The 288,358-nt window shown below is 44.3% G+C and overlaps 7 protein-coding genes, 1 long non-coding RNA gene, 1 other non-coding gene and 1 pseudogene across 15 annotated transcripts in view; 8 read left to right on the top strand and 2 right to left on the bottom strand.

Annotated features, from left to right (window-relative positions):
• Nucleotides 1-426: 426 nt before the first annotated feature.
• Nucleotides 427-42,047, top strand: GSPT1 (G1 to S phase transition 1). The gene is made up of 15 exons (XM_059716582.1): nt 427-853; nt 13,928-13,975; nt 14,322-14,363; nt 15,153-15,380; nt 17,583-17,616; nt 19,573-19,650; nt 23,509-23,689; nt 25,135-25,289; nt 28,646-28,786; nt 29,846-29,939; nt 31,052-31,132; nt 31,782-31,955; nt 36,464-36,553; nt 36,910-37,078; nt 40,323-42,047. Exons 1-15 carry the CDS (start codon nt 526-528, stop codon nt 40,373-40,375), a joined length of 1,896 nt encoding a protein of 631 aa, XP_059572565.1. The 5' UTR covers nt 427-525; the 3' UTR covers nt 40,376-42,047.
• A 3,891-nt stretch (nt 42,048-45,938) lies between these two features.
• On the top strand, nt 45,939-54,878 carry RSL1D1 (ribosomal L1 domain containing 1). Its single transcript, XM_006275316.4, has 9 exons — nt 45,939-46,423; nt 46,522-46,661; nt 49,492-49,630; nt 50,219-50,367; nt 50,470-50,571; nt 51,143-51,236; nt 51,319-51,447; nt 52,534-52,755; nt 54,341-54,878. The coding sequence occupies exons 1-9, from the start codon at nt 46,388-46,390 to the stop codon at nt 54,671-54,673; spliced, it is 1,344 nt and encodes a 447-aa protein (XP_006275378.1). The 5' UTR covers nt 45,939-46,387; the 3' UTR covers nt 54,674-54,878.
• Nucleotides 54,879-72,451: 17,573 nt separating this feature from the next.
• Nucleotides 72,452-79,016, top strand: LOC106737392 (transmembrane protein 238-like). The gene is made up of 2 exons (XR_002092601.2): nt 72,452-72,935; nt 74,601-79,016. It is a non-coding gene; the product is annotated as a transmembrane protein 238-like (transcript).
• Nucleotides 79,017-79,569: 553 nt separating this feature from the next.
• LOC132244665 (uncharacterized) lies at nt 79,570-82,869 on the bottom strand. The gene is made up of 2 exons (XR_009456371.1): nt 82,493-82,869; nt 79,570-79,981 (listed from the first exon to the last, which is right to left on the bottom strand). It is a non-coding gene; the product is annotated as an uncharacterized LOC132244665 (long non-coding RNA).
• A 208-nt stretch (nt 82,870-83,077) lies between these two features.
• On the top strand, nt 83,078-98,355 carry RRN3 (RRN3 homolog, RNA polymerase I transcription factor). The gene is made up of 17 exons (XM_006261589.4): nt 83,078-83,323; nt 83,694-83,750; nt 84,865-84,954; nt 85,041-85,170; nt 85,491-85,550; nt 86,922-86,985; nt 87,390-87,459; nt 88,162-88,260; nt 88,619-88,714; nt 89,899-90,037; nt 92,006-92,136; nt 92,841-92,971; nt 93,366-93,550; nt 94,201-94,309; nt 95,630-95,782; nt 96,683-96,770; nt 97,172-98,355. The coding sequence occupies exons 1-17, from the start codon at nt 83,234-83,236 to the stop codon at nt 97,331-97,333; spliced, it is 1,854 nt and encodes a 617-aa protein (XP_006261651.1). The 5' UTR covers nt 83,078-83,233; the 3' UTR covers nt 97,334-98,355.
• A 3,093-nt stretch (nt 98,356-101,448) lies between these two features.
• On the top strand, nt 101,449-110,928 carry NTAN1 (N-terminal asparagine amidase). 2 transcript variants are annotated; one of them, XM_006261588.4, is made up of 10 exons: nt 101,450-101,582; nt 101,834-101,936; nt 102,020-102,085; nt 102,572-102,680; nt 104,115-104,188; nt 105,446-105,499; nt 106,021-106,074; nt 107,025-107,122; nt 108,831-108,944; nt 109,128-110,928. In XM_006261588.4, the coding sequence occupies exons 1-10, from the start codon at nt 101,502-101,504 to the stop codon at nt 109,305-109,307; spliced, it is 933 nt and encodes a 310-aa protein (XP_006261650.1). In that variant the 5' UTR covers nt 101,450-101,501; the 3' UTR covers nt 109,308-110,928. The 2 variants fall into 2 exon arrangements, with proteins under 2 accessions (XP_019350226.1, XP_006261650.1); XM_019494681.2 differs by lacking the exons at nt 108,831-108,944; nt 109,128-110,928 and adding an exon at nt 108,663-108,824 and having other exon boundaries at nt 101,449-101,582.
• LOC132244697 (U4 spliceosomal RNA) lies at nt 107,205-107,285 on the top strand (annotated as a pseudogene).
• A 688-nt stretch (nt 110,929-111,616) lies between the features above and the next one.
• PDXDC1 (pyridoxal dependent decarboxylase domain containing 1) lies at nt 111,617-166,231 on the bottom strand. Of its 2 annotated transcripts, XM_019494679.2 has the most exons (24): nt 166,004-166,231; nt 160,797-160,940; nt 152,209-152,282; nt 151,796-151,861; nt 149,968-150,051; nt 148,682-148,828; nt 143,228-143,417; nt 137,692-137,760; nt 136,843-136,921; nt 135,871-135,955; nt 135,048-135,096; nt 134,830-134,931; nt 134,480-134,605; nt 127,964-128,014; nt 126,589-126,652; nt 125,909-125,997; nt 123,753-123,858; nt 122,516-122,687; nt 121,685-121,803; nt 120,463-120,584; nt 118,064-118,156; nt 117,876-117,972; nt 115,296-115,400; nt 111,617-113,598 (listed from the first exon to the last, which is right to left on the bottom strand). In XM_019494679.2, the coding sequence occupies exons 3-24, from the start codon at nt 152,280-152,282 to the stop codon at nt 113,327-113,329; spliced, it is 2,361 nt and encodes a 786-aa protein (XP_019350224.1). In that variant the 5' UTR covers nt 160,797-160,940; nt 166,004-166,231; the 3' UTR covers nt 111,617-113,326. The 2 variants fall into 2 exon arrangements, with proteins under 2 accessions (XP_019350224.1, XP_006261649.1); XM_006261587.4 differs by lacking the exon at nt 160,797-160,940.
• A 186-nt stretch (nt 166,232-166,417) lies between these two features.
• Nucleotides 166,418-183,607, top strand: MPV17L (MPV17 mitochondrial inner membrane protein like). Of its 4 annotated transcripts, none has more exons than XR_002092605.2 (5): nt 166,418-168,470; nt 172,960-173,009; nt 173,286-173,948; nt 176,867-176,896; nt 177,062-177,121. XR_002092605.2 is itself a non-coding variant. In XM_006261592.4 (4 exons), the coding sequence occupies exons 1-4, from the start codon at nt 168,158-168,160 to the stop codon at nt 177,239-177,241; spliced, it is 594 nt and encodes a 197-aa protein (XP_006261654.1). In that variant the 5' UTR covers nt 166,443-168,157; the 3' UTR covers nt 177,242-183,607. The 4 variants fall into 4 exon arrangements, 1 of the variants encoding a protein (XP_006261654.1); XR_009456415.1 differs by having other exon boundaries at nt 173,286-173,952; nt 177,062-177,118; XR_009456416.1 differs by lacking the exon at nt 176,867-176,896 and having other exon boundaries at nt 177,062-177,149.
• A 15,878-nt stretch (nt 183,608-199,485) lies between these two features.
• The window catches only part of BMERB1 (bMERB domain containing 1), a 129,382-nt gene continuing 40,509 nt past the window's right edge, over nt 199,486-288,358 (top strand). The window contains exons 1-2 of one of the 2 annotated variants that reach the window (XM_019494828.2): nt 199,486-199,834; nt 255,842-255,965. In XM_019494828.2, coding sequence (XP_019350373.1) covers nt 199,717-199,834; nt 255,842-255,965 — 242 coding nt within the window. In that variant the 5' untranslated portion in view covers nt 199,486-199,716. The remainder of the gene's footprint in view (nt 199,835-255,841; nt 255,966-288,358) is intronic. The other variant, XM_006261586.4, reaches the window with a different exon arrangement.

Raw genomic sequence — 288,358 nt, forward strand, 5'->3', positions numbered from 1 at the left:
CTCCCCTGCGCTGAAAGGAACTTGCTGAACAAGCAACCGGCGCGCGAGGCCTCCTGGGAGTCATCGTTTGAGCCCCCCGACGTGGCTCGCGCCGACTCCATTTCCCGTCTCCCCCAGCGGCGGGGCCGGAAGGAGGGAGGACAGAGCCCACCAGGCCAGCGCAAGGCTTCCTGGGAGTAGCAGTTCTTCCGCACGCGGAGGCTCGCGAGAACTACATCTCCCGTCCCACCGAGGAGGCAGAGAGAAGCCGCGCGCGCACGGCCCGACGGGTAGCGTAGTCCGCCCGCCGCCGCCGGCCCATGCGCTCGGCCGGGCAACGAGGGGAGAAACAACTACCAAGATGGCGGCGGGCGAGCGCGCAGCGAGGGAGTACGGGAGCTGCGGGAGGCCATACTGTGCAGGGCGTCGGGGCACACGCGGAATCGGCGGAGCGAGTGCTGAGTCGGTGCCGCCGCCGGCTCCCCCCTCGCGCCCGGACGCTGGGAGCCGCTTCGGAGCCGCGGAGGCTTGTGGGGCAGCTACAAGATGGAGGCCAACGGCAGCGGCAGCGGCAGTAGCAGCGACTCGGCTCCCGACTGCTGGGATCAGGCGGACATCGAGCCGGGCAGCGCCGGCCCTGGGTCCGCCCCGCCGCCCGCCGAGGCTGAGGCCGAGGCCGAGGCCCAGCAGCAGGAGCTGCTCCTCGGCGCGGCCTTCAGCCGGCAGCTGAACGTCAACGCCAAGCCCTTCGTGCCCAACGTCCACGCCGCCGAGTTCGTGCCGTCCTTCCTGCGCGGGGGGCCGGCGCCCGGCCTGCCGCCGCCCTCGCCCCCGCCCGGCCTGCCGCCGCCTCCGCCCGGCCTGCCGCCCCACGGTAACCGCCGGGCCGCGCGCTGCGCCCGCCAGGACGGGGCCATTGGGGGGGAGGGGGCGCGGGGCGGCCGCGCTGCGTGGGAGGGGAGGCGGGAACGGGGGTGGGGGTGGGGCAGCGCCCGGGGGCTGGGGAGGGCAGGGCCGCTGCGCCTCGTGTCGGGAGTGTCCGCACCTTCCGCCTTCTTCTCAGGGGGAGTCACGCCAGCGAGGGGGGCCTGGACAGCAGGGGTGGCGCGGCGGCCGCTCCCATCTCTCGCCTCCTCCGGGAGGTTTCGATGTTCCCCTCTGGCTCTTCGTGATTTTCCTTCTAGCCTGATACTTTTTCCCATGGTGCTGGGGGCTGGCAGCACTCGAGCGTCACTTAAAATCGCCCCTCGCCTTCCCTTCTCAAGGGTCGCCCAGTGCCCTGTCGGTACTTTGGGGCCACATAGGTGCGTGCGCAACGAAGCACTGTCTGGTTATTAATTCCGGCTCCAAATCAAAGATCCTTCCAAATGTGGGGAATGCGGGCAAACTTCCTGGCAGGCCCCTCATGTCACTCTGGACTAAGGAATTTGAAACTTGAGTATGATGCTTAAAGCCCTGCTATCTCTCTCTGAAATCTTCCTGTTTTCATACTGGCAGCATGAGACAGCCCTGTATTTCATGGGTCAGGGTTGTACAGCGTAGCCTGTTTCTTACACGGCTACTCATCACATACGCCGGCTGCCCGTGCCCTACTAATTGTGGCATACTTTTTAATACCTAAATTAATATTATACTCTGCTTTATATTTGACTTCCATTTCACAGTTGAAGCTGATAAGAGTCATTTCATGTTTGATTATTTTTGTTTCTAAGGGTATAATAAATCGCAACACTAAAATGTCACTTTTATGTTATGTTGTTAGGCTATATGTTCACTAAGCTTGATTTACTCTTAAATCAAATGCTTTCTGAGCTTATAGTACACCTTAGCCAAGGTGCTGTGTGGGGAGGTTGATCGTCGGCATGTCTTGTGGCAGTTTCTTACTTTGAGTAAGTCTTTGACAAGATTCCTACATTTTTCTTAAAATAGCCTGTGAACATTAAAGCAAGATATAAAAGAGAGACCAACAGCCCCTCTTCACCCCCTGCCCCAACATTTTACATCTTTTTCTGTGATTCCCAGCTGTCATCTAAAGGAAATTTATTAGGGCTTACGCTGTACGTTAAACAAGGGCTCTTCATGGGGTTTTTAAAAATTCCGTTGCCTCTTTTTGAATTATTCTGTATGCAATAGCTCTCCCCCATTCCCCACCTTTGTCTTCTGAGTTTGATGGTTCCTTGGTAGGTTTGACAGCTTTCTCTCACTTGTTTTCCCTCCACAGTTTCTATTCTGCATATTTCATTTCTCTCCCTCCTGAGGCTTTGGATCATGGATTCCATTTTTCCAAATAAAACTTTGTAACCTCCATTAAGCTCTGCTGGCATAGCTTTGTCAGCTAAGAGTACCAAGATATCATAGCCTAATGTGAATGAAATGGTGCCACCAGAAGGCTTCTGTGGTTAGGGGAGCTGGTGTAACTGGCAACAGCAAAACTCCAGCGTATGCTGTCTCCCTCCATAAGGGGTCTTCACTGCTGTAGTTACTGTGGCAGCTGACCTGTAATGTGTAGGCCAGTGCTTCTCAACATCTTTAGACTCAAGGCATCTGTCAGAAAATGCCGTCTCTTAGTTTTCACTTGTTTGTTGGTTTTTTTACTATGGAAAAATAATAGAGCAATTCTTCTGTTGCAAAGAACTCAGGTCTGATCAGAATGTTTTGGTATTACTATAGATTCCTACTTGAAATCTCTCTGTGTTTATCTTGTGAATCAGGTTTGCACATGCAACAGTGCTAATAATTGAGTATTAATTCCCTGTTTGAGAGTCACTGATATATAAACAGTCTGAATACTGAAGTCCAGTCAGTATTCTTAGTATGCAGCAGAGTGGCTATTCTCACCATTCTTCTTCCTACCTGCTGAGTATACTGTCTATTAGCACTCTGATTCAGAGTGCCTGCCTTTCAAGATTTCAAAAGTTTAGATGGTTACATTACTAGATATTATATATGGGCACTCCTTGTACTAAGCTGTTGAATATGAAAATCACTTAAGTGTGTCTTGTAGTAACCATTTTCCATTAGAGGATTTTGCAATTCCAAAAAAATAGTTTCTTTCTTCATTACTAGATGTTGCCATGGCCCTCTGAGGTTTGATGTACCTGGTCACAATAAGACAATATTTGGTCTTATCCTGCTGTGCCACAGGCTCCAACTAATGAATATCTGTAGATTCTCTGGCCAGGAGAGGTGGAGCTTGCCCTGGAAATATGTCAGCGCACCACTCATCTTGTGATTAGTCAGTGGTGCTGAATAGGTTATTTTGAGCCACAGAAAGTTTGCCCTCCCTCTCCCAGACAGTTAAGTGTTCTGCAGCAGTCAGCCTGTGTCGGCTTGTAGAAGAGTTTGATTCACGTTTGTTATCAGTCTTATAGTCTGTTGGAATAATATTAGTTACCATGCCAGGTCTTTAGAGAAATATCTAAAAGGTTAGATGTCAATTAAAATGAGTTAAGTCACCTAAATTTAGTTTCTAGTAACACTTTCCTCCATAAACCCCTTCAGTATTCAGTCTCTTTAGGAGAAAATTCAAACTTTAACAAAAAAAGTTACAGATCAGAATAAGGTGAACAAGTAGACCAGGATATCCAGGACTGATTGTGCTTCCTGGATGTAACTAGTAGCATTGTTTCCTTTTGTAAATGGTAAATTTCCTTATTATGGCTTTAACATTTATTAACTAGACTAGATCAGGAGTTTTCAACCTTTTTTAACAAGTGTGCCCCTTCTGTCTCAAAGTTTCAGCTCATGTATCCCTTTATAGGGAACAGGTGGGGGGGCAGATCGAGACCCCCACGGTGAGGGAGGGAGTGTGGCTGGAGTTGGGGCAGGTGCTGCACAGTTGGGGTGGAAAGGAGCCACGAGCGGCTCGTCTGAGAGCTCCTGCTGCTGCACACACCCCGGGAGGGCATGGAAGGCGTGTGCCCCCAGATCTGTGTATGGGGCCAGAGCTGTGGGCCGGGGCTGTACCAGGCTCTTACAGGCAGGGGGCTGGCCTGGGCTGTGGGAGGAGGGCTATGGGGGTGGGGTGGGCTGCGGACACTCCAGAATTTGCCATACCCCCCCCACCCCCTCCCAGAGCTGCTGCTGCCTGCTCTGAGCACAGCCTAGCCTAACACCTCCACTGAGAAGAGCCTGGCACTGCCCTGGCTCCAGCCTGAAGTGGCAGCCTGCCCTTGTTCCACGTGCAGATCCAGGGTCACATGCCCCCCATGCCTGGGTATGTGCACAGTGGTGGGAGCTTCCCTACCACACAGCTCTGTCCCCAACCCTGGCTGGGCAGCCCCAGCCCCACTCCCTCCTCCACCACTGGAGGGTGGATCTGCCCCCAACGCCCCTTCCCTCACAAGAGACTTACCAGCCCAGCTGCTTTCCATGCTGCTGGGGTGTGCTGTTGGCCGCCTGCGCACTGTGCTGTGACTGCACGCACGCACACAGCATTTATCAGCCACATTATTGGCCACATCAGCCAAAAAAAGCAGATTGCTGATGCAGTCAATTTTGCTTATTGCCAATCTGATATGGGGCCAGTGTATCCATGCACCTCTAATTTTTTCTCATTTGTTCTGCGTACCCCCTACAAACTTCTTAAGTACCCTAGGGGTATGCATACACCTGGTTGGCAACCACTGGACCAGATTAATGCTTTCAATGGCCCTTAAAGGTTTTTTAGTGAACTTTCGTAAAAAATATGTAGGGGAACTTTTTTTTTTTTTTTTTTTTTCAAATCCAAGAAATTCTCATCTAAAATTGATATCTAGATAGGTGGTCCCTTTGCCCTAGTCATGTATTAAGGAGAATATCTATCTGCATGTAATTCCCCCTCCCCTCCCGCTCTTCTAGTCTTTTATGTGACTAGAATTCTTGTTTGGCTTCATATGTGTGTCCCAAAATAATATGCATTCAGATAGCTTGACAACGTGTTAGTCTTTAGTACCAAATTCACCTTTTGGTTAGAAATAAAATGATGTTTCACATTAACACTGGGTTTTAAGAATACATCTTTATTATAAGATGCAAGAAAGATATGTTTTTAATGTAACACATAGTTTTGCTTGAGGGTTTAGGGTTTGAGTTTTGTTTGTTTTTTGAAATTCATTTAATATCTTGATCAAAGTACCAAAGAGAAAATGGTAAATTTCCTTGAGCCAAAGTTGTATTTCATGAGATTGCACAAGCATTCTCATTCTCACTTTTCTGAATTTCCCTCTATAATATTTCCCTCTATAATTGTAACCATTGTCCTGTACAACCTTCCAGTAAACATACTATGTATATGGGTGTCATGGACAAGCTGCACTTTTGTAGAAACAGATTTTTGACGACTTTCTAAAGTCAGCTCTATTTATTGAGATGAAAGCACCATATTTACTTAAATCCAAGACAAGATGTTCCCTTCACTTAGTGGGGGGTGGGGAGTGAATCTTGGATTTGAGTACGAGGTGGGGGTGGAGAGGAAGGAGGTGGCTGCTGCAGTTCTAACTCTCACCCAGACTTGGAGCCACAGCCATTGCCATCTCCCACTGCTGCTGCCTCTGCTGCTACTTATGGTCCTGCCTTGTTTCAGGTCAGGGCGTGGAGGATATGATCACTCCAGCTCTGGCCAGGCCACACAGCAGCAGTGGCAGCAGCTCCAAACCAATACTGCTGCTGCTGCGGTGGCCAGGCTGGGGCCAAAGCAGTCCTATGCTCCATGTCCTGGTTTGGGGTGTGGCTGGAGATAGAGCTGGAGGGTAAGCAGAAGGGACAGGTTCGAGGCAGAGGATCAAGGGGGGTTGGTGGGAGACCAGGTACCAGACAGTACAATGCCCCATGGGGCAGTTAGGCACAGGGCAGGAACCTTGAAGGGGGCAAGGAGCAGTGGTCAGGCTGCTTGATACCCCTGTCACCTGCCCCCTACTGCTACTTCTCCTGCTACAGTGATGACGCGAATGAGTTGAAGATAACCCTCCTGTACTTAGATTCTGTACATGGAAAAATTGTAACAAACTTACAAATTTTGCATGTATAGAATCAAATTATTTGGGGGAGGGTCATTTAAAATTCAAAGTCATCTTGGTTTCAGATATTTCTGACCCTTGCAAATTGCTGTTTTGTCTTGCCATTCTGTAACACATAATTTAACTTCTTGTTATGCTTTATTGTTTTTCTCTAAATACATGCGGCAATTATATTCTGGGCTCCCTCACTTTCCTGTTTCTGTAGAAGATTTAAACTGTAGAAGATTTAAACTGTTTATGTGTAAAGGAGTTAGAAGCAGGTAAACAAAAATCCTTATCTAGAATGTGTTCGTGAAGGTTAAAACTTATAAAATTGGTATGGAAATAAAAATCAGATTATGATGAAACTGAATAAAAGTGCATTAGGACTGTTGTCTTGAGATTATTTTTATAGTATTTGAATGGTGATCAGGTTTTACAGAAAATCCTATTAGTATGGTCCTGAAGTTTGCTTGTGAGTTTTACTCTATTTTGTGGCATGGTTTTAAATAGCTTTTGAAGATTGCAGTGGCTTTGGTAAGCAATTTCATGTATGTTAAAAAGGAAGGACAAAACATTGTGGTGGAGTGGAGGAGAGATCTGTAAAGCAAGTCAAGGTATTGTGTTACTTTTAGTGGGATTAATACTAACAGTTCCTTTAATGTCTTGATTGCTACCTGCAAATTGCAGAAACTGTTTATTTAGCAACGACAATAGATTTTGCTTAAAAGAGTAGCAAGAGTTGTCAGGTAAAAGCAAAGACTTTAGAGATTGTTTCATACTCTCTGCATCTTGGCTGGCCTGCATTAGTTTTGAGGTGATTCTTTCAAGCTGGATGCTTTCAACCTCCAAACACTGTCAATAAATTCTTCCTTGAATGAAACAAACTGATACATCCTCTGTCTTTCCTCTGACCTGAAAATCTGGGGTTTTTTAATGTTGATTATCCTCTTCAACTTCAGTTGTAGGTTCTCTATATCCCAGCCTTAATTGGGTACTGAAAAATAGGTTTTCAAATTATAATCTTTTTTATCAAAGTTTACCTTTTTGGAACTAATGTAGTAATTTACTTATAACATCATGTTAACAAAAATAATTTAGTCTGGTTTATGTCTTTTTCTATAACCTGTATGGACATTATAGGTCCTAAACATCTTTCTAAAATGCTATGTATAGTCATTACTGGTCGTTGTTTAACTTAACTTTTCATCTTTTGCAAATAAAAATCTAGTCCTGCTACCTAACTAGATCCTGAGTTTGCAGACAAACAGTTCCTCTTCAGAAACTATTCAAAATTAGGACTTACACAATGGCTTACATTTCTATGTATATAGTTTCTTGATGTTTACATTTAGCGATCTGCTTATAGCACTGCCTTGGGGAGAATTGACAATGTTAATTGTAATGTTCTTTCTGTATGTAATTCTCTGCATCTTTCAGATGGTTCTTGATCACGTGATAGTAGATCAATACCATATGATTCTTGAAATGTCAATAAATAGTATGGATTCTTGTTAAACTAGCATAAAATGAAATCTTTATTTGGGTGATTACTTGGCGTTCTCTAGACTGCAAGTCTGGTTCCATGTTGGCTGACTTTAATCCAACATTTGAGTACTTAACAGGAGGTGTCAGCTTGACATCTAATAACAAAATTAAGTCAAAAGTAGTTCCCAAGTTCAATGACCACTTTCTGGTTTTACAGATACATTTCTTTACTTTTAAAATGTTTTCCTTTTTAATGTTGGTATGTAAAATGGCCAAATAACAAATAAAAGCAGCAGCTGACTATATTGGGGGGATGGTACAGTAGAACTGAGTGCATTTTGGCATCACTTTATATAAAGTTAAGATTAAGAGAGAGTTGAGTTTTTTTTGATTTTCCTAAAAGCTTTCTGCCATATGTATGTTCTGACAAGAAGTTTTGAACAGGCCCTTAAGTTAATGTGAAAATGCTGTTTCTCAAGTAATAATGTTTGGAATAGAATTTGAAGTTAATCTTTTCCCTGTTCTAGATATCCCAATCAGATGTATAAAGCTAGATGATCCATACAGGTAATGCAGGAATTCCAAAAAAATGTATATTATGATGGCTGTGTAATACCTTGGGTGTTAGAAACAATGTATATCAGTTGTAGGGGGCACTTTGATTCTTGGTTAAGTAATAGGGATGTTTAGTTTTTCTCTGGATTCTCTAAGGGTATGAGCTGTCTCCACTGGAAGCCTTAATTGTGCAAATGTTGAGCCCAATTCCTTGAATTCATGGCTCAGTTAAATCGCGTATTCTTGAAAGATTCCTGGGCTTTTAGATGAGTGTTTTTTTTGGAAATTATGTAGGCTTCTGTAATTCATTGTTGTGTGGCAGCTTGTGGATTTCAAAGAAGAAATACTATAAGAAACTTTACCACAAGCATCTTTACTATGAAGGAAGTATTTTCTTATTGCATATTAGCAAATGTGATTAAAATCTTAGTAAAGATCAAGCAATTTTGTAGTTTTTCCTGTGGATCGGTAGGTTGAAGAAAATTCTACCATCTTCTGTTAGTAGGCTACAATTGCCTTGTCTTCACTAAGATTTTTACCATATGTTAGTTACAACCACCTTGTTTCCTTAATGAAAACAAGGTGGAGGGTTTGAGTCGGGGCAGGAGAAAGTTTCAGTAGATCACTTTAATCGCTGTGTATACCCGAGGTGAATTTCTGAAACCATTTCTTTAAACACTTTCTCTTTTCTACAAAAATGTAAATGTTGATAATATGCAATACTGTCTTTAACTAGACCATGCTGTTTTGTTGTGTGTTAACTAACAATCTCATCTTAAAAGTATAAGTCAGACTTCTTATATCCTTTCTAGTTTAATTTTCTTTCTCTATTTCCTCTCTAAAGGAAGGGTAAACATCTGTTACATAATTGCATAAGAACTGCTAAGGCCATATGGCTATTTTGTAAATATGGTAATAAAATCAGATATTTAAATCTCAAACGTAGAATAGTGGTGGAGTCCTTAGGTTATTCACTGTATATTCAGTGTGAGCATCTTGCATTTTTTTTCATTCTTCAGCATCTCAGGAATTCTTAGGAAGGAGTTTCTGGTGCTTGAAAGAAGCTGACCAGGAACATGTCAGTTTTGCTCTATACACTATGTCTGTGGTTCTTGACCTCTTTCAGTAAACCGGGAGTCTGAAAAGAAGCTTTGGATTGAGGCTGTTCTGTCTCTAGTCAACAAAAGTCCAAGTTTCCACCCATGCAAGACAGGTAGAATGAAAGGGAAAATTAGAATCTCTGTGAGCAGTACTTTAGTGGAGTACTTCAGAAAAGGTGAAGCATAAAATGTTAGAAGTGTACCAATATATTGGTCTGATATCAGATCAGTGCCAATATAAAGAAAATTGACTATATTGGAAATGATGTGGGAGATATTTTGGCCAATTAAATGCTTGTGTGTGTGCACGTAGCACAGTGCACAGGCAGCGAGGAGCACAGCTCGGCAGCGTGGAGAGCTGTGTGAAAAGGGAGGGAAGGGGCATGGGGGCTCAGATCAACATCCCCTGCAGTGAGGGATGGAGTGGGGCTTGGGCTGGGATAGGTGCCATCCAGCCAGAGCAGGCACAGGATGGAGCCGTGGGAGGTGGGGGGCAGCTCCCACTGCTGCGCACAGCTCATCCTGTGGTTCTCACCACTGCTCCTGCTGCATGTGCCCCAGGTCTGTGTAGGGCGGGCTGGGTGAACTCTAGCTGCGGGCTGGGCCTGTGTTATGCTGTGCTCAGGGTGGGAGGCGGCAACGCTGGGGGGAGGGGGGGCTATAGCGAAATTTGGGGTGGCTGCAGGCCCCTCCCATAGCCCTCCTTCCAGCACTGCTGCTGCCTGCCCCAAGTACAGTGCAAGCCCCAGCCTGCAGTTGCAGCCTGCTGTGCCCCACCCCACGCAAGCAGATCTGGGGGCACACATCCCCTCTCCACCCCTCTCCCATGCCCTCCCAGATGAGCAGTGGGAGCCATCCCTCCCACCCTGTGCCCCCCGCCCAGACAAGTCGCGTTTCTGTCCCGCCCCAGCTGGGCAGCGCCTACTTCAGCCCCACTCCCTCACCACAGGGGGCATTGATCTGCATCCCCACACACCTTCCTTTCCCCCTCCCCTTTTCACACAACAGACTTACCAGCTGTATTGGAAATTGGATTGGTATTGGCCAGTATGCCTCCTTAAAAATCAGCAATCATGATTGTCCCCCCAAATCTCTATCAGTGTACCCCAATAAAATATAATCACCAACAAAACTGATTTTGTTCTAATTAAAGTACTGAGAGAGACTCAACAATTTTCAAATATGTCTATTTCTTCAGTATCTTTTATCCAACTGCTTCTGCCTCTTACCTAGTAATTTTAATATTGCACTGGATTTTATAGTTACTTTCTCATCTTCATTTTTGTTTCCCAAACTATAGCATCTTCCTATACACACGCAACTAATTTCACTTTAGTGTAAACATATTTTCAAAGCCATTTATGCTGTTTTTTTATCAATGGAAATAAGCAAGCTAAAATACTACTGCTTCTATCTTTATCTTTTAATGGTTGAAAAGGCATATAAGTAAAATAAAATGGTATTTCAGAGAAAGGAACATAACCTACTTTTTATGGTCACTTTCCTTCAGCATGACTTGCTATTGGTTACTGCTTATAGAAATTTATGGAAGCACAAAACATAGCGTATACAATAAAGCAGCAAGACTTCTTCCATTGTATCTCTTTACCTTCAAAGTGCTATACTGTGATTATCTTTCAGCTACTGAATGCTGGACTTTAGTTACTTCAGTCAGTTGACCTGCTCTGAAAACCTTTCAAAAGGGGTCAGTACAGGCTTTCAGGTTTGTTTGTTTTTTGCCATAGTCTCCCATTAAGCTACAACTAGCCTCAGAATTGTTTGGAACATATCAAGGAAGTTGTCATTTTCTGGAACCTGTTTTCTTTTTCCACGTGGAGCAGCTAGTAAATTTTTCACGTTCCCTCAATCATATTTTGGTTTTCCGTGTTAGGGAGAGCAATCTACTAGTACCTGTCACCCAGAATCTTCTGAGGTAGGTAGAATTCTCGCATCTGAAACCTTTGAGAAAACAGCATCAAATTTACAAACACCTGAAAGGCGCAAACTATTTTTCCTCTGTTAGAGTAAGACTCCTTTTAGCTTTATTTTATGGTATCTTTTCTTTTCCAATTCAGTTTCTCTGATATCAGCCTGGTCACTATGTTTGCAGAGGTCCTCTCCTCGCTTGTTACATCTAGCTATATTTAGATCTTTTAGTCCTTTATTGAAAGACATTTCCACCAATGGGATGTCTTTCCGTTGGTATTGTGGTGTCCAGAACTGAATGTTTAGCTGCAAATATACCAGAATCTCTGTCACCTGGTTCTGTGACATTTCTGTGAATGCAGCCTAAAATGGTACTTAGCTTTTTTGCTGTTGCCATTATTATATGGCAGCTTTGTGTATAATTTGCCTTGAGCTGAGCAGTATGGCTACTTTGATGGTCTGTCATAATCCCTCTTTCTCAGTGTGCTAGTTCCTACTTCTTTCTCTGTCTGTCTCTTTGGGTTGGGGAAGGAAGAGTTGTTACTTTTTTACTGCTGTCTCCAAACTCTGTTGTTAGAAATCATTATAGAGAACTTCAGAATATATGTTACAAACACAGTCAACTTAGGCAACTCTTTGTACTTACCATAGTGTTTCTATATCAAGGACATGTAGAAGTATAGCATACACTAAATAGTTTTTCTATATGGTGTCTGCCTACAACTGGACATTTCAGCCCTAAAAATGAATTCCTCAAACTCTTTTGCTTGTAATGGAAATGGTCTTACAGCTTTCACTAAGTGCACTGTGGCCAACTGAATTTTGGGACATGCTTTATTCTAGAATAGGGTTTTAATGTCAAACCTAGGTTCTGGTTCTAGCTGTGTCACTCATTTCCTGTCCTACATTGGATGAGTAAGGTGACTGCTGTCTGTTTCCTATCTGTAAAATGGGAGTAGTAATCACTTTTGTAAAGAACCTTAAAGTACTCTGATCTGATGAGACATGCTATGAGCAGCAGTACGATTACTGCAAGAGTTCAGTTATGGTTCTCGATTCTTTGAAGTGAGCTGCGTCTTCTGCATTATATTAATTGGTCTCAGATTAGCTTGTCCAGGGCAACAATGTTCTGTTGCTTTTGTTCATTCTCCTAGTGCAGTGTACCCACTGACTATGACCCACATTCACCCCTGTTTGCAATCCTTGTTCTCTGGCACTGTCAGACTAGTTTATGACGGCCTGTAATGATCACACAATACAGATCTAAAGCAAAGTGATTGAGAGTCTAGTCTCTCTTGCTTTGTTTTTTATTTTGGGAAGATCTATTTTATTTTTAAAATTCACTTCACATATATTTCAAGTTGCTCAAATAATGCAGGAGTTGAATTTGTATGCAATATGATTGCAAGTGAGTTGGTAACACAACCAAGTAAAAGATGTGGCATGATTATGTGGTTAGGGCAAAGGAAAGGTACAGTATGGATGACAATACTGCTTTAAGATGCATAAGGGTTACTTTGGTCATTTCAAAGAAACCTGAAGCCTGAGCTACATGAGATTAAACAGGTTAATGCTCGAGTCTAGGTTTATTTGTAGAATACTGTTGTGCCTACATGTAAAATGTCCCAAAAGTTCAAGCTGTAATGACTGGTTGAAATAGGGTGTTTCTGGTAGGTTAAATAATTAGTTACTACTTAATATGAATCTGGTGGTACTGTGTTTGCAGATCCATTATAAAAGTGCTGTGAAGATTCATGAAATTGTCCTGATATCTGATGGCTTTGTGAAGTCTCAGAATATTTTGCTTCTTGGAGCTGTGCCTAGAGACTGTATAGTGGGGACCCAAAGGGCATACAACTGAAATGATTGCAGTGCTAGGAAAAATGAGGGAGACTATATTAACCACATCAAGATGTGGATGCAGTAAATCAGTGGTGCTCTCAACCTTTTGGCCTCATGGTCCAGATGAACAGCACAGGGCTGATTCATGGGCTAGATACCTCATGGTATCCAGCACTGTGCCGCCCGAACCTGGCCCTGCATGCCAAAATTTAGTTCTGGATACCAAGCCTTTTGCCCCTGATCTAGCATGCATGTCCACACTTTCCAGCCCACCAGGCTCTATATAGGTCTGGAAATTTGGCAGTAGGGGAGCAGCAATTAATGTTACCACTGCCACCAAACATTCAAACCAGTGGTGAGCTCTGTGGATCAGATCTGGCCTGTGGGCCAGGGGTCGAGCACACCTGCAATAAAATCATTTATGCTTTATTTGGCCCAACTACAAATGATTAGACTGTCAGTTAAAAAACAGAGGTCTTGCTACTAACTTCAGATTTTTAGGTTTAAAAAATGAATTTACCAGTCACTTGTTTTTATTTTTCGCTATGTTGGTAATCATAGAAGGTCTTTTAACCTTCTTTAGCCCATTTCAATTTCCTGCTTGATCCTTCAGCAAAATTCTAAATTTCCTCAATTCTAAAAATGCCTATATGAGAGATTTATTACAATTCTTTCATACAACGTTGACATCACAAATGAAATATTACTTCATTACAGATAGAGACATTTAACTACAGATGTTACCAGCCCAAATATGCACAAAAAAGTACCAAAAAAGGCTGAGCAGGTGACTTGCATCTATAGAAACATCTTTCATTAAACTTTTCATAGTAAATCTTTCCAGATGAGGGGGAAATACCCAAAAAGTATCTAATCTAGTTCTTAAAGCAATAAGCAGAGTTCTTTACTGCTTCAAGCTTGTAGTTAATGCCATTTTCACAAGGCGGGGATTTTTTAATATAGCTTTCTTTTGATAACATTGATAAAGCTGCCATTTGCAAGTATCTTGTAATAGGTTAAATCCAATGACTTTCCTTTAAAAGGGAATTTTTTTTATTTAAGGTGCATCTTCAGAGTCTTCTCAGGAGGAACAAACAGCGTCTTGTGAAGGTAATTGAGTCTTGTTTTGCTTTGGGTTTTTTTGCGATTTATTTAAAAAATCGGATTTTCTTAATCACACGCAAGGAAATTGCAGTCCAAGATATTAAAAACAAAAAACCCCAAAACAATCTGCTACGGTACTTGTTTGGCCCCTGGTATTATACTGAAGTATTCAAATAAAATCTTAAATATTTTTATCCTTGAAAAACCCTTTGCTATTATCCCCATTTTCCTAGGCTAATACCCTAACTGCTGGACTTTCCATCTCATTACAATGTTCATTTCAAAATTATGTTAAATTATTAATGATGTTGTGTTAAACTAATATACTTACTGCTTCATGTTTTTGGTTTAGGTTCAAATGCTGCTGTTAATATGGATGTATCGGAACCTGTTGGTAAGATGAAAATTGCTTTACTATAACAGGCCTATAAAGGGCTTCTAGTATCACTTGTGTTAATTCACAAGTGAGCTAAACTAAAGCTGCCTTAATTGAGCCTTTGCAATTTTTATTGGTACAAAAATTGTCTGCTTTGTGCCTAGATTGGAAAAGAGTTAATAGGACATTAAAATACCACTGCAATAAATTTTGTGATGGCATATGTATTGGGATTATTTGAACTTTGAATAGGAATACCCTACACTTCTATTCAAAAATCTTATTTCAAATTGCAGAATGGATTTATTACGATCTCCTGTCTTGGAATTGACAAGATGGAATATAATAATGCTGTAATTCTCATAATTTTCTGTGAACCTTAAATTAAATTTTTCTTTTCTTTATAAAATGATGATGTTTTTCAGAGCAGTTTTGGTGCAGATGTGTGACTGTAATTGACTCTCATGCTGTTCTGAGTCTACGGTTAGGTTTACTTTTCACCATAAAAGTGCTGCTTTGTTAAAATAGAATTCTCCTAATCCCTGTGAGTCACAGTTTTCTGATGTCAGCAGATAAACTGGTTTGAAAGCTCCCCATACTATCCGTTTCAGAACCAAACAAACTGCCTGTTTAATGTAGCAGGGCACAAGCAAGGTTAAAAATTAAACAGACAGATGCTACTTTTCAAATCTGAAACAGACAAAAAACTCCATCAAATTAGTTATTCCTAGAATCAAAAAGAATTTCTAGCTCTTTTTGATTTAATGTCTTAATCTATTTGAATAGTCCCTCTTTTTTAACCTGTAGTGGAAAATGGAGAGACAGAAATGTCCCCTGAAGAATCATGGGACCACAAAGAAGAAACAAGTGAAGTAGAACTTGTAAGTGGCCCATCAGGAGATGCAGGAGCTACTGAGGAGGGTGCCCAGGAAATGATGGAGGAAGAGGAGGAAATGCCAACACCTAAATCAGTGGTAGCACCACCAGGTGCTCCTAAAAAAGAACATGTAAATGTAGTATTCATTGGACATGTAGGTAAGTTGTAAATACCAGTTTCAGGGCAAGGGATGGAGAATACTTGTAGTGTATGTTTAACTGTATGGTTTTATGTAATGCAGCCCCTTTAGTCAAGTCAATGTATGGTTTTCTTTCTAGTTCTGTAGTTTACTTGTTTCACCAAAAATATAAGTGTTTTCTTACTTTTACAAAACTCCTGTCTGTTGCTCGGTGTTAGGAAATCACTTCAGAATGAACAGGGCTTTCCTCCCGACACTGCATAGCAAGTGTTACGAATAAATAGCAGGGGTCCAGAAATTGCTCTTTACATCAATGGGAACTGGGAGTACCAAAGGTTAATCATACTTCCTCCTTAGAAGATGAAAGTATGCATCCTGCCTTGACAAGGTCATAGTATCTTGTTTTAATAATGCTGCTGTGTTCGTCTTTCTAATGCAGTAATATGTCAGAAAAGGATAGGAGAGGGCCTGCATTTTTTCAGAATAATACCCATGTTTGTGGCTTCTCTGAGAATCTGGTTGGCGGATTAGGTAAGGAGTACCCAAACATATCTCCTGCAAAGGATTTAAAAAATGTTTTGCTGGAAAACAATGGTTCCTTTCTGTCCCCGGTAAGATTGCAACTTAAATACTGCTGTTTTGCAGTCAAGAGAATATTGACAACTTGCAGAATCAAAAAATAAAAATAAATGGAGAGGTAAACTCAGGACTTAAGTTGCTAAATGCTATGGGCTAGGGCAGGGGTGGACAAAATATGGCCCACGGCCTGGATCCAGCCTGCCAGCTGATTGATCTGGCCCATAAGGAGCTGTTGGTTCTAGCTGTTGCATTGTGTTGAGTGGGCAGGTATGTCCTGACCCTGTCCACAGTTTAAACCAGCTCCCATTCCACGTACTGGATGCAGTGCCAGGTGCACGCTGGCATTAGTTGTGGATACTGCTTGCAGGTTCCCACAAGGGATCAGGGCAAGTGCCTGAGGCTGCAGCTGACATGCTGATACAGCAGCATTGCTTGCGGACCCAGGAGGACATCCCGATCCACAGAGGGAAGCAGCTGACTGCATCCACAGCTGATGCCAGTTCCTGCCTAGCACTGCTTCTGCTGCATGGGCTGGGATCTGGTGTAAGCTGCAGGGTTATGCTAGAGGTGTGGAATAGTTGGGAGGGCAAGGGAGTGGGGGAGGAATGTTGTGGGGAGAGGAGGGAGAGAGATAAAGACTGCTCTGCACATGATGGGCGGCAGCAGCCAGTGCTGGGCACCAGGCGAAGGCAAGACCCTGCAGGGGGCATGCTTACCACTTCTAGGGCCCTTCTGCCTGTGCCTGCCCAGAACCCACCCCGGGGCTGCCCTGTGGCTTCTCCCCACTGCCGCCACCCCGCACCACCTGCAGGCCACCCTGGGCCCATAGGGTGGTAGTAGCAGGGAGGAGACGCAGGGCAGTCCTGGTGTGGGCTCCAGGCAGCTGCAGCCAGAAGAGCCCTGGAACTGGCAAGGGTACCTGCTGACAGGCCGGGCTTTTGCCAGAAGCAGTGTTGGGTGGGCATCAGCATCAGCTGTGGATGCAGGCAGCAGCTTCCCCCCTGGGGATCAGGGCATCTGCTTGAACTTCTCCTTGGGTAGAAGGGTGGGCCATAGGCTGTCCCTGTTGAAGCTGTTGCACCAGCTCTTCCCCCTCCAAATCCCACATAGGGAGGTTTGGTGAGCTGTTTTGGGGGGGATGGGAGGTGCTGACTCAGATAGCGACAGCTTCCCAAAACTCCCTTGGGCCCAAATAATTGCCCACCCCTGGGCTAGGATCTTGCTTGCATTGTTTAGACTAGGAGTTGGCAAACTTTGGAGCAGCAGAGAAGGCAATCACACCTTTGCAGGGTGGATTTGTGGGCCATAGGTTGCTGACGCGGGGTTTTAGACAGTTTGCAAATAAACTGAAGAATGTGAAAATGAAAGGGTGTGGGTGGGATTGAGCCTTGGGGTCTAATGGGGAAAACCATAACAATGCAAGTTCATTGATTATTTGTAGAATAGATTTCAAGAGAAATAGAAGTTGCATTTCTTGGGATATTTTAAAACTAGATGACAAAGTGCTAGAACAGTGCTGCATGGTCAGGAAATAAGATTATCTCACTTTCACTTGCAGTGTTTAATTTTTTAGTTTTCTCTGTCTTTTTTTAACCTTAAATTGAATGAATTTGTCAGCTGATTTTCTTTTTATGTTTGCCAGATGCCGGCAAATCAACCATTGGAGGACAAATAATGTAAGCAAGCTTATCTTTTACAGTAAGAGATTTCTTTAGATGTATAGTCTTGTACTGTGAATTAAAACGCATTAAGTATTAGTAAATAGTAATTTTGATGGCTTTTGTCAGTATAGATTAATATTTTAAGATGAATACCAAAACGGTTTTTTTTGATGAATGTCTGTTAATTTGGTTTCTCATTGTCTTTGATTCTTCAACTCCAGCAGAACTAATCTGCTGATATCCACAGGAGTGTCATTTACTGAATGGAAGCATTACTGTACAAAAGCCTGATTATTAATAACAAAAAGTAACAGTTTGTTCTTTAAAACGTCACTCCTTTTTTTTTTTCCTGAAAGCTGACCTTTCAGCTGCTGTTCATCTACTGTTAAATTGTCCTTTTTGTAAGATTTAAAAAACTATTTGAGTGTACTCAGTTTCTGAGTTAGTTTATGAATCATAACTTCATTTAAAATTACCAGATTATATACTGTCCATTTTATATAAATTAAGCCTGTTAAATGTATCTACAGTTCAGGTTCTTTACTGATAAAAATGAAAGTAATCTAGTTAGGTGCTTAAGTCTTTGTAAGTTGAATGGCATATAATAAGTGTGTGGGGGGGTGGAAACAGCTATATAAATATTAGTCTGCTGAAAGAAAGTATTGTCATAATTTTAAAATGATACTTTTAGTGACAAAGTGAAAGATCTCTGATTTGCCTTATCCTTTGATCAAACCAGAACGCAGGTCATCATAGTTGATCAAAACACTGTTTCATCTAGTCCAGTGGTTCTCAACCTTGTTAGGTTTGAGGCCTTCAGAAAATGCCAGCTCTTAGATTTCTAACAGTGCTAAGATTACGTGGCACACCATGTTACCTGTGAAAGGATCTGTAGGCATTGCAGGCTGCCATGTTACCCTGCTTGAGAATCACTGATCTAGTCATCTTTTCTTCAGATAACGGTCAGCTCTGGGTATCTCAGACGATGCAAAAAACTCTGTATTAAACAAATCTGGAATAGCTTCATTATAGGGGAAGCTTCTTTTTTAACCCCCACTATTCTGTAGTTGCTTTGGCTTCACGGATCATGCTGCAGAAGAAAACACTATTTTTAATATTTTATTATATCTGCATGCAGGTATCTATTTTTTTTATTCCTGCCAAGATGTTTGTTCCATAAACTAGTTTTGCTGTATTTTTTTCATTTTTACATTTGTTGCCTTTCAGTTTTGTTGAATATCTTTTTTTGCTTGTTATGAAAGAAAGTAAATAGAGTGCCTGTATTTTCTCTCTCTTATATGTTGCTGCCTTTATTATTTCCTTATGAGTAAAATATCAAATTGAAGCTTCTAAGGAAAAACACCACAAGGGACATGGTAGCATTAGACAAAGAGCACCTAGTATAGGTATGTAGGTGTTTTAATATGCAGAAATCGGTGGGTAACGGCACTTCCTTTACTTATCCAATCTAAGATGGGATGTCTGTTAAAGAAATACCTTTCTTAAACTTTCAGTCATTCCATTGCATTTTTTTATGTAAAGTCATGTGTTAGGGTTTCTGACCCCTCCCCACCCCCCGCCCAATCTACTTACTGGCTTTTATGTATTCTTTAAATTGTCCATAAACTGAAGCATTTCCAAATTCAGTACAAAAATATTTTTTTGCATGGTGCTTTCATTGGACTAGCTGTCTAAAACATTATCTCTTTGAGATGAGCTCATAGAAGTACATTTATGCCTTGTTTTATGTTTTACTTTCTTAATATATTTATAGTTTTATAGATTTATAGTTTTATGTTTTACTTTCTTAATTTACACTTAAAATGACAAGTTGTTTTTTGGAGGATGGCAATTCCAGCTCTGCCCTCTTTGAAACCATGCCTCAGTTCTGCAGAGTAATTTATTCATATACCAGTAGATAAAAATGTAGTTGCCATGTTGTTGACGTAAAATATCTTCCTCCCTCCTTAGGTACTTGACAGGAATGGTTGACAAAAGAACACTTGAAAAATATGAGCGAGAAGCTAAAGAGAAAAACAGAGAAACATGGTATGAAATTTGTTTCTTAAGACTGTAACAACTTATATTTTTCAAGAGCTTCTGTGCAGACTGTTCTTTTTTTTTTCCTTTATAGCACTTAATGCTATTTCCCCCAGTATTTCTCTGGCTAGAATTGTTCAGCATGCTTGCATTTATACAGTGTGTTCAACATTGGAGCAGATTCTGCTTATCTGTCCTGCAAAACATTGCCTTAGCTATGGTGTTGCAGGTCAGCAGATAGCTAGTGGCAGACCCTTCCCTTGTAAATGAGAGAGAGAGATGAGGGAGGGAATTCACAAGCTTGACAGTCTTTTGGGAGTAGGGAGAGACGGTGGCAAAAGTCTAGCCCATAAATATTTTTCACATAAGCTGATAAAGGAATAAGCAGCCATGAATTTAGTTTGGTCACAGGCTGGAAGCCCCCGCCCCCCCCCCCGGGAGTCAAAATGTAGCAGCCCAACCTGCTCCCTACTTTCTCCTACTACAGCTCCTGGGCATCTGAGCTCCCTCTGAGAAACGTCTTCTGTTTCTTGGAGGGAATAGGGGGGTTTGAGCAGCAGCTGAGAACATTTTCAGGGGTAGCAGTACTGGAACCCTAGAGAGAGGTAGGTTTTGCCCTGATTTAAATGCATGTTATGGTGGGACAGCAGGACTGAAACATGGCATGAGTTCATTTTATTGTGGCAAGAATGAGCAGAGACTGTCTTTATTCTGGTATCCTATGATAAGCCTGTGGACTTTTCACAAAGACCTTGAATGCTTTGGGTATTTCTAGTCTTAATTCTTTGAATTGAAAATGAAAATATCCTAAATCATTCTCTTAACAAAATATGACATAGTTAGCAACAAAGCCTGGCTTCCACATTGTAGTAATTTATCAAATTTTTCCATAGTTGACAGGACTGAAGTTTGGGGAGTTAAGTTTTTCAAAGGTCTACTAAACTTTTCTTAGTCAGAATTGATAGAGCAGAGGTTTTAGTGAGCAAAAGATTGTTATATGCATAATACTTTTAAAGGTGTTAGGGGAAAGACATTTTCTGCCTTGGTACCCTGTGTGGGGATTTACAAGCTGAGTAGGATCAGACCAGTTAGTCTGTTGCTGAGAAGTCCAGGAAATTCTGAAGTGTGAGACAGGGTATGATAGAGTTTGTGTAAGTAGTATGTGACCCCTTGATACAGTACACACTAACAATACAACATTATGTTGAATAATACATGAGCTAAAACAAAAAGATCCAGACAGGTTTTTGCTATTAAGGATTCAAAGTATCTGTGTGGTAACTTTTGAATACCTGACAAAACTCAAATCATAGTTATTACTTACTGTCTGCCCAGATTTCTCTGTCCTTTTTATAATACTATATTCTTATTCACTGTCTTACACGTAGCAGCAGTGCCTTATAGTTAAATATTGTTCAAATCCTTTGCTAAACTGTACTGGGTATGTACAGGAAAAACCAACAGTAGTTGGCTAGCTGCCATGCTTCTCCTGCTGACCAGTTGTCACATTGTTTCTTGGTGTTTCCACTGCCTTTCTGTTTACACCTGTTGTCTCTTGTCTTATATTTATTCCTTAGGGCAGAGATTGCCTTTTGTTGTGTTTGTACAATCCCTAGCATAGTGATCTCCTAACCTAATGCTGAGGTCTCTAGGTGCTATAATGCCATAACAGGCATTTTGTCCATTCCTCCCCATTCTTTTCCTATTTCACGTGCATGTGGCTTGATTTGATGCTTGTAAGGTTCTTTAATGGACAGTCTTATAAGAATAGGCATTTAACATGTTGAAAAAGCTGCTTTTAACAGTGGGCAAGCTTCTATAGCAAGAGACTGTTATATTTTGAGACCATAAAAGTTTGTATTTTTCAGTGTCCTCATGTAGACTTGCCAAATTGTTTTTTGCTTTAGTACAGGAAATTTTAATTAAATTTTGTTCATATTCTACCAACTCCCTCTTATATTTTTGGGCAACCTACTTCTATGTAAGCTAGTGTCATTCACTAGCAACACAAAGAACAGAAGTCCTGATACCCAGCTTTCATTGGATTATCTTCTAGAAGAAGGGTAAAGCATTTGTAAGTTAGTTTTATCAGAACTTTTCCATAACACTGGTAGAGAATAGAAATGTCCTACATGTTGCTAAAGGGTGTGTAAAATGACTTGCAAATGCTATTTTTACTTTAAATGTTTTAGCCAAGCCATGTTGATTTCAAAGTAGGGCAGAAAAATTAATGTAAAGTTTAAAATCTAGCATTAAATTGTAAAATTGGTTGATGCTTGGACTAAAGGTTGCCTTACCTCCCTCTGCCAACCTTTGTGCCTAGTACTACACAACAATCTGTTATCTAAAAAACTGATTCAGAAGTATGCTTTTCTGTAGTATCCCATCTTGGAAAACTTGAAATATTCTCTTTAGATGGCAAAGAATATCTAATCTGTTGCCCAGGAAATCTCTTTTTTTTTAAAAGAGAATACAGGGGAAATCTAGCAGTTCCTAAGATCTTATGTATAAGCCAGAAAATGAAAGCATAGTTTTCACTGCACTTCTTGCTCATATGCAACAGTGGGTATGATGCTTTTGTTACTTCAATTAATGTTAATGCTTAATGCTATTGGGAAGAAGAATTGACCTTCCAGTTCTGTGATATGTCTTTTCGTTCTGTCAAGAATTCTTGGGTTATGGAGGAATTGGTGGGCATGAAATCATCTTGATCCTTTTAAGTAGTTTTAAGTCATTTCTATTTCATAACCAACTTTTAAAAAATGTACTGTATGTATTCTCTATGGAGGATTGTGTGTCGAAGGAAAAATAGCATTGTGTGTCCATGTGTTGGAGGAAAAAAGAATAAAAGTATTTTTCTTGATCAAGTTAAATTAATCCTCTTTTGGTTTCTTCAGATATTCATTTATTTCTAAACTGGAGCTAAGCATGAAATATTTGAGTTTACAATGTAGTTATGGATAATAGAGTAGATGTCTATATGGTGGAAGACACTGCTAAGCAAAAATACTCTGAGCTAGCTCTAAATGCTCTAGCTTTGGAACTGGAAGTGGTGAAGCTGGATTCATGTGGGTTTTACCCAGGCTTGAGTTCCAGTCCAAAACTAGCCCAGGCAGATCAAGCTCAAGAGTATCTCTGTCCAGTTTTATGCTGTATGTCAGGGGCAGGCAAAATGCAACCCATGGGCTGAATCTGTCCTGCCATGTGATTTCATCTGGCCTGCAGGCATGTGCCCATCAATTAATCATATCTGGTCCAGCCTGCAGCTGCCCCTGCTGTACTTTGCATGGGGCTGAGCCCTGCCGACTCCCACCCTCATGTGTAAGAGAGTAATACTTTATTTTGAGCTATGATGCAATCACCTCCTATATATACTATGGAAGCACACATACATCGGGACAAAAATATTTGTTAAATAAAACTCAAATATAGTAGATTTTGATTTTTAGTATATGATTTGGTTTTTTTTATCTTGTTCCAAGATGGCAGCCCCCTTCTCCAAAAAGGAGTACTTCTGGGGACAAGGAGTGGGACTTCCGGTGGCAAACGTCAGGGGGTAGGGCTGGGACTCCCAGCCCCAAGATGGCGGGACATCCAGCCCCAGAGGCTACCCTTGCGGCCCTCAACAACTCACCAAAACTCATTAAGTGGCCCTTCAGCCAAAATAATTGCCCACCCCTGCTGTATAGGTATACCAACATTGTTGGTATGACATCTTCTCAGTCTTAACTTACGTATAGCTATTTTGATGCAACATAACATGGTAAAAGTTACATACTGTTCTTTGTACAAAATGTGTTTGAGAGAATTTTAAAAACAACCTTTATGTTAGTAAACGTTAATGCAGATTTACATTGTGTGTATTAGGTACCTGTCTTGGGCCTTAGACACAAACCAGGAAGAACGAGACAAAGGTAAAACAGTAGAAGTCGGTCGGGCCTATTTTGAAACAGAGAAAAAACACTTCACAATTTTAGATGCCCCAGGACATAAGAGCTTTGTTCCCAATATGATTGGTGGAGCTTCTCAAGCTGATCTGGCTGTGCTGGTAAGAGAAGCAAATTGAACTTTATTTGTGATTAATTTTGCAATTTAAGTCTATTGGATTTGCGTAGATAAGTGTTATATTTTGTGGACAATTGTGACATTTTAAGTTTAAACCTTAATGTTGCAGTTTCCCATATTTTCTTGCGTGCCACCTAGAATAAGATATACACCTTGTTTTTGAAAGGCAGAAGAAAAATGTTCCTTGCTTGTAGTAAGTAATTGAGCAGCAGAGGTAGGGAGCTGAGCCTGCTCTATAGTTCTGCTCCCTGTGGGTTGTATGCAGTTATTTTTGCCTTGACCCAGAAAAACTGTAAGCAGCAGGAAGTGTTTTTACTGTATTTCCTCACTTATAATGTGTACCCCAATTTTCAGCAGCTGTTTTTGGAGGTGAAAAGTGCATTTTGTATATGAGAAAATATGGTATTCATATCTGTAATTCAGTTCTGCTAAGTTCATTTGTGTCATGGTAAAATGTTTTCAGAGTTAAATTAGTGTTTTACAGCCTATTTAAAGTCCTCCCCTCCGCCCCCAATATTTCATTATGTTACTGTTTTGCAATGTTATAAATGTTAAAGCCCAAGCAGAATGATACTTCTACGCATGCAGGCAAAGGTGCAATGGGATCCAATATGTGATCCAGGCAGTCGTGCCTCTGCCATGCGGGATCCAACATCAGATCCTATCACACCTTATTGCTGGTACAGCGGGAGCCTGGAATCGACATCTTGGGCTCCCTGTGTACCGGAAGATAGCAAACTCCCGCTGCGACGAGTGGCATAACTCTCAGTTTCAGCAGCACCCCACTGCTACTGGGACCAAGAGTCCTGCAACTGATGGGACTCTCAGCCCCAACAGCGCCCCTTGGCTGCTGGGGCCAAGAGTTCTGTCAATGGCAGGACTCTCCACCCTGACAGCACATGGGGTGCAGCCACCAGCCCCACCAGCTGTAGGACTCTTCCTCCTGGCAGCCCTGGGGCAGTTCTGGGGCAGAGTGTCCCCTCAGCTGCAGAACTCTCAGCCCCGGCTGAGCAGGATTTCCCTGTGTGGCTGGGAGCCCCATCAGCTGACAGCTGCAGGGGGAGACCCTGCCACATGTGCAAATTAAAGCTGAATAGAAACCAGCTATGAAGTTTCTACACATTTTCCAGCTCTAACATAGCTGGATGGACCTTTTCATGGTGTGATAGTTCATTTGTATGTGTAGCCAGTCTAAATAAACTGCACAATCAGCTGATTAATTGTATAATATATGTAACATGTAGAAGGGGCCTAAGATTGTAATATCGCAAATTGATACATTTTCTGAGTTTTTTGTTTTCAGTTTAGGCAACCTTAACCTGCCTACGGAACTTATGATATTATCATGCATTGTTCTTTATCCTAACTAGAATGTCATTTCATTATTAACTTCAATGCAACATAAAATCTTTTTTTTTATTTAATTAGGTTATTTCTGCAAGAAAAGGCGAGTTTGAAACTGGATTTGAAAAAGGTGGACAAACAAGAGAACATGCCATGTTAGCAAAGACAGCAGGTGTAAAACATTTAATAGTTCTTATTAATAAAATGGATGATCCAACGGTAAACTGGAGTAATGAAAGGTGAGTTTCTAATATAAAAATTAGTCTCTTTTTTCTTCTTGTATAGCTAAATTGTTTTAACTGGAAATGTATGCAGTTCAATATAATTTTTTGGTAGAAGTCCAGTTTGGTTGGAAAAAGGATTGATTTACAATAGGTATTATCAAAAACAAACACCCCCACTGTCAAAGTAGATAATATCTTTTTAAGGCTTATATGCAGCCATATTTAACAAAATCACAAGTTCCAACAGCAAGCTTCACTGATAGCTTGCAAGATTTTAAATACATTGAAAGTTGGAGAGAAAGTGACTCGGGATCTATAGTTCTGTTTCCAGTGCTTCCACACACTTTTGCACTAATTTGAATACAACTATATAGCGAAAGGGCCATTCTCAGTCTTCATTTTAAATGTGCTTTCTTATCTCCCCTGGACTGAGTTCTGGTGAATTTTATATATACTAATGTTACAGTAGACACACAGAGCAGTGATAGGTAATGCACTTAAAATAAATGTTGTTGAACAAGTAAAATAGATCAAATTGTCAGGAATTTAAATATGTTCCTATCGTGCTTTGAAGTTTTGTCATGAGAGGCTGAGAAGCAAATGAGACAGTGAGTTATAGTAAAGTTGTTCATGGCCATAGCTTGGAAAAAGTGTCCAGACATTGCCCAAACAAAAATAGATAAAAAAGATGAGCACCCCAGCAGTCAGCCCTCCCTCCTTTCCTTCCTCCTTATGCTCACATAACTGAGTGATTGGACATTTATCAATTTTGTGTCTGGCAGACCTGTTGCAAGGCTCTGGTTTTCTTATTAGCTTCTGGTAGCAAAAGTGAAAGCTAAAACATACCTGGAGAGGTTATGCCTCTCCTTTTCCAGAGCTGCCTGGCTGCTGTAGAGTATGAGAGAGAGAGACTCTACTTCACCCTTCTTCCCTGGAGTCTCCCATGCAGGGAAAGGATGCACCACTAATCTCTGCACCACTAATCTCTGCTGAGTGCCTTCTGGCCACATGTGAAAAAGTATCTCCTACCATGATTGGGAAATTATTTGTATGTGCACAGCTTAAGAGTTCTGGTTACTATTATGAAGTGTTTTAATGCTTCTGTGCACAGTCCTCCTTGACTAGACTTTTGTTAAGTCCCTCCCAGACCAGTGACGGTAGTCAGTAATTACATTTTAATGCTAATCTGTGGAAGCGGGAACAACTTGGGTCAAAAGGTGTTAAGGTGCTTACTATCCATGAGAACTAGCTTTTCAGGAAGTTCCCCCAGCTCGACAACAGAGAGAAAACACGACAAGAATTCACAGAAGGGATAAAATGGAAGCATCACAGATGCACAGAAAGTATTGGGCAAGAGTAAGAAAAATAACAAGCATGCTTATACAGCAGGGCACCTGTATTAGCTGTGATAGCAGCCAGCATTAGAGAAGGCAGTCTGAATTAGGAAGATACCGTGGTTTGAAAAACAAGCCATGATTTGTCTAGAAATAAATTTAGACCACCTTATCCCTCCCTGAAGAAAATCTTTGAGGAAATGGAGATGGGGAATGTGTTTCATGTCGGCTTTACCAATCTGATTTCTGATACAGCTGCCTCCAGCTGATAGGTCCAGTGTGGTGGAAGTGGAGGGGGGAGGGAAGAGGCTTGGGGGGGGGCACAGATCAATGCCCCCCCCCCACAGTGAGGGAGGGGGCAGGGGTAGGGGCTGTGGCCTGTGGAGGGGGAGGTGGCTTCTGCTGCTGCTTGTGCCCCAGGAGGGCATGGTGGGGCGTGTGCCCCCCGGATCTGCATGGGGCAGGGCGGGCTGCAGCCAGGGCTATGAGGGGCTCTTCTCGGTGAGGGCTGGGCTCGGAGCGGGTGCCGGTGGCTCTGGGAGGATGCTGCATCTACCGCAAATTTTGTTGCTGCTTTACTCCTAGCGCCGCTGCCGCCAGCCACCCAGTGCCACCAGCGCCTGGTCCAAGCCCAGTGTCTGCCGAGAAGAGCCCTACACAGCCTGTCCCACCCTGTGCAGATCCACAGGGCATGCCCTCCCGCCCCTGGGATGCCAGCAGCGGCGGGAGCTAACGCCGCGCGCCGCTGTGTGCCCCCTCCCCCGCCACAGCTCTGCCCACCACCGCACCTCTGCAGTGCCTGCCCCCTCCCTCACCACGGGAGGCACTGATCTGCCCTGCCCAAGCCCCTTCCCTCCCCCCTCCCCTTCCACCACACTAGACTTACCAACTGGAACTGCAGCTCTCCATGTTGCTGACTGTGCTCCTTGCTTCCTGAGTACTGCACTGCAGCTGCATGCAGCATGGGCATTTATCGCCAAATTATCAGCCCCATCCAGACAATATTCGATACAGCAAGATTTCTTTATATCGGTACCGATCCAATATCAGACCGATATATCAGTGCACCTCTAGCTGTATACAAGGTTTCTGCTGTCACTTGTCTCACGGCTCTGAAGAGTTAGCTGAATGTGGACATGGTTGGAGTTCTAAGAAAGTTATTTAGCCCCTGTGACTTCACTTATGGCTCAGTACAAGGCGTAGGGGGACAGGCAGTCTAGGACACAGTTTTCAGCTCTCGGAGGAACCTAACTGAGTGTCTCCCCACATGGAGCTCAAACATCTGTTATGTTTTTATTCAGTTCTTATTTATGGTTCCTTATTCATCATAACTAATTTTAGTGCCTGTTTTATAACTGAATACTTTCCTAAACAGTAGAATAGGGGGTGAGGGGCCAAGCCCATTGTCTGCTCCTCTGTGCCTGCCCTCTGTACCTTCACCCCTGCCTGTACTTGCCCCCATCCCCTACTCCCCCCTGCAGCCTACCCCTTGTATCCCCATGTCTTGTCTGCCCTTTCCCCAATCCCTGCACCATTCCCTGCATCTCCACTTCCCTCAACAGATATAAAGAGATTCACATAAACTGTTATCCTATGAAGCAACAGACAGGGTTACTTTGTTTTACACTGGTGCGTAGAAGTTCTGGTTATGAACCCAGGGCCCCATTGTGCCATGACCTGAACAACACATAGGACAGAAATACAATCTTTCTCCAAACTAGCTTACAGCTTCTAAGAAAAGAGGCAACAGATTAATGCAGATTGGGAAAATATTAGGACAGTTTTGGTCTGCAGGCAAGGCAGGGATTTCAGCTTGCAAGCTGCTACTACCTCTATCGAGTTTTTTTTATAAACATCACCAAAAAATGTTTTGAGGAGGATTTTAAGGAATTATATGTACATTCACCTTTAACTGCTTTTTTACACTGAATTTTTTAATATATTTTGTTTCAGGACTTGGTATACTATTTTTCTATTTGAAAGTTATTGTTATTAAAATGGCATAAATGATGATATGCTTATCAATTTTTTTAACAGATATGAGGAATGTAAAGAAAAACTGGTGCCATTTTTAAAGAAAGTTGGCTTCAATCCCAAAAAAGATATTCACTTCATGCCCTGCTCAGGATTGACTGGAGCAAATCTTAAAGAACAATCGGACTTCTGTCCTTGGTATATGTACGTATCATAATGTTTACTAACAAGTTGGGGAGTTGGTAATAGTTCTGTAAAGACATTGCTGCAATAAAGTTAAGCAAAAATATAACTTGATGTATTTTAGTCATTTCCAATATTTTTGGCTAGTATACGCTTGAAAGAAGATGATCAGGGCAGGAGGGAATACAAACCAGTCTGATAAGTGAATAAAACAAGCATTTGGTTAACTGCAGAAAGATTTTATTGCAAAACTATTCACAAGCTATAACATTTTCTTTGCCTTCTGAGGTTCTGAAAATGGTCTGCTACTTCCAGGGTTTTCTAGTAGTTTCATGTTGGATGTGTGGCTAGAGTAAATAATAGTTTATATAGAACTTTAACGTAATTGGCTACAAGCCCAGTCCCCACTTAATACTATGTTTGCCAATATGGTTCAGGGCAATTAAACAATGTTAATAAAAACACATTTAGAAGTAGCTCTCTGTGCCCACACTTCTGGAACAGATTTAGCCTGCCTAGCAAGATTCTCAAGATAATGAACTGGTCTATAATCGTTACTGATCTGATATCAGACTGATATATCAGTGCACCTCTAGTTTTATACAAGACTTCTGCTGTCACTTGTTGCACAGCTCTGAAGAGTTAGCTGCATGTAGATATGGTTGGAGTTCTAAGAAAGTTATTTAGCCCCTGTGACTTCACTTATGGCTCAGTACAAGGCGCAGAGGGTCAGGCAGTCCAGGGCAGTTTTAACTTGAGACCAGCTACATGTGCAAGGTGAGAGAGAAAGTGAGAGATGAATCTCTCTTCATGAATCTCTCACTTTCAGAAGAGACTTAAGTGAGATGAAAGTGAGAGAGCTTAATTGCATGCTGTGAATGCAAACAATATTAACACTTTGCAGGACCATTTTTGAGTTCTGCTAACATGGACGTAAATGATGGTCATGTTTGTCGTGTTAAGGATTTTGTTTTAAGTTCTTTAGTTGGGCCTTTTTCCTTGGGTCATTGAATCAAGCTGAACTTTTTCTTAGTTTTAAACCACATGAATATATCTGAATGAATGCCTTTACTTTTCTAGAGGATTACCATTTATTCCGTATCTGGATAATTTGCCAAACTTCAACCGCTCAGTTGATGGACCAATCAGGCTGCCAATTGTCGATAAATACAAGGTAAAAATAAAAATACTAGGATTCAGTTAGTTCTGTTCTCCATAACTAGATGGACCATGCATTTCACTGGTTTGTTTTCTTTTCTTTTCTGGTGGTGGGTAGGGTTTTGGGAGGTAGGGGCAACAGTTAAGCATACCTGTCCTTCTGTTTTAATTAATTAATTAGAACTACAGAACTGACTGAAAGGAAGAGATGTTTTATTTTAAGAATCTGTTTTAATATTGCTTTAGAGGCTTCTCCTACTGGAAGGTAATAACTTGGGCACCCTCTACACATTACAGGTAGTACACAATTACCTGGCTAATTGCACAGTTAACTTGAGACCAGCTACATGTGCAAAGTAGTTATCACACCTATAAAAAGCTCCAACCAGCTATAAAGTTAGACCTCGAAAATGTGCACTAACTTTATAGCTGGTTGCTAGTGAGTTTTATTTGCACATGTAACAGGGTCTCCCTTGCGGCTGGGAGCCTTGTCAGCTGCAGGGATGCACCTTGCCCAGCCAATCCCTGCAACTGATGGGGACTCAGCCACAGAAGCTGCCAGCCCTGGGTTCTGGCCGCACAGGGACCCAGAATCCCACAGCTTTGGATTTTGGGTAGCAGGACCAGGAGCCAGGGTTTCTGGCTGCCCTGAGGGTATGTGAAACCCCTGAGCCTGGGGGATTGCAGTAGCTGTGATGCCCCAGGCCTGGAGGTTTCATGCATCCCTGAGCCTGGGGGGATTGTGGCAACTGTGATTCTCCAAGCTCAGGGGTGCATGGGGGACCCATGCAATTGGAAGTCCCTCAACAGAGCCCATCCTCAGCCATGGGAACTTCTTGCTGGTGCAGAGGGAGCCTGGCAATAAGGCATGATGGAATCTAATACATGATCCCACAATCAGACCTCCTACCTTGCATGTGGCATAGCAAGAAGCATGATTGTGTGGATCATACATTAAATCCCATTGTGCCTTTACCTGCACATGTAGAGGGAGCCTTAAATGCAGTAGTTTTAACTCATTTGATGTATTTGAATTGACTCTGTTTATGATTAAGTAGAAAAATAGAGAAGTCCATTAAGGAAAGCAACTTTTTAATGGTGTAAATTTTTCTAATCTTTATAAAAAAGGATATGGGCACTGTGGTCCTGGGAAAGCTGGAATCAGGCTCAATTTGCAAAGGACAGCAGCTTGTGATGATGCCAAACAAGGTATAGCAGATCTTCACCTTCATATTTAGAAGTGTTTTAAGGGCCATAACTAGCTTGTTTTAGAGTAAATGACTTGATCAGCATCTAAAAATGTACTTTAATAGCCATGTGTTAAACCTTGCTTAGTGTTATGGATTTCTCTTGGCCTTTGGAAAATTGGCTTTCTCTGCCTTTTTAAAGCTTTTGCCATGGTAATGTTCAAACTAAGATTTATGCAGATGTGTTGCATTCTATATGAGTGGCATACATGCCACAAAACGGATGAAAATTATGTATTGCTTTGGATTCATGCTTTCAGCAACAATTTATAGAGAAAGAAGTGGCTGTCTGGCTTGGTGAAACCCTTTTGAAACTTACTATTGATGGAATCTGAACTAATGCCACAATATTGTATCAATTAGAATATAGTGGGGTATAAATGTGCTGGATGTATGTGTATTTTTAATAGTTGACTGATGCAAGGAAGCTCGTTTGTTTTTATGCAGTTGTGAGGTTCATCACACTTATTGCTATATTACAAACCAGTCTTGTAAAGCAAAGTATCTAACAGCTTGTATAGCTCTAATATATACTTGTATGAGTGATTTTTGTTGTTAATAAGTGCATTAAATGTTTCATATCAGCAAACTCCAATCTTGCTTTCTTTAAGCACAACGTGGAAGTTCTTGGAATCCTTTCTGATGATGTAGAAACTGATTCAGTAGCCCCAGGTGAAAATCTGAAGATCAGACTGAAAGGAATTGAAGAAGAAGAGATTCTTCCAGGATTTATACTCTGTGACCCTAATAACCTGTGTCATTCTGGACGCACATTTGATGCCCAGGTAGTACAGCAACTGAAATATAATTCTAGTAATGATGGTGATGACATTAAAATAGACTTTGCCTGTACTGACTCAGTCAATCCTAATTTCTGATACTTTTTTTTTTTTAAAGAAAATGTTATTTAGTTACATAATAATGAATTGCTGAGATTTGACTTGAATTCTATTTCCCTTTACTGTTGCTATACATTGTAGGGAACTTTAATGACCATTTTACTGAAATAAGTAAAATTACAATTTGGGGTTTGGCAGGTAAATGGAATAACACATTTTTAAATATTTTGATGATAAAGTTAATATTGCATTGTTAGTCTTTTATGGTTTCACAGTTTCATAGTTGGTAGGGTCGGAAGGGACCTGAGCAGATCAAGTCTGACCCCCTGCCATGGCAGGAAAGAGTACTGGGGTCAAACGACCCCAGCAAGGTGTTCATCCAGCTTCCTCTTAAAGACCCCCAGGGTAGGAGCCAGCACCACTTCTCTGGGAAGTTGGTTCCAGATCCTAGCCACCCTGACAGTGAAGTAGTGCCTCCTGATGTCTAGCCTAAATCTACTCTGCCAGCTTGTGACCGTTATTTCTTGTCACTCCTGGTAGTGCGTGGGGGAACAGGGACTCTCCCAATGTCTTCTGGTCCCCCCTGACTAGTTTGTTAAATGTTCACTAGATTCCCCCCCTCAGCCTTCTCTTGTGGAGGCTGAACAGGTTCAGGTCCCATAGCCTCTCCACGTAGGGCCTGCCCTGCTGACCTCTGATCATGCAAGTGGCCCTCCTCTGGACCCCTCTCCATGTTGTCCACATCCCTCCTGAAGTGCGGCGCCCAGAGCTGGGCGCAGTACTCCCAGCTGTGGCCTGACCAGTGTCGCAGAAAGGGGGAGGATCACCTCCTGCTTGAGATGCATCTGTGGATGCATCACAAGGTACAGTTGGCCTTCCTGACTGTGTCCCCACACTGTCAGCCCATGTTCATTTTGGTATCAGTAATGACTCCAAGATCCTTTTCTGCCTCTGTACTGATGAGAAGGGAGTTCCCCAGCCTGTAGGTATGCTGCTCGTTCTTCCCGCCCAGGTGCAATACCTTGCATTTGTCAGTGTTGAAACCCATCCTGTTCTCATCTGCCCACCCCTGTAACCTGTCTAGGTCCGATTGCAGCCTATTCTTCCCTTCTAGCGTGCCCACTTCCCCCCACATCTTATCGTCAGCAAATTTGAACAGGGTGCTTTTTACGCTCCCCCCCCCCCCCTCCCCAGTTGCTGATGAAGATGTTGAACAGTGCAGGCCCGAGGAGGACCGTGCCCTGCGGAACCCCACTGCCCACATCCCTCCAGGTTGAATAAGACCTGTCCACCACCACTCTCTGGGTGCGGCCCTCCAGCCCACTAGTGACCCGTTTGACTGTATAGTTTTCCACGCCACAGTCTCCTAGTTTTTTAATGAGAATGGGGTGAGAGACAGTGTCGAAGGCCTTCCTAAAGTCCAGAAAGACTACGTCCACAGCTACCCCTACATCTAAGGATTTTGTGACCTGGTCATAGAAGGCCACCAGGTTGTTCTGACAGGACCTGCCTCTAATGAACCCGTGTTGGTTGCCCCTAAGCATAACCTCCCCTGCTGCCCCTCGCGGACATGCGCCAGGATAATTCTCTCAAAAAGCTTACCCAGGATCGAGGTAAAACTGACTGGCCTGTAGTTTCCTGGGTCCTCCTTCCTCCCTTTTCTAAAAATGGAAACCACACTGGCCATTTTCCAGTCCTCTGGCACCTTGCCAGAGCACCATGAGTGCTCGTAAAGCCGTGCCAGGGGTCCCGCAATGACCTCTGCTAATTCCCTCAGCACTCTGGGATGGAGATCATCAGAACCTGCTGATTTAAATATGTCCAGTCCCTCCAGAAGTTCCCTGACTAGATCCTCACAGACCCTAGGCCTGGGTGCGCCTCCCCAGGGGTCTACGGGGGTCCCGGTGGGGGTGGGGGGGGTGACCTGGTCCCTGCTCAGAAAAATGGAGGCAAAGAAATTGTTAAATAGGTTAGCTTTGTTGTCTGGTGTGACAACCAGATTTCCTAGCGTGTCCTGCAGAGGCCCCACGTTACCCGGTACCTTCTTTTTACCCTCTACGTATTTAAAAAAGGACTTCTTGTTGTCCTTGATCTGGGTAGCTAGGCCCAGTTCCATCTCCACCTTGGCCTTCCTGACTGCCCCCCTACAGCCCTAAGCAACCAAGGTATAGTCCTCCCTGGTGGTGGCCCCTTCCTTCCATTGAGTGTACACCTCCTTTTTAGCTAGGAGACGTTCCTGTATGCTTTTGGTGTGCCATGGGGGCTTTTGCGCCCTCTTGCCCCCTTTGATCCGTGCTGGGATTACCTCCTTTCGGGCTTGGAGGATCGTCTCCTTAAGGAACAGCCACCCTTCTTGGACATTCGACTCCTCTCTCCTCCAGGACCTCAGTGCCTCCCCAACTATTCTCCTTACCTCATTGAAATCTGCCCTCCTGAAGTCCAGGGCTGCTGTCTTGCTGCAGGCCTTTGCCACCTTGTGCTGGATGGTGAATTCCAGCAGGCGATGATCACTGTCGCCCAGGTGGTCGAGCACCTGCAGACCCCTCACCAGGTCATCGCCTGTGGACAGTACCAGATCCAACAAGGCGTCTCCCCTGGTGGGGCTGTGTACCTCGTGGGTTAGATGGAGGTACTGTATCTCGGCTAGGAACCAACGTGAGCGGTCAGACCTAGCTGACTGCTCTTCCCAGCAGATGTCTGGAAAGTTCAGGTCACCCACGATAACCACGTCCTTTGACCTAATTACCTCCATGAGCTGACCTAGAGCAGTCTAGCTCTTCCCCTTGGTTGGGTGGTCTGTAGTAATGTCTAATTGTATGTAATCTTAATATTGTGCATAAGTAATGGGTATGTATCTCTAATAACTGAAGAAGGACAATCCCCTGTGGTGTTTGGATACAGACACAGATTTATTTTATTCTTATAATTGGGTAGGTTTTAATGCAAGTAATATTTAAAAATATATCTTAAACATAGGTAATATTATATACATACATTATATTAAGACCAAGAATATTTTACATACATTATATTTTATCTTTTAGTTTAAAACAAATTTGCCTGTCGTTTTAAATTTACTTTTTTTTCACAACTGATATGATGTAATATAAGAGCATTTCTCAAAAGTGACATTTCTATATAGATCTTACCCATGCATACATACATTATGACTTCATAAATCTAAATCCAAGATTTAAACACTACTCAGTCATGATCAGGTTGTAGACCTTATTCTTAGGACAGGTTTTACCCTAGGGATGCAACAATAAAGATATTGTGGGCCAGTGAAGATGGCCAATAATTAACCAGCCATATCGTCCGATACCAATCTGATTGCCAATATGCAGCCCAGCAGTTTGGAGAGCAGTGTCCAGCTGGTAAGTCGGGCAGGAAGGGGGGCGGGGGGTAGATTGAGGCCCCTGTGGGGAGGAAGGGAGTGGGGTTGGGGGCAGGGGCTGTACAGTCAGGGTGCGGGGTACAGGACAGCCGTGGCTCATTGGGGGGGGGGGGGGGGCGGCAAGAGCAGCTCTCACCACTGCACACACCCCTGGGGGAGGTATGAGGGGCATGTATCCCCCGGATCCGTGCACGGGGCTAGGGCGGGCTGCCCACTGCATGCTCGGGGCCGGGGCTGCACCGAGCTCTTTCCAGGCCCATGCTGCTCTCAAGACAGAGCAAGCCGCAGTGGTGCTGGGAGGAGAGCTACAGGGTAGGCTATAGCCATCCCAGAATTCGGTGCAGCCCCAGCCTCGAACGTGCAGCAGGCAGCCCACCTTCACCCTACGCAGATCCGGGGGGCACGTGTCCCCTGTGCCTCCCCTGGGGATGCACGCCCAGATGAGCCAGAGCCACAGCTCCACCTCCTGCCCCAGCTGTGCGGTATGTGCCCCTGCCCCACTCCCTCCCTCATTGCAGGAGCCTCGATCTGCCCGCCCCACACCCCTTCCCTCCCCTACCTCCACAGGCTTACTGGCTGGATGCTGCTCTCCAAGCTGCCAGGCTGCACTCCTGGCTATGTACATACTACAGCTGTGCACATACACACTTACTGGTGAAATTATCAGCTACATTAGCCAAAAATGCCGATTAATGTCAATTTTCCTTGCATCAGTGCCAATGCAGTATGAACTGATGATGTATCAGTGCACCTCTATTTTACCCTGAATAAGATTTTAGAATTCATTAAGCTTAAAGCAAAATTCTGTTTTCATACTGTTCGGTTATTTTTTTTAGTGGTGCAACGTTCTTCCATGTTATAAACTATTTGATAATTTCCTTGTTCTCTAATTAGATTTTGCATTTTCTACTGAAATGTGTTCTCCAGTAATAATGCCTGTTGTGTGAAGTTTCTAGATGGAAACATGCATTGGGGAATTAATCCTTATGTGGTTAGCTTGCTTCTTTAGGACATGCTACATGAAGAAAATGATTATTCATTTTTATGTAATTTACAGATAGTGATAATTGAGCACAAATCCATCATCTGCCCAGGTTATAACGCGGTGCTGCACATTCACACCTGTATTGAAGAAGTCGAGATAACAGTGAGTCTTATTTTAACCTGGAATGTCGATACAAAAATACTTTGAAAGTTATGTAAGCTGGTATGCTTCAAATCATAAGGGGAAACAATTTCATATTTTAGTCTGAACATTTTTCTAGCCTAAATTAAAACAAAAATAAGAGGATGTCACTTTCAAGTTGTCCTCCCAGAAGTTTATTTTATTCGTAATTTGTGGTTTTTTCACGTCACCAAAGGAAAGGAAAACTTGAGGGAAAAATAACAGGTTTTTTTTGTTTTTGGGGGGTTGCTTTTTAACTATGGAAATTTGCAGGGTAGTCGCATAAGCAAGTGTGTTTACCAAATAACTAACATAATTACTTTCTTTTCCTTTTCTAGGCCTTAATCTGTTTGGTAGACAAAAAAACAGGAGAAAAAAGTAAGACGCGACCCCGTTTTGTGAAACAAGATCAAGTATGCATTGCTCGTTTAAGGACAGCAGGAACCATCTGCCTTGAGACATTCAAAGATTTCCCTCAAATGGGTCGCTTTACCTTAAGAGATGAGGGTAAGAGTACTTTATCTACAGTTACACTTAGTGTCTGTATAGATGCATGGATTTTCATGTGCTTAGAATAAGAAATATCATGCACAGAAATCTGGCTAATTGTTGTCCTTAAGGAAAGTTCATCTGTATATAATTTTCTACTGTTCATCCTGCTGCAAGACAGCTATTCCATTGTACAGCATCCAGAGAGGGGACGACTGTGCTGTCAAAAGTATCAGGTCCTAAAGATAATAGGGAGCAGTAGGAAACAAGCCTGGTTTTGAATAACCAGCAGAACTCTTGTCTTCAGCCATGTATTTTGAATATTTACTGAAGACACTCATTTGAACATCACAAGTTTAAAAGATTGTTTTTATGGATTTAATTAAACAGTATTAAGTTCTCTTCAGGTTACAGGATAGCAGGGCTCTTGTATTGCATACTTCAGTAGTTCCACCAGGGGTGAGTCCAAGGTTAGGTAGGGATATGTAAAATATGGCTTCTGTTATATTTGTTTTAACAGTGACCTAAGACCCAACTACCTCTCAAATCAAGGATTTGGGGATATTTCTGTCGGGTTTAATACAAGTGTCTCAGGGTTTTTTCCCCCAGACAAATGTCAATCATGATTTGCAAGGATGTATTTGGGCATTACTGCCTCCAAATGGGATTCCTCATTAGGGAAGACCTTTCTGTATTAATTAAACAAGCAATATCCTAGGAGTGGGATAATAAACCAAGGTATTTGAGTTATAGCTACTAAGGTGAAATAGACTTCTCTTAAGAGACCCTGATGTCATTTGCTAGTTGATAGCAGTACTTGTAGCAACCCTAAAAGTGGACTGAAAGCCTTACTTGAATTATATCTAATCTTCAGTGGCCCCAAAGTGCAGATTCATTACTGAGTTAAGCTTCCTTTCATGTTCAGCTGTTGGAAAATAACTGCATGTTATCTATAGCTCCAGTTAAGTTTATGCCAAATTTTTTCACAAGTTTCAAATTTTTTCACAAGTTTATTCACTTGTATAGTGCAGTTCTTGGTTGTCTCCTGTATTTTATGTAGCACAGTTTAAGGCATCAGATTTACACTTTGCAAGCCAGTTTTATTTCAAGTTGGTTTGTTCATCTTTAGCTTGTGATTCTTTGCGGTGAAAACAATCAGTGAGTTGGAAGATGGGATTGAGTGTACACTTAGCTTATTTGTGGATGACAACCACTTGAGTAGAATTGCTCACATTCTGGAGGGCAGGGCTAGGATTCAGAATGACCTAGATAAACTAGAGAAATGGTCAGAAATCAATCTGAATAAAATTCAGCAAGGTTGAGTTCAAAGCCCTACACTTAGAATGGAATAATTTCCTGCCCAAATACAGATTGGAGGAATGATTAGCTATGTTGCAGTGTAGTGAAAAAGGACTGGTGTTTCAATGGACCATAAGCTAAATTTATGTGCTCATTCCAAAAAAGCTAGTAGTCAACTTTGTTGTATCAATAGGAATGTTGCTTACAAATGAAGAAACATTATTTTTCTGTTCTCTTTGGCACTGATGAGGCCTCATCTAGAGTACTGTCTAGTTTTGGCCCCATACTTCAAGAAAGATGTGGACATTTTGGTAAGAGTTCAGCAGTAAGCAACAAAAAAATATTAGAGGCCTGGAAAACATGATTTACAAGGAAAGGCTGAAAGAACTAGGATTATTTAGTCTGGAAAAGAGAAGTTGAGGGAGGGACTTAACAAGTCTTCTAATACCTGAAGAGCAGTTACAAAGAAAGTGGAAGTAGGCCATTCTGTGGCTGTAGAGGACAAAACCAGGAGCTCAAACTACAGCAGAGATAACTTAAGACGGAGATTAGGAGGCTCTTTTTCTCATTTTCACTATCTCTACTCACTTTCTCACTATGATGATAGTTGAGCATTGGAACAGGCTACCTAGGGAACTTGTGGAATACTAACTCTTTTTTTTCAAAAGCAAGTTAGACAGACACTTAACTAGGATGGCTTAGTCCAGGCATGATTCTGCCTTGAGCAAAGGGCTGGACTAGCTGATTTCATGAAGTCTCTTCCAGGCCTACTTTTCCTTGATCCTAAGAGTATCAAACTGATGGATGTGACTCCATAACACTCCATCTTAGTGAAGAGCGGTGGAATGCTTTCCACTTAGTTTCCTACGTCAAATAACTGAGGGGATTGATTGCCATGATGCACCTGCATTAAAGAAAAGTTTGTCTCTTTAATTAGTCAGTCCACTTATTTGTACTTCAAGTCAGACGATTCGAGACAATTTAATGTGAAGCCAGTAGTTTTGGTAAATTTTAGCACAGAACTTCACTGGTAGTCCATCTACTAGTTGAAATTCAAACAAGCAAGAAACAGTAGTTATCCCAAATAACTCTTGCACCAAAGATTAGGTGAGTTAAAAACATGGCTTAAGGCAATCTTTGTTTGCAAGAATATGCTTCCCAAAAGAAACTTAGAAAACTGCTTCCAGAAATAGTAGGCTTTACTTCTAAGAGATGACCATTTCTGACCTCTAAAATTCTTTCTGTTACCTAGTCCTGGAACATGCCCTTGCAAAGCTGGCATCTTCGATTAGTACATGTTAGAGCACACTGAAACAAATTCCTCTGTTGAAACCTTTAAAAGTTTTTAGATCAGGGCTGTTCAACTTCCAAGCAGCCAGGGGCTGCACGCCCTGTAGAGTGCCCCCCATTGCTGCCCCTGCTGCTGCATTTCATGCCTGTGCAAGCACACACAGGGGCATGCACATACACAGCCCTCTGCACACAGCATGGGCACACAACCCCCCTGCTTCTGCACCACACACCCACGTGTCGTGTCCTGTCCCGTCCCCCTCCCCAACTCACCCTCTGTTCCCCTTGCTGTGCTGTCCTGGGGCAGGGGCAGGAAGTGGCAGCCAGAAGACTAAGGGGGAGCTTAGAGCCCCTGATGGTTGTTGCAGCCAGAGTACTAGGGGAAAAAGCAGCTGAACAGGGCCCTATGGGCTTGCATAAAGTCCACCAGTTAGATAGTCCTGAGTTAGATGAATGTACACTACCACTTTTTCTGAGTGGTGAGTAATTATACCACTATTAAAGCTCTGAATGAGTTGGTGTCTAAGGTACTCCCCTGCCCTGCCTTCTGTTAAGTGTTGTGGAAGTGCATTTGTGATATGAAGAGTTTGCATGTTTCATGGAAGCTTTTATGCTTCTGGAAGTATGTGCATTGCTCACAGACCTAATACAAGTGTTTTTTTTCTGGGTTTAGGTAAGACCATTGCAATTGGAAAAGTTCTGAAACTGGTTCCAGAGAAGGACTAAGCATTTTTCTCGATGACCCTGCACAATACTGTGAGGAAAATTGACTCTGCAAAAGCCTACTTCACACCGCCTTCTTATTTTCTGCCCATTGATAAACTTTTCCCCATATTTTGCAAAGACAAATTTCACAGCAAAGGTCCACATTATGTCAGCTTTCTCATATTGAGAGCTCTGCTATGCCACTGTTGAATTTTCCCAAAAAGGGGTTTTTTTCCTCCCAAATTCTGCTTCCTTGGAAAGATTCGGCAATAGCTTTGTAAGTGATGTGGACATAATTGCCTATAATTATGAAAATCTAAAGGATTTTTAATGTTTAATTTCCCCCAACATGTTAAGACACCTTTTTCCAGGCAGATCATTTGGAGTGTGCGAGTGTGTGTGCACATGTTACAAAGACATCTACCATGTTAATAAACTATTCAATTTGAAATCCTTTTCGGTATTTGAATTGCTTTGGAATAATGTTTTTTATCCAGATGTGACACTGTTGCATTAGCTTTTTAACTTTCCAAGTAACCTAAATGTTTGATTACTTGGACTTTTCTAAACTCCTCAGCCTCCCCACACACACAGTTTTAAATGAGGCAATTGGGCAGTTGACCAAGTTTGTATTAAAGGAATTAGTTTTACCCCTTCCTTTTGGTCTTTAATACATTCTTAAAATTAAATACCTTCATGCAAATGTGGCATCTTCATTAGCTTTATATCTCTTTATATCTACAGCAAAGTTAGGTTGACTTGACTCGTTTACTTAGACACAGTAAGTTGGTTTTGAATGCTAGAACTACATATTGTGTCGTTATAAAGTACAGCATAATTAAAATTCTTAACCGCAGAAAATGTTAACAACCAGTAAATCGTTGGAACTTGCAAAAACAAGAGAATTGTGGCAATAGTGCCTGTTAGCATTCGTAAGAGCTACACTTTGTGGGAGAACTGGGCCAGTAAAAAAGTGCTAGGAACTATAAATTACTCAATTCACTAAGTTAGAAGGCTGGATAATCCTTGCTGTTTTAAAGATCAGTCTGAGTTGAGAAGGGGAGAGATTATTTTAATCCCTAAGAATTTGCACATACTGAAATTTGAGAGGGGGCAGAATCAAGCACAGTCTGTAAATTTTTGCATATCAGAGCAATTTAAGCTTGTGTGGGCTAGTGAAGAGTTTTCTTGAGAAAGTAAAAACAAAACTGGTTCAAAATGAATTTTCCTCAATACAACTTGAAGGAGCTACAAAACAAAACCTTTTTAGTTATAATTTGAAAGTGAACTGGCTTACAATTACCATCCTGATTTTAACCATTAGAATGAAAATGAATGGACTTTTTACTTCCCAAAGTATTAATAGATTTCTCCATTATTAGATTAAAAGTTTATTCCAAGCTTCTTCAGAATAAACTAAATATTTTGAAGTTGTACAGCTAAATATTGGTGAGCCCATCCCTTCCTCAAAAAGTTTACAGGTGAAAAAAAGAGACTCTGCTGCAGTTCACAGAATTCCAAAACTTAAACAGGTTTACCCTTTTTGTTTCTTTGTAACTGTGGAAATTCCCATTCATTTCACTTAAGGCTACATTGTACGGACAGAGCAAGTTGTTGTCCTTCAGTTTCATATGACTACACTTGTAGCTACCGTAATGCATGAAATTTAAATAAATTTTATTATGTCTGCAAACCTCTGGGCTTTTTTTTTTTCCTGGGAAATCGGAGAGTTTTAGACAACTTTTTTTTTTTTTCCAACCAAGTAAACAAAACCAAAATGGAACAATTCCTTAAATCTTAAACCAGTGTAAAAATTAAGTTAAATTCTTTGATTTTTGTTTTTCTGAATTGACTAGAAATTTCCAAGTGTAAAACTTTACTGTCTTGAAATGTTTTTAAATGCTGTCATTAAAATAGTACTTTGAGAAGTCAGGAATCTAACAATGAAAGACAGGGGTTTTTTTTCCTAATATAGTTAAACATTTTTAAAAACATTGAAAGGCAACTAAATAATACTTGAACTGAATTCTTTTGAGCAAACTTAGAATAATAAATACCAAAACTTTAATAGCTTGATTGTGGATTTGAAAGGACTCATCACTGAAAACAGAAAATCAATGGATGGAAATTTAACAGTACATGGAAATTGCAAGGATTTCTATAACCCATTCTCTCTTAAGGCCTAGTGCATTTGACTACAACTTTCATAAATTAATTAAAACCGCCTTGTATGTAAAGGGACACTGAATTAAGACTGAAGTGCATTGGCGATATGTTGAATCATAGCTTGTAGATTCTGTTCAGCAATACAAGTTTTTGATTAGACTGTAAAGTGTTTGAATATTATCAGACTTTAAGCTTAATAGCAAAATGCAAAACAAAAAATCTAGGACAATTGGCTGCATTTTTAGGTATGAGAACTAAATGTATCTATATACCTTTATCATATTTTGAATCTCTGAATCATCCTCAGATTGCATCTCAACTTCAATGTACTTCATTCAATTGTCATACCACATTGTTAGTCCATTTTTTTACTACAATTGAAAAGAGCTAAATTTAGGTCAATGAGGAAAAAGGAATGGTGCAGCTGCTTTGTTTTGAAATAAGTACTACTTACTAATAAATTCATCAGTGTAATAAACTTTTTAAACAATCATTTTGAATACTTATTTCCTTCTATGAAAATACATGGTGTATTATTTTGAAAACAAAAGAAATAAAGGATTTATCCATTGGAGAAAAAAAATGTAAATTAAGACACAGAGTTGGATTGAGACCATATCTACACTAGGAGCAATTTGTCCAATATAGCTAGGCCAGCATGACACTGGCAAAACTCTCCTCTTGTAAGTGCAGCTTATCCCTGCAAAACTGATCCACGAAGCAAATGAGCTTTACTGATAAAGCTCCGTTTTCATGGTATAATTGCATCTACACCAGGAGCTTTTGCTAGAATAGCTATGCTGGTCAGGGCTCACACAGCTTCAGACCCTATGTTGGCAGAAGTCTGTAGTGTGGATATGGCTTTATTGTATAGCCATGACTTAACTTATCAACAAACAGATTATTATGATGATAGTGAATGATTAAGACCTTGTATGTTCTTGAAATAAAAGCCTTGATATATGTAATAATAATTAAATGCAAAAAGTCTTTTAACGTGGAGTAGTAGAGTTATTATTTTGCAACAAAAAATGATCATTTATTCTTTCCTGCTACATGCAAGAAAAAAAAGCAAAGAAAGGACACACACTGGGGCATAGGGCCTGCTTATCAGCCAACTTAGAGCTTGCCACATATGTATAGTCATGACAGGGAATCAAGAATTCCCACCGAAAACTTTGAGAGCAACAGTTCCCTTGGAATTGTAAGCTTCATTGGCACTAGCCATCCACTGGAGACAGCTTTGCTTTTCTTCCCAAAAAGCACCCCCCCCCCCCCCCCCCCCCGGTCTTCTATGGAGATTCCTCAAGAATCTTTGCTAGCAAAATAGAAGCCACTACAGTAGGAGGCCACTACAGATTTTTCAGGGACACATGAAGCCCAACTATTGCTTAAATATTACATTCATAATGAGAAAATGTACCCTTTATTAAAAAAAAATCTGTAGCTATATCAGGCATTTTCAGAAAATGGAGAAGAGTTCAGTAATCTGAATGGTTTATCTTGAGGTTATGTAAACACCCTGCACCAGAAATCCCCATGCTAGAGCTTGTAAGGAAAAATGGACCAACAAAATTCTAGTTCCTGCAGTTTATTTCACCCTGTGGGGAAGAATCACCAATGGTTTTCAATGAAAACCCAGGGGCTGTGGTCTAGGTTAAATATATATCAAAGAATATTTTGATCTTGGCCTAACTGCCAGAATCTCTGCCACCATGTATATTTTTCTGATTCCATGTGGCCCTTGCCTATATATCTGTCCTTTCTAAGAAAAAAAGCAAACTTGTTCCTGATTCCTACCACCAGTTGGTTTGTCAAAGAATGTTTAGATGGATAGTGAAGGCTCAAGATACCACTTAAAAAAAACCCTAAATGTCTCCATATTGTCAGGCTGTTCTAATCTAAGAAAATGCAGCACTGGTTTTAGGGGCATCAACAACAAAAACCCCAAACCTGCCCATAGTCTACACCAGTCACAACAGGCACATTCATGTTAAATATGTATAAAATTCTTTGTATGTTGTATTATACAGTAACATCTTACCATGCTTTGAAAGTATTGTTTTTAATATTGCACTGGGTAACAGAATGTACATTTCCCTACTCTTGATGTTTCATTTGTATTTCCCAGAAGTCTGTTTTGGGAGAAGGAGAGAGAATTAAGTCTTACAATTTAACAGAAAATATTCCTGAATGAAGATTTTTCTAGTCTTCCCAAGTACAAGTCCCTTGGATATTGTTCACTGTTTCTAATTTATACAAGTTTCTGCATAATTTTTGCTTGTGTGGGTTAGGCAAGTTACACACCCAGTCTTGATGGCATATAGATTTCGGGGATCTGTGAAACAACATGAAGGACCAGAGACTTCAAAAAATTGGAATCCATAAGTACCATGAAGTAAATAGTCTTATTTTTAATCTTAGATATATCTGAATTGGTAAAATCCAGGGCTGCCTACATGTAACAGGAAACTTCAGTATTTCTTTTATAATAATTTTAATGAAAAATAAACTTAAAAAATAGGGATATCTGGAAAACATCCTTTTAGGTTATTAGTCAGCTGGAATGCTCAGCTGTTCTGTCATTTCAGACATCAGCATATTAATGGGTGTGGGTTGTAGCTGGGTCAATACAGATAGAAAACTTCCAGATGTGTGTACGGTGAAGATTACTCTAGCCCTTGATGCCGGTTTATCAGTTAAGTGCTGCTGCGGTTATGGATTGTTTGATATGATTGTTTGATACGACAAATGTATTTGTTAGTTTTGTGAACTTTATAAATTAAACATGTTTACTTACAGTGTATGCAATTAATAGTCTAACAACTTTTGACCTCTAACCTGGGTCTTGCTCAAATCCTATCCCAATTAACCATATTCCACTTTAAATAAATATGGCTGCTGTGTCAAGTTCAAAACTTGTATAACAATACACTGGTGTGAGACCGAAAACTAGAGTTAGGGAGTCTGAGAGCACTCTCTCCTTATCTTCTATTGACGAGAGCAATGCTATGCTAACAGCTGAGAAACGTTTTGGACATAAATTACTTAAATGAAGCTTCTGGCTTACAATAATATGAAGCGATTTATTTTCAGAGGCTTTTTACGTACTCTACTCCCATTCTCGGTTTGCAGGTGTTGCTGTGGGTTTCATTATTATAAGTGACAGACCGCTGCATTATTCACGAATCCCTGCTCGCCCTCCATCTGTTTATTTCCAGGCGTATGAAAGACCCCCCCTGCCAGGACAAGCCCTGTCATCTCACCGGTGCAGGAGGGAGTTCCCCACCCAGCCGGTTGGCTCCAAGGGCCCCGCCCCGCCCCCGCTTTTATTTCGTTTTGTGACGGAAGTCGGATTGGAAACGCGAGTTTCATCCCTCGCACGTGACACCTCCCAGCAAATCCCACCAGGCCAGCTAGGCTCACTGCCTGCTCCGGCCAGCGCCACCACCGGACTCGTCCTGAGCAGCTCCACGGGGAGCACCAGGAGCAAGGCCGGTTCCTGCCCGACCCCACTTCCGCTCCTGTTGCCCCGCGACGGGCCGCTCTGACTCGGAGCCGCAGAGCCACGTGCTCAGCTCCGACACGCGCCCTTCGGGCCTGGGAAAGCCCCGAGCAGCCTCGCCTCGCCTCGCCCGGGCGGGGCAACCGGCCGCGGCCTCGGATTGCCTCCATCTGCAACCCGCCCTGCTCGGCGGCCGCGGGGGAAGGCAGAGGGCAGCGGACAGCACAGGCGGCTCCGGCCCGGAAGTGAACGTGAGAGGAAGTCCCGCCCCGGAAGTTCGCCTGGCCCCGCTGTGACGCCATCCGGGCGCGCCAGCTCCACGTGGGTGCGGCGGTGGTGGTGCTGTACGTGGGCTCGGCGCTATGGCGGAGCCGCCGGAGGGGCTGGACCGCGCGCAGGTACCGGGCTGGGGGCAGCGCGGGGTGGCGGGACGGCCCTCGAGGCCGGGGCTCGGCCGCCTCGACTCGAGCTGCCCCCAGTGCTTGTGCTCCTGCAGGTGCGAAAGGCCGTCCAGGCTCTGCTCGCCTACGTCGCGGCCCGGGCCAGCGCGGAGAAGCCGCTCCTGGGCGGGAGCGAGAACCTCTACTTGATGGTGACGGTGTGGAAGATCCCCCCGCGCGAGCGCTCATTATTCATGTGAGGACTCGGCCGGCCACACTGCCTTCTCGCGGGCTCGGGGCTCCTTCGCCTGGAGGGACCCGAGCTCATTGTGGGGCCTGTCGGGGGCCGCATCCGTCTCTCTCCCTCCAGACCCTGGCGGAAGCCACACTTTCCCCGGGGCCCTGAGGCTCGGCCGCAGACCCAGGCAGGGGCAGCATCCCAACCGCTGCTGAGGCTGACACTGACCTCGCGGTGTCTGTCCAGGTCCGCAGCTGAGCATCGGGGCCTCCGGTGAACTGTGGCTTCTGCTGGGGCTGGAGGGAAGGAAGGAGAGGGAGAAAAGACAAAGATGATACCACCTGCCCAGCGGAACAGCAGCTCCTGCCTGGGTGCGCAGGGTCTGGGTCGGGGCTCTGGGTTGGCAGCGAGTCAGCAGTGTTTCATAGTAGCTCGGGTCGGGAGGGACCTGAACAGATCATCTAGCCTGACCCCCTGCCACAGGCAGGAATGAATGCTGGGTTCACAAGACCCCAGACAGGTGATCATCCAACCTCCTCTTGAATTTGCCCAAGGTAGGGGTGAGGACCACTTCCCTGGGAAGTTGGTTCCAGATTTTGGCCACCCTAACTGTAAAATATTGCCTTCTGATCTCTAACCTAAACCTATTCTCCATCAGCTTATTACCATTGTTCCTTGTCCCCCCAGGTGGTGCTGGAGAGAAAAGGGCTCTGCCTATTTGCTGTTGATCTCCCCTGATGAGTTTGTAGGCAGCCACCAGGTCCCCCCTCAGCCTCCTCTTGCTGAGGATGAACAGGTTCAGGTCCTTCAGTCTCTCCTCGTAGGGCCTGTCCTGCTGCCCTCTCACCAACTGGGTGGCCCTCCTCTGAACCCTCTCCAGGCTGGCCACATCCCTTTTGAAGTGCGGTGCCCAGTACTGGACGCAGTACTCCAACTGCGGCCTGAGCAAAGTCGCATAGAGGGGGAGGATCACCTCTCTGGACTGGCTTGAGATGCACCTTTGGATGCATGACAAGGCATGGCTGGCCTTGCTGGCTGCGGTCTGGCATTGGCGGCTCATGTTCATCTTGGGAGTCAGTAATGACTCCTCAAGATCCCTTTCCACCTCTGTGCTTTCAAGAGGGGAACTCCCCAGCCTGTATGTATGCTGTGGATTCCTTCTCCCAAGGTGCAGCACCCTGCATTTGTCTACGTTGAACCCCATCCTATTCTCATCTGCCCACTTTTGTAGTCTGTCTAAATCTAGTTGCAGCCTCTCTCTCCCTTCAAGTGTGTCCACCTCGCCCCACATCTTAGTGTCATCAGCAAACTTAGACAACGTGCTTTCCACCCCCTCGTCCAAGTCGCTGATGAAGATGTTAAACGGCGCAGGCCCGAGGACCGAGCCCAGGGGTACCCCACTGCTCACACCTTGCCAGGTTGAGTACAACCTGTCCACCACTACTCTGGGTGCGCCCCATCAGCCAATTTTTTACCCATCCAACTGTGTAGGCATCAATGCCACAGTCACTTAATTTATTGATGAGGATGGGGTGAGAGACAGTGTCAAAGGCCTTCTTAAAGTCCAGAAAGACTATGTCCACAGCGACACCATCATCCAAGGATTTAGTTACTTGGTCATAAAAGGCAGTCAGGTTGGTCAGGCAGGACCTGCCCTTGATGAACCCATGCTGATTGCCCCTGAGCATGATCTCCCCTGCAGGCCCCCCATAGATATGCTCCTTGATGATTCTCTCCAAGATCTTCCTGAGCACTGAGGGGAGGCTTACAGGCCTATAGTTACTTGGGTCCTCCTTCCTCCCTTTCTTGAAAATTGGGACCATATTAGCCAGTTTCCAATCCCCCGGGCACCTGGCCAGATGACCACACCTGGGCACCACTGGCAGGTTCTGTGTCTGAACTGAACCTGCCTGCAGCATCCACCCGTGATGCTGACACCCAACCACTGTGGCGGGCACCCTGTCCAGGTGCGTAGCTGATGTCTGATACTGCTGGGCAGAAGCAGTCCCCCCTGCCCGCCCAGCACCACATAGCAACTGGAGCCACCAGGCACCCACAGGCCAGATCCAGTGAGTTGGAGGCCATCCACCCACGGGCCAGATCAAATTGTTGGGCTGGATTCAGCCCACAGGCCATGTTTTGCCCACCCCCTGCTCTAGCTCCAGGGCCAGTGTTTCTCATCTGCTCTGCCATACCGTGGCACTTTGTGACAGTGGCCTATGTGATCTCTGTTAACCTCCCTCACTCCACTGTCAAAATAAAACCATATTTTATCAGTTTCAAGAACTTTTAGTAGTCTCCCACGTTTGTGGTGCTGCCCAAGCATTCTTGGGGACGTTTGCTATGTGAATGGGCATCTCTTTTGCCCTTTTCACTTAGTCAGTTGGATCAGCGAGGTAAATGAAGCAAGATTTACTATTAACAGAGCCTATGCGTGTCCTGTGTGCCTGTCTTGTTGGCTTTTGTGCTGTTTGGTACCTATTTTTCCTAGTTCAAGAAATAAAGGCTCAGTGTGTTTATTAATCAGCCCCATTGCCAATCACTGCAAAGTTTCCTTATTCTGTGCTACGCTAATACTGCACGACAAGTTAGAGCCCCAATCTGTTTAAAGCTCTGAACCTACAAAGACTTGCATGTGTTTAGATTCTTATGAACTGGTAGCAGACCTACGGATCTCATTGCAGATACTTAGTACTTTTTGCATTTTATATAGAGTTGTGGACCAAGGTCTTTAGCACTTACGCTCATTGGTACAGTAATTTTAAAATGCTTACTAGGTCTGGCTTTGTGTAAAGAGAAAGTCTGTCTGACTTAGCAAATTGCCTCCCATCTCGTCACTTTGTTATAGACCACTGCCTCATGTTATTCGACCAGAAACATCTGAAATTTGCCTGTTTACAAAGGATGAGCCTGAATTATCTGCGGAACAGACTGAAAACTTGTACAAGAAACTCTTAAAACAGAATGGGGTCACAAATATCAGCCAGGTAGGGACAATGAGGGATTCTGATATATCATTTGTTTGTAATAATACAGGAACATTTTTTAAAACTTTTTCAGCTACTTCTAGTCTAATTTCACTTTTAGCTCCTGATGACCAAAACAACAAGTTTGTAATTAAAAAAAAAAAAAAAGAAGAAGAATGTTTAACAATCAGATTTGTTTGACATGAATAAAGCAAAAACAGTTCACTCCACTGTAGCTCTGCAAGCTACATAGTTTTATGCTACTGAGTAAAAAAGGGAAAATAAGAGAAAAGTAAAATCTCATTTTTAGAAATGGTTTTATCTTCATGTACATATAACTGCATGTGCTCAAATTCTATTTTGATGGAATGCTTTTCCATGTAGCAGATTTACATTAATTTCTTTTTTTTTTTTTTAACCTCAATATCTTTTAAACATTGTTTTAAAGTACAGTTTGTGTAATTGTCTGTAAAGTAGAGAAGGCAATAGACTATTTTACTATTGAAGTTTTAACGGACCAGCAGTATTGACAATCATATGTATGGAGCTGTAACAAGACATTCTCAATCTTGAAAACAGTTTCAACCTAACTCGCTTCTTATGATACAGATCATTCCTTACAAAACTCTCACACAAGAGTATAAACCGTATGAAGCAAAGCGTCGTCTCCTGAACAGATTCGATCTTTTTCTGTCTGATGACCGAATTAGAAGACTTTTGCCTTCACATCTAGGCAAACAGTTTTATAGAAGTAAAAGGCAAGTCTCTTGTGGATATTTATAACAGATTATCTTTGAGAGCTGAACTGTTTTTAGTGAAGTTACGCATCCGTTTCCCTCCTTCCTCTTTCTTTTTTTTAGAACACCTTTGTCTGTAAACCTGAAAGCCAAAAATCTTGCTAGGGAGATAAACAAATGTATCCGAGGAACTATACTTCAAGTTACCAACAAGGGCTGCTGTTAGTAAGTATTAAATGTGAAAAAAATATATTTTCTTAAGAGTAGGAACAAGATACAATGTTAAATTAATGCATCTACTTTGCCTTCAGTAGGTCCAAGAACAAACTGAGGTTAAAATTTGCCAAAATGCACAGGATCTGGAATGGACTTTGGGTTTTATAGAAAAAAAATAGTGATTTTTCTTTTTAGGAAATGTCTATATCATTTTCTCTTTGACCTCTCTCCACTATGACAATAAAATTGCCCTGACATGCTTGACCAACTTCGGAGTAATGTTTTTCAGAGATCAGCAGCTTGCTTCTACCATTTCTTGATAGAGTTCCCCTTTGTATCATCTGTCTAGAGATGTCTACAACTTAATTACAATTGGTTATTGATGCAGAATGTCATAGAGAGAGGAAAGAAGGCCTCTTTAAATTTGATTGTTGCTGTTACCATGAATTTTTGCAAAGCCTGGCAGCTTTTTTTTGGTTTTTATTCAGATCACCTATAAGCCAGTAAATTAACACTAGGTAACCTTGCTGTAGGATTAGTGTTTGCCAGAATAAAAATTATATACATCCTTTTCTTTCAGTACAGCACGCGTAGGTCATACAGGAATGGGAGCTGATGAGTTGTTAGAAAACATTGTTGCTGCAGTTGGGGTGATTGCTGATAAGTTGCCAAAGGTACTGTTTTTTATTAAATTATTATGTGAAGTGGACTAGGTTTCAGCTATGCTCCATCTTTATTTACTTTTTATTGTTGCAGAAGGGGAAAAATATTAAAGTTCTTCACCTCAAAACTTTCAAATCGGTTGCCCTTCCAATCTTTAACTCGCCAGTCTCCAATTTAGATGAGCTTGAGAAGCAGCCATCTGGTCATAGAAAGGATGGACAGGTAAAAACTGCTAACTTGTTCTGTAGAGCAACTTGTCACAAGATGAAAGTGTTCGAGCTACTGGCTAAATGGCAGTCTGCAGAGATTAGAGTGTTTTCATACACATTTATTTGGTCACATTATGTATTCTAATAGGGAGGCACAGATATCCATAGCTAGGATGCACTACAAATGCTGCTTCTTACAGTACCTGAAACAGCATAGAGTCAGGTGTGAACAGTGGTAATGGACAACCACTGTTTGCACTTGAGATAATGGCAAATACAGAAATAAGGATGGAGCCCAGTAGTGTTGCCAGTCTCTTGCCTGAAACTGTTGGTTTGGGAGCAGAGATTATGGCCTTACAGCTATTTGAGATCAGGTCACTGGACTTGTGTTATTTTTATAAGGCAAAAATGAATATAAAATAAGTATAGTATTCCTATTAATTCATAAGCAGATGAGGATATGTCAGTTAATCCTCATTTGAAATAACTAGTCAAAAGTAAGTAATGAACTTTCAGGAAAAAAGGTAAACTTTTGACTTAATTTGGAGGTTATTTCACCAATTTAGTCCAGTTGAAGAAAATATTACATATTTCTTCACATTGACTATTGCAGTTGATCTCCCTGTTTTATGTTGTGCTATGCCCTGTAACTGGTCCGGGCTGTTACTCCCCTCTGTTTTTGAAAAACTTCACAATTTTGAGTGTGATTTGCTATCAAGAGGGATGTGTATATATTTATTAAAAGACATGTTTTTATATACATGATTACTGTAGGGGTATGTGTAATAATGTATTTGTATATAGGATTACTACATGTTGGGTAAGGTATCCAAGGAGAAATTCTTCTTTTTTCTGAAAGTGAAATTCACATAATTTTTTCCTTTGCTCAGGTGTGCTTGCCAAGTCAGACTGCTGAATGGCAAGATCCAAGTTAGTATTAATTCTTTATAACATTCTCTTATTGAAGAAGAAGAAAAGCTGTGGAAGGTCTAAAATAATCAGTTCATTCTTGGGCTTGCAATAAAATGAATTGGCACTTGTAATAAAATGTGGGGTTAGGTATATCTTGCTAAAATATGATTTTAATTATCCATGTAAGAAAAAGAAAGAAAAGAAACGGAAGCAGAAGAAGGCAGTTGCACAGCAGACTCCAAGGAAAGCTGAAGCGACAGCTGACAAAAGTGATGCTGCTGCTGCTAAGGAGCCTGAAACTGAACAGAAGAGAAAAGCAGAAGTGGTAATAAAAGAATCAGATAATAAGAATGATGAAGAAATTCCAGAACTAGTTCCTATTCAAACAGCGGGTATAAATGGGCAAGAGGTAATCCTATTTTACCAGAATCTAAGTTTTGTTCAGTTGAAGTACAATATCTTGACAGGATGTGAAGAACTTTAGAAAGGAAAAGGCCTGTGACAAGCTCATAGAAAGCAGTGGGCGAGCTGAATGATGTCTGACCTTGTGTTTGGGGGGCTGTCTACTTCACATGGAGTGAAGCAGGTAGTCAGCCCTTTCGGGTGTTGCAAGAACAAGGGATTCTCTGTTTCTACGTTTTGTTACAAGCCCCAATTATGGATTGAGGGAAGCTGTTTTTAAAGAAAAATGGGATGTTAGCCATTCATTTTGCCACTCTGAAACGACATTCATTAAAATCAACAGGCTTCTATGTTAAAACTTCACTGTGGAAATTGCTGTATAACCTCTGTGTCTTTTGCTCTCAGGACGTCTAATCTTCTTTAAATTGAGGGAAATCAGTTTCCCTGTGACTGAATAGTATCATGCTCCAAGTATCACTCTGGACATGGGTATCTTGCCTGTGCGTTTCCCCAATCCCAACACACACACACACGTTTTGACATCAAGAATTGCTTGTAATTTCCTAGTGCGAGTCAGAATAAGTAGGGACCTACTCAGTCTGCAGTTTCATGGAAATCTCAAAATTGGGCATTGTCCATGAAATCTTCGGGGGGGGGAAACTTGCTAAAAATAAGATGCTGGCTCTCCAGTGAGAGCCAACAGTCCTCATGACCTGCGGGGGATGGGTGGGGGCCGCCTGTCCTACAATGCTTCCCCTCCAGCGAGGTGTGAGGGGGCATGGTAGATGGGCCTTTCAACCAATCAGAAGTGAAGGGCAGGGCCACTTAGCCCCCTAGCCAATCAGGTTTTTTGGGTTTTTTTTGGGGGGGGGGGGGGAGCTGCTGCAATAAGCTGGCAAAAATAGCGGCCAGCCCTGTGATCTGCCCACAAAATTGGCCATCTGCCTCGATTTGAAAAATAAGGGAAAGGATCTTTGAAACCTGCCTATGGCGATTCTTTAATGCTGCGTGCTTCTGCCTGAGTGCAGGTCACCACTTCTGGGGAAAAACAGCATCAAATTCATGCCTTTGTTATTAGCATGAACCAAAAGTTATAAAAGACTGACAGCTTCAGTGAGCTGTCAGTATTGAATTTGCCATTGTTGGGAATAGAGATATTTGGGAACATGTAATTAACCAAATAGTTATAAAGATAGATAGCATTCATATCTCTGACCGTGACCAGTTAGGCAGGCTTGAAAAGTCCATCTTGTATACCCAGTCAAGAGAAAGTAGATAAATAATGCAAGCAATAAAGCTGTTTGAAAATGCAGCGTACTATTCCTGGATTTATAAACTACACGTGCACATTAAGTCTGTTTGTTCTCTGTAAAGTATCACACAGGGTTTCTTTTATCTTTTAAACTGTTTGTGGTTCAATTGGTTTGCAGTAACCCTCCCTCTGTCTAAATTAGACTAAGCTAGCGGGCAGTGGAGTCAGTGGACAACACTGATGTCAGTGCTTACGTGCTCGTCATCCTCTTTCTGAGAGCCTTTTTTTTTCTTTTTTATTTCTTTGAATGATGCTACCTTTTCTTCTTTTTATTCTACAGAATGCTGAACCAAATCAGGGTCCTAAAAAAGGTGTCAAGACTAGAAGTCCCATTGGTAAAAGAAAGATGACATTACAGGCTCAGGAGACTCCAAAAACAAGACTTAAATTGGCTGAAGAGACAGATTTGCAGACCCTCAGTCAACAGAAACAAGGCAAGAAGCTGAGGACCCCGAAGAACACAGTAAAAGACAAGGACCTGAAAGAGACTCCCAAAACGTTAGAAGCAAAGTCTGCGACTTCTAAAGGCAGCAAGCTGATCAAATCAGTGGAGAAAGCTCCCAAAACGCCAAAACGCACCTCCAGGAAAATGAAAGTTCCATGTTCAGCTTGAGCATTGCCTCTTTTGTACTTCAGTCTTTTATTTTAAAAGATGATCTGATTAAATATAATTCCTTTTCTAACAATTCCAAACAAAAGGAACATACAAAGAATTTTCCTGTATGTTGTATCTTCACTTATATTTGTAATTGCTCGCTGGTGTTTCTTCCACCTCTGGTGGGGCTGGAGACACTTAAATAAACTTTTATGTAACTTGATAGTCTCTGTATTTATGTAGCTAAGATCTGTCTTTCCTCTCCATCCACCCATCCAGACTTACATTTTGCCCATTGCAGCAACCTTCTCTGTGGGTTTGCAAATGCAATTTTGCTCCAATCACATTCAGAAAGTAGTCATTAAAGAACATTTTCTTTCACCCCTCTTTGAATTTTCCTTTGGTTCTCCCTGCTTTACCACATCAAATAATAACTCAGTGTTGCTAGTTACAAGGTCCTTCATAATCATGATTTTTACCTCTCTTGTTATCTCTTATTTGCTGTTGAGCTGTAGGCACTCACCTCAGGCCCAGTGTGCCAGCTTCTATCGCTCAATTTTTAATGCCCATGTGATTTCTTCTAGATTGCCCCTCACATTCAAGAAGGGCTTGTCAAATGTGTCCTCAGAGCTACCCCATTATCACCCAAGCCCCTTCTTAAAAATTCTAGAAAATCTTGACATTAGTTAGATTGCCAAGGCCATGACGTTTCGTATCTTGGGTTTTACACTAGAAAATGAGCTCCTGGGGCCAGGAACAGTCTTTGGTTCTGTGTTTGCACAACACCTAGCAAAAGGGTCCATGACTTAGGGTGCTGAAGGACTATCCTAATACAAATAAGCTAAGTCAGCATTATGGACTTCCACTTAAAAATACTGTGATCTTGATGATTGTCCTAATATATAGAAAGTAAATATTTTGCATGTGGATAACACTTGAAAATTTCAGAATTAAATGAATAAGGTTACAAAATGCTTATCTGAATGTAGCAGGTATGGTCTTCACAAACAAGTTTATGTGTTCTATAGTGACTGTGCTGTAGCTGTTTGCCAGCTACAAGCCTCAATGTTAACTCATAAAAGGACAAATTAAGCTCAAACCCTAAAACTAAACAACAATCAAGGGAAATGTCATGCAATCTATAATGGGATCCTGTTTTTAAGCTGTAACATAACATGCAATATTCTTTACCATATATATCTCTTGGCTTCTTCCTGTTCTTAGTCAACTACCCTTAGTAATACATTTTTTTAAGAAGTGACAAGTAAACACCTGTCTACTGGAAGCACAGGATATTTATCATCTATTGGGTTGGTTTTTTTTAACTCCGTCTTAAGGCATAGTATTCATTTAGCCCACTGTTTGTTCTACACTCTTCTCATTTGAAGTGATTTTTTTAACTTCTGGGGGCTAGCAGTCTAGAACTTGAGTTTATTAGCATATATATGCTTTCATTGATTACAATATGCAGCAGTCAGAATTCAGTCTAAATGAAAACAAACTTGTTCTACAGAGAGTGTTTTTTTAATTAAAACCCTTTGGGAGTTACTTTACAAGATTGCTTTTCTTTGACTTCCTTGTATTTGCTTTATTCTGTGCAACTCGATCTGGGGTGCTTTAGGAGCAGAGTTCAGTGGTTAAAGAGCAACTGGCTTTTATGGTACTCGTTTCTCAGTACATGGAAACATCTGCTATAACCCACAAAAACCCCACAGAAAACTCTTAAACTCCCAGTAGATATAATAGATCACTTCCTAGAAGGAAGGTCATTTATTTAAATTTAATACTGAATGACCAATAGTTAAGTAGTTATCAAGGTCCTTGGGGCAGGAGCACATGTTTGTATAGTGACTAACACAGAAACCCTAAGCACTTCTATAATACAAAAAAGTTCCAGCTGGCAAGCGGCTGTACCCGGCACTAAGGCAAAGAGCATATGGGTTAGCAATGCCACTTTTCAAAGAAGTGAAGATGAGGTCACATCTAGTACTTCCTCAGGAGAACATCTACTTTTTGAAAATCCAAATATATTACATCAACTGGCTCCTCCTTGTCCACCTGCTTGTTAACACTCTCAAAGGGGGGCAGCAAAGGCACCAGTCGCAGGGCTCAAGTGCCTATATACTAATGCTAGGAGCATGGGGAACAAGCAGGATGAACTAGCGCTCCTGCTTGCACTAAACACCTATGACTTAGTGGGGCTAACAGAGACCTGGTGGGATTCATCCCATGACTGGGTGGTACATATTGAGGGCTATAGACTGTACAGAAAGGACAGGTCGGGGAAGAAAGGGGGAGGGGTTGCGCTCTATGTCAGTGAGCAATATACATCAACCCTCATCAAGACGGAATCAAAGGATGAGGAAGTAGAAGGATTGTGGGTTAGGCTACATGGGGGGCAAGGAGAAAGCGATTTGGTGGTAGGGGTCTGCTACAGACCCCCACATCAAGGGGAAGAAAGAGATTCGGGGCTCCTGAGGCAAATCTCGGAGACCATAAAAGCTAAAGAGGTGGTAGTCATGGGGGACCTAAACTACCCGGACATCTGCTGGGAGTCACAGACAGCAAAGTCCCATCGCTCGCGCAGGTTTCTAACCTGTGTACAGGACCTCCACCTGACACAGGAGGTACACGGTCCCACTAGGGGGAATGCCATACTGGATCTGGTATTGGCAACAGGAGATGACATGGTAGCGGACCTCCAGATCGGTAGCCATTTGGGAGACAGTGATCACCTAATATTAGAATTCACCATAAGACGTCGAGTGGGTAAGGTAACTAGTAGGGTGAAAGTGCTAGACTTTAGGAAAGCTGATTTCAATGAACTCAGGCGATTAGTCAAGGACGCACTGCGGAGTAGGAGATTTGAAGAGATGGAAGCCCAAGAAGGGTGGCTGTGCCTTAAGGAAACGATCCTTCGGGCACAAAGCAAGACGATCCCTGTGCGAGGCAAAAGAGGGAAAGGGGCCAGGAGGCTTCCCTGGCTGACCACAGAAATCCAGGGCAGCCTAAGGGCCAAAAGGGGAGCACATAAAAAGTGGAAACGGAGAGATTACCAAAGATGAATATACCTCCTCTGCTCGTGCTTGCAGGGAGGCAGTTAGACGGACCAAAGCTACCATGGAGCTGAGGATGGCATCCCAAGTAAAAGACAACAAGAAACTGTTTTTTAGATATATAGGGAGTAAAAGGAAGGCCCAGGGAGGAATAGGACCCCTACTGAATGGACAGAAGCAATTGGTGACGGACAGGGGGGACAAGGCTGAACTCCTCAACGAGTTCTTTGCCTCAGTGTTCCTAAGCGAGGGACACGACAAGTCTCTCACTGGGGTTGTAGAGAGGCAGCAGCAAGGCGCCAGACTTCCATGCGTAGATCCTGAAATGGTGCAGAGTCACTTGGAAGAACTGGATGCCTTTAAGTCGGCAGGCCCGGATGAGCTCCATCCAAGGGTGCTGAAGGCACTGGCCGACGTCATTGCAGAGCCACTGGCGGGAATATTTGAATGCTCGTGGCGCACAGGCCAAGTCCCGGAGGACTGGAAAAGGGCCAACGTGGTCCCCATTTTCAAGAAGGGGAGGAAGGAGGACCCAGGCAACTATAGGCCAGTCAGTCTCACCTCCATCCTTGGCAAAGTCTTTGAAAAAATTATCAAGGCTCACATTTGTGAGAGCCCAGCAGGACAAATTATGCTGAGGGGAAACCAGCACGGGTTTGTGGTGGGCAGATCGTGCCTGACCAATCTAGTCTCTTTCTATGACCAGGTTACGAAACGCCTGGACACAGGAGGAGGGGTGGATGTCGTATACTTGGACTTCAGGAAGGCCTTCGATACGGTATCCCACACCATACTGGTGAACAAGTTAAGAGGCTGTGACTTGGATGACTACACAGTCCGGTGGGTGGCGAATTGGCTGGAGGGCCGCACCCAGAGAGTCGTGGTGGATGGGTCGGTCTCGACCTGGAAGGGTGTGGGCAGTGGGGTCCCGCAGGGCTCGGTCCTTGGACCGATACTCTTTAATGTCTTCATCAGTGACTTGGACGAGGGAGTCAAATGTACTCTGTCCAAGTTTGCAGATGACACAAAGCTATGGGGAGATGTGGACACGCCGGAGGGCAGGGAACAGCTGCAGGCAGACCTGGACAGGTTGGACAAGTGGGCAGAAAACAACAGGATGCAGTTCAACAAGGAGAAATGCAAAGTGCTGCACCTAGGGAGGAAAAATGTCCAGCACACCTACAGCCTAGGGAATGACCTGCTGGGTGGCACAGAGGTGGAAAGGGATCTCGGAGTCCTAGTGGACTCCAAGATGAACATGAGTCGGCAGCGTGATGAAGCCATCAAAAAAGCCAGCGGCACTTTATCGTGCATCAGCAGATGCATGACGAATAGGTCCAAGGAGGTGATAATTCCCCTCTATCAGGCGCTGGTCAGACCGCAGTTGGAGTACTGCGTGCAATTCTGGGCGCCGCAATTCAAGAAGGATGCGGATAACCTGGAGAGGGTCCAGAGAAAGGCCACTCATATGGTTAAGGGCTTGCAGACCAAGACCTACGAGGAGAGACTAGAGAAACTGGATCTTTTCAGCCTCCGCAAGAGAAGGTTGAGAGGCGACCTTGTGGCTGCCTATAAGTTCATCACGGGGGCACAGAAGGGAATTGGTGAGTATTTATTCACCAAGGCGCCCCCGGGGGTTACAAGAAACAATGGCCACAAGCTAGCAGAGAGCAGATTTAGATTGGACATTAGGAAGAACTTCTTCACAGTTAGAGTGGCCAGGGTCTGGAACGGGCTCCCAAGGGATATGGTGCTCTCCCCTACCCTGGGGGTCTTCAAGAGGAGGTTAGATGAGCATCTAGCTGGGGTCATCTAGACCCAGCACTCTTTCCTGCTTATGCAGGGGGTTGGACTCGATGATCTATTGAGGTCCCTTCCGACCCTAACATCTATGAATCTATGAAAGAACTCCAGCAAAGTGGTGAGATGATTTCCTTTTACAAAAAATATGCTGGCTATTCTCCAACATGTTATATTTATCCATGCCATGGGTAAGAGTCACTGCTCTAGTTCTGAAGTTCACCTCTGGAGCCCTTTTTGAAGATGGATGTTAGTTCAGCAACCCAGCAGTTCTGTGGCATAGAAGCTGTTTGCAATGATAAGTTACATACTACTGCCAATACTTCTGCAGTTTTGTATTTGAGTCCCTTCAGAACCCTTGGGTGCATGGGTGACTGGTGCCGCCTTAGGGGGGGCATGTACCCCCCCGACCAGTCTTGCCGAATGGGGCCCTGCGGGCAATCCTGTGGATTTGGGGGAGGTCCCCCAGGTGATCCCACGCTGGCTGATCACCACAGCCACTCCCAGAAGCGGCTGCAGCGATCGGCTGGCGCTTGCAGTGGGGGCACCAGCACTCCCACCTGCCCCCGCCTATTGCCTCAGTGGCAAGCGCGGCTGGTCAGCTGGTGCGCCGGTGCTCTCCCATGCACCCCCTGTGCGTTGCCACTTCTTGAGTGAATGCAGTCCAGACCTTCTGACTTCATAATGTTTGATTTTTTATTTGTTCTAAAATCTCCTGTATTGTCACTTAATTTTAATTTAACTCTTCAAATCTATTGGCTAAGAAGAAGTGTGGGAATCTCCTCAGTAGTCTCTGGAGTGAAGACTGATGCAAAGAATCATTTAACTTCCCAGCTATGGCCCTATCATCCCTAAATTGCTTATTGAAACATCTGTGACCTTGCCAAACATCGTCTTGCCCTATTCATCTCCATTTAAAATGCTGCTTGCAAAGATCTCTGTCCTAATCTATTACTTTGACTGTGTTGTCCCTTCCCTTTGCACCTGAGCATTGTCACTCTCTCTTCTATGGCATCAAACATGCATACTTTTCTCCCCTTTCAAGGCCCTTTTTAGTCTTCTCTCACCCTACCATCTTTCATTCAGTACTGAAATGTCCAGTCCAGTCTCCAGTCAGCCAATGATACCAACCTAATTGCCATTCTCAAAGAAGCACTTCATGCTTTCTTCTCCACCACTCCAAATGCTTAGGAGGAACTTCCTGCAAACATCCTGCAAAAGTGACTTGTCAAGGGCTAGGCTGGTTGGTGTGCTGAGTCCACTGCCCACTGTACTGATTTGCTGCTTCCATGCATTTCCTCATCTGTTTTCTCCTTTTACACTGAAATTGTAACCTCTTTGGGGCACAAAAATTTTTTGTTCTCTATTTGTGAAGCATTCACTCAGCACAAGGGGATCCTTGTTCACAAGTAGAGCTCCTAGGTAATATGCTAATACAAGATAGTAGTAATTCAATGCATTTGATAAAGTACCCTTGGTTGGTCCCTCATCATATTGCTCTCAGGGGATCCAGCCACTGGATTCCTGCATATTTTATTCTTTGGGAGTCTTGGCATAGTCCCAACACTGCCTTTCAATTTGGGGGATTCTCAGCATACTACTCTGCTACGATAACTGTCTAGTACACACCTAAGAAATGAAGCCCACTGTACAGCTGCCTGTGCATAGGCTCCAGCCCTGACTCCTCAGCCTCTCAACGCAGCAGAAATACTACCTTTCATAGAATCTCATCACGGGTGCCAGCCTTCTGATTTACAGTGTAACTTCAAAAAGCGTGTGATAATTGCAAGCAAACAGACACAGGCACGGATAAGCTTTGGCAAGTTTCTCTATAAGACAATTATTTTCATTTAAAGCATAAGAGGATACAGATCATCAGACAAATCATACAACACCCCTTGATTTTGCTCATACAGCCCTGAGAGTATTCATCTACACTTAAAAAGCCTTTTAAAAAGGCTTTGTGATTTTAGTTTGAACCTGCAGCTACTGTGCTTCTGCTAACAACAGTTAATCCACTGCCCACTATCCACCTATAAGATCTTTTTAAATCCCTCCTTTATCATCCCTTTGTCTCCACCATATTGCACCTCATTGACAGAAAGCTCCCACCTGGAATTGAAATTGTAAATAGGATGGACAGAAGACTTGTCAACCTCAACAGACTCAAGTCCAAAACTAAAACCACAACAACATCCATAATGGAGCTTCGGTATGCGGATGCTGCTGCTGTTGTTGCTCAATCTGAAATGGACCCCCAAACCATTCTTAATGTATTCTTGGAAGTCTACAAGAGTATCAGCCTAACTCTAAACATCAGGAAAATGCAAGTCCTTTACTAACCTGCTCCAAATGAAGAAACAATGCCCCCCACCCATTCAAATCAATGGAGAATTGCTGGAGAACGTGGATCACATTGCCTATCTTGGAAGCCATCTTTCATTGAAGGCAGACATTGACACGAAAATGCAACACCGCTTGAAATGTGCGAGCGCAGCCTTTGGGCATCTGAGTAAGAAAGTCTTCTTAAATCATGACATCCTTGCTGAAATTAAGCTCTTGATTTATCGAGTCATTGTCATTCCAACTCTGCTGTATGGCTCGGAAACTTGGACCACATACAGAAGATATCTCAAGAGCTTGGAAAAATACCACCGACAGTGCCTTTGCAAGATCATTCGGATTAGCTGGGAGGATAGACGCACAAACATCAGCATGTTGGCCGAAGCAAATTCCAACACCATTGGAATCATGATTATCCAAAACCAACTTCGCTGGACAGGTCATATTGTTTGCATGCCTGACTCCCACCTGCCAAAGAGAATCTTTTTCTCACAGGTGAAAGAAGGTCAGCAAAGTAGCAGAGGGCAAAGAAAGCGCTTCAAAGACACCCTGAAGGCAAACATGAAGAGGTGTAACATTGACATCAACACTTAAGACCCTTGCTCAGGACCGACCAAAATGGAGGAAGGCTCTCTGGGAGGGACCTCAACACTTTGAAATAGCTTGTAGACAGGCAGAACAGGAAAAGAACAACAGGCAAAAAGGACATCCGAACATCCAACACAGCAACACAGTGCCCATCCCTCCTGGAAACACCTCTCCTCGCTGCAACAAGACATGTGGATCTAGAAATGGGCTATGGAGCCACCTGCGGACTCACTACATTGAGTACACTACATTTTCACTACATTGTCCTCAGAAGACAATCTTACTCATTTGCGAGTGATTGCCTATCATCATCATAATCATCATCAGATCTTTTAAAATCCCTCCTTTATCATTCCTTTGTCTCACTGGTCGTAACTTTCCACTCCCCTAATTCCAGCTCTCCTACCCACGAGCCCATTCAAGCAGTTGAACAGCCTGTTTTATCAAGCCACTTACATCTCAGTAGTAGCCCATTAAGATTTAATAATAATAATAACAAGTCAAGTAATTGTCCCAGACCTATCTTAAAAGTGAAAGTGCAGGCTAATGTTTTAAGTATTTTAGTGTTAGGTGTCTTAAGGCTGGGCAAGAAAGATCAGGAGAAGAGTTAGCTGGTAGAAGCATCAACTCCCAAGAACATGACCTATTAACCAAGTTCCTCGGAGCCCGTATCCCCCAATTTAAAATGCTGCCTCGCCAATAGAGCTAACCAGCAAGTATACGGTGCTAAGCAAAAACCTGCAAGTGAAGTTTACCAGCTGCCCACATTCTGCTTATTATACCTTAATGCCAAGTTCCTGTACTCCCTGACTGGGCTGTAGAGACATGATCTGCAGCTTTCAACACAGTGAGAAATTAATTAGATTACAGTGTACGCACAGCATTGTTCCAGGGAACAAGAACTGGGGTCCAGCTTGTAGCTAGAGAATAGAAAGAGAGAAGAGTTAGGCAACTTGGAGAACAATTCAGCTGAGACCTGGGAGCCAGCGAGGTTAAGCTATTGATATTACTTACAAACTTCTCTGCTTCCTTTCTTTGGAGAGCTGTTATCTCAAAACTAATCATAGCTAAAAACAATCATCCACAAGCGCTACGATGATTATTGTAGTTTGTTCAATTATGAGAAATAGTTGTGTGTGTAGATAGATTATCAATAAATGGGAACTTTGCTACCCTAATGAAAGAGCACACTACTGTTGTCACAAGGATTCAAGGATTGCTGGAGTGGATTGTGGCCCCCTCATGCCGCAGAGCGCCAGGAGCCCTAGCAATGAGATAAACTATACTGCACCATTGAATTGATGTTTCTGCAGCAGGGGAGCTCTTTTAGTTAGTCTTTAAAATCAGAACTTTTTAGAATAAAAATATCAGCAAAGGTTAATTGTAGGTAATTACCATAAATCTTCACTTAGTAGCCATCCATAATTAATAACTGTATACTAAATAACACATTTGTTCAGTAGCAGCAATTTAATCATGAAGGTTGCAGGGCGCTCTGATTACATGTAATATAAATCACAGCTTCTAAACAAAGAGTACAAGCACCCAAGGTCAGTGTTGGATGATTAAAGGAGTTTAATTCCTTTCTGTTTATTCAGGGGTTTTCACAAGAACGACTGTTTTTATTAGCAATGTTTTCTTGCCTGCTCAGGAGGCCTTGGCAAACCTGTCACTCTGGTAATCATCAAAGAGAAGAGTAGGGAAACCTAGCATTTCTTAAAAATAACCTGAATCTCTGCCAATTGGTGACACGCTAAAGAATCAAAGAGAGACTTGTATATTCTCTCAGGTGTGAAACACTCTGTTGGTAACAATTAACTAATTCCATATGGCTGACTGTAATGGTCAAGCACCCCCTCCCCACCCCCCCTTATAACTGCTGATGAAGTTAGGAGGAGGGTTTTCTTTATGCTCTCTGTCACTGATAATTAAGATAGAAGACAACTCCCCGAGGGTTGACCCATTACAGCTAGGAAAAATACTCTGGTGGTTATTAACTTCAGTCTTAACAGCTAGTGCACAATAGTCAAGTCTGAGCCTATATAAGGAAATTTCTCTGTATGAACATCTCAGGACTGAAAAATAAATCAGGTATGTTCAGTCTGTAAATACTTACTTATACCTGTTTATAATATTACTTTACTTTAATGCTTGCTTTGGTTTAAGGGCTGACTTTTGGAAATGCCTGTTCTATTTTTTTCCTTTCTACAGCTATTTGGTTAACTTGGATATTTCTTTTGTTCCTGCGTCCTTAAAAAAGTAGGGGGAAAAAAGTAAAATGTGACTTCTTGATTTGGAATAGTACACTACTACTGACCTAATCAAAATTGAACTAATTTTCAAATGATCTGACATAAATTAAATCTTTTCACAAAGCAAACACTCTTATAATAAGAAAAAAATTCCTTATAGGTACACATTTGTCCAGGGATATATGTGTTCTTTCAGTAATAGATGGGGAAACTTCTATTGCTTGAAGAAATGTTTGTAAAAAATGAAAGTACTTCTTATGTATAATGACCTTAAATATGTTGTAAGGTACTTGAAGGACTTAGTATTGCATCTCTCTGAGATGTACATTTTATTTGGCAACATTCTGTAGAGATGCAACAACAGAAATGTTCATAAATAGCTTATTTATTAAAAAATATTAATTCATAAGGGGGGGGGGAGACAAGTGGTTTCTTGTATGATAAAGCTTAAATGTTTAGAAATCCTTCCTGCCACCTCTTCCTTCCATGCAGCCTCTTCCCCCCCCCGGCTCTTCATATGATATTTATTTATGTGGCGCATTTCAATCTATTGGCTATTAAAGTGTCTGCCGTCTACCTGAACTTACTTGTCTCAACTCCTCAAACTGGTTCAAAACAATCAATGGTAGACTTTACTATTTGTTTGAAAAATGTATTAAAAACAATGTAATTCATTATTCTCTCTCTAGCATATCCTGCAGTCTTTTCTGACTGACATTCATTTTATACTGGTACATGTCTCAGCCTCCCTGTCTCTCTTTTATGTCTATTGAAATTGGGACAAAAACCCAACTATTCTTAGGAGTAGCCTTGCAGAAGACACGTGTGTGTCAAAAACTATGATGATTACAAATTAATGTTAAAAGAAATGTATCTAATCACAATGTTCTTTGTAGTAGCAAGGAGTGCAAGTTAGTGCAGAACTCAAACTCCTTTGAATCTTTTAAATAAAACAATGAACCCAAACCTCTATATCTATTCCACTGATGTAGTCAAAACCTAAGAACTGTAATCTCTCTTGCGTAAAAGGTTGATTATTTGTCCTTTAATCTATCTGGTGGAAGTCACCTGGTGCTTGCTTCTTAAAACAAGAAAAAAACAAAAACTTCATTGCATAGTAAGTGCCTTCAAAATAAAAGGACCTAAAATTTTGGAACAAAGGACTGGAAAGGATCCCCTCATCATAGCACCCACTCCCTTGAATTAATAGGCAATTGTTAACTGAAGGAATCTCCTGGAATTGCCAGTTCAAACCTTCACCCACAGGTACAAGAATCAATAGATGGAATACCAGTAACACCCTGTAACAAGTCATTGGTAAAACCAGGGGAGATGAGTGCATTGCCAATACTGTACCACTGCCATGACAGGGAATTAGTTGGCAAAGCAGTTTTTTGATCTTGAACAACTTAATCTTGTACTTCTATTCCCTGATCTTTAAAATGGGACACAGACTTAACAGTTGTGGATCTCAGACTTCCTCACAGAACCGGGTTTTTTTGTTTTGCTTTTTGTTTTTTAGTTTTGTTCTTGCTTGTTTGTTTTTAATAGAAAACAGCCCCTACAAAAAACACACAACACCCCCCCCCCACGCCCCTCCCCACCCCAAACAACAAAAACCTAAGAATTGTTAAATATAACCATGTATTGGCTTTAGGATTTTTTGGCCCTGGTTGTAGTACTGATGGAAAATCCAAGGAATGTAAATGACATGAGATATTTAATCAGTATAAGTAAGATTGGGGGTCCAATCCTGGCTCCACTGATATCACTTAAAGTTGTTGTTGATGTCTGAATTTAAGACATCACCCTAATCCAATAAAGAATACTTAAGAAACCTGAAATGGAGTTCAGGAATCTTTCTCTGGTTAAGGAATGACTTCATGAACAGCATGAAAGATGCAGCACTCTGAAAGACTTTAAGTGCTTGTGAAGTGGGAAAAGAAATACCTATGAAACAGGCTCTGACAGATGTAATATTTCCTCCCTCCCCCAGTTCTTACTTCTTGGCAACTGTTGATCCTCTGGATCATGGTATATGCATAAGAGGTCTATGCAGCCTAGGCAAGAATATGGAGGAGAGGAGGCTGCCCTAGATCTCCCCTCTCTCCCCACCTTTAGACCACTGAGACAGAGTCCAAAGGCCAGACCAAATGCAGACGTTTGGTACCTCAATGATTGTAGCTTCTACAAGAGGGCAACAGATTAGAGTTGCTGCTAACTGCCTAATGCCTCAGCGAGGATGTGTTTGTCAGGGTGATGTCCCTTAGCCTTTCTCCAACCAAGGAGTACCCACAAAGCAGTGGGGCCTAGGGTTTTGAGGCATGGTATACTCGCCTTACTCTGGAGGTTGCCACATTGTAGTATTTTATAGGAGCCACAAGTAGCCCCACAATGCACTGAGCCTTCTAGTCAGATGTAGTTTACAGTAGTACCAAAAGGATTTGTGTCCATTGAACTAAGTTTTGAAACTATCCACCTTATTTCTAATCCTCTGCATATAGTCTTTTAATAATTTAGGATCTTGGATCCATTTGCATAATCTAAAAATATATTGGTTCACCCTCAGACGTATGTTAGCCTAACTACAATAGTGCAGTATTAAAAGTAATGGTCAGCCCTTGTTGAAAAAGAATACCTTTATCCACTACCTTAAGTACCACCAGCAAATTTTTGTCATATAAAGTAATTATAATAAATCTGTTAACACGTACCACGGACCAGTTGTGCAAGTATCCATCTGTCCATGGAAAAAAAGCAAAACATAGTAACCTCCAAAGACCATGATGTACATACAGTACCTGCCTGGCAGGACCAGAGCAAAAAATCTCCTGATTAGATCCTGGAGATCTTTTTGTATTGCCTCAGAAAAAATAGCCTCCTATCTCTCCTTTTCACCCCCAGGAAATAGTATAATTGAATGTTATCGAATCAAAGTATGAAAATAAACGTGTTTTGTAGATATTTAACTATGTCGACAGAAAATAGTTAGATCTTGACACCTAGGCTTTCTTTTTTGTTTTATGAAAAATTTTAGAGCAAAATCTATCATTCGTTTGGTTCCCTCCCTTCCGCTCCCTACCAAATAAACTTGATTTCAGCAGCTCCTGTAGTATCTGTTGTAGTACTGTGACTATGTTAGTTTTTTTTAACTTGAAACCTTTCATGTTGAGTAAAATGAGCACTATTTTTTCTTTTTAAGGGCTGTACTTTGTCTTCAGAACTTCTCCTAATAGCTAATGGAAGTACAGAGTTCCAAAGCTAGGTTTAGTTCCCTTTTCCATTTTATCCAGTGGAATAGGATGGAGACCATGGAAATTATTAATCTTACATACTATGACAGTCAGTTAGAGGGAAACTCTCTAAATTTAGGTGTTTGGGTAACCACCTGGCATAATGTGACTTACTGCATATTCAGTTTTATCAGGGAGAAGTAAGTATGTCTGTTTTGGTTTTTGACATTTTTTTTTAAGTAGAAGATGTGACTGAACAACCAAGCTACTAGGTATTGCATGTGAAACTAACTTAAACTTTTAAAATTCAGAAAGTTAGGGTGTGAAGGAGTTCACTCAGTGCATTTTCAAAAGGGTGGGGGGGAGCTGTTGCTGTGAACCATGCAATACAGGAAACTTATAGCAAAACAAGTAATCAAATGCTTCATCCTGGGTTAAAGTTAAGGTGATGTAGCTCACTTTTTTTATCACTACAGGCTTCTGGAGATGTAGCAGTTATAATATTAAAAACTTCTGCAGGCTCTGAATCGGTAGCTCTGCCTCCACTCTTGAAACTGCTCGTAAACATTGTTCCATTTCCTTACTGGAATAGCTGGGAGGGGAGGTGGGAGGCAACTGAGTATCTGGACTTCCAGTCCTGTAACTTTAACCATAAGACCATTTCTTTCTTCTCGATAAGTGGTCAGGATAAACTACCCAGACATCTGCTGGGAGACGCAGACAGCAAAGTCCCACCATTCACTCAGGTTTCTAACCTGTGTACAGGACCTCCACCTGACACAGGAGGTACACGGTCCCACTAGGGGGAATGCCTTACTAGATCTGGTATTGGCAACGGGGGATGACATGGTAGGGGACCTACAGATCGGTAGCCATCTGGGGGACAGTGATCACCTAATAATAGAATTTTTCATAAGACGTCGAGTGGCTAAGGTAACTAGTAGGGTGAAAGTGCTAGACTTTAGGAAAGCTGATTTCAATGAACTCAGGCGATTAGTCAAGGACACACTGCAGAGTAGGAGTTTTGATGGGATGGGAGCCCAAGAAGGGTGGCTGTGCCTTAAGGAAATGATCCTTTGGGCACAAAGGGAGACAATCCCGATGTGAGGAAAAAGAGGGAAAGGGGCCAGGAGGCTTCCTTGGCTGACCAGAGAAATCCAGAGCAGCCTACGGGCCAAAAGGGGAGCACATAAAAAGTGGAAACAGGGAGAGATCACCAAAGAGGAGTATACCTCCTCTGCTCGCGCTTGTAGGGAGGCAGTTAGATCGGCCAAAGCCAAAGGGGGTCGGACTCGATGATCTATTGAGGTCCCTTCCGACCCTAACATCTATGAATCTACCATGGAGCTGAGGATGGCATCCCAAGTAAAGGACAACAAGAAATTGTTTTTTAGATATATAGGGAGTAAAAGAAAGGCCCAGGGAGGAATAGGACCACTACTAAATGGGCAGAAGCAATTGGTGACGGACAGGGGGGACAAGGCTGAACTCCTCAATGACTTCTTTGCCTCAGTGTTCCTAAGTGAAGGGCACGACAAGTCTCACTGGGGTTGTAGAGAGGCAGAAGCAAGGCGCCAGACTACCATGCGTAGACCCTGAGATGGTGCTGAGTCACTTGGAAGAACTGGATGCCTTTAAGTCGGCAGGCCCAGATGAGCTCCATCCGAGGGTACTGAAGGCACTGGCCGACATCATTGCACAGCCACTGGCAGGAATATTTGAACACTCGTGGTGCACGGGCCAAGTCCCGGAGGACTGGAAAAGGGCCAATGTGGTCCCCATTTTCAAGAAGGGGAGGAAGGAGGACCCAGGCAACTATAGGCCAGTCAGTCTCACCTCCATCCTTGGCAAAGTCTTTGAAAAAATTATCAAGGCTCACATTTGCGAGAGCCTGGCAGGAAAAATTATGCTGAGGGAAAACCAGCACGGGTTTGTGGCAGGTAGATCGTGCCTGACTAATCTAGTCTCTTTCTATGACCAGGTTATGAAACGCCTGGACACAGGAGGAGGGGTGGATGTTGTATACTTAGACTTCAGGAAGGCATTCGATACGGTATCCCACACCATACTGGTGAACAAATTAAGAGGTTGTGATGTGGATGACTACACAGTCCGATGGGTGACGAAGTGGCTAGAGGGTCGCACTCAGAGAGTCGTGGTGGATGGGTCGGTTTCGACCTGGAAGGGTGTGGGCAGTGGGGTCCCGCAGGGCTCGGTCCTTGGACCGATACTCTTTAATGTCTTCATCAGCGACTTGGACAAGGGAGTGAAGTGTACTCTGTCCAAGTTTGCGGATGACACAAAGCTATGGGGAGAAGTGGACACACCGGAGGGCAGGGAACAGCTGCAGGCAGACCTGGACAGGTTGGACAAGTGGGCAGAAAACAACAGAATGCAGCTCAACAAGGAGAAATGCAAAGTGCTGCACCTCGGGAGGAAAAATGTCCAGCACACCTACAGCCTAGGGAATGACCTGCTGGGTGGCACGGAAGTGGAAAGGGATCTTGGAGTCCTAGTGGACTCCAAGATGAACATGAGCCAGCAGTGTGACGAAGCCATCAGAAAAGCTAATGGCACTTTATCGTGCATCAGCAGATGCATGACGAATAGATCCAAAGAGGTGATACTTCCCCTCTATCGGGCGCTGGTCAGACCGCAGTTGGAGTACTGCATGCAATTCTGGGCGCCACACTTCAAGAAGGATGCAGATAACCTGGAGAGGGTCCAGAGAAGGGCAACTCGTATGGTCAAGGGCCTGCAGACCAAGCCCTACGAGGAGAGACTAGAGAACCTGGACCTTTTTAGCCTCTGCAAGAGAAGGTTGAGAGGCGACCTTGTGGCTGCCTATACGTTCATCACGGGCGCACAGAAGGGAATTGGTGAGTATTTATTCACCAAGGCGCCCCCGGGGGTTACAAGAAATAATGGCCACAAGCTAGCAGAGAGCAGATTTAGATTGGACATTAGGAAGAACTTCTTCACAGTTCGAGTGGCCAAGGTCTGGAACGGGCTCCCAAGGAGGTGGTGCTCTCCCCTACCCTGGGGGTCTTCAAGAGGAGGTTAGATGGGCATCTAGCTGGGGTCATCGAGACCCAGCACTCTTTCCTGCCTATGCAGGGGGTTGGACTCGATGATCTATTGAGGTCCCTTCCGACCCTAACATCTATGAATCTATGGTGGCCAGCTTGAGACACGTGTGCCACAAATGACATGGACAGCCAGTGCATTTGCCATGAGAACCATAGGTGCTGACAAAAAGGGGACTCGGGGGTTGGGCTGGCTTATACTCTGGACTTCACCTTCCGGCACATTTGCCAAAAGGGCTGACTATCACTGTTCTAGATCTAGTGCAGATCAACTGAAACTTTGTTGTTGCTGAATGACCATGTTTTTAACTTTTCTCCTTTTTAGGCAATACAACTTGCTTTCAGAAACCCCCATGTGACACAATGTCAGTCATAAAACCACTCCCCAATCAAGAAGTGGCTTCACCACCATCTGATTCTCCATCTCTTGTAATGAGAAATGATGGCACCAGCACTGTAGTCAGAGAAGAGAGTCCATGGGTTTATTATAGCAAACCTGTCACACTGGTTGTTATCGGAGGACTCGTCTTCTTCAGTGGTGTTGTCCTTGCTGCACTGCACTTCACTAAACATGAAGTCCCATATGCTCTTGGGCCTGTATGTCTTTCTGCCGGGCTAATGTTTGTAGTCATGGGAGCGGTGTGGATTCTAATCATCAGACGGACGGTCAGATGCAAGGGCCTCCTGAGAAGGCAGGCACGAAAACCTGCAGCTGCAAGCGGTTCCTGTGCCTGAGGACCTGTGCTATTTGCCCTTTGTTAAGGGTGTCAAATGGGTTAAACTTTTTGGCACTGCAGCAGTTTGTAGAAAAGAAAGATGTGTCCACAGAATTGAAATACGTATCAAACCAATGCAATCTTTTCATGCTGGTTCTACAATCAATGGTTTTAGGGGGTTTTTTTGTTGTGTTTTTTGGGGGGAGGGGGTGTTTGTTCCTACTCCTGTATTGAAAAATAAAGATTCCAGTCCCGCCGTACACGTGCGTGTCCAACTCAATGCTACACAGAGGGGATTTCTGAATTACTGGGACCATCCTCTTTAACCCAGCTTGCTTTTGTGCACATGCCGTATTTTGTCCCTTCCACGTGTAGCTGAAACCCACTGACCGTCTCTCACACGTCCCTGACCAAGCACGTCGCTGCTCCCGTGCCGTCCCGCTTAGGCCGGCGCGGGGCGGCAAGAGCGCGCTGTTGCTCGGCCGGCACAGCCCCGGGGACGGGCTGCCAGGCGCTGCGCCGGCAGCATGGCGGGGAGGAGACGCTGCCCCCGCACGTGGGCGAGTCGTCGGGCGCGTGTGCGGCGGTGCCCGGCGCGGGAGAGGGGCCGGGGCCGGGGCCGGGGCCGGGCTCGGGGTGAAGGGCGGGAGGGGCCGGGGCCACCAGGACGCTGCTTCCCCCCTGCCCCCCCGAAGCAGGGCGGCGGCGGCGGCGGGCGGGCTCGGGGCTGTCTCCGCCTCCCGGGAGCGGCCGCAGGTGCGGCTGGGCTCTGCGCAGCCCCGCCCCGCCCCGGCCCGGACAGGTGGCGGCGGGCGGGGATGGCGGCCCCCGGCGGGCTGGGCCGCTGCGTGGCCGCCTTCTGGCTGGCGCTGGCCTTCGACGCGGTGGGGTTGGCCGTGCTGCTGAGCGGGGTCTTCGCCGACGTCTTCTACTCGGACCTGCTCATCTACATGGGCGGCATCGGAATCTTCCTCAGCCTCATCTGGTGGGTCTTCTGGTACGCGGGCAACCAGGAGGTGCCCCTGGCCGAGCTGCGCGACGACGTGGGGCTGGCGCCGCCCAAGGACCGCGGGGACACGCTGCTGCGGAGGCTGGTGCGGGGGCTCAGCCTGCGCTTCTCCTCCGCCCCCGGCCCGGCCCCGGCCCCGGGCCCCGGCGTGGAGCTGCAGCCCGCCCGCAGCCCGCCCGTCTGAGCCGCGCCGCCAGGTGAGCGGGGCGGGGCGGGGCGGGACGGGACGGGAGCCGCGGGGATGAGCTGACTCGGTCGGTGGCAACTGCGGGCCCCGCTCTGCCCCGCCCGGGCCGCTCCAGCAACTGGCAACCAAATCGCTGCGAACTAGCGCCAGTGACCGACTAGCAACAAAACAGGGCGCAGCTAAGTCGCTTGTTTCAAGCTCCCACCCCGTCTGGCTGAGCTGTGTCTGCTCCAGTGACCAGCAAGGATGCCCGAAAGCCAAGATCCTTCAGGCCTTCTCCTGCTTGAGGCTGGGCTGGTAAACCAGGGCTAAGGGCGTGCTGGGTTGGTATTTGGTTGGAGTTGGTGCTTCGCATCTTAAAAGCGTTGACGCTCTATTGTACAGCCTGCTAGGCGCTGTACAAACGCTGCCCCAGATCGCTCACAGCCAAAGCGTAGAGACGTACCAGTGAGATGATGCAGTTCCAAACTGTCCCCGTGTGCCGGTGTGAGTTTCTGCTATAGAAATAGGACAGTACCCCAAAGGGGCTGAACATGTTAGCTGGGATGATTGTAGAGGGTGAGATGTCTAGTGACCTGGAGTGCTTCTGTGCTGCAGAATACAAAATTGAAAAGGTGACTTTGAATAAGGCATCTGCTCCTTGCAGCAGGCCCAGAAGCACAATTGCAGCCAAGAGTTTACAAGCTGTAAATAAACGGTAGTCCATTGTTTCTCACTAGGAGCCTTTAATAACTTCTACAGGAGCTTACTACTATATGCAATGGATAAAATAGTTACAAGTACTCACATGATTTAGCAACTCAACTTTCACTTCCAAAAGTCACCTTTCAAGCCCTGATAAAAAATGTTGTCCAATGCTAACAAAGAAGTGTGAGTGACCACGGAAATCTGTCATTTGGTGAATAAAATGTTACTTCAGAAAAACTAACATACTTTGTTGTGACATGGGCAACTACAGCACTCAGACTTTTGAGCTTCTTAAAGTCTCAGCATGGCATGTTCGAGATTAATTTCTTTATTGTTTTGAGAAGTATGTTCTCCTCTCAGGGAGAACAAGAAAGAGAAACAAGAAAAAGTTCTTGTTTGCTAAAAATGCTGTTGCTATTCTCTTTGTACTTGTATTCATGGATTACAAGAGGATATTTTGTAGGTATTGAGATACTGTACAGGGAACTCACGCTAATTTATGCAACACCTGTACAAGGAAGAGAGCTGCAAGAGGTTACCTGGTCACATATAGTTTATCATTAACTACTACTGCAAATAAGACCTTTCATTACCAAATGCCTTGTTTTTTCTGCTTTTGGTTCTGGCTAACATTAAACTTTATTTCCCAAACTGAAATTATTAGATTTATAGATACCTTTTTTTTTAGCTAATAACTACATTTCTTAGATCATTCGATTTGTCCTTACAGTACAGAAATGAAAGGGAACTTTTAAAGAACTTTGACTAAGTTGTTATATTCTAGCACCAAACCTAGAGTCTTCAAATAGCACAATATCTGATTTGACAGGTTTAGGCTGAGATGATCAAGGGATCCAACAGAGTTCTATCTAAAATAGTTTAGAAATACTTATACTGGCCTAAAATAACTAGGTGCTACATTTGGAAATAAGCTGCCTTTCAATAGCACAAGAGAGGCTGTTTGTTATTTATTTATTTTTCTCCTCAGGATTCAGAAGATGAGACATGACATTACTGCCATGGGGAAAAAACAGTGATGCAGATTACGGAAGGAAGATTCCCTATACTAGATTAGGATTCTTCCATTATGGAATAGTATCTCCTGTTTTCTGGAATCTGAAAGAGGCATACCATGCCATCTCTGCTACACTTTTCCATATTGGACTGGAGAACTTTCTTTATAATTACCAATAACCATGTGAAACACATCCCTCTCTCAGTTTGCGAAATCGCACGCAAATCATTTGAAAACAAAGTGGGTTACACTTGTTACTAGTTTAGGCAATGTTTTTAATAGAAAAGGAATTACAGAACTTAATGTAGAAACACCTTTTTTTTAAATACCTAAAATATTTGGTGCCAAGTTTTTATAGTGTGTAACTAAAGTACATAAATGAAATTACTGTGAACTTTACCATGGCAGTGCAATACATTTGGAAGGGTGGTTTTAAGGTCCCTTTGAAATAACTGATGCAAAAGTATAAAGATTAAATATTTGTGTACTATTATAAATACACAATTTGTGATTTTTTTTATTTGGTAATGTGTAATCAATCATTGATAGCTAAATAAGCTTCTTTTCAAGATCTTTCAAACTTTGTATTTTAAATCTTGTTTGAAGATGGACAAAACTAGTGGAAAGGTTAGTGTCCTAACCATATTTCTTTTTACCTGACATAATAGGAACAATTTATTGTGAATTAACAGTATGAAATGGAGAGGAATTCTCATCATGTAATATGTTCCAGAAAATATTGTCCCAATGTTGTATTATTCCAGAAACTGCAAACTAAATCTAACTCAGAGAAATGTGTCAGGTAATACTTTACCAGCGCATAAGGAGGTAAAAATTAAATTGTAGCTAAGGGTATCTGAAAACCCTACAGATTTTTGACGTCCCTGCCAATTGTGAAGTCCCTACTTGTATTTTCCCTGTTGACTGCAATTTCTTTATATCATTGGCAAATAAGGGTGTGTCTTTTACCTGCACTGTACTGTTTTATCATTAATTCCTGGCTGCCACATCTAAGTTATGTATTTGTGGAATGGATCACAGCAAACCATTCTTGGTCCATCAAACCTCTAGGGCCACCCAAAAATGTTTTCCTGTGAAGAAGCAGGAGGAAACTGAAATATATTCCAAGAAAGTGTCCCAATGTGCATTGTTCCAAAAACTGCGGATTAACTTTCCTGTAAACTGTGTTGTTTCCTTTCTTGTTCTGCCTTCTTCAAATTATTTGCAAGAATATTACTTTTATTCCACATTCCTGAAGAGAACTTATTTCCTTTCCTTCTTTTGCAATCAGTGCCTGAGGTCTGGATTATTTAGGGCTTACAAACTGCAGCTGTAAAGTGACTATTTTAACATTGCATTTTATCAATCACAGCTCATATAGGTTGATTATTTGATAGGTTTAGTCTTAAATATTTAAATTGTTTAGTATTAGGTAATATACAATTTCATGTAGAGAGGACCCTGATTAACATGCATCAGAAAACTAAAATAGCTGTAAATGTATTATCAATTGTGGTTCATAATGAAGCCAAAGTCCATCTTATTTCTTGTGCAAATATATATTTTTAAATCAGCATCATAAAAGTGCTGTTTGCAGTTCTATAGTTGTTTGAGACATGCACCTAAAGCAGAATTCAGCTTTGCTTTTACATTTGAAGAATATAGCTTTTCTTCTCCCAAAACAATTACAATTCAAGAACCAAGTAGGTCTTCTAAGAATGTACAAATAAACTTGCTAACTAACTTGACTTAAAATATTTGGTACTTATTAGGGACAGAAATAGTCTGACAATCTCATACTGAAATAAAATTTGTCAGTGTGAAATATTAAGTAGTAGCTACATTTAAAAAGGATTTAAAGTTAATGAGCAGTTTTTATAGGAAGTTCTATAAAAAACTGCCCCCTCTCATGGTTCACAATGGTGATCAAGCCAACACATCTGAGCTCTAATAGCCATTTCAAGGAAGGTCCCTACAAACCTGTCTTCTATTATTCTTAATGAAACTGAGGCTACAAAAAGGATAAGTCCTCTTCCATACATACAATTATTCTGTCTCCTGAAAGCTTTGGAAAGCCTACTATTTTCAGGGCAGCTTGACTCAAACTCTTTCAAGATGACCCCCAATTGCCATCATTCCTTGAAAGAGAGCAACTTGATAAGTTTCTCCACAGAAGGCTGTTTTATACAATATCTGTTGAACAGATTTTAGATATAAAAAAGCCCAATAAAAATGATCATAAATCTTAAATTATTATTTTCAAAAGTTACTAGCTGTGTTAGATCTTATCAACAGAGATGATGAAAGGGAAATAAAGGGGTGTAAAGAAAGAAGGCTATTTGTAAAAAGATACATAGTTTAAGAGAGGGGGAACCTGGTGAATGGGGCCTAAAGAGTAAATAAATAAAGGTCTAAATGTCACAAATAGTTAAAAGAAATAATGTGACATTCTCTTAAAGTTTATGTTGTTTACATACAGGAAGGTTCCTTAATTTAAAAAAGAAAACAGACAAAAAACAATGTTAACATTCAGAGAATACTTCAGTAATTTAGGATAAAAGGCATTACAGGAAGATCAGTGTTATCTCCAGACCAAGTGCTAGAAGCTCAGAAAAATTCAGCATTAAATTTTACATGTAAAAGAAAACTAAACACATGCAAGGTATGGAACTATCAAGGGCATCCAAGTAACCTTAACTTTACCTTACAGTAATCTAATGAGGAAGGGTGGAGGAGGGGAAGAAAACTAGTGTGCATTTTAAATATTTCTTAATCTAATCTAGGATCAAAAACACTATTAGGAACTACTCCTAACTGTATAGTTATTGCATGGTGTCTACTGGGCAAAGGTTGTTCAGGTGCTTTACCTATACATTTCTTTGGTTGACTTTTACTTTGGTTCGGTGTTTAATTAGTTTAATTATTTATTTTGTAAAACTTAAGAGCCCCCCTAAAATGTTTATTATTTTCATGACTGATGTAGGTTCTCAATTTTAAACTACATTTTAATGTAGCTTTTGTTTGGGAATTTATAGACATTTATCTATTTTAAATTAACATTCAATTTTGTATTCTTTTTATACATTGCTGAAAAAAATTGTGCATATGGAAATATAATTTTCTGTGCTGAAAATTACACTGAAGAGTTTACCATTTGACTTCTAAGACATTTTTGGTCACTGTGGAAAGAAAATAGGGTTTTATGCCATTGCTTGACTGAACTTACAGGACTCATGTAAGCATTAGTTGGAAGATATTTAACAACTGTACAGGAGGCCCACTTTTCTGGACTTTGGTCTGAAATCACCCAAATTTGGTGACTTTCTAGGTGTTCTCCAAAGATGTTGGATTGGCACTTCTCTCACATGGAGAAAGATGAAGATGCCTTCTCAAACAATGAAGAGAAGCAGAGTTCCTATGGAGCTGATTTTAACTGTATATACCCACAGCTGCCAAACTGCAGCTCGTGTCTTGCCAACATGGAACTTGCGGCTCTCCAGAAATTGGCCGCTGACTTTTCCTCGTGGCAGCTCCAGGGCACAGCACAGCCTGGCATCTCCCACTGCTGCGGCTTTCCCAGTGGGGAATGTGCCCCGAGCCCACCCTCCTCCCTCTTTTTTTCCCTCTGCGACTGCTGGCTCAGGCACCAGGGCTGCCTGGGCTGCAGCCACGCTGCTTACCCTAGGGCGTGCTCCCCGTGGGGAAAGCCAGAGCAGTTCAGCCGTACAGGTTGGTCACCTCCACTCCGGGTCACTCAGCACCCCCACTATCTGGCTCTTAAATTTCAGATGTGGCTCCCAGGGTGAGTAACTCTGGCCACCCCTGGTACAGACTGTACAATTAGCTTACTTGGATAGCCATCTTATTTTAAATAAAAATAATTCTATGGCTATGTTAATGTATTATCTCTATGAAATATTCTTTCTACCCATTACTGCTAATGTATATCATCTCTTCCCCACCACTCAGTTGGCTCAGTTAATAAATATAAATTTGGGTGTTTGCAGCTCTCACCTGCTGCACTATACAATGAGATTTCAGTCAGATATTACTAGTTATCCATTTTTCCCCTTAATTTTGTGTGTTTTCCCCTATACAAGGAGGTCCTAAATACCCTCCCCTGCAATAGTGTTTCATACCACTTTTTTCATGATCACTACAATCATTTAAAGTAGGTCCACGGAGAAAAAAATAAAGTGTTAGGCAGGATGGACTGAAATAATTTAAAATAGTTTAGTAACGTGTTAAAACTTATGCCATCAGAGAGAGCTTTCAATTGTAGTTAATATTTGTTTTGCAAATTCTGAATTGCAGAACTTGTTACCTGCCAGGACAGATCACATAGTAGTCAAACATCTCTTCAGTAATAAATCTTACTGCTTCTCTTTGCTTCTTGTAACACTTGTCGTTTTTAATGATGCTTGATATTGGAATAAAAATCCAACATGGCTAACACCTTAAATCAGGGAGCTGGATGGTTAAAATAAAATGCATATTTAAAACTCAGTCCTGATCCTCAAGGGAAATGTACACAACACTTCCCAGAGATGAGCTTATGAGCTCCATTTTATCAACCTCCTGGATACTAGAGATCATGCACTAAACATAGACATTGGATTTTTGATACATTATAATCTGCCTGGCAACTGACTCCCCAGCCCAGCCCAGCCCCTGGCCTCTTTACTTTTCATTCCATCCACGAAGAGCACACACCAAGTGCTGACACTTCCTTAGCCTGACGAAGGGTTTTTGAACTTGAAAGCTTGCTTAATAACTATTCTCCAACCATTTGGATTGGTCTAATAAAAGATATCAAATTCACCCAAGGAACCTTGTCTGCCTATTTAAAACTATGTTTTTCAGACAATCTAGCCATAGGGTACAAGCACAAACCGTTGTCATAATTTAAAAGCTGCCTTGTAGTTTAGTTTAGGAAACTGAATCCAGTAAAAATAGTTTTAATAGTCAACACGATATTTTAAAGAGTTTGCAGCAAAGAAAGGTAATCTTCAAAGGAGTTGACTAATTAGGGTCCATAAAAAATGTTTGCCTCATAGTTGACAAAAAATTAATAGCTTCCTTGGTTATTTTGAAATGTAGGACTTTTATAAAGCTTGCATTCTGTAATTTAGTACTGAATAGGCAAGAACCTTTACATTCAAAGATACCCGTTTTCAACTTCTATGCAAGTATTTTAGACATTCTGTGGAGGCACCGAGAAATTGATTCAGAATGACCAATAAGGCTGTAAGTTCAACTATGTTTGACGTCTTCCAGTGAGGTCCCGTGACCTTTGACACCAATGAAGTTGCAGGAAGTGACAATGAAATGGGTCTGGAAATGTGGTTTAAAATCTAAAATAAAAACGATATAAAAGCAAGAATGAAATAATACCAAACACATGACTAAAATAAACACTTTCGCTTCTACTCACTTCTCAGTGAATGAAAGAAGCATAATGCACGTCAACAGATCAAATGTGGAAAAAATATCAGTCAGACCTGGTGCCATGCCCGGGTTGACATGGTTCCTGCAGGACCCGCCTAGGCAGAACTGGGTCGGCACCGACCAGGAAAAGCAGCATGCAGCTGAAGCCGGCTTCCCACGTGCTGCTGGAGACAGGAGGAGGCCGGCCAGGTCTGCGGTGGAGCCATGTGCCGCTCGGGACTGACCGGTGCAGGCTCGTCCCGTCTCGAGTGGCATGTGGCTCCGCCACCGCTTCTCCTGGCTGGTGCAGACCCAGCCAGGCTCCTCCGGTCCCCAGCAGCACATGAGAAGCAGCCCCCTCGGGGCCTCGCGCATGGGCGGCCGGGCCTGGAGAGCCGCAGCACCGGGGGGAAGTCTGGCCAGGGGAGCAGGCACCGCCTTGCTGTGAGGCAGGGCAGGGTAGCGGGGCTGGCTTGGAGCGGGCGGGTGAGGAGGCAGGCATGGGCCAGCAGTGCCACCGGCCGCTGCTTGGCCTCCTGCGTGGGGCAGTCCCGCGGCACTGGTTGCGGCCGCCTGGATGGGCACCGGCTTGTCGGGGCGGGTGGGCGGGCGGGGCCGCTCAGCAGCCGCAGCCTGCACCGCCCCCGGCCAGGGAGGGGTCCAGTCCCTGCAAAGGATGCCCCCGGCCGTGCCATGCTGACCCAGTGCGTGTGGGAAACTTGTCCCTTCCCTAGCCCTTCAGTAGCCATTAGGAAGCTGCTGAGGGGCTGGGGGAGGGACAAGGGGTGGGAACAAAAGTAAACCATGTTTACTTTAGTTTCCTGTCGCGGTACCACGGGCCGCAGAACATGCCTTGGTGGGCTGCATGGCGGCCCGCGGGCTGTATGTTGGACAAGCCTGTGCTAGTGGGACAGGCTCATGACTGAAATCACTTCTTTTATCAGTGTCAGTGTAGTGACATTGCAAACTTTGCCCCACTGCCCTTACAATTCCTTATGTGTGATCCTTCTAGAAGGACCAAAGGTCAAGCTGTTAGGTGTCTTTCTGACAGCTACCCATGGCAGAACGCACAGAATCATGTTTAGAACATGGTTGCTCCCAACCTAATTGCAGAACGATTCCATTTTTCAGTAAAGACAAACCCTAAAACAAAGCGAAGAGAAACCCATGGGAAACACAGTTAAGGAACTCAGTTTGATTCTGTCTACAAGATGCTGTAAAATCAGCAATCAACCATATTGTAACCATTTCCTTGCAATACAGTAGTTCATCCATTCCAGGGGCGGGCACTTATTTCAGGCGGAGGGCCGCTTACTGAGTATTGGCAAGCTACTGAGGGCCGTATGACAGGCAGCTAGGGGCAAATAAATATTAATTTTCTAAATTTTTTAGGGGCCCCGCAGGCAGGATAGAATGGCCTGGCAGGCCGCATCCAGGCCACAGGCCACATTTTGCCCACCCTGATCTGTTCAATCTTTTTAACTTTGCTGCAAATAGTCATTACTTCAACTTGTTCTTTTTATGTGGACATTTATCCACCAGAAAATGAACTGAGAGCGCTAACTTTTGTCAGACCACTTCTAATGACTGCATGTTCTGTACTTTCTTTCAAAACAGACTGCCCTATACCTGCTGAAGTGTAGTAACCAAAGATATAATGGACTGAAGAACAAAGCCTATGGCACAATCTAGCAAATTGCTAGAGCTATTTTAGGTGAATTACCTGGAGAATAAGAGTATTATTTGTTCTTTTGGGTTTAAAGGAAATGAACAGCTAGCTTGCCTCTCCAGCAAGCGTACTCAATGATATTTCATCATAAATAGCGGTGTGTTTTTTAAATACTGAAAGTGGGAAAGGCACCAGAGTCGCATGGCTTTATACTGGTTGCCAGAATGCTGTAGTATGCCTGCCATGCCTACTCCAGGCAGAAGGCAGGGCAGAGAGAAACCTTATAGACTAAGTCAGAGATGCATTCACTTTTGTAATCAACAGCTCACTTTATCAGATGCTACAAAAGGACTGGCAGGGAGCAAGGGTTCATCTAGAAAGTGTGCTGTAAGTACAAAGTGACGCGTAGATCTACCAGACCTACACGTCAAAGAGCTGCTCAGCACAGCTCACAGACCCTGTCATGGACCCGGAGGGACAGCCGTGTGACTTCAGCTCCCTCTGTGCAAAAACGAAGTCTATTTCCTACCCATGGGGACTTTTTACCATCTTGTATCGTCTGTACTGTTCCCAGAGCCTAATGAAGGGACTTTGATCCTGAAAGCTTGCAGAAAAAGGACAATTTTCTTGCGATTTCCCACTTGGTCTAATAAAAAGTCTCATTTTGGAACCAAGAGATCTAGTTTTTGTGTATGTCTTACGTACAACATTATTTTGTTACAACTTATTACCCCTACAGAGGTCATTTCAGGCCATTAGCTGTCCTTACCTATAATGTAGCGTCTGGATTGCCACAAACATGTTTCCTGGTGGATCTCAAATCTTTTCAGTCCTGGCAGGATGTGATTTTGCTCAATAATGGAAACTGCGGTTCTATTATCATGACTTTTTTTTTTTAAATTTAATTTAGGCACAGTAGTTTTGGAGCGTTGTGGTCCGAGATCCCCTTTTCCCTTTGGACGGAAGGTCCCCAAAGCCCCCCCCTGCGGACGGGATGCTTCACATTGCTACCCTGGGCCCCGGGAACCGCCCCGGGCCCGGGCCCGGGCCCAGCTCCCTGGCACTGAGGCTCGGACACGGGGCGGGGGAAGGAGCCGGGCGGTGCAGACCAGGGGGCGAGGGGGTCCCGGACACTTCTGAGGAAAAAACCGGGGGGGGGGGGGAGGGGAGAGGAGGAGAAGACACGTCACCTCCCCCAGCGCCTTGGGCGTGGCCAAGATCCCCGCCCCTAGTCCTCCGAGGGGCAGCGAGAGGGGAAACCAGAACGGCCGCATGGCCAACGTGCCAGCCACCTTAGACTAGTAGTGTGGGCGTGCGTCACTTCCGGGGGGCTCAGTGCTCGTTTCCGGCCCGCAGGCGGAGGCATGGCGGGGCCCGGCCGCGCGGCTGGCGGCGAGGAGCGGGGCGGGCCCGGCGGCCGGGGGCGCTGAGGCGGGAGGGGGTGACGGTGTCTTTACCGCCCCCCCAGCAGTGGGCTGCACGCGAGGCGGCCGGTCTGACCGTTGCGGCCATGGAGGGAGGCGCGTTCCTCGGCTCCCCGCTCAGGAAAACGGTCCGGTTCGGCGGGACCTTGAGGGACGTCCTGCTGAAGCACGAGCAGGTGACGGCGCCTGGGCTTGTCTCGGGGGTGATGAAAAGCTGCTTCTTGCTCCCTCCCCCATCGGCCTCGGTCCCGGGGGTGCTGGTGGGCTGCTTCCTCGGGCTTCTCTGAGGAAACGTAGGGGATGGGTGGGCAGAAGGGAGAAGCACCAGCCAGACTTTAGTAGTAGAGCAGGGGAGAGAGAAGCTGCGACTCTTGCTGCCACTTTATGGCTTTTCTGGCTTTTGCCAGGGGTCTTCCAAGCTGTCCTTAGTAACAGAAGAGGAAGCTTGTGTTTCAGATGGGTTAGGTAGCGGGGCCCGAGCTGTGCTCCGGGATCGCAGGAAACCGAATGTGCCTCTGTTTTCTTTCCCCTTCACACTCACTCTAGGGAGAAACTGCTGACTTTGAGTTGTTAAAGCATCAGCTGTCAGATCCAGATATAAAGGTGAGACATTTTTGCAATGGGGGATTCTGATAGTTGTGGTTGTTTCATGGGAGTACATTTAATTATGAGGCAGAGTGTGGCCATTGTGTTTTAAACATGATTTTAAACCCCCCTCAAATAGATTTCTTGGTGCTTGATCAGGTTTCAGGGAGGGTTTCTTATCTTTCAGATATCTTTGCTCTGTGTTAACTTTGCAGTGACAGAAGTCTTGTCAGTTTCCAGATCAGCTACACCTTTGATCCCTCCTCGCCTCTTTGAGAGCGCTCCACTTGGAGTCAGACCGTTATTACATTTCTTCAGGTGGCAGCTTATGTTCCATTCCTTCCAGACCACAGAGTGTTAGGCTGCGTTTCCATGGCAATTCCCTGATAATTCTAAACTAATCCTTTCAGTTCAGCACCTGCTCCAGACTTGGGAGTGATCCTATTCTACCTATTCCAAGTGTAATCCTGTTGGACCTTGTTCAAGTCTCTGAAGAAGTGTTTACTTGCTTACTTTTGTACATGCCATCATCTTAGTCGTATGACTAAGTTGCAGAAAATCGGTAAGAGACAAGATCTGTCCATTTTTTGCAGTAACTGTTTTGCAGAGGCTTGAGAAGGTTGGAAGAGGATCACAGGTGTGCGCCCACGTCTATTTAAGGAGAATGGTTGGAATAAGATCTGTCAGGCTTTTTTCTTTCGGGCAAAGGACTTTAGGAACAACTAATTGACAGTTGGAGCACAACGTTGCTTCCTTGTAGAGAACGGATAGGTGATACATCCAAGGGTTCCTTGTGCCCAGCGGCTGGGAGGACCAGGACTAGATTTAGGACTACAAGGAGTGTCTAGAGTACTACGTAGTTCCCCTACTTAGCTATTACGTTCAGTGTGATAAATCCACTCATCTTGGATTTTGAAAGAGAACTGTGTTCAGCAACTATGGGTGGATTTGCAATTTCTGCCTTTCTCCACTCTGGTATTGGTGTGCCTTGTGCAGGAGGAAGGGTGCTGGGTGACATTCCTAACATGCTGGTGTAGAAACTGCTTCCCTAATCATAATTCTCATGTTTATTTGGGTTTTAAAGGTTTTTATATTAATGCAATTGCTCTATTTTATTGTCTGCTTATATAAGGATGCCCAGATCATTAACTGGTTGCATGAATTCCGTGCTTCTGTTGTATACTTGACAAAAGATGTGGAGGAGCTGGTCAGCATTTTGTTGGTAAGTAGCCACTCATAATATATAGAAATAAATGTTTAATCTCAAAATGTCTGTATATTTCACATCATTGTTCTAACTGCCTGCAGAAGCTGCCATGGTTGAAAAGAAGCCAGGATGTGGTGGAGGAATATTTAGATTTTCTGGGTAACCTGGTATCAGCACAAAGTATCTATCTTAGACCCTGCCTCCGCATGGTTGTCTCACATTTTGTACCTTGTAAGTTTGTAATTCGTTTTATTCTAAATGGGATAATTCACACTCTTTTTACTAAAATAACTTGGAGTAAGAGAATTTGTATAAGGTCAAATTTTGTAAGAAATTTATAAGAAATTAGCTTAAAACTAGATAACAGCATGTACAATTTTTCTGGCTTCTTGAGTAGAAGAAAACTTCTTTTCTTGTTTTGATGTATTGTAGATATTGTGGGTTTTCACCAGGTAGTTCTGGTGAAAATATTGTTCTGAAGATGCTTTAACTTGTGGCTGTCATCTCTATGCTTTTTATAGTTATGCACTAATAGTTCTCTTTCCTAACAGCTCAAGTAATCGTAAGGGAAGATGGTGTGGATTTTTCAGATTCTGATGATGATGAAGAAAGTGAGTACTCAAGCAGCATGGTTTGCTATTTGTATTGCTTCCTTTATGCAGAACTTTTCATTGCTGCTGTAATGTAATTGTATTGGTACAAAATCTGCATGAACCCATGCATGCTGAAGAGTAGGAGGACCCCATGTACTTGAATGCACATTACTCCTATTGAAATTAAGTGCATCATCACCTGACCTTGGCTACTTCCAAATCCTTTGAGGTGAATGCTTGGGAAATTTGACTTTCTATTCAAAGCTTTAGTGTCATGATATGGAATTACATTTGTTAATTTTATTCGGGTAGATTTGGGTTTTTTTCAGTATCATAAGTCTTTTACTGAATAGTATTGATATAAAGGTTGAAGACAACTTTTAGCAATATTTTAGAATCATAGAATCACAGAAAATTAGGGTTGGAAGGGACCTCAAGAGGTCATCTAGTCCAGCCTCCTGCTCAAATCATCACCATCCCCAATTACATCATTCCAGCCAGGGCTTTGTTGAGCTGGGCCGTAAAACCCTCCAAAGACAGATTCCGCCACCTCTCTAGTTAACCCGTTCCAGTGCTTGACCATCCTCCTAGAGAGAGAGTTCTTCCTAATATCCAACCTAAACTTCCCTTGCTGCAAGTTGAGACCATTGCTCCTTGTTCTGTCATCTGCAGCTACTGGGAACCTCTTTGGAACCACCCTTCAGGTAATTAAAACCATTTTAATTAGGGTTGTGTACCATTATATTGGTTGCCTGTTGGATTGGCACTGATTTAAAAGGAGAAACGACCTTATTGACTCTCAGCTTTTTTTAGTTGTTGTAGCCAGGGGTGATGCGTAGGGTGTGCATGTGCACCCCCTGAGAGCGCTGGTGCACTCCCTGTCTGGCCACGCTCCCTGTTTAGCTGGCGGGCAGGCGGGCGCACCAGTGCCCCCCACGCAAGCACTGGCCGGGGAGTGGGGCCGCTAGCGAAAGTGTCCACACCACTTTCAGAAGTGGCCGCGCAAGTTCTGGAAGCAGTGTGGCCACTCTTATGGTGAGTGAAATCAGCTGCATCATACCTTTATAGACGCTCATGTCTGCAAGATTTTACAAAAGTTGTAGTTCAAAAAAAATCTGTGGGTAAAATGTGGGACTTCATTAGCATTTAATCAGACCTCAAATAACTGAAAATCAGTGTTGTGGGGGATGTAATATTACTTTGTTTTGACAGTAGTTCAGTATTTATGTGTAAACTTTTTTTTGGCAATAAAGAGATTTGGCTCAGATAAATAACTTTGGCAAATGTAATTTCATAGGTGAATTAAAAATGGATAGTTAATAGAAAGTACTTACACTGACTAACTTGATTAAGGTAATTAATTGTAATTAACTTTTTCTCTTTTCATAGACCTTTCTGGAAACTTTAAAGCATGTCACAGAGCACTGCAAACTGTAGCAAGATATGTGCCTTTGTAAGTATAGCATCCCACAGTGTTTTGTTTGTCAATACATAGCTTGTTTACTAACTGACAAACTTTAAGCTAACTGGGTGAGCAATACTAACATTTAACTTGAGGCTTCTTTTTAATATATAACAGCTTTGGAATGATGCATCTATTTGACTCAAAATTTTCAGTAATTTCTAAGCATCAGTAGTTACAACCCTATTAATTCTGGAACAAATCAAACCATGGGATATATTGAATCAAAGGAAAATTGGGCCCCATACTGCCTGGTGTTTCATGCAAAGAAGTCTCCCTACTGTTGCCTGTATACATTGTCTGCTGGCTTAGTTTGCTGCTTGGGGAAATTTTAGCATGTGTACTTGCTTTTTTTTCTGTTTTGGGTAAAGTTCTTGGTATCTTCTTTATTGCAGAACACCGTTGTTTCTTATGCCAATACTTGTGGAAAACTTTCCCTTCATTAATAAATCGGAAAATACCCTGGTAAGAACCATGAATCTGTCTTCAAAATGTATAAGTATTAGAAAAATACTGTAGATTTAGAATTGATTCCTTGCAGAGTTCCATATAGATGCAGTAGCTCACACACAGCATACAAAAGAATCTATCCTGATTTGAATACTATAGGGAAATTTCAACAAGGATGATGCATTTTTCATCTATAGCTTCCTGCATTTATATTAGTACATATATATAATGCACTACTAATTATTAAGAGTTTTCATTAACATGCCCTCTTTTTAGTTGTTGGTGTTGAGAAACTAATCATTGGATAGGAATCTTCCTTGCTGGTTGCCTGCTTCAGGCAATGTTTTTGGAAAATTTCAGTCAAAACATTTCAGTCACTGATGGGAAGGATCCATGGGAACTTAGACCTAGAAGCTTGAGAGGGCAACTGGGATTGGGATGGGGATAATGGGAAAAATAAAGGGAGGGAGGTTATTAATATGAAATCCTATCACTTAAGCATGATGATGTTTTGGGTTATGCATTAACTTGTTTTTAGCCATTCTTTAGAATGAATTGTAATATATTCAACTTCCATTTCTGCTTCAGAACTTTAGATAATTGTGTTTATTGGTTCGGTACTTCTGTAGTTAGTTTTGCTCCTTTCAGGGATTCTAGAAATTACAATAAATGAGACTCCCTTAACAATGAAAAACAATTCATGATGATGTATTACAGGAATATTATGTTCATAACTTGCTGCGAATTACTGTGTATCTTCCAACTCTGAGACTTGGAATTCTGGAACTTATAGTTGAAAAACTATTGAAGCTGGATGTAAGTGTGGAATCACTTTTTAAAATATTGCTATTTCTTAAATGTCAGCTATGATGTGACTGTTAGTTTTTCTTGAGGTGTAATATTAAATACAGTCGGTTGTTGGTTTAAGATTGAGCCACTTAAATTATCATTTGAGGCTGAATTTCCATCCTAAAATATAGTTTTACATGTGTATGGTATTTAACGTTACTCCTTTATGCCATGGAAATGTGAACAAAGGCCGGTTTTTAGACCCAAAATGCTACAATCATACTGTCACCAATATCAGATTTAAAAAATAGTGTGGTTACATTTTCCCAAACTTGTTTTAAAAAGAAATACCAACAAAACTGATTTCTTATCTTTATATATATAGGTAAGCACACCACGACAGGATATTGAGGATGCTGAAGAAAATGCTAATACTCCTGGTAGTGTGGAAAAAACCACAGAAGAAGGACTTTTTGACATGGTTGGCTGTCTTAATGACACTACTTCTAATTTTTTAAATAAAAATTAAGAAAACTTACTGTAATACTTTTAAGTGGCAATGATACACAGCCTTAAGGGGATAAAATATTGTTATGTTATAACCAGACTGTCAAAAAATGTTGAAGTTTCAACTAAATTGTGCTTTTTGACCTCTTCATTATTTTAATAGGTACAAATGTAATTACTTAATGGGGAAACACAGCACCCAAATCACCACCACTAAAGATAGAATAAATTAGTTGAAATATTCCATTTGGAAATGTCAGTGTTGACAGATCAGCAACATTCTGAAGGTCCAATTTGATCTCAGTGAAAGTCTTCCAAACACCCAGTGAGATTTCTGCTGAGACTGCTAGATGGACTGTTAATGGCCAACCATGGGTTCTAGGCTCTTGGCTGTTTGTGAGTGCTAGCTCTCAGAGATACCTGGCTCCTCAAGTTGCCTGACTCTTAACCAGGCAGATTAGGGAAGCTCCTGGCAGAGCCAAGACAATTTTAGAATTCTGTTTTTAGCTAGAGTTAAATCAGATGTCAAAATCTTCTGCAGAAACAAGAGTTACAATTCTCCATTGAACTCTAAATAACACCTAGAGCTTAACTAGCTTTTTGTCTTTGAAACCTGATTCCTTTCCCATACATAATACTTGATGTTATTAGGATAAGGCATTGAAAGAGAAAATACCAGGTACTGTATTGTCACTGTCAGTTTCCATTTAAACAACACTGATCTTCTGTTGAAAGAGAACTAAATCCAAAGAAAATCTACAATTCAGGATAAAACAGTGGGCTGACATTGTGTGGTTTATTTCCATTAAAAATTAAGTCCAATTCAGCTTGTACAATATTGGAAACTTGGTAGAAAAAGTAAATATTTGAAAACAATTGCATTGTTAGTCTACTCATTGTGTCTGAGATTTACTCATCATATCCAGTATGTTTTCTTAAAGGAAAGGAATCTACACCAAAAATGAATCCAAATACATATCTATTCTAATGCAGAGATCAAAGCATAAGACCATAGTCAATAAAGCAGTGATCATTGTATGCATTTTTTACAGTGATTATTTTTTAAAATTGTATCCATAATACTAAACTTTATGACGAGAAAGTTAGGGGTTTTTGGGGTATGCAGGAGAAATCCTTAATTGCTGCATTATCTCACAGGAGGAAGATGAAGAAACAGAAAAAGAAAACCAAGGTGCCTCCAGTGAGAGTGATGTGATGGCCCATCCTCTAGCAGAACGCTTGGATATTTTGATGACCATTCTGTTTGCTTATATAAAAGAGATCTGCTATGTCAATGGTAATAAAGTATGGATCATACCTGTTTCTCCTCCCTTTCCCTCCTTCCCTTCCCCCCTACTCTCCAAGTAAACATGAGGAGAGTTCTGCTACTGCAGGACTGGACCATTAGAATCTGGTTGTCATCTGTAGAATTATTCTTTCAGCAGCATACATAGATTAGATTTTCAGCTGTATCCCACATCTCCTTAACATAACCACAGTTGAAGAATGATGCAAAGACTCAGCTTTGGCTTCCTGTTCTTGGCCTCATAATATTTTAAAATCTGGCAACTAGCTTTGTCACCAAGAAGCTACTGCACTAGCTGAGAATGCTGCTTCACTTCCATGAGTCATCTCTTGCGCATTTCCCATTAGTGCTCAGTTCATAGCTTGACCATGTCCCTTATACCAGGTACTATGTGAGAGTTAATGTAGGAGCTACTGTTTTCTTTTTCAGTGGGAATTTCCTCATGTGGGGAGATCTATTGGCTTTCCAGCCTCTTTTTGCCAGAATGGCATGAACAACCAAAAGTGGGAAATCTCTCATAATCTGTCATTTTGAACCCTTCCTGTTTTTCATCTAATTGTGTGTGTGTGAGGGAGAGAGAGAGCTAGAGAGAGAGCGAGCACGCTTACACATATGGGGCATATATTGCCCCTTAGCTGCTTTGTATCAGCACTGTAAAGTTTTCTTAAGGTGAATGTTGTGTGCTTCAGGAACTTGCTGAGGAGTCATAAGTAAGATTTAATGTTTGATGCTTCTTCAGTATTCACTTTGATAATCAGAATGATAGATTCCTTTTTACAGTTTTGTATATATGAGGTAGACAACCCCACCTAATCACTAGGGGTGTGTGAAATGAGCCGTATTTGATTCAGATTTTGATTTGGCCCGAATCGGGGACAGTGATTCAGTTCGTTGATTTGGATCACAGTCCCTTTTTGATTCAGCCAAATCTGAATCTGAAGATTCAGTGTTGACTCAGAGAATCAGCAATTCGACCATAGACGCAGGTTTAAATGCTTTTTCTACATACCTCGAGGTACCAGGCACAGCTCAGCAATGCTGCGGCGGATGGAGCATCCCACAAGTGCGGCATGCTTGGCGGCGAACCCAAAAGTGGACCGGAACCAGTTGCTGGGCGGGGTGGGGTGCACACGCGCTCCGCGGCAGACCTGGAAGTGGATTGGAAGTGCAACCGGAAGTGCTTTCTGGTCCACTTCTGGGTCTGCTGCCGAGTGCACTGGGGGTCCTCCCGCTCTCCTGTGAGACGCTGTATCTGCCCCATCATCTCAGCATTCACGAGCCTCCTGGTACCTTGAGGTTATGTAGAAAAAGCATTTAAAGCTGTGTCTGTCCAAATCGTCAAATCTTTCTGAATCTCCGAATTGATTCGGAGGGTTCTGATTCAATTTGGAGAGATTAAAGGGTCTCCTGATTCAGTTCGGAGATACAGCCACTGAAATGGGATGAATCTCCAAATCGGCGACCAAAGCTTGCACAGCCCTACTAATCACTAGTTAAAACAAATTTTACTCCTTTATTGAAATGCAAAGGAAAGTCCTAACTTTTTGTCTCTTAAAGGAACAATGGTAGATGGACAGCTGTACTTAAACTTCTGATATTAAACCTGGTAGATTTTTTTTTAACAAGAAAGAATGTCTAAAAATCAGATTTACTCTCTGATTTTTTCCCCCTTTCCTCCCATGCTCTGATAATATTAAGCTACCTATTCACTTTTTCACTGTCCTTCAGTGACATAGTATTGTAGTGTTTGCATGTCTTTTGGCACTGGCAAATGTATACATAGATACAAAAAAATATTTTGGAGCTCAAATATCAGGAAGTATTTCTATGATGTTATGTCTTTAGACGTCCTTATGTCTGGAGACTAATCTGCTTGGCAGAATTTCTTTAAATACACATTGCAATTCTGGGGAAGAGTAAAGAGCCACTGGAATCTTTTTTTTTTTTTTTCTCTTACAGGCAAAGTTGATATCAACAATACAAAAGGCTTATATCGGGATCTAATTACCATCTTTGACAAACTAATTTTACCAACCCATGCTTTGTGTCATGTACAGTACTTCATGTTTTATATCTGCAGTTTTAAATTGGTGAGTAACAGCATAGGCTTTACAGAATGTACCTCTTCTATGGTATTTGAGACCTTTTCTGCTTTTTTAGTTTAACGAGTTGTCAAGTTACATTGATTCAACTGAAATCCTAATTCCACTCCATATTTAGGGAGTGGAAAGGGGCATTATCGTGCATCTCTTTAGTTTCTTTCTCTCTTTCCACATTCGTTATAATTAACCTCTCCACTATAGGTTGCTTATTCAGTTCTATCACAACTGATTGGAATTTTTAAATCAACTGGAACCTCGAGTCTGTGGAACAGTGTATTATTGCTTTTCTTACATGGCTTAAAAATGACTTGGAGCTGATATATGTATTACCCCTTTTATTTAGGCCAGGATCTTTGTTACATTCACCATTTTCTTCTACAGCTTGCCCTTGGTTTCTTAAGCAAAAAACCCCACTGGGTCTGCTAATATATTTCCTGCATTTAACAAAGTATAGAACTTCTTTAAAGCATAATAAGATGAATATGCAAAGCCTACAGGGACTCAGTTCAATGTTACATGTTCTCTGTCATTATGATTAATTACAGGAATTTTTTTTGTCCTGGAAGCTATTTTTTATCCTGATAAGCGAGTTTTTACTGGATATCTCTAAACAGTTGGCTTCAGCACTGGGTGTCTGTTTAGAGATGGTGTTAGCCTTAGGATTAATGGATTGTACCTTGTCTTGTTTGCAGGGGTTTGCAGAAGCATTCTTAGACCATCTTTGGAAGATACTGCAGGATCCAAATAATCCTGCAGTGATCAGACAAACCGCTGGAAATTATATTGGCAGCTTTTTGGCAAGGGCTAAGTTTATTCCAGTTGTGTAAGTAGTTTTGCTAGATCATTTAAATATCATTTGTTTTAAAGCAAACAGTTTGTCTACTGGAGTAAAGTGCAGAATGGTACTAAGTCCCACTTTCTCCCTGTCCTCACTCTGCCAGTGAACCATGTCTGAGTTATGCTCGTACTCCTTGTGGGATTCTCTTGAAGTTTTCCAAGCACTTTGTTTATGAAATATCTATTGAGACTTAAGATGAGGTTATCAAAGGTCATGGAGGAAGACCCTGGCAATGGAATCTAATTTTAAAACTTTCCATACTTGCATTTGTATGTACTGTGCACACCAAGCTCTCAAATATTCGTGTTTTGTCTTTCACACCTATCAGACTGATTTTCTCTCTCTCTTTTTTTTTTTTTTTTAATATATTCCCTTGTAGCACAGTGAAAGCATGCCTGGACCTGTTGGTTAATTGGCTGCACAGATATATTGATAGTCAGGATGCAGGGACAAATGCTTACTGTGATGTAGCTCTACATGGACCGTTTTACTCCACGTGCCAAGCTGTCTTCTATACTTTCATTTTCCGCCATAGGCAGCTTTTAGATGGCAACTTAAGGAAAGGTGAGTGTGTTAGAAGAGACAGTAATAGAAAATGTAAACACATTTCATTTGCAACCTTTGGAAGTGTTGTATGATTTAAGTAATTGGTTCAGTCAAGTGGCTTCTGAGATGCTTACCTTACTCCATTTTAAATGAACTAGAATCTTGTACATTTGTATTGGAACGTGACAGCAGGGCAGCTTGTTCTTTAGCCAGTCAAGACAAAGCAGATAAAGTCTGTGGGCCAGACTCACAGCCCCACTATTGAGTGCCTTTAGTTGACCAGCACTTAATCTGTTGGAGGTGTCCCTTTGTGGCATGTCAATTATCATTTACAGTGGTTCTGTCCCTTTACCTCAGCTCTGCTGCAGGGCATGTGACTAGAGTATCCCTAGTGTATGCTCCAATGCTCCTGGCATTAGGAGCACCCTCTGTGTCTAAGCATAGAGTAGTCTGCTGCTTCAGTGTAAGCTACTATTCCAGCTCTATTCTTGGAATACAAAGCCATGAAAATCAATTTAATTTTCAATTAAAAATTGAATATGGGCATATGGTGGCCAATGAACAATTTTGAGGATTGGCCTCAAATTTGAGAACCACTAGCTAAGAATCTGGGAAAGCAGTGTCTGAAACTCTTGTATACTTATTTGCAAATAATTCTCATTTTGAAGGTTTGGCATACCTGCAGAACTTAAATTTTGAACGCATTGTCATGTGTCAGCTGAATCCCCTGAAGATTTGCTTAGTTTCTGTTGTCAACTTGTTTGCAGCCATTACCGGGTAACTATTTTGCCAGTTTAAATTTTCTACGGTTTATGTTGATTTGTGTACGTAGACCATAGTCTAATAGTTCAAAGATTAACTTTCTTGTAAACTTGTATGTTTGTACAAGTACTACGTATTGTGTAAAATAAATCATGTCATAATTGTAATAGTATGCATATTTCAAGCTAAGTGAAACTAGCTCATAATGAGGTCAGTGTAACAGGGTTCAACTCCAGGGGTGGCCGTGATGCCCCTGGAGCCCTCGTCTAGTTTCTTTCTCTTTGGGTACTCTTCCCTTCTCCTCACCTGCCACACTTTAATGAAATGTTACTCATTCCTGCTGATATGCGCCCCTCCTGGTGTATGGGTTCCTTGGTCTCCAGCCATGACCCCCAAGCTTTGGCCTCTCTCTCTGGGCCCTGGCCCTGCTTCTAGGCCAGTTGAGACTCCCAAGCTCCCCCGGCCCCACCTGTCTCTGGCTGTATCCCTCCTTGGCCTTCAGTCCATCTCTGACCTAACTCCTGGGCCAGTAAGACCTTCAGGCTCCCTGACCCTGTTGACACTCAACCCCTCCTGGGCTAAGTCCCTGACTTTGCCTCCCACCTCTTGCAGGCTATGGGTCCCTGACCCTCCTTGCTCTCATGACCATTTGGCCTTAGCCCTGCTTTTTGGCCTTGGCCTCTATCTTGGGTCCACTGAGACCATCAGGCTCCCTGGCCCTGTTGACATTTGCCTCTCCTTCCCTCCCTTCAGGCTCAGCTGGGACCTCCTGACCTCCCTTTTCTTCTTTCCACAAACCACCAGAGTGAGTTACCACCAGCTCAGGTGTTGCCCAGAAGCCCTGCTGCGCAGGAGCTCCTCTTTCCATGACTGTCAAGGCTAGACTCCCTGACCAGCTGAGGCCCTGGACTTATATGCTTGAAGCCCCCGCTTCTGGTCAGGTGACTCTTTATTTGCCCCTACCACACCTGTAGGCTGCTTCTCAAGCAGCTTCTTCCCCTCTTAGTGACAGGCATGGTAGGTGCCCTGTCACAGTCAGATCCAGTGAGATGCTCTAGTTCACAAGAACTGCTCCATTGCTTTATGATGGTACAAATTGCAGTCCTTTGTTCTGTTGGGGATTAAAGAGGAGACTGTGAGCTTAAATGTATTCTGACTGTGTTTAAGACTTGGTGTTGGTCATCAAACTGAAAGGGAAGTTTGAGCTACAATTTTGATATCAGTGAAGTAAACCTTGATCAGTTTTAGTATCTTCTGAAATGATTTGCTTTCCATGTAGTTGGGAATGGTTACATTTACCTGCTTCATTTTGTTTGTTTGCTTTTTTATTTTAAGGAAGTACCAGTTGGTGTTCTGCTACACCATAATTGAGAGGAACAACAGGCAGTTTTTACCGGTCATTAGAAGCAGCAATGGCGGTGACTCTGTACAGGCTTGCACTAATCCACTTGATAGTTTTTTTCCTTTTGATCCTTACATTCTCAAAAGGTTTGTATTTGAAATCTATACTAATTTCTGCCTTACAGAAAACTCATACTTTAAGGCACTGTTCAAGATTTCCTGAATTACATTTGCCTTCCTGGTTCTCGAAGCACCTGATTGTTGTATTATGTGGAACTACAGAATGTGACTTAAGATTTTTTTAGATTTAGCACTGCCAAAAGCTTGAAACCTGAAGTCTGTCTACACTGTAGGGTGTAGAATGTCAGGTCCACCCTCCCATCCGTCTGGTTTCAGTAGGAGGTTAGATTAGGTAAGACTTCTTTAGCTACTCCTATTTAACAAGTTAATTTGCAATATTTCAGCAACAAAGCATTGTATTGAGAGCCAATGGATGGTTTCTAATACCTTCTTGTGTAAGAGGGGATTTGGCTTGTTTTCCTCTTTAGATGTGAATGGTCTCTTTTCAGCCTTATTTATCAAGAATGTTTATACACTTGGCATTATGCATGTTGGCTGCTTTAGTACATGAAGAGAATGAGCTTGGTAGCTCTTGTGAGAAGAACAGTTTTCAAGGCACAATAAGGGCTGCAGTGAGACCTTGTTCCAAAGAGTAAAAATGGTGTGAAGAAGCCTGCAGGTTATAAATTAGACGAGGATTGTACTTGCCTAAGGGATTACTAGCTACTTGGTTAAAATACATCATTGTGAGTTCTGGATTTTAGTGCCTGAATCTCTCTCTAATGCTCTGGTTTCAAGCCAAACCATTTGAACTTCTCTGTGTAACATCTTACTCATCTGTAAAATGGAGTTATATCTTTGTAAGGTAGGCTAATCTATCTGTGAAGTGTATAATCCATTGAAACACACTAGAGAAATGTAGAAACTGAAGTGCCTAGTTCACAATTACTTGGGTTCAAGTCTATTAAGCATCTGTATTGTTTTCAGGTCAAAGAAGAATATTGATCCTCATTATCAGATTTGGGAAGAACTGAGTGCTGAAGATCTTAAGGACCTTACAGCACCCATTAAAAAGGTAATTTATTGTCAAAATATACAGGTTCAGATTTGGTTAACCTTTTTATATCGGCTGCTTTGACATTTGCCCCATGGAACTGTTTCATCTGATCCACTGGCAGCCTGGTGGGCTACTGGAAGCTGGAGGATGCAGAATTTGGGGTTTCTAGACCCTGACAGGTGTGGACCTGCAACATTGCCTCAACTCTGACCTGCCCCAGGTGCTGCTGGCCCTGTGGATCTGGCCTGGGGCAGGAGTGAGTTTGACATCCTGCTTTATAGCACTAATACTCACTCCCCTAGTAAAGCTGCTTTGAAGTTCTGATTACTCTTTCTGATAAATATGTATCTAACTCAAGAGTGAAAATGACAAGTCATTGTAGTGCCTCTCTCTTCTCATTTGGCCTTTTCTTTGCGCAGAATACAGCTGAAGACGAAGACGATGACTTCTTGAAAGGAGAGACTCCTCAGAACGATGGCATGCTTGGAATTACTCCAAGTTCATATGACTCAAATATTCTGAGTCCACCAAGCAGCCTAGGATCCCCCCCACCAGGAACATATATACAGCAGCACCTCTGACTGAAACTGCAAGTTGAGAGGCAAAAGCTATGTGCATTTCTCTGGAAAGCCGTTCAGTCTTTCTACAAACTCAAGTTTTTTCATTTTTTTTCTTTGAACTGTATTAAACAGGGAGGAAAGCTAACTTTTAGCTTTTTAACTGTTGTTTCTGCTAAGATGAGTTCTGATAATTTCATATGTTGCCAGAAGAGACTAGAGAATAAAATGTGCAATATTTTACACATTTCATATTGAAATAGATTTTTATATAATTTAGGCATTTTCCCTTGACTTTAAGAAGCTTGTGTGTATTTTTTCACCTCATATATATATATATATATATATATCTTTAAAAGGATGTCTTGGCCTCTTTTCCCAATGACTTCACTAGGCCCAGGATTTTGCTCCTGATGTTTATATTGTGTTTTGATGAGTCTGTAAGTTTTCTGTTCCCTCTTTTCCCTTCTCTTTGTCTGAGCCCAAGATAAAAACCACGGACTGAACTCTAAATTCAGCATAACAGTGACTCCCTCTCATGAGTTGTTTTGCTTCTCTACCTCAGCTGCTTGTCAGCTGATGGAGGTAGCTGGTAAAGTATTTTGATGGTAGGAAGTGCTTTGCAAATGCCTGGGTATTATCACTGAAAAAGACTTAGTTGGAACAAAGTCTCCCCCTTCTGAACTTCCTATTTAAAAAAAAAAAAAAGAAAATTTACCACCTCAAATCATCATCACGCATAAGTGACAAAGAGAAAAGCTTAACAGCTGCTTGTTTGATCTACAGATGGTTGTTCTATAGAAATGTTGTGTAGAGCTTGAGCTCTAGAGTTAAGTTTAAAAGCACTGTGCAAGCCCTCTGTTTTTTTGGAGTGTGATTTAAAATGTGAAACCTGAAACTGGAAAACCTCAGAAGAGAAGTGATTTGATTCCTCCTTTCCTCCTGCATCATAGCAGAGAATTGTCTTACTTCAGCATAACTGTTTTCTGTTATATAATTGTTTGGCTTTAAGAGGCTCAAATAAACATGGATGATTTCTGGAAAAACTGCCTAGCATTTCAATTAGATTAACACGTTTCTTGACGCATGAGAATATGCTGTTCTGGGAACTGGAAATATTAATTATTTTGGTCCAGATTCTTGTCTTTAGGTTGCTGCAACTGCACTGGCCTGGGTTTTTTGTATTTTTTTTTTTATTTTTTTTATTTAGACTTGTTGCTAGACTTTCAAGATTCCATAGATGGGATGGGAATTGAAACAAGTCTTCATACACCCAGATACTTACAAATCATATATCTGTACATAATTCCATTAACTTATGTACAAAACAGACTGGAATGTGTGTAGAAGTATACATAGTGGCAAAAAAAACATGCTGTAGGAATTAGGGGTTTCAGGAGTGCCCAATTCTGGCAATTTCCTTTTGAAAGACTGTGGAACACAATTAATGGGACATCTTCTATGGGAGAGGTTTGGGAACAGTATAGCAAAGTCCATGTGCTCCTGTCATTTGATGACCTTTTTTTTTCCTTAAATTTTGTCTGTGCAGTTCTTCAAAAATATTTTATTCTTCTTTATGTCATCATTCTTGGAGCAATAAAAAGTTTGCATTTGAAATAACTTGTCTTCTCTCCTAACATGAAAGTATCCTTGCAACAAAGGGAAAAGTGATTTCCAGAGTGCCACAAAGTGCATGTGTGTGTATATATATTTTATTCCCTGTGCTACCAGTGACCTTAACATTATAAGCCCCACCTTTGAGAAGCAAGCAATGTACAACTTCAACATATAATACTTTGTTCTTATTTTGGCTAACTGCTAATACCTTATGTGTGGTCCAGGGACTTCCAGATGTTGTCTGGGTATGCTCCACGTGCCAGTTCCTTCCCAGTCCTACCTCTTCTCCCAGCACTTTCCTGCCACACCTTTGATGGTGCTTATGTATTGTTAATGGGGGGGTACTTGAGGGTCTGTAGTCACCTGGGGGGGGGGTAAACTATTCTGGCCACACCTGGGGCCTTTTTGCCTCATGATACTACCCCTTTGAGGGGACACATCCCATAGGTTTTTGTGGCACTTGTCAGTGTCTTGCCTGTCCCAGCTTCAGCCCCCTTTTCCTCTCTGACCACACCCTCCAAGCTGGGTCTACGTGTTCAAGACCTCACCCTCTTGGGTTTGGCCTCACCTAGGCAGCAATCCCCTTTCCTAGGGCCCCTTGCACCTTAATAGTCCCTATGTCCCAGTCCTTCCCTCATCTCAGAGCCTGACTTCTGGTGCTTATTGGAGAGGAACAGCCTCAAGCACCCCTGTCTGTGGCTCCTTATTACCCCATATAGCCACTCCCAACCCACCAGCAGATCTAGCCAAAACCTAAATGCCAGTGCCATGACTGTAAAACAAACTCCAAACAACCCTGGGTTAATACTTCCCTGCAACCTAGGCATTTACCTTGGCTCAGTCTTCACAGCTCTCTGGCTCTGCCTGGGTACAGACTAGCCCACCTCCTGCAGCCAATTTACACAGGAGCTGCTTGCGTGGCAGCTCAGGGACCCAGCCCCCTTCTGGCCACTGCATTCAACATTTTGTCTCTTTCCCCAGTACCAGGTGCACCTAATTGCTTCATTAGCTGCCTGATCCCTGGCCCTTTTCCCACTCAAAGCCACCTAGTAACAGGGGTAGGGGTTCCCTGTTACACTTGGCAACAGTTGGGCTCGCTCAGGTCAGAGGCAGTGGGCATTAGGGCAGCCACTGCCCTTTCCCCCCTCACTTAGCTGCAGCAGGGAGAGGCAACCCTGCCTCCTCCCCAGTGAAGCTGCTTAGCTGCAGTGTGGCAGGGCAGCCCCTGGCAGTGCAGGGAGCCTCCTGCGGCCGACTGCCACTGCAGCCATGGCCTCATGGGCCAGATCCAAAGTCTCTTGAAGGCTGGACGCGGCCTGCAGGCTGGATGCTGCCTGTGGACTACAGGTTGCCAACTTCTGGTCTAGAAAATGCTCTCTGATGCGTGGACTTTGGGCCTCTAGAAGACAACATACATGTTGCAATACTAAAAAGTGAGCCCTAGGTAAGTACTAGGTGTTTAAGCCACGTAGACACTTAAATATACTTTTCTTGACAAATAACTGAGTGTGGGGTCCTACAGTGCTTTTGTGTCTTAATTTTGTGAAAACATCCCCTGAGCAGAAAGCACGTGTGATTGCAGACAGGGAGGGACGTGGGCTTTTCCTTTTTCCCTAAGAAGAAATGCTGTGCTTACAGCCACAACACAAGAAGAAAGCAGCACTTGGCTAATAAAACCAGTGGAGTTTCACTGAGCTGGAAAAATGTGCAGAGAGCAGGGCTGGGAGAGGAGGGAAGAGAGAGGGTGTTTTGTGCCCATCTTAAATTTTCCCTTGGGAGCTCAGTGCTGCCTGGTGCGGGGCCTGTCCCACAAGCAGCATGTGTGTGTAGAGGGGGGTTTTGGTTGCAGCCGTGTTGGTCTAAGGACATGGTCAGGCCAGGTTCTTTGGGTGAATCTGGTCTCTTTTATTAGAGCAACTGAGCAGTTGGAACAAAGTTCATAGCATGAGCTATGGGGGGACGGCGACCACCCACGGGTGGCAATGCAACGAGGGGGTGGTGAGCGGCGACCGCCCGCAGGCGCTGCTGGCAGCGTTGACGGCGCTTTTCGCAGGGGTGCATCGTCAACCCCGGGGGGTGCGCGCGCACCTGCCTGCACCCCTGCGCGTCACTGATGGCTCTTGGCAGCTTTGGGGAGCAAACACCCTCCTCCAGGCAGGGTTGTCTCTGCTGGTCTGAGACTCCAAGGAAGGAGAGAAGCTAAAAGTGTGGCAGGACGTCAGTGAGACTGTAAATGAGTGGAAATTAGGGCACCAAAGGAAAAGTGGGGGTGGGGGGGTGGTGAGGAAGGGAGGCTCCACAGTAGTAGATTTTCGAGGCAGAAAAGAGCCTGTCTGTGAAAAAGGAAACAGCGGGAAATCGGGGAGGCAAAGGGGCTTTTAAGGGAAGCCGCAGCTCTGGGGCTCCGCATTTCGGGGCGCGGCGCGGGGCGCCCTGCAGGGCGGGTCCGTCGCGGGCGCTGCCGGGGTGGGGGGGCGCACTACAACTCCCAGCGCCCCGCGCGGCACCGCTCCGCCCCGCCCGGCCCCGCCCCTCCGGGCAGGAAGCGGCCCCGCAGGGCCCGGGCGCGGCGGAGATGCCGTTGCTGGTGCGGGGGCGGCGCGTGGAGCTGGGGCGGCCGGCGGGGGACCTGCTGCGAGCCCACCCGCACCTGGTGGTGAGGGCGGGGGCTGCGCTGCGACGGCCCAGGGCTCCGCTGTTGTCCCCCCGGCGCCGGGCCCTCCCGCTGGCGCCTCGTCCTCCTCTGCGCCCCCGCGAGGGTCCCTCTGCTCTGGGTGATGTGGGATCCACCGGTTCCCATTTGGGGAGCGCTCTGAGGGTTTCTGGTCGCCCGGAGCCCCCCCGTGACCGTGTGCACCTCAGCGCCGGCCGCACCGTCGGTCACTTTTGCCTCTGTTTTATTTTTAGGAGAAAGCAAAAGTTCTCACAAGCCAGCCTGCTCAGACGGTGGGACCCAAAGGACTTCTGTATGTCCAGCAGAGAGAGTTTGCAGTGACCACCCCTGCAGATGGTAGGCGAAGCAGTGGTGATAACCTTCCGTGTGGAAGCAGCGAGCAGGACGGGATCTCAGTGTCTTTCTCTTCCTTAAAATAGGCTCCGTTTCCGTTCTTGGATCCGAGGATGCCACGACCTGCCACTTGGTGGTGCTCAGGCACACAGGTATGGTAAAGGAGGCCCGTATTTCTCAAATAACCTGGCACTTGTTATTTCAGTTTGATGCTTTAAGCTTCCCTGGGTGCTTAGTTTCACTGTCATTATAATTCCCAACCTGTGTTGGCCGGGGCACTGTGAACAAAAGCTGTGCAAGACCTTTTCATCCTCCCCCTGGCAGCTGCTGGGTTATTGATAATTGATGGTAGGGAATTGTCAGATTCCTTGTTGTAGCTACTAAGTTACACAGGAAGCAACTTACGGGTGACTGCAGGAAACTGAGGGAGTGTAGGGTGCCTCTGCGGGTCCATTTGCATGATTTAAGAAGTCACTTAACCCCTTTTGGTGGCTTTCTCCTGTAAAATGGCTGTGCTCTCGCTGCACTGATACAAAGGACTGTGCAGAATAACAAAGCAACGGCAGTGGTGTTAATGGTGCTTTGCATGATGTGAGATCTGCGGTCGGGTGAACGTTTTCTCATTTTCTGCCTTTCAGGCAGTGGGGCTACCTGCTTGACGCACTTTGATGGATCAGACACAGAGGCTGAGGTGTTACTGATCATGAGTTCAGTAAAGTCTCTTTCTAGCAACGCAGAATGTGGAAGGTCAGCTCTGCTCTGTTTCTTGTGTGCAACATTTCCCAAGGTTGCTACACTCGTTCAGGTGGGAAGTTCTAAGTGTGCTCATTAGGGACTCAGATGCAGGTAACTGCTTGCCCAGTATGAGCAAGTAAACGTCTCAGTAAGAAGCTCTTTCCGCAGTTTCCTGATATTTGTGTTCCTAATGACATTATAATACAGCTAATAACTTTCCCTTTTCTAAACTTGCTGAGAACCATTAATTTTTTTTATGTATAGATTAATTGATTGTTTTAGATTTCCTTCTACCAGTGATTTGATATAAAGCTTGCAAATAGTCTCTTTGTAAAAATGTCACTGTGAAGTCCCATGTTTATTGTCTTCTGGTGACTTGTCTCAAATGTGCTTAGTTTCATAAATGGCATTTTGTTTGTTTGTAGTTTTTCCTTCCTTGTCCCCAAACGGAGATTTGAGAATTTATGTGGGACTTTTCTGGCTCTCACAGTCTTTCTTAGTTGATGATGTGGGGGACAGAAAACTATACAGCTCCATCCATCCTTTTTGGTTGTTTGCCTGTATGCACCTAATAGAAGTAAAAACTGCTTAGTTGGCAGATGATGAACTTTCACAAGCCAACTCCTTTTGAAGGGGATGGTTTTCAGATGGTAAATCCTCAGCACTCTCTGAAAATTGGGCCCCTTCATGTGAAGTTGAGCACTCAGAACTGACAAAGGTGACTAGTCAGAAAACTTCACCCTGGGGGCAGACCTCTTTAATAAAGTGTGGCTGTCGGCAGCCTTTGTGGCTGTGGGCTGCAAATCTCCACCCCCTGAGGGGCCTGAGCTGCCTACACTTACCCTAGCTGCTTATCCCTGTCCCCAGGGTCATTGAAGAAGGGCGAGGGTAAGCACAGGTGTGTGAGCGAGCAGCAGGGAGGGCTGAGGTGGGCATGGGTGGCACAGCATAGCATATCTGTGTGCCACCAGTCCCCTGTATTGGATCTAACCTTTTTGCACGCCAGATCTGGGCTGTAGGCTGTTGACCCCTGAGTAAGTGGATTGTATTTACAGACACTTCCCAGAGGAGAGCCCTACCTTGTGGTCAAAGGTAGTGGTGGGGGGAAGTCACTGGAGTGAGGCTACTTTGTATTTAATTGATCTTTGTCCCAGTTTTTGTGATTTAAGGTCCAGTCCTAAGGCCGTTAGTGCTTCTAGATACCATTAAACTAAGGGCTACATGTGCTCAGTGCCATAGTTTGTGCTGCTCACTGGATATTATTCCCTATTATGTCTAGAGCATGGAGCCATGAGTTAATAAGCAAACAACTGGAGCATTTGATAAACAAAAGAGCCTTTTCTAATGATCATTTACATTGTGGGCTGGGGATTATAATGTAAAGCTGTTCACTTTGGGTTGTCTTTTTTTTTTAATTGCTGTTTCCTGTTGTTCCATCTTTGTTAGGCTGGAAGTGCACCTAGTTGGAGGTTTCAATGATGATAGGCATTTATCACAAAAACTTACTAATCAGCTTCTTAGTAAGTTCACATTTTTTCCACTCTCATGTCCAAAACCTAGAGTTCTGACTGGATTCGTGCAAATTTTGTGTGATCTGAATCTCCCATCATGCAACAGAAAGAAATCTGGAACCACTGTTTTTCTCCATCTGGGAACTTAAAGTATGGCATGGGATTGTGAGATTTATATCTGTGTGATGTACAGGATGGAGGACTTTTTAAATAGTGATTTGTTCTTGGCTTGTCTATTGGAGCAGGATATTGAGAAACAAGCTGGGTGGATTTATTCCTGCCTCTGGCTACTGGCATGCTTCATAATCTTGGTTAAGTCTCTTATCTGTCTTGTATCTAAGTTTATTCATGTATAAAATTGATAGTATCCAGCTTATGGGGAAAGGGGTGTGATATTTAATCAGTGTCTTGAAATCCTCCCATGAAAGGTGTTATGTACCTTTATGCCTGTAGCATCAGAGGTGTACATGCCACTCACAGATAGACCAGAAACACACATCCTGGCCCCAAGTGCTCTAACCTGAAGAAGCTGAGCACCTCTAGTGAATTTTGGGGGGCTCTTGGCCCCGGTTGAAACCAGTAGGAGTTGGACACACTTTGTGATTAGACAAGGACCAGCAAAGGTTGTCTAAAGGGGGTTAGGGTTGGCAGAGGAAGTATTCTGAGAGGCATCTGTGCCACTCAGCTAATGAGTCCTCCTTCCATATTGGGGTGTGTGTGTGGAGGCTGGAGGATTTGACTGTGGGCTAATAGCCCAAAAGAGAGAGCCTTCTTGTTTAGCAAAGAAATTTTCTAAACCTGTGCTCTGACTATAAAATAAGGAAACTCTTATATTAGAACTTCAAAAAGAAGAAAAATTGTCTTTTGCTTGCATTGAAAGTGAAAAGGACAGTTAAGAAGTGAGTTCTGCTGACTGTAGCAAGCCAGAGATCCTACAATGCCAGAGAAAGGCATAAAATGTTGATAAAAGGCTTTCTCATTTAACAAATAAGTTTTGATCCTTGCTAGCAGTCAGTTGCATGCAAGGTGCACTAGCTAAGGCTTTGTTTCATAAGAAAAAAATATTGAGCCATCCCTGTAAAAACAAACAAAAAAACCCCATGCTGATTGATTATCTATGCCAGGAACAGTGGACTGGACACTTTTTCTGCTGGCAGACTGAGTTGCCCATCTAACTTACAGTACATAATGCTGACCTAATCTAAGTACAGTGTCTGCTTTGACATGAGGCAGTTTTATACCCTGCTGCTGTTGTTGTTGCTATAGGAGCTTTTGACCTCCAGCAAGATGATGTCCATTTAATGACTTACTGCGTGACAGGTAAGAGACTTAATGTTTTTCTACTCCATAAGAGGCTGTTCAAGCCCTAAAACAATATGGGAGGCTCTTGATCTTGAGGCACATCAGCAATCAGATCAGTATTGGCCAATATGGGTCATTAATAATCGGCCATCAGTATCAGCCCCAAAATTCTTTATTGGCGCACCCTTAGACATTTCTTGCTCATGAAGTTAAGGGATTAGGGGCTTTGGGCAGAGCCAACCACAGTCCAGCACAGGAGCTGTCTCCTGTGATGCCCTTCCCCAGATCCCTTTAGTCCCAAAGGGCTGATTCAGTGTTCACCTTCTTAGGGCATGGATCTAGGTCATGTGATAATAGTATGTTATAGGTTAGATCTACATTGTCCACACATTGTCTTTGCAATGCACGGGCTTCTCTCTCTCCTTTTGTAATGCATGAGCCTCTCCCTGAGTAAGTCTACATAATGCTGCTTGAAAATAAATGAATATCCTTCTGGATGGCTGCCAAGATGAACATCCTGTCTGTTCTCTTTGTAACAGAATTAAATGACAGGGAGGAGAAGGACAGTCATTTCCCAATTGTGTATGGAATTGGTGAGTATAGCACAACTTGGGCACTGGCTGTATTTCTGATTTTCTAGCAAATATGCTATTCTCTCAAAGTTTGCTAATGCAAGTAATACCATAATGCACAGGATTCAATATGGCTTGTTAGGACAGCACTGCTGGTAGTAGCACTTGGAGACTGGCTGTACTTGACAGCAGTAGTTCTGGTGTTCGGGAGATGCCCCTGGCATTCCAGAAATGCACATGTCCCACTGCCCCTGGTTTTCTTCACCTTCTTTAATAGGCAGACCATGCAGTGCAAAGGAGCTGTTCTGTGGTGCCATTTGTTCCTTAGTCTGTCTAGAAACCAAACTTCTTTCCACTGTGCTTAGTTAATTTTTCTGTTCCTCTCTTATCTACCAACAGTGCAATACCATTGGAACAAAACGTGGTGGGGCCTTATTTTCAAATTAGCGGTATCCTTTAAAACAGTGATTCTTAAGCAGGGTGCTTCGAGACCCTTTCAGGGGTGATGCATGTTAGCACAGGTTGGTGTGCAAATTTGATTCACAAAATGGACCCAGAGACTTCACATAGGAATCCATAGTGTTAAAACCATGGTGACCTGTTGTGGTCTTTCTGAGCTCTTTGCAACAGAAGAATTTTTTTTTTTTTTTTTTTTTTTTTTTTTTTTTTTTTTTACTACAAAAGCAAAGTGAAAACTAAGAGCTAGCATTTTTTCTCAGGTCTAAAAATGTTGAGATCCACTGCTTTAAACTTTCTTCTGGAAGCTTAGAAACCACCCTAGGCAGCATTGTGAAAATAGAGCAAACTAGGGGCTAAATGCAACATTTCTTTATCAATGCCTTGGACATTAGTTGCTTGATTTGGCCCTGAAGTTTGCTGGTTATTGTGTCTTGGTTTTGTTTGTCTGGAATACAGTGTGTGTGGGTAGATGGGTACAAGTCATTGGTAACTGATAACTGCTCTCCCCTCAGCTGTGAATGTTAAAACAGGAGAGATCTTCCATGCAACTTTTCCAGATAAGGGACCAGATGAGGACTTACGTTCAGCCCGTACCTTAACAGGAGCAAAGGTGAGTGAAAAAGGTATAGTTTTACTGGGGTAAGAACATGACTAACGAGGGAAAAGTATCAGTGGCTTATGAGAGAAATCTATGCTTTGTGCAGTGGTAGTATCATAGCCAATGAGTTTAATCCTAGGTGTGATTATTGCTAATTGAAAACTTTTCCTTTAAGGAGAAATGTCTTTGACTGATATAATGCCAGGCTATGATCAACAACACTGGTCTTGTAAACCTTTGCTTCAAGAGCTGCTGTTTAAGTAGGGTAACTGTATGGGACAATGTAAAGTCCCAGACACTGACCCCTCCACTCAAGTCAGCTGCGTTGTTGCAGGCAAAGACAGGGGCAGGGCAGCATGGTGCAGCTCTGGTATTATTATTTAGGCAGCTACGGGAGTCAGTGGCCCACTAATGACCTGTTGTTCTTTACTCCATAGGTGTTAATCATCCCTTTTTATGGTCATTCCATTAATCAAGCTAATCTATTTTAGGAGGGTTTTGCTGTCTGCTAGGGCTTCCTGTTTTACAGCTCATGCCTCTGCCTCCCTGCCCCATACCCAGAATTCTTGTTTAAATTTTCATCAGCTGGCCAGAACAGGCCTTCAAAATCTGGGACTGTCCTGGCCAAACCTGGACATATGGTCACTCTCTATATCTAAGGGAAGTACTGTAGTTCTGTAACAAGGCTGGAGTTTGTGCTAAGTCAATTTGCATTACAGTAGCTGCTAGAACAGGGATGGGCAAAATGGTGATCTGGCCAGTGGCCGGACTCCATTTCCCAGCAGTGCCTGTCAGTGTCACTGTGGCTGGTTTCCATGGAGATCCCAGCAGTGGTGGTGCTGTGACAGCAAGGGGCCAGGGTTTCCATGGAGACTGGCCCCAGCAGCGCTGGGCGGGTGCATGGCTAGGTGGGGAACTACCATGTGGCTGGGGCTGGGATCTTGCAGTGGCGACAGCGTCGTCCAGAGCTGTTACCTGCTGCCCGCATGTCCCTGCTCAGGGCATGTGAGCAGCAAATGGCAGCTCTGCCCTGGCTCCAGAACATGCTGTCACTGCTGCAAGATCCCAGCCCCCAGAGCAGCTCCCCATCCAGCCCCACACTGTCACAGCAATGTGGGCAGGGGCTGCTGGGAAATGGAGACTGCTGCAGGCCCAATCCGACCCACAGGTCAGACTTTGCCTGCCCCTGTGCCTGAGGCTCCAGCTAAGAGCAGGTTACCTTATGGTGGGTGCTGCACAAACACCTAGAAAGATCCCTTTCCTGGAGAACTTGCAGCTTAGATGTCCCCAGCAGATGAAAGGTGAGAGGATGTGGTGGTAATCTACAGTTAGGAGTAGGGAATAGGGCAAAACCCACTAAATTTACTTAAGGCTAATGAGAGCCTGGGGACAGCTGAGAGTTTAAATCCAGGTCTCCTAAGTGTTAGCCTGCAAGATTGTTCCCTCTTAGAAGTTGTAGATCCGTGTGTAGGATCTGCTTTCATGCAAACTCATGATAGGATGACTCTCACTTGAGGAAGGATTTATGATTTTTGATTATCCTTTGACCCAGAGGGGGAAGACCTTCTCCTTTCTGGAGAATTATGGACCACAAGCAACTAGATTGCTTTTCACTGCAAGTGCTGGGTGCTCCCTGCAGGGACTGGCCTTGCAGCAAGTGAACCAATCAACTGCTCTTGAAGGTTGAGGAAAGTCTTTCAAAGTCTGTTTCCTGTCTTAGATGATTAGTATTTATGATGCAGAGACAAAGCAACTCCATATTGGACCTTACTTCTGGATGCCTTTCCCACATGTGGATTTCTGGCTGGAGCAGGACGATGAACAGATCTTACAGGTACCCAAAGAAACCGGTTTTTAGTTGTATCGAGTACTGCTAATGTCTTGTCTGAACTGATGGCTTTTCTGTGCACTGCTGAAGGGTGGGTGTCCTATCTTGACAATGCAGCTGGAAGCCCAGCAGCCAGGAGTTGTTCCTATCCTGGGTTGAACTAGCTCACAATATTGTCTTATTTTTCAGAATCTTTCCACATCTCCTCTGGCTGAGCCCCCCCACTTTGTTTCCCACATTAGATCCACGTTAACATTTTTAAAAGATCACCCCTTTCCACAATACTCCCTGTTCCCTGACAGAAAACCACGCAGCTACAAAAAAAATGAAGAAGGGTTATGGGTACAGGTTTGCTCTGACAAGATTTAACAGGCAAATCCAGAAAGAGACCAGGAAGATGTGGCCTTGCCAACAGAAGAGTGACCATTTTGCAAGGAGTATGTTTCTGAACTGATGCTGATTCCATCTCCTACAATCCCTCAACTCTGATGCTTTTCAAAACAAAGTATTTTGGCAGAAGTGCATTTGTTTGCACTGTTACTTGCAAAAGGGAGCAGTTGCTTCTGAGGTTAAGAGTTTTTCTGCCCCTGACGGAGCTTTTTCTCCAGTTCTTTCTTTTGGTGCTAACAGGTGTATATAGAAGCCTCTTGAAATCTACCTTGCAAGATTCAATTCAAGAATTTTTTTTTTTCCTTTAGGACTCTCTCTCCTTAAGGACAAAAGTTTATCAAATGTATGTTTAGGTATACAGGCTTAATGCAGTGACTTCTTGATCATTGGAGAAAACTATTTTTCAAAATCCAAATCGTGGTTGCACCCTAAATAACATATCTAGTTTTTGGTGAGATGAATCAGTTTTTCACATAAGAAAAAAATTGACAATCAGACCTGTAAAAGCGATTCAGATATTTCCAAATACTTGAGCCTAAAAAGCCTTTGTTTTGCAAAAGGGCAAATATTTCATACTACGCTTTTCCTGAAGTAACAGTCTATTCACCAGTGCTGCTTTCCCATTCTGTTATCTAAACTGTGGATGAGTAACTTAAAAGTATTCACCACTAATGAGTGGTAGGGCCATTGCCAGGCTAGTTCCTCACCTTTTGCTGTTGACTCTAAAGTTGAAGCGTAACATTTTATCGTTGTTTCTACAACTTATTTTTGCATTTTAACAAAAAAGAGACTGACAGAGATGTACTTAGTCCCATATTCTTTATAATTAGGTATAGCAGTAAAATACAGTTTTATATGTAACGGGAGTTGAACAACTATTCCTGAAAATACCTTGTTACAAAAAGCTTAAAACCTACATGAACAATAATCCTTATGGTATCTTGATCAGATTCTTAGTACTGGTTACAGGTGTACATCCTTAAAGTCTTGGCAATTCTTCTGTAACCATAGCATTATTTGTTAAGCAGATGTATTTTGCTGGCTGTGACAACAGTATTTGAATAAGATCTATATCTCTTCATTTGTATTGCATTACAGCTGCCTGTCCTACAAAATTTTTAGTTTTGTGTATTTTTAATAATGGTATAGTTTAACCAGTTTTGGGGTCTGTTTTTTGGTAGGAAAGATGGCATTAACTGAAGCATAGTGTGTGTGCATATACAATACAGGCAACCTATAGAGTTGATGCAAACAAAGTATCCTAAACCATCAATTGAAAAAAAGGACTATAAACACCTGACAGTAGAAAAAGCATGTTCACCAAATTCTCTAGTGCAATCTGTACCTGGGCTGGTAAGTTTCCATAAAAGCTTTGAAAAGTTTGGAGTTAAGAGTTTAGATAGTTTATACATGGCACTTTCCTACAAAGACCATAAGACCCCAAACTGTAAAAGGATCTAACCTGCATGAGTTTGATAGAAAACTATGCTGAAGTATTAAAGTGCCAAAAGGAGGCTGTGTGTAAACTTTGCAACTCACCAGCAATCTGAGAACCAAGTGTCAATAGCTTGAGAATTGTAATAAAACAGCAGTAATTGAATTATGTTCTCTGAATTCAAGGATTATTTCCAGTGATATTAAAATGTTGCAGAGTTCCTAGCCTTTCACTGCTCTGCTTTCAAATATCTTGTCTGTTCCTTCTGAGCTAGAAGTTTCAATAGGAGTAGCTCCCTTCACCCTTCTTTGAGTTATGAATCGGTCATGTGATTTCTTGCACTTTACCTTCTGTGATTTCTTTTTCCCCTTATACACACCTACACTCTTACTTGCTACTTCCAGCTTAACTGGTGCAACTGCTTTGAATTCAAAAGAACTGACTTACCCTGTTGTTTTTTTTTGCAAGGAGAGCTTTGATGCCATGAATACATGTTCTTTATTGTGTTCTGGCCACTGAGTCCTGTTGTCCCTCTGCAGTGATTTAACATTTTCTTTACCCATCAAAACTAGCTAGCAAAACCATGAGGGGAAGATGACATAATATTTGGAACACAGAAATTACATGAGATGCTCTATCCATGTCTTAAGTGCTGGAGACTCCAGCTTCCGCTTGACTTGGGTGTTGTCATCCAAATGCATACTAAAAACAGAAGCTCCTCAATTGATGTATGTACTGTTATAATTATGAGCTAGTATGCCCTACAGCTGGATTTTTACATAAACAAGACAAGAGTAGGTATCTTATAGTTAAAAAGCTAGTTACTGAACTTTTACTAGTAACAAGTCTCAGATACAATCATTTGAAGAATTTTTATTGAAACATTTGGGTAGTATCTAAAGTACATAGCTCAATTCCAACAAAACTGCTATTTTAACCATTTCAAAATATAAAAACATTAAAAATTAATTTTGTTTTATGTTGATAATTTTATTCCCAACAAATTTACCCATGTTAATATACGTCATTGCACCAAATAAACTGATAAGGAAGACAGGTTGACTTATGTTGTTGCACTTAAGAAAAATTGCACTCTGATTTGCCTAACTACTGGAATCAAAATTGCAGTTAAGTATAATTTTAAGGCTTCCCAGTTGCACAGAATCTGGGTGTCCAAGAGGAAAAGTTAGTTGGCAGTACACTTAAAATTAACAGTTTTCCTTATAACAATATCCAACCCACTAACGCTAGGCCAGCATGATGCTACACAAGGTGGTAAATTACATATTTATGTAAAGGGAATGCTGGCAACAGTGTTAGCAAGTCAGTTTTGGAGGACTAGGACAATTAATATCTTCTGCACTTTTAAGTTTTTCTGGGACTTCCTTAACAAAGAGAGGCTATTGCAAATCCTGAAGGAGTGTAGTCAAGTGACTCAGAGTAATGGAGAAAGACTTAAGTTTTTGATTCCGACAAAAGCTAGCCAGATTGTAATACATTTTAAGCAGTCTTAGTTGATATGATTAACTTATAGAATTTCTTTGGATTTGTACAATATCTACAATAGGTATATTACCATGTTAGTCAAAGTGATAGTGTAGAAACCACAAACTTGACAGGTTTTCAAGCTTTCCTAACAGGTATCTTTAAAAATACACACCAGAAAAAGACTCCGATGACATTTACTCTATACAAAATATGTTCAGTGAGATTTGGTTATATAAGTGGCGTGCAGAGGAAAATGTGTATTGATTCTCGTCAGTGAGAGGCAAGAAGTTGTGGCATGCAGAGGCACTATCACTTTCTAAAAGGCGTAAGTCAGTAACATTAGGCCCACAAGATCAAGAAACAACTCAGTGGACTGCAAACAACAGTGGGAAAAACTGATGGATGCCAGTTCAGCCATTCCTATGTACACAAGTATACATCCCCTTTACTCACAATTGCTGGCAATGAAGTTTTGGGGATTAGGGATAAAACAAATCCAAAATACATCCAAGAGAACTGAGATGAACTGCAATGCAGACAGCTTGTCTACCTAAGTTTGTTCTACAGTGGAGGCTAAACTGACACATATATCTATATATTTATATATATAAAGATGGTGAGCAACTGGCAGGTTGAATATAAATTAGAATCACTTTACAAACATTACTAGGTGCAGTTGTATGTTCAATCCTAATCCTACCCGATCAACTCCTCAAGTACTATAATGCCACCTGGATTCCTACAGTAAACATCACCTTTTGCCAAATGATTTATTTCGGCAATGTTTACAAATAGTTTAATAAATGAGATCGCTTATTACTTTGGTGATATTAATGTGTATATGATTAAAGCAAATGTAATAAGTGTACAATAAAAGAGTTCAGGCCCTTCCCCAGCAGAGGAGGGGGAACTTTTTCACTGATGTATTTGTGCAAAATTCCAGTTAATTATGACTTACAGTAGCTGTTACTGTACTAGCACGTGGCACTGTTGACATTTTAAATGCAACACCATCTTCCCTATGGTAAAGGGAATGCATTTTCTGTACAAAGTCTCAATCCACAACATCAGGTTTTTATCTTAAGCTTTCCTGTTCCTTTACTTTAATGCAGTCATTTCCTGATTTGGGGGATTTGTCACTTTGGAAATCTTCAGTTTCTCTGTTTGTTGCCTGTGCCATTTCCTTTTGCTGCTCAGATTTCTCTGGCTCGGAAGTCCCTTGCTCTTGTACAGCGGATGAAGCGTGGGGCTGTTGCTCCATCTTTTCCAAGTCATCTGTGTGACTGACTGAACTGGTCTCACTGAACCCATCAGAGCTTCTTAAAGATCTTTTAAAAAGCTTTTGACCTGTAGAAATATTTATGAATAAAAGTATTAGAGTGTAGGAAATACATAACTTAATGCACGTAGGCCAGGATTTTGAACAGTGGTTGGCTGCTGGTTTTTGCATTTGTAGCAGTGAGTACCATTTTGCCTTTGCATTAAGTTCACTTAAACGTTACAAGCACTTCATGAGCACAGAAGAGATGCAAATTTTTCACCTTCTCTCTGTAACTGTTTCCCCCTGCATCAGAGGCTCAGTTAAGACTTGGCTGAAAAGAACAAAAACCAACCAACAGGGAAACAAAAACAAAACCCCTGCCAGTTCGTGTCAGACACAGCATGCCGGTAGTCATGTTAAGTCAGTTCTGAATGCATAAATACACCAGCACTGTTTTGAAGGGGTTTCTAGTAATGATCAATTAAGGAAGACTGGTAGTCCAAGGCTAAAAACCAATTCTCTCTCATGGCAGAGGAAGAAAGGCAAGCTAACAATAATAAAGCCTCACTTGTTCACACTTTGCTAACCTACTGTTGTTTACTTGGTGAAAGGAAGAACCAGCTTTACTACTGTCTAGTAGGGCTGTGCAAAGCTTCAGTCACTGGTTCGATTTGGCGGCCAAATATCCGGATCGAATCAGGAGACCCTTTAAATTTCCCTAAATTGATTCGGAGAGATTTAATGAGTTGGACAGACACAGCTTTAAAATGTTTTTTCTACATACCTCAAGGTACCAGGCGGCTTGTGAATGCTGCAATGGTGGGTCAGGGGGCTCCCCAGTGCACTCACCAGCAGACCCGGAAGTGGACCAGAAGCACTTCCAGTCCACTTCTGGGTCTGCCACAGAATGTGCGGGGGACCCTCCCCCTGTCCCCCAGCTTGGTGCCTGATGACTCCTGGGTCGGTGGGGGGGGAGGAGGGGGCCGGGCACCTGGGGTCCCCCCATGGCTGATTGCTGGGGGAGGGGGGGTCCATCGCCAAGCATTTGGGGTGAGGGGGGGCTGCGCTCCTGTGGGACACTCCATCCGCCCCACCGTTCACGAGCTGCGCCTGGTACCTTGAGGTATGTAGGAAAAAAACCCATTTAAAGCCGTGTCTATGGCCGAATCAGCATTGAATCTTCAGATTCAGATATGGCTGAATATAAATTGGGACAGCGATCCAAATCAACGAATTGAATATGGCCCGCTTCACACACCCCGACTGCCTAGCAGATTTTTAATAGCTTTTTTATGGTACAGTACAAAGTCACTGACATATCATTACTTCCCCAACACATCAGGGGTTCCACAAAATAGCCAGCTGGCAAAGCAAATTCACCACACACTAATGCATTGTTAATACATACTTCTCTTCCCAAAATAGCAGAATGTTGTTTACTTATTAATTCACAAAACTGAAAAGCCTTCAATATAATCTCTGATATTATCTAGTAAGAGCCCTGGAGACAGTGACACTGCTGGTAAAGGACACCCCTTTCCCTAGTCTGTAGAGCACTACAGCAGAAGTGATGTGACTGATGCTTAGGCAAATTTGTTTAAATCCAATTTGGATTGTAATTTATGCATTGGTCATTAAAAGCAACTGATCAGGTCCTACCAAAATCAAAAATCAGCACTCTAGTTTTTGATGTGGGCAGTGTACACTGCAATAAGTTTGTCTTTTATTCAAGCAGAAATTTTAATGTCTTAGCAAACTACTGGAAGTGAATTAGGGAGCTCACCTGGAAGTCTCTGCTTGGTGCGACCAGAAGTGGGAGTTGGGGGAGGTGTGGTCCCAGTCCCCTGCACTTTTGATGCATAGGTGGCTTCTGTGGATTCTAGGGAGCCTGCAAGGGAAGACAGTGTTGTGTAAGAAGCAAAATTTTAACTGTTGACACACCACTGAGCTAAATACAACTGGAAGCAGGTCACATGCCAGCTTAACACATCACTGAGCCAGCATCTCTCTTAATTTTCATTTAACACTCATGCATCATCCCAAGCACACATGGAGTCCCCCCTCATGCTATACATGCCAGTCTCACATGAAGTGGTGCCATCCCACTCGGGTGCAAGGCTGTACCCCAGGCTGCGAATACAGGATGGAATGTGGACTAGAGAAAGATGCAGTGACGCCATGCTCATTTTATAACATTTTTCTACCAGTGAAGATTTCTTCCCCTCCACCAGCACAGCCCTAAAATATTTTCGGATCTTTTCTACATTTTCCATCCCTGTGACAGCAAGGTTTTGAAAGGAGATCCCATAGAAGTGGGGAAATCTTTCACAAAAGGATCCTGGCCTTTTTCTTCCAAAGAAGCCTTCCATTCTGCATTTCCTGCATCAGTGATGAAGTGAAAGTTCCTGACACAACAAAAGCCTTGTCTCCCTTTCCCCCAGCTTTTCATAAATAAAGGTTGCCTTGATGATATAGTGACTAAAGTCACTGGCCTACCCTCAAGCCTCTGCTAAATTATGTGAACTTACAGCGTCAAGGACGACTGGCTGGTACTTTACCAAGACTGACTTGTAAAAGCATCATCCCTCCATTTTTTTGCATCAAAAAACAGACATAAGTTACAGATCAATTCAAATACAGCAATAATTTGTCCATCCACACATGTATGCTGCAGTGAATTCCCTTCATGACTGGCTGCCAGATAGCTGTTTCAAGTATACAACACACTCAACACAGTGGATGCGTCTAAGCTTTCATTAATGCACTCTAGTTACTTCACATTCAGTTTAGTACTTGGATAACCAAGTACTAAATCAATGCACAAGTAACTTGCGCTACTAAGTAATAGCACCAGCACATGGGTTTTTTCAGATGCTAACTGTACAGTAGGCTAATACTACTACACAGTAGCATATTAGCACGGGTAGCGCGGGTTTTGTTCAACACACTACTGCGTAGTGTTATTAGGATACTGTGCAGTTAGTGTCTTGTGTAGACACACCCAGTATGATTCAGTTCTAGCATGTCCTTCCCTAACAGATTTACACTCACTGCAGAGTGATGAAGGTAGGAACAGCCCAAGGGTCATTCGAAACAGAAGCTACACAGAAAAGAAAGTATTCTTTCCCCACAGTTTAACATAGGGAAAAATGCTCTTTGGGTCTCCTTGTCTTGGATGCGAGTATGGTGGGGGGGGGGATGCGAGTAAGCTGCTTTGAGCCTGGGGCTAGCAGAGGTCAAGCAGCCCACAGGAAGGAGCCCTGAGCAAGCATTCGTTTGCACAAGTCCTTCAGGCCCCAAAGCCTCTGAAAGGTAAGAGGGTACCAGCAAATGAAGCCTGGGAAAAGTCAGAGGCATGAAACCAGGGAAATGCTAAGTGGCAATTTATTTGTTTAACTCTTTATTTGTTTCTTTTGCATTTCTTGCAAGCCCAGGGTGGTGGTGCTATGGACGTAACTCAGCTGCAGCAGAGGTGAGGACCCTGAACACTGGGTCCTTAGCTAAGGCCAGCAGCAAAAATAAAAGTGGTCAGCTTGGGGTGCCTGACCAAACATATCTAGCTCTGCTCTGCACAAAAGCTACCCATAACAGCATTCACAGGGAAAGCATGGGGGGGGAGGGGGGAAGGAGAGAAGCAAAGGTCAAGTTGCTTGACCCCACTGCCCCCATACTGCCTGTACCCCCTACTAGTTGCTCCCCACTGCTCCTCTCACCATCTGTACCCCACTGCCTCACCCTACCACCTGCCCCCCTGCCACAGGTCTGGGTGGGGGGATGAATTTAAGATAGATTCCCCAATAATTAGATTCTATACATGCACAATTTATAAATGTGTTATGTATAGAATCTAATTATTGGGGGACCCATCTTAAATTCAGAGGCATCTTGGACTTTGGGTAAATACACATTCTGGTGGCCCCAGCTGAAACGTACACTACACAGCTCTAAGAAGATTCTCAAGACTCTTAAGATCTCCCCATTCGCTGGTATATGCATTATAAGCATAAGAAGAAATCCAGTTTTACAGGTCATATGTTTGGAATTTATGGAGATGACATAATGAGCCCTTTCTTGTTACATAACACAGGAAGACAACCAAATCCAGCAAGTTTTTCTAGTTTGATATGAGAGTTTTAGGTATGGAGAACTAACAGTGAGCAGGACAGGGAACAGTGCGGAATTCTTTTTATTTGGTGCTGGAGGAAGTGTTGTGAAAGGTGTCTATCAGTATCTAAAGAGTGCATTTTTAATCATGCAAGTCAGATATTTTAAAATCAGTTAATAAGTAGAAGCCTGTAGCACTCTACAGGTTCCCACTTCCATAGCTATCACTAATGTCATACTGTTGTAAATGTGTTCTTACCTGCTGTTAAGTTAAATGTTCTTCCCTTTGGTGAAGCTTGAAATGGAGAAAACCAATTCAGCACAGAACCGACGACAGGAATCTGGCGCAGCAGCCCCTACAGAACACGCAATGGAAAGATCAATTCTGGTGACTGAGCCACCCACCAGATTGCAAAGCAGCTCACGCACTTACTTGGACAGTCTTACCTCTTCAAGAAGTCTTTCTTCATTTGCCCTCTGCAGCTGAATTTGTGCTTCTTGTATCCCTTTTCTAACAACCTCAGTCATGTTTTCCAACAGCTAATTAAAAAAACGAAAAAGTACTGAATCACTTACACTTGAACTGGCATCTTAGTCCTAGTCTTGATGATTACATTAAATGGAACATCTGGACATTTTACCAAGTTAGGCCAGCACTTGGCAAATTACACTAAAGCAGACACTCAACAGAAAACTGAATGTAGATGTCTTGTTTATTAAATAGTTCTTAAGGCAGAAAACTATTCTTAAGTGAACTGCTGTGCATTCCTGTTACTTGAAGGTCGTTCACCTGCATCTGGCTGTCCTCTGCATTTTCACACTATAGGGTGCATAAATGGTGCATTTCTGGTGAGGAAAACTGATAGCAGTGTGCTCTCCCTGACCATTCCCCACAGTTCAGAGGCCAAGAGGCCCTGTCTGCTTTACTCCTTTACTACTTCCAATAAGTCCGAGACTGTGATTAGGCGCAGAAGAAGGGAAGGTGGACAGGAAATGGGACTACACAGAGTGTGCCTGGAAAAACTTTAGTTACAGATAAAATACAGATCATCTCGTGTCCTGCATATTCCCACTGACAGGATAGCTCTGACAAGCAGCACCCTTCTCCCCCTTCAAGGAAGGTAGGGGACAGTCCTAAGAAAGGATGGAAGTGCTACTCTGAAAATGTGAAGAACATTTTCCTTTTTCTCTGGAAGAATGGCAACAGCAGCATGGGGGTGCAGAGGTTAAGAACATCTCCTCTCTGCAGGTCTTAGGGCTCTCAGACATAAATTAAGAGAGTTACCTAGCAGATCCAAAATGCTACAGATGTGGCTGGTTTTGCAGGAGGGGTAGGAATGGAGAATTGGATTCCAAGCCTCTGGTCCTATAGTCTTTGTTTAGAATCTGACTGGCTAGGATACATACAGGCTTGATCAGGAATACGCCCCACAAGTACACCTTGGCTCTGCTGACACTCCTTTCCTTGAGTCCTTTCTGAATACTCAACTACTTTTCTGCACAGACCCAAAAGGGGTGGGGTGGGTGCAAATGAGTTGTACCTGCGGACTGGTTCTGTGCAGAGGCCATTGATGAGGCACATCTGCCTTTCAGTTGTGGATCTCATGGCTTAAAATATATTAATTGCTGCAGGTCTCTTGGAGCCTCAAAAGATGTTTCTGTTGCCTTTTCCCCCTAGAGGGATCAGGAGCAAAAGTTGGTGTATGCTCATTCATGAATCTAATCACCATCTCCTACAGAAGCAGAACTACCAGTCTGTTCATCCAGGCTTCTCTGTGCCCCTGTGACTGAAACACTGATGACTGCACACCTGAAGGAGAACCAGCTCTTCCTGAGACAAGTCAGGCATTCTGTATGAGCTGGAAAGACAACAGGGCAACTGGTACACCTCTTCAAACTTAGTCTTTATTTTCAGACCAACCATCAGATCCTAATCGCGAGCATCATTAACAACCTAGAATAACCTTTTTCTGTTCTTAAGAACTTGTAACGTGTTGAAAGCTAACTGTCCATGCTAGAAGTCTACATAAAAATCATGCTGGAATTATAATGCAAACTCTCCAAGGAGAGGATCCAGGCTGAGGGCTCAGATGGGAGGAAGTAAGATGTTTGTAGTGACACATCCCCTGAACAGAAACAGTGAGAAGAGTGGTAGGAACAGACATGATAGTACTACAATAGACATGACTAAGAGCTTCCACTACAGAGCTGCACCCTGGTGACCCCATGAGTGGAAAGATGCAGAGGATGCCTGAAGGAGAATTTATTTTGTAGGTGAGAAAATAAGATCCACAAGATTAATTAGCTGAAGTGATGATCAATTATTCCATAATAGCAGGAATTGTCCAATACCAGGAAAATTTTATCTTTACTCCAATGGCAACCACCTTCCTTAATGCAGATTTTAATCCAAGAACTCCATTAGATTAGCCATTAAGGGTAGCACCCAAGGATTCTCAGGTAATCTTCTACAAGCATCAAGGAAGTGTCCTTGAAATGAACATATTGTAATGCTCATTTCCAAGCTGACGTTTTAACAGATAACTAGTGGAAACTTTCACAGTTGCACTAATGTCAGTGAAGTTGCAAGACTTAATGCTAAAATATGGTCTCAACTCCCTAGATGTAGAAAAAAAGAGTTTCCTTGGATGGTTTAAACTCTTTGGCTCATTGTATGATTGAATGAGCCCAGAGATTTTACAAGAATCAGACCACCGGGAACAATTCTCACAAACGATGTAAATTGCTCTAAGTTAAGTGTATTGGTTAAGTGTCATTTTCTTTCAAAAAGTGCTCTGAAACCAATATATAAAAAACAAGATAAAAGTCTCAATTTCAATACATACTCTAGAATTTTCTTCAATTTCTCTGCCTGTTGCTGCAATAGTTTCTACCAGCTCAGACACATCCAGATCCTCAGTTACCATGCCAATATACACACAGTTTTTCTCCCCTCCAAATTCTGGGCCTGGAGGAAGAAGGACGAATTTCATTTTTTTTTGCTGACAATGTAAAAATCTCTCACGAGAGGGACCACACACACAATAACATGTCTGGGAATCCCAACACTTAAGCTTTTAACTTTGCATATACCTCATTAATAAAAGCAACATTTTAGTGCTTGGCATTGTATTTTTCTTACTGAAAAACCATATCTAAGGTTTAATGAGAAGAAACAATAGATATTATATACAACTGTATACCTATAAAATAAAAGGATATCTTAAAAGGGTCACGACACCACCTAACGTGAAAAATAAGAGCTGAAATGTGGCGTATTATCTGCTATTGGCTTGTCATCTTACAGCAATAATGGTATGGAGAGAATCAGGCAAGGTCTACCTGGAAATTCCAGGATTGCACCCAAGAGCCTACCATATCAACCTACAAGGAATCTGAGGATTTCACTGGGATTTTGTATCACTAGTGTAGTGTTCTAAGCAATTGCTTCTTTATCATATTCATACATGGCATCACCTAGGTGATTTTCCCTTTAAAGATTAAAAATATGAGCCTGGCTTTAATAAGAATGAGACTAGAAACCACTAATGCACCAAAAGTGCAACTCCCCAGCATTCTTACCAGACCATACTACAATACCTTCATGCACTCAAATGACACCCTGGTTGAAGTGCAACTGAGATTATTTTATATTATGGCAAAAGGCATCTAAACTAACCAAACTGTGGAATGCAGTAAACAGCCAACAGTGGGATCAGTTTGAGACTAAGAGAAGATCAATCATAACTTCATCAACTTAAATATCACAGCATTTAGGCTTTCTGGGAAGGAAACAGCCCTCAGGTTAATACAATCCTGCTTGCTTAGTGCATCTAGTTCACAGAAGTAGTTCATCCTGCCACAGCTGTTGTTGACAAATGGAACTAGTTTTTCATTGACTTCTTAGTCCAAGAAGTCTATGGAACCAAGGCTATGGAACCAAGAAAAGTAGTTCTAGAAACCTGTCTATCTTTAGAAGTTTAGGACTTGTAGTAACACTCATAACAAGGAAAATAAAAGTCAAGAAAGCATTAACTTGATTGGAAGTTTTTTCAACAGTATATTTACCTAAAGAAAAGGAAAGATCTGATTCCAGTTCACTTAATTTTTTCAGAAGTTCAGTGTTAATTTTCTCCAATTCTTTATCCTGCTTGTCATCATTCTTCCCATCACCTCTGTAGTCATATCTTTAACATCAAGACAGAGGACAGCACAGTTTTAGTTTACATTACAAACAAAACATGAACAATCTATACTTTTAGCATGTTTCTACAAACTAATGTGATACCTAAAGTCAAAATACTGAAAGTAACCAAGTAGAGGAAGTACAGTAACTCAGCATTTGCAGCTGGAAAAAAAACCCGTGGATACAGAAGTTTGTTGCAGTATCTTTTGGGGAGTTCAGTATTGATTACAGCTCAATTTTTTGAACAAATGGAAAACTTTACAATATGTGGCAAGAAATGATCAACCGTTCGTTGTATTTGCCAAAAGACAAATGAATTCCATTATTTTTAAAAAATGGACTGTAATATTAAGCCAAATACAGTGGGATGCATAAAAGCACTTGAATACAACTGATTTACAACAATGGTTAAATGTTAGGGTTGTCAACCCAGTTATTTTGCAAAGCAGATCTTTAGCCAAGTTCCAAATGTGTCAAATACCCAATAAAAGTATGTCGCAAAACACAGATGATATCTTCAAGAAAATATAGTTCAGTCACAAATCAGTATAAGAAAATTTTAGCTGTGCCATAAGCCAAATTCTACAGGCCCAAAGGATACAATAAAATCACTAGTGAGCAGGGTCATGTCTTCTTTACCAAATGCATTGTTTAGTCAAATCTCATGAGGAAAACATCAAACAATATCATGTCTGGGGCTGCCCAAAACTTACCTTATAACACCCAATCCTGGCCAACTGAGATCTTCAATATATGACAAACCTACTGTTCTTTTCACTTCTTGCTCAAATTCATCTCTTAGTTGTAGTGTGCTCATCAGTACTGGTATCTTCATTTTTAAGCAGTCCACCAACTGATCAACATCTTGTACCTCTGTTCCTAACACTAAAGAGCCGATCTATTAGTATGTGAAGTAGTGGACTCAGAGACAGATTATTCACATTTTGATTCATCTCAGCCAGCCAGATACCTGGCCCTGCACATTATATTTACAATGGTCTTTGCATAGATTATCTTAATAATACTGCATTATCTTCACCTGGGTGCTGAAATCTGTTTTCAGATCTACCATCCATTGACACAGCAGAGACATGACAAAAGCTGTGGCCAAGCATTCAGGAAAAAATAAGCTATATCATGGTGAGACTTTCTGGTATTATAAACTATTAATGTCAATTCCTTTATTTACTACATTAATAACTTAAAAATAATTCTGTCCATATACAGCCAAATTATACCACAATGATTCTGCGCTACTTTTGTCTAAAAAAATGACAGCATAACCACATTAAAAAAAATTCTTCCTACTTCTCTACACTGTTGGTTCTCTAATCTGATACTACACCCTGTTCCTAGGAGAAAAAATAAAAAAAGGAATTTCTTTTCTGCATCAATACTAAGAAAAAGGGTGCTGGGGAAGGAGGGACAGACAGACACATGTTTAAATGGATCTTTTGTCTCTTTCAAAATAGGCTATTTTATTCTATTCAAGGGCTCAGTCCCTATATCTAACCATCTGAATAAGTAAGAGTATATCCTTTATCCAAAGGAATGAGAGAAAGAAGGACTATGACGACTCCTCTCTAATGCCTGAGAGTTTAAAAAGGAACCTTCCTCAGTTTCTCACCTTATTCTTTCTAGTGAATACTGACAAAATAGAAGGCTTTACAGAGGTGGAGGACCATGATGCCATACACAAAGAGTAATGTTTTTCTAAAGTAACAGTTGCTAAGCTATGAGACAATCCTGAACCTCTTTTAGATGTCACTGCCTCATTTAAGTAGCTAAAGGGAAAAAAAAAATCTTGGGAGAATATACTGAAAGTCAGTCCGAGAAGAACAGATTCAGTTTACACATATATGATATTTATCATTTTAATGGCAAATTCCAATTTTTCCCCTCCCCAAATGAACTATCTGAGTAAGTGGCTAAGTTAAATGACACTGTTACCTGCAGAAGTCATTAATGGGCTAAAACGCACACATGTGCCTTCATCTTCTAGTTCAACCACATCAACTCCACTGGCTGGAATCAACTGTGCCAACTGTTCTCCAAGCTGAAGAGACAAGACATAGTTAGTTAAAGGAATTTATAGAGCACAGTTTTCAAGATCGCCAACTTGGACTGGAATAGTCCTATATTTTCAATGCCCCAAATAAGGCTTCTTTTTTCTACTACTTAAAAGTTAATTAGTTTTCTTCCCTGAAGTATATAAGCATTGGCTTGCTCACCTCAACCTTAAGTGACAAAACACAAAAGCCATGTACATATTAAATTATTTCACAATTTCTAAGCAAACCCCAAGACGTGATTTATTTCATGGTTCCTGCAAGTTAATCAAATTGTATTCATGCTTCATGCAGGAAGAGGTAATGACAATGTCCACAGCAACCTATAATGATATTATAATTCATACAGGACGGCATATAGTATCTGTACCTACAGCAGTGGCATAACTAGGGTGGCGAGTCAGGTACTGACTTGGGGAGAGAGGAGAGGAGAGGAGCAGAAAAAAAAATGGCTGTGAGCACAGCTGCACAATTACACCAGTGGCAGTGGCAGCAATATGAAGTTGCTGCTGCTTGTGTGGCTGCCTGACTGTATGTTCTGCAGGCCTTTGACCTGCAGAACGCTTTTTCCTTATAAGTGTTTTGTCTCAACGGTTATAAAATCCCCCGCGAACCACTGTGTTTTAGTTTTACCTCTCCATTTCCTAATTCATGTAGATTTGCAGAGGTTCAAGGGGAAATATGGAGAAAGACCGTGATTACAGGAAGTCATATGTGTATAAAGGTGGAAAAGCAAAATAAATGGATCGGTTTCATGATGCTGTCCCCCATCTGCTTACTTTGCATAGGATAGGACCCCTATCCTAGTGGTTTTCAACTTGTGTCTGTGGACCCCTGGGGGTCTGTAAACCATGTCTAAGGGGTCCACAAAAGAAGACTACGATCAATCAGAAGTATGTGAATACCCCCACACTTACAATTCAAAGAGGTCTGCACCTCCATTCAAAATTTCCAAAGGGGTCCAACAAATGAAAAAAAGGTTGAAAACCACTGCCCTACAAGAATACTGAACTAGCCTTGGCATAAGCATCATAAACGGGTTGGGAATTTACTGCAGCACTTATTAAAAGTATGCATATTTTACATATTTAGAATTGCTCATTTTCCTAACACATAATGCAACCCTTGCTCCTTAGTTCAATTAGGGGCAAAGAAAACAAAAACAACAGACTTGCATGACTACATATGAGGGGAGGCAGGAACATTTAAGCTCTCCACATTGTAGAAAAAGGGATCTGACACACTCTAGTAGTCTTGTTTCCCTTCCTACAGCACTTGCACAGCATAAAACCTCAAACTCAGATTGTACCACAAAGGCAGATAGAAAATTAAAGGAATTTACAGTGTAATTAACACAATTCCATTTTCTACATCTATTTGAAGTGCGTGTGTGTGGGGGGGGGGGAGGAGTTGGCGAGTGAAAAAACATACATAATTTCTCCCCTCCCCCGCAACAAGATGGTCTTATTGTGTTACCAGTTACTACTTGCATTAACAGTAAATTGCCTTAAACTCTAAGTTATATCTTCTCCACTTCAGCTAGTAAAAGCCTCTGAGACAAGTTTTTTATTTTGGCAAACAAAAGAAAGTCACCTTTCCTGGGGTACAGGGTTCCCCTCTATAGGTTGCATCTCATTGACTATAAATACTAACTTAAAATGGAGAGAGATCTAGTGAACAGCAAAAGCAACACAATGCACAAATCTGCTTTTTGGAATGCATGACAAAGGAGAACATTTATTTAACCCTAGTGACCTACAAATATAAATTTTTGGGGGTAAGACTTAAAGAAAAGGTATCAACATTTTCACCTGTGAGTTTAAAATTTTGTATATATTATAATTTAAAATATAATTCATATGAAAAGCTGCCAGTTAGAACTAAATCCCTCTTATTAATTCAGAGCCACTCCTGAATTTCACATGGAAGAGCAAATATTCAATTATGACCAAGCTAGTTTTGTCGCTTCTGTAAGCAGTTCCCCTGAGCTATCCCGTCTTTCCCCATTTTACAAAAAAAAGGAAGGTCCAGCCTTACCCACTGATTGAAGGTATCACAAATATGTCTCTCATTGTTGGTTAAAGTGTGTTGAATTGCAGAGGTCTGTGAAGCATGCAGTGTTTGATCTGAACCCAAAAATAAGGAACAGAGATTTTTATACAAAATAATTATAAAAGGTTACTAAATTTTCCAATGAGCAATATTTTCTAGAAAAAGATAGACAATTTGCACATACGTTTATATATCTTTTCTTAATTTTGTGGGTCACATAATTCAAACTGATAATGGACTTAAAATGCATTTATTCTAGCCACTTATGACTCACTCTCCCATACTGCAATGGAATGGAGCTTTGCAACAAGAATGTAATACGTATGTATTTATTTACATACACGCAGATGCACACGAACACGTACTTTGGTACAGGTGGGGCCAACCTCTGGAGTGGCTGGCCTGGGTGGCATGCAGTAGACTGGAAAGGGGATGGGCAGTACCGTGTAGGGCAGGAAAGAAAGGAGAACAGTAGATGGGTCAGGGAGCACAGCACAAGAGGCAGGAAGTAGAGCAACAGATCAGGCATGGAGCACAGGGCAGGGAGCAGAAAGCAGATCAGACTGGGGAAGGGGACTGAAAGTGTAGGGCTAATTTGTAGAATGCCTGCCAAAAAAGGCTGCCCCCTACTGCTTTTTATTATTTATTATCCATAAATTATATACCTATATTTGGATGGTCTTGGGAAAATTTGAATACTACAACAGGAGAGCTAAGTTCATCTTCAACCTTAAAAATAAAAATAAGAAAAATCTATGTTATGAAAATGCACTTAGAAAAGACTTAATGTTGTATGTACACAATTAACTAAGGTGAGCCAACATTCTTTTGTTTTGTCAATATTCACAATGTTCAAATCTTAATATTTTGGTTTAGTCATTAAAAACAAAGCTCTTTGTGACTATATAAGCATGTAAACAGGCAAACTTAGCAAAGTAGATTACTGCTTCCCTTCACATAAAGCAGAATTTTTTTTTATTTAAAAAGTTCTGTACAACTGAACTTGGAGCACTATAAAGTAAAAAAAAAGAATGTTAATTGGAAGATATACAATACTTAAGATATTTTAGGGTTAAGTTAACCCCAGTATTCTAGTATTAGGAGAGAAAGATCCTGGTAGAAATCTCTCCAAATAGACTATTCGGCTGTTCAGTGACAAATACAAGTTATTCAGAACATACACAGGTAGAGGGGCCAGCATGGAGTTTCATACTGCAAATGAGTTCAGAAATGAGATTACTCTACTCACAAAGCAGAATAAGATTACTCATCACAAACCATAGCATTTGCTTTCCAATTAAACTACGTTGTGTATTAGAATAAATACTATATTCAAAGGGTTAAATTGCTCCGTACATCAGAGCATCTTCTCACCAAAATTACCTTAGATGCAACTAATTTAAAAAACAAAATTCTCAATTACAAGCCGTTCTAATTTTAAAAGACCTGTCTCAACTTAAGCTCTTAGTAGGACAAATATTTTGTTTACAGATTTGAGAACAACTATAAAATCTTCTCAACAGAAGGGGAGGGTACAGCTAGTTTCATTTTCAAAATATAATTTCCAAAGGATCTTGTGAAAAATTTGTATCCTGAAAGAATATTGAGTCAATGGTTTAACGAGTACTCTTGGAAGCAGCTTCTGGGCATTATAGCATGAGCCTGAGGCTGTACATGGATAAAGAGTGCAATCTTTGCCATATGCAACTCAGGTTATACCCCAAAATGTCAATGAAGTTATATGTCAGGTATCCAAGCTGTAGCCGTACCGGGCTAGAGGAAAAAGCAATCAGGGCTTATGGTAGAGGTGATCTTTTGTGCCTGAAACCTTGCAATTAAAAGATTTTTTTTGCAAAAATCTTGTTGGTCTAATAAAAGATATCACCTCTACCATGAGCCCTGAATGAAGTTATATAACTTTAATAGTTAAAAATAACACCACCACCAAACTGTCATAGGGTTTGTTTCTTCTATCAAGATATTTCTGGTATTTAATAACCAATGGCAAAATGAGTAGAAGTAATAAAAAGTAAACTGTACCGAAGTTTTGATAAAATCCAGGTTTTTCAAGTTTTCCAGCAACCTCTGACTCTAAAAAGATCATAGAAAAACAATGATTTTAGGAATTTAAAATTACTTCCATATGCATAGCAACAACTTTATCCATTCAATATCATCCATCTGTACATCTATACTACTATAAACATAAGTGCACAGCTGCAGACTGCTTCAAAAATGGCCAAACAAGTGAAAATCTGATCCCACATTGCATAAGGGGGTCAGATGAAGATGTTTCAAAACAGAGTGCCTTCTGTAACTTCTGTATGAGCTGTTTTCGGAATGGGAGGGTGAAAGGGAACAGAGGGATTTTGGTCTGCGGGGGTTTTCAGCCCCTGCTGGAGGGTGGGGCATGTGTACTGGAGCCCTCTGAGGTGGGCATGGGAAGCTTCAATTCAGCTGCCCCACCATCCAGAGCCAGGGAACCCCTAGAACAAGCTCCCTCTGCTCCCTTTCACCCCCTCCCATTCTGAAATGTTCCCATTTTGAACAGTTTGGTCCGGGGGATGGTTGCAACTCGGAAGAACACTTCCTGCAAAGCCTTCTCAGTTACAGCGGGGAGCTGCACTTTTGTCTGTGCCTTTATTGTGTCTTAATTTGTCATCTAAACAACTGTGTTGATTGCACTATTTATTTGTTTTGATTTATATCCTGCCTCATTCAAAAGGCTCAGATCAGCCTTCCCTCCCACCCAATCCCAAAGTGCACCAAGCTACCATGGCAACCAGTAACAAAGGATTTTTTTAATTAAGTAATTTAGAAAGAAATTCTTTAACCTAAAGAACCTAAACTAAAACTAAAGCCATTAATACATTAGTAGGGATGTACTACTAAGGGTGGGCGGTGGGGTGGGGAGGCACCTTACTGAAATAAAATGCTGGCTTCTCCAGTAGAAGCCAGCAGTTCTCACGGCTGCCAACACACAGGCAGCCAAGATGGCAGCCACCCCCTCCTCCCTCCACCGCTAATGCGTTAACATGCCATAAGAAGTGAGGGTGTTACCAATGCACCCAATTTAAGGTGTTATTAAATGACAAGTCAGCCATTACATGTTCCACATAACACATGGAACATTGTTATGGTTGGTTTTTATGGCACCTTAAAATTGAAGGAGTGGCATGTCTATATACCAGGGCTAACAGGGGTGGATGCCCAACAATCAGCTGTCTGCCTTGGACAGCTTCAGGTCTCCAACCCATGGTGCTGATAATCTTGTCAACACTAGCCCAGGGCAACTCCTGGTCTCCAGCTGGCTCAGGGCTGCTCCAGGACTAGTGCGAACCATCAGCCGATTGTCAGCATCAGCCCCAGGCTGCCCTGTGGACTCCTGGCAGAGCCAAGGGGTTCTTAAGCAGAGGAGTTTCAACTTCCATAATGGTGAGCCCCAGTAGGGCTGGCCAGTGTGGGGGGATGAGACTCTTGACAGGGGGAGCCAAAAAGCTTTCCCTGTCAGAGGCTTTAAAATGCCTGCTATTTAAAGTCCCTGGCAGGTAAAACTCTTCTGCTCTTCCACACTGGAAGCCTCTGATCCCCTGCAGCTGGCAACCCTCCCTCTGAAGCTGCTGGATGCAGGGTTTGAAGTCCCAAGCAGAGGAAGCCCTTGTATCAGACCTGGGGCCACAGCTGGCAATCATCTATTTTTGGCAACAGCCCCAGGTCTGAAACTGGGCCTGGGGATACCCTAGTCAATCCTAAGGATCAGGCTGGGGTCAGCCCCAGGTTGGGAGAGTCACCCTGTTGCCAGCCATGGCCATTTTCAAGGTGCCTAGGTCAAGTAGCAGAAGTGTAGCTAAGCAGAAGTCTCCAAAATCTGTTTCTGAATGACTGCAGCATGAGCCTTTGCAGATGTGGCAACCAACTTGGTCAGCAAAGTAAAGGAAACTATCAACATATCTAAGAAAAGTAGTAATGAAATGCAAGTAAACAAAGTACCAGGCCTGAAAGGAGCTATTGTAAAAGGAAGACCAGGCATTAAGTAATCCAAATATATAAAATACTAGTAGTAGTGATTGATGTAACCAAATGTATTAGATGCTATTTTGTTATAATAAAATTATTTTTTGTTAAGGTATTTAATTTGTAAAAACAAAACAGCCTTGTCAGAGAAGACCATAAACTAAGGCAAAGAAGAAACAGGACAATGTTGAACAGCATTCCACAATGGGGAAGGAAAGGAGATAAGAAATCCTCCCCTTTACTTTCCCGAGGATGTAAATCCTAAGTGACACCTTACACATCCACAAGTTATCTGGTTCAGCCCAGCTCCAAAAGTTTCAGTGCAACAAAGACATTTAAATAAAACCAATCAGAGGCCATATATTAGAATATTAGAACCTGCCATCTATAAAGATGGGGTATAGGCTGGAGGGAAATTGGAGAACTCAGCACATTCAAGAAGACTTGCTGCAAATCTGCATGTCACCCTCCTCCCACCTCTTGAGTCTCCCCAGGTAGTGTACATGACAGTCTATGTTGTGCTGTCATGGGCTGCCAGATAGACTTTGGGATAAATGCTTGTTTTTGTCTTTTGAAGTGCAAGGAAATAAGTCAGGCTGCAGACTTCCTTCTGCCTCTTATCAGCAATCAACCTGTAAGGTTACCTGTAATCTGGGTAACAGCCCCCTGCCTGATGTACAGGACTGGGCTGAGGGAAGCTGGCCAAGGAGCTGTGGGTCAGCTCAGAGAGAGGCAGGCTGAGAAAAGGCAAGCCTATAGATTGGCTAAAGAGAAACACTTGTGCTGGACTCTGAGAAAGAGGCATCAGGTGACTGGAAGGGATACAGTTAGTAAGCATTAGGGCTGTGGAAATTTCAACGAGCGTTTCATCTTGAAGCTGTTTCGACGCGTTTCAAGCTCAAAACAGTGAAATCGAAATGAAACAAAAGGCTTTGAAGGGCCCTGCCCTGCAGTTAAGCCCAGGAAAGTGGCTGCTGGGCAGGCTTTCCCTGTGCCATGCCATGCCATGCCACGCCACGCCACTTGGGCTGTGTGGGATTGGGCTGCACCCGCACTAGGGAGGGAAAGCAGCAGCTGGGCCACAGCTCTGGCCCAGTCAGCACCAGGAAGGAGAGGTGGTGGCAGAGCTGTGTGCCGCTCAGGATGGGACAAGCCCAGCCAGAGCGGCAAGGGCTCAGCTGCACTTTCCCCCTACCTGCCTATCAGTCCTGAGCAGCACATGGCTCTGCCGCCGCTTTTGCTGGCCAGTGCTGATCCGGCTGGGGTCATCCCATCCCCAGCAGCACGTGGGAAGCTGGCTTCAGCTGCATGCCGCTTTTCCTGGCTGGTGCCGACCCAGCTGGGCCAGCCCCATCCGAAGCAGCAATCAGATGAAGCTGGCTTCCCACATGCTGCTGGGGATGCCTGGCTGGGTCATCACTGGCCAGCAGAAGCAGTGATGGAGCCTCCTGCCTTTTGGGACTAGCTGGCACAGGTAGGGGGAAAGTGCAGCAGCATGTGGGGAAGTCACTGCTTGATGGGGATGGGATGGGCTGGCTAGGCCACACCGGGGAGGGAAAGCTGTGGCTGATCCCCCTGCGGCTTGGAACGGGAGGGGTCTCACAGCACTGGAGGGTGCTGTGCTGGTGAGGGTACCTGGGCCTGGGCTGGCTTCTGCTGTGCCACCGGGGGGGGGGGGGGGGGGGGGGGGGGGGGGGGGGGCTGCGGCCGCGCTGGGATGGGTCAGGACCAGGTCATGCTGGCACCAGTGATGGGTGGGGGGGTTGGCCAGCTTTCAATGCCTGAGGCCTGATGGGGTGGGCTAGGTCCTTGCTTGTAGAAGGGGTCAGGTTTCAAGGCCACCTCTCTAAAAGGAGTACTTCCAGGGGTTCAGCTCCTCCAGGGGAGGGACTTCCAGTGGCAAAGGTTAGGGGTTAGGGGGTGGGACTTCTGGTCCCAAGAGGGCGACCAGGGGGTGGGGCAACTAAAGGGGCAGGGCTACCCATGCGGCCCTCGACAGCTCGCCAAAACTCATCAAGCGGCCCTTCGCCCAAAATAATTGCCTGCCCCTGCTCTAAGGCAGATCCTGTCATACCCATCCCAAACACTGTGCCTCCTATCATGTATGTCTGGTATGGCAGGAGGCACAATGTTTGCGATGGGACATGAAATTCCTTGAGTTCCAAATGCACAATTGTTTCAACATCTCCCAGGGGCCTTAAAGACAGTACTTAGTAACTCCCACATATTCTGTGAATCTCAATTTTTATTGCGTAGACTTGTATGGACTTAGTTCAGACTAATTCTTCCCACTACAGCTGACACCCATTAACAGATACATTCCAGTACTGTTGTACTATGAAGCTTTTAAGCAGCCATGTCATCTAACCAAAGGTAGCCTGTTAAAAGTGACTAGAAGGGGAACAGTACTGACTGAGTTTATTATAAAACAGGGTCAGTGTTTTACTTTTAGGTTCAAAGAACAAACACACAAAACATGACAACACACAGAGCCTAAATTAAAATCATACTTGACATCAAAAAGTGCTTTGTAATGTACTTTTACAAAGCATTATCAACATCTCACTGAGCACCGAGAGGGTAAATTCAAGATATATGGGATCACTACGTTTTCATGAGAGAATTTAATTTGTTCCATGTCTTTCAACTCATAATTCTGCTTTGGAAAATGATATTAACTTTCCCAAAGAAACCAGTAAGTTTTGTCCCCAAGACTCACACATACCTGCTGTAAGACATGACAAGCAAATTTCAAGGCTTTCAATATCCATCAACATTCATCAGAAATGGGACTTTATAAAACATTTCCTAAAAACTTCATTCTCACCCTACGTATCCACCATTTTGTGATCCATTTTCTTAACCTGAGGTAGTGTCTATGTCCTCATAACAACTGTGACATCATCAGTTGGTTCTCTGGACATGGAGAAGTTCTCCTCATTCATCCACAACTAGGGAAGCTACTAAGTCCTCTTGTGTCATACGGGCAGAAAATGGAACATCATTCAGGAGAGGTCAGATTCTTTTATATTGTTGTGGTTTTTTTCCCCTTGATATGACAAAAGATTTTATGAACTTGCATCTCCATCACCCCAGCATTTGCTGAACTGTCATAACTGAGAGGAAGCTGAGTAACGCTGAACAGGTTTGTCCTACCCATGCTGGCACATAAAAGCAAAGTTACTCTGTCCTTTAAAACTCACCCACCTTCTAGATTTTTCCTTCCTTCCATGGGTCCTCTGTCAGAAAGCCCTCTCTCATGAAGTCTAATTTCATCTGCATTAAAGATGTCATACAGGGAAAACTTCTCAATAATCTGAAGAAGTCTTTCATGTCCAATGTTTGCTAGTGGGTTTATCCAGAGACTGTTTCTCTTCATGCTCCTCTCTGTAAGTGATAGTGGGTTTTTCTAACAGCTAAAACAACCATCACTTGCCTTAAAGTCATTCAGTCCAACTGCAGTAGCAAATTGAAGGGTCTTTTTCTTGCTTATGAGTCCAGAAAGGTGCTCATCAATACAAGGGATTTTTTTCTTCACATTTGTGACTGGTTGTTCGCCTGGCCATCTTCGTCTTCTAAGAGCTAATCCCGCTACTTTAAATTCTTTGTATAACTGACCTGTGCAAGTCCTACTTGACTGCTACTTGGTTCCGATTGTCATCAAGAGTTTAATAACCACAAATTTTCTTTAAGTGCATCTTCTCATTATTTTCTCTGTGGGTTGCTAAGCAAGGCAAGAAAGCACAGAGAACAAGCTGTCCCCATTGACCTATGACACAGTAAAGCGTCTTCTAGTTCACAAATGTTGCTCTTAAGCAGCAGATGTGTTGCTGTTACTGGCTAAAAGAATGTGGTAGGGGATAAGATTACCAGAGGAAACAGTGCTAGTAAATCACTTACTGCAAACAGGCAGCAACTGTATACTTAAAATTGTCTGTATTTGCATTCTGAATTTTCAGGGATTTATATATTACAAATTTGTTTGTACTGAGCTAGACACTCGGCTAATACATAGTAAGAGAGCCTCTGGGCAGAAAAGCTTACAATCAAAATAGACAATACCTATAAGGAACAGGAGAGAGGAAGTATTACTATCCTCAATTTATATAAGGGAAACTGAGCCACGGAGAAATTTAGGTTTAAATCCTATTCCACTTTTTGAACCCAAATGGTATTCATATAGCTGGCCAACTGATGCTTTTGGCAGTTTGCAATTTAACTCCGAGTGTGCATGCATACACATGCATATTTATTACCACATTTCTTTCTTTCCATTTAATTCTTCTACATTAGTTTCTGTGATGCTTCATCATGTAGACATATTAAAATGACAATCAAAGTGTTCTTAAATATAAAAAGGTGAACAGTTATAGTGCTAGTGATGCCTAGATAACTGTTACCAAAACATTACTATTTTAACTTTATTGGAACAAGCACCTTTTCTCCAGGCAAAAATAGGGTAACAGATTTTTTATAAAATCCCATCCCATACTTGGAAAAGCTGAATGCCTTTAAACAACATATTAACAAACTACTACTTACTAGCTGTGATGCATGCTTTATTCTCTCCACAATGCCATCATGTCCCAAGTACTGCAAGGAGAGCCATAGTGGTAAGGCACGAAGTTTCTCTACAGGCTGACTTGATGTCAGACCTGCTGCTAAGGACTAAAGTGGGAGGGAAAGGAGGAGAGGGGAGAAGAGTATTGTTATTTTATAACTAAAATTCCTTACACAAAACCTGAATCATCTAACACCATCAAGGTACAGATGCGTCACAGCTGTAAGAGGCATCTTTGCAAATTACTGTTTACTGAGTTACAAATCACTATGTTAGCATTGTAATTTTAAAGCATCTAGCTTCTAGATGCTGATTAAACAATCAAACCTACCAAAGAAGGATCCTCTTGTCTATAGAGTGTAACTGCAGGCACTGCTGGGAGACCCAGCCAGGAACCCAGAGTAAGAGTCATGCTGTCACATTTTGTCGCAGCCTAAAGGGGAAATATTAAAGTTTACTATAGGGACAATACCAAACACACACATTGTGATTAGGTAACAATTTTAAAATCTAAAGCATGTTACAAATATTGCATACATTAGTACATACCAATAGTGAAGAGGAGACATAGCCTAATGCCAGAGTTGCCAAATTCACTCTGGAAAAGAGAAAATATTCTTAATATATATTAAATATTTACACCTTTTCGTCAAGTAAAATACATTTTAATCTTTGGTTTAAATATTTTATGCAGCTTTGTAAAGGGAGGTCATTTTTCTTCATATATTTTTTACTGCACATGAAACAGACATCGCTATTTAATATTTCAAAATTCAAGTATGAAACTAGTTTAGATGTCAGTCCAAGTTTGGGGTAGCATAACCTGTCACTTAACTGCCTTTCTCTAGTAGCTTTCTATCAATTTTTAACAGCATGCCATTGAACATAAAATGCACAGCACAATACAGTAGCACTCAGGTCTCCATTCTTACAGCTCTTAGTCTAAAAGCATGACATTCTTCATTCATGTTGTTTAGGCAGCTTTCAGTCTTTTGGTTTATTCCCCTTAATTGTGTGGCACTTGAAACAAGGTTCACACTAAGTCTCACTCTCTCTCCCCTAAGCATTTTCAGGTCTTGTTTATTTAGGTTCTCATATCTTTCAAGTAGGGGCAGATTATCTGTCATTCATGAATGAACTTCCACCAGGACTCCATACATACACACGAATAACCTTTTATTACCAAATGTGACATTTGCAGGGATTTACCTTTAAAGAGTGGCAAATTTATGATAATACAAAACAGTTTAACAGTAAAATATATGGAGTATGCCCTGCCATTGTGTTTGCTAGCTATGAAATTAAGTGCCACACATTAAATCAAACGTAACTGGAGAGCAGGTCTGTACGGAAAGAGCTTTAAGTTCTGTACCCTTCTACATGTAGCCACATGTTATATTGCTCACAAAGTTCTTTCAACCGCCCAAGTTTGTCTGTGTGCCCTGCTCCTGGAGTACCTATATTGAAAGGAAAAAGCATCAATTAATGTCCAATATTTAACTTATTTCACACGTGTGAACTTTGACTGTGCCTTTAAGTCTACGTGAGCAAAGGATCTTGTATATTATTTAGAAAGTCACCTACAATGGGAAAAAAATTATATCCAATTTTTATTTGTTTTTACATTAAAATTTAGGTAATCATTTCTGTGGTAGATACATGGACAACTGGAGACCTAAAGGATTAGGACATAAGGTAACATGGAAATTAACAGTATTGATACCCATTTGGTTACAGGTACATGGGAGACTAGTTGACTAAAGCATTAAAAAAAAACAAAAAACACACTTGAATATTTCAATTAAGAACCAGAAAAAGGTCCCAATATGCCTAACTGAAGGAGTGACCTCCTTCAAAATAAGGAAGATTAAATCTAACATTCTGATATTTCTAGGGGAGAAAAAGCAGCAGACACTTCTTACCTCTAATTAAATAAAACCCTTTCTTAAGACCAGACCAATTTACATCTCTGCCTTATTAGCAAGTCAAAAAAAAGTTTGAATTGGGGATATTTACTGCCTTCAGTATCTCATTTTCAAAAAGAAATTTGTTCTTCAATAAGCATAAATTGCAAATACCTTGGTCACAGAGATACTTCCTCTAGCAAACAGGAATGCCAGTGTAATTGTTCACCATTGTTATAAGAGGCTGCACAATGCAGTCTTAAGTTAATTATATAAGTAATTAGTTGTTCTAGAAGGTTTTATGCATTCTAAATGATACTCCATGCCAAAAAATGGCTGACCTACTCTTTACTCTCAAACCGATAATCCATACGATCTAAATACCCAATTCAAAAGAACATTTTTCCAGAATGCAACTTTATTATCGTCTGCTTACTCACCAGCATTTGCTACAAGTAACAGTGGCAGCTTTCCAGATTCGATATCATCTTTAATCAATCTGTCCAGCAAAGCAACATCCTGTCATTAATAAGAAAAATATAAATGATGTGTCAAAGGGTAAATGGAATTTATTACTATTAAACTAGAAAATTGTGATTTCTAAAAACAGCCTGGCATAGTGTCCTCACAATTTTAAAGCTGATTCACTGATTAAGTTCTCAATACTGCTTTGTCTGAGGTTTGCAATTTCAATTTCACTCTCCCCAAAGACAAAATAAGCAAAAAGGTCAGACAAAACTTTTTCAAGGTATACAGGACAAACAAAGTAACTAATTTTAGAAATACAAAATTTTGAATTTCAATATTAGACACAATGCTTCTAAAGAAACTGTGTATACTGCATAATTCATGCTCTTCCCCTCACAGCCTAGTGACCCTCAGACACATGGATTCATCTGCATTTCCAATGCCACAAGCTAGGGAAGTCTTTCTGTTGACTTCAGCAGGAGTTGTATTGGCATACAATTCATTTATGTTCCATCTTCTGATTAAAAAAAAAAAAGTTGTTCTTTTAAACAGAACAAAAGTTCAGGGTCGGTTATATAACAAGGAACACTAATCATCCACCACAGGGTCTTACAAAGCAATAAAAACAAGGTTGGCACTAAGGCTTAAACCTCTCCTTAAAAAAAGAAAAAAAAAACCATTTCATAGAGGGCGCATATTTCCCAAGGGTCTTGGATAAGAAAATCCTTTACTGTACACACCAAAATAAGCACTATAGAAAAATATGTATAGTGTTCAGACTGCTAGCGTCACTTTAGTCAAACAAAACAAAGTACACTTACCATTTGATGCTGGGATCCAAACATAGTGTTACAAGGCACACGGCACATGCAGGAAAGGGGTAACCCCAGCTGCAATAAGAAAGATGGAATCTAAACAACTCACTGGTATTTTAGTTGCTTGCTTCAACTGCTTCAAAAATACCAGAAGGAATCAAAGTGTCAAGTAGTAAACACATACAGTGACAGAGCTCTGTACCAATAACTGTTACTGGCATGTTAAACTGAGTTTCCTCTTAGAATTTATGATAAGAATAAGAGCGGAGAAAAGAAAAGGGAGGTCCCTAGAAATTAAGAAAACAACTATAAGGTAACAGCCAGTTTTTCATACAAGTAAGAAGAAGTAAAGAATAACCAAGCCTGGCCTCTTTCCAGAGTTCGTACCTTATCTCCAGGGTTGTACCAAAAGTGTCATTTTATTCCAGGCATCCCCATCCTCACTAGTAGCCTAACTCTTTCTTTCTTTGCTCTAGTTATTTTTATATATATAGAACAAAGAAATAATATTTAAGAATATTAGAATACTAAAACAAATAGCAAAAAGTTATTCAGCCATATATCTATATATATGGCTGAATAACTTTTTGCTATTTGTTTTAATATTCTTTGCAAGGTCTAATACAGTTGGGCTTTGGCAATTCTCACTTTATCCTTATAATTCTTGACATGTAAAAGCCTTTAGCTTTCTTTCACAGATCAGTTCCTCACCTCCCTACTCCACTTCCTGTCTCTACTAATCCCCAGTATCCTTTTGAGGTGATTATTCATTCTGTGGGCTTGGAGTCCTTCTCTGCCAGTTTTTTTCTTTTAAACCCGAGACAAATTTTAGAGAATTTTTGCAACACTGACTTTACAAAACGACAGACCTCCATTATTATTAGCATTTTTTCTTCAGGCTGTATCTGAAATAAAAGTCTCTTATAAATGAAAATTTATGATAGTCTCTCTGTCAAACAATTTAAGATATGGATTGATAGCTGTCTAAATACATTCCTTGAGTCTACAGCAAACCCCAAGCTCTACTCCTGTAAAACTTCTATCTTCATCCTTAACATAATTTTAATTTGGATTCCATTTTATGTCCACTGTCCCTTCCTTTTTGTTCATAGTCTATCATGTCACTAACACATTATCCAAATACCTTTATTTTTTAAGAGTGCACCTATAGAGATTTTTGGGGCTGATACCAATAGCCAATTTTTAAGGCTGATATCGATCCACATATTGGCCAATACCAATCCAATTTCCAATACCAGCCTGGCAGCTTGAAGAGCAGTGTCCAGCTGGTAAGTCTGTTGTGGTGGAAGAGGGGAGGGAAGGGAAGGGGTTTGGGGAGGCAGATCAAGGCCTCCACGGTGAGGGAGGAAGTGGGGCTGGGGCTGGTGCTGCCCAGCCAGGGTGGGGTGGGGCATGAGACAGAGCCATGGCTCATCTGGTGGTGGGGGCGGGGGGCAGCTCCTGCCACTGCATGCACCCCGGAGGGACACCGGGGGGGGGGGGGGGGGGCGCATGTACCCCCAGCGCTGCATGGGGCAGGGCAGGGCAAATGGACAGCTATGGGGGGGCCTGCAGCCACAGGCAGGGCCAGGGTGGACAGCTATAGGGGGGCCTGCAGCCACCCCAAAATTCAATGTAGCCCCTGCCTTCCCACGGGGTGTGTGCAGCAGCAGGAGCCGCCTTCCCCTCCCCATGCATGAGCCGCCACTCCATCCTGCCCCAGCTGGGCAGCACCTGCTCCAGCCCCAGCCCCAGCCCATTCCTCACTGCAGGGGCCTTGATCTGCCTCCCCCACACCCCTTTCCTCCCCCCTCCCCTTCCACCACAACAGACTTACCAGCTGGATGCAGCTCTCCAAGCTGTGGGGCTGTGCTCCTCGCTGCCTACGTGCTGTGCTGTGACTGCGTGCATGCACGGGGCATTTGTCAGCTGCATTATCGGCCACATCAGGCAAAAAAAAGCCAATTTCTGATACTCTCAATTTTCTTTATATTGGTGCCGATTCGATATCAGACCTATGTGTTGGTGCACCTCTATTATTTTTATTTCACCTTTTCCAAACAGCACAATCCATAAATCCCTGTGTTCCAGACATGACTGGCTATTTCACATATCATGCTCAGCACTAGCAGCTTAAGTTCTTCTATTCCTAGGTAACAGCCTAGGCTCTTTCTATTAGTATAGAACTATTTCAGTTCTTTCTTATTAACCAAACAGTTTCCTAGTTGGATACACACAAAGTCCTTTCACTAAGTATACTGAGTTGTGAATATTAGTAGGTCCCCAGTGCTGGCCCTGGACAGGCTCCTCTGCCTGGGTCTCACCACCTGTCTCACCAGCAGAGAACCTGGTGTTCCCTGTTTAAAAATTGCAAATTCTCTGATAAGAAACCCAAATTCTCTCATTAAAATACCCCAAATCTGTGTTCTTTCACTATTAAAATGAAACACCACTATACATAGAGAGATCTTGTATAGATGAAATAAAACCAAGATGAAATAAAAATAATAGAGGTGCACTAACACATTGATCATTATATATTTACAATAGGGCTTGCAGGCCAAGCCCTATGAGGAGAGACTAGGGCACCTGGACCTCTTCAGCCTCCACAAGAAAAGGTTGAGAGGCAACCTTGTGGCTGCCTATAAGTTCATCATGGGGGCACAGAAGGGAATTGGTGAGGCTTTACTCACCAAGGTGCCCCCGGGGGTTACAAGAAACAATGGCCACAAGCTAGCAGAGAGCAGATTTAGATTGGACATTAGGAAGAACTTCTTCACAGTTAGAGAGTGGCCAAGGTCTGGAATGGGCTCCCAAGGGAGGTGGTGCTCTCTCCTACCCTGGGGGTCTTCAGGAGGAGGTTAGATGAGTATCTAGCTGGGGTCATCTAGACCCAGCACTCTTTCCTGCCTATGCAAGGGGTCGGACTCGATGATCTATTGAGGTCCCTTCCGACCCTAACATCTATGAATCTATGAATCAGTCGGGCAATGTTTCATTGATATATTTACAAGTTTAAATTAATTTGGAAGCCTACCAGTGCCTCTATCATCATAATAAAATGGATTCTAGATATCTATACACTTTGGCATTTACTTTTGGGTTATATGTCATCAAAAAATAAAGATCTGTGCCTATTCCCTTCACTCACCGGGATGTGCGGTGCTGAGCAGCACTGATATGCCAGTACCCTGCCCCTGCTCTTGCCCCTCACTGTCAACCAACAGCTCCCTGCACCTCCCAGTCCTCTCACTCCTGACCTGCAGCCCCTGCCTGCCTCCACTAGTTTTCTCCCAGCCACAGCTCTGTCCCAGAACCAGGATGTGAGTCCGGTGGAAGCTGTCCTACCCACTGCTTTGTGGCTCTGAGCAGTGCCAGACCTTGCCATTCTGCTCCCTGTCCAATGCTGTCCCTAGAAAGTCCTCGACTGGGAATCAGGGACTGAGGAGGCCTCCCACACTGCATGGGCTGCTCGGGGGAGGGGGGAGTGTTAATTCTGGCTCTGGAGGCCTCTCCTACCCAGAGTGCTCCCCCACCCCAAATCCCCATCTCTTTCACACACACCTCTGCTGCCACCTCTACCCCTCCCCCCAGCCCATCACACCCTCCAAGTGATTCCTGGGACCAGAAGCCCCCCCAGGCTGGGGCTGCATGTCCCAGCACTGGTGAGGGCAGCCAGCAGGTCTTGTCCCATACCATGAAGAGGCACTACTTCACAGTCAGAGTGGCTAGAATCTGGAACAAACTTCCAAGGGATGTGGTGCTCACTCCTACCCTGGGGGTCTTTAAAAGGAGGCTAGACAACCGCCTAGCTGGGGTCGTTTGACCCCAGCATTCTTTCCTGCCCATGGCAGGGGGTCGGACTTGATGATCTGCTTAGGTCCCTTCCGACCCTACCAACTATATCATGTGGCCAGCTGGGCACGCAGGGTGTGAGATTTTTGGGAGGGACATGGGGGGAGTTTGTGGCTGGGTATGTTGGTGAGGGGTCTGTGGGGGTGGTTGGGGGTGTGGGGCTTGTGAGTGGATTGTTGGGGGGGGGGGGGGCAGGTTCCTCACCCCCTGCAGGACTCACAGTACTCCCTCCACACACAGCTCACTAACTTCCCCCCAGCATGGCGCACAGCCCCCATGCAGCATCAGCAACCATTGGGTGCTCAGGGCCTGGTGCTGGCAGAGCCCCAGACCCAGTGCCTCAGACCCAGTGCCACCTGTGCTGCTTGTTGCAGGCCTGGCCTGGGGCTGTGTGCCTTTGGGCAGGACCATGCCATTTTTGTTGTCACCTAGGGTTCTGGCACCACTTGCAGGGGTTGGCACGTTGTGCCAGGCTGGGTCCTGCCTTCAAGTGCCCTGCATTCTGTCAGGCTGGGCCGGTTCCATGGAGGCAGAACCTGGCCCAGCATGATGCATGGCCCCTGTGAGTGATGCTGGGCCCCTGGTGACAGTCAGAGCAGCCTGGGCCTGCCTAAAGGCGCCTGGCCCCATGCGATGTGGTGCATGCGGCACCAGATGCCGGGTGGCCGGGGCTGTGGCACACTGCACTGCGCCACGGTCGGGCTCTGCCAGGAGGGTCCCAAGTGCTCTGATGGCCACTACTGCTGCAGGGGGGGCTGTGGCCTGTGCAGGTAGGTGGAGGACCCACTCTTCCCAAGCAGCCTACCATGCACACACAGTCACCCACCTCCTCACAGCCACATCCCCCCTCCCCCAGGTAAGTAGGGACTGGATGTCCTTACTGGACTTACAGCTTTGTTTAGGCCTATTTATACTACTCTCCACATGGTTTTGCTTCCCTCCCTAATTCTTTGTGATTGCTTTGGGGATCATGCCGGTGTTGCTTTGTTAACTACCGTTATGCTTGCATTGTTGTTTTTACAAAAATGTTTTGGCTGACGTCAGGGGACAGTTTTTCCTTAGTTGGTTTTAGTGCAATATTTGCCCTTTTTTTTTTTTTTTTACTTATTCAGGAATTATTTTTATCTTTGGGCAGCATGAAGGAAGATATTCTTTTCCATTATAGAAACAGGCCTTTAACGGCCTATAAGAACCTAAGATTCATTTTTGTTTGAGCATTACTTTTCATGCTGTCAGGAACTCCAATAAATACAGACACATCACATTCAGAGGGAAATGTTATTTCCACTTTCAAAGCAGCCTGGAAAAAGCTCAAATACCATGATGATACGATTGCCTAGATAAAATGAGAGACCTTCAGATACAGCTTGCTCAGCCTGAGAGAGATAGCCTCACTGATCTTATCTGGTTGAGAACACAAAAAACTGGAAAGAGTCCTAATGACTGGATGTTCAAACTGGAGATAAAATGAGTTGAAGGGGTTAAGACTTCTTCAGTTATAGTAGGGATACAAGAGAAATCCCATCCCCAACAATGCATCCAAGACTATGCTTCTACTACAACATATTATCTTCTACCAGCAATAATCTAGGATTTATTCTTAAAATCTGAATTACCAGTAGGCAACAGGATGCCAGCAAGGTTTCATGTATAGCTAATGTAAAATGTTCTATTTAAACCACTTTACCTGATTACAGAGAGTTTGGCCCAAGCCTGTTCTGGCTGCAGAGCTAAGGTATATAACAGGTTGCTTGTTATATAAAACATTAAAACCTTCTACAGTATAGTCTTCATAGCGTGAGTGAATAACAAGCCGACAGATTTTTAATAGACCTTCACGATCATCTTCATGATAGTAAGCTGATCCATTTTCATATCTGTAGAAAAAAAACCTACTTATTAAATGTATACCAACAGAAGCTGTGTCAGTTTACTGAGAAGTTAAAGGGCTTATGTAAAGACTCTAAAGAGCCTGTCAGTATTATCATGCACATAATGGGCACGTCTACACAAGACACTGAATGCACATTCAACTAATTCTGCTGCGCATTAGCATGATTGGCAAAAACCATGCTAATGCACAGTAAATAGTTTAATGCGCATGAAGCATCACTAACAAAAACATTAAATTTGTGCTAATGCGCAGTAGCGCCAATTACAGTGCATTAAGTTTAGTACTTAGTCAGTACTTTTGACTGATCTCCCTTTTCAAGGAATCTTGTATTCCTTTGATAGAAAAAAAAAACAAACACGTCCCTGGACTAGATTAGGGAGAAAGATCAAATTATAGCTGTAAAACTGGAATTCAAAAATGCCTGTCTAGTTTCTATTCTTGGCTCAGTTTAATTTCCAAGTTATGACCTGGGGTTGAATATAGCTTCTAATTTTAATGTCAGCTAGAACATACTAGAATTTACCAGCACTTAGGTCCTTTTGTTTCAGATGCTGCTTAAGAGGATTAGGAAATCCTGACTGTCTTTGGCCAGGTTACTTAGCCTTTTTGCATTTCAGTTTTTCACTGGGTGCGTCTACACGTTCAGTAATCGCTATAATTACGGCACATTAAGTAGAATACCTGTGGTTACTACAGGTTAGTACCACAGGTACTAAAACTTAATGTGCTGTAATTATGCCGCATTAATGAACGCGTAGATGCATCCAATGAAAAACTGCAACAGAAAAAGGCTACATAACATGGCCAAGGACAGTCAGGATTTCCTAATCCTCTTAAATAGCATTTGAAACAAAAGGACCTAAGTGCTGGTAAATTCTAGTATGTTCTAGCTGACATTAAAATTAGAAGCTATATTCAACCCCAGGTCATAACTTGGAAATTAAACTGAGCCAAGAATAGAAACCAAACAGGCATTCTTGAATTCCAATTTTACAGCTATAATTTGATCTCTCCCTAATCTAGTCCAGGGACATGTTTTTTTTCTATCAAAGGAATACAAGATTCGTTGAAAAGGGAGATCAGTCAAAAGATTCATTGGATGACAATTCTACTAAAATCAGGGAAACTATCTGGGGAGCTTATAAGAGGGTAAAAGGACAAAGATAAAAGAAATGAAAGTAAACACTACTGAGCCAACTGAGATTAGTAACTCTGGGAGTCTACTTTATAAACCTTTTAAAATTCATAGATTCCACGAACTAGACAAGGGAACTAAAGCAACAAAACCACTCTTTAAAAGCCACAAAGCTTTCCAGAAGTATTTTCCCTCATACAAAAAAGCACTGAAGTGAAACAATTTTCACAGAACACACGCAGAGCTGGAAACATTGAAGAACCCTAAGGATTTTGTCTTCATTAAAAACTTTAAAAGGCCTCAATTCTGTATGATTCATATGCTCCAAGATTCTGAATTATTACTCCACGAGAAGAATGTAATAAGATGAATTGCCTAAGCACCAGCCAGTAAGATTTAACACACGGTACCCAAGATTACTCATGTACTATTTTCACACACCTTGCAATACAAACAGACCGCCAACTAGTGCAATTTATTCAGTATACTGCAAACTCAACTGCCAAGAAAGTTTTAAATTACATGAGTTACATAAATAGGTCAAAGTTTCTTCAAGGAAATCTTTCCTGTCAGTTAATGTTTTATTATTCATCAAAATCAAGAAATTCAGCTTCTGTTATGAGTATACCAACATATAAAAGACAAGGAGCAAGAACAGTGTAATTAGACTGCTGTAAAAGTATGGCACTTCCAGCACAAAAAGGTCTATTTATAGGCAACTAACTAAAGCAAGGGGACTACAGCAATAGAAGTAAAACAGATCTGGATTTAAGTGGTGGATTTTGGCTTCATCACGTCTTCCAACTATCTCGGGGAGGGATAGATTGGGAATCAATCCATGAGTTCAAACTTACATTTTTAAAGTCCTGAAGCATCTAGGATACCAAACCAAATAATTTTTGCTGAGTGACATTTTATCATACTAGAAACCATGAAATCTTACTGTAGCTAAACTACAAAGCAAGGAATTAAAAACATAGTGCAAAAAATACTTTAAAACACTCTCACAGGCCCTTTGGGATATACCATTCAAGCAGAGTTGTAAAATGAAATATGCCAACTTGCTTCACACAGGACCCCAGTTCCATATTCTAGAATCTGTTCACATTTAATATGGAATTATTGCCGAAATTAATACTAGGTGTCAGAATGAAACCAGTTTCTCCTCATACTGTATGAATTAAGAGCTGCCAACATGTAAAAACAAAATGTCAAACTCTGCCCCTCATTTTTAAGTCCTATAATCTACTTCCATGGTAATACAAAAAGTTTCATAAACTCGAAATCAGAGAATAAATACAAATCATGAAACCTTACTGCAGCTAAATACAAACCTTAGTGCCGTAAATACAAATAGTAATCATCTGTTCTCACTCCTAGAGAATACTGATTATACTAGCCCTTCAGAAGGTTGATTGTTTAAAGTTAAAACTTATTCACATCATCTTCAGATGGTAAATGAAGGCTTGTTTTAAATAATGAATCATGGACTTTGTCAGTTTCAGTTATTTCTGTTACCTCTTCAGCAGGAAATTACTCAAAAGCCCTTGTGTCTCTTCCCTCTTTAGGGAGGCTCAACGCCGCTGAACAAATATGTTTTTTGCATAAGACTAAAATTCCTCCTTGGAGCCTCCTTAGGAGCCTTGGAAACCAAGAGTACAACAAAATTGCCTTAAGACATGGGTAGGCACCCTAGCACGTGTGCCAGAGTCCAGTGCACGAAGGCATTTTGCTTTGCTTGGCATGTGTACCTTGGAGAAGGGTACACATGCCTTCCACAAGTATCAGGCCCCTTGTGGCTTCCCCTTCTTCCACCCCTGGCAGGTCAACATCTTACAAGTTGAGAATGCGGGTGTTTTTGGCATTCTGCTCAAAAATCTTGCTGACCCCAGCCTTATGAAAAATAGTTCCCAACTAAATTTGCTTTAGGTTTTTATCATCCTTTGGGGTTCTTGGCACGTTGTTTCACCTGTGTCCGTCCCCCCACCTCCCACCCCCCTTACTTGCTTGCCTTTTACAATTCCCCAATATTTACAAACTCTTCTTTTGTTTTACCATCCACCTTTGTCAGTGTTCTAGATCAGTCATTCCCATCAGCCATTCCCAACCATGGAGGACATAAGGGAGGTGAGGAGATAAACAGATTAAGGGCAGGTTCAGGCTTTCTTTGCTTGGTAGCTCCCCTGCCCCCACTGCTTACCCCCTCTTCAAGGAGATAAGCACTATAATACATAAATTAGCTTTTAATTGAGATGCCACTCAATTCACAAAAGTTATGGAGGGGTACCTTGAGTCTAAAAGGGTTGAGGGACCAGTGTTCTAGATTAACCTGTTAATTGTGGCATAAATGGCAAGGGTGCTATATGTGCACCCAATTTAAAGTGCTATAAAATAGCAAAACCAGCAATACAATTGTTCCACATATCATGTGTACAACATTTTCTTGGCTTATTTGAATGGTGCCTTAAATATGCAGGGTATCTATACACAGAGACTGTTTAGGAATTGGCCCTGGACAGCCCCAGCCTCCAACCAGCCTGTTGACAACATGGTTGACACCGGTGTGGGGTGGCCCGATTCTCCAACTGAATCTGGACTGCCCTGCAGGGATAAGTGGTGTTTAGGGCATGGGTAGGAAAGAGATCAGAGGCTCCCAGCAATGGTTGTAGAACGGCTTCTCCACCAAGGACTTCAAACCCCACACCTGCAGTTTAAAGTCCTTGGCAGGACTTCAGCTTGCCCCTGCACAGAGCCACTGATCCCTTGCATCCAGCAACCCCACCAGAGCTACCAGACTGAGGGTTTAAATTCCCCAGCAGGGAAAGCCCTCCAACCAACTGTGACTGACAATCAGCTAGACTGACCAGGATTGATCAGTGTATTGTCAGACTTGGCCCCTGGACACTCCTGGGTCTGGAAGCTGCAGAGGATTGGCAGCAGCCCTAGTTCTAGGACAAAGCTGTCCCCTGCCCTACAGGGATAGCTCCACAGTGGTACAACTGGGATCAAAGGAATTTTATGCTCCATCCCAAACATTACTCACCTACCATACACATCTGCCACAGCAAGATGTGCGATGTTTGGAAGGGGGTGTAAAGTTCCTTTGATTCCAGTTGTGCCATTGTTTTAACATCTGCCAGGGCACATAGTTTCACCCAATTCTTCAATATAGGCCTGTGCAGAAGTGTCACCAGAGCATCACATCAACAAAGATTTATCCTGTTCACTAATTCTTTTACCATATTAGAAACATTCTCTACATTAGTATCAACCAAATTTCCATTTTCATTTGCAAGCTCAGCTCTGGCAAGCCAGAGAGTGTTTTCACATTCGCCACATTTAAAACACTTGAGTAAGAATCATGCATAAAATTAAGCCATACAAGAAAACAACATTGCTGATGGATTTTGAGAAAGGCTATTCACTGTAAGAACTCTTCAGCTATTGTATATAAGCACTTGCAATACATAACAATATTGTATATACAAGCACTTGCAATACAAAGCTATGACAAGATGGAAAAGCAAAGAGGCTAGTTGAAGTCATTCTTTAAAATGAAAAATGCCATAAAGTTAAATGGCAAATATGTGCTTTTGGAAATTGAAATCTGTGAAATACTTTACCAGTGCTCTACATATAATTGTACTTCAACTCCTAACTCCACTGTAAAACTCCTAACTCCTCATAAAACTACTTTTATGAGTCATCTAGTATTGACAAGTTCTCCCCTTCCAGAACAGGCTTGTGTAAACAGTTATGCTGAATTAAAAGATTGTTCACTCCACCATTTTGTTATAGCAGGGGTTCCAGACCTGGCAGTGCAAGTGGCAGCACTGGGGGTTAAACACATTTGTCGCCTGCCCATTGGGCTCCACTGCTAGGATTCAGCACCAGGTCCTACCCCCACCTTACCCTGCCCTTGAATTCCTGGCGCCTTTGAAAATCCTACAGGCTGGCTGAAACAGTTTCACAGGCTGGATCTAGCCTGTGGACTATGTTTGACAACCCTGCTTTATAGCATAGGAATATAAAGATATCAAGACATAAGAAGGTTTTAAATCATTTTAAAAGCATGTTACCTAGCTATACATAAGCAAATTGCAGCGACTTACCTGAAGAGTCTGCAAAGCCAAAGTGTAGTGTCTGAAAGGATTCTTGTTATAAGTTTTCTCAGTCTTTCCCTGTCTAGCACTGAAATATAAGCTGCTAGACTATGTCCTAGCAAAGCCATGTGACCCTGTTCTCCAACATTTTGAAGTCTGAAAACCAGAAACATCATATCAGAATAACTGACAGTTAAATATAAAATCATTATAATATGCAAAATTTATTTTTGACCCTTTATTGGTATACCCAGATGTTGACATGCACATTTTAAATCAACTACTTAGACCGAGGTTAAACAGGGGCCTGTCTACACTGGGACATTTTTTTTGCATTTAGTACATGTCAGTTAACATGTTAAAAAGAACCCAATCTCATCATACACAAAGGACTTGTAGTTTTGACTTGTATGAACTGATAAACCCTGGGCTCCTCCTCAGAGTTTTAGTCAACTAACACAAATCAGAACTATACATTGCCTTGTCTACATAAGTATTTTAAGTTTCTTTTAAGTATATACCTTACCTTCTTTGTGCAGGCAAGGTTTAGGGGAGACAGTAAAAACCTGAAAGTTGAAACTATATTCTTCATAGCTTTCATTTACGTAATACTCTTATCAAACCGTTTAGCAAATATTAATCTTTAACACACTGTGAAGGTGAGCTGCCAGGGTTATCATCATTTTACAACAGAAAATAAAAGGAAATAGAAAAGTAAAAAACATTGTCTAAGGCCACAACTTAGTCTTTGTCAAAAGAGATTAGAATTCAGTGGCTCCTGGTTCCCATCCCTGGGCTCAAACTACACCATTATTTTTTCCTAAATCTACAGATAAGGTCATAACTTGTAAATAAGTATATTTAAGGAAGCTAACAATTTGGAAGATATAGTTAGTAGCATTCTATGAAAACAGCTGAGAAAGTTAAAGGCATAAAAACCCATGTTTTTGAGTCAGGAATAATTTCTGTCTCTATAATTCACTGCAGTAAAGCATATGGCTGTTCTGAAGAACAACATTAATGCTTCTTCATGAAAAGTTACAAACTGTTTACCTCAGTATCTTAAATTGAGACTTAAACCCCCCCCCTCCCCCCCGGTGATGTATTTTACTTCTTCTCTTGCACCCCTCTGTGTATAATGTTGAAAAGGTCTAGATAAATGCCTATATGAGATTTTTCAAAACATTTATAAGTATTTCTTAAAATACAGAAAAGTTAAAAGCTTTAAGTATTATCACTGTATATACAACAGTCAAATAGAGTCTCAGAACCAAAACAATCCAAATTAGTATTACCGAAAAGACTGTGATGATTCCTCCTCTTCATCTCCATGCATAAGATTTTGGACTAACTGGAGAATGCTTACCATATCTTGTCCACTTGGATAGAAAAAAAATATAAATCAATGAGCATCCCTCATGCACAAAAAGATTCAAACGTGAAAGCCATTTCCAATGTTTAGCACCATGATAGAAGGTGGATATTAGGTTTTGTGCTATAGACTCTGGGAGGTGGCAGGGGAAAAGGCTATCTGTGCTTGGTTCTGCTGATCCCTAGCATCTTGCCACAGAAGGATAATAATGGGAACGCTGCAGTAAAAATAAATATCAACTCTTCATGAGAAATCAGTAGGCTAAAGGAGCAAGTCTTTCTATAGGTTTAACTGAAATCTGAGGGTTTGGACTTAAGGTTTGAAAGATTACCTACCCTCTAGCACTTACTGAAGCAAAGACCTAAGTAATGGGATTCCAAGTGTATTTTCACAGGTCCAGTCATAAGCTCACAAACTGATCATACTTTATACCTAGCAACATCACAAGTATCTCTATAATAGTCAAGCTGCTTACCAGTATTAACTTTTAGTGCACAGAGGTTATATCTTTGACTATTTTCTGGTACTGTGCATCCTCAATACCAGTAAAAAATACAAAGTTATGCCATACCAGTTCAAGATGACACAACACCCAACTTACACCCGTGTTAGCAAATACAATTAAAAATAATTACAGTATTAAAAACCAAAACATTTATATCATCTAAAAGCATGGTCAGCTTCTTAGAATAATTAATTTCTGAGACCGAATCATATTTGCTTTCCTGAACTCCAAAAAAGACTTTGTCAAGCAACTTCCTCCTGCAGTGAAATCAATATTAAATTAGAATGGAAACTGAACAGCAGCCTTAGTTCGGACCTTCTTGTGAAAAAGAGAATGACAGAAACTTAAATCTTAACTTTCAGATACATTGGTCTGTCCTGTGCACAAGTCACTCCATACAAACTCTCAGGCTGTTGTGCTGAACAACACACACATTTTGGTAAAAGCCAATCGTCCCCCTAAACCAAGAATTTTTCACGTTACTTTGTACTCTACATAGGACAAATTTCTCAAAAATAAATTTCTTATCTTTGGCAGCATATAGCCACTTTGCCAATACTTTAACAAAGGTCTTTGGCTTTATTATAATTTTATATAGATTTATTCTACTCTCAAATATTGCTATCTACCCTAAAGTTTATTAGTGACCAGTATCACAAAATTGCACTACGAGCAAGTAATATTTTTGATACATGAATAAAATGTATCTATCCATCAAAGAACAGCACAATGCCTGGACCGGTAAACTTTCGTGGGAGTTTCCATGGAAATTATACACTAGTACAGGCATTTAAGAGTTTGTACATGCAGTGTGCATCTAAAGCAGGGGTTGTCAACTAGGGGTAAGTGTACCCCTGGGAGTACTTGGACCAGTTCTAAGGGGTACGCATGGGTGGGTGGGAATGGAGTGCCACTGCCTCCCAGGAGCAGGACTGGGGTATGGTGAAGGCATCGGCGCCCCTCTGCAGGGTGGGGAAGCTCATACATGGTGGCCGCTGCTGCCACATGTGAGCCCGGTGAGCTTCCCCGCCTCGCCCCAGCCCTGCTCCTGGGAGTTGGCGGCACTCTATCCCTGCCTGCCTGCAGTCCCTGCCTCCCCATTCAGTGTCTAGCCACACCCCCACCCCCTTCACTCAGCATTCGGCCATGCACTACCCAGCCCCCCCGCCCCTCCCCCTCACCATGGAGGGTACTTAGGCTAAAAAAAAAGATTGAAAACCCTTGATCTAAAGTCACCATGACCTACCTGCCTTGGAGTGGTCCAGGAATATCTTTCCTTGCATACTTCTTTTCATTTTCCTCCTCTACTTTTCTAATTTAACATACAAAAATGAGAATTACTAAATAGTTTTACTTTGTGTTACATAATGCAAAATTCTTGGTGCTGTTTGATTCTCGTGTAACTGCTATACAAGCTAAGTGCTATTAAACACGCCCTGGACTGACCCAGTAAATATGCCTCGTTTAGAAATTCCCTCAACAGAAAAATAATGTTGACCAGAATATTGCAGAAATTAAGTACAAGTATCTGCTCATTTGTCCTTGAAGTAGTAGGAAAAAACTCTTCTCCTTGCTTAAAGAAGGTGGCATCAATATCCACACACTTAACATGCATAGATAATCACAATTGTTCTTGCAGCCATTATTCTCTGTAAATACCTTTGATTGTCTTCTAGCATTTTCATGGCCTCATTAAGATTCTTCCCCATTTCTGCTAAGGTAGGGTCAACCATCTGTTATTTAAACACAAACACACAAACCTCAAAACACACATATGAACCAGCTCTCTTACTAAGTTTTCCAAAGCAGCATAGTTATTGTAAACATATTAAACAGATTTACATTGCTCAAAACAAACTCAAAACACAACATTACAAAGTATTAAATCTTCAACTCAGTATATATTTAATGATTTTGACATACTGAACTAAAAAACCCAAACGGCACAGCAATATGAGTTCTCTCACTGACAGACCAAAACCCTGAATTCAAACAAGCAGAACTGAAACTCATTTTAGATTTTCCCTAGAACGTGCAGGGTGTACCCTTTGGGGGAGGACGGTGGTGCAAGAATAGCAGAAAAAGGTAGACGGTTTGATGCCTTGACTGAAAAGCTTCAGGAAAGTTCAAGGTGCTCAGATTAGGCCCATTACATATAGTTTGGAATGACAAATTCAGATCTGTTACTGATTCAGAGAAACGTATATATTTTTAAAAATTTACAAATATCAGCATCACCAAGAACAAGTATGTTATTCCTATAGGAGAATTAACATAATATTGCGCAGAGAAACGCTGCTGGTCTTAATCTTTCCATAAAGCATGGAATGGAAACTAAGGAGACGCTTGTTGACACAGTGAGTTCTTTTTTAGGGTATAGAGATTCTGACCATGACCAAAAAAAGCAAACATTACAATGGTGGAGGGTAAACAGAAAGAGGAAGAGGGAATGGAGGAATGAAAGCTACTACACTGGATAAGTTATTGCTGTCTCCATAAAAAAAAAAAAAAAAAAAAAAAAAAGAAAGTTACCTTTTTGCAAGACCTAAATGTAAAAGGTTTTTTTATCAGGTTGTATGTCACTTTTTTCATCTGAACTTCAGGGAAAAACTATAAATGCATAGTATGTATGGACGCACACTAGACAGGTGACAGATAGGTGGTTAGACTTCTAGTTCCAATAAGAGATCATTAAACATGCTTAAAATATTAATTACCATGAAGGAAACTAAACTGCATGACATTTAATGTTACTTTAGATAGAAAGAGCAAGGAAGATAATGTTTCAGACTGTCACACTGAGGAAAAAAAGGGCAGAAAGAGGCAGAAAAACAACAGCCTCTGCTGGCAGGGCACACAGCTGTGCTGGCAGCCACCACTGCCTCGTGTGCTGCTGCCACCTTGTTACACCGCCTGGCAGTCTTGTCACAGAGGTTAGACACATACATTTGAAATCATTTCAAAAGGGTAGCAAGGGTTACGCATTCCTACAGTTATATATGGACAAGTTAGGAATGATACAAATGTGGCAAAACCACCCCAAATTTAACACTGGTTCATCCCGAGTCAATGCTGGAGTGGTTTTGCTAACAGTGGACAAAGCCAGAATGATACAATTAGAATATAACAGCTCCTGCCCTTTTGAAACATTCCCCTTGTGAAACAGCTCCAAATGTCCATACTGTAAGGACATGTCCACACAAGAGCAGGAACGTGCGTCTCTCCAAGGACAAACAGCAGCAGCACAATATGTGCTGCTACTGCTTGCCCACGGGAAACACCCATGAACACACACTCTGGCGCACAGCACTTTACCCCAGGTGGGGTAGGGGAGGCTGGGTCCAGCACCTGGGCTGGCCTCAACAGCCTTACCGGAGGTCCTGAGGGCCTCCAGCCATGGCAATCTGGTAGCATGGAGTCTAGCTGGCAGCAGCAGTGGCTTTTTTTTTTTTTTTTAAGGGATCCCAGCATCAAACCCCCCCCCACAAGTTAGCACTGCAGGCAATGCCTGCATGTGTGGCACATGCAGCGTGCGGCACCGCAGACTGTACACCCACACTTGTCTGGACGCACCCTAAGTGTCAGGCTTAGTCCTCACCTGTGACTTACCACCAATTGAGGCAGCTGGGTTATAAGGCCAACAAGCAGCTGAAGAGTAAGTGTGGCAGGGGTGAGAGAGTTCCTAAAGTGAAAGGACCTGTATAGGGGCTTGCTATACCAGAGAAAAAGACATAGGGATACCTGTTCTGCAGACAGCAACAGAAGCTGTCCCAGTCAGAAATTTCAGGAGGGGACAGCTGGCAGGACTCTATTTACCCATGTAATGTTCAATTCTGTTTGAACACTAAAACACATCCCTGGGAAAAAATTAGCAAATACAGAGAGTGGTAGAAGCTTCACTGATAGAGCTGGCCCATGCGATAGAACAAGTAGAGAAACTAAGGCAGAGCCAGGTTCTGATACCAGGAGAAGCCCCTCTTTCCTCTCGAGTTCCAACACTCCTCAAGGCCTAAGCTTCAAACTAGAAATGTATGCACAGCCTCCCTTCAGAAGACTGGTCCTGATACCAAAGTCTTTGCTACTAAAATAGTTTTATACACTGTTTTTTTCTTTTAAATTAGGATTTTTAAAAGCCTGCAACAATAATTATTTTTTACAAATATTTTGAGGCTCTATTAAATTACACGAGATGGGAATAAGAAGGATGGTGTGGCTAAAAGTATCCACAGCCGTTTAACAAAACTCTGCAAAATTTCAAGTTGTATCATGAAATAAGCAATAAACAAAAATATAGCTTGAAAATTAAAAATCAAGTGCTTGCCATCATGTTTTAAGAAAGAAAATAAACAAGAAATAGTTACTTTAAAAAGGTAAGCAGAAAGCACACTGAGTCTATTATGTTTCTTATCTGTGATATTTCTACACATTTCTAGTGACGTTCTCATGATATTCTTTCCATCAAATGCAAAAGTCTCCAAAGAGACATTCTGTTCATTTATATAAAGTAACCTCTACTGGCATAAATGGCACACACTAAAAGGAGAATGCCATTGATTACTGCAGCCTTTAAGTCTCACAACATGAAAAATACTTGGCTGGAATTAAGTAATGTATTTGTATTAAATACAAAAAACACCAAGATTTTTTTAGTACTGCATGCAAAATAATCAAACAGATCTGTCCCAGATGCTGACATTTGTCGAATGATCTAATTGTCCTATCAAATGATCTAACTGTCCTTACGATGGTAAGCTATAAACAAACAAAAGCAACTCATAATTCATTTGTTGCGACTGTCAGGAGCTAAATTTTGCAGGTGTTTACCTGCCCCATTATTCCATCTCATCTTTGTTTTATAGCTGCCATATGTGCAAACATTTTGCCAGTACAACTGGCAAAGTACAGTAACCCGACAGCATTTTAAGTCTGCTATTCTTTGCCATAATGCTGCAAAAGATTAATTTGAATTACATGAAATAACTAAATTCTTGTTGGATGTTAGGGTTTTGTATGGACTTCATTGTCAAATTAAATTCTTTTCATTACTTCTTTCATAGGCTACCTGAATATGCAATCACATTTGTTTTCTTACTTGAAATACACATTGTAACGTACAGATGTGTAGGTTAAAAAAGTTAAAAAAATAAAAGTCAAGTAGGGTTAAAAAGCATACACAGAGCCATAACTCCCTAACAATGATTCTGAAACTAAATCTGATGCCATGACCTATTCTTTCTCCCATGTGGGAAGGTATGGTCTGACAGAACAGGGATGGAAGTACAACTTGCATAAGCTCTACTACTCGTTTTAACATATTCACTAAGTGTTTCCAAAGCACAAGAAGTCAAACAACCTCAAAGTCCTTACAGGTTGGTGGATAGATTGTTTCTGACTTGGTGCAAAACACTTAACTTCTTTTCCTCAACTTTGCCACCAGCAAAATAGGTATGATAACTTACAGGGATTCTGAGATGATAGCCATGAACAGCACATGAATACATCAGAAGCACTGTGAATTCTACTCCAGTGCGGAATGCTTCATATATGGGGAACTTCACTGCTGTACAGACTGTCTCCAATTGCTCCCCTTAGCTGGAGCACTTTAAAAATCACTGCAATGCTAGGTACAATAGCAGGTTGTTCAGTCCTGTAGGTCCAACTCCCTCCAGAAAAAGTGTGCAGGGGGAGAAGGGAAGTGGAGCAAAAAGTCAAAGGGTACTCTCCTGTGTGTTCAGTCTCTGGTTTCCCAGGTCTAGAGGCTGAGGTGTGCAAGTAATCCTTTTTGTTAGCCTCAGGGCTGAAGAGAAAGATTCCTTGCATGCTTTCCAAGCTCCAGAGAACACAAAGGACAACCATGTGCACAAGACAGCACTCACAGGCTGCTCACCCTGATCTCCCGTCTCCTCCCCAGCGGGGGTGGAAAGGGCAGTAAGAGTGGAGCACTGTGGGATGCCAGAGGACTGAGGAACCTCCCCCATGTACTCTGTAGAGTACACAGGCATTTCAGGAAGTGCTTAAAAGGATGTTCCTCTTTTTTTGAAGCACTCCTTTGGCTGGAACATCTATTTGCTCACTCCTTGGAGCACCTTAAAGGTATTTGGAGCACCTCAGACATTAAGTCTTCCCAGGGCCTTAATTACTATTTGTAAAGTGTTTCATGATCCTCTTTTGAGACGGAATATTATCCCTTTAAGCTATGCTGTCCATTGCTTACTTACTAAAGCTTCCCAGTTAGGATTTTTTCATACTATAGTCTGGAAGCAGCAATGCAAGCACTTTGAAACTCTCTTGAGATGAGCTTTCCCCCCCCATACAAATTATAATGCCTCAGCATTTAGTCAGCTATAAATCATATCTGGTTTCCATTTCTAGAGCCATCCCTTTTCCCCCAAACAGGTTTTCAACCAATACAATGAAGAACTTCTTTTGTTAGATCATGTCTACCCTGAAGCAGTACGAGCAGCATTTGTGCTGGAATGCAACTGCTTACAATTTCACCAGTGTGCATTCTCTCACAAGAGGTTGCTTTTGCCACTATAGTGCCTCTGTACTCTGTGGGTAGGCATTCTTGTGCTCCCCAAGCCACTATCCTGCCTTCAGAGACATATTTTAAAGCACTGTGGGATATCTGCTCCATGGAATTATGGAACCACCACCAGTCTCCCCCAATTCTCCCTGTAGCACCCCATAATTTACCCTTTTTTGTATCTGTATCTTAATTTCTTTACCATCTTGCCAAAGGAAACATCACTGATATAGAGCAGAGTTCATGCTCATTTTAGTACACGCAACATTCTTCTGTATTTGTAAAACTTGACCACAGCAACCAATTGGACATCTGTAAAAGTGAGAAAACCGGAGAGGATAGCAGGATGCAGACAACGCTTGAAAACAGCTACATGCTGCAGTTGCATCCACTGACCAGCTGCACACTGGGGAATGATACTTCCTGACCTGAAAAACCAGCAATCAGCAAATGGATCAGATTGCAGTGCGACTGCTGACAATCAGCAGTGGTGTCAGAATTTGCCATTACAAAAGTTCCCATTCCTAAATAGTCTGTGGAGCTCACACCTGCTGTCCAATGCATGAATGCCAACTGGAGAGTGATCTGTCAGTAGAAGAACAGGTGGACAATTGTGCTGTGGAGCATTTCTGATCAGTGGGCAGTTCAGTTTTGAAAATAAAAATCAATAAAAACCAGTCATCATCTTAGTGTAAGACCATCAAATATGTCCAACTGCATAAGATTTTGACGCCGGGGGGGAGGAAACACGCAGAAAGGGAGAATGAGTCCACTGGGAAAGAGAAGGATTCATTGCAATGGGATTCTTCAACTACGAACTGGAGACGTACCCCAATTCTTTCCCCTCCATGCAAGCACAGAGAGAGAAACAGGTACTCTTCTATGGGTTAGAGAAAACAGTCTGAGCTGGGTCATTCTGGCCCGCCACCAGAAAACGTTGCTGACTGCTGCCATAGGTGGCATGCTGCCTTTTGTTAATTTTCTGAATGCATGGTGCTTTGTTTTGTTTGTTCCTACACAAACCCTTATGTGCTGAGTGCTGCTGCACAAATGACAGGTCATTTCACTTAGACTTTCAGTAATTTTCATTGGAAAAAATACTGCAGTACACTATTGCTCATGGTTTGATGAGGGGATGGGTTGGTATGTGGCCCAAGTACTGGAAAATAAAGCACTATCCATGTAGTGCACTAACTGACTGGGTGTAAATCTCCATGCTTTCCTCCATGTTATTTTCGGCATTTTCACACTTTCCTCTGCACTTCTTGGTTCTTCTACCTTTCCTTCAGCTTGAATTTTCTCAACCCCTTTGTTTTCTAGGTTCCCACTTTGAACCTCTTGAGAAGTTCAAACCAGTCTTCCCTTTTCCATATCTTCTTCCTCCTAATCAAGGTTTATCTTTCAACAGGTGTGGAAGGCATCTCTCTCAAAGACAATCCCACTGAGACCACTGATAACATAGACAGCCTACTTAAAGCAAAGATTTTTAACCAGGGTCCTGTGAAGTGCTGCATAATATTGGTACTGTTGGTTGTGCAAGCACCAAAACGTGATTCATGAGATAAGACCAGAAATTTCAAGTAGGAATCCACAGTGTCAAAACATTCTGACCTGTTGTGGCTTTTCCGAGTTCTTTACAACTGAAGAATTGTTCTATTATTGCTTGCCAAGATTATTTTATTTGACTGTTCACGTACTTTTCTTAGATTTTTTTCCTAATAATAACCTAGTGATTTATGCTGTTAGACAGCTCATTCACCTGTCCTAGGAAAGTCAGGGATATGGGAATTTTTGAATCACTTTATTTCTCTTTGGACAGTCAATGCCATTAAAATATTTAATTTTGTTCCCTGCTTAGGTGCATCCAGTTGAAAGAATGTATGAAGAGGTTTTATGACCTGTGGATAAAATAGGAATAAGAAAAGCCAGCAGCATCAAGCAATAATACACCAATCCGAATTCCTTTCCACAACAAGTTTCTTGTCTGGGTCAGGCTTGAGCAAATTTCAATAAGGTATTTGTTCGCTGCAGTATCTACACCCTCAGAGTCTATAAACTGGTCAGACTCCACTTCCGGGTTTCTTCAGGGAGTTTAAAGTTATCCACGATAGCTTGCAGGAAATTTGTGGGACACATCCACTCAGCATCCTATTCAAAGCTACATACTAACAACAGGTAGAAGGCCCCCAGATTTCCACTGCCTTTTAACAGAACTGTCACATGCCAAATTTGTTATAATTTTCCATGCGCAGAATCTGTTTATCGGAGGGCTGTCTTGAATTCATCTCCCTCAACACTACAGCAGGGAAACAAATGGCCTGACGTCTGCCTCTTGCTGCCCTTGCACCTTGGTTCCCTTGCCTGTACGCCTGCCATCTGTACACCCTATCACTGTGCTGCCCCCCCAGCCAAATTGTGGCTCTGGCTCCAGTTTGGGGCACAGAGCACATAGGGACTCTGGTCCTGGTCAGGTAGTGTGGTAGCAGCTCCAGCCCTGGCCTGGTGTAGGCAGTGACTCCAACCTTGCCCTAGGTTGGGGCCAGAGCAGCTTCCCTGCTGTTGCATGGTCTCCCCCTGGATCCTTGGCCCCACACACACCATGCACTCCCCCTGCCTCGCTGCGCAAACCACCTTGAGCCACTCCGAGCCACCCTAACCCTAGCCAGGTAGCAGCAGAGGCCCTGGCCTTGGGCAGATGGCAGCTGTAGCTCTGGCTCTGGGCCTGAGTCAGGGTCAGACCTTCAAGCTGGAGCTGGAGCCAGAGCTATCACCTGCCCCAGGCTGACACTTGAATCCAAGATGAGGCTTCCTCCACACCCCCCACCCCATATTAAACAGGCGAGGTGGGGGTGGGGAAAGGGACGGACAAACCAACCAAAAAAACCTTGCCTTGGGTTCAAGTAAATATGGTAATAGGCATGACCAATGCATGTTTGGTTACTTCATAATTTTTTAGACCATTCATTTTATGTATACAACTTATGAACACATCAGTTTAATTCAAGAGCATAAAATTATGCTGATTTCAGGACATCAAGAGTTCTACCTTATTAAAGATCACTATTAGCAATACTTGGATTGAAATCCCAATGCCTGCAGCAATTCCTACATCTAATTAAAAGTTAGTAACTAGAGCTAGAAGCACTGCCAATATCTATTGATACCACTGCTGTTGCTAACATCTACTACTAGGACAAGACAATACAAGAATTTAACAATACATTTTATAGGTATACACACATGCAGAGATGCGCATACACTTTTTCCAGGATTTTTTTTTCCTTTTCTAAAAAAAGGCTCTTATAAAGATGAACAGGGAAGCAAATTAAAAAATATACAAAAACATACCCACAAGCACATACTGCAAAGCTAATGTCTTCATTAAAGAATAAAAATGTTGTCTTAGAGCATGCTAGTTTTTATTGGGTTATCATCAGAAACTGGAGATTTTTAAACTAATCAACATCCATTCTTAGCATACTAACCCTTACAGCTAAGTTAAAAATATTTGCTTCCTTTTTTGAGCATCCTGAAAAAGATTTAATGGGAATATTGTATTTTTGAGGGATTAAGAGTCAATATAATTAGAGTTTTATCTGTAACTATAGAGATGGTAATCCATGTTAGTCTGAAATAATCAAGTAGAAAAAAGAAGGTTATTACCTGCAAAATATTATGCCTTTGTGAACCATTTGGCTTCTGGGAGGCCACACTAACCTACCTGCCACTGAAAACCACAGATTCTGCAAACTGGTCATAGAAGCAGGTTGAAGAATGCCCAGACATGGACTCATTTGCTCTATATCTTATCGTAAGGAAAAACTCAGGATAGAATTCTTCTTTCAAGTAATGCTGCATGCAAAACCTGTATTGGAATCAAAGGAATCTTCTTATGATCATACCAGGTTTATGACCCTCCAACTCCTTGGTTTATAAGGAAGTGTGATTTTTCTAGCTCTGAAAGCTCATCAACTACCTTTACTCCCATCAAGGTATTTATCAGTTAGTTTTCTTTATTTTGAGGGAGGAAGATTTCAAATAAACCACACCACAAAGAGGTTTGACAGCCTACTTTACTTTTTTATCATTTATTTCCTTCAAATAATAAAGATTCCATTCCAATAAACATAACTTAAATCCACTCCTGTGTTTACTTCCATATTTCCCACAAAGAGGTCTCATTAATTTTTAATTTAAAAGTTTTGCAATTCTTTTAAATATTTTGTAAGCTAGTGCCTCAGCCTCTTGAGCCATTTGGCAATACATGAAATGATAAGATCTTTTCTGTTTCAGAAAAGGATTAAGACAAGCAGGTTTATTTTATTTTATCTGTAATTAAACCATCCAGATTCTATAATTTCTGCTCTCTATTTTTAGGGGTGCACCGATAGAGATTTTTGGGGCTGATACTGATTTTTAAAGAGGCAAACCGATCCGGTTTCCAACCTGTAACCTGGCGGCTTGAAGAGCTGCATGAACCTGGTAAGTCTGTTATGGAGGAAGGCAAGAGGGGAAGGAATGGAAGGGGCATGCAGGGGGGGAAGAGATCAAGGTTCTGTGGTGAGGAAGGGAGTGGGGCTGAGGCAGGCACTGCCCAGCCAGGGTGGGGCAGGTGCAGGACAGAGCCGGGGTTTATCCAGGGAGCTGCAGGGGGGGCAGCTCCTGCTGCTGTGCGACCCAGGAGGGCACAGGCCCCCAGATCTGCACGGGGAGGGCTGGGCTCTTCCACCTGCACCCAACCCCTCCTCTCACTGCTGTCCAGCCCAAGCCCAGCCCAGCCCAGCCTAGCTTAGCCTCCACCAGGAAGAACCTAATGCAGCCCTAGCCCCAGCCTGCAGCAGCATCTGCCCTGCCTTGCAGAGATCTGGAGCAGATGCGTTCTCCCCCCCCAAATGCCCTCCCAGGATGCATGCAGCAGTGGGAGCTGCACCCCCCTCCCCCAAGCTCCACCCTGGCTGGGCAGTGCCTACCCTTGCCCTAGCCCCACTGCTTCCCTCACCAGAGAGGCCTTGATCTGCTCCCCCCTACACACTTTCCCTTCCCATTCCCTTCCACCACAATAGACTTATCAGATGCATGCAGCTCTTCAAGCTGCCAGGCTATGCTCTTCACCACCCACATGCTGCACGGTGGCTACACGCATGCACAGGGCATTTATCGGCCACATTAATCTGCCACGAGGCCGGTTTCTGATACAGACAATTTTCTTGATATTGGTGCTGAGCTGATATCAGACCAACGTATCGATGCACCACTATTTATTTTGTATTTCCAGCAAGATGGGGTTGGAGTGGTCCCGGCAGTATGCAAGAAGCAAGGGTAATACCCTTTATTGGACCAAGTGAAGACCTGGGAAAGAGGTTAGACAAGCTTTGGGACACAAGGTGCTCTTCTTCAGGTCTGGGAAAAGAAGCAGAGACAGCTTCCCAGACCTGGGGAAGGGCACTTTGTACCTGAAATCTTGTCTAACTTCTTGGCTGAAAAAAAAAATATATATTACCAAAATATCCTTACTTCTCTCTTTAGAAAGATAGTATTTTTCATTTTGAAGGGGAAAGACATGGGACAGAAGTTTATTTTAAATCTGTATAGCAGAATACATGCACAATCTCAAACCAGAAGGCGCACACAACCCATAGTCCCATAAATGCTTCAGGAAAAAAAGTCTTGCATCAAACACTTTTGTCACATACACTGTATTTGTATTTACTTTAAGGAAAGTTTTAGCACCATCTTCAGCTATCTCTGGCCTAGAGTTTAAAAAAAAAAAAGTGTGACTTTTATCATTAGTCATAAGAAATGCCTTATTCATGACACAAACGCACATACACTATACACACCTGGGAATGAGAAAGATATTATTTTAAGAGTAGGGCTCATCGAGACTTTCTACCCCTCAAATCCTCATCATTTCCTTGACATGCAGAAGGGGTTACACCCAGGTTTTTCATCAGCAGCTTTCAGCAAAACCTAACAATATATTATGATAATAAGCAGCAACAAAAAAGTAAAGAATCACTGGCTAGGCAAGGACCCAAGATAGGTTTTCTGTTTGTAGAGAAAACAAGAATGCATGTACTGTAGAAACAGCAGTTCTGAACACAATCTGCCATATTTTACTGACTGCTGAGCTATTTATTCTGAAGCTTCAGAAAGAAGATGAAAAAACACTCTCAGAAGGCCCCTGCCTACTTGTATCAAGGTATCCATGGAACTCACAGATGTTTGTAAACCAGATTACTTCTGAAGTGCCAAAATAAATCTCTCACTTTAATCGGAAAGAGAGAGGCAATGTGTGTGCATGCATGCACTAGAGTGGAGTAAGGGGGCTGAGGTTCCAAACAAGGATTCTTTCTGGATTTTCATTAAAGTTAATTCAAGTCACAACATGCAACATGTCATAAAAGAAGGGGAGCAGAGCAGGAAGACAGGGAATTGTTCTTTTAGGGTGTTAAAGTTCAGGGTATTAAAGTCTGCTAATCTAGGTTTGCAATTTATGTCCCAAGAATGCCTTAGCTCCCCATGAAGCATAGGGTTATAATTTCTTTAGTCCTCAAAAAACCTCTATCCCCCAAAATCCAGATTGGACTGGTGGGCAGTAAGGTGGAAACTTAATCTATGAAGTGTGCAAAACACTATGAGATTCACCATATTATAAATCTAAGTTGATCAAATAGAGGAAGGTACTTCACTGAACATCTAAACAAAAGCAAGCCACCACACCACACTATGCATAACCTAACAATGTTTACAGGGATTCACCTGCAGATAATTTTAGATTCAGTTATGGAGAAGACTCTTTACTATTTGTGGGACCAATATAAGTTTATTGTAAAGCAGAAATATTTGATCTTATCAATGTCTGCTTCTCGAGAGGCAGTAAGTGCTAAGCAGCGAATGGACAAAAGACTGTGCCACAACATTCCACCCATGCTGACACTACAAGTTTTGATACCAGTTACACTACCTTCAAGGAGTAAGTAACACAACTTGAAGCACACAAAAGGTAGTGTGTAATACTATTAGATGAGTAGTATAAACACTACCATTCACACCCTGATTATGGAAAAAAAGAAGGGAAATAATTTCAATAAAATTACAAATATCTGGCTCCATGGAAGTCAGTGGGAGTTTTGCTACTGACTTCAAGGGGGCCAGGACTTCATTCCAATGCTGAGCAAAATTTAGTAGTATATCACTAGCCTAAAAAATAAATAAATAAATAAAAGTAAAATATTAGAACAAAGTTTGTCATCACTGCTAAAACAATACAATATATTGGTTGGAAAAAAAATGTAAAGAGAACTCCTAATGCAGTGTTGTCACATTCTTTAAATATCTGCATATTTTACCATGCTGCCAATTAGCCTCAGGAAGAACAGAGATGGCATTCTGAGTTAGTAAATTTAATTAAGCCACACTCAAGCAGCTTGACTCCTTTAAAGGAAGCATCAACTGCTGTGATTTTTGTTAGCTCCAGAAAATAAGAATTAGATCTTCAGCCCTACCAAATTCCATCCAAAATAACAGCTTCATAGATTTTAGAATTTTGTCAAGTTATGGGAAATGAACAATGACAAAACATCAGGTAGATAATTTGTAGCTTTTATTACTATTCATTTTTTTAAAGTATATCCAATGTGAACTGACACAGCCAATTCCCAAATAAGTTATAAAATTATTAATTTTATTTCTATGTAGATTATGTAGGAAAACACTGTCTGAACATTCTTTTCTTAAGCAGCATATAAAATATATAGTATTCTTAAAGAAATTCAAAAGCTGGTGATAACTGAATATAAGGTCAGCTGACAAAACTAGCAATGCAATTTTCCCCTTCAGTTCCCTTTTGACTTGTGGAACAGGACTTCCACTACCAGTCTAGCACCTGTTGCATTTCAGCAGCATAGCATACTATTGGGTACCAGTTCTTGAAATGATAAAGGGAATGACTGTATCAGGTGGGTTACAGAAAGTCAACATCTTGTTATCCAACATGCTGACAACACAAGCTGCAAGCACAGAAGAGGAAAATACTTGAAGAATGCAAGAGAAAAGGGGTTAACCCGTAGTTTGTGCACTGTGTTTCCAAAACCAATATTCCCAGGAAATAAGTGCACAACATACCTTCTCCAAGAATGAAACTAACAATTGCCTCAGAACAAGGGTATAGCGAACAATATCTCTTGTTACGAGCTCTCAGCACATGGGCTGGAAAATGTGGCTTCCTGTGTACAGTACAAGTGACTCAGTATTTCATGGAGAAAGGACAACTGACATCGGCAGGAACATTGAAACCTGTCATGGAAAGGGCAACGCGGCACTGGGAGTCCAGAAACGGCCCGTGACAAACTTGGATCACCTGACACCCTCTGAATAGCACAATAAAACCCGGGACATCCAGCCATGAGGGAAGGAAGAGTTCCTTGCAGCCAGTTCTGTGCTCACTCTGGTAAACACATCGTTTAATTATTTATAGCCCGTTGCCAGGAAGAGGCAAGATGAAGAAACCAGCCTGGTCTCCCTCGCGTTCTGCCTGGCTCGCCTCGGCTCTGCCTCCGCGCACAGGTCACGGCGGGCCGGTTTTTCCCTGGGGCTTCCATAGCAATTTTCGAAAATAGGGATGTTGCTGCCCCAACCCAACATAGCCTCGCTTTTCATGGAGCGCCTGTTTACATTTGCTACCCCTGGACTAGACCTGATCCCGCCAGCTCCCCCTAGGTAACCCCAAGAACCACCCCTCAGCCACAGGCCTGCCTCAGACCCCCAATTCCTGCCTCAGGACCCCCCCCAGCCACAGCTCCTGTCTCAGCCCCCGCCTCAAGACCCCCCCCAGCCCCAGGCACACGCTTAGCTCCCTCCCCTCCCTCACGTGAGCTCCAGCCCCGGACCAGACACCTGCCACCGCCCCCGGCCGCTGCTCGGTACCTTCTCCAAGGAGCTCTCCATGGCCAGCGCCGCTCCGGCTCCGGCTCCGGCTGCCCCCTCCCCCGCTCACTTCCGCCTGGCGCGGGCCGGCCGGCTCCACGCTGGCAGCGCTGACGCCACCAGAGGACGGAGGAGGGGGGACGCGCGCTCCTAGGGAACGACGCGGGCGGAGCCTTCCGGGCCCCCGTAGTCAGGGCGTAATAAAGGTGGAGTATACCAACGTGGGAAAGCCAAGGGGGCGGGAAAGGAGGTGTGGTGCGGGCCCCCGCCAGCATCAGCCCAACACATCCGGGAGCGCAGCGCCGCGCCGCGCCGCGATGACAGGAGGCGCGCGACGGACACCGGCCTCCAGCTTCGACACGAGAAGCCACTCCCACGCGGCGGCCGTTTGCCCAATGGAACATGCCTGAGGATGGGGGAGGGGTTGGAGGAGGAGGGGCGGGGTGTGAGCATGCGCAACAGGGGGCTCCTGGCTGCTGCCCGGGAACGAGGCACTGTTGTCATTGCAGTGACGTGGGGCGCGCGGGGCCTGGCACACGTGGGGTCGCCGAGGACGGGGGTGTCCCGCGTGACCGTGCCGGGGACGTAGGCTCACGTGTGCGAAGAAGCCCGCTCTGCCCCGGGAACTTGCCCCAGCTTCACAGTTGGCCCACCTGACACCCTCAGAATAGCAAACAAAGTCGGATCCCCTGACACCGTCAGGTGTCCCGCAGGCAACGGATCCCGTTGCCTCCATCATTTTATTCTTTCTTCAATTTTGACTTTTTTTTCTCTGCCAGGTGAACTAGGCGCGTCACGAACAGACATGTTCAGTCCCTATCATGTATTTCGTAACCCCAGAACAAAGAAGCCCTACCTATGCTGAAATTTAAAACAAAAAAGGAAGCATTTTAAAAATAATTTAAAACATCTTTTCCAGCTGAACTGAATGCATCTTAAAGCAGTCCTTGCTTGAATATGGCTTGTTTCTCTCCATGCTGCCTACCAGCGTTCAGAAATGGGTTTAGTCAGGGTTCCTTGTGTGTGTTGCACCCCTGCATGAATGGGCCTCAACGTTTTAGCAGTTTCCAGTCAGCTTCCTACTTACTCTTCTTGCTGATTAGGAGGGTGAAAGTCTCGTTATGCCAGTGCCTGTATCAGCAGTTCTCGACCTTTTTTTGGACTCAAGGTACCTCTTAGTTGAGTCGAGGCTCCTCTGTAACGTTTGTGAACTGAGTGGCACCCAATTTGAGGAACTAATTTAGATGTTACAGTGCTTCCCTCCTTGCAGAGGGGTGGGGCAGGGAGGATGGGGTCAGCCAGGAAGGACAGTCAGGTGCAGGCCTGGCCAGGTTGGCCTGCACTTAGCTGCTTATTTCTTCATACCCGTAGGCACTCTTTGAAGGAATTGGCAGCACCCAAGGGTGTTGCAGCACCCTGGCTGAGAATTACCGGTCTATATAAACCAGTGGTTCTCAACCTTTTTAGCTTTGAGGCACCTTTGCACAGACTTGAAGCACCCCTGGATAACTCCAAGGCACTTCTGGATAAACTTGAAGAACCCCTGGATAGCCCTGAGGCACATCTGGATAGACATGATGAACCCCTTGATAGCCCAGGGGCACCTCTGGATTGACTTGAAGCACCCTTGGATAGGCCAGAGGCACATCTGGATAGACTTGATGAACACCTGGATAGCCCTGAGGCACCTTTGGATAGACTTGAAGCACCCCTGCATAGCCCCGAGCCACTTCTGGATAGACTTGGAGCACCCCAGGATAGCCTAGAGGCACCTCTGGATGGCTTGGAGGCAAGGCACGTGTGCACAGACTTGGAGCATCCCTGCATAGCCTGGAGGCACCCCTCCGGAAACGCCAGCTCGTCGTTCTCCCTTTTTCTCACCGACGGGAAAGCAACCGAGCAGTTTTGTGTAGCGAAGAGCTCCAAGCACAACCGGGGGCTGCTCGCTGCCACCTCTGGCCTGGCTGCGCGTGAACCCGGCCCGGCCCGGCCCGGCAGTGCTGCCCACGCGGCCCCGGAAGGCTGTGGGCGCAGCCCGGGGCTCCAGGGCGGCCCGGCTGCGAATCGGACCGGGCAGGAGCCCCGCAGGCGAGGCGAGGCGAGGCGAGGCGGGCAGGGCAGGGCAGGAGGAGGGAGGGGCTGCCGGCGGCGGCGATGGCGGCGGCGGCGCTGGGCCGGGCGGTGCGGCGGGCGCCGTGGCTCAGCAACGTGCTGCTGTACGGCAGCCTCTTCGCGGCTGGCGACGCGGTGCAGCAGCGGCTGCGGCGGCGCCGGGGCCACGAGCCGGACTGGGCGCAGACGCGGCGCGTGGCGCTGGTGGCGCTCGCCTTCCACGGCAACTTCAGCTACGTGTGGCTGCGCGGGCTGGAGCGGGCCCTGCCGGGCCGGGCGCCGCGCGCCGTGCTGGCCAAGGTGCTGTGCGACCAGCTGCTGGGCGCGCCCGTGGCCGTGCTGGCCTTCTACACGGGTGAGTGCGGCCCCGCGCCCCGCTTCTCCCCCAGCCTCCCCGAGGAGCCCTGCCTGCGCCTGGGCATCGCCAGCTCGCCCAGTGCCTTGGCCGCGGCTTTGGCCACTTGTGCCATGGGCTCTGGGCGCTGCTGGCTCTGCCAATTAAAAAAAAAATTAAATGTTTCATGTTCCCAGCCAAATCAAGTCCAAATCCATGAGTCAATCCAGAACCATATGTGGCCCTACAACCGGCAAACATCCTCCACCACCACCTGGGGCTTCAGATATTTCCAAAGTCTTTTGGCCGGCATCCTACGAGGAGGCTTGGATATCCCCAGGTTTTGCCTGCCCTCAGCCATACGGCTGCAGAAGCAAGCAGGGGAGGAGCCTGCCATTTACATAAAGTGGGCTTTAAGCCCCAACACCTTGGCAAGTACTAAGCCATGCCAGAAGCTGGGAACGCTTAAGGAAAACTGCCTTTGTGGGCCCAGATACGCGGTGTTTCCCTTGCCAGGTAAGTATCAAAGTGTCTGAACCTACCAGAAGGATAGATTAGCACAGCCCAGGTCAGGGCTTTGGCCACTTCTGCTGCAGGCTCTGGGCACTGCCGGCTCTGCCAGCATCCGAGCCAGGGCTTCAGCCACTTCTGCTTTTGTGAAGGTGCAGAATGACTTGTCACATCCAGTTGGGAAAGAGCATGCCAGCTTGGCTTGCTGCTTGCCTGTTACCAGGGGCCCCAGTGGGATCAGTGGGACTACGTTTCTGTAGGGTCTGAGTCTGCAGGATGCCATGTGCCACTTGTCACTCACTGAATTTCACCATCAGCCTTCTACACATGGCTTGGGAAGCAATTTGGGGATCTTTGGGCGCATCTGCACGAGATGCTAACAGCGCAGTAGCCTAACACTGTGCAATAGCACATCACAGCACAAACAGTGCTAATACACTACTGCGCGGTATTATTACGCTACTGCACAGTAGCATCACTTAAAAGGCATTCGCCGGTGCTACTGCTCAGTAACTCTGGTAACTGTGCATTTAATATGGACTTGATTATACAAGTACTTAATTAAATGCACAGTAACCCCTGCACATTAATGAACATATAGATGCTCTTAGAATGAATACTAACATGAGTAATTACTCATGTAATTGTAACTGCTGATTACTGGCTATTGATCTAGTGGGCCAGAGCCATCGTGGCATGGCTTGTGTTTTGCCTCTGCTGCTGCAGATTGAAAAAGAATTACACCAGTGCAGAAGTGTTGTGACAGCTGTGAATCAGCCTCAGAGCCTTTACTTAATCCCAAATGACACAAAACACTTTACAGATTCATTGTACAAACTTTATCTAATCAAATCTGAATCTTTTACTTCACTTGCCAAATAGTATCAGCCCCCTCCTTCACAACAGCTGCTTAACAGCAACTAACAGCTTTGTGGGACAGTGGATGTATCTACATGAGATGGCTTATTGTGCATTAGACTAAGCTAATGTGCAGTAAAGAATCACTGTCTACACGTGCACAGCAATTACTTCACAGTATATTAGTTTAATGTGCTGTTTCCTAGTACCTGTGAATATGTGTAGATGCTGACTGGGAGTAAATTGCTTCTGGTCAGACTAGGCAGCAGGGGATCACAGGGGGTGGGGAGGCGGGGCAGTACCTCGCAGCCACGTGGAAATTGGACTTGTCCCAACCTCCACATGGCTGGGAGGCAACTTAAGCCTCTCTGTCCCCACCCCCATGCCCCCAGCTTAGGGCTAGCCCGATCTTCCCCTGACTGGGACAGAGCTGCCTGTTGATCCAGGACAGCTGTTCCTCCTCCACCCTCTGGAGCTTGGGGCTAAGCCCCTGTGCCCTCTGCCAGCCCAGGGCTGGCACCTGGGGGAGCTCCCCTGGCCGCTGTAGGGGGGCAGAGCAGGGCAGGAGCAGCCCTGGACTAAGCTGCTCCTGTCAGGCTCAATTTGCTCCTGATGGGGGTGCATGTGTAGACACGCGCCAGGGAGTGCCTTGGTGGCAAATTGCAATTAACTGATGACAATATTGTGTCACCTTAAGAAAAGCTAATGAATGCGAAAAAGACTTTAAAATGAGTAGGATGGTTATAGAGATGGGAATAATTTAAGAAAAGATGATAGAACAGGCTAGCGTAAAATGTAATTCTCATTTAATTTAAAGTAAGCATGAGATCAGACTCAAGATGATTAGAATCATTTAACTCAGTAGCAGGATATTCTTATTTTATGGCCCCAAAAAAGAAGTAATTTAATTTATGTTTGAAGGGAAAAGAAGGGAAGACCAAGCTCAAATTAAATGTTATTGTATGTCACAGTATGAACAAATAAATGCACAAAATGGTTTGATTAGAAGCATAGCCATAATGTGAGGGATGAAACTGATATAACTAACAGGGCAGTGTGTTACTAGGGGCAAAGCTGGAGGAGTTGGCAAGCCTCTTAGGATATTGCCTGGAACTAGAAGCAGTGTGGCTATGTTAGTGCAGCACTGTATGTGGGCTGCTCTGCTAAGAGGCCAGGGGGAGTGCTGCCTTTTGGGAATCTTACACAGGACACGGAAATCTCACAGTATGCCTCCAATTAGAAGGACCAAGTAAACTATACAAATAAAGCTGTAATAATACTGTAATAGGAGACCTGTATAGAAGCACATAATTACAGTGCATAATACACTATGTATACCACAGCCTGAAAATCTCTGTTATGAGCCAATCCTGAGCTGTGCTATGCAACTTCAGAGTCCCTGGATACAATAGTAATCTAGTCTGTGATTTTAAGATCAGAAGGTATTATTACTATTAGGTAGTCTAACCACTTGCGTAACAATGGCCATCCCTTCTGGCTGAACTAGAAGTTAACCTGCAGTAAGTACAACTTTTACACTTCATGTAAACCATCCAGACTATGTTGCATGATGACTGCTGCAGGGGTTAGACCTTCGGAGTTAATCTAGGTACTGTGTATGAATGGCATTCTGACCACCTGGTTATATAACCCTGAGCAAAGTGCCTAGTCTTGTCTACTCCATAGTTTCTACCATTGGCACCATGGGCAAATTATATTGTAGTCCCTGAACATGCAGCCTAGTGAACTTTGTTGATAGGATTAAAGGAGTCAGTAGATTAGGAATTGTGATTGGGCAGTATAAATCAGCCATGTGGAAAATATTTGCTTTTGTTTGTTTTCTAGCTTTCAAAATGGTATGTGACGTTTTTGCAGAAGGTAACAAGTGGGATACAATGCAAAAATAAAATTAATTTTAAAAATGTTTTCATATTTGCCATTTTTCTGCTTGTCCTAAATATTTTGCTATCAGGTATGAGTATACTTCAGGGGAAAGAGGACATTTTCTCAGACTGTAAAAAGAAATTCTGGAATACTTATAAGGTGAGGTAATGACCTCATTGACAAACAACTATCCCCCTCATGCTTGTAGTCCTTCTCCCTTGTGCTTGTTGTCATCTCTCCCCCTTGTGCGTGTTTGTAAATGGTACAGTTAAATCACAATGTGAAGAAAACTTTTTCAAAGTTTGTTTGATATGATTTTTCCTTCTTTCAACTTTTTGTGTTGGGACTCTCTGCAGGAAGACTACAATAATTCTGAAATACGGGTGGTCTGATATAGTCACTATCTCCAGATGGGCAAGTTGACTCCATCCTTAAGTTGTAAAATATATGTCCTTAATAAAGTACCTGACTATATGTGAACAAGAGCATCACACTGTAACAAAGATAGCTACACCCAAGGGTCCTGAGAAGTAGCCATACATAGATGTTTAGTTATTAACACACTTGGCACTGCTTATGTGAACACCTGTTCAGAACATTTGTTTTAAGGGCATCTTTGTTTAGTAGTCTGTATTCTTTGCTAACAGATTTCTCACTTACAGAAACATAATTCTTCCCTTTAAAAAGACTTTGATGACTAAAAATGTCAAGTTTTAGCTTATTTTTCTATGTATGTAGAATCACAGAAAATTATTATTATCATAAAATCATGTTGTGGGAGACTGTATGGAAAGCTTTGCTAAAAGGATGTACACCACATCCACAGAACCAGTCATCTCATCACAGAAGCCAATCAGGTTGGTCAGGCATGACTTGACCTTGGTGAAGCCATGCTGACTGTTTGTAATCATCTTCTCCAAGTGCTTAGAAATGGATTCCTTGAGGATCTGCTCCATGATCTTTCCAGGGTCTGAGGTGAGGCTGACCAGTCTGTAGTTCCCTGGATCCTCCTTTTTTCCCTTTCTTAAATATGGGCAATATGTTTGTTCCTTTCCAATTATCTGGGACTTCTCGCGATTGCCATGAGTTTTAAAGATGACGGCCAGTGGCTTTGCAATTACACCAGCCAACTCCCTTGGCACCCTCAGGTGCATCCTGTCCAGCCCCCACTTGTATATGTCCAGCTTTTCTAAATAGTCCCTAACTTGTTCTTTCGCTCCTGTTGTCTGCTCACCTCCTCCCCAAACTGTGCTTACAGGTACAGTAGTCTGGAAGCTGACCTTGCCTGTGAAGACTGAGGTGAAAAAGGTATTGTGCACTTCAGCCTTTTCTGCATCCTCTGTTGCAAACTTGCCTCTCCCATTCAGTGAGAACCCACACTTCCCCTAATCTTCCTCCTGTTACTGACATACTTGTAGAAACCCTTCTTGTTATCCTTCACATCCCTTGCTAGCTGCAAATCCAATTGCACTTTTGCCTTCCTGACTTCATCCCTGCATGCCTGAGCAATACTATACTCTTATACTCCTCCTTAGTTGCTTGTCCAAGTTTCCACTTTTTATAAGCTTCCTTTTTGTGAAATAGTTTACTGAAGAGTTCCCTGCTAAGCCAAGCTGGTCTTCTGCCATTCTTCCTGGTCTTCCTGCACATCGGGATGGTTTGTTCCTGTATTCTCAGCAAGACTTCTTTAAAGTACAGCCAGCTCTCCTGGAATCCTCTCCCCCTCAGACTGGCTTCCCAGGAGATCCTGCCCATGAGTTCCCTGAGTGAGTCAAAGTCTGCTTTTCTGAAGTCCAGGGTCCTTATTCTGCTGCTCTCCATCCTTCCTTTCTTCAGGATCCTGAACTCAATCATCTCATGGTCACTGCTGCCCAAGTTGCCATCTACTAGTACATTCTCCACCAATTCTTCTTTGTTTGTGAGCAGCAGGTCAAGAAGAACATGGCTCATAGTTGGCCACTCCAACACTTGTACAAGAAAGTTGTTCCCAACGCTCTCCAAAAACTTCCTGGATTGCCTGTGCACTGCTGTATTGACTTCCCAGCAGATGTCAGGGTGATTAATGTCTCCCATGAGAACCAAGGCCTGTGATCAGTAAACTTCCGCTAGCTGTTTGAAGAAAGCCTCATCCACCTTATCCTCTTGGTCTGGTGGTCTATAACAGACACCCACCACAACATCACTCTTGTTGCTGTCTCTCCTCTGACCCTAACCCAAAGACTTTCAGCAGGCCTGTCTCCTAGAATGGTAGGTATGTGACAGTGATAGATTGTAAAACTGAGCTAACCAGTAATTTTCAAGATTTTCCAAGCCCCTGAAAAAATATATAGTAGCAGAAGAAAGTACGATGAGCAGCACAACATTAAAGGTGGAATCCTGTTTCCCTTTGTGACTCTATATGGCAGTTTTCTAGCCAACTACTTGGCTGTTTTAGGCTTTGACTTTGCGGTGTGGATGTATAAGTATGTGCGTGTAGACATGCACAGTAGTGATATACACTGGCCAGATATATATGCATGTACCTGAATGTAAGTCCCAGACACTTGATGGGGAAGAAAGAGTGCCCCTCTCCAAAAAATACGCCAGGAAGCTGAAGGAACTTTTGAACCTGTATCTCTTTGACATCCTAGCATAGGACTTTAACCACCACACCGCAGGTTAGACATTATCTAGTCCCCACCCTGGTACTTCTTTGAAGCTGGCCCCCTGGACAGCCAAGAGAGGGAGGTATGGAGGGCCAGAAGGATTGAGACAGCTGGATGGTGTGTGGCTTAGCAAGATGGCTGCTATTACTAGTGACTGGTCAACTATGTTTTCACAATTTAGATGGAGATGTGTGTCCAGAGTGGGTGCGCACATGTAACCATCTGTGTACCCAGCTAGTGTGGAGCCTGTTAGGCGTGTGTAGTCGATGTATGCACACGTGTGTGTCCATAATACAGGGAAACAATCACTACATGTATGTAAGTGGCATTTTTGGCATTTATGAAGCTAGAAAACTGCCATTTAGATGTACAAGGGGAAACAGAATTCAATTCTAGGTATATTTTTCCTCACTTAATGGGGCCACATGGGCCATGCATTGAAAAAGGAGCATTTTTTTAAACTAAAATAAGGGTTCTCGAAAGTGCGGCTGATAGACCAAGTGTGCCCTGCCAGCTCTTTTGATGCAGCACACCACCCAGGACTGCCTCTTAGAAATAGCTCTTTAGGGGGTGAAACTTTGCAAACCCTTGCTATAGAAGCCCCATATTCTTATAAACAGGGATCTGGATTTCCTGTTTTCCATGGAAAAATGGAAAAAACCCCCACGTATTTTCCCTTTTACCTGAGTAAAACATGGATTTTTCATTTTAACAGAGAAACATGGATTTTTCACTTTTGCAGAGAGCTCTCTGCAGGCTGGCAGAGCTGCAGTCTACAAGGGGCTGGGGGGAGTGATGGGAGGGTGGTCAGGCAAGGGACACCATGTGCACACATGCACATTGCTGCCAGGCTGCCTGGACAGCAGCTCCCACAGGTAAGTCTGGGGGTGATGGGGGGACTGAGGCCCCCATAGGGAATGAAGGAGGGAGTTGGGCAGGGCTGGGGATGCTGCCCAGCTGGGGTGGTGCATGGGGCCCAGAGCTGGAATGCATGACTGCATGGCCCCAGCGGGGAGTGGGACGGAGCTGTGGGTGGCTCGTCCAGAGGGCAGGGGGAGAGGCTGGCTCCCCTTTGCTGTGTGCATTTCCGGGCAGGGCAGAGGGGACACGTGCCCTCCAGATTTGTTCATGGGGCAGGGGCAGGTGCAGGCTGCCTGCTGTGGGGTCTGGCTCCCTGCCCTGCTACCCTCCCTCCAGGGCTCCCACAGCCCGGCAGGTGGAACTTGGCATAGCAGGGCAGAGCAGAGTGGGGAAGATCCGTGCTGCTGCTGCGAGCCCCACACTGCCATGGCAACGCACCCCCTGCCTGCCCAGCAGCAGTGAGGGTGGTGGCTTGGAGCTGTGCCCCTCACTGCTGCCTGGTGGGCAGGGGGCACATTGCCCTGGCAGCGGCAAGGAGTTTCCCTGCCCAGCTGCACTTTGCCCTGCTGCACCAGGTCCTTCCTGCTGGGCCCCAGAGGCCCCAGGGGAGGGCAACAAGGTGGGGAGCCTGAGTCCACAGCAGGCAGCCACCCCTGCCCCTGCCATCATGGGCTCCGCTTTGTCCATGATACCCATGGAGGAGGGGGAGCCGTTTTGCTGCAGCAGCAGCTGTCGCCTCCTGCAGGTGGCATCTGGGGCTTGGGCACTGCTGTGGGGGGCAGGGGTCTGTGGACCCAGGGCCCTGGCCCTGTAGCCCTGGCAGCTGGGGGCCTCCTCCATCAGGGCTGGGCGGCTGTGGCTGGGGAGTGACGGGCCTGGACTTGCGTCCTGGTGAGTCAAGGGAGCTCTGATTTTTCATGATAAATCCCAAATCAAGTACCAAAATTTATAGGTACTTAGAAATTATTTTGTTATAGCAGTTGAGGCACTGGTAGGCTTCCAAATTGTTTTAAAATTGTAAATATATCAGTAAAACATTGTATTCAATTGATACCTATATATATATAATGGCATTTCATTTTGATCTCGGATTTTGGGATTTTAATCAGAGAATTTGTGATTTTTAAACAGAAAACCTGCTTATAAACAATACCCATTGCACTGTTAAACAGTGCCCTTCTATTGGCTTTGCTTACTCTGACTTAATTAATTTATCACTTTAGCTCTGAGAAACAGCTTTATAGTATATGAGCAAATAGAAGGAATATTGTAAGTGTGAAATAAATATAGAGTTCAATGGCATTTTTCTTGCACAAATGACATAAACATTCATACATTTAAGCATTTGTTCACCCATCTGGTAAATGCACTTACATATCGGGTGTCATGTGACTCTAAAGTCTGGCTGTATTCAGATTTTAACATTTAAAATTAGTCAGAATGCTATCTCTTAGAAATGTTTAGGGATGCACCTAGGGGATAAGTACTTTTAAATAAGGCAACCTTTAATTTGAACAGCCTTATCTCTAATTCAGCCCCCCCCCCTTTTATTAAAGGTATTAAAATACCTTTTCTAAGGTATTTTCTATTCCTTGTCTTATCCTATAGATTAAATGCATGTATGAAATATATAATAATAATAAATCACTTTCATTTCAGACTGGGCTGATGTACTGGCCTTTTGTACAGGTGAGTTTCAGTGTTAATTCAGTACCTTTTTTTACCATGAATCCTGATTCATCATTTCTGGTGCACCTAATCTTCAGTAGGAAGTCAGTGGAAATTTTAGGTGAGTAGGATCAGAGCCTAACATTGCCTGGAGCACTCACTGAACTTTTTTTCTTTCCAACACAGCTGTCAAACTTCATCTTGGTCCCTGTTTACCTGAGGACAGCTTACACTGGACTCTGTGGCTTTCTCTGGGCTACCTTCATTTGCTTTTCACAACAGAGTGGGGATGGCACGGCAAAATCAGTTTTTCAGTTGTTCCAAAGAGAGAAGGTCAAAACAGATGATGAACCATCAGAGAAATGAAAATGATGTTTAATGAAGTATTCCTATTAAGTGGTTAAACAGTACTTATAAAAGCCAGTGAATTGTCCTGCCAGCTGATTGCTCTTGCAAATGAATATTTCTCCTAGTGTTCAGTGGTGAATGTATGAGTGGAGCAATTTGTTTTTGTGCCTGTTTAGTTTTGCACAAAAGAGGCCAGTTGCGTATTCGTGTTTAATTATTTTCATGCTGCCAGCCCATTTCCTCTGGGACTATAGCCTGTAACAGGGCTGTGCAAGCATTTGCACATCATGTCTGCCAGCATCACTGGGGAGAAATATTAACTGTAATTTAATTTTCAAGCAACTTATAATTGCTAGAAAAGCAAGAATAGAACATTAAATCGTCAGTGTTTGTACGTGCCAATTATTATCAGGGCAGGATTCCTTTTGCAGAACAACATTTAATGAAGTTTTCTCTGAATTCCAAAAAAGTGGCATTAAATTTGTATTAATTCTGAGATAACAGAAACTATTTCATAGGGGCCATTTTCTTATATTTTTTTGACTCTTGTCTTAGTCTGCATGAGAATCTTTACAGATAATAACCTTTCAGAATTTACCAGCTAAGCTCAAAATTTGTTTGCTCAACCTTTCCTATAACTGACAATAAGGGGAAAATTTAAGGTTACCGTGCTATAATTGGATTTCTTTGAGAAGGGTTTTATACTAAGGACATACATCAGCAATATGTCGCTCATATGGCAGAACCTGACTAACTAATAGAAAGCCCATATGCACTTCTTGCCCATCAGCTACTCATTTCTGAATGCTATGGAAAGGGTATAAAGGGGGGAGTGCAGTCATCTCAGTTCCTTCCTCTTGCTTCCTTAGGGTGAAGACTGAATTACGATTTTGAGGGAGAGGGGAAGGTGTGCAAGGAATGGAGTGTGCAGAGCCTGTCTCAAAGAACTCCATTTCTGTCCAAGTAACCTTCATATCTCCTTCACATGGCCTTTGTATATTCTTACTCATAAAAGATTGGTATGTAGTGACTCTGGAAAAAGGGTAGGACAAGGTGAAAAATGATTATCACACTGAGCATACCTCTGGAAGAAGGTATGGTGATTTCTGCTGTGTAAATGGAATGGGACTCAAAATAGCAACTTTATACATCCCCATGACTGGAATAAATATGAGACTAGCTAACAAAGATGCCTCTGCTCTAGTAGAATAGGATGTTTTGCTTTATGGAATGAGGATGGCAGCTAATTTGTAAGATTAGGCCAGTTTAAATAGTGAAAGCCCTCTTAGGGCACATCCAGATGAGTGCAGATGTTCGTATCCCTGGGGACAAGTAGCAGCAGCACAATTTGTGCCGCTGCTACTTGTCCCTGGCGAACGCCTGTGCCACACATGCTCTGTGTGTGGCAGGTTACTCTGAGTGGGGTAGGGGAGGCTGGGGCCAGCAGCTATGCTGTCCCCAGCAGCCTTGCCTATGTTCCTGGGGGCTGCCCAGGGCTGCAGCCATGGCAGGAAGCCTGGCCAGCAGCTGGAGTGTCTCTCCAGCCAGCCAGGCTCCAGTTTTGGCCAGCACGCACTGCGGACATGTGTGCCACTCTGCTTTTTTTCAACATGGGCTTTTTTACCCTGGGATCTCTAGGAGATCCCACGGTCAAAAAAAGCCCCTCACGCTGCAAGGTAGCAGCACAGGAAACACCTGCATGTGCGGTGTGTGATGCTGCAGATGGGCCTACGGTGCCACATATTGCACATCTGCGCTTGTCTGGACACAGCTCTAATGTACAAAGTATTTCATTTTGTTTCTGTTTTATGAAAATGAGAATTGGAGAATAACAGTAAGTTTCTGGCTTGATTAATGTAGAATTCCCCAAGTAGAATAGGGAAAAACTTAAGAGGCAAATGTAAAACTAATTTGTCCTTTTAGCCCAAAGTTCTTGTAAGTTATTTACTCCCATTCCTGTTGTCACTACTAGAAAAACTGTTTTTATAAAGGACATTCCCTTAAAAGTTTCAAACAGATCCTTCATTAACTGTATGAGTTAATGTCTGGCACTTCAGAAGGGGAATAAATGTTATGAGAACCTGTAAGGATCTCATAGTGGTTGTCATGAACAAACGGTAATCGGTTGTCAGTACAAGACTGGACTGTAGAGCCATTGCATGATGCATTCCTACTCAGTTCCATTGTTCATGGGTCTGAGAGGGTCGTATCTAAGGCTGTATCCAATGAAGACTTCCTTTTCTGAGATTTCTGATGCACAGTATTAGGCTCGGATCTTTTTTTAGCTATCTTCTTACAAGTTAGAAGAGGATGACAGAGCCAGTGATGGCACCCTATGATATTTACTCTTAGTTTTGTTTGCATGTGCATCTGGTGTGAAGCTGGCTTCTTGTCAGAATTGGTTGTAGCATCAGATTTGTGGGGATTAGCTGCAAGTATGTCTAAAGGACTAAAATCCATTGTTTTAGCCTCTCCTTTCTTGCCTTTGGGATATAGGTCTTACAAGTGGACTTTTGTTCTTCTCCGAGACATGCAAGTCACTGGGACAAGCAATTAAAGTTTTACCCTTTGCTTTTTATATCCACCATTGCTTCTTCTAGATTTGTGCTGATGTTACCAAGATTACTACCAGCCAAAACATGGTTTATGTAACCATATGTACATTGTATTGCTATCTAAATCTAAGCAATTAATTACTGGTAGGCAGCACTAGGAGAAGGATCCAGTCCTGGTGTCTGCAGTGGTTCCTAATCTGTTATTGATGATGTTTGGAAGGAATTAAGGCAGCCAAAATGCCACTTTCCTTTTTGCAGACTCCCCCAGAGAATGCTGGGCAGTGAGTACAGGAAGGGCAGGAAAGGAACATGGGCATTCCAACAGATGCTCTATTCAGGCTCTCCCACTACAGCTGCCTGCAACTTCTGCATCTCATGACTGCAAATATGCAGCAGCCACTCAAAGGAGAGTGAATATCTGTTTAAAACAAAAAGATACCCAAATAGAATGAGTGAATGGAATTTCACAAACCTGCCCAACTGTTGGATTGTTATTGCTGTGTGGGTATTCATTGTCCTCAAGCTAATGAAGCAATTCAAAGGTGACTTTATTTATTCTGCTTAATATATTTAAAATCAGAATTATGCTTTAGTGTTTCTATTCCTTTGCAGTAAGTTTATGGATGAAGGTATATTATAGAGAGAATATAAATATTCACAAGCAGATAAGAAATAATGTGGCCAAATGAATGCTTTTATTGTAGGTCGTGATTTTATTTTTATTTCTGCTTGTGGCTTAACCTGTATAGTGATAAATTCAGTTTACTTAGGAAAAAAATGAAACTTTAACATAGTGCCAGTGAAGTGAAAACAGGAGATAACATTAGGTCAGGAGATGCTGACAAAACTTTCAAGAAAGAATATATATGCTCACTGGAAAAGCTGTATATATAAGAGGTGTTAGAGTGATCCTTGCCTCTTGCATTCTTGGACCATCATGCCTACAACATACTTTGGTGGAGATATCTTTTACTGGACCAACCCCGTGGCTGGGAGAAGAAAGCTGGTCTAAAATCTCATCCAAACATAAGGTTGGTCCAATAAAAGATATCACCTCCCCCCCCCCCCCCCCCCCCCCCCCCAAATATCTTTGAATAAGAAAACATTTGGAAAACTTTCCACTTGTGATCTTTTTTAACTTTCACCAATAAATGCGGCAACATTGGATTGTTGCATAATAAATAATATTCTGTTCAGAATTAAATTATGAATATAATAGATTCATAGTGGGAGAAAATACCTTCATTTATTTCCCTTTCTCTGTAACTTGATATTGTCAGCATGGACAAATGAAAACGTTGTTAAGTATGTAGTTCTTGGAGAAAAAAAGAGGGACAGAAATATGGCGATGTTTACTGTATACTATTAACATTATTAACTTGTGAATAAAGTGGGTCCTATATTTTACAGTTGGCTAGCAAACTTTGAGATCCTTTTGGAGCAAGCATGTTAGATGATGGTCACAATAATGATATCACTTGATGCCTTCTCTAATCAAAGTAAAGGGCTCAAAGCATTGGTGCCACTCTTTTCTCTCCAACTCCCTGAGGCACAGTGTAATTTTTGAGGCTATTGATTGTTAATTATTTTTTTACTAAAGATGATAAGTCTGAGTGTCAGGGAATATTTTGTGGTTAGTGGTGCATGGGAGATACAAGAGTGCATGTTCTTTTTGACTCTTTTGGACTAATATATTGTTGCCTACAATAGCAAAAGACTGGACTCAGTAACCCAGTTGGTCCCTTTCAGTCCGATGTGCCTGTGTTCCTAGAAGTATTTAATGAATGTAATACCTTTTTCTGTTTTAAAATCTTTGGTTGCTTATACAACCTGTGTGCATTACATTGTACATTTTTCTGATGTTACCTATCTGCTCGTGAATTTGGGCCAAACCCTGCAGTGCCATTGACTTTTAAAAAGGAGTTTATCTGTGAATGGATTTATTTCTATGTTTCTACAATGTGAAGCATATGGGAAAGTTGTTTTTAGGCTCTTTTATAGAATCATAGAAAATTAGAGTTGGAATGGACCTCAGGAGGTCATCTAGTCCATCCCCCTTCTCAAAGCAGGACCATCCTTGAATATATCATCCACTTTTATGATAGTGGAGCATGCAGTTCTTATATTTCAGTGAACTTTGTAATCTAACTGATCCTTTTACTCCCACTGTTTTTCTTGGGTAGTTGTTAAGAACCTGACCTTTGTTTCTGTTTTAATGTTGGCAGCTAGCATGAATATTTCAGGGAAAGAACACTGCAAAACAGTAGTTTATCTTGGGTCAGATTCTCAGCTGGTGTAAATTGGAATAGTTCCTTAAAGTCCTTAAACCTCTGTCACTTTACCCTGAGAATCAGTCCCTGTACTTCTTGAAAGTACTCTGATTTCTTAGCACTTTATAGATTAGGAGCTGCTAATTTGACCTTTCTGACACACACACATTTATTTGCCTCTTGTACAAGTCCAGGCTAATTTGTTGGTAATTTAGAAATAATTAAAAATAATTTAAAAAATACTGGATTATGGAGCAGTATCTGGCCAGGGTTTGTTTGGCCATATACTTGGCCAGATACTCTTGTTTGTTTGGCTGCTTATTTCATAAATAGTTACAGAGTCAGGTTTTTGAGACTAGTTTGTACTAGTTTTAATGTCTGCTGAAAACAGTGCACGATTCAGCTCCCAGAAAGATATGGATAGACATTAGAAAACAAGTGGGTAGTCAGCAGAAAGGAGGAACTCTTTGCTATGTGGAATCAGAAAAAATATATGCCTTAAACTTTGATTATTTTAGTTATAAGATGACATAACCGCTTTGTGTAGAATTGCTGGCTCGGTACAGTAGAACAGATAAGGGCAAGTGTTTGTTCTTTGTAACTCTTCTGCAAATGCTTCGCTCACCGCAGCCTTGAAGGTAAAAAAAAAAAAGTATGTATAAAGTAGATTTCCAGGTGCAAGAAGGAGGTTTGTGAACTAACCCTATCTCCCCCATAATTCCCATCCTGATAACAGCAAAGAAATAATGAAGTAATATTATAGCCGCTTTTCATGCTAATTTCACTATATGATCACGTGAGTTGTAAGCGACTGTTAAAAAGTATATAAGCCTCCTGATTTTGCTCTTGGGGGGGGACCCCTTCCAAGTGCTTGGGAAATCCATGTCACTTTGGAACTCCCTCTACAGCTGTAGTTTCTTTTGAATAAAAGCTTCTGCTGACCTGACCCAAAAGTACTCTGTGTGTGTTTCCACAACAGCTAATAGTCATTGGCTAGGTATACAGGTAAGAACTTAATTTCATGGAGTTGTTTCTAAGATCAGATTGGAAGAGAAGATAGGAATGGAAATCCATTTTATTCAGTGTAGCTTACACAGGGTCTGGATTTAGCCAAATGAGAAGTAAAAAATATGCGTTCCTATTATACTTGTTTTAAAAAATGCACCTTCTTAGCTTATTCTGGAAGCTAAATTACATTCTGCTAGGACTTCAAGTTAGCATGCTGAGAATTCCTCACCCTGGAAAGAAGCAGTTGGAGACATTACACAGAACCTTAGGTTTCATAGTATGCTGCAGAAGAAGACATGGGAGTGTGAATTTTTACTGTGTGGATATTTACCTACTGTGGATACTTCTTACATGTACAGGAAGTAATGCTATTGGTGCCACATATGAAGCTTATTGGCTTCTGCCTTCCCATTCTTTGCTGCTAGTGCCAGTGCACTCTTTATAGCAATGGGACCAGGGTACTAAAGGTACTGGATAAGAAACACTGATTTCAGTTTTACTGGAAAATTGTTATGTTTTTGCAAAAAATAAACATTCATTATTGCTTTTTGGCTCTAGCTGTCTTAAATGGTGTGTGCATAAGGCCATGTTCTTGTAAAAATAATATGGGCTCTTCATAGACTGCAAGCAGGAACTTAGTTTTATGTCATATCCAAATATTGACACCTCTCATAGCATAACAAACAGGATAGGAGGATTATCTTCTACTGTTTAATAACCTTCTTTAGCAGGTGGAGAAGTTGAGGGTATGGACAGATGGACATATACTGAACTAAAGGGGATAAAGGGACTTGTGGCAGGTCTACTCTCACAGTGCCGTCACTGGCTTTCCCTGCCCACCTAAGCTTGCTGCACCAGGGTCTACTCGCCTGCCATGACTTGATGGTACCTGAGGTTCCACTGGAAGAAGTTGTTCAGTGTTTCTTGATGACCCTGAGCACCTTGGATGGTGCTTCGTCTGTGGGGCTCTTTACCTCCTCTTCATCCCACCCTTTTCCACTCAGGTGATCTGGTTTGGGTCTCAGCAAGAACTGGGTGTGCTTCAGGCACTGTCCATTCCTCCCAGGAGAGCTGTTTCCATGCCTCTTAACAGGCCTCACAACTCAACAATACATGAACTGAAATTCTTCCTAGGATGTGAGCAAGCAGAGCAATGATGCTTGCTGTATCTAGTGCCTCTTCTTGGCACTCCCACCTACATGTGGTGAGCTTTATACAGCTGATGTGTAATTTGCTCATCAGGGCTATACCCCCAGGAGCACTGGGCTCCGGACTGGTTGGCCCTTGGCCACGTCTTATAATGTCCCTTGGGGCATTCTCTCACACCCTCGTGACCCCTAGGGTCCTGATGCTGGCTGCCTGTGGATTTTAGTGTCTGAGGCTGTACCAGTGTGGTGGGCAGGTCCCATCGATGCCTCTTAGGCAGATTTTGTCCCACCCCAGCTATCCTGCATGTACATGCTGGCCATGTCTGTCATGGGTGGGTTATCACCGGGGTCCAAGCCCCTGGTTCTGTCAGTGGCTGCTCCTCTGCTGGGGCCCAGGATCCTTTTCCCAGGAGTCCAGCCTTTATCAATGGCATCTGTTTTGTTGGGGCTCCTTGCTTCCGAACGGGTCTCTGATGTCCTTGCTGCTGGTGAGTGAGGGCTCAGATGGGAGGGAGGGGGAGTCCCTGCCGCAGTCTGAGCTGCCATGCTGCCCAGTGGTCCACTCGCGTGCAGTCCCGCCAGCCCGTGCCAGCTGCAGGGAGGACTTCCAAAGGAGCAGCAGGTGCTCCCTCCTTCTTGCTCCCCCTGAGATACTGCCACTGAACTCCTCTTGTCCAGGGAGCTTTGCGGGGCTGAACCAATCTGAGGTCCCTCTTCTGGGTGCATAATGCCACCCAGGCACGTAGTGCCTCCACCTGGATATCAGTAGCATGGTGAGTGGGGCACGGGTATGCCACAGGACTTAATGTGTGTCAGCTCTTCCCTAGTAACTGTTTTGTATGTCTACTCTTATTCCACAGTAAGTGGAAGCTAGCAATGAAATATTGGTGTAAAGCAAATGTAGACACTAGAACTAACATCGCATTCCAGTAATGGTTTCACTAATGCAACATACAAAAGTTAATACCACTTTACTCCTACCTGATATTTTCCCACTTAAACATGCAAGGATTACTGTCAACATCTTAACTACAGTATTGAACTGGGAACTCATACTCAGGTGGCTACCTACCACCTTCATTTCATATGCGTAATTTTCCATCTTTGTTTTTAGATGTATGACTGTACATTGGATTATATTAAAACATTTGTTCAAATGATCCAACTTTGCCAACAAACAGCATCTTCCTCCACAAATGCAATTATTTCAATCACAGACATGCCAGAGGTTTTTTCGTCACATGTGCTACGCACCATGCAAATAGATAGGAAGACAAAGCCACTGTCCAAAGACCTCAATATCTAATCCATCACACAATTTAACACAACAATAGATGGGATTTAATAACACATAGTTCTGAGGTCTCAGCCTCAGAATAAAGGATCTGGGTCTGGCGTGCCTTTGGAAAAGATATTGCCATGGTCATCCATGCTATAAGAACAGGTGTGTTTGAGAGTTCTACCAAGCAGAAGAAAGGGCTTTGTTCCTCCTGTGATTACTCCAAGGAAGGCTGTTATGAACTGGACATGGTAAGTAAAGAGCAGCTAATGCAGACAGTAGATTAAATGAATTGCTAACATAAGCGTCACTCCATTTCACTGACTTACTGCATTAACTCAACTGAAAGAGCTGCATATAAAAACAAAGGAAAGCCGACTCCTGGTCACCTTTTCTGATTGCTAGACAGCACTCACATGAGCAACAGGGAATTGCCTGATTTACTTTTTCTAGAGTGCCCTGTAAATAGGAAAAAGTATTGGCACACAGGTTGAAGGATTTGTAGCTGCTTACCCCAGTATGAATTTGACCTAGGAAAGACTGCGTCCAGGATGCAGTATTTCTTTTAAATTTGATGCAGACAAATGCAAGTTAGTCTGTGATGGAAAGAAAAATGCAAGCTACTTGTGCTACTTATGCTTCAAAATTGATTGTAACCACTCAGGAGAAAGATCTATGATCATTCATATTATTTTGATATATTTCTAAAAGAATCCACCTTTAGTACTTTTTTTCTACTTTTTTAATGAATGAATGGAACATTTTCACAAATACTACCATAGTGACTGCTTACAGAATAAGGCAGAGCTACTTTCACAAAAAAGAAGTACTGGAAAATTCCTGTGTCTGAGGATGCTTCTGCCAGTGCTTCTTAATAATATATTAACTTTTTTTTTTGGCTTGTTGTAGGTCACTTACTGAACTGTCTTCATTCCATTGATGTCAGTAGAACACTGATTGGGACCTAGAACATAGGAATTACTTGTAATACAGTATGTAGTTAGTAATCAGAATCAGTCACAAGGTGCATGAATTAATTGTTTTTAAGGTATGCTTTGCATGTCATTTGTACTAAAAAGTTTGTGGGAGTAAGGCCAAAGCAGGACTTAGGCAGAATTGAGGCACTCAATTCCATCTAACCACAGCAATACCTCCCTCTTTGAGGCTAAAGTTCCCTAGATACCTGTTCTGTACATACCCAGAACTGTCCCAGTTTGAGCAGCACAGCACCTCTCTTACCTAAGCCTGGTAAAGATTCAGAAATTAAGCATTACCTAGGTTTTCTAGGGCACCTTATCAAAATGCAGTTGTGGTTGCTTTCTTTTTAAATTGAGGCATCATTTTCTATCTTTCATATGATGTCCTCACCAGAGCACTGACCACAAAGCAGGAAACTTAGGTTAAAGACTTTTTCCTTCACCCTGAAGGGTTTAATCCCTTCAACATCCCCAATCACTCCGTTATGGGCTAATCTGCATGGACATGCTTTCCTCATCCTACTGAAGCTGTGCCACTGGGCAGGAAAAAATTCAAGATGAATTGGTCTAGAGTAAGGCAGTAAGAAGGAGACGGACTTTACATCCTAGTGGTTTAGGCACTCACCTGGGAGGGGGAAGTCTTGGGTTTCAGTCCCTGCTTCTCAGGATTGTTTGTGCACTACTTACCATGATTATTTCATGTATAAGCAGTCCACCCGGACTTCCAAAAATCAGCACACACAGAATAACTACAAACTGCCACAGCCTCTGGGACCTTTCCATCTGTGAGGAAGGCAGCAGTAAAGCTAAGCGATGCTTAAGTTCGTCATGTAGTATAATTGTATACTAATTATATTGTTAGTATAATGAGGTAATTATACCACTTTATTAAAGGTAGTATTTGATGGTTGGAGAAACTGAGGCACAAATGACTGGCTCATAATGTGTAGCAGAGATAAGAAGAGCTTTTTAATTCAATTACTTCAGCTGCTATGCTTTTACCAGAAGACCAGCTTTCCCTCACTGTAGCAGGCTCAGTAATAGGGGTCACAGGAGTTTTATGTGGCATTTTCCTCCTCCATTCTCTACATGCATAGTTCATATAATAACCTCTCTCTTTCCCTGTACTCTTGCTCTGTGCCTGGGATTGGCATATCTGCTTTCCAGGGCTTCCTCTGCTGTTCATAGTGTTCTCATCTCACTTTTATGCTAACCGGCGATTCTACAGCTGCATCTAAGGCAATACTGCTGTATAATTTTATGGTGGAGGTAGTGTTGCCTGCCATAAGTTTGCAAAGCTCTTGATATAGTCCAGCTAATGGTGCGGTTTGACATCTCACTCTCCAAAGTGAGCAATTCATTTACTTATCTAATAAAATATGCTCAGTTGTTTCTATTTCATGCATCACATAATTTATTTTTACATCCAAAGCACAAGATTGTGAGCTGTAGCTCAGCTGCCATAGCAAGCCAATGACATTGGATGAAGGACTACACATTAATTATATGCTCAGTTGATAATGGTCACAATACACAGTGATGAGTGAGCAGTCATCTGCAGTAATTATACCTGGTGTTGTATGGCAGTCATCTTGTTATCTCTACAGTGTTTCTCCTACTCTGTAAGCAGGAGGTTTAAAATCAATGGGACATAGGTTCCTAAGTCACTAAAGGCCAAATTTTAAGAAGTATTTGTCTCGGACGGCCAAAGCCGACTGGAGGTGATTCAATAATTACTCATTCATCGGGGCGGGCTGGTGAATAGAGAGGCTGAGAAAGCTTTATGGTTGTAAAACTTTACTTACGTTGCTTGCTGTTGCGACGAAAAACGGTCCGGTCTTCTGAACAACTACGCTAGTCGTTCCAGCTGGCAGGGCTCAGGCCAGCACGTCCATCTACAAATCGGGCCGGCAGGGAAAGGGATACATCTGGGATTGCGCTTGGCGACGGGGAGAAGAATCGATAGGTGATCAGTCTATCGATCAGCTCAGCCACGAGTCAGATCTCTTCGGAAGCAGTCTGCAGCGTGCTCAAAGTTCTCTGACTTGGGCGGAAGTCGCGCTAATTTTTAAATGGCCAGCAAGCCAATTACTAGCTGCCACGTGTGCATAATTTAGAACTGGCCAATAGCGGGACACAAATTTACATTCAAATGGCGGGAACTCTCTTGCACCGGGGGTTTTCTGCAACAACAGAAAGCCTTTATTTTGCAAGAGGCTCTCATGTGGCGGGAAAATTCCACCGTGCCGAGGCACCAAAATCACTGGGTTGTGACAGTATTCAGGTACATAATGATACATATAGATGCCTTTGAGAGTTTGGGGGTAAGGGACCTATCTACATTTTCAGGTGCTCAAATACTTAAAAAAATGTGGCTTTTTAGCACTGTTAAAGATGAACCACCTGCTCCAGACTTGCAAGTCCAACACTGGACTTAGGTAAGCTGTCTAAACACAGAGTGCTACTGTGCTTACATGTTTGATATGTCTGTTAAAGTAACGATTATATTATATCTGCATATTCATTTTCAATGTATTAACTATACACTTCTGGTAATACTTCTCCTCACATGTCCTACATCTATCTATCTATATACCCCTGCATCTTTGTGTAACTCAAGAATCTGTTCTTCTGTTTACCTAGTGCAGCCTATACGCACGTGCAAAATGTTTCAGCAAAATAATAGCTCACCTGTACAATCAACTTGATGGGTGGTGGGTGCTGAAATTGGTCTAAAGGTCTGGACAATGTTAATGTAATGAAGACATTATTGCTCATGGGATGTGTTGGTGTCTGACTACGCTAAGAGGCAAAGCATGGCAAGGTACAGAAACTACAACCACCTATTGCTGTTTGATTTGATATTTTTAAATTGATAAAAATAATATTTTAAAAAAGGAGAAGGAATGTAGGATGAGGTTTTGAAAAAAATTTAAAAAGTCAAGTAGAGAAAAGTTCCTGAACTTTCAATTGCAGACAAAAGTACATACAAACTCTTTCTGTTTCTTACTAGACCCAAATATACCTTGTAGTTTATGCAATGTTAGATGGTACTTCTCAGGTTCTGGGATTCTGTACTCTATTCTTGCCTTTTACACAGAAAACAGCAAAGCTGCATCTAAGTAAGCAGAACATATTACAACATTGCTAGCCTGGTCTCCTTTGGTGATCTTTCTATAGCCTTGGCAACCAGGCACTGCATAGACACACACCCTGACAAACCCCAACATATTTTGCCTGTTTCCATCCAAAACCATAACTCAGTTTCACTTTCTTTTGATATCCAGCTCATGCTCACCCAGAGTTTTATGAGTTTTATTCCACCTGATCTACATTTTAGGGGCTCTATCCTGTGAGGTTCTGCTCACTTTGGCTCTGAGCCAACTAACCTTTATGCACTTGCTTAAGGACAAGAGTCATGAATTACTCTTGCGCTCAAAGCTGACCCTGTGATTAAGGGCCTTGCTGGCTCAGTGTTCAGCCCTTTGTAGGACTGGTCTCTGGGTTAGGGTACAGACAGGAGTTACATTTCTAGTAGAAATGCTGCTCTCCTTTCAGACCTCTTAAGCTTCAGACAAGTCCAGGGCAGGCCCTAGGCAGTTTCTTTCACAGGAAACATGACAGATCCAAAAGGAAGATCTTTCTCTTTCAGTGTGGAAGATCCTTCCTGCGTAAGAGTTTATCATGTGGGAATGAACACCTGTATGCTTCCCTGCTGTTTGACTCCTCTAGGGAGTGGGAGGGACAGCAGGGAAATGCTACCTGTGCCTTTCCCAGATCAGGATCTGGGGAAGGTGGTAGAGAGCAGCTGCTGCTAGGCTTCTCCCAGTCCCCAGGAGGAGTGGAGTGGCAGAGAAAGGCTCCCTGTGCCTTCCCCAGCCTCAGGGACGGAGGATTTTGAGCTGCAAAGCAATACTCCCTCATGCATTTCCCAGGCTGGGGTCGCCCCAAGCTGGGGAATGTATGGAAAGGAGCAACAGCAGCCACTCAACTCCTCCCAGGATCAGGGTGGGAAGGAAAGTGGTTTGGGAAGGCATGAGACCAGGAGGAGTGGAGCAGCAGCTGCTCCCTGTGCAGTCCCCACCCGGGTCACTCCCGTCTGGGGAAGGCTGAGAGGAAGGGGGCAGCTGCAGGTTGGATCACTCATACTTTTCCTTTTTTGGGAAGATTTCTACCACTGCAAATTTCCCAGATATTTGCAGCACAAGAAATGAATGCCTGTCCACACCATTAGTCATAACAAAATATGACCATGTGTGTCCTGGATTTATTATTCCAGATCCATGCACCCATGTCGGAAATACCACGGGAAAGGTGCAGATGTAAGGGCAAGGTCTGTAGTCTGCAGATGATACCAAATTGAGTGAAGTTGCAGGCACTCTGGAGGGTAGCACTAGGGTCCAGAATGATCTGGAGAGAATGTAAAAATGTTCCGCGATCAACAAGATGAAATTCAACAAGGACAAATGCAAAGTCCTGTGCTTGGGATGGAATAATTGCATGCCCAAAACAGACTCGGGAATGACAGGCTAGGCTGCATGCAGTACTGCAGAGAAGGACCTGAGGGTTACAGCAGACCATAAGTTGCATGTGAGCCAATAGCGTGCTCTTGTTGCAAAAAAAGCCAATGGCATCCTGGGTTTTATTAACATGAGCGTCACTTCTAAATCAAGAGAAGTGATTCTTCTGCTCAAGAGAAGTGATTCAGCACTGGTGAGGCCTCACCTGGAGTACTGTGTCCAGTTTTGGGCTTCACACTTCAAGGATGTGGACAGATTGGAAAGTGTCTAGCACAGAGCAACAAACATGATTAGACGCCTAAGGAGCAAAACTTTTGAGGAAAAACTGAAAGAACTGGAATTATTTAGCCTGGAGAAGAGATGACTGATAATTAACTTGAAATGCCTGAAGGGCAATTATAGAGATGATACTATAGAGAGAATGGAGATGAACTTTTCTCTGTGGCTGTAGGGAACAGGACTAGGTGCTATGGAGTCAAGCTGCAGCAGAAGAAATTTAGGTTGGAGATTAGGAGGAACTTTTTAACTATGAGCATGGTCGAGCATTGGGACAGGTGACCTAGAGAAGTTGTGAAATCTCCATCCCTGGAAGTTCTCAATAGCAGGTTGGACAGACCCTTGACTGGAATTGTTTAAGCAGGGGGCAGGAAGTCCTTGTGAGGTCCATTCCAGGCCTACTTTCCTATGATCCAACAATGCCATGTGGTGTTTTTATACAAAAATCAATTCATATGAAAACTATACAATGTTCAGATTTTTGGAAAAAGACAAATTTGCTGTTTTTTCCATACAAATCTAAAAACATTCCATACAAGATGAAGAAAACACCTTTGCTAAATTTTCTCAGGAAAGGCTTGCTATTTTTCTACAGAAGCTGTATTAGGAATATAAGGAGATGACAATAGTAAAGAATAATTAAGTAGGCACTTGATTGATTCCTGAGTTAATTCTCTGATCAATTCTCAGTAATTCTCAGTAAAACAGGTACTGACATGTTAAACCCAGAGGGGAATCTATTCAATATGTTGCATATAAGCACTAATAAAAAAACAAGAAATCAGAACAAGCCATTTCACTTTAAAGGGATTAAGGTGGAAATGCAGATTAATGCACAAATGCTCTGATCAGTATCTTATATTAGTTTCATCTACTTAAATTCAAAGCAAATCATTTCACCTTTTAATATGCTCCTTAGAACGTCTTTCTTGCCTGCAGTGAATAGTGCCTTTAAGCTACAGCTGTTCTTTTCCAATCCTGACAGAAATGTAAAGCAGAGTCACAAAGGAGAATCACTCTGGTTATTTACTCATCACTAGTATAAATTATTTATGACATTATTTTAGCTTAAAATACTTTTTATAGGAATAATTAATGACTTGGAAAGCCATAAAATAAATAAATAAGTAAATAGCATGAGTAGTAACTGAATGTATGATGCAAAAGATTCATAATGTTACCACATTAGCCCTGTCTCTGGTTCTGTAGCAAAGCATCTACAGCAAATACCTGTAGCCCTGCAGTGCCTCAAGATTTAAAAGGAGGTGGGACCAGTGAGTGCCTTTCACAGTTTTACATTTGTGACAGCACACAGTTGAAAATAGAAGCACAGGACCGAAGGGGCCTCCTGCATCATCTGTTATTTTGCAATCCAGAAAAACACCCCTCCTTTCTCTAATTTTAATTAGGATTATATGTAATTCAAATTCCTTGAAAAACAAATTATCTTAACTTTTGCTTAAAATAATATATTTCACAAGAAAAGGTATCAGGAGTATAGAAAGAAAGATGCAGGTAAAATGGCTCCATGACAGACACAGATGATATCAAACTCTATTATAAATGTAAGTGGGGGTATTGTCACATTTTACCCTTGTTCACCCACACAGTAATGTGTAGACAGGTCATGATGTTAAGGGACCTGCAGGAGAAGCAGGGGAGTGGTGCTGGAGCTGTGGCAGCAAATGCTGCCAAGAGCCAGTCCTGTTCCAGCCTGGAAAAGGGGCAGGGGAGGCAGGCTGCCTTTGGCCAGCAACCAGCGGCTACCTGCCCCTGTAGAGCAATAGGGAATGGGGGTGTTTGGCTGGTGGCTGTCTGAGCTGGAGCCTGCCTGGCTGCCATATCATGGTCCCTGGGTGCCTGTGCATGCATGACCTCCAGTCTGAGGCTGGGCAGTACACAGCCCCCTGGTATGGAGCATTTTATCTCAGAAATGTTGCAAACTTGCACAAACAAGTTCTTTCTCCTGGCTCTGTAGGACCTGCAGCTGCATGCAGGGGAGAGGCACCAGTTGGCAGCTAGGATGTGCCTTCTAAGTCACTACCAGTCTCAGCTGGGGCCCTGCATATGTGCTGGCTTTGGTAGCACAGGACCCAGGACTGGATCTGGCTGCTGGACTGGCTGGTAATGATGGCTGAGATGTGGCTGGGAGACTTGTGGGCCTGGCAGGCAGATGATGTCTTTTGCAAGTGGGAGAGGGATGAGAGGAAGAGAGACTTGTGCGTGAGGAGAAGGCCCAGCAGAGGGACTGGGTGGACCAGGAGTTCAGGGACAGGCTCCTTGCCCTTGATGAGAGGCACCTGGAAGCCTAGGAGAGGCAGGCTGGCCTGGTGGCTAGAGCAGTAGAGGCTACAGGGGAGGATTGCCGGGTGCTGGACATTGTCCAAGCTGTTATCCACCTGTGTACAACAGGTACACTAGGAAATCAAGACTAGACCATTCATTCCTACCAAAAAATACCCTTCAGAAATACACATCTAATACTACTGTGGACTCTCCCAGTGGTTTCCCATTTCCTCACTGAATTCTATAGAAAGAGAAAGACCTTTAGTACCCATTTAGACCTACAGGAACCCAGGAGAAGTTCATGACAAGTGAAGTCTATAGGTGGAATCCTAGTTCTCCACACGTGTCCAAACGGCACTTTCCCAGACACATAATCATATTTTTGGCATTTACATATAGTTTGCAGTTCTATTGCATGTGCTGTGTGAATGCGTAAGGGTCCACATGGCTATTGGTATGTGCAGAAAGATGTATTCTGGTTGGGCAGGTACATGGCTTTGTACACATGTACCTGAACATGTGTCCCAAAACTGTGGCTTGGCAAAAGCCCAGTGAAGGGCCCTCAACCTTTTTGCCCAATAGTGAGAACACTTGCCTAGGAAGCTGAAGATCCAGGTTCTAAGTTCCCATCCCCTGGAAAGGAATTTGAACCTGCACCTTTCCAAGTTCTCAGCACAAACTGCCCAAACCATAAGCCACAGTTTAGATATTAGCAAGGGCCCTCTATGTCTTTTCTTTTAAAGCTGAGCCACTGTACCTTGCATTCAGTAGTCATTCATCAGAAAGGTTGGAAAGTGTAGGGAAATTTCTTCCCTCTTTGAGAGCAAAGATTTAGGGCAGAACCCAAGATTTCCTGCAGTCTAGAGCAGCATTCTAGACTACACGTCTAGCTTACGCTTGTTGTCCTGGCCCCACTTACCTTCTTCTTTTGGATACCCATGGGGCCACTTTCAAAAGGAGGGCTGGTGAGCAGCATGGGTAACTCTTAACCTATTGGTTGGTGGTCAGAGCAGTTTGCTGGGAAATCCAAGAGCTGCAGGGTCAAACCTGTGCTGAGTGAGGGGGCTGAGGACCTAGGTCTCCCACTTCCTGGGAGACCTGACTAGCCACTTGCTTAAAGGGGGAGATCCCTACCCCACTGCCATCTAATACCTGCTAGTTGTGGATTTTGTCAGGTACAATTTTGTGACATTTACTTGCCCAGTTTATATGCATACAGAGCTGGATATCTGCCCAGGCATGTGCAGCCTACTGTGTACGCTCAGTAAGCACATGGACATATGTATTCATGTTGCATATGGGATAGAATTGCAAACTGTGAGTGAATGCTAAAAATAGCAGTTATGTGGTGGGGTAACTACTTTTTGGGTGTGCAAGTAGAATAGGATTCTGCCCTAGGACTCTTTGTATGCTACCTTCTCCCTTGCTGCCATCAGCAGTTTTGTCTAAGTAAGGAGTTTGCACTATATAGTGTCATATCTGCTGTGGGAGATCATTGATATATAATGGAGGGCAAAGGGACAATAGATTGGTCAGTGTGCGTGCCAGTTCCAGGGGACTACCTGACATTACTTGATGGATCACTAAATGAACATGCAGGATATGAAAGAAATCAGGTGGTATGATTTCATGAGGGAAGTGTAGCTCTGACCTGAAAGACATCTTTGTTCTTCTACCAGTCAGAAACTTCTGAACAACTGGAATAAACAGATTTTTAAAAAACTTTATTTCCTCACAATGCCTTCAGGACAAGAAAACAAACCTTATGGGTGGAAGAACCTCACTGAGGTGCATTCAAGGGTATCATTAGCTGAAAGGAAATTTAATTTAATCTGCAAATGCCGCCACATTACAATAGCAAAAATGATAAACGTACAACACAGGCAACATAATTAATTTATCTTCCAAACTAAGAATACAGCCCTGTAAACACTTGCACATTAGGCCTGTGAGAATAGGCAGCTATTCGATTTGGCTTCGGATCCAGCTGCTTCGGATGCCAGGGATCCGATCCGGAGCTCCAGATCGGTTTCCCGCTTTGATTCAACTGAAGCTTCAGAGATCCGGCCATAGGGTATAATAGGGAATCAATGAAATAGCTATAAGTTTGTTGTTTTTTGTCTGATTTAGATGAAACTTGCAGGGGTGGTAGCCTGTGCTGAGAGCATGAAGATTGCCAAGTTTCAAGGTGATAGGTGCAGGGGTTTGGGAGGAACTGCACCCCAAATTCTTGAAAGCAAAACTCATGTCATGTATGTGTTACACCACAGGGGGGTGAAAACTGCAGGGGTAGTAGCCCCTGGTGAGGCCACAAAGCCTGCTAAGTTTCAAGGAGGTAAGTGCAGGAGTTTGGGGTTATTGTATCTCAAGCTGCAGACAAGCAAAACTCGTGACATGGGTGACACTGCGTATGTTAAAGCACAGCAGGGTGAAAGCTGCAGGCCTGCTAGCCCTTGCTGCAGCCACAAAGCCTGCCAGCTGTCAAGGAGATCAGTACGGGGGCTCCTGGGTTCTGGGGCCCTGACCTCTGACTGCTGACAGGCAAAACTCGTGACATGGGTGCTTGTGCAACTGTGTCTGTCTTGGGGCAGGGGGTGGGGGTGGCTGCTAAGCTACTGTGTTACCAGTTACCAATCAATCATGATTCATTCAGGGACCAGCTCAATACACAGGACCTAGCTACTAGTAGCTACTAGATAACAAGTTAATTAGCAAGGATTAACACCTACAAAACCACAGGAGAAGAAGAGGAAATAATCAATACAGACAATCAACTGCCCCAAGACAAACAAGTCAGTTGCACAAGCACCCATGGCACGAGTTTTGCCTGTCAGCAGTCAGAGGTGCAGGGCCCCAGAACCCAGAAGCCCTGCACCTATCTCCTTGACAGCTGGCAGGCTTTGTGGCCTCAGCAGGGGCTAGCAGGCCTGCCGCTTTCACCCCATTGCGCCTTAACACACAGTGTCACCCATGTCATGAGTTTTGCTTGTCCGCAGCTTGAGGTGCATTTCCCCCCAAACCCGTGCACCGATCTTCTTGAAATTTGGCAAGCTTTGTGGCCTCACCAGAAGCCACCACCCCTGCAGTTTTCACCCCCCTGTGGTGTAACACATACACGTGACATGAGTTTTGCTTTCAAGAATTTGGGGTGCAGTTCCCCCCAAGACCCTGCACTGATCTTCTTGAAACTTGGCAGGCTTTGTGCTCTCAGCAGACGCTATCACCCCTGCAAGTTTCAAACAAATCAGAAAAAAACACAAAAAAGTTATAGATATTTCATTGATTCCCCATTACACTCTATGGCCAGATCTCCGAAGCAGCTCTGAAGCTTTTCTGAAGCACTTTGGAAGCTCCGAACAGCTTCCGAAAGCCTAAAGAAGCCAGCACTTTGATCTGGGCATGCTGCTTTGGCGTCCGATGTGTCCAAATCTTCTCCAGATTCGAAGCACCATCTGAAGCCTCACACAGTGCTATTGCACATCAACATGTGGGACTCCTCAAAAATATGCTCATATGTGTGACTACTGGTAGGATCAGGTATAATTGGCTCTTGAAACTGTTTCAAAGTTGGGCACATGAAAACATACTATCACATCATGGCAAACTGCTGGATACCCTCAGTCATTCTGTGCAAAAAACCTGTTTGTATTGCAGTTTCTAATCAGTGCTACTTCTGATTTCTTTCAGCTTAGAAAACTCAAAAGCATAACATATTTGATTATTTCCTGGGTTCTTCCACCATCCCCTAACAAAGGCATTTGGGCTGTAATTATGAAAAGAACCCAAAGGATGAATTAAATCCAAATAGGTCTCAGATCTACCAAAATGTTGGCCTTCATCCCCAATTAGCTTCTTCCTTCTAGTCCAAACCTCATCCACAGCCAGATGGCCTCTTGTCTTCCTCCCACTCCTGTGTTATTAATTTCTTCAAGTGAGTCAGTCCAGCCCGCCCCAGTCACCCAGACAGCTGTGCACTGCACTGCCACCTGCTTCTGACTCACTGCTCTGTTTGGGCTCCCTCTCGCTACAGGCCAAAATCAGCAAGAACCCATCCAACATGTCTGGTGCTCAAAATAATCACAGCAAATCACTGCAAAACCCTGGCATGAGGAAGGATTCAGGTGTTCTGCAAGTTGTCTAATATATTGGCTAAGTAATGTTAGTTTAGTTGCTAGTTTAATTCTCAGAGAAAAGTGAAGAACTCCCTCCCTGCACAAGAAAACAGGCAGAGATTCTCTCAGTACAACAATTTTGAATTTCACTTTTTCTATGCAAACCCTCCTTCAAAATTTAATGCAGCCTCCCTTCAAAAAAAGAGGAAAAACTCTCTCCCCAGAACCTAACAATATCTTACAAATGCCCTTCTATACCCTGCTTTGTAAATGTGCTATTGAAAACAGACATGGTTCTTTGGAAGAATCTGATATCTTTTATTAGACCAACTTAAATAGTTGGGAAAAAAATTAAGCAAGCTTTCAGGTTTTTTTAAAACTTTTTTCCAACTATTTAAGTTGATTTAATAAAAGATATCAGATTCACCCAAAGAACCTTGTCTGCCTATATCCTTAGACCGACATGGCTACAACCTACACCCCTATTGAAAACAAGTATTCAGAATAACTGGAAACCCACATGCTCATCACAAATCAGTAAGGGAGGCAGTCCAGTCCAGTGATTAAATCACTGACTTGGGAATTGGGAGAGGTGAGTGCTACTCAAATCTGAATTCTTGCATGTCAGGGGCGGAGTTGCCAGAGGCTTGCTGTGCTGGGATGTCTTCCTATGTAAAGTGGGAGGAATTACACCACTAGGAGGAAAGTGCCATGGTACCTTTCAAAGACAGGTGATCGCTGATCAGTGATCACAATTTTATTTGAAAATAGCAGTAAATAAAAACCACAATAATAATTGCACACGGTTGAAAATTAGCTTCCTGCTTAGGGATTTCTTTCTTCTTTTGCTCCCAGGAGCTGCCAAGTCGAAGCTTCATCTTTCTGAGAAATGTGAAACTACATCACTTGCTGGAGGAATCATTCTCTGGCTTTCACTGAGAGTGAAGCTAGGAGGGTGTTGAATGGAGCAGAGCTTCTGCAGTGAAACCAGGCAGGCTGTGTGAAAGCACATGGGGTGACTTTCAGTGTGAATGCCAAATGTAGATTGGGATGTTGTTATTCAGGGTGGGGCGTGGGGGTGGGGGGTGTATAGTGGGTATACATACTGTGTGCTATACAAGGCACAAAGATAATCCCTGTCCTGAAGAAAGTCCCTGTCTCTGTCCTGAATCTGCCTTAAGTTTATGAGTTAGGCGGATTATGGGGACAGAGCCTTTACCTGGCTGACCTTCATGGATGGAAAAATGGCACATCCAGGTGGGGAGGAGGGGGGAGTGGGCATGCCCAGAAGGTCACAGAGGGGACAGTAGAATAATCCCTCCCAAAGACATTAAAGGTGAGATGTTTGGGGAGAGCTAGGAAACCCATCACTCATTCAAACCCAGTCAAAGGGAGAGTATAGTCCAGTGTTTAAAGCATGGATGTGGGAGTCAGGAGCCATGAGGGAGGAGCCCAGCCTTGTGGCTGATTTGCTGTACAGCAGTGAGCAAGTTGCTTAACTCTCCCTATGCCTGAGTTGTGAATGGGAGTGATGATGATGCTTGCACCGCTGGCAGCACAGCGCGCTTTAGGGGAGGGGACATAGGCAGTGATAATGGTAGCCCTGGGGGAGGGAGCAGGTGATCGGATTTTACACACAGGAGTCTCCTCTTCTCTTCCACCTGAGCTCGGGGGATGGGAGATTCGGGCCAAGGCATCCTCTTGCCTGGTAAATCCCTCCCTCCCTCCCACCCCGGCAGCATCCGCTGCTTCCTGCGGTGGGATCTCCCTCCCTCCAGCCCATGCCCTCCTCTCCCCTACTCCCTGCATGGTATTGTTCCCACCGTTTCCCTGCCTCCCCCTCCCTTTGTGCCCTGCTCTCACCCGGCGCTTCTGTTGCCAGCATCCTTGCACTGAGCATGTGCGCTGCATCCCTCCCCTCTCCTCCTCGGGTACCAGAGAGATGCAGTGAGCTCAGCAGCGCCTTCCAGTCCAGCCTAGGCAAGGGCTGAGCCGGAGCCCTGCTTCCCCCGCGAGGATGGAGTGAGCTGGGAAGCCCCACGTCGAGGCAGTCCGGGCAGCCATGCACTCGGGCATGGAGTTGAAGAGATCCATCTCTGCCAGCATGGAGGCAGAGAAGCCAATGAGACGCTACGGGGCAGTGGAGGAGACCGAGTGGAAAGCGGAGGGGCTGGGGAGAAGTAAGTACTTTGGATGCCGAGAGCCGAGGAGGAAGGAGCTGCTGCTGCTGATTCCAGCTCTCTGCATCAGCACTTGGCACAAGAGGAGGGGGGCACCGTGGATCCATTTAAAGGGCTATTCTGTTTGATAGGTATTGTCTTCAATCAGCCCTTGGTAATGACCTGATCCCCTTTTATGCAGCTCTGGCAGTGCATACATGGCATTGAGCAAGGTGTGCTTGTTAACAAAAGGAAACAGCCTTTGCTTTGTTTAGGGCTGGGCAAGGTTCGTGTGACCATTTTGCCCTTTGAAGCCAATGGGAGCCTCTGCTTTCTGAATGGGGCTGAGTTGAAGACAAAAAGGTCTTTTCTCTGGCAGTGCCTCTAAGAGGGACGGGGAACCAGGGGCTGGACTTGTTCTAATGCAGCTCAAGTCACTTTATTGTTTCCTTGCAAAATGGATCACTCGCTCGGTTCAATGAAGTGCAGAGATGTCACTGTTTGGAGGTTGTGGGCAGAGGAAGGATAACTGGAACGTTACTTCTCAATTATTATGAGATGGGATTTAGTATTCTGCTTTTACCAAATATTGGGAGCATTTTCTAAGCATCAGTTTGAAAGGCACAGGTGACATCCACATCATTCATTCTTACTATGTGGAATTGGAGGGTATTGAAATACTGTACTTTATTTAATTGCATAATAGATGCACTGTATTTATTAGCGTAACGAAAGCTCTTTAGTGCAAGAGCTTTTTTTAAATCGACATTTTCTAGAATGCAACAGTTGATACATCTATTCTGATGGAAAGAATAATTTAAAAGATAAATAGTTGTCAATTCACATTATTAGTAGGACTCTTGGTTGTTTTTATGATGCCGATTGTTACTCTTTATTTGGCACAGCTATCTCCCCTGACAACTTGAAAAACCTATACACTGACTCCCATTTTCAAGGTAACCAACAGTGGCAGAAATCCTTGAAAAGAAAGTCAATGTGAAGCTTTGGATTCACTGCAAGATAAAACATTTGATAAGTTGTGGAAAAGGTTCTGATTAGGCCATATAGGGAAAGCTTTGTGTGATTCCTGCAGTAACTTCTTTGCCTAAGCTGATATTGGAGCAAAATATTTGCTCTTCTCTTTGATCTGTCATCCACCTTCTGGTCTTGTGCATCATGAGGTCTTACTAGAATGCATTTTAATATCCTGTGGTTTACAACAGCCCGATATCAGATTTCAGACACTGCTTCCTGCTTTGGTCAGCCTTCCAAGATATTGCAGTGTTCCTCAGGGCAGTGTGCTGGCTTCATACTTTACCTCTGGCTTCAGTTTTTCACGAATATGTTATCATATACCATATGCTGATGACAGCGAGATGTAACTCTCCCACACTCCTGATGCTTCAATTGCAGTGTTGGGTTTGTTGCAGTGCCTGGCATAGGTTCAGGACTGAATGGCTCAACACTTTCCAAAACTAAATTGAACAAAACTGAAAACATGTTGGTTGACTCATGTACATGCAACAGTTTCTCCTTTTGTGGCATACTATAGACTTGTGCTCTTCTCCTTGTCACTGCAAATAAGACTCTTAAGTGTTGTTTTGAATCTGAGTTATTTTTCAGATGGTTGCCCTGAGGCTTAGAGGTAACTCACCCAATTTTAGAGGTGCTCAGCACTTGTGGTTTCTATGGAATAGAAACTTGACAAAGTCGCAGAATGAGTCACTGGTGAACATTAATAGGAAGAATAGAACTAAGGATTTCTGACTTGTGTGTCCAGGTATTAGCTGTTAGAGTTGCACTGCTTCTTCAGCAGCTTCACATTACACGCAGTTCAGTGAGAATATCATTGTTACCACTTGAAGAACACAATATATTATATCAGAGTAATACTAAGGTCTAAGTCTGTTCTTCAGTGATCCTGAGAATCTAATGTTATAAAGATTTTCTACCTGAATAATTTATCCACTTCTTCAAAGGCTTCAGGTTACTTAAAATACTATAGACAGGGTATTTACAGTAGCTGTTCTAAATGATCACTGCATATTCTGATAGCTGCACTGACTTCCAATCAGGCTTTTACTTTGATTTAAAAAGAACAATCTTGTTATTGACTTTTAATGGTCTTGGAATCTCCATACAATGTTGCTTCAGAATTGGACAGCAGTATCTCTGAGAAGTATCCCACTATCTGAGAAGAAAACTGTTAAGGGTCAGCAGAGAGTCATTATACTTCTATGCAAATGGCAAAAATTAGTTTTGAATGTATAATACTTTGCAAATGTGAAGTGCCAAGTGTTGTTATTTACAAAATCAGTACCATCTGTAGCTGCCTCTCTACTCCCTTGTTGTCTTGTTGGTCTGTTCTGTCCTGTCCTAACCTAGATCATGAACCCTGCAGGCTGGGACTAATCATAAATCTGTGCACTAACAAAGGAGCCCCATTCCCTGATTATTACCTCTGGATCAGTGCTTCTCAACCAGAATGCCACTGCCATATCATTTGAAGGGTGAGGTGTGAGGAGATGAGCAGGTGAGAAGAGACAAGAACAGGCTTAGGGTCTTTCATGTCTGGTCGCTCCCCTGCCCAGCCCCTCTGCAAGGAGATAAGCAATATAATTAATAGTTTTTGATATGGGGTGCCACTCAGTCAGGGGTGGATCCGGATGGGGTGCAGTGGTCTGGCTGCACTCCCCTTTTGGATGGACTGAATTGTGCTGCTGGAGCCTCTGGGAACTTTTTTAAAGCAGAAGAGTCATGTCTCTGCCTTCCCTTGTGTTTAGAGGCACATCTTCTCCCCTCCCCTCCCCTCCTCTTCCTCTGTCTCCCACCTGCCATGCTGCTTTCCCCACTTTCCTGGGAGTAGGGGCAACTTCAGAACTGATCTTGCCTGCTCCAACTGGGCCACATGGGGTGTGGGTGTGGGGGAATCCACCTCCTCCCCTTGTTATTGCCACTGTTGCCAGTTAAGCCTAGACCCTGCACAGCCCAGCTGGAGAGGGTAGGAGTAAGCTCCAAAGCGTCCCCACCCCCAGGACAGCTGGGAAAGCAGCAGCAACTGGAGGAGGAGGGACAGAAAGGGGGGTAGGGGAGGACATGTGCCTTTGGGCATGCAGGGAAAGGTAGAGATGCTTATGTGCTTTGGGAACTTACAAAAATCCCCAGAAATGATTTTGTCTGCACTGGTGGGTCTGTCTTCACTGGTGGGTTGGGTGGAGCCTGGGAGCAACCTACACATTGTAGGTGACTGCTCCTGCATTCCCCTTTGCCAAATCCTGAATCTGCCTCTGCACTGAATACCAAAAAGATGTGGAGAGGTACTTTGAGTCTAATGAGGGGTGACTCATTAGAGAATCACAGTTCTAGATGCAACTGCAGCACAAAGACATACTAACAATCAATCATTTTGTATATTAGCAGTAGTAATGTCCATTTTGTTCAAAGCCACTTGTTTATGCACAGTATGTAGTAGAAGTAGATGGAAGCCAACTGGTGTAATAGAAACAATGCACTGAGAGCTGGATGGGTTCTATTTGAATGTTAAATGTAAAAGAACTCCATGCCAACACGTTTCTAGATCTGCAATGTGATAAAATTCACTGGTTGTTGACTGTAAAAGAAATTAATCACTTTTAGGGCAATTAAGTGTGGTACCACATGAATTGCAATTCTACAACTGTCACTTTCCATCAGGCTGTCAGTGGAGCTATGCTGGTTTACACAAGTTGGAGATGTGGCTCCTAACCTGCAACAATCTGAAGGAGTTTCACACATGAGCATGAAACAGATTCGTTGCAAGATGTATTTTTAAAAAGTGAACAAGGTACTGAAGCCTCTTTTCTCACATGCAAGAGGGAATTTCTGAAGAGGAGAAAACAGGATGAGAATAACTACTGTGTGTGGAGCAGCTAGTGAACTTATGGTGCATGCATGAGCGTAAAGTGCGTTCAGGCTTGTAAATGGACAGCAATTCCAGCACATAATAATAGCTGGCAGCCTGCTTTACAACTGATGTTTAAAATATAGACTTGGAGAGGCTGCTCTGAACTGGAACATGTATTTGTTGATTTCCATTACCAGATACACAACTTTATTTGGAATCAACTCTATTGGCTTTCGCAGGGATATGGAATTCCCTGGGTAAAGAACTGTGTACAAATCCGCAGAAACAGTCACAGAGAAACAAATCTATTCTTAGCATCCTTTTCTTAGATACATCTGTATTTTTTTATTTTCTATTGAGTTTAGAACCCAATTTAGTGTAATGGACCAGTTTCAGGCAGCACAAACGGGAGTAAATGTCTGGAGACTGCTAAGGAAGAGTTTTGGTGCAATTTGAGAACAGACAAACTATTCTGTTCTGGGATTTTTGCTCACTAAAAACCTTAGTAAGTTTGTTCATTATCCCTCTCTGAATGGTAAGACTACTGGAGATGAGCTGTAGCAGCTTCTTTACCTGTTCACTTATCTTGGAAGTAGGTTAGGAAAAGGGAACAGTTTCTCACTCCATGGTAAGAATGCATGTGTGGAGTAGCTGGAAATGGTCATATGGGAATCAACAATGGCACAAAGCCAACATAGATAGCTCCATGACAACTCTTTCCTTCTACTCAAAGAAGAAGGGGAGTGTCATATATATTTGAGCAGGAGACAGTGAGGCTGGAGTGTATTCCAATGATCCTGTGCTATGTAAACAGCCCATTTAGGTAGGGACAGACATTCAAAAAGCCTGAGCCTGAATTGATTCAATCTTTGCAGGTTAGTTTAACCTGCCTAGACTGAATCAGTTTGTAACCACACAGACATCCCCTCTGGACTGAAAAAAATGCAGGAATGTGCCTGCAGGAGCTCAGGTTAGAAGCCGGGGAGGAGCTACAGCAGCCCCCCCTTCCCTTCCCTTCCACAATGCTGAACTGGGGGTGGGGGAGGGGTGGGGAGCATGGCCAGGCCCCAGCAGAACACTCTGATTGGAGAGGGGTCCCCCCACCCCGGGCTGGTCAGCAAGGGAGCCAGACAGGATTTACATAACATTTAGTTACACAGCAGGGAGCATTTATCACCCCATCAGAAAAAAATGGTTCCCTCATTAGTTCAAGCTCTTCTTAAACAACTTGTTCCAAAGAAGGAATGGAGGGACATTACCAGCTACCTCTTGATTAGCTCCCAAGAGCCTTAAGTAGCACACTCCTGTCTGCTTTTGTCCTGTCTGCCACAGCACAGACCGTAGCATGTGGTCTGCTAGTTAATGCTGAGAGGTATCTGTGTAAAGCAGAGGGGACAGGGGAATCCCTGCTTAGCAGGGAGTGTTGAGGAGAGTGAGGGAGCAGGGGGAAGCCAGGCAGACACCTGCAGTCTCTGCTGGAGCTCCAGCCAGGGAGCCAGGGGGGGCACCCCAGAGATAATGTTGGGATACTGGGGGGCTCTGGTTTTAACTTAAACTAGAAAGGGGTCTGGGACAGACATTGCATAAACCGGTTTGACCCAAATCAGTTAAGTCTGATACTACAATCAACCAGGTTTATCTTAAACTGGTTTCAGCCATTTTCAAACTGGTTTATGTGCACTGAACATCTGATCTGTTACAGGTTTAAACCGGTTTCTGATCACTTAAACTGGTTTATGTGTAATGTCTGTCCCTAGCCATAGGGTCATTCTATCTAGCACAGGTTAAAGCAGCCCTCTGGTTGATCTAAGTTGTAACAAGGCCTGAAATTTCTATGTCCTCAGCTCTTCAGGGGCTCTGTGTGGTCTACTTGAGGATTAATTTCAAAGCAGTTTGTTGATAAGTCAATGAAAAACTTATTGCTTTGTTTACCTAAGTGAGATGATGATAGGTAATTTAGTTGCTCCATAGCTGAGCAGTGTGATTCATCTACTCACTGGAAATCTGCACTACATAATACACAAAGAGCTTTTATAAGATACTGGTGAAAAAGCACATGCCTGTTCTGGAATCATTAAAGGACTTATAATACTGAGGAAGGGGAGGGCTCAAGTAATGGGAGGAGTCTTTTACCTCTCTTTAATGGATAAAACTGAATCATATCAGTGGTGCTGTTCAGTGTAGGATGGTCTCCCTCACTGAGTTACAACATCCTGATCAGTCTAGGAAAAGCAGAGGAAGTCAGGAATAGAGTAGAGCATGATGCCATTTCTTTAGGTGTGCACTCTTTCCTGCTATACTTGCAGCAGGGACAAGCAAGTGGTATAAAAGACCCTACACAAAATGTCATGCATTGGAAGCTCATTCTTGATCTCAGGACAATCCTTCAGGGTGCATCTACACATTAATTAATGAAGCTGAATAAACTCCAGTGCAGTTTGTGCCAGAGTTTATTGCTCCCAGGCACCACATTTGCATGTGTGTCTGGGACTGCAGCATGTTGAGCTGGGATGGAGCAGCCCTGGCTGGCAGGGGACTCCAGGGGTCAGCCTGCCAGCCCAGGGCTGCTCTGACTTGGCTTAATGTCCTGTGGAGGGGCTGGATGGGCATGAGGCTGCTACAGTGCAGAGCTAGTCGGCAAGCAGCCCCTGCACTGAATCATCCTTGTGACCCAGCCAACCCTGTCAGCATCTACACATGCATTGTGGTGGAGTAAATAACTCTGTAATAGGATAGTAGTTGTGTCTGGCAGTACTATCCTATAAGAAAGTTAATTAATTTACTCTGCCTTAATAACACTGAATGTGGAGATGGTGATGTTGCACTGTGGAGCTAATTAGTCATCTCTGCAGTACACTAGTTAGTTAATCAGCTTTAATGCCAAACTTCAAATGACATACAGTAGAGGGACTGAGTCACAGAACCAAATATGGTCCAGACCATTTAACATGATTTAATATTTTTTTTTATAATCCTTGGGAAACTGTCTGACCCAATATTAAAAAATCAATCAAATGGCAACAGGGACATGCACTTGGATTACAAATCCCCATAATCTGAGACCAGTGCCATACTCCAACCTTTTGTCACCCTTGTCATTCTGCCTTTAAGGTTGCCAGAGACTTTTAAAACTAGATTCACATTTATCACTGTTGATATTAATGCTTGTGGACATAGAAGACAGCTAAATCCTGATGCACTTCTGAATGTTGTGCCAGCCTTCCTGACAGTTGTATATTTTCACAGGTCTACACATGCAGGCACAGACAGACAGACAGCACTGGGGAACCTATGCTATGAACTGCTGTGATTCATTTGTTTTCTGACTTTACTGGGAGATGATACTCAGTACCTTGCTGGACATGTCCTCTGTGTTAATACAGCTAAGCAGATGATGCCAGTTGCCAACCCCCTCTTGCTATATTTTTAAAACATGCACCTTTGTCCTTTTTCCACTTACTGCCCAGCATATTGAGAAGTACATTTTAAACATCCACAAAACCATTTCATTGTCCTCAAGCCCTTTCCTTAAAACTCCTCTATGGAGCAATGCCTGCAAAAACGTGACAACATGTAGGCAGCTGATGAGCCAATACCTTTGACTGTTCTGCTGATCAGCATTGACTTGTGCTTGCCTCTCTGTATGCAGTGGTTATTTCTTGTCTTAAGACAATAAGATCTTTGGTGCAGGGACTGCCTTTTGGTTCTATGTTCGTACAGCACCTGCAGAATGGAGTCCTGGTCTGTAAGGAGAATTCCAAGAGATAATAGTTTAAATCATACTGCATTGTTTTTTGACAGAATAGACTCAACTAAAGCATTCCTAGGAAGTTAAAATAAAACATATTTTAAACTATGTCCAAAGTAGTGGGAGTTACCTGAGGAAGATACCAAAAGTTATTATTAAGAAATGTCAAGAAGTAGTTTCTAAATCCTCAGGCTTCTAAGCAATGTAATACAAATAACTACAAGTGTAAGGTATTAAAGAACAGGTGGATGAATATGGAAGAGATTTTCAGTGAGTGAAAAGTCCAGCTTTCATGTACAGCTTTCGTTAATCTCCAAAGGGAGTGATTAGATTTGTGGGAAAGAAAGGAGAAAAATATTTCATAGGATCATAGGTAGGGACCTACTGAATTCAAGGTGGAAGTAGAGTGCACGGCAGCTCCTTTAATCTTGCACGTTTCCCCGCGCACCCCTTTCCCTTTGTCTCTCTTCTCCTCCCCTGCTGCTGATTAGGACCCTGTTGTCCCTCTTGATCAGCTGGGAAACTAAAACCACGGTATTAAACATGGCACCGTTTTTGCCTCCCTGCCAATCAGCAGCAAATAGCAGGGCCTTCTGGGGCCCCTCAGCCAATTAGTGGCAGGAGGCAAAAACAGCACCATATTTAAAACCACCTCCCTGTTGATCAGGTGCAAGCTGCAAGTAGGGCCCCTCCACCAACCAGCTGGGGAGGGGGAAGGCACAGGGGAACCTGCAAGATTAAAGGACCCACAGCACACCCTGCTCCTGCCATGAATTCAGTAGGTCCCTAATCATAGGACAGTAGGGTTGGAAAGGGCCTTACAAGAACATCTAGCCCAGCCCCTGCTCAAGGCAGGATCATCCCTGACTAAACCAGCCCAATTCCAATGGACTTATGCCTGTTGGTGTTTTAGAGACTGGCTTACGTTTGAAAAATCAGTATGATATTAAGGGCCTGACGCAAAGCTCAGTTGAAGTCTTTCTATTAATTTCAATGGATGCAGGATTGGGTTTATGGCAGGAGTGGGCAATTATTTGGGCTCATGGGCTATATAGGCAGTTTTGGGGAGCTGCCGCAGGCCAGTCAGAACCCCCTGCTTCCTCCTCCCTGCACCCACAATAGCCTAGAGCCTGTGTGCCTTGGGGCTCCTTTGCACTGCTGTAGGCAGCCCAGAGATGGTGGAGGTGGCAGTGGTGACAGTGGCAAAGAGGAGCCGCAGAGCAGCCCAGGCATGGGCTCCCAGCAGCTGCAGCAAGAAGGGCCTGGAAGTGGCAAGGGGGAGGGGCTGCTTTTCCCCAGGCCCAGTAGCAGGCTCTGTTCGGCTGCCACCATTGCCCAGTGTGGGTGGGCAGGTCCAGAGCAGGTGCAGAGCAGCCCAGGGTCAGAGCTGTGTGCATGGGTCCTGGCTGGTCTGGAGCTGGTCCACTCTGATTGGGGCAAGTCCAAATTGGGTGTGGGGCGGGCTGAAGCCAGGGCTAGGGCTGTGTGCGCAGGTCCCTGCCAGTCGCAGTGGAGCTGGGGCAGCGGCGGTGGCAGTTGGAAGGAGCCACTGCCACCTGAGCTCCCTAGCATGGAGTCCAGCTGTGAAGCCGTCCCAGCCCCACTGTGCACCCAGGGGTGGTGGGATGCACCATGGCCTGGACGGTGCCTGGGCCAGGTGGGACTGAGAGACCCTTTGAGGGCTGGACAAAGTCCCTCCATGGGCTGGATCTGGCCCATGGCCTGTATTTACCCACCCCTGTTTTAAGGTGTACCAGGTCTTGTCTATACAATAAAGTTGCATTGGTTTCTCTTAAATGGTTTTTTACATTCTTTATTGAAACCAGGTGAGATCCCTGTATGGATACTCTCATTTGGCTTAAAGATAAATTATTTTAGACCAGATTGAATTAATTTCTAATAGATTCAAGATAAACTGAAATAAAACTTAGCTTAAGATGAAATAAGATTTTTCTACACAGGGGTTTGCACTGGCTTAAACAAGTCAGTTTTAAAAATCCACATTTTTAATTAAACCAGTGCAACTTTCATGATTATGTAATATCCCTCGGGTGTGTTTGTCACTGATACCAATTTAGATTAAGCTAGTTAATCAGATAATTCAGGTTCTCCTGAGCTGCAAACAAGGTTTATTACTAAAAACAAAGCTGCAGATTCTAATTTCCTCTTGGCTTCCACCATTTGTTATCATTTATATCTATGCAAAATGAGTATTAGATGTACCTACCACAACAGAATGACAGCACTTTATACATGCTTTGTAAGTGACTAGACAAGGTACTTTGTAAGCGACTATACAAGCCAGTAGCAAGTTAGGCTCTGAAAGGAAGAGAACAAGAGAATAGGACTGTGCAAAGCTTCAGTCCCTGATTGAATTTGGTGAAGATTTGGCTTGATTCAGTGGCCGAATCTCCGAATCTGAATCGAATCAGAGGACCCTTTAATCTCTCTGAATCAAATCGGAACCCTCCAAATCAATTTGGACGTAGAGACAGCTTTAAATGTTTTTTTTTTACATACCTCTAGGTAGCAGGGGCTCATGAGTGCTGTGATACTGGGGTGCACGGAGTGTCCCACAGAAGCATGGGGGTGCTCCCCAGGGCACTTGGCAGCAGACCCAGAAGTGGACCAGAAGCACTTCTGGTCCACTTTCGGATCTGCTGGGGAGTGTGCCAGGGCCCTCCCCACCCTGGCATCCCTCCCAGCTCAGTGACTGGTGCCTCCTGGTTCTGGGGGGACACCTGGGGTTCCCCTGCAGCCGATCGCTGAACCGGGGAGCCATGGGGTGGGGTACTTCTGGTCTGCTTCCAGGTAACCACCAAGCACATGGAGGGCCCCCCTGCACTCCTGTGGGATGCTCCATGTGCCCCACCATTGCAGCGATCACAAGCTGTGCCTGCTACCTCAAGGTATGTAGAAAGAACTTTTACAGCTGTGTCTATGTCCAAATTGCTGATTCTCTGAATCAGCATTTAATCTTCAGATTCAGATTCATTTGAACTGAAACCGGGGACAGTGATCAGAATCAACTAATCGAATCACTGTCCCTGATTCAGGCCAAATCCGAATTGAATACGGCCTGTTTCTCACACCCCTACAAGATAAGATGTAAGAGGAATAGAAATTCTATAGTTTGCTGAAGAACAGGAATAAGTAATAAAATAGTCTTTAAAGTCTAAATATAAAAAACCTCTAAAAACTAGTTTGAATTACCTTATGTTGACTAGACCAGGGCTGTCTAACTGGCAGCCTGCATATGGCTCAACAGATGTAAAGTTGCCACCCCCAGGCCCGTGCCTGGCTGCCACTTCTTCTGTCACTCCAGCTGCAACAGCAGACACAGAGTCTCCAAAGCTTCCCTCCTTCCTCTAGCGTCTATGTTCTGTGGCTGCCTCGGGGCATGGCATGGCATAGGGAGCATGTGTTGTACATGGCGCATTGCATAGCACAGGTGAGGCCAAAGCCATGCAGTGCAACCATGTTGAGGGGAAAGGTGTCCAAACGGGGTCATTGCAGTGGTGTTGGGGATACCCACATAGGCATGTGCTGCAGTGGCAGGGGGAATCCATGCAGCAGATGGTCTAGGAGCCAGGACACCTGCTGGTGTGGTACACAGGGCATGTGGCTCCTGCTCAGGCAGCCTGTGGAGTGTGAGACCCCTGGCTATTCAAAAGTTGGACAGCCCTGGATTAGACCATTAACCTGTTGACCAAATAAATTTAATTGTGCAGAAGATGCTTATTCTGTTAAAAAGGCAATGTTGTCCAGAGGTGGGAAGCTGGCCAAAGACTCAAGAGACCCAGGCTCTAGATTTGACTCTGCTATTAACCCATTTAAAGCCTGCTATTTCATCTTTCCTATCTGTAAATTGTGGATCTTGCTATTCACCATCCTTTGGCCTTGTCTTAAATGCTCAGTTCTGAGAGCTGTATATTACTAACTATATCTGTGGCATATGACATGACAGATAAGATTATTTAGGGCCATCTCACTGGGAGATGTGGGATAAGATCTGAGGATATAGGCAATTACATTTCTTTTTATAGAAGAAGTTTTATGAAGATCTCTTTAAATAGACTGAGAAAGTAAGATTCTTAGTATGTTTCTATCTTAAAAAAAGGCTTTATGTTAATTTTTAAAGAAATACAGAGAAACCACACAAAAGCAAGTGAGCAGGGAAAAAATAATAAAAAGGAATCCCTTTATAGTAGACAATATTGAATCAAATTGGTTCCTGTAGCATATTTTCATAGGTATTTTCTAATGAGTAGGAAAGACAGACTTTGAAGGCTGAGTCCAACCTAAGGCTGAGTCTTATTGGGTGCCTATACACGTGCAGCAAGGCTGCTCTGATGCACTGTAATTACAGTACTTTGGAGCAGACTCGATTAATCAAGTCTGCTGGAGTGTGGTAATTAATCAATTAATTCATCGAGTCTGCTGGAGCATTGTAATTACCATGCTCCCCCAGACTCCAGCATCACATGTATCAGCATCCCCCTGCTGAAAAATGGTGGCGGGGGCACTTTAAATAAAGCTTGTTCAACAATCTTTAGTTAAAGCGCTCCCACCACCATTTTTCAGTGCAGGGATGCCAATACATGTGACACTCCGGGTGCTTTCATTAAAGTGGCTCTCAGACCCACTCTAATTAAAGCACCTCCCCAACTCCCGGAGAGTGTATAAATGTCCATTGTCTCTTATTGTTAATAATGAATTATTAGTATCAACATTTTGATGATGTATTTCTTCACTGAAGAAAATATACTTTATGTCTGTCTCATCAATGCAGCCAAGAAAACACTATCCAATAAAGAATGTTAGTCTATTTAAAGAAGAATCCTTATAAAGTTAAGAGCAAAACACCCATAGACTTTAATGGGACCAGAAATAGGTTCTAAAATGTTCCTGTGTGAGTGGTTCTGCAAATAATTGAGAGATTAGAAATGACTGTGCTTATTACAATAGTTCCATGTGCACGTGCTTTTATCTGAACTCGCATTTGTATTTACTCTTACCTGTAGTAGGTCCTGATCCTTCCTCTTCTACATAATACTAACTTGCTATATAGAAAATACCACTTTAAAGTATCCTTGGAGATGAGTCTGTGCTGCCTGTAATCTTAAAGGGGAGGGTTTCTCCTACTTCACAGGGACCCAGAGAGCTTACAGATTCATAGTACAGCCCTCATTATCCTATCTCCTTTAGTAACACCATTTCCAGGGCAGCTTGACTTCTTTCTGTCACAGCTATATACTGTGAAGGGTGGAGAATGCAGATGGGGAAACGTACTGTTTCTAGTGGTAGAGCATAGATTTCTGCCCAGAAATCTGCCATCAGTTGAAGGAAACAGGACGCTTAACCTACTCTGGTTCCTTTTGGCATTTTACCTCCCAGACCTTGTGAAGAGATTTCTGTGGAGGGACTGCTTTAGCTTCAGTTAGGAATCCAGTCCCTTCTCTTTAGCTCAGGACTATGTGGTCCCATTCCCTGTGTGCTGAAAAGTATGGCAATTTATTCCCCTTACTGATCTCAATTCTATGCACAAGCCAAAACCTCTTACTTATGCTGCCAAACCAACTTACCAAAAATGGTCTAGCAAGAAGAACTGCAAAGTCCTCCCAACTTGGGCATGGTCTGGACAGAGCTAAAATGGGCATATGGAAGGAGCCTGGACAAAACCAAGAAAGGATATAGTGTCCTGCCTTCCAAAAAAACAACATAGGGAATAGCAGAAAACTAATCGGAGACTATTGTAGTGCGTGCATATTTTGACTAAGGCATTTGTTTTGGTTAAAATACTCAGAAATCAAGGAGTAATGAATTCCAAGTCTTTGTGTGTGATAGTGAATATTACAAAGTGGTCATGTCTACACATTCATTAATGCGCCTTAGATACTGTGCACTTAGTTTAGTACTTGCTTAATAAAGTACTAACTGAATGTGCAGTAACTAATGTTGCTGTGCAATAGCTCTGGCGCACAGTTATTTTGTGAACTTTAGTGCACATAACTTTACTGCCTAATAACACTGTGCAGAAGGCTATTAGCACAGTTTTTGACCACCACACTGCAGTACAGCATTGTTAGGCTAATGAGCAGTAAGCATCTCGTGTAGATGCACCCAGACACACTTAAATGTAACTCACAGGTTACTCATAGATGGTCAGTACCTTCCAGTAATTACTGAAATGTTATTTGTGAGGCTCATAATTGGGACAGTTCCTTAGCTTTCAATTTTCCTTTAAATATAATTTATGAAAAATAATGCAGTAGACCTGTAAAGTAGGACACTTTGAACTTCACACATCAGCTCTGCCAATAGCCTGTGGGAATATGTACTTGCATCATGTAATTTTCTCCTTGTTTTCTTGTAGTTGGTAGCTGATGTCTAAGCAGTGTGATGTGCTTCTCACAGGAGCAACAATTTATTTAGAAGTGAGTGAGTATGTATGAGAATGTAGGGATGATTTAAAAACACAACAAGCTTGGCAAGATTAGGGTAAGGCTTATGTTGCAATATACTAAGCAGCTCATATGAAGTCCCGAGGAACTGAGAGCTCTTGCAGACATGTTCCAATTGAAACTCTTGCCATATTGAGCACAAATATTAAGGCTCTGTATCAGGATAAGTCCCAGTGGGCGTGTCTACACATGCACGTACACTGGCTTAAATTTACTGCGCAGTAAGCGGGAATAGGCCAGTGTCTATACGTGCAGGCATTAAGGCATATTACCTCTGTGTGTGGACTGACTTAGGACTAAAGTCAGTCCACATAGGTATCAAATTTACACTCAAGTCAGTGTAAGTCACCATATTTACTGCACAGTATAGTCATGCACATATGGATGTGAGCCCATACAGCACAGTAATTTTGGTTACTATTCAGTAAATATGCGTGTGTAGATGTGCCCCAGTTGGTAGAAAATTTATGGTGTATAAACGTATATTAAATAATGCCAATTTGTTCTCTTGAAAAACATTTTGCTATCTAACTACATATAGAGTATAGTATCGTTCACTTACGAGTCAAAGATGAAAAATGCATGCTTGGAGGGCAAAGTGTATGAAAAACCAGTCTGAGCATTCTTAGATAATTATGTTATTTGCTGAAGCAGCCAGCAATGAAATATTAACCACATTTAGTTGTTCAAAAGAGAAAAATATTTGAGAAAATGAATTCAAGAAAATTCTTCATTAAAAGAAAAAATAATCTGCAATGAGGCAGGTGACTCATGGAGCAGTGCTAATGATTATAAGCATTCCCCAAATTGAGAATGTAATATGTTGTTTGAAGAGAAGGAACAGTATTTATGCATCTTTTTACTAGCCTAAAGAAACTACATTATTGATTGGGGACAATGGGCTTTTATAGAAACACCATTTATTTTCTATATTGACTGAACTGGAAGGAAAATAATTTTCTCTCCAAGCGATTCCATGGAAATATGAAACTCCATTCATTTTTTAGTGAAACCAACTCAAACAAGTAAGAAGAATCAACAGTGAATCCCACCTTTCATGTATTTTCAAAACATGAGGCTTAGCTCATTCCTAAAGCAACTATACTGTAGCCAGCTGAGCTATACCCCAGTGACCTGACTCCCTGCTGAACTGGTTCAGAAGTGTAACATTAATTCCCTTTGCCACTACAAACACAGAACTTATTCCCAATTCCAGAGAAGTCAATGGGAGTTTCACTGCTGACATCAGTGTGAACAGGATTGGGCTTTGTTCTTTACTTATTTCAGTCCTTATAACCCTATTTTGTGCAGAAATATACACAGGTCGGAAGTTGGTGGAAGTGTAAAGAATTGAGTTTTTTTGGGATTGTAGCAGAGTGGGGAATGACTCCCATTTCCTTCCTTCTTTCCTCCACTGGTCTTGCCCCAAACCCTTGGGCTCCAGGTGATCTATTAATTAATTAATTCTGAACGTCCTGTGCATCTCCACTGGCTCTAAGGATCATTTTCTTGGTCACCTAACTTCTGGGTAGTGCTACTGTATTGGGTATGCAACTGGAACATCCTGGGCCAGGACTACCGTTAGTCTAGCATGTGTTGTAGTTGCAGAGACAATTACAGTAAAATGAATGCCTCCCAAAATTAATTTATCCCTTTATGCTGCCTTTCCCATCACCAATGTGTCCATTCTGCAACCACAGGCACCCAATCTCACAAAAGACTCTGTGCGGTCTGGGTCTGTGGCATCTGCCATTCCCTACAGGACAGAGTGGATCAATACAGAAATTTCTCTGTATGCTAATAATTTTGCAGCCTATAAAAAACTGACTCATCCTTGCCATGATAAGTCTGAAGTGTAACGAAGTGAAGGAAAAGCTCTCTGAAGAAAAAGTTCCCTAATATTAATTCTTCATACATAGAAAAGAGAAGAACTGTCAATTCTTAGATGTTGTTTAGGAATCTATTTCAAGGGTTCTGCTTATTCATATTTACAACTTTCAGAGCTTTGGGTAGGCAATCAGCTTGGTGCTTCTCATTTTCACGTCAGTCCAGTCTCAGTTCTGAGGCTGAATACATTAGCGCATTTAAAGGAGATTGAAATCAGAATAAACTATGTCAAAGCAATTAACTTTTGAAAATCTCCACATCGTCAGATGATAGGTACTCTAAGGGCAAACTGATGTCATAACTTTGTGTAAATATAAACAAGTAAGAACTTTGGCTATACCGTCTGAACTCTGTTAATCAAGGGTAGATTACATTCGTGGGGAAAATACCAGGGACCTTTGCTTCACTTTAAATTGATCTGCTCATTTGGGTAATAAAATACCTTACTTGATCCTAAATCCTCATTACTGAACACAGGAATTTTTTGGATTTCAATAAATACCCTGCAGGCAGAAAGAAAATTAAGTCTGTGCAAACGCCCACTTTGTAGTGGTCGAATGCTTGACTTAAACTCTATTTACTTTCCCAAAAAAGGGCTAAATTTTTTCCAGGGACTGATAGCAAGACTGGACCTAAAAGTCACTTAATGGTAGTCCTGAAGCTGGTGGCAGAACTGTGATGCTACCCAGCGTATCCACAGGTGGTGGATAGGGGAATGACCTTCCGGGAAGGTTAGGTGTGAAATGAGCAGGAGTAACCACCCCCAATGAAGGAAGAGTCTGCTGCAAGGATCTCAGTACTTTGAAACGTCACAATGACAACAGGAGATGGAAAAGTGGGAACAGAAGAAACAGCATGTCATGGACCAAGCCAAGAATCCAGAGCCACCCTCCCTGCCTAGAAACATGTTCCCAATTTGCAACAGAGCCTGTTGAGCCTGGATCGGTCTTATTGGCCATCTTCAGACCCACAGATAAGGCAGTCATGGAAGACAATCATCCTCAACTGTGAGTGATTGCCAATGATGATGAGTCCAGAAACAAATGAAAATAAATGTAAGTGAAAGCACAATCCACCTCCAGTGAAGTTAAGGGAAACTGATCAGAATGGCAGTTGTGTTAGGCCTTCAAAGATAATTTTTCCCTGCTTCTCAGGCATCATTTTGGCTCTCACACAGTACAGCTGTCAAATCAAATATGGTTAGAAGCTCTCTTACAGAGGGAACATAGAGATTAATATTTTTCACATCCTTTGGATGTCTAATTTCTGTTAAAGGCATGGAAGACCACATTATTTAAAATTCATTTTTTAAGAACTGCTGGCTAGCAGAAGGGAAAAGAAGTATACTACGACAACAGCAAAAAGTAAATACACAGGCAATATCATTCTTTATTTGAATGGGGTCATTTTTTTCAACTCATGCACATTGATTTGGAAAAAAACCTAATTTTAAATATCAAACTAGTTTCTACATCTAAAATGAAGGACTGATTTTTGTTAGGGGTGGGAAAAAGTCTAGGAATATTTTACTCTTCCTGCCCCAGAATAAAGCTAGCTAGAATGATATTGTGGAAAATAGTGCTCCTCATGGAGATTTATGAGATCAGAACCATCTAAAACAGAGTGGAGAAACAGATTAAGAATGGAGCCATGACTTTGTTGCAACCTCTAAGATTATGATTCAAAGCCTACTGAAGTTAAAGCAAGAATTTCCATGGATTTCAGAAGGCTGTGGAATGGGGCTGACTGGCAGCAGAGAAATCATTCTTGTGTGTGTTAGCACACCTGTTGTGGCCTCCAGTGTGCCTGTATACCTCTTCTGATGAATTAGAACCTAGCCCAGAAGATATGTACATGTTTGCGACAGGCTCTGGTGATCCACTTAGCATCTGATGCCCTCTAGTGGGCAGACTTGCCTGCCCGCACTCCCTGGCCTTCCTCACCTCCTATGTGTTTCTGCCATGACTTGATGTTAAGGTCTTGTAACTGGAGAGGCTGTATCCAGAGGCTGGGGTAGCCTCTTCCTTGGTACCTTTCCTCTTCCTACTGTCCTTGGGGGTCTTCTGCTCCAAACTACTGGGTGGGTTTCCACTTTAAGACAACCCTACTTCTGCCTTAGGGGCTATAATTGGGCCTCTGTTCTTCCCCATAGCCATGGCCATGTCTTGCAGGTGTCCTTTAGTATTTGAGGGGGCCCCTGGCCCAGACTCTGCACTTAACCCCTCAGAACTTGCACCTTTGTCAGCCCTTCCACCTTCCTGACTTAAGCTCCTTTCCCTAGCTGTGCCCTCCAGCCCAGGTCCATTGACCTTGGCTTCTGGGCTCCAGCTCCATCTTGCCATCTTGGGCTCTACACCCCAGATTTCTTGTGGCAGCTCCTAGGCCAGCTCTTGGCAAGGCATCTTGCATCCTGCTCTGCTCCCTGAGGTCCCTGAGCCTGGCAAGGGAGCTGTATGCTGGGGGCTTCTCAGGCACCCCTGTGGCCTCTATGCTACTCCCATAGCCACAGCCTGGTCCTCCAGTCTTACTTAAGCACAACAGAAATATAAGCAAACTGCTTCCCCAACTCTGGGTCAATACACTACTGCAAACTATATTTCACCCGTAGCTGTCTTTGTCTCACTCTGGGGTGTAGCTTGGATGTCTGTGGGCCTGTTTCCTGAAGCCATCTTTCCTGGGAGCTCCTCTTCCTGCAGCATGTAGGGCCAGACTGCTCCTTCTGGCTCAGGCCCTGTACTTATGTACTTCAGAGGTCTACCACTTCCTGTCATATGCCTCAAAGCTCCACCCCTTCCTGTCATGTGGCTCCCCAGCCACACACAGGAGTTTTCCCTTTACTTAAGGGCAAGTCTCTGGTGCTGCCCAACTTTGTGCCTGAAGCGGTCTCTTAAAGCAACAGGAGCCTCTGTCTCCCTGTTACATATCCCCTTCCTTCCTTCTCATGTCCTTGTGACGAGGTATTCAGCAGAATTCACAGATTCATTGGAATCTGACATGGCCATGCCATGAGTCCTTCTGCTATGGCCTCGAACTTGTGAGGTCTGAGCTGTCACTGTATGCCTTAGCATTCACACTACCCCAGCACCTATAATTTTCTGTTATTAATAAGTGAGTAGGCCCTAACTTCACTTTAGGGATGGATAGAACATGTCCTAAATATACATTCATAGATTCATAGATGTTAGGGTCAGAAGGGACCTCAATAGATCATCGAGTCCGACCCCCTGCATAGGCAGGAAAGAGTGTCTGAGGACCGAGCCCTGCGGGACCCCACTGCCCATGTCCTTCCAGGTCAATACCGACCCATCCACCACCACTCTCTGGGTACGACCCTCTAGCTAATTTGCCACCCACTGGACTGTGTAATCATCCAAGTCACAGCCTCTTAACTTGTTCACCAGTATGGGGTAGGAATACTGTATCGAAGGCCTTCCTGAAGTCAAAGTAGATGATGTCAACCCCTACTCCTGCGTCTAGGTGTTTTGTAACCTGGTCGTAAAATGAGACTAGATTAGTTAGGCATGATCTACCTGCTACGAACCTATGCTGGTTTCCCCTCAGCATAATTTTCCTGCTGGGTTCTCATATATATGAGCCATAATAATCTTTTCAAAGACTTTGCCAAGGATGGAGGTGAGACTGATTGGCCTATAGTTGCTTGGATCCTCCTTCCTCCCCTTCTTGAAAATAGGGACCACATTGGCCCTTTTCCAGTCCTCCGGGACCCGGCCCATGTGCCACGAGAGTTCAAATATTCTTGCCAGTGGCTGTGCAATGACATCAGCCAGTGCCTTCAGTACCCTTGGATGGAGCTCATCTGGGCCTTGATATGTTTGATCAAGGGAGACAAAGTACACGAAACATATACATGTGTAGCAGGCTTACCTTTCGGAGCTTGGGTTGACTCCCAGGCTTGAGATTCTGCTGTTTTGATTGGTGGAGCCCATCCACCAATCAGGAATCATCAAGAAGAGTGAAGTCACGCCCCTTTCCTGAGGGGAGAGGGAGAGGAGCTCCCCGGACCTGATTGTAGACTGCAACACTGTCAGGTCCAGAAGACTTCAGGGGCAGAGCCCTGAAGAGTATATAAAGAGCCGTGTGCCCAGCACAAGGGGAGATGCACTGGGGGACAAAACGGAGTGGAGCTAGGAAGAGCTGGGAAGAGTGGAGCTAGGAAGAGCTGCCCAGCGGTGCGGTTCCTGTTTCCCCCGAAGAGCTCCAGAAGACTGCCCATGGTGGTGGGGGAGCAGAGGTTGTCTCTGGCTCCAGTATATGGTGTACAGAGTGGTGCATGGGGATTCGGTGCAGGTGGTGCTGCATGGAGCCAGACCTTGGGAGCAAGGGGCTTGGGTTTGCAACCCCTGGCATGCAGCCAGTGTGGTGCAGGCTTCACTGCATGGAGCTAGATTCTGGCAAGGTTTTGCAACCCCTAACAAGTGGCCAGGGCCTCGGTGCACAGGGACAGTGCATGGTGGAACCATGGGATATTGATACTGTGAAGGAGGGTATGCGCTCTATATATAGACCCTGGAAGCCAATAGCAGTGGTTTGGGTCTCTAACCCCTGGCACAGGGCCAGGGCACAGGACCGATCTTGCTACAGGAAGGGTCCCAGAGTAAACTGAGCCCCGGCATTGCATGAGGCGGCCCGGGCCTCCAACCCCAGTGAGATGGCAGTAGCCTCCAGGAACACGTGGCTGGTCAGGGCCACTAGCAGGCAGGTGGCTGGGACAGAGCCAGAGCCTGAGAGGCTTGGCAGCAAGGAGCAGTTCAGGTGGAAGAGTGCTGATCCCCCTTTGTGGCCCTGGAGTCATGAGTTATCGGGCAACAGTTTCCCACAGGTCAGGAGACCCCTTGGAAGGTGGGGTGAGGAACTGTGAAAGGGCCTCCTGAAGGATAAGGGTCCTAGCCATGCCCTGGAGGGCAGGGAGATATTGGGAGCCGGCCCTTTTTCCCCTTTTGGGAGCTGGTCCCAGGTTCTTTTTCCCTAGAGGAGATTCTAGTAGTCGTAGCGATATTGATACTGTGAAGGAGGGTATGCGCTTTATATTTTGTATTCAGCGTCTCATATCTTGTCATTAATAACCATTTCTTGCTTATTTGTTATGCATCTGGATGATATATGTATATATCTTGTTGAAATGCCCCCCCACCCTGTTGACACCTCCCTTCGATTGCCAGTATTTATTTGGGTGTGTCTAAGTGTGTTTTGTTAATTATCTGAATTCACCTGTATTTACCTGTTCCACATCTCTTATTTACCTGTGTGGGTTCAAAGCCCTCAGAGCAATCCTTTAGAAGTCCATTATAGATGTATAGAAATGTATATATGTCTAAATAAAGTGCTGAATATATGTATATGTGTGTGTATATATATATATAGAGAGAGAGAGAGAGAGTTATTAATTTTATTCTTTCTTTTTGTAAGTTGTACTTATATTAATACATTTGTACATAGTTAAATTTGATAACTGTCCTGGCCTAGATCTATAGGGACAGAGGGGAACTGTAAGTGGTCTGCAGTTTTGCCTACAGCACACCTGTCAGCTAACAATCCCTCTTCAATCAAAGGAGGGAGTACTTATCTGAGTACACCTGGGCTACACATGATTTCTGATGTGGGGTTTGATCCTTGCTCAGGCAACACTGTCAGTGGCACAGGGACTAGACAGAGCCAGTCTAATAGATGTAAAGCACGATGAGAATTCTGAGGCCTGCACTGGAAGTAACTTGAAGAGATTTGAGCTGGTGGATCCATGTTCAGAGGATGCTTAAGCTAATGGCACGGATCTCAGTAAAAGGCAAAAAGCATAGCTGGGAACTCCCTCCCTGTATATCTTATCTGGGCTATGCACCTTTAAAAATATCCTGCCAATATACTGAATTTTTTCACTCTGAATTCATAATAATTGCTGTTGTGAACTTTTCTCTGCAATCTCTTATTGGGTTTCTATGGTAGAAAACAAGTATAATGCAAAACCTTATTTCTTCTTTTTTAAATTCTGAAACCAGATTCCAGGCACAGATTCATTTAAATCCCAAATCACTGTATCGACTTCATGGAGTTCTGTTTATATCAGTGCAACCAGAAACTGAATCTGCCAGCATATGTATGCATCCTAGGTATGCTTCAACTGCACAATCAATTGTTCCTCCTAAAATGAAAAAAACCCTGCTGCTGCATCATTCAGAAATGGTGGAAGAGAGAATAAAGCATACATTGTTTCTTAGAAGCCCAACATTCTCTAATATTGTACTAGGAAATGTTCCCTAATAATCCCCAACATGGTAAATGACAGGGCAATGCTCTCTATCTTAATCAGAAACAAAACATGCAGGGGGTGAAAAACTGAGCTTCTTGTAAAGTGTTCTTCAAATTACTCCATTAGTTGGCCAACCTGTGGTTCCGGAGCTGCATGTGGCTCTTCAGAAGTTAATATGCATCTCCTTGAATCTTTGCACAAGCACACGGTGACCAGCTTGTGCAAAGAGATGCATGTGGCTCCGGAGCCGCAGGTTGGCCACCCCTGCATTAGAGGAATGTATTTGTTATAGAAGGTGGTGGAAATTTCAGAGAGAAAATGTGACTTTGTATTTATTGTACTAAAGAGCAGCAGGCTTTTCAATACTGTCAAGATGTTATGGTAACTGGGATGAATGCAACATTTCCTATAAATGATAGGAAAGATGCATAAAGAGGATGGGAATTCTGTCTGAAAAACAAGTGTCTGTTTTTCATACCCCCAGGTATATGATGAAGCACCTCTATACCCACTTGTGTGTTCTGTTTTGCATACAGAGACTGTAAGACACTGGAGACAAGCAGTTTTAGTTGTAATTCTTTCTACAAGAATTAATATTACAACTCATCAATCAATTACCCTCATCAAGACGGAATCCCCTCATCAAGACGGAATCCAAGGATGAGGAAGTAGAAGGATTGTGGGTTAGGCTAAATGGGGGGCAAGGAGAAAGGGATTTGGTGGTAGGGGTCTGCTACAGACCCCCACACCAAGGGGAAGAAATAGATTTGGGGCTCCTGAGGCAGCTCTCGGAGACCATAAAAGCTAAAGAGGCGGTAGTTATGGGGGACCTAAACTACCCAGACATCTGCTGGGAGATGCAGACGGCAAAGTCCCACCGTTCACGCAGGTTTCTAACCTGTGTACAGGACCTCCACCTGACACAGGAGGTACACGGTCCCACTAGGGGGAATGCCATACTGGATCTGGTATTGGCAACGGGGGATGACATGGTAGGGGACCTACAGATCGGTAGCCATCTGGGGGACAGTGATCACCTAATAATAGAATTCACCGTAAGACGTCGAGTAGGTAAGGTAACTAGTAGGGTGAAAGTGCTAGACTTTAGGAAAGCTGATTTCAATGAACTCAGGCAATTAGTCAAGGACGCACTGCAGAGTAGGAGTTTTGAAGTGATGGGAGCCCAAGAAGGGTGGCTGTGCCTTAAGGAAACGATCCTTCAGGCACAAAGCGAGATGATCCTGATGCGAGGGAAAAGAGGAGAAAGGGACCAGGAGGCTTCCTTGGCTGACCAGAGAAATCCAGGGCAGCCTAAGGGCCAAAAGGGGAGCACATAAAAAGTGGAAACAGGGAGAGATCACCAAAGACGAATATACCTCCTCTGCTCGCGCTTGTAGGGAGGCAGTTAGATGGGCCAAAGCTACCATGGAGCTGAGGATGGCATCCCAAGTAAAGGACAATAAGAAATTGCTTTTTAGATATATAGGGAGTAAAAGAAAGACCCAGGGAGGAATAGGACCCCTGCTAAATGGGCAGAAACAATTGGTGACAGACAGGGGGGACAAGGCTGAACTCCTCAACGAGTTCTTTGCCTCAGTGTTCCTAAGCGAGGGGCACGACAAGTCTCTCACTGGGGTTGTAGAGAGGCAGCAGCAAGACACCAGACTTCCATGCATAGACCCTGAGATGGTGCAGAGTCACTTGGAAGAACTGGATGCCTTTAAGTCGGCAGGCCCGGATGAGCTCCATCCGAGGGTGCTGAAGGCACTGGCTGACATCATTGCAGAGCCACTGGTGGGAATATTCGAACGCTCGTGATGCACCGGGCCAAGTCCCAGAGGACTGGAAAAAGGCCAACGTGGTCCCCATTTTCAAGAAGGGGAGGAAGGAGGACCCGGGCAACTATAGGCCAGTCAGTCTCACCTCCATCCTTGGCAAAATCTTTGAAAAAATTATCAAGGCTCACATTTGTGAGAGCCCGGCAGGACAAATTATGCTGAGGGGAAACCAGCACGGGTTTGTAGCAGGCAGATCATGCCAGACTAATCTAGTCTCTTTTTATGACCAGGTTACAAAACGCCTGGACACAGGAGGAGGGGTGGATGTCGTATACTTAGACTTCAGGAAGGCCTTCGATACGATATCCCACCCCATACTGGTGAACAAGTCAAGAGGCTGTGACTTGGATGACTACACAGTCCGGTGGGTGGCGAATTGGCTGGAGGGTCGCACCCAGAGAGTCGTGGTGGATGGGTCGGTTTCGACCTGGAAGGGTGTGGGCAGTGGGGTCCCGCAGGGCTCAGTCCTTGGACCGATACTCTTTAATGTCTTCATCAGCGACTTGGACGAGGGAGTGAAATGTACTCTGTCCAAGTTTGCAGGTGACACAAAGCTATGGGGAGAAGTGGACACGCCAGAGGGCAGGGAACAGCTGCAAGCAGACCTGGACAGGTTGGACAAGTGGGCAGAAAACAGAATGCAGTTCAACAAGGAGAAATGCAAAGTGCTGCACCTAGGGAGGAAAAATGTCCAGCATACCTACAGCCTAGGGAATGACCTGCTGGGTGGCACGGAAGTGGAAAGGGATCTTGGAGTCCTAGTGGACTCCAAGATGAACATGAGTCGGCAGTGTGACAAAGCCATCAGAAAAGCTAATGGCACTTTATCGTGCATCAGCAGATGCATGACGAATAGATCCAAGGAGGTGATACTTCGCCTCCATCGGGTGCTGGTCAGACCGCAGTTGGAGTACTGCGTGCAATTCTGGGCACTGCACTTCAAGAGGGATGCAGATAACCTGGAGAGGGTCCAGAGAAGGGCCACTCGTATGGTTAAGGGCCTGCAGACCAAGCCCTACGAGGAGAGACTAGAGAAACTGGACCTTTTCAGCCTCCGCAAGAGAAGGTTGAGAGGCGACCTTGTGGCTGCCTATAAGTTCATCACGGGGGCACAGAAGGGAATTGGTGAGGTTTTATTCACCAAGGCACCCCCGGGGGTTACAAGAAATAATGGCCACAAGCTGGCAGAGGGCAGATTTAGACTGGACATTAGGAAGAACTTCTTCACAGTTAGAGTGGCCAGGGTCTGGAACGGGCTCCCAAGGGAGGTGGTGCTCTCCCCTACCCTGGGGGTCTTCAAGAAGAGGTTAGATAGGCATCTAGCTGGGGTCATCTGAACCCAGCACTCTTTCCTGCCTAGCAGGGGGTCGGACTCGATGATCTATTGAGGTCCCTTCCGACCCTAACATCTATGAATCTATGAACTGAGCTGAAAATGCTAAATGTGAATAAAGTCCCTATATTTACAGCAGTATTCTATGTACTGTACTAGCTTAAACTTTAAATTTTAGCAACATGAATCAGGCCAGAAATATTTAATTAATCAAAAAGGTTAGTAAAAATGGATGTTCATCATCTGTCTTTAGAATTAAATATGCTAATTTGCTAGAAAGGATCCTCCAAAATAAATGCAAGTTTACAAATGAATATATACTGTGCTGAAAAGTGGAAATATTTTTAAAAGATAAATCTATTATGTAAGAATACAGAGTCTATTTTTTTAAAGACAATTTTCTCAGACTTACTATAAATCTACAACTATTAATGGTAACATATAAGATCCTTTGGTTGACAGAGACTATAGAGAACACTCATTTGGCTCTCTATAGAGTCTGCTCATTTTGTTTACTTTGTGCATTTGTTAATACTTCTTGACATGCAGTCAGTCATGTTCCCTTGCTGTTGTCAGAAGTTTTATGCAGCAACAAGGGAGAAAGGAACACTTTTAAGAAACAGGAAAGTGGGAATGTAAAACCACTGAAGTTGGCAGGACAACTCGGGGGCAGATTTAATTTAACTCATTTTTTGAAAATGGCACACTTCATGTTGCTAGTATCCCTATATTTTATTGAGTGACAGGTCTCTCTCTCCATCCTCATTCTCTCAACACTAATAGCATATTAATTTGTATAAGGAACTACAAGAATTTCTATCCATGAAAGCCTCAGAGGAGGAGTGTTCTGATAATTCATAGCCAGAAGAAACGATTGTACCTGAGTATTCCATTATCTTCTCAATCAACTTATTGCAACTAGAGATTTTCTCAGTAATAACTTTTAATTTGGTGATTCTCTATATGCAGATATGTCATCAGGGGAAACTGAACAATATGGAAAGTTCAGTGCATGAAAAATTGCTTGATAGGTGATTCTAAAAGACATAAGCAGTGTGAATAAAAGCACATGATTATTGGGCTCCCTGCACTTCTTCTCTCTCACTGAAGGCATCCCTTCAGAGTTTAATTTAGGTCTCATGCCTTTAACCATCCTGGAAGGAATCATGTGATTATCTCACTCTTAAAACAGATGCTAGGCTACAGTACCCTGTGTTCTAACTGTTGCTAACCAACAGGTTTGACTGAGTTTGGATGCCTGGGGTAATAGGCACTGACTTTTACTTTTTTTTTTTTTTTTTGGGGGGGGGGGGGAGGGACAAGGGGGGAGGTGCCTGAAGGCTACAGACAGACATTACACATAAACTGGTTTAAGTGATCAGAAGCTGGCTTAAACCTATAACAGAACAGACATTCAGTGCACATAAACCAGTTTCAAAATGGCCAGAACTGGTTTGAGATAAACCTGGTTGAATGTAGTATCAGGCTTAACTGATTTGGCTCAAACTGGTTTATGCAGTGTCTGTCCCCGACCCCTTACTGGTTTAAGGTAAACCAGACTCCCCCAGCATCCCAGCATGCTCTCTGTACTGGTAAGGGCTCTCTGCTCCAGCTGCAGGGCTGACCCTGCCCCTCTGTTCTCTCTAGCTGGAGCAGGGACTGGTCCTAGTGGAGACACCGGCTGGCATGGCCCCGTTAAGGCAAAGTTGACAAGGAGAAGGTTAATTCTTCCAACCTTCCCTGTCTTCCCCCACTGCAGCCGGGGTCAGCCTGTCTGCTGGGGAGCAGAGGGGAGGGGGCTGCAGTGGTGGCCCCTGGAGCTGGCAGACCCAGGGTGCAGGGAAGGGACAGGGGGAGGAGTTAACCCTTCTCTGCCTGCTTCACTGTAACGGGGCCATGTTGAGTTGGTTGTCCCGCAGGGTGGGGAGGGGGGCTCTGTTCCATACTGGGGGGGGACTCTTCCTCCTCCTCCCCTTCCTCCCCTCTGCTGCTGTGGGGCTTGGGGGGGGGGGCTCCATGTGATGCTGTTCAGCCCCAGAGCAGGGGTGGGGGAGCAGGGGGAGGCTCTGTTCCATGCTGGGGGGAACGCTTCCCCCTCTTCCTCCTCTCCCCAGAGGGGTAGTGGGAGCACAGAGCTCAGCTGGGAAGGGTGTGGGTGTATAGGGTGTGAGGGAGCTTAGGGGCTCTAAGGACCCCCTCATACTCCTCCATGGCATGCAGACCCCTCTGCCTGGCAGCAGTAGCAAGTGGGGAGGTTAAGGTGCTCGTGCCTGGTGCAGGCGTGGCTCTGGCCAGTGCTACATAGGGGGGAGGGAGTGGAGTCTGCCTTATCCCTGCAGCGCTCCCCCTGAGTCTGCAGCTCCAGCACTTGCAGCGATGGAAGCACTGCACTGGAGCCAGCTGCTTCCCCTTCTTCCTGCCATGCAGGTCCCTGCACTCTGCCAGGAGTGGAGGAAGCCCTGCAGAGTCCAGTGCAGGGCTTCCCCTCTGTGAGTGTGGAGCTGCAGGCACATGGCGCTGTGTGCTGGGAATCCCGGCTGTCAGGGAGCCACTGGGGCAGGCCTGCCAGGGCCTGGCCATGCCTCCCCTCCTCATCTCAGGTTCCTTGTGGAAGGGAGGGCTCCTCTAGTGTCCCAGGCTTCTGACTTGAGCCACGGCAGGCATGTGCCGAATGTCCATCCACTTGCAAACTGCTTCACTCTCTGCAGGTTAGATTAACCTGCAAAGACTGAATCAATTCAGGCTCAGGCTTCTTGAATGTCTGTCCCTAGTCAAAATGATGCCACCCTCCCTCCCTCCCCCACCAGCACGGCTGAAGCATAGCCGAGTAGAACCTGGGGTTGGGGGCAGGTGCGGGCTGCCTGCTGTGGGCTCAGGGCTCCCCGCCATGCTGCTTTCCCCTCAGGAACCCCCTGCTAGCCATGCCATCACGGCAAGGCACCCTCTGCCTGCCCAGCAGTAGCAGGGGGCAAAACTCCATGTCACTGCCGTGGGGCAGGCAGGGGGCCCTGGCCATGGTGGTGCAGCTGGTGTGGAGCTCCTTGGGGGAGGGCAGCAGGGAGGGGAGGCCCAAACCTGCATCAGGCAGCCTACATCTGCCCCCCGTTCTGTGCACAAGTCTGGGGGGCATGTGTCGTTCCCTCCTCCCTGGGAGTGCATGCAGCAGCAGGAAGCCGGCCCCCCTTTGCACCCTGGACAAGCCGCCCATGGCTCTGTCCAGCTCCCTGTCCCAGCCCCGGGCTCCATGTACCACCCTGGCTGGGTACTGCCCTCAGGCCCAGCCCCACTCCCTTCCCTACCACGCTTCAGTCTGCCGCCCATCCCCCCCTCCCACCATAGATGTATTTGCAGGAAGCTGAAGGAGCTGCTCTCCACCGCTGGATGGGATTATATGCCTGGCCATATGCATGTGTGCACACACATGCATGTGAATGGTGCCCCCTACATGTGTGCACATACATGTGGCGCCCCCTGCGTCCTGCTCCGTGCAGCCTTTTGCAGGCTGGAACTCTGCCAGCCTGCAAAGGGAAACCCACCATTTCCCACATTTTTCAGCCGTGAACAGAAAACCTGGATCCCTGCACAAGACCAGGAATCCAGGACAAATGCTGTCCTGGAGTCATGCAGCCTGAGACCGGGCCTAGATGTTTCTGTTTCGGTACTGCCCTACCCAATTAGGGATGGGTGGTTACTCTACCCTCTTTCCGAGGTGGGCCAGGGCCCTTGGGTCCCCATGTACTCGACACTGTGCCTGGGGTTCTTTACTTTAAGAGTCTGCAGCCCATATTCAGTGACCAAATAGACTTCTTATAAGTATGGTACTGTTTTAACAGTAAAACCAAAGCATTTAGGGAAACAGGATTTTAAAACAACAGACTACATGCATATCTACTGTATCTAAAGACTTGCCATCCCTTGACAGTAACCTTGGCAAGCATAATTTCTCCTTACACTCTCTTAACAACTTTCAAGTGTTTGTGCACGAGTGGCTGACTTATATCGATCCATTCTTTTTTCCTCGCTGACTTTTTTCCCTAACTGTCTCCCTTTAAACCAAATGACAATACTCATACAGCGAGTGTCCTAATAAACAAGCAAGTGTCATAAAGCATTCATGACTTACAGAGCAGCTTGAAAAGTATCACAAATCGAAACAGAGATGGATAGGTACAGAATACACAACTAAGTAGACACTAAGGTGACAGGTACTAGAAAATCTGTCACATGCTGAGCAAAGTATTATAATAGTTGAACACCTAATTTTCCAAATATAATAAAAACCTGTGTTGTATTGTAGAGAACATGTCTATATAGGCACAAGAACTATGACCCATAAAACATGGATAAAAATTCATCTTGAACACTAAAGCATCAGTCAAAAGAAAATATATTGAGCTAGGAGAAAAGTAAGGTAAATGAGAGAGAGCCAAAAGTTTATAGGCACATTCCAGATGAGCGGGGTAATATTATAGCATTTATAATAATAGTAAAACCAGTAGCGTTTGTGGGAGGCCTATAAGAAATATATTAATAGTCACCACATGCATTAGGACTTGGACTTGGACCCCTATGACCATTTTCTGCCTTTTCACATACATTCTCATTGATTGACATAAGTTGCTCATGCATGTCTTTGGGAAGGATTTGGGCCTCAGGCTTCTAAAACAGAGATTTACTGAGATCCAGACTCTGGGGTGTCAGGTGTTGCTTGCATGCAACTGTTCCCTCAGAACAAAATGATATTTTGCAGTTAGACCAGTTCCCCAGGTATACAGATAAGGGCTAAGTTACAGTGTGGAGTAAGAAACCCTTGTGACATCTCTTTGAAGGCTGCTCAAACTTTGGTACTGGGTGCATAAATGTAAAAAGAGCTTTTAATCAATCTCCTCCTTCCCCAGAGCAGACATGTGAGGAGTGACAGAGAATTGGCAGAGCCATTGCTCATCCTTAACCTGTGTGTCGGAGCAGCTGAACCAGTGTGGGATAAAAGGGAAAGAGATAATAGTAGCAGAGAGCAGAGGGCATCCCCAAATCACAATGCTACCCAGGGTGTTGCTCAAGTCAGGGTGAGCAATTATTTGAACTGGAGGGCCACTGAAGAGAGTTTTGGTGAGCTGTTGCAGGCTGGGGTGGGACTGACCCAGCCGGGGGAGGAGGGTGCTGGTCCAGTTCGGGGTGTTGGGGGGTGACCTGGCCTGGCACAGTGGAGGGGCGGTGCAGGGGGGAATTGATCCTATCCAACCCAGGCCCATTTGCCCCACACCTGCTGCCAGGGACACCAGATGGAGTGGGTTGGTAGAGTCTCCATGGAGACCAGCCAGCACCCCTGCAGACAGGGCTTGTTTGGCTGGGTGGATGGGATGGGGCTGCAGGTGGGAAGGGAGCAGTGCCTGGGAGCAGGACGGATGGCCGTGGTTGCAGGGCAGTGACAGCAGGGGTCTGGAGCAGAGCCACGATCCACTTCCCACATGGCCCTGCACTGTCATGACCCTTCAATCCTGGCCCCGGCCCTGGTCCTCATCTACCCACTCCATTCCTGGGGGATGCTCCCCGCTCACCTGTGGCCTCATCTCATTTGCCCAGTTGACTGCAACCTGCCCATGGGGGTCCCATGCGGGGGGGGGGCACAAGGAGGGTCAGTCTTCATAGACACCCCATTTGCCTGCCCCATTTGGCACCCCAGACGGTGTGGGGTGGTCGGACCAGGGTGCCTGGGTGGTGGGGCCAGGTCTGGTGGCAACAGCAACATGGGCAGCAGCAGGCATCTGAAGAAGCTGCCATCAGCAGAAGCTGCCATCACCAAGGCTACCAGGAAGCTGAGCCTGGCTGCTGCACTGCTCCCATGCTGCAATGTGCCTGGGGGTGGTGGGACCAGCCACATGTGCCACAGCTTGGGTTGCCTGGGCACAATCTCTTGGCAGGCTACATCTAGCCTGTGGGTGGTATTTTGCCCATCCCTGGTTTAGACATAAGCCACATATAGCCATTATGGTTCTACTGGGAGAATACCCACTCTCTTGGTACAAACTCGAAGCATACAAGCATGCATTCAGTTTCTCCTAGGGAAAACATGCCCCTTCTGGAAGCAAGATCTTTCAGGTGTCAACCAATCTGGGAGGCAACTGGAGCAGTAGGGCAAAGCCACCTCCCTGCTCCTCTGACAGTCTGAGGAGGAGGCAAGGGGCTTTGCTCTGCTGCTTCACTTCCCTCCCAGACTGGTCTACAGGAGGGGAGTAGAGAGCCCATGCCCCAGGCCTAGGTGTGCTTGGTCTGGAGAAGTACAGGGAGTCTTTCCCCAGTGCTCCACTACACGCCCCTCCCTTCCCACCTCCACCCCCTGCCCTGGAACAAGAAGATGGAGCAGCTTCTGTTCCCATGCCTTCCCCAGTCTGGGATCAATGACATGAAGAACAGGGGAGAGGGGGCAGTTACAGGCTGTAATGCTCCTTCTCCCAGAAACATTGGAACCAAACTCCTAGCTTGAACACGATAGCCTCTTTGTAATACTGCAAGCTAAAATCCATTGCAAGCTAATTCAGACTAGATAATACTAATAGCAACTTGCTATTAACCAGCAAACAAATTCAACTCATGCAGTCACTGTGATCTAAATCATTTCTTCATATGAGACCCGTCCTTCCATAGTGATTTGAATGTCAAAACAATGATGTTCAAGAGGTGGGTTTGTGCATAATGGAGATGTGTTCAATCTATTTGCCTCATACAAAAATTGTTTTACATCACAGATAAATTATGTAGAAACAGAATAAAAGTAGTAATGTCTCTAGTTTTAACTGCTAGCACTCCTACAGTAGATAACACTCCCTGGAAATTAGGAGGAAGAGGAGAATCAGTAAAATGAAAAATAAGTTAGCTCATCTTTGAAAAAAATAAAGGAAGAAAAAAGTCTGATCCATGATTTAGGTATACAAGACAAATGACATTACTTAGTTTCAGATTGACATATCATAGAATCATACAAGTAGGGTCGGAAGGGACCTTGTAGATCTTCTAGTCTGATCCCCTGCCTGGGCAGGAGGGAAACTGGGCTCGAGTGACCCCAGCCAGGTAGGCATCGAGCTGTTTCTTAAAGACCCCCAGGGTAGGAGCCAGCACCACTTCCCTTGGAAGTTGGTTCCAGATCCTAGCCGCCCTAACTGTGAAGTAGTTCTTACGGATGTCTAATCTAAACCTACTCTCCAACAACTTGTGGCCGTTATTCCTTGTTACCCCGGGAGGCGCTAGGGGAAACAAGGTTGCCCCCAAACCCATCTGGTCCCCCCTAGTGAGTTTATAGACGGTCACAAGGTCCCCCCTCAGCCTTCTCTTGTGAAGGCTGAACAGGTTCAGGTCCCGTAGCCTCTCATTGTAGGGTCTGCCCTGCTGTCCCCAGATCATGCGGGTGTCCCTCCTCTGGACCCTCTCAACGTTGTCCACATCCCTCTTGAAGTGGGGTGCCCAGAACTGGACACAGTACTCCAGCTGCGGCCTGACCAGTGTCGCATAGAGGGGGAGGATCACCTCCTTGGCCCTACTTGAGATGCACCTGTGGATGCACGATAAGGTCCGGTTAGCCCTGCTGACCATGACCTCGCATTGTTGGCCCATGTTCATCTTGGAGTCAATGATGACTCCAAGATCCCTTTCTGCCTCCGTGCTCTCAAGAAGGGAGTTTCCCATCTTATAAGTGTGTTGTCGGTTACTACTGCCCAAGTGCAGCACCCTGCACTTGTCCGTATTGAAACACATCCTGTTTCTGTTAGCCCACCCTTGCAACCTATCCAGGTCTTTCTGCAGTCTTTCCCTCCCTACTACCGTGCCCACCTCACCCCAAATTTTGGTATCATCAGCAAATTTGAACAGGTTGCTTTTCACCCCGTTGTCCAAATTGCTGATAAAGAAATTGAACAGCGCGGGCCCAAGGACCGAGCCCTGGGGGACTCCGCTGCCCACTTCCCCCCAGGTCGAATATGACCCATCTCCATATACTGTGATCTGAAGAATTGCTTTCACACTTCACCTAAAGATCATTATAAAAACTTGTGAAAAGTCCTGCCATCAGAGCATGTGGCAATAAGAACAGATATCTAAGCAACAGTAGGTTTTGTTTAAGAGAGCTGGTTTGAGACAGGGAATTTCAGTAGGAAGTCTGGAAATATTATATTCTAATTCAGTTATATTTAATCAAACCTGTCATAATGCTCTGCAGTCTTCCTTATTGGGACAGACCTTACTCAAACCCACTCAAACTGTTTTTATCTCACATTTTATTTTCCAGAGAATGGCTGGATTATACACACCTTAGATTATTTTTAAATGGAATATAATGGTCTTTCAAGGTGTTTGTGGCATATCTGGGGAACTTCCAGATCATTAACAATCTGGAAGATGGCATAGAGTGCACCCTCAGCTAGTTTGCAGATGGCACCAAGCTGTGGGCTATAGTAGATACAATGGAGGGTAGGGCTAGGATTCAGAGTGACCTAGACAAATTAGAGGATTGGGCCAAAAGAAATCTCATGAGGTTCAACAAGGACAAGTGCGAAGTCCTTCACTTAGTACAGAACAATCCCATGCACTGCTATAGTCTGGGGACTGACTAGCTAAGCAGCAGCTCTTCAGAAGAAGACCTGGGGGTTACAGTGGACAATAAGCTGGATATGAGTCAGCAATGTGTCCTTGTTGCCAAAAAGGCTAACAAAACTGGGCTACATTAGTAGGATCATTGCCAGCAGATCGAGGGAAGTAATTATTCTGTTCTATTCTGCACTGGTGAGGCCACATCTGGAGTACTGTGTCCACTTTTAGGCCCCACACTATAGAAAGGTTGTGGACAAGTTGGAGAGAGTATAGTGGAGAGCAATAAAAATGGTTCAGGGGCTGGGGCACGTGACTTTTGAGGAGGCTGAGGGAACCAAGTTTATTTAGTCTGAAGAAGAGAAGACTGAAAGGGGATTTAATAGCAGCCTTCAAGTACCTGAAGGGGGGTTCAAAAGAGGATGGAGCTAAACTGTTCTCAGTGGTGGTAGATGATAGAAGGAACAATGGTTTCAATTGGCAGCAAGGGAAATTTTAGTTAGATATCAGGAAAAACTTTCTTAAGGGTGGTGAAGCACTGGAACAAGTTATCTAGAGAGATTGGTAGAATCTCCATCCTTGGAGGTTTTTAAGGCCTGTTTGACAAAGCCCTGGCTGGAATGATCTAGTTAGGGATGGTCCTGCTTTGAACAGGGGGTTGGACTAGATGACCATCTGAGGTCCCATCCAACCTTAATTTTCTATGATCTATGAACTTATCACAGTAGAAACTGAGCTGCTATTTAACCACAAATCAGCATAGAAATGTGTTCTGGAAGGAAGGAGGCAGCTCAGCTACCTTCTTGATTTTCCTGACCCATTTGTCCTGGTAGTTTTTAAAGTGTTCAATATCCAATAGGAGCTGTAGTGAAATCATGTAGGCTGCTCAGTATAGGCTGGACACTACCAGCTAATACTTGAAAGAGTCATCCCAGCCATAATAAAAATATCTAATTCAGAGTACAGATACCTGAGCACTGTCTGTGCTCAAAGATGAAGTTTGAATTAAAATAAAGAATTCTACTTCATTTGAAGTGAGAATCCATGAGTAATGTTTCTGACATTTGTTGATTCAGTGGGACCCATATTTATCAAATGATGTCTCTCTGTGAAAGAAGTCAGTCCCAAATTAATCCAGTTTTATTTTGCTGCTTTGATGTTGTGTCCCTCATTCTGCAATTATGTTCTTCAGCTTGTCAAAGGCCAAATATGTGTATTATTGTGTTCTCATAGACAGTCACAAGAATTGGATTGGGCACATAATGGCTCAGATGGAGAGTCGGAGCTGATTTCAACAGGAGATTCATCCACGTGACTCACATGCTGTCCTTTCCTAGGTTTTTAAAACAAACAAGTAAACCTCTGAGCTGCTTTAGGATAGTTCACATTACTGGACACATTTCTGAACAGTGTGAATCTTCATGTACCCGAAGTGGTGCCAGCAGGCTTTCAAAATCAATATTTTTGGTTTGAGAATAAGGCATTTCACGAGCAGGCTTGCAGTTGCTACTTGACTACTTATGGAAGAACTTTTAGGGGAATCAATTTCTGCTGTTTTTTAGAACAAATGATTGGACCAATATATGCCTGCCCAGAGGAGCTTTCCATCTATTGTCTCCTTTGTGAAATCCTATGGAATATGAACTTTCATTTCTACCCAGGAGAACTTTTACAATCTTTTCTCCTATGCCTGATGAAGGGTATTTGTGCCCAAAAGCTTGCAATTAAAGAATTTTTTTTGCAAAAATCTTGTTGGTCTAATAAAAGAACCTCTACCATGAGCCCTGATTGTTTGGACCAATATTTAGCATTTGTTGCTAGGGATGCCAAAATCTGTTCCCTGATGTGTAAATACATTTGCATTGTCTTTTGTACCACTGCCCGATTAACTTGTTGAGGGAATATTTTCCCTAAATATAGACTGTGTAGCCAGATGTGCCCATTTGGGGGAATATCAAGGGCTCTGAGAGTCACAGATCAAAGGCACTATATAAAATAGGTTGAATTAATTTTAAAAAGGCAGAAAAGTTGCATATAAGTGGTAACTAGAGTGCTACAAAAAAGCACCAAATCGTATACAGACTTACAGCTTGAAAGCAAATGATTCAGAACAATATGTTTCAGATGATTAGGTAGCAAATTGTCCTATAGCACTGAGTCAGCATAAGGAAACACTCTCAGGTCCAGATGGAATAAAATTTAAGGAGAGATAACACATTAGGTTGAGGTGGTTGGATTCTACTTCAGTCCTCAAAGTACTTCAATTTGACAGGATGGATGCTTCAATATTCTATCCATGGGAGACAATCATTGGCCATAGGGGCTGTGCAATGTTTCAGTCGCTGATTCGATTAGATGGAGATTCGGCTCAATTCGGTGGCATGTGGGGTCAGTCTGTTGGGGCTGGTCCTGTGCACCTGGATCAGGCATTATGCTGTCCTTATCTGGCCACATGCCAGCCCATTCCCATGCCAACCCAATCCAGTTGAATGCTGGCCCAATCCAGTTGCATGCCAGCCTGATGCTGCATGTTCTGATCTAGCTGCATGCTGGTGCAATCTGGTGCACAGGGCTATGTTATCCAGCCCACAGAGCTCACTACATGTCCAGAAATTTGGCAGTAGGGGAGTGGCCATTAATGCTGCCAGGAGCTCTAGCAGAAAGCCCACCCTGGGTGAGTTGTTTAGTGGACCACAGCTGCCTGGGGCTTTGTTTGGCAGCACCCAGCTGATGACTCCAGCTGGCCATCCTCTGGGCCTTCTGATTGGCTTCTGAGGGAGTAGAATAGTTCCTGTGCTCTCTGGCTTTTCTGGTTCTTCACCCTGATAGGCTCTGATCTTGAATTCTGGCTTGTAGATTTTCTCTCAGATCTGGCAACCTGGTATCTGCTTCCTGGCCCCTGCCCATGTTTACAGCTTTGCCCCTGGATTTCCCTCAGGATCTGGTAACTTGGTTTCAGCATCCTCAGCCTTAACCTGGCTTGTGTTTTGGACTCTGCCCAGGGTTTCCCCCTTGGATCTGATAACTTGGCTCCCAACTCAGCCCATATTTTAGACTATGCCTCTGACACTTGCCTTCCCTCAGTGGTCTAACCATTAGGCCAGACTGACTATGACGAGTCCCTTATACCTGCTGCTAAGTGTCCAGACACTTGGTGAGCCAGATGACATGGCTCCGCAGGCTTGATTTGGCCTGCAGGCCAGAAGTTGAGCATGTCAGGGCACCTGCTCCACCCTGCTGGGCAGCTCTCCCAGCTCTACTTAGCTCCGCTCTTCTCTCCATCCCCCAACACATCTGCCCTGTGCTGGGCACACTGCTCCCGTTATTTGCTCTGGAGGCTCTGGCCCCAGAGCATTGCCAGACCTGCAAAGTGCAGGCTTCAATCAGGTCCGGGGCTTTTTGCCTCCCCCTCCCTCCCCCCCGTCCCAGTCAGGGGGTGGGGCAAGCCCCTCCCAGCAATTACCTGATTGGTGGATGCGCTCCACCAATCACAACAAAGATTCTCCAAGTCCGGCCGGGCAGAGCTGCGTTGGTAAGTCCGCAGGGTAAGTCCGCTACACTTATTTGTGAGAAAGGCTGAAAGAACTGGGCCTGTTATTCTTAAAGGAAAGAAAACTGAGGAGAGACATAAGAAACACTTTTCAAATCTGCAAAAAAATACCTGAAAAGAAGAAAGGTATAAAGCTTACTTCAGTGTAAACTGTTCTGTATGTCCACTGGGAATAGGACAAGAAGCACCAGGCTTAAATTACAGCAAAGGAGATTTTGATTAGATATTAGAAAAAGATTTCTAACACTTCTTCTTCTGCAGTTTCTCACAATCAAGGATGGTTGTCTTATTTGTGGTTCCAAAGATGGCTGATGGGCCTGATCCAGGATTGACAGATTCCACTGCAATTCATGCATGTATTTCCATGCATGGCGAGTGCCTCTGGATTCTTGATTCAGTCTGTGACATACTGTTTCTGCTGCTCCCACTTTTAAGGTTTCAAAGTACAGAGATCCTTGCAGCAGACTCTTCCTTCATTTGGGCCAGTCCTGGTTGATAGAATTCCATGAGTTGATGTCTATGTGATATTTTTTCAAGTTGGTCTTGAGGATGTCATCCACAGATGCATCACAAGCAGGGCCAAGGAGGTGATCCTCCCCCTCTATGTGACACTGGTCAGGCTGCAGTTGGAGTACTGTGTCCAGTTCTGGGCATCGCACTTCAGGAGGGATGTGGCCAACATCGAGAAGGTCCAGAGGAGGGCCACTCGCATGATCAGGGGGTAACAGGGCAGGCCCAATGAGGGGAGGCTATGGGACCTGAACCTGTTCAGCTTCCACAAGAGAAGGATCTGGTGGCCATCTATAAACTGGCCAAGGGGGACCAATAGGCAATGGGTGAGTCCCTGTTCCCCCGAGCACTACCAGGAGTAACAAGGAATAACGGCCATACATTGACTGAGAGTAGATTCAGGCTAGATATCAGGAGGCACTACTTCACAGTCAGGGCGGCTAGGATCTGGAACCAACTTCCAAGGGAAGTGGTGCTTGCTTCTACCCTGGGGGGTCTTCAAAAGGAGGCTAGATAGACACCTAGCTGGGGTTGTTTGACCCCAGCATTCTTTCCTGCCCATGGCAGGTTTCAGACTTGATGATCTCCTCAGGTCCCTACCAACTATGAAACTATGATGTCCTTGAAGCTCTTTCTTGCCCTCCTTTTGAGTATACACCTTGACTGAGCTGGGAGAATAACACTTGCTCCGAGAGTCTGGAGTCAGATTTCTAGATGACATGGATAGCCCAGCAAAGTTGATGTTAAATGATCATTGCCTCAATCCTCATGGTGTTTGCTTGCAAAAGGATGCAGATGTTGGTGTGTCTATCTTGCCACTGGATTCAAAGGATCTTCCACAGGCAATGTTGATGGCATGTTTCCAATGATTTGAGATGTTTCCTGTATGTTGTCCATATCTCAGTTCTGTACAGTAAGGTGGGGATCAGAACTGCTTGATAAATCATGAGCTTGGTTTTGGACTGGGCGCTGCAATCTTTAAACACCCATTTCCTCAGCCTTCCAAAGGCTGCACTTGCACATCTTAGGTGATGTTGGATTTACCTAAAGAGGTGGTGGGATCTCCATTCTTGGAAATTGGATTTAAGGGCAAACACATATTGAGGATGGTTTAAAAAGGGATCGACCTGCCTTGATTGGACTAGCTGACCTCCTGAGATCCCTTCCAGCCCTACTTTTCTGTAATTCTACAACCTTACTGTAACTTGGGATATAAATACTGATTAATTAAGTACCAGTTTAAACTCCCCTAATATTATCGGTTAAGCAGTTAACCAATAAGATGTATGTTTTGGAGACCAGTCCCTACCTGTATTCACTCATTCTCTGGGCAGCAGCAGCAGGCTGGGAAAGCCTCTCGCCTACTGCTGCCAGCCTGCAGCTGGACTTGGCCCCTAGGCAGCTGTGCACCAGTTGGAGCAGCAGGCTAGGAAAGCCTCTTGTCCAGTGCTGCCATGCAACTGCCTGGAGGTCAGGGCTGCAAGCAGCTGCACCAGGTCCACAGAGCCCTGGCCTGGCTCGATGCCAGCTGCGGGTGCATGCATTCCTTGGGGCAGATGGCAGGGAAACAGTAAGGGACGCAATCTTTCTTGTGGCAGCTCAGCCCTGGCCCCTTCTCTGCCATCTGTCCCCAAAATGCATGTGCACCCACTACCAGCAAGAAGACAGGCCAGGACTCTGTGGACCCCAGTGCAACTGCTTGCAACCTCCCTACTACCTGCAATGAGCAGTCTGAGCCCCATGGTAGGTGGCAGGGGCCTGCCCAGAGCCCTGGCCAGCAGTGGCAGGTGGCCAGGAGGCTGCAAGTGGCTGCATCAGGGTTCAGGGAGCCCTGGTTTGGCTCATTGCTGGCAGCGGGTGCACACGTGCCTTGGGGTTCATGATGGGACTGCACTGCCACAAGAAGGATTGGGGCCCTCATGGCTCCCTTGCTGCTTCCCTGCCATAGCAGGTACTAGTCTCCCTTCCTCCACACTCCTCCTTCCCTGCCTCTCTCCTGTCTGCCCTGCCCCCTTCGGGGCACCGCACTGCTTCCCTTCCCCCCACTGCCCCACTGGACTGCTCCCTGCACTGCTCTAAGTGACAACTAGCAAGGTATTACTAGTTGTCAATATATGAACTGTTGGATGCTTAACTCTTCACATCCCTATTTGTAACACATAACTTGTACTGCTGTAACTCTATTCTAAAGTGACACTGCTAATTGTTTTAGTAGCAATCATTTGTAGAAATAACCAGAGAATATGTTTTTCCTAGAATCTCAAACAGCCCTCCAAATTTTCTCAGGTGCCAAAATCCCCACAAAAATATTGCCTCTCTCATAAAGCTTCCAGTTTCACTCAGCAGAAAAATTCTAGGTTAGATGTATGTGTTTACATATAAAACTAGAGGAACTGAGAAAACGAAAAATTTAGGGACAATGTGAATAAAATGATTTCATGTCAAAATATTGCAAGCACCTACCCTGGAAACCTTTAAGAAACACTTGGATGCTTATCTTATTGGGGTGATCTGACCCCAGCTGACTTCCTGCCCCTTGGGCAGGGGGCTGGACTTGATGACCTCACGAGATCCCTTCCATTCCTAATGAAATCTATGAAATCTATGCTGTATGGACTGTATTGTTCACATTCATTCATTTATTTAACTTATTTTATTTTAAAATGTTCAGTGTATCACATTAGAATTGAAGAACTCAGGATCTTTACCACAGAGTACACAGGGTCTCAGTCTTGGACAAGGAGTGAGCAGCGAGTGACAGATGAGCTGACTGTTAAGGTTGTCATTAAGTTTTTTCTTCACAAAAAATGAGATATGCTGATGGTTCTTAGACTAGGGAGATAATGTTCCTAAGGGGAAGTGTAGTGCTAAGGGGCTATATAATGACACACATAGGGAATTTGAACTGTTAAAAATTGACAAAACACAAAACCAGGATTAATTACATCTTAGAATATTCTCAAGGGAACAAATAAGATAAAAGAAAGATTTAATTAGTTTGGAGACAGTGAAAAGACAAACAAGATCTTTAGGCAGAACTTCCTTCAATAGGCATTTCTCAACATACATCTTCTGAATGAGAATGCACCTGCCTGGCTTCAAACGTCTGCTTGCGTGCAGCCTTGGCCCGTGCTGTGGAGGGCACATGCTCTCTGACTTCGTGGGTACCCCAAAGTGGGCTTCAGTTGTCCCTCTGGCCTCCCCTGAACTCCCCTGCCATGTCTTTGAATGTTACTTCAGTGGGGGGGATAGCCTCGAAGGTCCCCTCAGGGATGACCACTCCACTCGTGGGATGTTCGTGGGGCTTTACCTCCCCTACACCCCAACCTTACGCCAACCTCTGGTGGGGCACCAGGTCTTAACAGGGCTGCCTGTCTTCAGTAGATGTTCCTTGTGCCTAATTGTGCCCCTCTCTCCTCCTTGGACAGGATCTTTGGTTGTTTCTGGCCCTATGCCCGAGGCCCCTTTGAGCCTGTCGGCTCTATTCCTGGGGTCAGCACAGGTTCCCCGTCAAGCAGGGGTAAAGAAACAAAATGAAGAAAAGAAAAAAACAAGGAACCCCAAAAAGGGTCTTCCCGTCTGGTGTCCTACTGGCTGGCTTTTCCCGCATTCCTGCCTGTACTTGGGAGTCTTCCCCCGATGCTGGTCTTGTGGGGTCTCTCTCCCCTTTTCGCTCCCAGCCCAGGTTCCTGGCCCGGTACCTGGGAGTGGTTGGGTGAAAAACCTTCTGTTTCCCCGAGATAGATCTCAGCCTGGTCCTCTGGGTCACCGTGCTCGGCGTTCCGTTGTTCAGAACCTCTGTCGCTGAACTTCTTCGGAAGCGCAAGAGGAAAGTCACCCCTGATACTTCTTCCCTCCTGGGGCTCCCCCTTGGTCCCCTTGGTGCGAGGGAACCTTATTGCCCCAGCTGCCGCCCATTGCCCAGGCGTTCCCTGTTCATGCCAGCTCTGCCCATTGCCGGCATGGAGAACCTCCTCCTCCTCACTCACTCTCCCTGCCTCACTGCCAGTGGCCGCTTTTATCCCCACTGGCCGGCGCATTCCCGTGACATCACCCACCGGCTTTAATTGCACAAAATCACAGCTTGTGAACTGTGCGGGCTCTTCTCCTCGTCCTTCTGGTCTTGTTTCTCCTGCAGGTAAGTAGTTTTTTGGTACTCCCTTCTTTATTTCACTATTTTTTTCCACACTGAGCCCCGCAGGCAGGGCTTCCTGATCCCTCTTCTCTTTCGTCCTGGGACAGAGAACAAGGGGCAGAATATGATCGAAAAGCTAGAAAGCTAAAAAAATGCAACCACTTAAGACCAAATTCAGCAAAACACCTAAGTACATCCTTAGAAACAGTTCATCCATAATCACTTTGGAACAGAAAGGAATGCAATGCTGCCAACAGACTTTTTGCAGTGGTGAATAATACAAAAATAAAAGGCTAAATATTGAAGATAAGGAAGAAAAAGTACAGCATAAGCAACTCAAAGAGTACCTCTGCACAAGAAGCTATTGCATATGAAGCAAAGAGGGCATTAACTTTTGGAAGTGTAGCAGGTAATCCCACACAGCAATCATTTTGATTGTCTTTGCTTATCTGATTTTAAAATTGGGTCACACTGTGGCTTTTAATCTAGGCACTATTCTGAATAGGAAATCTAAGGTTATATCTAGCCTGAAAATATAACTGCGTTTTCTTGTCTAGAGTATGGACAGCAAAACTGTGTCCTATCACTGTGCTATTTCATCCACACCACAAGGTTGGGTTTGAACACAATCTCCTCCAGTCAGTCAGATGAGCAAGTATTTAATATACCTTAGATAGAGGAAATGAGACTGATGGGGTGATTTGTCAGTAGCAAGAAGATCATGAAAGTGTGGATCCTTTACTGAATGGGGGAGGCAACCTAGTGACAGATGATGCAGAAAAGGCTGAAATACTCGGTGCCTTTTGACCTTGGTCTTCAAAAGCAAGCTCAGCTCCCAGACTACTGCACCTGGCTGCACAGTTATGGGAGGAAATGAGCAGCCAACAGTGGCAAAAGAACAGGCTAGGGATTATTTAGAAAAGTTGGATGTGTACAAGTCCATGAGTCCAGATGCAGTGCACCCAAGGGTGCTGAGGAAACTGGCGAACCTAATGCAACTGCAGAGCTGCTGGCCATTAACTTTGAATACTCTTGGTGATTGGGAAAGGTCCTGGAGGACAAAGGGAAAAGGGCAAATATAGTGCCCATCTTTAAGAAAGGGAAGGAGGAGAATCTGGGGAACTACAGACTGATCAGCCTTACCTCAGTCCCTGGAAAAATCATAGAGCAGGTCTGCAAGGAATCCATTTCTAAGCACTTGGAGGAGAAGAAGATAATTAGAAATAGTCGACATGGATTCACCAAGGGCAAATCATGTTTGACCAAAATGATTGACTTCTATAATGAAATGACTGGCTCTGTGGATGTGGGGAGAACAGTGGATGAGATATACCTTGACTTCAACAAGGCAAGCAAGCTAAGGAAGTATGGGTTGGTTGGATGAATGGACAGTACTGTGGATAGAAAACTAGCTGGATCATTGGGCTCAGAGGGTAGTAATCAATGGCTTGATTTCTAGTTGGCAGCCAGTACCAAGTAAAGTGCACCAGGGGTTGGTCCTGGGGCCAGTTTTGTTCAATATCTTCATCAGTGACCTGGAAAGACAGCATAGAGTGCACCGTCATCAAGTTTGCAAATGACACCAAACTAGGGGGAGTAGTAAATACACTGGAAGGTAGGACTAGGATTCAGAGAGACGTCAACAAATTGGAGGATTGGGCCAAAAGAAATTGTATGAGGTTCAATAAGGACAAGTACAAAGCCCTGCACTTAGGATGGAAAAATCTCAGCCAGGCTAGGGACTGACTGGCCGGGCAGCAGCTCTGCAGAACAGAACTTGGGGGTTACAGTGGACAATAAGCTGAATATGAGCCAACAGTGTGCCTTTGTTGCAAAGAACACTGGTGGGATATTGGGCTACATTAGTAGGAGTGTTGCCAGCAGATTGAGGGAAATGATTCTTCCCCTCTATTTGGCACTGGTGAGGCCACATCTGGAGTACTATGTCCACTTTTGGGCCCCCCACTACAGAAAGGATGTGGACAAATTGGAGAAAGTCCAGCGGAGGGCAATGAAAATGGTTCGTGGGCTGGGGCACATAACTTATGAGGAGAGGCTGAGGAAACTGGGCATATTTAGTCTAGAGAAGAGAAGACTGAGGGGATTTAATACCAGCCTTCAACTACCTGAAGACTTTCCAAAGAGGATGGCGCTAGACTGTTCTCAGTGGTGGCAGATGACAGAACAAGGAACAGTGGTCTCAAGTTGCAGCAAGGGAAGTTTTGGTTAGATATCAGGAAAAACTTTCTCACTAGGAGGGTAGTAAAACACTGGAACAGGTTGCCCAGAGAGGTTGTGGAGTCTCCATCCTTGAGGTTTTTAAGATGCAGATAGACAAAGCCTTGGCTGGGATAATATAGTTGGTAACGGTCCTGCCTTGAGCAGGGGGTTGGATTAGATGACCTCCTGAGGTCCCTTCCAACCCTAATTTTTATGAGTCTATTATTTATTCTGTTTAATGGTACAGAAGCATCCTAGTTATCAGGAGCTAGTTTATGGTGGAGTTTCAGCCACTGTCAACTAAAACTAATGAAAAGAGTGCAGTTAATTCTGCCATTTTGCTTCCTGCTTTTTTTTCTTTGCTAAACCCTCTGACCTTTCACCAGCTGTCATTATAATCACACCCCACCTTCATGTAGTCGGATGTAGAACACTTCATCTCTTTCTCTGAAAATGGTGCCTGAAAGAGGAAGAAAGCAAGGAGCCCGGGAGAAAGTGTGTGACAGACTTTGCAGGCTCCTAGAGTTGACATCCTTTTTGCCTGAAAAGCTTATACATTTTGAAGGTTTATTCCAGAGAGGTCCATTTATAATGAAACTTCAGTTTTGGTTTAATGACTGTTTTAGTCATGTACATGTCTTTAGTGGATCTTGATCAGATTATTTTAAAAAAATGAACTCATTACATTAAAGGTATAACAGACTTGAGCTGTGCCTGAAACAACTTAATTGTAAATGTGTTCTGCTGTAGCTGTAACTATCACATCTCACATCAGATATTCAATACTGATGTTCAACAAGATAGAAAGGCAGGCCAAATATTGTAAGAAAGAAGGCAGCTGGAATAGAAAGAACAGCAAGTTGCATTACTTGCATGCTCTTTTTCTTCAACGGAAAAATTGCATTTAATTCAGAAAAATTAAAAAAAACTATACTCCAATCTTTCTGTCTGTAGTATACAGAAAATATTTGTTCCTCTTGTATACTCAGGATGTATCTGTCTTTCTTGGCTGTTAATTACATTATTCATATTCCCTATGTTTCCATTTGGTTACATAAAAAGTCCATTTCTACTAAGATTCTGTGTGAGGGAAGGCATTCTTTGCTTATTCTCTCCAACTGCAACAGAGTGATATTTACTCAGCAGCTGAAATCTATAACAGTGCCATTACACATGATTTTAACTACCCCTACAGGATCACTTCTCAAACTCCATTTTTAACCTTCAGCAAGTTACACTTAAGCTTAAATGCACCCAAATTCCTTTTGATCCTCCCAGGAATGTCTGAGTTTCTCTGTACAAGTTCTTCAGACCTGTAGGATTCCTGATCATGAAAAGCAGGATGTAATATGGAGATGAAGTATTTATTCTTGACTATCAATAACCTCTTGTGATAAAAGTGGTCTCTAAAGTGGCCGGTGGATAGAGATGGATGAAATTTGGGATTTCCTGTTCATGGGAAAGATAAATATTTTGAAAATTTCCCAAGAACTGGAAATTTAAAACAGTATTTCAGAAACATGGAGATGTGGGGATTCTGAAATGAAATAGGCTCCCTGTCACAAAGGCATTCTGGTCAGTCACATACCCGTCAGAGGCATAACTGGCCAGGACTGGCCCCGGGGGGCAGTCCTCCCTCCTCCTTTATCTTCCTTGCAGGGCTCTGGAGCCTCTGGCAGCAGGCAGTGGCACAGCTTCAGTTTCCTGCTGCTAAGGAAAGATGCCACCTCACTTTTTTGCTGAAGACATGCATGTCAAACGGCCAAACACCTCCTGTTTTCCACAGCAAAAAAATGGGGCAACCTCTCCTTCCAGCAGCAGTGAATGTCAGCTGCTCCTCTGTACCACCACACACTGCTGCTTGACAGAGCTATGTTTCCCTGGGTCCCTTTCACTCTCACACATAGTCCTGCACCACTGTTGGAGCTGAAGCTGAAAGGTTGCAGGTGGTGGGGGTTGGGGGAGGGGGATTCGCTCCATTCTTGCTCTTCCCTGCCTTAGACAGCACCCAGAGCTCATCCACCCATCCTTGTAATGCTGATATCTGTTAGCAGGTATGCAGCTCAGGGGCCATCTGTTCCCTAAGGCAGGGAACCCTTAGAGGCTGGTAGGTTTCCTGTGTTTGATCAGTGTCACCTTTAGTCAGTGAACTGTAGAGCTCTGATGTAGCCCTAAGTCAGTGGTTCTCAACCTTTTTGGACTTAAGACACCACTCACTGGACTGGAGGCACCTCCATAACTTTTGTGAATTGAGTGACATGCAATTTCACAACTAATTTATATATTACAGTGCTTACATCCTTTCAGAAAGGCTGGGCAGCGGAGGTGAGGGATCCTCCTGCCAGGGACAAGTCTAAGTCTTCACTTATCTGCTTAGCTTTCCTTGAGTCACCCTTCAAAGGTTTTAGTGGCACTCCAGGGTACCCAGCACTGTGGTTGAGAATAGTTGCCCTAAGAAGTTAATCTATGAACCCAAATGTAACCGTGAAGAGGTGATATATTGAGCCCTTATACAGCCCTGACCAGCCAGCTACAAATGACCAAGAATCTCTGGTACAAGCTTGATTAAAGGGTTGTTCTAGTACAGAAGAATCCAAGTTCTCTTCCTTCACATGGCATTCAAAAACACATGGCCACAACGTATAGTGGGAGAGCTGTCTGTAAACAGACAGCACATAAATCTGTTTCAGCCTTTCCTAGACCAAATGCTGTTGCCAGCCCTGTTCTGGGTGAAATGTGGAAGAAACTTGACCTATTTTAGTAATTTAGACTTTATCAGCAGAGACAGATGCTGTCCTGTTTCCTGTGTGAAGGGATGGGTGATAGTGATTATCAGTGACTAAAGGAAAAAGGATGCCCTGGGAGCAGGAGAGGAAGCTTAGATAGTTGCAAGCCTTCCCAAGACTAAAAGAACTGGAGATTATAATCTCTTCAAGGGAAGGATGGGATGTATTTGTACAGTACTTTGCACAGTGGGCCCTGATCCTGATTGGCACTTTAAACCCTATTGAAATATGAACAATGCAATAACATTCAAGGAAGCAGCCAATAAGGAGCACTGAAAGATGATTTTATGTACTTCAAAACAGATAATATAGCTTTCTACCCTTATCCAACACAGGTGCTTAGTTTACCGCTACAGGTTTCCAATAATTTATTTTTAATTTTCTCTCTCCAGAAATGATGACAAACAAGAAAGGTGGGGAATGCTGAGGTTCACGGAAGTCAGTGGGAGTCTTATAAAGACTTCAATAAGCTTTAGCCCTTAGGCACAGAGGCTTTCCTACATAAAAAGCCTTGCCATCCCATTTAAGAAAGCACAATACTGTCTGCCCTTTGGAGACAATGGAAATAAAATATGTCACATCTGTTTGTATTGCGTTTAAAACATTGACTAAATACATCTTCACAGATGCACCATATTACATTATCTTTAGCATTCACAATGACCAATTCCTGCAGCAGGCTGGATTGGAAATTGAGTCTCTTTCTTTCCAGAACAAATTAATTATTATTCACCCCATTCTACTACCACATATGTTAAATCCAAGACATATTATTGTACAAGAGCACTGAACACATTGCACAGAACAGAACAAGATGTGCTGTATTGGTAGATGGCTACATTCAGTTCATTTTTCCAGGTGATAAGTTAGTGAGTAATGAAATGAGTCACCTGATTCTCTTTACATACATTCTTTATTTAGAATATCATTTTCTACTGTACCAATTAATTTCCCTGCATAATGTAGCTATTTCAGTTTCTACCAAGCATGTTGTTTTTTAAGCTGTACCATCTGGTTCTCTTCTCATCTGCATTTAACCTGTACCTCCTGCTTGTTTCTGTACTGTTCATCAGTGATATTGAAAGTTCAAGTTTTATTATATGAATGCAAGTGTTCAGAGCACACTTGTTTCACTAGGAATAATAATGCTCTACAAGCACTTAGAAACTCCAATATTAGGGGGTTTATTTTACTGAACACTTGAGAAAACTTGCAAAAGCTTTGATTTGTCTTTTCAATTAAATCTAGCCATTTATGAAAGTTTAACTAGCATTATTTTATTATGAGGAGACTTGGACAACTGAAAATGAGATATGGTGCCTTAGACTTCAAATTATCCACCCAGCAATGGTCTAAAACAATGGTCACCAACCAGTCGATCACGATCGACTGGGTGATCCTGGAGCCTCTGCCAGACAATCTTGAGGCTGCGGGGTGCTAAGTGTGTGCACGTATATGTGTGTGTGCCCCCCCATCCCAGCAGGGCAGTCTGTGGGGGAGGGAAAGGGCAGGGGGCCAGATTGAGATCCTGTGGTAAGGGACGGAGTGGAGCAGAGGCAGGGACAGGGCTCAGGTGAGTGGGGCCCCAGCCGAGCTGGGCCAGGTGGTCAGGATATTGTCCAGGGGCACAGAGGGCTCCCACTGCTGTGTGCAGCCTCACGGAGGCCCAGGGAGCACGTCCCCCCCGGCTGAGCCAGGATGGAGGTGGCTGCTGCTGTGCACTGGGTTTTGTACACCTCTCCCAGGCCAGCTGCAGTGGGGCTCAGGACACAAAGCACAGCAGCAGCCACCTCTGCTCCAGCACAAATGAGGGGGCACATGCCCTCCAGGCCTCTTCCAGGCTGCACACAGCAGCGGGATCTGCCCCCCCGCTCCATGCCCTTGGACGAGTGATCATCCCAACACTTGGCCGGGCTGGGACCTGACTACACTGCATCCTGCTGCAGGCATGGCTCAGCCCAGTGGCTGGAGGCAGATAGTGTCAGGCCCCAGGCCCACCCAGTGCTGGGGCAATTGTTCATCCAGGGTTGTGGGGGCAGGGGCTCCCACCACTCCATGCAGCCCGGCAGAGGCATGGGGGGCACATGCCCCCATCTGTGAGCAGGGTGAAGGCAGCTGCTGTGTGCTGTGTACTGAGCCCTGCTGCAGCTGGCCCAGGATGCAGTGCACAGCAGCCACCTCTTCCCTGCTCACAGATAGGGAGCACGTGCACCCTGGTCCTTTGTGTGGCTGCACAGAGCGGCAGGAGCACACCCCCCCCCCCCCCCCCCCGTGCTCCTGAACAAGTGATCGTCCCAGCACCCAGCTGCCTCCACCCTGTGCACAGATTGGTGGGGCATGTGCTTCCGCTGGGGTGCAGACGGGAGCCCCCCTCGTGCCCCAGTCTCACTACCCAGCCCAACTGGGGCCCCCTCACCCCAGCCCTGCCCCATCCCTCTCTCTCGCTTAGTGTGGTGCTGAGTTAAATTGCAGGCCAGGTTCTACCATGCACCACCCCCTCCCCCCACACACACAGACTGACCTACTAGTGGGAGGTGTGGTAGATCCTGGGCTGAAATTTAATTCAAAAAATGATCTTCCACTGAAAAAGGTTGGAGACCACTGGTCTAAAATCATTTTAATCTAAAGGATCAATATTTGTGTTTTTGAACAAGTTGGCCAGTCTGGTTTTCAGTGAACTGGTGTTTCCCTTAAGAAAGATCAGTGCTGCAGTGGGTATCAATTAGCATCTTTTTTTGAGAGCCTCTGAGGCTGAGGACAGACATTACACAAACCAGTTTAAGTGATCAGAAACTGGTTTAAACCTGTAACAGAACATAAGTTCAGTGCACATAAACCAGTTTCAAAATGGCTGAAACTGGTTTAAAATAATCCTGGTTGAATGTAGCATCAAATTTTACTGATTTGGATCAAACCAGTTTTTGCAATGTCTGTCCTAGACCCCTTCCTAGTATAAGTAAAACCAGAGTCCCCCAGCATCCCAGGTGCTTTGCAGCTCTAGGTGGGGCTGTCTGCTCCAGAGAGCAGAGCTGGCCCTACCCCCTATGCTTCTTGGCCAGAGCTCTGGTGGAAACTGCAGGTACAGCAGAGTCTGGCTGGCTTCCTCCTGTCCCACTTCCCCCTTGCTGCTCACTGGTCAAGCAGGGATCCCCCCCTTCCTCCTTCTCATCTCCCACAGCATGGACCCCAGCCCCACAGACCCTAGGCATGTGGTATGCTGGCTAATGCTGAGAGGGGTGTGTGTGTGTGTGTGTGTGTGTGTGTCTAATTCACTGGGACAGGCAGGCAGAACAATGTCAGCTTAGGTCTTTTGGAGCTAAGTAACAAGTCAGCTGGTAATGTCCCTCTGTCCCTTCCTTGGAAAACAGTGTTTAAGAAGAGCCTGAACTAATGACAGAAGCTTTTGTTTTGTTGATGGGCTGATAAACACTGATAAACCCTGCTAGCTTGCTTGCCTGTCATGCAGGAATCTGGGTTTTCCGTTTCCCATGGAAAAACAGAGAAAACCATGGATTTCCCTATTTTATCAGAGAAAAAACACATTTTACCTTTTAGCAGAGAAACCCACGGATTTCCCAGTTTTGCTAAAAGCTCTGCAGGCTGGCAGAGTTCCACCCTGCAAGAGCTAATTGCAAAAAAGACCGGAAACCCCTAACCCTGTCCAGAGAGGGGGAGAGAGGGGGAAAGGGTGGGGCCTGAGGCTCTTAGTTACCCAAGGCTTGGCTCAGCTCACTTTCCTTCCTGGACCCTGTAAGTGGGACTTGCAGGGGGCTGGGGGTTGCAGGTCAAGGCTGGGGGGCACCAGCAGGGCTGGAGAGGAAGCTAGTCGGGGGCTGAGCTGACTGGCTGGCTGGGGGGAAGCTGGCTGGGGGCTGTGGGAGCAGGAAGGTGTTAGGGAAGGACATGGAGTGCCTGCCCAGCCAGTGGCACGTGGATCACAAGCAGCACAGTATCAGCCTGAGCAGGCTCGACGCCTCCACATGTGGCTTCCCTGAAGGGCTGATAGTACGCCAGTCTGGGTCTACATGCTGCTGGCTGGGTGGGCACTCCTGCAGGAAGCTGGCTGGGGACTGAGGGAGCGGGGAGGTGTTGGGGAAAGCCCCACATAGAGAGCCTGCCTGGCTGGCAGTGCGTGGACGCAGAGCGGCGTGGTATCCGACCTTCAGGGAAACTGCACATGGAGGTGTGGAGCCCGCTTGGGCCAATACTGCACCACTCCAAGTCCATGTGCCGCTGGCCGGGCACTCCATGTGCAGCTTTCCCCAACACCTCCCCACTCCCTCAGCCCCCAGCCAGCTTCCCATAGGAGTGCCCACCTGGTTGGTGGCATGTGGACCCAGAGTGACATGCTATTAGCCCTTCAGGGAAGCCACACACAGTGTGCACCTGCCTTGCCCCCACCCCCCACACAGATCTGGGGGGCATGGGTCCCCCCTACCCCTCAGAAGTGTGTGCTGCCACTGAGAGCTGGCCCCACCCCCACCTTCACCCTCAGCAGGCAGGCAGCATTGGGGGAGCTGACTCTGTGCTCCTTCTGCTACAGCAGCCACTGCCTTCTGTTGGGGGTAGGGAATTGTAGACCTGGGTTGCTGGCCCCAAAGCCCTGGCAGCTGGGATCCCCCTCCAGGAGGGCTGGGGGGGGGGGGGCAGGGGCTGTGCTCTGGCAACACTCTTGCCTCTTGAGCAGGGAGTGGGGAAAAGCCTGGGACAGTGCAGGCAGGGTGGAGGTTTACACCCCTCCCTAATCAGAGGTCCTACCACGGCCTGGCCATGCCCCCCCCCCCCCCCCCCAGCTCAGCACTGTAGAAGGGAAAGGAGGGCTGCTTTAGTGCCCCCTGACTTCTAGCCTAAGCCACTGCAGGCATGTGCCTGCATTTCTTCAGTCCAGAGGGGATGTCTGAACGGTTACAAACCGGTTCAGCCTAGCCAGGTTAGACTAACCTGCAAAGATTGAATCAATTTAAGCTCAGGCTGTTTGAATGTCTGTCCCTAGCCTGAGAGGCTAAATGAAGGCAGTTAATCATACAAGTCAAAAGTGACAGAAAGTAGTGGAACATGATCTGTGCTTCCTCTGGGCCTATTGCATTGATAAACAGAACTTAGTAAGATATTGGTTGTTTCATCTCTTCTGGCCTATATTTTTTGTTGATAATGGAAATGATTTGGGCCATGGATTGTTCATTACTATACTTCTACACAGTTCCTCATACAATGGAGCTCTGATTGCAGGTCAGGCCTATATATACTACTGCTTTATTAATAATAACAACAACCACCACTGCCTTGTGCTTGTGGCATAGGAATGGAAGCTGAAATACCAGGCTCTTGCATAAATTTCCTGTGTGACCTTGGACACATCAGTTATTTTTTGTGTTCATCTCCTGTTAAGATGTGGATAGTACTTTCCTCTTGGGGCCTTATGAGGCTAAATCACTTAATGCTTGCAAAGCACAGCAGGCTTCTCAATGAATGATGCTATAACCATGTAAATCAACTGTACCAGAATATTTAGTGATTATTCATTGGATTTTATCACTGTTTTTCTTACAAATCTGTCTGAAAATGCCAATAGTTAGAAATGTATATCCTCCTATTTCTCATTGTATCATTCCAGGCCTTTTCCACAATTTTCTTTGTATATATTGACTTAAAGTACATTTTCTTTTTGGTGCTTTTCCTTGCAGGTGGCTAATGTTCCTTTTATGGATGGCGTAGTGGGGATGAAATGTGATCATTAAATTAATATCCAGTTTAACTATACAAGTCTGCATTTAGACTGAAGGAAAAATATGTGTAATTTTCTTTGCCTTTACTTTCCAGTCTTTCTCATTATAAGCAGTATCTTTGATAGCTTTATTTCTACATAGTAATTATTTTCATGATAATCTCTTTTTGTTCATATAGTATTAATATTACATTTTTTCTTCTCCACTGAAATTAATTCCAGTGACTGCAGACCAGGCAAAATATTCTAGTGCTGTCGCACGCTATGACTAATCTTAGTATTGCCTCCACTCATGCTTTATGAATCTTGGCTCACTACCAGAGCCTGAGCTTTCATTTCTCTAACAGCAGTATATGCAAAGAAGCAGTTGGCTGACACACACAAACTCACACATATGCAATTGCAGTATCAGCTCATATTTATTTTCAATAATATTAAATGTTCCTCCTTCATGTTATGAAGATGCAGGTGTGGCTCTGTCAGGGCCTACCTAGCACTGGCCTTGTGGACAAGGTTTGTTCAGCATCCTAATGAGGCTTAACTTACAGCAGAGAACTTGGGCCGTGCATATTAAAAGCTATATAAAAGGCCTAAGCTTGTTAACATGATGCTAAGGCATTTTGCATCCAAAGAGCTCGAAGGATTTTATACATATGCATTTGTTATGACGTAGGACACTGCTGTCAGATTGGGTAAATAGTATCACTTGCAACATTAGAAGGAGGAAAACTCAGGCACTGGTAGGCTGATGATTTTCCTAAGGCTGCAGAAACAAAGCAAGCAACAGAACATGCCACCTAACAATTCTCTCAGATTCTCCACTAAGGCAGCTCTCAGCCATACCTTTTAAGAAGGTAGAGGTCTTGAAAGCTGGAGACTCTATACAAATGATGTAGTTAGCCCTTAATTTGTATATTAATAGTAATAATATTAATAGTAATTTATTACTTGATTTCCATAAACCCACCACTTTCATACTACCTTTCATTCCTTTGCTCTTCCTCCCTGATGAACCATCGTTTCTCATCTGAAGTGGCCATCTGTTCCCCTCCATCAGTGCAGCTCCCCACACTCCCAGCTGTAGGTTTTCTCCCACCTCTGACTTTAACTCAAGTTCTCATGTCGCCTTTAGCTCCCTTCACTCCTCCCCACCTGTTTTTTTAATCCCTAGCTCTATTAGGATTCCACACCCTTTCCAACAGCATGGGCACAGCCACAGAGCTATGCTCAGAGCAATGCCCAGTGCACTGCATCTCTCTTGCTACACAGGTTGAGGGTTGAGTTCTTGGCAGTTCACCATAGTCAGACATGGCATCATAAGGTGTCTCCAATTAGAGGAGGCTAACCACAGACTTAGATGGATTGCTCTTCACCAGTAGCTCTAGAGCTCCCCTAGGACTGGACTTTAAATGTCTTTCTAAAAGAGATGCTCTTATTTCAGCCACACGTTCTTGCGCTTCAAGGAGGTGAAATTTTGTGGCTTGTGTTATGAAGGAGGTGAGACTAGATTATCACCACAATCATTCCATCTGGCCTTAAAATGTATGATCCATCAGGGACACCCAAATTTGGGAATGTCCTAGCCAGTCCAGGAAACTCAAAAGGTTGGCACAATGCAAAGAAGACAAGGGTTTAGTCCTGGATGTCTACGCAAAGCACTGACTCATTTCCAGAATGGCTGAGATCACAGTGGGGTAGCTTCTCTGGTCCACAAGAAACACAGGAACATTTATAGATAGATGTGCCTAGTGGGTAAGAACATAATTACAAACCCAAGGAAGGAGCATCACATTTGTTTCTATTAGCCCTGTTCTCAAGAGCTGTTTTAAAAAAACTTATACATGAGTTTGTCTTTTTTTTTAATTGTCAGAATTATTGGCTTTAATTCTTTGAATCAGCATGATGATCTCCTGTATCCTGTTTAAAATGTTCGGAAAATAAATTTGCATCAAAGCTGGGTTTTTTGATGCAGCCAGTTAAAATAACTTGGTAGCACTGAAATGCCACAAAAAGAAAACTGATAGGTACTGATTCTTTGATCTAGCAGTGAAACACAGCTTTACAAAGAGTAAACTCAGCTCTGATAGTGCTGCTGTCTGTATGTTAAAGGATTCTTGGTAGTAAAATCAAACAAAGAATCAGAAATTATAGTTTATTCCATGGCTAAAAATAGCCAGCTACAGCCAATAAGCATGCTGCCCAGCTGAGAGGCTTTTAAAAAGTATAGGAGTGATCTTTCACCAAGATTTGTGGATGTTTATTTTAATCATAACAATATAACCAGTTTTCCTTGTTTTAACTGTCCTCCTGTTTCTTCTTTGGTTTCTTTTGATTCCTACTGAAAGTTTACCCAGCTATAATAATGTAGCTCTGTATATCCGTCTCTACACACTTCTCTACAGACCAATAACACCTTCTGTTATTATACTGATATAATAACAAAAGGGGGCCTGCTCCTGCCAGTCACTTTGTGCTTCCTAGAAAGTGTTGTGTATGTTCAGCCAATCACCAGAACTCTAGAAATCACAGATACTAGTATCACATCAGCACCTCACAGGATTAGGCTGTATGTTGCCTCTTCACCAGTGAGCCCCTTGATCCATGCTACTGTCATACTGCAATTACTGGAGTACCAGGAAGAATCATAGGTACTAGAGATTAAGAATCCTTATTGGTTCACTTTGTCCATACTTCTGCCAACACAGAGTTGCTCACAATAACAAATCCTTGCACCTGATCCATTTTGTAGCAACTATTTGGCTATTTGGCTTCTACATGAAGTGCGGAGTGATGTGAATTACAGCACAGCGGCTGTGATTGCCCATGGGGTTCGTCTGGGGTACGCTTCCTTTTCAGAGGAGATAGATTCTGACTAACTGAAATGCCTGTCACATTGCATTAGAGATTTAAAGGAATGCTTTTATTTTTAAGTGATTACAAACCACTGAAAGTAGCCAGAAAAATTAAAAGGACTTGCCTCGGACAGTCTCTCCGATCCATGTTAATTAGCCTATGGCCTGGCACCCCTCTGGTTGTTTGCATTCTTTAACAGTCCTACTAAGTCAGTCTGACCAGCCTCATTCATTTCCTGTCTTCCTTTACACACATAGATCAACTTGACATCATTTCTATGGCTGAAACAACAATGATGCCTGAGGAAATCGAACTGGAGATGGCAAAGATCCAGAGGCTTCGGGAAGTCTTAGTCAGAAGAGAATCAGAACTCAGGTTTATGTAAGTACCAACTCTTCGGGGAAATATGCTATGCAAAATTAATCAACATAGGAAGGAATACTATTTAGGGGATACTTTTCTGCTTGACATTAAAACATAACAAAACAGAAACAAACAAACCTCCCCGCTCCAAAGGTGATCTGTTGTTTGCAAAGGGAATGTTGGAGCTCTGCTTCTCTGAAGAGCATGTTTTCATACCAGAGTTCATATTGTATGTGGAGGGAGTGAGGTCTGAAAGAGCAACTAGTGGGTTGCAGGGTCAGGTGGTTCAAAAATGTAATCCAGGCTCTGCTATTTACTTGACGAATGGCCATAGGCAAATTATGTCACAAGAGATCAGCCCATGTTCTGAATTAAAAGCAGCCAGACTTGACTTTTCATAAATGGAAGACATTAAGCTATGAGTATAAAACAAGTTCTGAGAAATTAAATTAAAAATGTTACCATGGGAGAGATTTTCAGAACACAGAAGGGATTTAGGAACACAAATCCTGGTAAAGGTCAGTGGATATTAGTCCAAATCATATTGGAAAGCCCATGGGACTTGAACCCCTAACTCCCTGACAGGATTTCGAGGATCCTGTCAGGTTTCTCCTTAGTTATTCAATGGGATTTCAATAACTAAGGAGAAACCTGAGAGAGCCAATGTGAGTATTTAAGGTCAGAATTCAGCACTGTGCTGACAGGACCAGATCTTCAGCTGGTGCTAGTCAGTCCAACCCTTTGGCTAGGGGCAGACATTACACATAAACCAGTTTAAGTGATAAGAAACTGGTTTAAACCTGTACTAGAACAGACATTCAGTGCACATAAGCCAGTTTCAAAATAGCTGAAAGTGGTTTGAGATAAATCTGGTGAACGTAGTATCAGACTTAACTGATTTGGGTCAAACCACTTTGTGCAATGTCTGTCCCAGACCCCTTGCTGGTTTAAGTTAAACTAGAGCCCTCCAGCACCCTGGCATGCTCTCTGGACTAAGTAGGGACCCCCGAGCGGAGACACTGGCCAGTATGGCCCTGTTAAGGCAAAGTGGGCAGGGAGGGTGTTGGTGATGCGTAGTGGGTGCACGTGCACCCCCTGAGATTGGCTGCCACTGCTGCTGCTGGTGGTGCCTGCGGGTGGTCGTCACAGAGCCAGCAACAAATAGTGCAAACTCTTTTTCTATCCAGTTTTGAAAATTGTACCATACTAGAGAATTTCACTCCAAAGCAAATGTATAGCCATATTTTTCAGCCTTTGAAAATAAAGGTTGAATACAGCTATGCTGTCAGACTGCTAACAACAATGCTGGAGTGGTATGGCTATCACTAGGGACCTACCGAAATTGCAATTTTTGTAGAAACCACAATTTCAGGCAGGCCCCGTGAAAAAGCACGGGCTCCATGAAAAGGTGTGAGGTCCATGCTTTGGGTTGGCTCCCTGAGAAAGACAAAAAACCCACCACAACTGAAATGTGGCTCCCTCTAGGGAGTCAGCAGTCCTTGTGGCTGCTGTGGCCCAGCTGTGCAGCCTGCTGGGATGGAAAAGGGGAAGGCAACTGCTGGCATGGCAAGATGGCTGCTGCCCCACCCCTCATAACTGATTGGCTGCAATCAGCAGTGAGGGATCGAGCCATCAGGTCCCCTTGGCCAATCAGAGGGGTGTGTGTGTGTGGCGGGGCACCAATGGCTGCCAGCCCCATAATCTACCCTCAAAATCAGCCAGCAGTCGCCTCAGGTTCAATAGATCTCTAGCTTTGACAAACAAGAGCACGCTTGTTTTTGTTACACCTGCTGCCAGGGAATCAAATACGTACTCTGCTCTCAGCTCCTGTCTGGACAGCGGGGATCAAGCAGAACCCTTGCCACAACGTCTGTATTGTCCTTGATATTTTATATATCAAACAGAATACAAGGAGTGAAGTAAGCTGCCCCAGTCAAAGAGTACCATAGTAGTCTGTCTGTCTTGCCTTTATATCTTTCTCTATTCATTTTTTCCTACGTGTTCTTGTTTCCAGTCTGCTCCCCAGTGTTTATGCTTAGAGCTGTTCTCAACATCCTTATTTCCTGTCAGGTGTTCAAGCAAGCAGGCGAACCCTGAAGATTTGACAGTCAGGCTGCTGAAGAAAAACCTTTAGCCAACTTTGAACCCTTAGCAGCCTTCCCCTGTGTCATCCATAACCTGTGTGCTTTGCCTAAGTGTACCCAGGGACATGCAGCAGCCTGAGAAACCTATTGAATGAGGAAAACTACTTTGAAAACTCATCAGCAGGCTCAGTCTCCATATTGGTTGGCTACTTGCTCCAGTGTATAATTCAAAGAATCGATGATGATTTTTAAAACCCTTTATGGTCTGGGATCCGGCTGCTCTATGCCCAACAGATAAAATCATCTGGAAGGCTCTTGCTGTTGATTCATGGGGTAAGACTATGAGGTTGGCAGCAAGAACCTCTCTCAGTCCAAGGCCCCCCAACACTGGAACTTGCTTCCCTTGATAGTTTCTTAATTGGTTTTTAAAGCTTTCCTAGGAAATTCCTACCAAAGAGCAACCACAGAAACAGTTTATATACTGCTTATATACCAAGCCTTGCAATGGACCCAGATGCCTTCTGTGCCCCAACATCAATAGTTCACATCATCACTGGACTGAATCACACACTGTCTACATTGGAGAGACAGGGCTATCCATATGTGAAAGAATAAACACCAATCATCAGCTGTAGAAAGACATGCAGGCCTGTGGCAGAACACTTTAACCTCCTTGGACACTCCATTGCTGACCTCAGGGTGGCTGCTCTTAGGCAGCAAACCTTTAAACAACTATTTGAATGGGAAATTGTGGAACAAGAAATTATCCGTGGACTGGATTGTGTTAAGTATGATTTGAACAAGCACTATAGATTCTTATCCCATTATCTGGATTAGCTTTTGTGACTCCTTTGTTCTTATGGGTTTATTCCTTGTTTGTTTGCATCTCTCAGCACTGACCCCTTCCCCTCTTCTCCCTTTCTCTCCCCCTTCCCTTATATTCAAGTTTATCTCTGCTTCTTATACAATGTTTTGTCCACTCCCTTTCACAGCATTTGATGAAGTGAGCTTCAGCCCATGAAAGCTTATGCTTCTATACAGCACATATATGTACACGCACATACTTTGGTTAGTCTATAAAGTGCAAATCTACCCTGCCTGCTACTTGACTTCAAACTAATATGGCTAACTACATCATTCTTAAATACAGAGACTACAGTGGCATAGAGGTCCAGGGGCATAGTGTAGACAGACCTTAACAGCAGCTCCACTCAAGTCAATGAAGCAATGCAAATTTCCACCAGTTGAGGAGGCTGCCCAGAGCTTTCTAACTGAAATGATTGGAAACTTTTTTCCTTTGCAGACTGCATTTGAACAATCTCAGAAAATGTCTAATAGGCTGCTAATACAACTCACTCTTACTGCAGGCTTGAAATAGCTTAGTGGTAACATATGCATTGACTTCCATAATCACACAGACACTTCCTGCAGCATGCATTTTGTCCAAAGAAATATGTGCTGCCATAAAACAAGGGACATTTGGTGAAGAGAAATCATCCAGGTTAGCATAGTGTCTAGTACTAAAATAGATAGCAAGGTCTGGTTGCCCAGCAGGCTCCACAGCCTATTAGCATTTCCTCACTCCTTTGTCTTTTTCTACAGGAAATTACACACTAGCTTCTGATTTCATAGCTAATGTAACGTACCTTCAGGCAGTTCCTTGGTTATAATCAGGGATCTGGGTTTTTTGTTCACCAAGGAAAACTGCAGTAAAACCTGCATGTTTTATAGATTTCATAGACATTAGGGCTGGAAGGGATCTTGCAAGATTATTGGGTCCAGCTCCCTGCCCAAAGGGCAGGCAGTCAACAGGGTCAAATGATCCCAGCAAGATAGGCATCCAAGTGTTTCTTAAAGGAATCCAGAGTAGGTGCCTGCACCACCTCTGGCAGGGTGGGGAATCTATTCCAGGCCCTGGGAACTCAGACATAAAGAAGTTTTTCCTTATGTCCAGGCTAAAATGGTCTTCCAAGAGTTTGTGACCACTGGGCCTAGTCTTCCCATGGGGTGCCCTGGTGAACAGATGCTCTCCCAGTTCCTGATGCATACCCCCTATATACTTATAAGCTGCCACCAAGTCACCCTTGAGCCTATGCTTTTCCAGGCTGAAGAATCCCATGTCTCTCAGCCTCTCCTCATAAGGCATACTCTCTTGTTATCTAATCATTCACGTGACTCTCCTCTGGACTCTCTTGAGCTTCTCCACATCCTTTCTGAATTGTGGAGCCTGGAACTGGACACAGTATTCCAGCTGTGGTCTCAACAAGGCCGAGTAAAGTGGGAGGATGACTTCCTGGGTCATGTTTAAAGATGCAGACCAAAGTTTTGTTTGCTTTGCCATCTGCGGTGTCACATTGGTGGCTCATGTTAATCTTGTGGTCAATCATGACCTCCAAGTCTCTTTCAGATGCGGTACTAGCTAGCATAGCACTGCCGAGCCTGTAAGTATAGTGTGGGTTCTTTCTCCCAAGGTGGAGCACCTTGCATTTCTCAGTGTTGAATGCCATCAGTTTTCAATCCACCCACCTTGTAAGTCTGTCGAGGTTGCCCTGGATTGCCAGCCTATCCTCTGGGGTGGCTGCACTCCCCCATAGTTTGGTGTCATCAGCACACTTAGCCAGTCTGCTTATAACACCCGAGTCTGAATCATTTATAAACACACTGAAGAGTACAGGTCCGAGAACAGAGCCCTGAGAGATGCCACTGGTTACAATGCACCAAGATGATTTGGTTCTATCAACTATCACTCTCTGGGTCTAGAGCCAGTTCTCCAGCCATTGAACTGTGAAATTGTCTAGGCCGCAATTCCTCAATTTTTCCATGAGGATGTCATGGGACCAGGCCAAAGGCTTTCTTGAAGTCCGAGAATATATCTTCCTCTTCTCCTTTGTCCAGGTGATGCATCACCTGGGCATAGAAGGAAATCAGGTTGGTCAGACAAGATCTACCTACTACGAAGCTGTGTTGGCTCTCTCTCAGAATATTACTTTCTGTTAGCATGTTGGTAGTGGCTTCCTTGATGATTTTTTCCAGGATCTTTCCAGGGATTGAGGTCAAGCTAATTGGCCTGTAGTTCCCTGGATCTTCCCTTCTCCCTTTCTTGAAGATAGACACCACCTTGGCCCTCTTCCAATTGTCAGGCACCTCGCCCGAGTACCACAAGTTCTTCAATATGCTCACCATAGTACATGCTATAATGTCAGCTAGGTCCTTTAGCACTGTTAGGTGCATTCCAACTGGGCCGGCTGATTTGTGGATTTTCAGCTCCTTAAGGTGTTCCCTCACAAGATCAGTGGTAATGGTGGGCGCAGGTTTTCCCTTTCCGTGTGATCCTGCCTCTTGTTAGGCAGGGTGATCCCACTGGGCTGATGGAAGACCGATGCGAAGTAGTCATTAAGGAGATTGGCTTTTTCCTCAGTGTCAGTTATCAGCTACCCCAATTGGTTTAATAAGGGTCCAATGTTACCCATGTTCTTTTTCTGACTTCCCACATGTTTGAAGAAGGACCTTTTGTTGTCCTTAATTTAAAGGAGAAAAATATGGGAAATGGTAGGTTTCCCCTTGAAGGCCGACAGAGTTCCAGCCTGCAAAGGGCTGGGGAGAGTGGGAAGAGGGTGATCAGACACGGGGCATCATATGCATGTGCACATGTACACATGTACATGGCTGCCAGGCAGCCTAGAGAACAGATACCTGTACTTAAGTCTGGCATTGTGGGGGATTGAGGCCCCCATAGTGAGGGAGGGAGGGAGTTGGGCAGGATTAGGGATAGGGCTGCTGCCCAGCTGGGGCGGTGCATGGGGCTTGGAGCCTGGGGCCTGCCTGGCTACAGGGCCTGGGTGGGGAGTGGGACAGAGCTGTGGGTGGCTCATCTCAGGGATGGGATGGGTCGCTGGCTCCCCACCCTGCTGCCCTCCCCCCAGGGCCTCTGCAGCCCAGCAGGCAGGACCTAGTGTGACAGGACAGAGTGAGGTGGGAAAGCTTGGTTCCACTGCTGTAAGCCCTGCATCATTGTGGTGAGGCACCCCCTGCCTGCCCAGCAGCAGTGAGGGGCACAACTCCATGCTGCCAGCACCGCTGTTGCCAGACGTGCACAGAGCACTTCACCATGGTGGCATGGGGCTTGCAGTGGCAGTGCCAAGTCTCCCCAACCCTCCCTACTCTGCCTTGGCACACTGGGTCCCAGTGGACCCAGTGTCCACTGGGAGGGCAGCACGGTGGGGAGCCCTAAGCCTGCAGCGGTAAATCTGCACCTGTCCCCCACCACAAGCTCTAATCTGGCTACACCACCCACAGGGGAGGGGGAGCTGGGCTTCACGCTCTGCTCTGCCCTGCTGCCACAGCCGCGGCAGCCAGGGCTCGGGTGCTGCTGTGGGGGCAGGGGGCTGCAGACCTGGGTCCCTGGCCCTGTAGCCCTGGCAGCTGGATAACTCATCAGGATCACTGGTTATAATCTATAAAGAAGGCGGGGTTTAAAAACTAATGGCAATTTTGAAATAAAACCATTTTGTGTGCAATGATCATTTACTGAATCACATCACTTCTCCACATAGTCATAAATGATGAGTGCATTCACCAGTGCTGCGACTGGTGTTCCCTTCTGCTGTGTAGTTTCTCACTTTGTCACAGACATACAGTGTGGGCAGCCATTTTGCCATTAGTTTCTGAAACACCCTCACAATATGGGTTTCATCCTTTGCATGTCTCTGCTCTTCTCCCCTCCACACAACACAAGCCACAGCTGAAGGATACTGTCCTGCTTGTAGTGAGGTTTATGTGGATCTGCTTGCCATGAAAAATCAAGTGCCCAGGTCCGATTCCACTCACAGCTGGTGCTGTGCTACACCTTGTTGCAGATAATTAACTATAACCAGTTCCTTCCCTCAACTTTGGACAAAATGACACAAATGACTAATGAAACCTGGAGGAAAACACAAGGGATGAAATGAAATGTGTGGCTTCTGTGTCATTACACAAATGCCAGCATGTTACATTACAGCACTCCAGTTGGTAACACTTCAGAATTTAAATAGCACCTTTATGGAATGGGTCACCCACGCTAAAAGCTTTGTAAGAGTCTCCCTTGTCGGGGCAGGAGGACAGTATAGACGGGTACGTGATAAAAGCCACACACTTAATCATGCTTATTTTTGTAGGCTAATTTTAAAGCATTTAATGATGGAGAGAGACCAAGCTCAGGCATCTTGCTAACAGCATTTTGCCATCATAAATAGATCTAAGCTGCAGTTTTAGGAGGTCAGGTCTTAGTCTTGGTTCAGAATCATCTTTACTATATACTGCCATCTCCCAAAGACTCAATTTTCAGCTGGCAATTGTAGGGTGAGGCTGTTAGAAAAAACTGTTTGATATAAAGGATGATTTAAAAACTTCAATTTTTTTTTTCAAATTTGGGTGTAATTGTGAATATCAAATGATTGGGAGCAAATCAGTGAAACAGCAAATGTCAATTCTATATTTCTCATTAATTACAGAGCTGGTTCAAGGTTTTTTATTTTTTTAATTAAAAACAGGGGAGCAAATATAATATAATATTTGTTAATCTACAATTTCCTCCTTTAGTTCAGTTATCTCTATTCAATCACATGAGCAAAGAATAGTCACTGTGTGCCTTATTAGGTGTCAGGATTGCTTACAACCATTGCTTTATGCCAGAGAGGGTGATTCATCCTGGCGATCGGAAGGTTTCCACTTTATAAACAGATCTGAGCCTCAAGCCAGTTGTAGTCATGTGGGGAGTGCTGAGATCAGTCTCCAAAAAAGTGACTGCACTTGCAGTTCCTTGATTCTGGCTACGCAGGAAGCAGTGGCACTATCAGCACTTCTGTTATTAGTAAGACATCTTAAACTCTTTCTTTTCTAATTTGAAGAGCTCTGGACTGCTTTTTAGGTTCTCCCTCATTGCAGTGTTATATTATGAGATACAGACTGCTTTCTAGATGGATGACTGTGTTAGGCATGCCTGTTTGTCCAGAATGGGTTCTTTGATAGAGACAACTAGATGAAAACAAAATAAGGCTCTGATCTGTGGACCTAGCTGCAGAAATTGCTCCTCTTATATCAAGTTTCCACCTCCTGTCACCCTTAAGGAGTTTCTTCTTCCTTGTAACCTCTTTGAATTCCATTTCCTACTTGCATCCTGGTCCCACTCAGGTGCCAGCTTTCTCCCTGATGTTATGATCCATTGTAATTACTCAGCTCATACAACCTGGATCCCAAGGACCCTTTCTGAGCTGGTTCAGTGACTGAATGCATCTGTAAGGGGGAGTGTGCACAATCCATTTAGGCCTCACCAAGCAGAGGTGAAACACAACCCCTGTGTCTCCCAAAGAATATATTAAAGGGACTCAGCTAGTAAAGCAGACACAACATAAAAGCTAAGTAGTAGTATATTGAGCAGAGGCCTGAGAGGCAGCAACTCATAATCTGCTATTGACTCACTGTGTAACCTTTCTGTAGCATAGCTTCTCTATATACAGAATGAATAACCTATTTACTATATAATCACCCAGGTGCTGTGAGGACTAGCTAATTAGTGTTCCTACAGCCCAGTCTCTGAAATATAGCCAGGTCTGCAATGCAGCACATACATTTATAGAAATACATAAATGGTTTATAGTAATGCTGAATGCTTGTGCCTCCTTGCACAACCCACAATTTATGTCCCTGCATGTGTCCTAGTGGCATTATTTTAAATCTACTTTTATTACCCTAGTCAAAGTAACACTAGACTGTCAGGGCTACATCCTCAAAGGTATTTAGTCACATAACTCTCAGTTGGCTGTTCTTAGGGAAACACGGGGAAGTTGTCACTGTGCTGATGACTCAGTGCAAATATTTTGAAAGGAGCTGGTCAAATACAACAATGCCTTTCAGGGACCTAAACATTAAGTTCCCCATTTTTAGTGTCCACTAAATCTGAGCGCCTCAACCTGAAATGCCTTCCAGTAGAGCTTGAATATTAGGGGTCCTGGGTACCTACAAGTCCAATTCAGCCCAGTATCATCTCTGAAAATCAGAAATGTCTGTTAATAGTTGTCCATATACTGACATCCAGAAATGGAGGCACACCAGGCTACTAACCACTTGAAAGTTTAGGACCATATTTATATGTATCCAAATAATCTTCCATTCATAAGAAGCTCTTTATAAGCCTTTGCAGACTCTGTCTCCATAGCAAGTCAATACATCACATACAGCCTGCTGCTTCTCCCTTCTGTTAGAATTTAATATTTTTCAGTGGTAGCCTGATATTTTACTGATAAAACTGAATACCCTTGTTCACTGAAAGGCAAATACAACTATTCCTACTGCTAGTTCATGATCATGCTGAAGAACCACCTCTAAAATATACAGAAAGTAAAAAACAGATAAGAACATTGGAAAGAAAACCTCTCTCACCCCTATTTAAGAGGACAAATCAATAATTTAAATGAAGTTGGCATTCATCAATATAGTATAAGTGTGATTTTATCTGTTTCTTTACTATCTGGTTTTTAGCTTCTTTTTTAAAAAAAAGAGAAGTTGAAGCTTCTCAGAATTGTAATAAGATCAAGATGAGCACTCATTCCAGTGATAAAAATCAAGCCACTTTAAAACAAAGAACCTTCAAGCACAGCAGTCTTGTGAAACTAATCTAAAATGAAGAGAAAATAGACCAGATGGAAAACTCCCATTGACACCTTATTTTCAAATTTGTGAAGGTTTCTCATTCAGGAAAAATATGTAGGAGAAGGTTTTGCATTTCTAATGAGTGAGGCTCAATAAAATGAATATATAATGGCAGAGATTAAATTCTTTTCTTATCTCCATTAAATTGCTAGCACATACTTCAGTGGAAGCAGCTGAATGTTTGTATCTAGTTAGATTATATGCTGTTTGTTACCACTGAGCATCTCATCTGGTTAGTGTAAAGTCTATGAGAAACTATTTTTCATATCATGCTCATTTTCCCTCTTGTTATAAGCAAAAGAAACTAACAAAGTAAAACCAGGTAAAACAGTCAACAGACCCAGACACTTCTTGGACTGCAATACAAATCCTAGTAGCGCTGCATTCACAGGTAATGTTTGCAATACTATCCTTTGTTCTGAGATTGAGTGTTCTCTTAGAAAAGGAGTGCAGTTGAAAACAGACACATTCCTCAGATCAAGGTCACATCAGTTCTAGATGATCATTTGCTCTATTTAAAGAATTGTGTACAAAAATTGCAGTAAAAGAAAGTTAAGGTGACAAAACTGGGTGTGTCTACACATGGGCATCTAATGCACGTTAGCCTGATTTATGGTGCATTAAGGGCATGCGTCTACACGTGTGCCCTTAATGTGCCTTAAAATGGTGATTTTAGGCTAATCATGCCTAAATTTGGTACCTGCATAAAGCAAGTATCAGATTTAGGCATGATTAGTTAAAGTGAATTGATGCATGTGTAGATGTGTTAACATGCATTAACACAGGGACTTTAGTGCTGGGTCTGCTCAGCCACTAAGGGGCCAGCCAGAGCCCAGTTCCAGGGCTCCTGGCTGGGAGCCTCCCCTTCTTTGGGCTGGGCTGCGTCTGTGGAAGCCCCTAGCTGCAGGCTATAAAAGCCTGTGGCCATTTGTGCTCTGGGGCACACATCATAGGACTTTCAGTAATGAAGTTCCTGTGTGCCCCCTGGACAGGACCCAGGCTGCTGCTGCTAGTCCTGTCCACTGGCTGGAGACCTTTCTTGGCCACAGGTGATTGTTGCAAAGGGCTGCAGCGTGCTGCTCCCCCTGCCTAGCTGTGGGAGCTCCCCAGGGCTGCTTCCTGACTGTCTCTGGCAGCAGGGACACTACCTGCTCCCTGCTGCTTTTCACTGTCAGTATTGCCTCCTATGTTTTCAGGTCCTGTGCCACATTTGTCTCCACCACACTGCTCACAGCTCCTGGCCGTGCCTCTGTGCTAGATGCTGCAACCAGCTCTTAGGGCCAGCCATATAGGGACAGCTGCATGAAGGCCCAGAGAGCTGGTGTGGGACATGATGCCCTCCCCATCCACTCTTGAGGACTGGACCCACCTGTGTGTGCACACCCGAGCCCCCCACTTGGGGACCCAACTGGAGCCAGGAGGAGGTGTACAACCTCATGGTGCTATGGGGCAATGTGGAGGTGCAGAGGCAGTTCACATGGGGCGGGCACTCAAACTCCTACATTTATGAGGCCCTGTCAGGTGGGATCAGTGAGAGAGGCCACCAATGCCTTATGAAGATCAAGGCTTTGTGGGTACAGTGGGTGGCTGTGATCAGCCACAACTGTTGGTCTCATCAGGCCTGCAGGACCATGCCCTTCATGTGGGAACTGAGCCAGATTTTAGTGCCCAGGACCCAGGCCACTACCCTGCAGTATACACTGGTAGGGCCAGCCTGGCTGCACTTCCACCCCAGTGTGACACCTCTGGTGTTGATACCTTGCCAGAAGAGGGGCCCTTGGGTGTTCAGCACCCAGCTCGACCCACCTCCCCAGCTGCTGCACCCACTGGCAGCTCAGGGAGCCCTGGACAGTGGCTGCCTCATCTGCTCCATGCCCCCAGCTCTCGCCATAAGGAGCTGCTGACCAGGATGCTGCCAGCCGCCACCAGTGCCAACCCATTGCAATGGGGGGGCCCTGACCAGGCACCGGCCCACCACATATCGCAGGCTGCAGACACCAGATGCAGCTGGTCGCCATCACTGATGGGAAGGCCCACACTAAGCCACCAGCCTCACTAGCTCTGGACACAAGGTAAGTCTCTCACTGGAGGGAGGGCCCTCATAGACTCTCCTACCTCTGTCCTTGGTCCTAGCCCCTGTCCCCTGCCCCTGCCCCTCTTCTCTGCCTGGCCCAGATACACTTCCCTGGCTCTGGATTCCTCCCCCCCTCCAGCATGCAGAGAGGTGAGACACAGGTAAAAACTTTATTGAGGAGCTTGTGCCCTCATAGGGTGGGCATAGGCCTCAAATGCCGAGGAAGGTGTCATTACCGGCAGCGATGTCCTCAATAGCAGGGAGCAGGGACATGTAGTGCTGCAACAGGTAGCCCACCAGGTGGTGGTGGAGATTGCAGGGCAGGCCAGGCCTGTCCCCTACACTGTTGTAGCTCAGGGTCCTGAACCAGGAGCACAGATGTGCCCAGGACACCAGGAGTATCATCATCAGCAAGGCGTAGTGGCTCAGGCACCCCTCACCCTGCACAAACAGCTCATCATGCACTGCCTGGGGCACATGCAGCAGGGGCATGCTCAGGGAGCAGTGGCAGCACGGGGGAGGAGGCTGGCTCCAGGGCACCTCATCAGAGGGACCCCCTGTGGGGAGGGCGGGGGCATGCCCAGCCCCTTGCCCCAGTTGTCCAGGAGCCCCATGTGCCCTGAGCCCGTGCCGTGGGCTGTGTGGCAGTGCAGTACAGTGGCTGGCCTGCAGAGGGAGAGGTGGGGAGCAGGGTCTGGAGCCATGGCAGAAGGTGCTGCCACTGCCAGAAGCCTGACCTGTTCTACCCTGGGAAGGTGGCAGGGGAGGCAGGCTTCCTATGCCCAGCACCTAGTGGGTCACTGGCCCCAGGGGAGCATGTGGGGACAGGGGGTTTTGGCTGGTGGCTACCTGGGCCTGGCCCTGCAGTGTCTGGCTTACCAGTGCACAGCTGACCCCCAATCTGAAGCCCTTGGTGTAGAGCATCGCATCTCTGACATCTTGCAAACTCTCACAAAAGCCTTCTATCTCTTGCCTCTGTAGAGCCTCCATATGGACATGGGGGAGAGCCCTCTAGCCCAGCCAGGGATGCCACCTTAGGGTCACTGCCACTCACTGCTGGAGCCACCCAGATGCACCTCCTACACCAGAGGTTTATGAAAGACCAGAGAGTCCTCCTCCTCCAGTGGCTGGTGGTTGCAGTGGAGGAGCAGGAGGCATGGGAATGGGATCAGAAGCAGGCATGAGAAGCATGGGAGAAAGCATGGTGGGGAGAGGACATCACCTGGGCGGAGGCATCGGGCTGAATGCTGAGGGAGCATTGGGGGTGAATGAAGACCCTGGAGCAGCAGTGGCTGGAGCAGCTCCAGCTGCAGGGGGGTGCCAGCCACCAGGCCATCCATGTCCTCCTGGCCCTGGTGGCAGCAGCCATGTCCACCACAGTCCAACCCCTGCCTATGGCCCCCACAGCCAGCCCCTGCTTGGGCCTGGAAGGAAGCCCTCCAGTGCCTCCTAGCCACTACAGCACCTGACCCATCCCCCACCCCAGGTTCACCACCACCTGCCTGGGCCCAGCCCCGTCACTTGCCCCAAGGCCATGTGCATGAACACCAGGAGGTTCCAGGTGAGGTACTGCAAGGACATGCTGGCCTGGACTGGGGCAGGTAGAGGGAGAGCTGCCCGCTGTGGAGGAGCACCCATGGACAAGCCCACTGCCTGCTGTGGTCACTGTGGATCCCGGACCCATGGGGGAAGTGGCTGAGGCCAGGGTGCCTTTCCCAGACTCTACCTCTAGGTACCCCCACCCCATGACTTACAGAGACTGAGACTCTTGTAAATAGTTTGACACTGGGGACAGGGTTTTTTTATTGGTGGTGGATAGGGAAGGTGGTGGAGGGGCACTGTGTGTTGTGTGAGGAGGGGGCTCTATGTGTTGAGGGGGGAAGGAGGGAGGGATGGGGGTTGTGAGGGCAATAAAGGTGTTTAGTTTTGACCATGTGCATGTCATGAGAGTGGTGCTGGGGTGGGCAGGGGATAGTGGGGGTGTAGGCAGTGGGGCAGACAGACTGGAGCACAGAGTGCAGGAGGAGGGGGTCAGCCAGGGCTTCCTGCAGCCAGTGCCCTGGCCCCCTGGGACCCCTGACAGGAGGGCCTGCTAAGGCCAACAGGGTCAGCACCATGGCCAGCGGAAGCAAGTGATGGGGCACTGGCTGTTGCTGGCAGGGGCTGGGCTGGAGCAGCGGGGTGCTGGGTGGGTGTAACAGGGGGCCTGCTCGGGGCTGTTCTTGCTGCAGCCAGCCCACCTGTTCCTGGGCCAACCACCCACCTTTTCACCCGCCATGCCTTGTTGTTATAATTAATTTATAGATGTTAATTAAGTGGGAGGCTGCCCATTTCATGCCCTGATGCCAGGGGGTGCTATCTGTGGCTCCATTCCTCCCCTACACTGCAGCCCAAGTCTAATAGTCATTTGCCCGCACACTGGGCCCCAGAATCCTACTGTCAAACCCCACCTGGATTCCTTCTCCCAGGCAGTCTCTTCTGCCATCATACCAGGCACCATAGCTCTGAACTGATTCTCCTTCGGGTGTGATCCCCCCACCAGGACCGTCGGCTCTCTAGCCCTGGCCCACCTCCAGACCAGTCGAAACCCCAGGCCCTCGGCTCTTGGGCGTTCCTCGTGGTGGGCCCCCGGCCCTTCTGGTCCTGGCCCCAGCATGGACCAGCCAGGGGAAATTCAGACAGGCCTGAGTCTATGGCCCTTACTCTTTCGCCATGGGTCCCACCTTCCTGACCCTCCAACAAAGGGGTAACCCACCCAGTTGTGGGGGCTAGGGGTTAAGGTGCCTTGACCCGCTTTTCACCGGGGCGGTAACTGGCCTGGCATTTCCTGGGGGCTCCCACACCACTGACAGCCCCACCAGGCCACCCACTCCTGGCAGGGTGCAGTTTTAGGTCATACCCAGGACCAGGAGCCTCCTTACCATCCCCTACAGCTCCTCCTGTACCTCCAGATGATATCAGCAACCCTTCAGCCAAGCAGTATCTGAACTGCCCTGTTTATATGGGTAGCCCTGAATCTAAAATGGCTGCCCTCATCAGGCACCTGCCGGATGCTGCTTTCTGGCCCTTAAAGTGGCTGGCACAAACTGTGCCCTGCCACAGTGGGCAAGGAGGGAGCTGGCATGTGCTGTGCCTGTGCTGGGCATGTGGCTCCTGGGCAGGGAAGGCACTTGCAAGGGATCAGAGCTTCCAAGCTACAGTTAGTCCCAAGTCCCACCACATGTAGACACATTAGCCCACTTAAATTCATGTGTAGACATGTCCGCTGAGTGTCTGAAAGTAAGGAAATGCCATAATTAACATTGTCCGTGGGTATAGCCACACATGCAATTAATGCTATTTAGGCTTACTGTGTAAGTTATTGTTCAGTAAACCAGCCCTCGGCAGGTGTCTACACGTGCAGCCTCTTGGAAGCAGATTTGCTGCTTATGGGAGTATGCTGATCCAGGCCTCCTCCTGCTCTGCTCTGCCTGCCTGCAGCAGCCAAGGGGAGCTAGAGGCTCTGGCCAAAGCTGCCCGGGTGCAAGGGCACTCTTTAAAAGGCAGCCCTGTGTGGTGTTTCCTGGTCACCTGCTTTTCTGGCCTGGAGCAGTCTGTACCCTGCTGGCACAGCCCTCTATGACACTGTCTGCAGAGCCTGTGCCCAACGTGCAATGGCTGCTCCACACCCAGGCCCCGGCAATGATGACCTGCACCATGGGCTTCTTGTCACCACACTCCCCATATTTCATTGCCATAGTGACTGCTGCCTGGCCCAGGTCAGCTTCAACCCTTCTGTGCTGCATGGCTGTGTGGCCAGGCTCACCACCCCACCTGTGGCCTGCTGCCCCTGGGCTGTCACCTACCAGCCCCTGGGCCACCACCTGGATCCCAGTAGGAATGTCAGTGATGCCCACATAGACACCACCATGGGTGTCATCCACAAGCTCCTGGGGTTCCAACCCTGCCATGTGTGGGCCCATCCTGCCAGCCAGGACTGGTGGCTCCACATCGTCCAGCGCACCTGGGATGATAAGCAGTGGGTGGAGTCATTCTGGATAACCTGGGCCATGTTCCAGGAGCAACTTGAGCAGCCCTGCCCTCAGCTGGAGCAGCAGACCACCACTATGTGGCTGCCCCTCCCCAACCACAGACCCCACCACCAACCTCACTGCCCACCATCAGTAAAACACTCTCTTTCCTGTGCAAACTATGTACATTGTGCTGGGTGTGGATGCTGTGGTGAGTCCGGTGGGTGGGGGGCTCACCTGGGAGTGAGTTCAGCTACTGCTCTGGCTAAGCTGCCAGCTCCTCCTCCTCCCTTATGAGGCCAGGGACTGCAGGGCCCAGTTGCAGTGCTGACTTAGCTGCAGGCAGCTCCTGCTCAGGGGCCACATGGTGCCCAGGGGAGTGGGGAAGGGGGGCAGGGGCTCTGGCTGGTGCAGGTGGCACTGCACCTCAGCCCAAGCCCCCTGGGAGCTTGCTGCTGGTCTGCAGGTGGCTGCCAGAGGGCAGATGGGGCCAGGACTGGGGGCTGGGCAGCAGGTGGCATGAAGGTGACTGCTGGGACCAGGATGGTGTCCTGCACTCAGCAGTCCTCCTCCATTGCCTCCACTGCCTGTGCCACCACAGTGGCCTGCTGCTCCTGTACCTTCAGCATCTTCTCAAGGAGGGTGATGTGCCTCTTCTCAAGGGCCAGGAGCCTGTCCCAGAATGTCTGGTCCTCAGAGTCCCTCTCTAAGTAGTGTATGACATCCTTGGTACACCGGGTCTGGAAGTTGGCCAGCCTCTCCTCTGCCACGATGACCAGCTGGTACAGCAGCAGGTTCCAGTCTTGCATCCGCTGATGTTGGAGGTGGTGCATGGGGAAGGTGCTGGCTGATGAAGCACCCCTGGCAGTGGCTGGTGCCTCTCCTCCATGTGCAACTGCTGGGCCAGCAGAGCCAGGAGAGAGAAGCTCTTTGTGAGAGTTTACAACATTTTAGAGATAACATGCATTATATCAGTGGGTTGTGTACCTCCTGGCCTCAGATAGGGGGTTGTGTGCAAACAGGTGCCCAGGGACCAAGGTAAGTTAGCTGGGTGGGCCCTGCCATAGGTGGCCATCGACTGAACCCTCCATCCCCGCATCCCCCGCAGGGGCAGGCAGCCCACTTTGTGCTTGCCACAGGCAGCCTGCCACCCTGATCCCCCACCCAGGCCAGGTCAAGGCTGGCATCTGGCAGTAGTTGCCATGGCTGCTCCAGGCTGCTCCAAGTCTCCCACTTGTCCTGCAGGTCAGGCAGTTTGCACCCATGGTGCCAGGCCTGTGCCAGCCAGGCTCGGGATGAGGGGCTCCCACTCAGGTGAGACACAGAGCTGGTGATGCCCCTCCCCTCTCCGCGGTGGGCCTCTCTGGAGAGGTGGCCCAAGGCAAGGCCCCCACTCATGTATGCCCCTGCTGAGATTCCCCCAGGTTCACTGCAATGAGCTGTTTGAGTGCACCGAGGGGTGCCTGTCCCACTACACCCTGCTGCTGCTTATTGTCATGGTGCACCAGGCACACCAGAGAACCTGGTGTGGGACCCTGAGCTTCAATGGCACCCCTGGCAAGGCTGCTCTTCCCTTCATAGTTTCATAGTTGGTAGGGTCGGAAGGGACCTGAGCAGAGCATCAAGTCCGACCCCTTGCCAGGGGCAGGAAAGAGTGCTGGGGTCAAATGACCCCAGCTAGGTGTCTATCTAGCCTCCTTTTAAAGACCCCCAAGGTAGGAGCGAGAACCACTTCCCTTGGAGGTTGGTTCCAGATCCTACCCACCCTGACTGTGAAGCAGTGCCTCCTGATACCTAGCCTGAATCTACTCTCCGTCAACTTATGGCCGTTATTCCTTATTACTCCCGGTAGTGCTTGGGGGAACAGGGACTCTTCCATTGCCTGCTGGTCTCCCTTGGCCAGTTTATAGATGGCCACCAGATCCCCTCTCAGCCTTCTCTTGTGGAGGCTGAACAGGTTCAGGTCTTGTAGCCTTTCCTCGTAGGGCCTGCCCTGCTGCCCCCTGATCATGCGAGTGGCCTTCCTCTGGACCCTCTCGATGTTGTTCACATCCCTCCTAAGTGCAGCATCAGAACTGGATGCAGTACTCCAACTGCGGCCTGACCAATGTCGCATAGAGGGGGAGGATCACCTCCTTGGCCCTGCTCGTGATGCACCTGTGGATGCATGACAAGGTGTGGTTGGCCTTCCTGACTGCATCCCCACATTGGCGGCCCATGTTCATCTTGGAGTCTATAATGACTCCAAGATCCTTTTCTGCCTCTGCACTGACAAGAAGGGAGTTCCCCAGCCTGTAGGTATGCTGCTGGTTCTTCCTCCCTAGGTGCAGTACCCTGCACTTGTCAGTATTGAATCGCATCTTATTCTCATCCGCCCACCCCTGTAACCTGTCCAGATCCAATTGCAGCCTGTCCCTCCCTTCTAACGTGCCCACTTCTCCCCACATCTTAAGTGTCATCTGCAAATTTGAACAAGGTGCTTTCCACCCCCTCGTCCAAGTCGCTGATGAAGATGTTGAACAGTGCAGGCCCGAGGACCAAGCCCTGGGGGACCCCACTGCCCACGTCCCTCCAGGTTGAAATGTGTGCTGCTGCCTGGAGGGATACCTCTGCCTGCACTACAAGTGCCTGACCCCTGCAGTTGAGGAGATTGCTGCTGCCATTGATGAGTTTCTCTACATGTGACAGGCCCATGGCTGCCTAGCTCTGAGGGCACTGGCTACTCAATAAAGTTCTGCACTGCCTCCTGTCTCCCTGCATGCTGTGGGAGGGAACTCCCAGGGCCAGGAGAGAGCTTGGCCAGGCAGAGCGGGGAAGGGGGTCAGGGGCAAGGACGGGAGAGAAGGGGAGGACTCTGCCCCCATTCAGGGCCCCTGGCTTCAGGTGTGTGGCTGGGGGGTGAGCAGGAGAGCTGGTGCAGGCACAGGTGACCACACTGCCATCTCCCCTGTCCCAGGCCTTCCTCCCTGTGTGGGGCTTACCAGACAGGCGTGGCATGGCAGTAGCTGGCCCAGGCTCCCAAAGGTGCTGCATGTGGCCAGGGGCAGGAAGCATGCTGAGATCTGCTCTGGATGCCCCAATGGGTCCTCCCCCCGCAGATGAGCCATCACTGCCAGGCACCAGCAGAGACTCTGGCAAATTGCCCATGCTGGAGAACATGGTGCAGCTGTGTCCAGGGTTTCAGGGAGCAAAGATGTGGTCCAGTTGCTGCATAAAGGGCATGGTCCTGTGGGCACCCCCAGACCAGTGGTTGTAGTCCATGACATGGACCCATTGCACCCTCAGGGCCTTGACCTTTATGCAGCATTGCCATGCTGACCACTGATGCCCATGCTCCTGCATGCAGCCCTCCAGGGCCTCATAGATGTGAGTGCTGGAGTGCCTGTCCTGGGCAAACTGGTGCTGCACCTCAGAATCACCCCAAAATGCAATCAGCTCCATGGTCTTTCCCTGGGACCAGATGGGGCCTCAGAACACTTTGTGTGGTATCTGGAAGGATGCCATTGTGACTACTTCAACAGCCCTCCGGGGCTCCACCTGAGGCTCTGGGTGCTGCCTGGCCTCTGCACATGCCTGCAGCACAGGGGCAGGGTATGTGGCAAGCAGCCAGGTGGTGGGGCTGGCCCTGGGTTCTACCACTGTGCTTTGTGAGCCTGTTGTGGCTGGCATGGGGCCATTGCTGTGAGGCCTGATGGCCAGAGACAAGCAGCTGGTGGCATAAGCCCAGGGGTGATGCCAGGGGTTTAAAGGCCAGGCTGGGGCAGGCAAACAGCTGTTCCAGCCCTGAAACTGGAGAGACTCTGAGCCCCGTGCCTCTGGGGCAAGCCCGAGGGTGGCCCCCTTGTGGTGGGACTGACTGGGAGCAGATTTGCTCCTGTTCAGTGTCTATACATGCACTACTGTGCAGTACCTACTGCACAGTTAGTTTACTACTTGTATTTCCAGGTAGTAAACTGACTGCTCAGTAGACTAATTTACTGTGCAGTAAATTCCTGCACAGGTAGATGGTGATGCTTTACTGTGCAGTAAATGAGTCTACTGTGCAGTAAAGTGCCTTGTAGATATGCCCTGTGAGACTATAGTTTGGTTCCCCTGTGCAGGGAACATATTGTAACACATTTTTGAACAGTGTGATCTCCTACTATTTTTTTCAGAGGAGCCCTGCCTTCACAGGCTCTGGATCCATTCTGGGGTGCATCAGAGCTGTTTAGTGACTGTGTAAATGTAGGATCCCTGCCTTATTTGTTGTATTTTGTTTTAATTTCTCTAAATAATGCCAGGAGCAAATTCTTGTTTGGTTTCCAAGCAAGTCCTGGAATGGGCAACTGAAAAGGTGGCTTAGAGCCACTGTTTGTTGCCATTGGCTGAGGATTCAGCCCTTATTGCCAAAAGGATACAATCTTTACCTAACAGCATCAGCTTATTCCCTTTCAACCCAACTTCTGGGCTTAGACACACTTCTTCAATTGGTCTTCTCCAGAAGTTTCAGTCAAACTGTAGATTTTTAATTTCTCACCTTTCAGTTCTCTCATCTTTCTTTTATTTTTAAGGAAAGCAAATATACCATTTTAGAGTGTGCCAATAACACATTCACATGTTTCTCCTCTAACTCTTCTATACCGATTTGTTATCTGCTCTCCTATTGAGATTACAGACCAAGAAACCTGAGAGTGGGCTGCTCAGATGGCTTCTTTTCAATGCATATTTAATCTGCTGCTGATATGGGTAGTTATGCTTGTCTTCAAAAGCCATATAGGACACAATACTACAGGGCATAAAAACCTCCCATTGGGAAATACAGTTCAAAGACACAATTCAGTTTTGCTTGTAAAAATTCTGCTCCAGTACAGCAAAGACCAATGCTGCGATTTAATAAAGCTATGGGTTTATATAAGCTATGGGTTTGATCCACATGTACTGCAAGACTGCACTGTTTTAAGGATGTTGGGTGGTAACTTCTGGCAAATAGGCCGGTAGTGATAGTGTCGATTGGACCTTTCTAGAATGAGTGTCTGTCACTGATTCCTGCAGCTGGCAATCCAGAAGGGAGTTCTCTCTTCCTGCTCCTAGAAAGTAGTATTCCTTGGCATTTTGAAACTCCTGCTCTGCAAGTCTGCCCGTACCTGATGCTATGGGCCTTCTAGTACAAGGCACATCTTATAGCCAAGTACTTTGCTTGACCTTCAGCTAAAACTGTGGATCTTCATGCTATCTGAGATAGCTGCCTGGGGAATGGTTATTATTGTGGCCAGTGTAGGTGGTTCTGTTTGACTTTTTGTTTGCAACATATGTGACTAGTATATCTGCACTATATAACACTAAATAACAAGACCCAGTAAGTTTCTTTTACCTTTATATGTGCTATGTGTAAGACAAATGGAGGTACACTGCTCACTAAAACTACATAAACTCATGGGCTACATTCAACCTTGCATAGCTCTATTAACTCCAGCAGAGTTAGAATTCAAGAGAATGCCTTTATACATTCCAGCACATGGCATATCTGACTCCCTCTTCACCAAAGTACTCATAATATCTGCAGCTATTCAAATTCCCCATAGACCCATTCTGTTTCTGAGGCCAGTTAGTACTAACTATGTACTACATTAGTTTATAATCCCAGGAACAATTACATTTCATCTAGCTGAATTTGCAGATAGACCTGACTTTATGTTGGTAACAGAGCACATGGCAGGCAGATCCACAGCATTGTTAGCTGGCCAGAGGACATAGCGAGTCTCATATCTGCTCTTGCTGTTTCCAGTTAGGATTGTTTTTGATTTACTTGCTTTTTTAACTTTACCTCCCAAAGGAGCTTACAGGCCTCCTGTCTTGCTGTGGAACTTTTGCATTTTTAGCAGAGCTGTAGATTTTCCCTGCGTGCTATGTGCACAGCTAATGTTAGAAGAGGGTGACTGAATCTCAGACTCAGGGCAAGGCTCACTGGTGAACAAAATTCATGGCTGAAATTCCTTCCAGATGAAATACTGCTAAAATCAATAGACACCTGATGAAAATTTGGCTTTCTGTGTGCAAGCAAGCATGTTACTATTTTAAAATATTCACAGATTAAACAGATAATAACATGTTTCCTATTTATGTGATGTTTGGAGCCATTAACAAGTGGAATGCAATGACATCGAGGCATACAACCAGCTGGAGGAGAGATGACAACTTAATTCATCCTCTGATGATCACCCACAATAAACCCACTCAGATTCCCTGCTTTAAATTAGAGGCTTTTGCAATATATCTATCAGAACCATAGGAAGTATAAGCATGAAAAATCAGTCACTTCCTCATTATTGACTAAATCCAAAATGTACTAAACAAAGAAGCTAGACTGTAGTTGAAGGTTTCCTTTCTGAACCTAGAAACGGCAGTGATATTAGCTGCCTTTGCATAAACTTAAGGTATATTTTATACTGTAATTTGCTTTCTAAAAATCTATCAAAAGCCTTTTTCTCTGTTTTCTCTATTTCTTCTGATTCATTGAATTGGCATCTAATATGACTTGTCGATGGCTGAACACCATGTATAGCAATGGGAAGAACCCCAGATCTTACTCTGGAGGGAGGCAGAAGAGGCAGAATATATAAGTGAGATTTAACAGATGTGTGGCATGTGGTAACAGTTTATGGGCTCTGTTCTGATGACCCCAAGATAATGGAGAAACACCTGATGTTTCTGCTTATTATTCTATTTATATTTATTAGGCCTGTGCAAATAGGGAAGTATTCAATTCAGTTTTGGATTCGGCCATTTTGGAGGACAGGGATTTGATTCGGTGATTCATATCACTGTCCCCAGTGGATTTGGCCAAATCAGAATTGGAGATTTGGCACTGATTCAATGCTGATTCAGAGATTCGGATCCGCTGGGGAGAGGCAGGCACAGCCGGGCAGATGCTCCTTCGGCTGTGCCTGCCAGCCATGCAGCTGCACCTGCCTCTCCCCAGGTGGGGAGAGCCATGAGAGAAGCCCCATGGCTTCCCTGCCCAGCCCCATCCCCCACCCAGCCCCAGCCTCCTGGCACTTAAAAAAAAAAAAAAGCCCTGCACTTACTGGCTGTAGCAGGGGCTCTGGGGGCTCTGGGGTCTCCTGGCAGAGACCCCCTGTGCAGCCCCTGCTCCATGATTGCCCTGCCCCTGATGGCCCCCCTGCCCAGCCCCAGCAGTCCAGGAATCAAAAAACCCCCCTAAAAATGCACTCACTGGCAATAGCAGCTGCTGTGAGGGCTCTGGGGCCATGTGGCAAAGCCCCCCTCCACCGCACAGTCCCCACTCCCTGATCTCCCCCCGCTGCCCAGCCCTGGTGGGGGGGAGGGTCGATCAGAGTGGGGGGTCTGGATGGGGGGGCTCTGCCAGGAGACCCCACAGCCCCCACAGTCCCTGCTATAGCTGATGAGTGCGGGCCTTATGGGGAGGCTGGGGCTGGGCAGGGGATGGGGCTGAGCAGGGCAGCCATGGGGGCTTCTTCTGTGGCTCCCCCCACCTGAGAAGAGGCAGGCACAGCCAGAGGAGCCACAGGAAAGCCTGCAGCTGCCCAGCTGTGCCTACCTCTCCCCAGCAGATCTAAATCTCTAAATCTATCTGAATCTTTTCTGAATTGATTCAGAGGCTTCAAATTTGATTCAGACCTTTAATGGGTCTGAATTCGATTTGGATTCAGAGATTTGGCCACCGAATTGGGCCGAATCTCCTCCAAATTGAATCAGCAACCAAAGCTTCGCACAGCCCCATTATTTATCTCTCTGTTACCTTTATCTCTATCTTTACATGTTATAGTCATCAGTTGTCTCATACACTTGGACTGTGAACTCTTTGGGGCAGGGATTGTTTTGTTACATGTGCCTAGTACTCTTAGCAAAAATGACGTGCTGACAGATGTTCAGGTTGCCGCTGTAACTCATGGCATTTTGCAGGAAGTGCCGTGAGCTACAGCGATTCCCCCAACACAACAGACATTCACTGTTGGGTCCAGGGGGTTGGGGGATCGAGCTCCAGTTTGGAGTGGCTGTGTGTGTGCAACCATTCTCCCCTAGTTCCACCGATGCTGTCTTCAGGATAGGAGGGGGGAGAAGGGAGGGAAGGGAGCTCAAACTGGGGTTTGCCTGGCTTGCATTGGAGGGTGGGTGGGTGGATTGGAGGCCCCGACCTTGGGGTGGGGAGGGGCTGCAATCCACCCATTTTACCCTCCAGCATGGGCTGGGCAAATCCCCTCCCATCCCCCTGCTTCCAGCCTGAAGACAGCACCGGGGCAGGGCTTGACTGCATCAGCCCAACCCTGCTCCCAGTGTGCAAGGACAGACATTAATAAACATGCTCTACTTTGGAGTACCTTTATCTGAACCCTCATGTAATGAAGGTTCAGCTTGTCATGCCATCAACCACTTTTAAAGCGCTCTGGAGCTGCACACTTCTGTCAGGGCATGGCTGTGGAGCACTTCAGGGGGCTGATCGCGGGACAAAATGTCAATAGTGTCAGTGCCTCTGGACCTCGGTCCCAGTGAGGCTGACTTGCTGCTCTGAGGGAGGGGACTCAGTGGAGAGGGGGCTCTCTCAGTGCTCCCAAATATAGAGGCAGGCCAGCCAGGCCCTGAAAGCCAGGGACAGAAGTCAGGGTCAACCAATTCAGTTTCAATAGGAAATACTGAACCTTGCAGTGATGGGTAAAGTTTTGAAGTGGTGATTTGGGGGAGTTCTTCAGTTAACAATTGCTTGAAAACCCAGAGGACTGGGGTTGATAGTCCAAGAGGTCCCTTTCAGTCCCACGGTCCTATGATTCTTTCCATTTTCCATTTCTTTCCCATAGGCATTTCTTAAAAATGCCTAGTTTTCAGTTAAGTCAGAAGAAAGAGTTGTCCTAAATGTCAGAATTTCCCACAGAGTGAAAGTTCTGAGTTTAGATCAGATTTCTGTCTACAAGCAAGCTTTAATTTAAGATCAAAGTTGAAGTTAAAACATGAACATCCCAGGCCAGAAAGGAAAAGCAGCTGAGGGGGCAGAAATGGGAGAGTCTGTGACTCTGAGTATGAAGATTGCTGCAAGGTTTAGTTTTTAAGAAGCTCTTTTTGAGTCACTTAAACTAGCCAAGCCCAGATGGATCCATTGTATTTACATGGTGAGGAAACATGATTGCAGTCCAGAGATCGAGCCCTAGAGCAGGTGTTCTGTGGGGTTACCTCCTCAAGTGGTGAAGGAGATCACTTTTGAGGGACTAAACAGGGTTTAAAGCACAGCTTTTCCTGTACCTGTGACACTTCTACATTAGTATAGCATTTCTGTGGAGTGGTAGAGGAAGGGAGGGATGGACCTAGACTGAAATCTTGGTACGAACACCCCAAAGTACAGATACGGGTTTAAACATCAAAGCTCAGCTATATAACGTACAGCTATATTTAGTATGCGGTCGCCAGTCCATTCCAAGTTTATTTTGGACCATTTCTGCGTAGGAAGCAGAAAAAACAGAACCATCTGTTAGAAATCTGACATACTCAAAAGGCCAGATTTAAAAAATATGGCAGCAACTAGAGCAGACCCAAAAATGCACATGCTGCAATTGAAAGTGCTAAACCCTTACACTCCGCTTTGCATATTCTGTCTTTCTCTTTGCAGGGTTCGTGAGTAACATATGTAGAGAGAGGTGGTTAACCATGTTAGTCTGAAGTCAAGCAGAAAGCAGGGTAGATTTGCACCTCATAGACTAACAAAACCAGAGATGTATAGCATAAGCTTAAGTAAGACCTCTGCTTACAACAGCTTATGCTATACATCTCTGATTGTGAGGTGCAAGTCTACATTGCCTTCTGTTAAAGTTAAAATCAGAAGAGCAATATTCTTTTTTATAGTCTTCTGTGAGTCTGCAGGAGCCTCCTCTAAAAGGCGATCAAAGGCTTCCCATGGGAGATCATCAGCAACATAGTTCAAAAGACACAGGTGTAACTACGTATATTCTGCTATCCGCAGTTTCATTTCAAACACAAAATGCAGAGGTAAATGGTTCTCCAAAAACTAGTGCTGGCCTGGTGTTTCACTACAGCTCATTTCGTCTGATTTCCTGGTAGCTCAGAACCCAAGCTGCTGCTCCCAGCTCCTGCATCAGCCCTTGACCTGAATGTCAAGCAGTAATTTCCTGCTGACCTCTAAATCTTGTAGGGAAAAGAATTAAGTTCGTGTTTCATTTTTCACTTCTACACAACCCCTGCCTAAAAATGCACTATTATTGATTGCAATTTATAGAGTTTCTTAGAGGTACAAAGAGCTTTGCACTGACAAGCCGCCTGCTAGATGGATGTTGTCATAACCCAATGATTTTTAGTGCCTCGGCACATTGGAATTTTCCCGCCACATGGAGCTTTCTTTGCACAGTGGATTTCTCAGCTGCAGAGAGAAAACCCCGGTGCAAAGAAGTTCCCGCCACACGTATGCAAATTTGTGTCCCACTATTGGTCAATTCTAAATTATTCCTACCTGGAAGCTAGCGATTGGTTTGCTAGCCATATAAAAGGTTAGAGCAGTTTCCGCCCAAGTTGAAGGAGGACTCCACAACCATCTCGTGGGGAACTCTAAGCGCTCTGTGGAGCCTAGCAAACTCCGTGTGTGTCTTGGAGGAGAACTTAGGGGCCTGATCAGTCTCTAATTCCTTCCCGTCATCGTGAAAATATTGACGTACCCCCGTGTTGAGCTCTTGTGGAGTCGTACATCGACGACTCATCTCGGTTCGGTTCGGTTCGGTTCGTGTAAGAGAGATCTCACCCCTGTGTGTTTGTGTGCAACTGTAATTCAAGCAAGTTTTCTTCCTGTGCTGCGACCATCGGCAGTGTAAGTAAAGCCTTCTTTATAAAACCAATACGCTTCCGTGCCTAACTCTATTCCATCGTGGAAGATTCCCACCTGACGGTCCAGGTTACTGGCCATAGCCTTAGACCGCCCTCGGCCGCCACAGATGTATGCCTCAAAAAAAACATATCAGGTAGTTGTGGTAAATTCTGAGAATTACAATAGTAGCAAGGGTTTTAAAGCACAGAACTAAAGGAATTAGATAAAATATAACATTTCTGAATTAAAGGTAACTATAAAATGCACTTGAGCTTGATCTTGATAAAAGGCCAAATATGTGGTTGCTTTTTCAAAGCCTAACTATTCAGAGACCTATACTTCCACAAACATTGTGACTCTCCCTGCCTAGTCCCCACATATTCTCTCTATCCTAAAAAATCCCTTGACCTCCCCATGCCATCACTAGTTTCCACACAGTACCCACCTGCTGATAAGCTCTGGTTTTCTCTAACTAATGGCAGGTTTGCTAAAGGATGGAGAGTGTTATCTATCTATGGCTAGGTACAAATGTTCAGTTGCTACCAGGAAAAATTTCTGTTCTCCTGGTAGAAACCAAGTGTACAAGCATTCACTCTCTTCCTCCTGGAGCAAAAATGGCCAGTCTGGGAGAACAATAACCTGGGAAACCAGGGTTAGATTGCTCCTGGGAGAGTGAACATCTAGGCTAAGTACAGATATTTGAAAGGTTAAATTGAGTTTAAAATGACTGCCCAATTTAAACTTAGCTCATCCCAGTGCCAACCTTACACTTACAGACCTGTCACTTAGTGACTGGCAATCAGTCTAAACTTGTAACTGTACAGAAGTGCCATGTACATAAGCCAGTCTAAAAATTGCAGAACTCAGTTTAAGATAAAGCTGGATCTATATAATAGCAAACTTATTTGATTTAGGTCAAACTGGTGCATGGAACTTCTGTACAGTTTTCCTGTGCAATCCTGGGGCTGAGAAAACCCAGCTACCGGTCCCAGCCCTGGACCTGCTCTTTTCACCCCTGCCTCCCTGCACTGGGCTATTTTTTGTCCCCTGGCTTCTTGCTCCCCCCTCACCAGCTTGCCCTCTCAACCCCCATCCCATAAGCCACTCTGGGTGCAGCCATTTTTATCAGCATTTGCCATTGTCAGAGCCAAGCAAGTAAATCCCAGTGCTGGGGAGAGGCAGAAGGGATGAGGGTGTAAGTTTACTGGGGAGGACCCCACCCTACCCATGGGTCATGCCTGTCCCTCACTCCTCATGGGTCGCGCCTGCCCCACCACCTCATCTGTGAGCCATGCCTGCCCTGCTCACCCCTCATGGGTTGCACTGGCTCTGCTCACCCCACTTACAGATCATGCCTGCTCCCCCATGCTTGCGGGTCACACCAGCGCTGCCTACCTCACCCATTGATCGTGCCACCCTGCCCATCCCTCACAGGTCACGCCTGCCCCCCCGCCACAGGTAATGCCAGTTCCCCCGTGCCATTTGTGGGTTATGCCTACCCCCACCCCTCATGGGCCACACCTCTGCTGACGGACCCTTGATCCTGCTGGACCCCAAATCCCCACTCAAGCCCCCCATCCCGACTTATTGGGCAGCCATTTTGATCTGATTTAACTTCCCCCTAACCCCAGAATGTCTATACTTAGCTTTATAAGTTTTCTCTTGGCTTGAGTCCTCCTGGAGACTATCTAGCCTAACCTTATCTAACACCAGGGAAAAAAATCAGACACTTTTACACAGAAGTATACCTTTAATTTCATTGTGAAAAAAATGGTGTATTCAGAATGTTACAATTTGCTTCCCAGCAAATAAAAGCCTTATTGCTATATGACGCTATTTGCTAATGCTATATGATGACTATGATAAATGGACTAAGTGTTCAAGACAAATATACTATCACCAAAGTATTTAAAGAATTGCAAACATTGTGCTTATCTGGCCAGAGGTTTTTATCCTAAAAACGAAAGAACACAGAAAGGGAAAAAGCTCATTATTATCTATACTGGAAGATAGAAAATAATTATTTATTAGAGATCTTTCCATAAATATCAGCCCCCTGATATTATGAATTCATGGTGTGGTTATTATGAATCTGTGCTAAGTAAAGGGAACAATGTTCAGTGATTAGGCTAAAGCACTGCGTGTCAGCAGCTCTGGATTCTGTTCCTAACATCACTGATTCCTTTGCATCCTTGGCTAAATAACTTAGGCCCAAATTTCCAAAAGTGGAGTGGAGTGGAGTGGAGTGGTGTGCCTTAGTGTTCAAAGATTGAATTGCAGGCCTGACTTTCTGAATTAAGAACTCTGACTTTTGAGAAATGATCATTTGGAGCTGCTGGCACAAAATGCTGATTTAAAGATGTGGTTGGCTGAAAATAAATGAAATATAATACAGCCATTGTTTGTAAAGTGACAAAATGAAAAGTGAGAAGAATGGTCATAATCACTGCATGTGGAAAATTTGGATAAAAATGGTATTGACAAGCCAGTACAAACCAGCTCAACTTCTTTATCAGGCATGTGTTAAACTGGATTTTTCTATGGTTACAACATCACCTTTAGTGGTTATCACTTGATAGATGATATGCAAATAGTTGGTTCTCCACTCAAAGACCATGCAGGTTTCCATCAGTCTAGAAGTGTTCAGCATTTATTTCTTTTCCCCTGAGAGAACAACTAATATTTCATAAGTAAATGAATGTTTATTCGATAATTGAACTCCATCAAAGGGTAGATGAATCATCACAAACACGTTTCCAGCCAAACAAACTTACAGGTGGGTTATCACTCAGGAAGCAGTCAGCCAACAAAAGACCCTGCACAAAAAAACATTTTATGATTTCATTCATCATTCTGTGACTGAGTCTGTCAAAGTCTGATTTTATCTGTTAATGGATGATAAATCCCATAACTGACTTATCCAGAAATCAGTACCAGATAATGAAATGATTGAAGAGCTACATATCAAGTAGTGATGGCTGATTAACTTTTCATCAAATTGATGTCCCTTCAACCAAGAAAGAAAGATCTGGTTTATGGGCCATTACTTTCTGTGCAGAGATTAAAGTATTCATTATACAACAGAACCACTGATCTGTTAAATTATTAATACATGGATTAAGGACTCACCCAAAGCCCACTGAAATCAGTGGCAGTACTGCCATTAAAGCAGCTGAGATCAATTGGCTTTGGATCAAATTTATAGTCAGAAGCAGCAAGCTGGTGAATTTCCTAAAAAAGAAACCCAAATCTAAAATGCCACCTGTGAGCCAGATCTTCAGCTGCTTTAAATGTACATAGCTCCATCTGGAACATAAGAATTGCTGTATTGGATCAGACCATCTTGTCCAGTATCCTATTTCTAAATGTATCTGGTACTAGCTGCTTCCGAGGAAGGTGCAAGAAATGCTGCTGTAGTCAGTTTTGGAATAAGTTGCTTTTAGGGATGGTATCTTTTTCTCTCCTAATAAAGCCCAGCTTTTTAGAATTGTATATTGTCACCCAACCTCCTAAGATGTCAGCACTCTGAACATGAGGGTTTAGAGCAGGTGTGGGCAAAATATGGCCCGCGGGCTGGACCCAGCATGACAGGCCATTCTATCTATCACAGGGATCCTAATTTATTTTTTTTAATTAGTACTTATCTGCCCTCAACTGCCTGTCAAAGATGACAGGAGCCAGCGGCAGCAGAACTCAGGGGGAGCCTCCAGCACAAGCCAGTGGCAGCAGTAACAAGGCCCATCAGCTCCCCGCCCTCCAGCCCCCCGGCCCCAAGCCCCCAGCCAGAAGCCCCTGCCTTAGAAGAAGCTTCTGGCCTGGGAGCCTGGAGCTGTTCCCCACCTCTCTCCACCCCAGAGGGAAATTCAGATAAGAATGGGGTGGAGGGTAGGGAGGATCACCAGCACAGCAAGAGACAGCTGGGTCCAGCCAGCACCATGCGCTTCCCAGCTGGCATCTGTGTGGTGCTCCTGCTGTGTCACATGGTGCCAGAGCTGTGGGTGGGGACTGGCAGGCTGAGGAGGAATGGTGGAGGTGGGCGCATAGGTGGCGGAAGTGGGAGGTTAACGAGGCTCATCCCCCCCCAAACACAGGGCAGCCAGGCCACAGGCTGCTGCAGCAGTGGGGAGGGGTACACACACACGGATACCCTGAACAACCAGGATCACAGCCAGCCCAGTAGGCAATTAAGATTCTTTTTATCTGCTTTCTGCCTGGGCTTGGTGGTGGGGGCAGATCGAGACCCCTACAATGCAGGAGCCGGTAAGGTAGGAGCAGGAGTGAATCATTCACCCCCGCCCCTGTCCCTCTCCCTGCAGCACTGTGGGGACTGTCCCGCGACTCAGGTCAGCTAGGGCCCCATTCACCATGACCAGGGCCCTTGCCAGGTCAGGTCATGGGACAACTGGATCCTGGCAGCTCCTCCAGAAGCGTGGTACTGGGGGGCCAAAGGGAGGCATGTGGCTCCCCAGTCTTTGCACAGGGCAAGGGTGGACTGCAGCTGTAAGATGGGCTCTGCCTGCTCCCTGCCTCTACAGCTTGACGCCTCTTTTGAAAGCGGTGCACCTCCATGTGTGTCCCGACGCTGGGCAGGCTGGGCAGCGAGGAACATGGCACCGCACCACTTTCAAAGGCGACAGCGAGATGTGGAGGCTGGGAGGAGGCAGAACCCAGCCCACAGATGCAGACTGCCCTTGCCCCATGCAAATATTGGGGGAGCCACATGCCTCCCCTTGGCTCCCCAGCACTGTGCCTCTGGAGGAGCCAGTGGGTTGCACCGGGCTCTTCCCAGGGACAACTAGCAGCAGGGCAGAGTGGGGCGGGGTGGGCGTGGAGGTCCCAGGGGCTCTGTCCTCTCTGTCTGCCAAGGCTGACCCTGCTCTGGCCCCTGGCTCTGGGCTCCCCTGGGCAGTGCGGGACCGGGGTTGGTGCAGGGAGGCAGCTGGGACCAGTGCAGGGCTGGGGGGTGGCAGCACCAGGCAATGACTCTGGCATGGGGAAAGGGGCGGCCACACAGGCGCAGCAGGCCCCAGCCCCGCTCCCTCCTCCAGAACTTTTCCCTTCCTGCTGCCTTCTGTTGGGGGCAGGGAGCTGTGGATGTGGGTCCCTGGCCCCATAGCCCTGGCAGCTGGGGGCCCCCTCTGGCAGGACTGGAGGGCAGGAGGGCTATGGGGGGTGGAGAGTAAGGGGCATGAGCAGGGCAGGGGGGGGGGAGGGGGTTGGGGTTTTTGTCAGAGAATTTGTGATTTTTTATCCAGGATCCCTGGTGATCACCCCTCAAATATATCATGTGGCAATGAATCTGACATGCTAATTCTGCATTGTATGGAAAAAAGGCTTTTTTACTCATTTCATGTTTGTCACCTTTCTGTTTCATTCAAGGTCTTCTGTTAAAAAGAGAGGCGGTCAGAAGAATGTGATCTACTTTTTGCATTTCATTGAACTCAAAGGAGCTACAATTATTTACACACACTGGCCTTCAGTCCCCACCCATGTCACTACCATGAGCTGAGATCACTTTGTGGAAATTTTTAAACATTAAAAACCTTCCCAAAGATTCTGACTTAGCAACAAAGTAAACTGAAAAAAGCTTACATTATAAAAGAAAATCTCTCACGTTGCATCAGCTAGAAAACCTGTACTTACTGTGCTCTATGGATTAAATAGCAACCTGGAGACAAACTGTACACAAAAAGCTAATGATAAAGCAATCCAAAAAATCAATGACTTATTTATTC

The sequence above is a fragment of the Alligator mississippiensis genome, chromosome 13 (assembly GCF_030867095.1).
Source record: "Alligator mississippiensis isolate rAllMis1 chromosome 13, rAllMis1, whole genome shotgun sequence".
Taxonomy (NCBI): domain Eukaryota; kingdom Metazoa; phylum Chordata; order Crocodylia; family Alligatoridae; genus Alligator; species Alligator mississippiensis.

Coding starts and splice junctions, on each gene's coding strand:
- NTAN1 (XM_006261588.4), top strand. CDS start 101,502: ATGCCGTTGCTGGTGCGGGGGCGGCGCGTGGAGCTGGGGCGGCCGGCG. Junction 104,189..105,445: donor ACTTACTAATCAGCTTCTTA/GTAAGTTCACAT, acceptor TTGTTGCTATAG/GAGCTTTTGACCTCCAGCAA. Junction 106,075..107,024: donor CCCAATTGTGTATGGAATTG/GTGAGTATAGCA, acceptor CTCTCCCCTCAG/CTGTGAATGTTAAAACAGGA.
- GSPT1 (XM_059716582.1), top strand. CDS start 526: ATGGAGGCCAACGGCAGCGGCAGCGGCAGTAGCAGCGACTCGGCTCCC. Junction 23,690..25,134: donor AAGCTGATCTGGCTGTGCTG/GTAAGAGAAGCA, acceptor TTATTTAATTAG/GTTATTTCTGCAAGAAAAGG. Junction 37,079..40,322: donor CTTTACCTTAAGAGATGAGG/GTAAGAGTACTT, acceptor TTCTGGGTTTAG/GTAAGACCATTGCAATTGGA.
- RSL1D1 (XM_006275316.4), top strand. CDS start 46,388: ATGGCGGAGCCGCCGGAGGGGCTGGACCGCGCGCAG. Junction 50,368..50,469: donor CAGTTTTATAGAAGTAAAAG/GCAAGTCTCTTG, acceptor TCTTTTTTTTAG/AACACCTTTGTCTGTAAACC. Junction 52,756..54,340: donor CGGGTATAAATGGGCAAGAG/GTAATCCTATTT, acceptor TTTATTCTACAG/AATGCTGAACCAAATCAGGG.
- PDXDC1 (XM_006261587.4), bottom strand. CDS start 166,024: ATGGAGAGCTCCTTGGAGAAG. Junction 134,932..135,047: donor ATGTCTCCTCTTCACTATTG/GTATGTACTAAT, acceptor TTTCCCCTTTAG/GCTGCGACAAAATGTGACAG. Junction 123,859..125,908: donor GTGATACCTTCAATCAGTGG/GTAAGGCTGGAC, acceptor TTGTCTCTTCAG/CTTGGAGAACAGTTGGCACA.
- MPV17L (XM_006261592.4), top strand. CDS start 168,158: ATGGCGGCGGCGGCGCTGGGCCGGGCGGTGCGGCGGGCGCCGTGGCTC. Junction 168,471..171,789: donor CGTGCTGGCCTTCTACACGG/GTGAGTGCGGCC, acceptor TTTTGCTATCAG/GTATGAGTATACTTCAGGGG. Junction 171,861..176,866: donor AATTCTGGAATACTTATAAG/GTGAGGTAATGA, acceptor CTTTCATTTCAG/ACTGGGCTGATGTACTGGCC.
- RRN3 (XM_006261589.4), top strand. CDS start 83,234: ATGGAGGGAGGCGCGTTCCTCGGCTCCCCGCTCAGGAAAACGGTCCGG. Junction 85,171..85,490: donor TGTCTCACATTTTGTACCTT/GTAAGTTTGTAA, acceptor CTTTCCTAACAG/CTCAAGTAATCGTAAGGGAA. Junction 90,038..92,005: donor AGAGATCTGCTATGTCAATG/GTAATAAAGTAT, acceptor TTTCTCTTACAG/GCAAAGTTGATATCAACAAT.